Source organism: Micrasema longulum, unplaced genomic scaffold (genome assembly GCF_059751315.1).
Source record: "Micrasema longulum isolate JH-2025_06_02 unplaced genomic scaffold, ASM5975131v1 h1tg000471l, whole genome shotgun sequence".
Taxonomy (NCBI): Eukaryota; Metazoa; Arthropoda; class Insecta; order Trichoptera; family Brachycentridae; genus Micrasema; species Micrasema longulum.
The window spans coordinates 1559-289916 of NW_028277669.1; the positions used below are offsets into that span (position 1 = coordinate 1559).

Genomic DNA, 288358 nt, shown 5'->3' on the forward strand with positions numbered 1-288358 from the left:
AATATAACTCCTGTGAACGTTTCCGCAACTGATTTTTGACATTTTGTTTTCAAGCATTCAGAAATTTTCAGATTATTTCTCAGGTTTCCACTTAAGAAACTGCAGAATTTAGCCATTGTTGGACTGTGAGATTCAGGAGGTTTTTCCGACTCTCGCCTGCAACTTGCATATCATGCATTATCCTGCACTTTTACTTGACGTGTTTGTATAAGATTGTTAATGGTAAATTGGAAAGTTAAAGCTGTTTGAGTAATATAAAAATTAGTCTTCCTAATGGAACCCAAAAACACTACGTAGATTCGTTTAAGAATAATGTGTCCTAGTAGAGCTCCACTTTATGTCTACCTAGCTAGGTAGAAGTAAAATGGATTGTCTCATTCGCCCAATCAATATTGAATCAACTGCTCCACATGTGTATAGCTTATGTTATGTTTTTGTTCTTTCATTGTGTGTTTTGTAATATAAATAATATAGATGTACTGATATGAATTATAAACATAAATACTTAGTGTTTAAAACTGTCTGAACACTTTGTTAATTATCTCTGTTTATAAAGTTAGTCTTCTTTGTTTATTCTCAAATGTAAAAATATTTTTAAAAAGTATATTGTTAAGTGTCCTCGGTACGGGTAACCCCAGTGAGGTAACATGATTTTTATTATTAATAACAGTTTATAATGGAAAAAATATGAATAAATAATAAAAAAGTATTTTTTAAATATATATATGTATATCTAGGTAAGTATATTTCTTGATTATTCCCAATTATTATCAGTTACGCATACCTACTTTTCAAAAGTAATTTGCATCTCATGTTTGTAAATGAACGAAGAGAGAATACAACGCCATAGCGATCTACCTTTGCAAATCGCATTCGTTACCTCTACTTTCGTGCATATTCTCATGCACTCGCCAATTATTCCGGATTATTCACGTCTCTTTTCAAGTATTATTTATTGAATTTAGTCATACCACGTCTTTATCGACCTTTCTCGTTTTTTACACCCATCAACATTTAAGTAGGTACATCGTAAAACTTTTTAGCTGTTGTTTCACTGGCCATTCGTTCCACATGTTCAAACCATCGCCATCGTGGTGTCTTGTTACTTGTTTTGTTCCCTGCTTGAACTCCTTAGAGATCATCCGGTCAAAGGTTTCGCTGGAGACATTTTGGCGCCGATAATCGTTTACTAGATATATCATCGAAACCTAGTACACCAGTCACTGTCAGAAAAAAACCTATTCTGCACGTCGCTATTTACCCTTTACTACCCAGAACAAAGTGTTACGTATCATTTATTTATTATTTCACGTTTTACATAAAACTATTGGCACATTAAATGATTTTTTTAAAACGAATAAAATTAAAAAAAAAAACATTTAAAAAAAACAAATGGTTGCTTACTTCTGCAGGGGTGAAACGAGGAGGGGGAAGGGGGAGTCTGCTACTGCGCCACGCTCCCCTCACTTCTTTCCTGCAGAAATAAGCAACCATTTGTTTTTTTAAATATTTTATTTTGAAAAATTTTCTTGGTTCTAAATATTTTTTTTAATATGCTAATATGTCTTCTTGCCCATACTGATCATTGTGGTTTCGGATGTGACAGGGTTTAAATAACATCCTGTATATATGCATATATATCATGAAAAGGTTTTATAAAGGCTTTATATTCCAGGTTTGAAAAAAATATATAATTAACCTAAGTATCAAATAATATACTTCTATATTTATCGAGTACCTAGAGACATAAAGTGTCATAAATTTTTTTGCTGAAAAAACCGCTCTCATGTAAAGTTGAAGAAAATCACATGTGTCATTGTCGTTGTTCTATGATCACGGCGTTATGTATGTATACCAGTTGCACCACCAGAATTGAGGTATATACTGTCTAATATATCTTATGAGAGTATGTTAATAACGTAACATAGTCTTCCACTCTGCTTTTTCAAATGCAATGGGTTTATTATCTTAAAAATAACACATTTAACTAGGTTTGTAAGACGTAAATTAACACAAAACATGTGTCTCATAAAGGGTTAAAACAATTTTTACTAGTGTGAGGTAGGACCACGTACACTAGTAAAAAAGACTACACAATATTATTTATGTATATATTACTTATGGAATATGGATATCAAATGTCATGCATAGAAAGCCAATAGATGTTATTAGCCTACCTTCGTGTTCTGAATATTAAATGTCCACTAACTTGTAGTACTTTTTATTGATTTATGTCATATATTACTACGTATGTATTTTTGGTAAACATGTCTGATAAAGACGTGTATTCAGAAAAATATTTTATAACACCCTATTACATTACAGTCGTTGGGAAATACGATTTATAAACAAGCCGAGTAAGAAAATAAATTTCAGCAAAAAATTGTTTAATTTTTCTTGAAACCTAAAAAAACCACGTATAGTGATGTTTATATTTGTTTTTATTTATTTTTTCATACAAATACATAATATATAACAAAAAATATATAATGACGTATCCCTAACTCTATGAGGCCCAGAGCCCCGCCCCGTGTTGCGTTGGGATACAACATAATGGAAAGTAAAAGGATGTACATTATTAAATAAAATTAAACAATTATTACAAAAACATATATTTCAATAAACATCTGGACGCAATAACACGCTTTAAACTTCTGTTTTCTCAGGTTTTTTTTACTTCAATTAAAGTCAAATAATAAAATAACTCACAATTATTTTTTTTATATTTCACGGTAGGTAACATGTATTTTAGAGCTCCAGCTTTAATTTCATATCATCATCATACTGGTGGTGTGCCTGATGGTACATAGGGCACTGTATGCCGGGACACTAAATGCTGTGCATATCGATCATCTGTTACATGAAGGTAAGGTGATCACTGATCACCCTTACACTTTAGGTGCACGTGCAGGAACATAAAGTATTGGTTTAGAAATACCCTTTTTTAAACAATATTCGATGTAGATCTTCCCAGGAACCGAACCCGTACGCGCCAACCACTACACCACGAAACGGACTCATCTCCACTCCTTTACCTTATTCAGGATTTTTACCTGTCGAGTCGAAAGTGTTTGTTCAGGATTCTGGGTTTATTTCACTCACATAACGGTTTTCTTAATCTGCCCAGACACGGACGGTTTCATGCACCCACTAGAAATAATTATTGCTGGATAAGAAATATTTGGAGTGGAGACGCATTATAAGAAAATATAAATGTTTAAGCTTAATTTTGACGACAAACGCTATAAAATTAATAAATAAATAAACGCCCTTGAGGTGGATTTTCTCAAAAATGGCGCCATATAAATTATCCGAAATAAATAAATTCTAAAAATTTTTACAAACGTAAGTACACATATTGGAAAAATCTTCAATTTCTTAAAAATACTAAATTATAATTTATTAAGAAAAAACTGAATAAAGTATTTTTTATTATAATTAAATGTAGATCCACCGAGAAATATCAGCAAAATAACTCAGCCTGTAAATAATTATCCTCAAATCTTTCGTACAATTTTCTCTCTTTGTTAAATCAACGACTCGTGGTCTTAGCAATTACGTCATGTAAATAATTATAATTTAATAAAATAAATAAAACAACCTTGTTTTTAACCACTAGTTTAAAAAAAAAAATCCACCTACCGGTTTCAAAGCTAACAAGCTTCTTTGTCAAGGTTTACGTAACTTATGAATAAATTCCTATTTTATTTTTTATCACGTTCACTAAAAAAAATATAAAAAATTAGTGGTTAAAAACAAAGTTGTTTTACTATAGTGAATAACCACAAAGTTAGTGCTTCAAATATAAACTTCAAATTAAAATTTAATTCAGGAACCTGCTATTAAAAACAGTCATATCGGTAAAAGTTGGTTAATGATTATTCGCGACATTCCGATATCTTTCGAAAAAATGTTTGCGCATAGGTATGTGTTATAGGAATTAGCTAAAATTATGATAATCATCGACAAGAACATTGATTTCATAATATTTTCAGTAAGCCAGTTTTAAAACTTTATTGCATTGTCAAGTGTGCTTAATCGTAATCACAAACAAAGCAATGAAAAACAATTTTCAAATATTATATTCCAATAACAGGTTTTATTATTTATGATTTTAAATTCTACTTGAAAAGACAAAATAAAGTAACAATTATTGTAATGGTAAGTACTAAAATACAAAAGTTTGTGATGTTTGAATAATAATAATGTTTTTATTTCAAAAAGAGTTCAAACAAATTGCATTAATATATTTTTAATGAATAAGAATTTTGATAGAAAATTAGACAAAAACTATCGGCGCCTAATGCCGATTAACCATCTCACTGCATTATTTTGTTTACAGATATTCGGAACCATATCAAAATGCTAAATTTAAACAAAAGTGGTTAAATAGTTTTATTTTCCTTTAATTGACAAAATATTTATTGAAATTTATACTAATAAGATTTTAAATTCTGATTTAGAAGTATTTAAATTCGACATAAAACTTTGCCTCGTTCCTTACGAAAAACACAACCAATACCATCAGATTCTAAATATTTTTTCTTTAAATATTGTGAATACCTTTGTTTTGATACACATGGTATTTAATATTATAATATTGTGACGAGGTAAGGGGTTATTCGGAATTGACCTCGTCAAATGAGTTTTTTTGTGTTAGTTCACATCATCAAGGCTGACTAACTTTCCACTTTTCCAAGTACCTCTATACCTATACATTATATCATAAAATGTACATAATATTATAGTTCCGTGCGCTCCTCACTCCACTTCTTTCTGACAGCTACCCCATTGTTATTGTTCGAGTGTAACACAACGGTCGAGTAAAAGGGCTTCGAGTAGAAATCGGCTGCTTTAAATTCGAAAAACTATGCTACATTGTTATTCTAAAAACGGTTCTTTCTAATTGCAAGTGCTTTTAATCCGCCCCCGGTGAAAACGTCAACCCCTGTAACAGTGGACCTTCACTAATGTATAATCCAGTATGATTCCAGTTAGAACAGCGCGTTTCGAGCTATCGCATTGTTATGTTGCGACGAGTCTATTCGGCAATTGGACATAGTGCGATAGAAGATATGTTTAGTAAAAATAATTTAAGTAAAAATACTTCATGTATATCGATAGTTAACAAAATAACGCTTTAACATAAAAGTGACGAGAGTTCAAAAGAATTTAAACCTGTTTTCGGTGGAATTATGGTTTGTGGAATAGAGTCCGATGTTCTGGGATCTGAACCGGAGATTTCTGCACGATTATGTAGTTTCGGCAGATGCTTTCGGAGACAACGGACGACCTCCCTGCGAGATGTGACGTGAATTCCACTCTTCCTCCTCTCCAGCCGCCTTCCGGGCACTTCTCTCGAAAGAAGTACTTCTCCAAAACCCAAAATCGCATCCTGAAAATGCTCGAGACCGAATCAACTCACCACGATAACTTGTCTCCTTTCAACCCTCTGCCAGCGATCGGTCACAAGAATCGCGGGTGGGAAGAACGTCTCTTGCCCGACTTGAAGAAACAGATCAAGAATAGCAAACAAATTCATTTCCAAAACATTGACGATCACTTTGTCGTGAGTGTCAACGACTTCGATGGCAAAATACAAAACGACAGTTTTGTCAGCAAACAACTTTTACGAAGTTCCGAAAAAAAACTAAACGAATTGAAAGTGAGAGCTCATACGAAATTCCCTGATATAAATAACAATTTTAAAGAGGAATCCGTTACGAATGTTTTACAAGATATAAAAAGTAGTAAGTGCAGAGAATTATTACGGTTCCAAGCGACAAGATATCAGGATACAACTAAACTGACAAACTCTACTTTAGGATATAGTGCTTTACAAAAATCTAGTGTGTTGATTAATAATAATGAGCATTCGATATTGAAATCAGTGAGTAATGTGAATAGTGTTTCAAATCACGTGAATTTACTTCGGACTGCCAAGCGTCAGGAAGAGGATTTACTTTCCGAAAAGAAAATGGAATCCGCATTGGATAAAACGTACACAACTCCTTTACTTTGTTCGAATTTGTTTCAAAAGAGAACGAAGCTGTTAGACCGTAGAAAAAGAGAGAGTTTTCCGGGTCTCGATGAAAAGGCGCTCAAAGATCTTCAGGAGCATATGGAACTTAAGTCAAAGGCTAAAAATGAATCGAAAGTGTTGGATTACTCTTCGAGTAGTGATAGTGAGGCGGGAGACAATCTTCCCACTATGAGTCAACTAGTTGGCATTTTCAACAATGTACAAATAACAAAAAAATCTAGAGGAAGGGTTAAAAAGACTAATAATTGGATTTAATGCACGCTATCAGTGTGATGAAAAAATATTTTTCTATTCTTTAAAATTATAAGAAAATTTTATAAATCAATGTCACAAGTGGATAATAAATTTTATTGAAAAACACGAAGTTCTCTTATTCTTAAATTTCGCATTAAATTAAAAATATTATAAGGATTCAAGTTTTATTATGTAAACTGAAAATAATTATTTTCATAATGTTTTGTCTCTGGAATAAACGCCTGGGATTCAGGCAATCATATACCGCCAATGACATGCAATTCACATTATTTTACACCGGATTCCATTATTGATTGAAAAATAAAATAAAACACTATTCACCCACACCCACACGTATGTTTTGAACGTCATAAAACGCAATAATGAAACATTATTATTTAAGATATAATTGCTTGTGGTACGGCCACCACTTTGGTCCATCTTCATCTGTTGCAATAAAGCATATGTATTATGGTTTTCCTTGCTTTGTTCTCTAAGACGTAAAATCTTTTAAGGGCTGTTTCAACTTTGACTTGTAAATAATTAGATCACGAATAAATAAAATAAGGATTATACCAAGTGCAAAATGAATTAGATGAATCGTAAATACGCATGTCGAATATCAGCTGTAGGTTTTTTTTAGCAAATCTCTTAATATAACATTAAAACACAATACATCACGTATAATTCATATTATTTTTATTTATTTATTATTTATTAAAATACACGACACGTAGTGCCTTTTACTTTACAAAAAATATATATTGTGTAGAAATAAACACTTCAATACAATAGATAAAAGAGGGAAAAAAAACACAAAAAGTTTATATGTGCATATTATATCACAATGGTTTTATTCAATGAACACGCTAACATATTGTGTAAAAAAATAAAAAGTCATTACAAGGAATACAAAATAAATAAAACAACATTAAAAGGAATAAAAAAATTTAAAAGTCCGAAAAATGTTTTATATTTTTTAAAATTTATTTTTTATTATTTCTTCTTAAAAAAGGACAGGTAGGTATATCTATTAATCATAATTACATTGAACAAAAAATACAAAATTACAAAACCTAAGTTAAGGAGAAAAAGTCTTTTTTTTTTTAAAGTTAAAAATAAGAATCCTTATTCAAACTATTCATGGTAAATTCAGTTGATATAATATTTGAACTGATTTTTTTTCTGAATTTAAATTTATTAACTTGTATGAAATACAGAATTAAATGCTATTTAGACAAAAAAAAACTGATTTGATTAATAAATAATTGTTTCAAAGATAATATATTACTTTCAAAGCTTTTTGAAAATATAATAAGAACGTATTTATTTTGAAAGTGATTTATTTTATATTATAATACTCTCTAATAGTGGTTTATGGTTTCGAGATGGGGTCGCGGTCTTTAAATCAAAAGTTTGAATTTCGAGCCCCGATCTACCACAACTTGGTTCACATTTTCTGATACGATTTTTTAAAACTGACTTATTTAAAAATGGCTATAAATAAATTATAATTAATTTGTAATGAAAAGAAAAAAATATAACGGTTAAATCTGTATTAGTGACACTAGTATTTTTTGCACAACAACGGGCCAAGAGTCTCAATTACGGTGTGAATACAGACCACCAATGCATTGAAAAAAACATTTGAATTATAATACTGGTTATTTCAATGGAATTGAACCCGGCAGAAACCTTGAGCGCGAGACAAGCGTCTTGCCCATTCCTCTACTGGAACCCCATAATCGTTGTATGTAAAGTGTACATAAAGTATTAAATTTTAAAACCACCGGTATCGGTTTGAGGTGATGGCATTTAGTATTCACGGAATGTCGTGGTATTGATCGATCAGTGTTTATTTTCACGGAATGTTGAATCAGCCCGTTGACCATGAACTGCTCATTACATTACTTTCTTACCACTTTCTCACCCCAACGACCTAGCTTGACCCTCTGTCAATATAACATGAATAAAATAATAGCTGTATCGATTTTATCGGGAAATAGGGGTAGGAGTTATAATGTTTTATCGGCGTGAAACAGTGCTTAAAATAGAGTTTTCATGTCAATGACCATAATAAATTTTGAAGTACGCAATCGGTCCAAACCATTAAATATTGTATTATAAAAAACTTATCTGATTATTCATATAAGAAATCAAACAAAATAAAATAAATATATAAATATTACATCATGCTATTCGTAATTTTATTTGATTTTGTGTAGAGATCTTATTTTATTTGTTTATTTTAGGCAAATCTGCCTTTTACAAAAAATTATAATACTAACATATTTGGCTTAAATTTTTTTTTAAACATAAATTTCCTTATACCCAAGATTTATAAAAAAATAAACCTAAAAATTGTACAAGATTTATATTAAAAAAAATAACCTAAAAATTATACAGCATATTCAGTAGAAAGTTTAAATAATAAAACATTCTACAGTAATACAACAAGAAGATTATAAGTACTGTTTCATACAGCTGGGCAAAGTGAACAAAAAACTGTAAATATTATGAAATGCACGAATAAATAAATATAATTACCATTCACCAAAATGATTTGAAAAAGTTCCAAAGGTTTGTTCCATAGGAACAATACCCTACACTAAATATATCAGATACGTGGGAATAACTATTGCCGAGTTCATGAAGTCTGTTTAATACGGCATTACAAGTATACAGTGTCCGTGAATTGTTGCTACAAAACGGTGGCACCTGTCTAGTCATTCTTCCAGGCACCTTGAAGTTGATGAGAGATAATAGTTCAGGGCAATTCCATATTGAATTTACAATTTTGAATAAATATAAAAGGTCTATAATTTTTCTTCTATCGTTAAGTTTTAACAAATTTAATGTTTTTGGTAAAAAATCGTAATTTAAAAATTCATGACTGATTCTAAGTTTAAAATTTATAAACCGTAAGAATTTTTTTGGGCTCTTTCAAGAGAATTTTGGTGACAGTTGTAGTAAGGAGTCCATATTGCAGAGTTATACTCTAACTGGCTTCTCACTAATGAAGTATACATCAACTTCAAAGTGCCCATGTTTTTGAATTCCTTAGTCACACGTATCATAAAGCCTAACATTTTTAGAGATTTACTAGTAATATTATTTATGTGCCTAATAAAGGATAGTTTTTGATGAAAAACGATACCCAGAAGTTGAGCCTAATTGCATATTACCCATAAAATAATCAAATAAAATTGGGTTTTTTATTCTAAAAAATCTCATTATGTGGCATTTTTTTATATTTAATGGTAGTTTTAACAAACAACAAAGAACATTTTATCTAAATTACGTTGCCGAGTCACACAATCATTTACGGAATTCAGAACTTTAAAAATCTTCATGTCATCGGCAAACAGCAATATTTCCACATCATCAAATACATCCATTATATCATTAACAAAGATGATGAACACTATTGGGCCCAGATGGGAACCCTGAGGAACACCACTAGTAGCACAGAAAAATTGGGATAAAGTGTTACAAATTTTTACCGTTAGTGTTCTATCAGTCAAGTAGCTTTGAAACCATTTAATCATGGGACCACTTATTCCTCGATTTGAAAGTTTGGTGACCAGAATTTTTAAACACACCTTGTCAAAGGCCTTGCTTAGGTCAGTGTAAATAGAATCTACCCGTTTTCTCAATGCAAATGAATTTGCTATGACATTTTCGTATAACATTAAATTAGGTAGTGTAGATCTAGCAGACATGAATCCATGCTGAGAGGTTGTTATAATATGCTTTAAGTTTGTTGATGCAAGTAGTTTAAAACATTTTTTTCGAAGAGTTTAGGGATGGCAGATAATATGCATATTGGACGATAATTTGTCACTCCTATCACCACTCTTAAAAATTGGGGTTAGAAAACTGGATTTCCATGCATTAGGAAATCTGGCTTTATAGCCATAGTTTGCCTCTGGTACAGTTGTATTAGTATCAGGTTTGTATTAGTATCAGAACAAGTATCTCACGTGTGTCTATATACGCTTTTGAGTAAGAAATAAACTAAAACTTCCAATATATTTAAAATTATATTTTGGATCATACTGTACCACATAGACATATCACATTTTGTTCAAACTGAAGTTCTCATTTTACGTAGTAGGATTTTTCTGATTTTTTTTCAAATTATACTAAGCAACAATTAACTAAACTTTATGTTATTGACATGCTACGAGTTATCAATTACAAATCCATGATTCTTTTTGTGTCATTTTGTTATTTCCTCTCAGGAAGAATTAAATGTTTTTCGCGCGAGTCAGCAAAGAATATGCACCTTCAATAATGTTATAGATATGTGTGATTTTAATTTTTAAAAAGTTTAAGTTTTTTAATCTACTTTAAAAATATATATAAAAGTACATTCTTTTTTATATAATTATTTATATTATTTTTTATTTCAGTTTTAAGATATATTTTTATCGTCGATTATTGAAAATGGAACTTTATATTTTTTAATTATCCATTGACATAATTCAAGCATTCATTTTTGGTGTTTGAATAATTAATATTGTGGCTTATTATTCATCTTCAATAGGGAAAGGAAACTAACGAAAACATTTTACCTATAAGAGGGCTGTGTTGTCGAAAGTAAATTATTACCTGTCATTAGCCAATGACAGGTCATAAGCCCTGTAAATGCCTAGACGCCCATATTCCATTCTCAAAAATGTTTTCCCTCTCTGTTGCAACAAATTTAAATATGAACAACTCCCTAGGGGGAAAATCCAGCCAGTCTGCAAGCATTTAGGCATATTCAAAACATTGTAAATTATTCGTATTTATGAAAGCATTTGTATTATTTATTTAATCCATAATAAAAAGACTAAATATTTTGCAAATAGAAAAAAAAACTAAAATAAAAATAAGAAAATCAATTGTTCTAGATAATTCAAATGTCGCGATTTTTTTGTTGATACAAGTTGGTATCAGAGCTGTTATTCCAAAGCTTTTATAGCGCATATTTAAATACAAAATACGCGCTATAAAAGTGTTTTCTACGGCCGCGAGAGCATTCAGAATAGCAGCGCGGGTTTTTGGTGATTTTTTCTGTTAGTACCTATTTCAATTTATGTTGGAGTTTTGTTAGTTTCGTTATATGTTTGTTACTAAAATTATAATTTTATGTTATTCTTGTACATGTCTTTTTGTTGTCTATTGTTTGTGTCTATATTTTTATTCCTTTCTGTTTGTCTTGTTTTTATGTTTATTATAATATTTAAATCCATTTAACTTATTTTTGGTCGATGTTATCATATTTTGGTAGAGGGCCCCAATAAAGTAGAAAAAAAACTCTGACCTGTTTTGAGTTTATTTATGTGTCGCTTGTGGTTTGCATTGGCTTTTATTGTCATTGGTCGCCGCCATCAATTAGTATAATATTATGGTATTTATTTATTTATATTACAATTTACAATCTGTGGTCACCGCGTATTATCTATGGTCGACGCTTACCGTGTTATCTATGGCATAGTTTGCCGGTATTGTTTTGACGTTTCTAGAAGCAACAAAAATCTTCACGTATTTTTCATATAATTATTTAAGTCTTGATTTCATACAAACTCAACTAAAAGTCATAACTAGAAAATAGAGTGAATTCATTAAGCTTTATATATTGTACTTCATGGTAGTCTGACGAATTTAAAATGAGTTTACCGGCCGATTTTGGTCCAGATTCTGGCGGAAGAGTAAAGGTTTGGAAAACATAATTTTCATTTACGTGTTTTGATCAATTTAATCTTCTTAGACATTAAGTAATCAATCTTTTCTCGTTGTGTAAAATTCCATGAACCTAGTAGCCTATAAACCTATATAAATACCCTGTAGACTTCCACATTCCTTCTTTAATTTCCCTGTTAAGATATCTATTTGAATAAAACCCCTCACGGGGTATTTCCAGTATTTGTTGATAAAAATTTAATTAAAAAATATCGTTCTATTTATTGTTTTGGGATTTACTTTGTGGAATTACTTCATCGGCGCAAATACTGTTCGAAGTAGTGTATAAAAAATACTCTATTGTGAAAAAACCGAAAAGAAAATATTTAAAAATCCATTTTTCTTATTAATATGCAAATACCAATGTTTGTTTAGCAAATGTTGTCCAAATTTATTTAATTAATAATGTGCTAACAAAAACAAAAAATGGTATTAATAATTTAAATGTCTGTTCCACCTTTAACAATTTATGCTTTATCATAAGAGACTGCTATAGGCAGCATTTCAAGTTTTCTTGGATGGCATTAATTAGATAAGTGGTAGAAAATTAGACAATCACTTCTTTTTAGACCACTCATACCGCCCTGATCAGATGTGGTAATGATAAAAAGAAGCCAGTATAAGGCAAGGATGCTCTCGATCGCCAGTATTTTTTAATGCATACATTCCGTGTGCGGTTGGCAAACTAAGAGAGCGAATGAGCCCCTGGGAAGGTTTGAAGATGCACGGGCAGACATGATAAGGTTTGTCGACGACGTCGTTTCGATTCTCATCATGACTGTTCTCGATTCAGGGCTGACGATCGTGAAGCCGATAGTGTACGGCAATGTGGCGCGATACTTCGGAAGAAGCCCCAGGAGGACGGCCACACGCACCAATGGACGGTGTACGTGAAGCCCTACAACAACGAGGACATGTCCAACTACACCAAGAAGGTCCACTTCAAGCTCCACGAGAGCTACGCCAACCCGAACAGGATCGTCACCAAACCTCCTTACGAAATCACCGAGACCGGCTGGGGAGAGTTCGAAATAGTTATTAAGATCTACTTTCATGATCCCAATGAGAGACCCGTATGTGTATTTATTTATTTATGCATGGCCGCAAATATTTGTATTTTAACAACAATGTTCAAACATCCAATTTTTTATTACTTAATTTGGAAGTATGCGTACTAATTATGCTATTAAGTCGTTGCTGTCTACAGCTTGCATATTTGAAATCTGTGTCGCTTCACAGACTACGCTTTTATGTCTTTTGTTTATAACTGGGTACCAGAATGATTTTAATCGCATCCTCTTTACATTGTAAGGATTATTGTAAATCTAGATCGCTTCTTTTACCAATCGAGTTTGGTCGTTATTTGGTCTCCCTAAGATTATCGGCTCGTAGGAAAACTAATTATGCATTTAATGATACTTAGAACCACATCTGAAGATACGGCAATTTTTAGATTATTGTTATTTATTTTGTAGTCTATATTCTTCTCTGTATCCTGACGTTGAAGAATACAGTTTTGTATGTAAAATGGACCCAGAACTTCGGACGGATGGCTACTCTCCGGTAAAATTCCTGAAAAAGGAAACCGAGTAGGGTCTGAGTCCGCTTCGTAGTGTAGTGTTTGGCGCATTCGCCTCCCATACTTGATCCACCTTACCTTCATGTAACAGATTATTGAAATACGCTGCATTTGGTTTACCAATGCAGTGCCCTATGCATCACTGGATGCTCAAAGGGAAATGATAAAGATGATGATTTGTTGAGTTACATAGTTTGTGTTACACAGTTTGTAAAGTGGCCACTTACCAGCCAATGACAGATCATAAGCCCTGTAAATGCCTTTACTTCCTTCTCTAAAATGTTCTCCACCCATGTTGTAATGTGTTACGTAGTTTAAATAAGATGCACAGAGTTCCTCGGTTCAATAACCACACATGTTCCAACCGGGATGTGTAGACAATACCACCCATTTCATATACTGATAAGTTAAACATCATAATATGTCAAAAATGCTTTTTTCCGCAGGTCTTGTTCAGGGTTACTAAATTTAAAGATACGACCTTCTTTCTAGACCACTATGTATCACATCCTGAAGCTGTTCCAGTCCCCCGTCGTGGAAGGCAACACTTCGGCTGCCAGCGGAGGAAAGAAGGGTCTGGTTTCTGAGAATTACGAGGAAATAGTGTTCCAGGAGCCATCGCAGCTCATGCAGCACCTCCTCACCAATGTGAAGCCCATCACTCACGGATCCTGGACTCATGACACCGACTGTTAGTTTGTGATTATACTCATTTTTAAAAACTTTTTTACTTGCTCTGCTAGGATTTCTATAGCTAGAAAATACAGTCAATTGTCACAAAAATCAAACCTGAAATTTGAAAATGGTCTGTAAAATATAATATTTGATGGAATTAAATAATGTGAGGGTGCATATTAATTTATGCTATGAATTATTTACTAATTTGTTGTAATTTTTATTTTGTTGTTTCCTCTTATTTTAATTTTTTTTAATAGCATAATTATACATTTTTACAATTTAAAAAAAAATTCACTTGTTATATTTTTACTAAAACTAAAATCCCACCAAGCCACTTTTTGTAGCTTGTTTTATTTATTTGAAAAAAAAACAGACACAACTTATGGGGACCTCTATGGTGTAGTGGTTGAGACGCTTGACTCATGGGAGGTTTCTGGGTTCAATTCTCGGTAAGAACACAATATCTTAAATGTGATTTTTCTCAAGCTTGGGTGTTTTGTGCAGTAATTCTCCACTGTAATGAGGAAGTTTAGCTCTTATTCTAGAAATCGGATATAAAAAATGTATTCTTACATGCGGTAAAAATTAGAGCATTAAATTGTACGGCAAAATTTCTTAAAAATGTATGAAAAAAAAAAAAGATTTTTACAAAAACGAACTACTTTGAACGACATCACTAATTCTTCCGAATCAACCAATGACAAAAGAGTTGTGATAGATTTCCGGTTTACGATAAGTCATCTGACCAATCAGCAAAATTCCCTGAGAAGAAGGGGAAGAGCTTGAGACGTCACATGCGGAGTAATTTCAAAAATATAAAACATTAAAAAATAATAGCGGTGATAATACGATACATAAAAAAAAAAAATGGCTTAGTTTGATCCTCGACTGAACCTCCTCATTGGGGCTGTTCGGTGCATATAAAAAAATATTAAAAAGAAAAAAGACCAAAATTAGTTTTAAACTCATACGCGCCAGAACATGCTCCAATCGTTTTCCCAGGAAGGCTCATCATCATTCCCTTTCCGCACCCAATGGTGCATAGGACACTGCATTGGTACACTGATCACAGCGTATCTTGATCATTTTTGTCACATGGAGGTAAGATGATCAGTCTTACTCTAGTGGGAAGAACACCCTTCTAAAAAAATATTTCATATCAACCATGTCGGGCCAAAAGAGTTCTAGTGCCAACTTTAATGTATGGGAGCAAAGTATGGAATTGGAAAAATAATTATGAAATATGGTTAAATGCTGTCGAGATGCTATCCTTCAGGTGAATGTGTGGTAAAACAATGTATGATAGGTGCACAAACGTGATCCGTGAACTGTGTAAGGCTGAGACACGCATTATCGACAGAATCAAGAAAGGGGTGCTGCATTGGTTTGGACATGTAGAGCAAATGGACAGCGAAAGAACGGCTAAAAGGATCTACGATGCGAATGTTGATGGATTCAGAAAACGAGGAAGACTGAGAAAGACATGGCACGATCAAGTCCATCAAATACTTGAAGATGGACATGTCAAGAGTAGGAATAATAGGCAAGCGTGCATGAGAAGCTGTATAAATGTTGAGAAAGCGAGGTCTGTATTTGCAGACAGAATGATATGGCATTCTATCCTCTCTGCCTACCCTTACGGAGAAACGGCGTGATGGTTTGTTTTTGTTGCCATGTCAGGAATCTCGCATGTTAGGCAAACGCGCTGACCAATACACCACAAGGCTGACGGGAAGGCTACTCCGTTGATTGATATTTAATATTTTTTTTATTAAATTATTATTTTTTTAAATGTGAAGCCAATTTTTTAAAGTCACTTACTAATAGTAAGAAATTCTTATCTTTATCTGCTGTGTATGTGTACTTTTATTTAATTTTGTCTGTTTCAGTTGAAGACAAGAAAGAGAAGACTCTGCTGAAAATAATCAGTGCCAAAAGTAAGGTGCGCGCTGAGATAACGGAACTCAAAGATAAACTAAAACTAGCCAAGGAAACTATTATTACGTTTAAAGAAGAAATATCCAAACAACAATCTAATCAGTTAATCACATTAATAAGATCTGAAAAATAAATACATACTATTATATTGAAATAGTTTTTTTTAAAGATTTTTATAGGAAACGAAACAATGTACAATATTTTGAGTTTGGTCAAATGTTTGTGGACAAAAGACTGGAATTAACCCCTTAGGGCCGGTTGCATCAAAGTTGGTATAAATTTAGTTTAAAGTTGAATATTTAAACTTAGTTAAGGCTCAAAGTCTGGTAACTGAAAAATTCCGTTGCATCAACATTATTTTAGTTAAGTTAAAGTTAAGAATGTTGCCACTGTAAAGGTTCAAGTTACACCCTAAAAATTGTTGGGATTTTTGCGCAAGCACGTACATGTTTATTTACATGTAGCAATACACATGCCCCGCGATGCGTCTTTGGGAACAAACGTTTAAATTTCATTCCAATTTTCAGTGTGTGCGAAAGGGCGAAGCAACACTTCGGAGAAGAAAAGAACAAAAGGGACATCGTCCTTTTTGAACTAGATAAAAAATTAAAAGAGCAAAAGCTAAAACAAAATGAAGAACTTTTTACTCTAGAAGTAGAGCAAAAAAAGGACATTTTTCGGGCAACTATGGCAGCCTTAAATGCCCAGAAAGAGTTAGCTGAGCTCAATCTAGCTCCATTAAAAAATAAATAAACAGCATTTCAATACAGTCATGATTTAGATTTATTTTACACCACGCCGCTGAAGATCAAGTCCTGTGGTTTGAAAAATAATTAACAATTAAAAATTCAAATAATTATTAGTTCTTCACTTTTTTGACATTCGAAATCTTGCGATAAAGTCGGACTCTTCCCACAAAAAATGGTCCGTTCGTGGTTTGACAGGTTTTTTTTTTCGGTTTAGAATATACTCTATGATAAATTCGTCATCGGAAGACGAAAAATCAGATAAAATTGACATTTTGTGCAACTTTTCACAGATCGATCAATAGATTTCAACACTCACGACGCTTTTTTGACAGATGGCAGATCGCATTTAACTTTAAACGGTCCCCTGGCGGCCGGCCGGTCAAATAAAAGTAACTTTTTTGTTCATATTTAGTTAACTTTTTTTGATGCAACGCATTTTGACATAAAAGTAACTTTTATTTGACTTTAGCCCTGACCTTAACTTAACTTTTGTCGATGCAACCGGCCCTAAGGGGGTCATTAAGATTAACAAATTACAACAGGGATGGAGAACATTTTTATCCGTATTCGCTTCTCTAAAATGTTCTACATCCGTGTTGTAATTTATTAATTGAAAACAATTTAAGTTAATTTTTGTCTAAAAATATGAAAATCACATTACATTATACTCACATTATAATGAATTTTTGGTTAAAGTTAAGTAAAGTACATTTTACTCAATTATCATTGCACCCGCACTGCCGAATTAATGGTTCTTATGTCCATAATGAAGGTAGTGTGAAAATAATTCTCATGCGGAGTTTTCATCATGTATATTTTTATAATATATTTACAAAGAATATGAAGCGCTAACCGAAGATCTTGGGAAGAAGTACACGAGATGTCTTTCAAGTGACCAACCATAATGTTGTGTGAGGTGTAGGTATCTGTTGTGTAGTAAACCTTATTTTCAAGTCTTCACGTAACATAGCAATATTCAAAATATAAAAAATGCGTGCCAGCTAGTTATAGCGTTCATGCTTATCAAAATTTTAATAAAAGAAAAACATTTATACAATAATTATCACTTTACAATTTTTATTTAAAGGCTTTCGTAACATGGTCCTTAAAACAAACATTTAGAATGCGTAACATCATTTGATTTCCGATAAATCACAAAACTACGAACATTCGCACTACAGTCTTACGCACTGGAAGAGCACAAGCGCAGTTATTGTTCCGCTTCGTCTCCTGATACGTCGAGCTCCGTGAGCAGCGGGCTCCCGTCTGCTGCGTCTCCCTTACTGAGGCGAGAGCTTCGCCCCGAACCTGAGGCCCCGCTGCGCTGGCTAAATGTTAGTATATTTGGCACAAATCCACTGCCGCAAGGAGTCGTCGGAGCAGATCGCGAGAGCCAACTTTTCCTCGAGAACTGTCGCTTGAATCCTGAGTTCGAGCTTGGAGAAATTTTACCAGGGTGAAAGTTCTTAGGAGTTAAATTTAGCGGCATATACAAACTATTCTTACGACTTTTACTAAAGTAGCTTCTCATTTCCTTTACGTCATTGGCAAAATTGGCTTCTTCGTTAGTCTGGTCAGCGTGGAAAGATTCATCCTCATTATCGTTGGGTAATTGGTGAATCTTGTCCACTAGGTCCTTGAATTCCGAAGTAGGGCTCGTCGCTCTCGGAGGAGAGTCGGGAGTTCCGAGGTTCGCTAAACTGCTGATGTCAGAACCTGTCATGGAACCTCCTACGCTGTACATTCTGTTGATCTCATCTTTCGATACTGAACTGTTGAGGTTTTTGGCAAAATTACTATAATCACTTGAAATGTTTTCATTTGTGGCTCCTCCGACAATGGATTGAGAGAAAAATGAACAGAAATTGTTTTCTTCTAGACTGTGTAGATTAAAAGCGGATGCTTTATCACAGGAGCTCTCTCGAATGTTGTAATTATCTCCCTCATTATAAGCATGGTCTTGTGCGCACGACGTCTGGTAGTCTTCAGATGCGTCATTTCTGATCTTACCCTTTGTACCGTTGGGCTCCTGCCTCGCATCGTAAGCATAAATGGCTGCACTTAATTGTAAGTTTTCATCGTTCGATTCATTCGACCCTTCTGTATAGAATTTATTTATTTGCACCCGAGATGTTCTCGATTCAGGGTACATTTTGTAATTATTTCGCATATAATTTTCGTTGTCATTTGTTCGTACATGTGATGACTCTCCTCCTGATGGATTGACGCGGTCACAGTTTCCCTCATAAACATCTTCGTTCGATTCCACCGAATATCTTTTAGGAGTTTGACTATTAGTGGCATACAATCTATCATTGGGTACGGATATAGAATGAGCCAAGGGTGCTTTCGGCGTTGATTTACTATGAGAAGAATTATGCGCTGACGGAGAGCGGGCGCCACTAGGATAGTGTACGGAGTGAGGTTGCGAGCAAGTGCTGAGGTGGCTGGCAGTAGTTTGGGGGACCTGTTGGCAGCTCACTGAAGAAACTGATCGTAGGAGAGCTTGTCGCTGCGTCGGGGGCCAGTCCACGCTTCCTGCACACGAGTAGGGAGGTGGGATGATTGAATTTGCCTATAAGGAAATAAAAAAATATGTAGAAATAATTGTGTATCGGATCACTTAATTGTTTGTATTCTTTCGTTTATTGATGTGGTTTCAAAATCTGCATTTAAAAAAAATTCATTTCTTTAAGTATGTCTGATAATTTTTAGACATACCTACAAATTTCTCAAATAAATTTTTGTTTTAATTTGACTTGCCTCATTCGCTGTGTTGCATATGAAACTGGAGCTGAGAGAGTCGATAGTACTCGTCGCTGATAGAGAGCCTGAAATTACAAATATAATTCATTCTGATTTAACGAATATGATAGACATTGGATTATTACATAGCATTCGGAAATCTGTTGTATTTCTGTTCATTTTTCCCGTAACTAACTGGGAACCGAGTGTATTCATGATTTCAGTGTTTGAATAGTAGCAAAATAGTTATTGAAAAAAAAATTGGAATCGACCTGCTCACCTGAGTGATATTTAGTTTTATAAGCCGAACCACTCCACTGTGCTTTTTAATTTCGTTTTTCACCGGCTCCATTGTTAAAGAGATTTTACTAGATTGAAATATAAACTTTCGTACAAAAGATGTAATCACATCTGTCGCGCCCGATAAATGAACTGACATTGAGACACAATGTAGAAGGTGAAGTCTGCGGGAACTAATTGGCTTACAACTTATAATATATTGAAGCCGTAAAAGCACACTCGAAATAATGCTAATAAGCTGATAAGTGTTCATTTCAAATGCAATGCTTTCGTCATAGGCATAATTTATTTAAAAAAATATATTTTAAGATTTAAGGCTAAAGCTTTTTAAAACTTTTATTGATTCTGATACATTCATGAGGGAGTTTAAGGAAACTTATTATAAAGTTAAAAGTGAATCTTGTAGAAGAAAAAGCATTACATTCAGTTTTGTTTTTCAGATTTTTTAGAACTGAGATACTTCTAGAAATATCATGTTTTTTTAACCTATAATGTACAGTAAAAATCATTATTTAGTCATTGCTTAAATATTAGTTTGACAAACAAAACATATTGTCATAAAAGAGTAGAAATTGATTAAAAATATATTCCTATAGCTTTCATCTTATTGTCTATGAGAGTTTAATACCCCGAATTTGTCAAAATGTTCATGAAGGTCAAAAAACCTTGCGATTTCGTAAATTAAAAAAAAAATTAAATGCAGTTCATTTTATGTTGTTGGTTTACATTAAAAAATATTTTTTTACTATCGTGTATGTTTATGCAGTTAATTGTGGCAGTTACGTATGGCTTATTCGCTGTATTGCCTTCATACGAATCAAGTACGTCTCATCCGTTGTATGGGATTTAGGGATATACGCAGTATTGCCTTGCTTCTTTAGTAGGGAGGATTCATTCACGGTACTAAATTCAATCAAATGCAAGCAGTCTATTGGTCAATCCCGAAATACAAATATACCAATCACAATGCGACTTGCCTCATTAAATTGAAAATGCCAAAAAAACCTGTCTAATTTTTTTTGGCTCATATGCCCTATTGAACTTACACAGGCGTTATGGTAACAACAATATTTTTAATTTGTCCAAAGTTTTGTAGACAAGGACTCGATTCAACTCCCTGGGGAGCTGTTTTTATTAACATTTTACAACAGAGATGAAGAATATTTAAGAGAAGGTAATATAGAAGTCTAGGCATCTACAGGGCTTATGACCAGTCAATGGCTGGTTTAAGTGGCCACTTTACACACTGTGTAACATTCATCATTCTGCCCATATTTGAACATCTATATTCCTTCAATTCTTTCAACTGTTGATGTTTGTGAAGTTAAAGAGCTGAAACCTTTATTTATGCGGGTGAGATTCATCTAATTGAATTATTTCACCTACATACTAGGCAAAGCCTGAAAATGTTATTTTTTCAATTTCTATACTTCTTCATGGACCAGGTGGATTTATCAACATTATTATGGTAACATTTTACATACTGCAGTATTGAAATAGAATTTCGTCATAACCAATCACAACACGAGGCATTTATATGGTGTTTCCAGCAAACAGTTTTCTACTATTTATTGACAGATTCTAAATATTAAAAAGTACCCAAATTTCGCTGCTCGATTCATACAATTTCCTTTAAATTATACTCTCAAATTTTTAACTGGGATTACATACCGGTTGGTCTGACTATGTAGTTCTTGAAGTATTGTACCATCAGATCTCCGTCTCCTTTATCAGGCCCAAGATATATCACCATCGGATACAAGTCAGGTTTCGATGTAACCTAAAATGATGAGTGACAACACTTTATTTTTCAATGACAGTACATTATATTACATTTAAGAGTTTTTGTCACGCAGACAAAAATTGACAAAAAGGATGATAAACAATGTTTTTAATTCAAATATAAACCCTTTTGTTATTAACCACTTTTATTACTGACCAGTTTCTAATTTTTATTTTGAATTTTAGTAATATTATTCATCCTAATGGGCAGCTCGACTCTAAAATCTAAAATGACTAAAGTCGCCATCATCATCTGCACCATGTGGTGCATAGGGCACTGCATTGGTACACTAAATGCGGCGTATGAGTTAGAGATGTCTTTTCTTTATTTACATTTAAAATTTTTCCTTTCTGCCTCTTTCCTTCCCATTTCCCCTCCTCTCTTCATAGTATAGCTTAGATTTGTAGTCAATTTTAGTTTCTATAAAAAAAAAATGTATATATATATTAATATACTTGGAATATGTCCATGTCTCAAACTGAACAGTTTGGACAGGTAGGAAGAAATTGCCTTAAGGCAATATGCCCGCCCTTATATGTATTTAATAATAATAAATATATTGATCACCTGTTACATGAGTCCAGGAACCTTTAAATACAGCAGTGTTAAACCACCTTTTAAATCAATTTTACATGTCCACCTTCCCAGGAATTGAACCTGGGAGGTCAAGTATGGATGGCGAAAGCCAACCACTACACTATGTTGCCATCGAGTTAAAAATTATTAAACATTAAAAACGCTCGTCCAGGGTTCTATTTCACACAGAATTTATGACGTTAGTGGATGTAGGCGTTTTGTACTTTTTTTACATAGATTTTACGTATTCCATTAAATACATACATTGCAGCCCTTTCGCATAAAGCCAACTACACCATAAAAAAGTAGCAAAAGATTGATTTTGACAGTGAATGATGGTGTTACATTATCAATAATTATACTGGTGATCAAAACATCAACCCCAGATATATCTGCAATTTATTTATTTGGTCTTAAAATAGTACAAACATTATAATATGGGATTGTCCTAACATTAATTTAAATCTAATTATAATTAAACTATATTTAAATCATCAACATTTATAAACTATATATAATAGGTAAATATCACATAGTAAGAATATCGATAAAAACATGTAAAATGGATTCATAAAAATTAGTCGTATTTTCAAAATCAATATGGATTTTGTGGATGAATGTTTTCATACATGATTTTTAAAATAAAATTGTTAAAAATATGTCCTTAAAAAAATGCGACATGTCTGGCCTTTACAATTGTGGCATCAAGATTTGTGATGATGTTCTATTAAAATTGATTTATTATTATTATTCCCTTTCCGCACCTAATGGTGCATAGGGCACGGCATTGGTACATATATCTTAGCACATCTTGATCATTTTTGTTACATAAAGGTAAGATGATCAGTCTTACATTTCAGGTACCAGTCCAGGGACTATAATGAAATATTTTAGTGTGGAAACACCCTTTTTAATAAATATTTCATATAAAATGTCCGGAATTGAACCCGAGACCTCTTGAATGGTAGGCAAAAGTGCTGACTATCACACCACGAGGTTGACAAATTAAAATTTAAACGGTCATAGACAAAGTAAAAAATTTAACCAAATCGTGACGTATTAGGGGCGTGGCTTGCAATGAACAGTTTTTTCGAGAATTCAAAATTATAAATTTAAAAGTATTTTCTTTTCTACAATATTTCATGGCAGTTTTTCATAGACCCTTGATGTTATTTCTAAAAAATTTAAAAAATATATTATTTCCATAGGGAAACTTTCATTTCATCAAAACAAGATGGTAATGACGATTACAAAAAAAAACAACTTATTTGGGAAGAAACACAAGCAGATTTGTTGATCGGAATTCACGCAAAATCCCTTACAACACAATCGCTGAACCACACACCAACCACTAAAGCAGCACATTATCTTATAAAAACAAACTAACCATATTACGAACTGAGGTTATAAGAATAATCATGAAAAAAAAAAAACAAATACACAGGGACAAAGTCGATGTTAAAAGAATCTAAAATTACATTACATTTTACATTTTTTTGCACCACAACAGGCCAGGAGGCCTAATTACAGTGGTGAATTACATCACAGAGCACCCAGGCTTGAGAAAAATAACATTTAATTATTTTTTTTTGTGTTCTCCCCGGGAATCGAACCCGGAACCTTCCATGCGTGAGTCAAGCATCTTGACCACTACACCACGGAGGCTGCCAAACTCAAATGTAAACAAATAATATTTTACAATACAATGATATTTGTTCACAAAATCATTAATTCTAATAAAAACACAAAATTTTGTTTTTTTTCTTATCAAACCCAAACACAATCACAATATTGAAAAAAGGTCAAAATCAGACTACCACTTATAAAAAAGCGAATTGTCACATAACACATTTAACCGGTTGGTTTTCTCCACTGACCAAGACACGCAGTAAAGTCAACAGGCATCTATTTGTTTACCTCGTTGTACGGGGGCGGAGCGGGCTGGACCGCAGCCCTGCAGAGCGAGCCGCAGCGGCTGTACTGGGGGGGGTAGTAACATGAGCCCGCACTGTCGGAGTCGGCCGAGTGCTGCTGGCGCCTGCGGAACCAGCCCCAGTGGGCCAGCTGCTGGCGCAGGCGGCAGCACCACGCCAATGTCAGCACCAACACTGCTAGAGACATCAGCATCCTGGATAGAAGGGGGATGATTTATTACACTTTTATTAGTGGAAAAATTTAAGTTTTATTGTGCATTGTATTTATCTATATTCAGGATACAGTCAGGACAAGAATATAGTTCTGTGTGTGAATCCTGGACGAGTGTTTTAAGATTCAATGGCTGCTCTCAGGTTTGAATTTTGAATAAGGAAATCGGGTGGAGATAGGTCCGCCTCGTTGTTAGTGTTTGCCTACCATTCTTGAAGACTGGGCCGATTTCTGGCAGGATGGACGTGAAAAAATTCTTTTTAATGGTTGTTTAAACTGCAATATCCATCTCCTCCCAAAAACTCTGCGATCTTGAGTATGCCGATGATGCAGTTATGATTGACAATTCAGTCGGGGGCTTCAGGTCACTGTAGATAAGCTAAATTTGTACTCCACACGCATGGGTTATACAAGTATATGTTACAGAAAATGGCAGCTATAAAAAAAGATATGGGAGTGCGGCTAGGAGTAGCAGATGCCACATTCAACAGTATGTAAATGATCTTTTATACACAGTACTATATTCTTCATCCGCTGAACACAGACAAATAGTAAATAAATATCTCAATTTATTGCAACAGAGAGGGAAAAGATTTTTGAGAATGGAACATGGAAGTCTAAGCATTTACAGGGCTTATGACCTGTCATTGGCAGGTTTAAGTGGTCGCTTTACATATTGTGTAACATTCACCATTCTACCTATGTGTTAACATCCACATTTTATCAACTCTATTATCTGTTGACTTTTGTGAAGTAACGCAGTTAGCACATAGTGCAGTAACAAATACTTCACAAAATTCAGATGAAAGAGTTGAGGAAATGTGGATGCTTAAACATGGCAGATTGGTAAATGTTACATAGTGTGTAAAGCATAATTCTTTTTCCCTATCTGTTGCAATAAGTTTAGATCTTTATAACTCCCTAGGGAGTGAAATCCAGCATGTCTACAAACATTTGAACATACTCGAAACATTGTCGAATAAATAAATAACTCACCCCAAATAATACTTCATGGGGGTGCTGAAGTTGAAGTAGTGGATATGGTGGGGCGGAGGGGGGACGACGGGCGGCAGGCAGCAGCCTGCCGGACAGCACTCGTACGGAGTCCCACAGCGCTTCCCTTCGGGGCACTCGCTGCCCCACACCTGCCCACCAAACATACTACATTCTAACTAGTACATCCGCCCTGTATTCTGAAACTTCGCCCGCTCTCTTCCTAGACCAAGAATGACATTGTTCGATGAAGTAATCAGGCCGCCAGCGCAGAAGTGATGCAACCCGCAAACTAGTGGAACTGAGGTAATTACATTCAAAGTTCTGTACCTTAAAGCTGAAAGGCTGCAAGTCATATTTTTTGCAAAATTGAGTTATGAATGTCATTTTGTTCATATATTCAGATTCTATTAATGCTAAAAACATTGGAATCCTCCGGTATACCACTATTGAAATAGCTTGTTCTAAAACACCAGTAGCGCAGTAATAATACTCATTCTTTTAACAAAATTCAACGGTTTGCTGGTACTAAAGCAGTGGATACCGAATAAATTCCACAATTTTTATAACAAACTACCTCTGACGCAGCGAGGGATTTGGCACAAGATTAAGTCTTATTGTCATAATCAACCATACTTAACCATTATGTCATTTCTTTTGCTGTTAATTTCATTATTCGGCGGCCTCCGCGGTGTAGTGGTCAAGACGCTTGACTCACGCACGGAAGGTTCCGGGTTCGATTCCCGGTGAGAACACAAAAATTAAAATGTGATTTTTCTTAAGCCTGGTTGTTCTGTAAAGTCATTCACCACTGTAATTGGGCCTCCTGGCCTGTGTGGTGCAAAAAAAAAGAAAAATAATTTTTCTTTGCTTTTTTCACGTACTGTTTACTTTCAATTACTGTTTTATAGCTATTAAATTATGTCGTTAAATTTGTATTTACCTCTTATTTTCATAAATAATTAATGGCACGTAATTTAATGTTTTTGCTTAGGCAAGAAAGAAAGTTTTGTTAATACATTTTTTTTCATTCAATATTTTACTGACTTTTTATATAAAGTCCGAGGAGGAGTTAGGGCGCGGGCCGGGTGGTCTGAACAAAAAACATTGACGTCCTATAGTTATTTGATAGTCCATATTTTAAATGTTTTTTATTAAATATTCTTATCAAAAGCATATAAATCCAAAAAAACGGCAATAAATTGTGTTTTTACTACGAGAGATATATTTGAAACAGTTTCACAACTTCAAACTGCTCCTCTGAACAATTTACCAAAGGTGACTTCCAGCATTTCAGCTTTAAGGTAGAGAGTTTAGCCATGCGCATAATCCTGTGTACAGACTGGTTATGATTGTTTATGATGTGAGAAGTGCCATTTATTAATGGATGGGAAAAGGTAGGTCCAATCACTTCTTGTTTATGAAACCCACCCTTTCCATCTATTTGTGGGTTGCATCACTTCTGCGCTGGCCACTTTAAATGTAAGCGAAATCTGAGCACCTGATAGCTATGTGTTCTAGCAAATTCATACATTTGAGTTTGGCTCTTATTTCTTATAGATATATATCGCTCCTTAAATTCAAAAGGGCCACAAATCGAAAACCCCGAAATTTCATTTCATTGCAAAAATGAAATTGAAATCAGTCGTATTTTTCTATAAGAAAAAGACTTATAATAAACTTAAATTACCCAAATCCCACACATATAAAAAGAAATAAATAAAATAAATTTCTGTAATTATTTTTTAACTTTTATTAATAAAATCATCCCTTCTTTTTACTGTCCCATAGTGCATTAGGCCCAGTACAGTGGGACAAAAAGAAGGTTTTTTATAAAATCGAAAAAAAGTTACATAAATAGAATTCTGCATCGTAGCAATATTAATGGATTACATATTGCTACTAATGCTTATTATTTAATAATGCTTATTATTAAATTGTATATATTTTATGTATCCTTTTTGAACTTCCAAATAAAATAAAAATAATAAAATATATCATTCCATGTCCGCTCCCTAGTTGGAGCATATGGTGTCCGCAAAAAGCCTCCATATGCATTTCTATCGGCTGCCAGCTCGTGCGCTTCCTCCTTAGTCAGGTTCGCGTCCCGTGGCTCTGACACGAACTGCCGATGAACAGTCAGCAGTAGACGTCCAGGCCGTCGAGAACCATCAGCCTTGTAAAGTAGGCAAGCGTGGTTGAGGCTCTCAGGAGGTATCTGCAGCACATGGCCAAGCCAACCGTATCGCCTCCACTTGATGACAGTTTTCGCTGGAGTTTGTTGCGTCCGTTCTCTTATTACTTCATTCCTTACAAAGTCAAACCAATTATATATCATTCCAAGTCTTCTCCATAACATAAAACTAGTCTGATTTATTTTTTGTTTAAACTTTCCTCTATGCTTAAAAATGTTTTTCTTTTTTGCTTTTTCATATTTGTGTTTTCACATTTCGTTAATATAATTGGTTACTTATGTGTATTTACTTACTTGTTACTATTGTTGTAGTTATCCGCTTTTATCGTTTTTATCCTGTATTTATATATGTATAAATACGTACAAATGTTTTTTTTTTCTTCATATTTATGTTCAATGTATATGTTAAAGGCAATTTATGCCGTTTATGTAAAAATAAATAAATAACATATATTTTTTTAACCGAAAAAAACCCATGCAATAAAGGGTTAAATGCATTCCCTATACCACCTATTGCAAGAATATTCGTAGTACGTAGTAGAAAAAAAAAATGTCGTACCTACCTAGGTACCCAATTAGTTTAATCTTCATGTTTCTAAACACCGATTTTTTAATTTACCGTCAAACATGACAATTTCGCCCAAGCAAGATAATTTTGCCCACTGCCTAAATCCTTAACAAAATCATGTATTAAAGTAAGAAAAATTACATTTGGTAAGTACCTACATTTTGATAGTTCCATGGCAAAACTAAATATTCAATTTACCGCCAGTTTCAGTTGATCACTTGAAATTTGAAGTTAAACTTAAAGGTCTGTTTGTGTAAAGGTAGGTATGCATAAATAGTGTCAAAACTTTCGTTGGTGCGGAGTTTGTGTTGAAACGAAGGCAAGTAAGTTTTATGTATTTCATTGCATAAATAATAACAAAGCCATAGAAAGTATTTCCGTATAGGTACCTATTTTAACAAACACGATAGGTAGATATTTAAATGGGCAAAACTCCCTTTGATTTCTTAGCTGGTGATTTGTCAATTTTGCCCGTGTCTAGGTTTGTCGCTACATACTACTTTGAAAAAACATTATCCGAGACAAAAACCAGATTACAGAAAAATAATACATCAGCCGACCCGAAGAAAATGCAAGTACCTACTGCCTAAACAAAGTAAAAATTATAAAAAACAATGAAGTAAGCGACAAAAACACGATTAAACAAGGTAACCGGATGTTTCGTCCAGAAATCAAACTTTTTGCCTAAGATTTCACAAATAAGATTTTATCTGACAAAATCTGATGGGGGGTTTCAATTCAAATACACGCTGAAAATGACAAGCCAGTTATTCTGTTTATCAAAACTTTTTATATTGGATACCTAACAATCCATCCGATTTTTCTCTGCCATTAGGATCAAAAGATACATTCACCTTACAAAGGATAACATTGAAAAATGTGTCATAGCGACACGGACACAACATACTCTGATGCCTACTCAGTTGATGAATCAACAGATTTCGAGACATTCATCATAAGTCGTCACGACGAATATGAAGACGAAGAAACAGTGTCTGATCCACTAGAAATTAATAACGGTAAAGAGTGCGCTTTCGTTTTAGTAAAGTTTAACGCTGTTGATATGCAAAATGACAAATAATATGTCGGTTAAGTTATCACCGCTTTAACAACGACATTTTTAATATTGTTATGTTATTTATAAGACGCAAACGTAATGATACTTTTGTGTGGCCTCAGTTGGGAATATTGCTGATGTATTTAATTGAAACATAGTGAAATCTTTGCCTGAACCTGTCATCTTGCGTCAAGGTTTTAATAAATTCAATGTTAACCTTAAAAAAGTGCAAGATTTATACCCGTATGCAGAGACAAAACTTAAGGTGAGGAAAGTACATTCTAATTTCAAATGCAGAGAATAACCCGAAGGTGAAGACAATAGAATGTACTTTCATCACCTTAAGGTTTGTCTCTGCATACGGGTATTAGTCATTTTCTGTGAGTAAATTGAAAATGGTTTTACTTAAACCAATTTTTATTTTACCATTTAAAAACAATTTAAACAATTTTTTTAAATGTAAGAAATATCCGACCACATTTAAGAAAGCTTTGATAAATAAAATTGCCAGCTTTTTTGTGAAGAACACTTTTTTGAATTTTAAACGATTTTTTGAGTAAATACTTTTAACAGTCCAAAGAAGAGAATAAAATATAGAAAATATTATGAATTTTGTACATTAAATACAATTTCAAAAGATAGGTAATCTAGCAAATAATTGCACTGCTGTATCAAATTGAAAATAAAGAATTGTTTTTTGTTTTCTACATACACATTTAAAGAAAAATCTTTTTGAAAACTTGCCGTCTTAATTAGGAAAATCGCATCAGAACTTAAATGGTTTGTAAAAAAAATTGCAAACGTGATTTATAATTTATTGGCTTATGCATAGTTAAACATGAACAAACTAAAAGGATTAGAGATTAACTCCTTTGGTTTTGTTTAAAAATCAATTATGTGCCATACACACTAATCCGAACTGTATAGAAAAATTGAGGAAATAGTTGACAATGTTGCCCACCCGTTTTTTGCATTGATTTTATAATGGTGATGCCTCAATGATGCTATTTTTCGAACAGAAACAGCATCTTTCGCTCAGAAAGTAATAATAAACCGTATGATAAGGATGATAAAACCTAAAATAACAGTTAATGACCAAGTGGGCAAAATTGACAACAAGTGTAGATAATTTTGCCCAGTATATTTTGTCTTCGAAAATTGCATAAATAGAAGAAAAGCAAACGTCGTGTACTTGTAAAAATGCTCAAAATAATAAGTATCACTATTCAACAAAATGGATAAGAGTAGTCCAATACAAAAATTCTAAGATAGTTTGGTAAAACTTGGCAAAATTGTCACGTTTGACGGTACTCATTTTATCGACAGTGCTATTTAAGATAAATTTAACTTGATATTGTTGTACTTTATAAACTTTTTATTTACCCATAAACATAACACGAACGATGTAGTCCTAAACCAAAATCGAAATTGGACTAAATATGATATTTTTAAAAAAATGTATTGAATAAAGGGTTGGTCCAATATTGGACCCGGATGCCAATACCGTTAGTTTTTCCAAATACAAATTAATATCCGATCCACGTGGTGCGCACGTGACACACACGTGACAGTTTATTGGTATCATGCGCTTTAAATTAGTAAAAAAAGGTTGTAGAAATCTATATTGTTTAGAGATAATAAATACTTAGGTACACTCTGCCATTTTTTGCATGTTTTTAAATGCAACTTTTTTTTTGTTGAAAACACGCGCTACGAGACGGCCTACATTTTTTTTCCCAATCATACTACAAAATAGTGTTACACTTAGGTATGGCAACTTTATTGCTTTTACTACGTACTATCTGCAATAATTTTAATGTTTTAGGTAAAAGGTACATATTGTACGTATATCTTTCAAACATTATTTATGTTAACTTGAATGTAAATTACTCTAAGGATATAACTAATGCTTCCGTATTATGTATAACTACTTATATTTGTGCTTCATAGGTACATAGAATTGAAAATAACGTTATTTTTCATTAAATAAGTAAGCAATTAAAAAGTATTACGAAATGGAAAAAAATATTTATGAAGAAAAAAACATATCAAAATTTAAAATAATGGTCAAGACATATGTGATAAACAATTTATAAATTAAATATATTTGCAATGTTATTATTGGAACACACATAACAATATGTATGATATGTGTGCCCTACTTTAAGATTTAAATAAAAAAAATAAAAAAATAATAAAAAAAATAGAAAAAAAGAAATTGAATATGATCAAATTGTATGAAATATAGATACGATAAACTCCCCATATTTATATTTAAAAAATAATAACGTGCATAAGAAGATGTATGAATGTAGATGAAGCGAGATCTGTATGCAAAGATAGAGTGATGTGGCGTTCTATCATCTCTGCCTATCCTTACAGGGAAACGACGTGATGACTTGTTGTTGTTTTTGTGTTTTAAATATTTTATATTATCACTTCAAAATCTGCATCCTACCTATAACGTCTAACTCGAAATGTATTATTTATTTATTTACGGACGTACTAAGTCCCTTTAACAATAGAAATTACATTTCTTCAAAATACGAGGTATAAAAAGGTATAAAGGTACAATTAAATATTAATACAACTAAAGAAAATTAAAGCCAGGACAATTTTTTTTTTAAATACTACCTCAAGACAAGATCTGGTCTATCTTAGTTCTTTCTTTTCTTTTTGTTCCGAATTAAATGTCAAGGTCACGTCAAAACCCGGTGGCTAACTAAATTCGCGTTGAGTATGAGTTGAGTGTCATAATTTTAAAAAGCTCATGTCAAAACACGGCTGGCGATCAAAGAATGACTAAATTCGCGTTGGGCATGGGTTGATTGTCTTAATTTTAGAGGGTTTAGGGTAAATGGCGCTCTGAATTTTCTTCAGTAACACGTATTCTCATATTTTCTCCCTGAATTGTGGCACTAGAGTACTGATTTTTTGCATTTTTTTTTTATTTGAGCACGACGAGGACTTTTAGCCAATCACATGAGAAAATAAATAGCTCAAAAAAGTCCTAAATAAATAACGTATGTCCTTATTGACGAAAAAACGTTTGTTCAACCAGCTAATAGCAGGCAAGCTAACGTTCCAGCAGGACAACGTCTGTCGGGTCCACCAGTTTGTTATAAAAGATTAGGTTCTGTATGTTTCAGGCCGCAAATCTCGGAAAGTAATTAATGGATTGACTCGATTTTTTTTACAGAACATTACATTTTATTTGGAAGTTTCAACGCAAACGGAACATTCTATGTGTATTAAATTAACTCATAATTTGTCAAACTGAATGACAACTCTATACCGTGTTTCCATTCTATAAATTTTAGCCAAAGTTACAATTTTCTTTCCTCATATTTTACAGCATAGGCACAATAGCGCAAATAAAGATATTCAATTAAGCAATGTGTTTTCTCACGTGGTAGAGCGGGATTTGAACCTCGAACCTTTGATCCTTGAGTCCATGACATTAGCCACGGGACCACAGTCCGGTTACCATGTCTTATTTGGTTTGTAATTCAATTTCTACTTAATTACAGAAGAAGAAGAAATAACAACTAACTTATTCTACGGACGGTGAATGAATACACAGCATTAATAGATAGAGATAAATGTTTTTATTTTATTAAAGCCATTAAATTAAATCAAATGTTCCGCGCTGATAATGTTCTTTCATGTATTATAATATGATGGTTTTAACAACTATTAAATAAAAAAATAATAGAAATATAGATGTACAAGCATGAACAATGCAACAGCGAATATTGTGTAAAATAATCAGTTAAACCAGCTAATGATAAGTCACAAGCCCTGTCAATGTCAGAACTTCAACATTCTCTTTTCAAAGAGGTTCACTTTTGAAATATCTGTCAAAAATGTATTAGATTTTACCAATTAAGTTTTTTCTTTTAAAACTTGTTTTGCAAATAATAGTGTTCATTTTTTTAAAAATGCGAACGCTGGATACATTTATTCGAGTTTGGGTGTCTCTGACACGTAGGAGTGGGTGGTAGTCTATGGGTGGTGTGAGTTCTGGTAGAGGAGCCTCCCCTCCACCCTACACACACCAACACCCTCGACGATCGATAATCCCTGGCCCGACTGGTGGCTTATTTTTAGAAAAGTAAACATTATAACCGTTTTAAAAACGAATTAACAAATGGACCGATCACAAGATAGCTAAAAATGACGCCTTTCTCATCAAACATAAAAAAGGCCAACTGTTTGTTAAAATTTTCAATTTAAAAATCATTGATAAAACATCACAATGAAATAATGTGACGTTTATTAGATATGATGAATAAATCGTATATTGTTTGCAAAACTAAAGCAAAATATTTATTTCATGCATTGAATACGGGATTTGACAAAGAAATACAAGCATTATTTAATGTCTTACTTGTGTACATTCATTTTCAAATCTATTAAATAAAATATGTAAATTCTTCCGAAAAAATTAAAATTGTAAAATATAAAAGCTAGATTCTAAATTAAGGCAATCTAAATGACATTTCTCACAAAAAATTCGACAGCTCACAGAGAAAATAAAAAATAACTGATATCGTTTTAACAACACGATTTTATTATTCGTAATAATTGACAAATACTCACCTCAATAGGAAATATAGCGTGTATTCCAAACATACAAACTATTGAAAATATTTTCTTCATATTTAACTACAACTAAATAAGAATTATACAACTTTAACATTGTTTCTATTTCTACTGTACAGCGAACGCAGTGTCGTTAGCGCATGCGCGCCACTGTGCGACGCCATTACATTGCATACCCTACGTCCCTACCCATATATTCGAAATATATCGCTGCCTTAAAAAGTAGGCAGGCAGCCAGGCAGGTACTCAAACTTCAATATTTAAAGAGGTAATTAATGAAACTCTAGAAAACCTGCTGTGTCCTTTCTAAGGACTCCAATATAATTTTTAGATAAAATGCATAGTTATTAGAGTAAAGTGACCAAATATGTAATAGAATCCCTAAATGATGCAATTCAAGACCATAATATTTAATCTCATTCACTAACTTAAGTAACGCATTCATATTATTTTGTCATTCCGGCGAACGCTGTTGGAGTGACGAATGATTTTTGTTTTGACAAAGATATTTTTTTTAAGGTGTGCAAAAACTAGATATTTGTCGTTAATTTGCTGTGCCATCATTGATAAATGATTATATATTCAGCAAGCTGTATTTTTGTTTGTCTTTATACTTTCAACACGTGTTTTTGTGCGTTGTTATCTTTTAAATAAGTATATTTTCAGTAAATAACTTTGAACTTATCTGTAATTCCGAATATAGACAGTCACTGGAGGTCTAATTATGTCATATTCCATATTTAGGTTCTAATACTTAGGGATGGAATATTTCTTACTTACGGTCATTTATGTTTTTATACAAAGTAATTATAGTTTATTATATTTTATTTGTAACATAAAAAAAACCGAAAAGATTCAGTGCTAAATAAAGAGAAGAATGTTTAACGGGGGCAGAAAAGCTTATGTATGTGACCCAAACAAACAAACCATTACGCCATTTCTGTAGGGGTAGGCAGAGAGGATAGAACGCCATATCACTCTTTCTTTGCATATATACCTCGCTTCCTCTACATTCATACATCTTCTCATGCACGCACGTCGATTATTCCTACTCATGACATGTCCATCTTCAAGCATTTGATGGACTTGATCGTGCTATGTCTTTCTCGGTCTTCCTCATTTTCTGCATCCATCAACATTCGCATCGTAGATCCTTTTAGCCGTTCTTTCGCTGTCCATTCGCTCTGCATGTTCAAACCAATGCCACACCCCTTTCTTGACCCTGTCTATAATGCATGTTTCAGCCTTACACAGTTGACAGATCTTTTACACATAGTTCACTTTCAATTTATCAACATTCACAAGAAAATCGCCTTTCTAGTATACCTACATCGTAGACTTTTCTTATCAAGAATTGCAGGTCTTCTTTGCTGATATTAATAAGCACAGCATCATCAGCATACAGAAGACAGTTAACAGTTATACCACTAATTTTTCTTCCCATTCTAAATCTTTCAGTTCTTTCATACAGTTATCGATTTTTATGTTGAACAACCATGGTGACATTACACATCCCTGTTTGACTCATTTACGAATGTTAAACCATGATATGAATGATTCATTCACCTTCACACGTGCTGTGCTGTCCTTGTACAGTGATGCGATAGCCCTTGTCACCTGACCTTACCATTCACTCCATACTCCGGTAAAACCTTCTCCAATATCTCTCTGTCAACCCTATCAAATGCCTTTTGCAGATCGAAAAATGCGCAGAAAAGTTTCCGGTGTTTAGCCACATCCTCTTCCATTCATAAATCCACTTTGGATATCCAACACTCTATCTTTAGTCACTTTTCTTACTCTCTCAATCAGTATTCTGCCATATATCTTTCCAACAGCGCTCAAAAGGCTGATAGCTCTATAGTTTCCGCAATCCACCTTAGAGCCTTTTCCCTTGTATAGAGGCATAACAACAGCTCTCCTCCAATCGGTGGGAGTGTATTCCTCCTCCAAACATAGATTAAAAAGCTTATTTGGCCATTCAATAATTATTTCTCCACCCGCCTTTATAAACTCTGTGGCAATGTTATCATATCCATGCAACTTCCCATTCTCCATATACTTAGCAGCATTTTAAATTTCTTCCATGCTTATCTCTTTCGCATAGTAATCTGCATTTATGTTTACTGCCTGTATTTCCTGTGTGCCTTTCGTACACCTCCTTAAAATATTCATTCCATCTCGTTTTAATTCCACTACCATTCGTCACAATTTTCCTTCGTTTCCTATTACTGCTGTCATACATCCGCTATCCTTACTTTTTTGGGAATTTTTAACCGCTTTCCAGAATATTTGGCTAGTGCTTTTGGATTATTATGTAATAAAAATGTTACAAATAACAGTACCTAAACGTACAGTATTATAAAACTAAATTTGTTCAAAATTGGAATATTGGAACAAAACTGCTAAAAAATCGTTATTTTATTGACAGTTATTTTCAAAGTTCGATAATTATTTGTTACAGTTATTCAATTGTAAGAGAGTTTCATAGTTTGGTTTTGTTGCCTGAAATGGCAGCAAGATTATTGGAAATCTGTTTACTTTTATTCCGACGACTTTCAATTACTCATACTAATACAGAAAGTGGACCATCAAATCGTCATCCTTGCTTTACAAATACTCTGGCACCAGCTTCTGCAAAAAAAAAACAAAAAACACCGGTTCGAGCTCCTGCAACTGCACCTACAACGTCTCCTCAGCCTCTAACAATGCGGAAAATTCCTTCGGCCACCTCGAAATCGAGTCCGTCACCTATCCCATTACCAGAACCAATTATAAGAAACCCTACACCTATTCCTACACCGATACAAATACCTTCTCCTATTCCGACCCCGATTCCAACACCTGCTCCTTTACCAGCACCAATTGTAAAGCCCCTTACACCTTTACCATCATTGATAAAAACTCCTTCACCTATTCCTACACCGACAAAATCTTTCACACCTATCCCTACTCCGATAAAATCTCCCACACCTATTCCTACACCCATAAAATCTCCCACTCCTATTCCTACGCCGATAAAATCTCCCACACCTATTCCTACACCCGTAAAATCTCCCACTCCTATTCCTACACCCATAAAATATCCCACTCCTATTCCTACACCGATAAAATCTCCCACACCTATTCCTACACCCGTAAAATCTCCCACTCCTATTCCTACACCGATAAAATCTCCCACACCTATTCCTACACCCATAAAATCTCCCACTCCTATTCCCACGCCGATAAAATCTCCCACACCTGTCCCTACACCGAAAAAATCTCCTACACCTATCCCTTCACCAATTCGAATTCCTTCGATTGTAATTGCTTCACCGGTTGGCTCTCGCCCTCCTGAACCAAAACCAATTAAAAGTCCTCCGTTTCCACCCAACGCGGATGCTATAGTTATTGAGCCACCAGTAACTGTAAAAAGAGTGGAACCGAAGAATAGGGTTGGATGCAGCAAAGTAGCTGATCGCGGTCTTGATAGATGGAAGGAATCTTTTTTTTCTTATAAGATTGGAGAAGATGGTAGGAAGCAGCGTGTAATCAAATTGTTCCACAAATCGGTTAAACCACAAAAGAAGATAAAAATCTCTCAAATAAAGAACCTGAAGAGAAGTTGGAATAGGTAATTTTTAACTGATTATTTCGTCAACTGCATACGTTAATCTTTGTTTTGGAATACATTTTATTATTTTACCTCCTACGAACAGGCGGGTGAAGAATAAGTACAGTTATATGTGTGAAATAAAACTTTCTCTCGGGTAAAAATCTTACATTTAAAAAAAAAAATGTTTATTTAAATAGTATAATTATACATTTTTACAATTTAAAAAAAAAAATCACATGTTTTATTTTTACTAAAACTAAAATCCCACCAAGCCACTTTCTGTAGCTTGTTGATGTAGTTGGTGTGCTTAAAAATGAAACTGGAGTAGAGAAAAGTCCACCTGGTTGAGTAAGTAGGGGCGTATTCTCTAACCATTCTTGAGGTCTCGGGTTCGATTCCTGGTAAGGTCGACATGAAATATCCGTTTGAAAGATGGTTTTGCACTGCAACATTTCATTCTTCGCCTTGCCATGAAACAAAGATGATCTCTTTATGCTGTAATTGGAGTTCCGATGCAGTGCCCAATTCATCAGTGGGTGCAAATAGGGAAGTGAAAAGTAATAATGATTTTATTTATAAATTATTTTGAACCGGGTGTAATTAGTTATTTTAAATTATTATTTGTATCGATTTTCTATTTTCTATTATATATTTTACTGTGTAAACAAAATAGACAACATTTGGCCGACTAGATTACTCCGCATTTTCTCTCATATTAAAGGGTAGTGACATTGAAAAAAGTTTAAGTACCTTAGCAGCATTTTAACAAAGACCCTAGACCCAGATATAAAAATTAAATGCAGAATTGAGGCAGCAAGAGCTGCTTTTAACAAAATGAAATCCCTCTTCTGCGATGATAATCTAAACCTGAATATTATGCAAAGATTGGTAAAGTGTTATGTGTGGTCTATACTGTTGTATGGCTTTGAGACTTGGATTCTGAAGGTGAAAACTATGATCAAGCTGAAGGCTTTTTAAATGTGGTTGCATCGCAGAATGCTTAAGATATCCTGGACAGACCTGATAACGAACTCAAAAGTCTTAAGTCGAAAACCATTCTATGACCATTAGGTATTAAGTTAGCTACAGTTCGCAGTAAAACAATGGGCCGTACTCGGGTCGAGAATCGCCAAATGGATATTAGTTTGCATTGTAATTACTTTTAAATATGTACCTGTGTATTTATCATTGCAGGGTTATTCCAATTTATTTTTCTATAATTCGCCTATATTTATTTTAGAAAACTGAAAATACATATTTGTGTTTATTTTTTTATTTATTTATTCATTTTATTCACAATATACTTATGTTATATTTATTGAGACATAAATCCCAACTCCATTTAACCAAAGTCATGTATTGAGTTTGTTTGTTTGTCCGTCACATCTCCGAAATGATGAGTCGTAGCTGCCTGAAATTTGGACAAGTTATTTTAGATGCAATTTCAAGGTTAACGTTGCTATTTTCGAGTAAAATTTTAATCGACCTCTACTCGATAAAAACTCAAACTTTATATGGATGCCTAGTGCGGCCCTGATATATTGCCCACAATCAACTGTTATTATCAACAGTAAACATACTTCAATTCACAAATTTATCCTCTAAATTGAGAAAAAATAGTATCTGAAGTAAATATGTTGATATAGGGAAAGTTTTTAAGCAATATAATACACGTGTCGGGACAATAAATGCCAAAAATCAATGAAAATCATGGGAAAATATTCGGAATCAATTACCTGTGAAAACTGACTCCTTTAACACCTTTGACGCTCCTACTGCTGCAACCAAACTTACTGTAATTAACCATGGTCGATTTTTATTTATTATAACCTAAATATCCAAGTTATCTCCAAAAAAGTCAAGCATAGCGGCAAAAGCATCCGATAGAACCGTTATGTTTATGTTGTCAAATAAAACAAAATGGCCACCAATTGGTTGCCAACCAACAATCCAACATCGCTTGCGTTATATGAAACATAGTGATAGGGCTTCTCTCTAGGTTACGCATTATTACTCGAAGTTAAAAAAACAGTTTTTTTTTGTGGTGAAGTTTCTAAGAATTTTCCTCGCAATCTTATGTTGCTGAATTTCCGTTATGCTATTAACTAAACTATGTTTTTATTTTATTTTTGTCGACCAGTTAGTAAAAAATCCACGATTCCGTCGCAGTACCGACATTTATTCAGCTAAGTTAATGAAACCCTTATAAATATAGCTATTTTAACTTGGGTATTTTAACTGTCAAGACGATATTATAGACGAGGATATTTCGTAGCTCACGCCATGGCAACTGCGAGAAAATACCGTGGAGCTGTTTGATCTGGACGGAATACACGTTGGTGATAGCGTTGGCTCTCGTGATGATGGCTGCGTCCTTTCTGGTCTGCTTGTTCTGGATTTACTACTTCCGAGGAGGCATCGCTACAAAGGATACTAACGACAAACTGTTTAACATTCATCCTATTGCAATGCTCGGCGGATTTGTGTGTATTGGAGGCATTGGTGAGTTCGTACTCCACTATTTGTATCTGTGTAATGTGGTTATTTGGTTTGCAATTTTTTTACGAAGTAACATTTTTTGGTGCATATAGGTATTTTGCTGCTTGCGTCTTGGTAAATTTATTGCAAATACAGTAGAACTTTGTTTATCCGAACTCCAGTCATCCGAATTGCCAAATACCATGATAGGTATCAGGAATTAAAAAATAAATGAGGTGTTATAATACCAAATAAAAAAGGGTGCTGTTGACCAGCGCGTTTCTTCGTCAAGCATTTAACTTTGCTGGCATATGGCAATATTTTAAATTTTTCTAAAAAAATAATCTCGGACTATTGAGGGTAAAAAATGGAAAACCAGGTGGTATAAATTTGACTACCACCATGCCGGTAAGTGGTAAACAACTCTTTAAATCTGTCAGAGACTAGTGACTTATGATAGCGAAAATGTAATTATATTGTCAATGTGGTAATTAATATATGTATTTATATATATATAAATATAAATATATATATATATATATATATATATATAAATATATAAATATATATATATATAAATATATATATATATATCACGGCTCTAGTATAAAAAAATAGCATAAATATGTGGTACGTCTTTTATGCCACCGTGCTTCAAAGAGTTGAGTGAGTTTTTGGGTGATAACGTCTGGCACTCATTAGTCCGGATAGTTGGAGTTTTACTGTATGTGAATACATCAGTAGTATTGTTGGTTTGACTGATAATATGAATTCTGCATTCCTTGTAAGATGACCCACGTCCATCATTTTATGTCTTTTTTTTAATGCGTCAAAGAACACCCACCAAATTTGGTTAAAAAACGTGTAATTTTATGACTAGGTATGATATTTATTCATCTTCGTATACTGTAAGAGCCAACACTTTGTGCAAACCCAATTGTGTTATTTATAGTAGTATATTATTGTACTATTTTATTTTATAACTAGGTAAGCGCTCGTTCTCGCTCGATTTCACCTGTCAGCAACGTAACCGGTGTGCACAACACAACGTGCACTGTGCGCGTGAGCGCTTTCCCTGTCAACCGCTCCACGAAAAATAACATAACAGCAAAACAAAGAAATATAATATCTTCTTATAATATATTCAGGGTAGAGTAAAAACAGTTTTTACATTAGTAGCGAAGATTGTTTTCGATAAATTAAAAAAAATAATACAACATTTTACTTGGAGGATATAGTAATTCTGCTTAATATGACATACTTCTTTTGAAATGAGAAAAACCGTATTTATGTTAATTATTTTTAGAAAATACAAAATATAGGTAACCCAACCCCCGTTGATCGCGACTCCGGCGAGTGCGGATTCGTTATAACGCGATATTTTTCGCAATGTATTGACGTTGGAAAAGAAACTAAAAATAATTAAAATGATGGAAAATGGTGGGAAAATTGCAGTTGCAGGTGGGGATTTCAAATTGCCCGAGTCTACAGTGCTATCAATTGAAAAAAGCGAGAAGAAATTGTTTTTAAAGCAAGCAATGGTTGGTTTGATCGGTTTAAATAACGATCAAACTTGCATTGCCTTAAAATGATTGGCGAATCGGCTAGAGCAGACATGGAATCAGCTGAAAAATATCCGATAGAGTCCCGTGAAAAATCTCCCGATTTGCTTATCCCGGCCATGTCCAGAACGTATCCCCCGCAATCGACGGGGGTAACCGTAACATGTATAATTTATTTGGTTTTATAAAAAAAAGTTATTTATTTTCAATTTTACTGGAATTACAGTAATTATAGAAAGGAAACAAACATTTTCGATTTTCTTAAGATGACGTATTCCTCTTCTTTGCATAATTCGCAGATGAATACTTTTGTTTTAGATGGTATGTCAGCACACAGTGTGTGGCACCACCTTCCACATAATTGACAAAAAACCCGAGATTATCCTGGTTTTTTATTTGCTGTACAAATCATTGCAATCAATGCATGGTAGATCATCATCTTGGGTTATATCTTCACTGGAAACCTAAGACAAGTCAGAATTTAGCGGATCTTAAAGTTTGACTGAATCTTGAGACGAAGACTTGAATCCCTTAAAATAAATATGTGTTTATGTTTTTCCTTTTTTAAAAAAAAATGTTATTACTATTTTATTTTATTTTTACATCTGAGTATGTTTTTCATTCTTTATTTCCTTTCTCAATTCTTAATTACTCTTACAAGTTTTCTTCATTTTTAATATTATTTCCATTTGTAAATACTCACTACAAACTACAAACCTTAAAATATATTTTTTTTTCACTTAAATTTAAATTTTTAAACAACTTTCATTTATGTTTTCTTTTTCCTTCTCTTTTTTATACTTTCATAATTAACATTAGATTCAATTGCTTTTTAATATGGAAACTTCACTGGTCCATTAGAATTAAGTCCAATTGTGTAAAATATTAAACTTTGTAACTGTACTGTATGTTTCCTGAATAAAAGAAAATAAAAAAAAATAAAAAAAGCTTATCTCAGCTTTGCATTCTGGATATAGTGCTGGTTTTAGTTTTTTTTTTTTAGTAATAATATTACCAAAAAATGAAATAAATCATTTAATTTATATACCTACTGAGTTAATTATCACTAGCTTATTAAAAATAGAATTCACCGAAACATTTATGCACACTCCATGATAAGCACTGTTGATTCTTGGAACTACATATTTATTTGAGTCAAACTCGGATTTTTTGGTGATTGAAAATGCATATTAAAACCACAGCTAATTGCGTTCCTCATTAAGGGTTCTTTTCTTAGAAAACTCAATTATGTTAATAAAATTTGAACATAATAAAATAATGTTTCCTATTTTATTGTCTTGTGCACTGTTAGATATTGCAAATACCATATATATATTTTTTTTTTCCAACAGGTATCTGAAACAATACTTGAAGAAGATGTTGGATATTGTTTGAACGTAAAAAAAAAAGAAGACGACAATACTCATTTTAGTATTAGTGGACGAAGAATAATTGATTTAGGGTTTTTTTTTGAAAAATTACAAGAAATCGCAAAACATGACAATGCTTTACAGTGCTCCATTATAAATTTAAAGTTTAGATCTGAAGTTAGGAAAGGTTTTTATAGCACATTTGTTGTGAAAAGTGAAATGTGCAATAGAATATTTTCGATACATTCAGATCGTAATGAATCAAATAAAATTGACATAAATCACGCGATAGTTTCGGGAATTATGAGCATAGGTAGCGGATTTTCTCATCTAGAGGAATTAACATCGGTGGTAGATATTCCTTGTATGCAAATTTCGGTGTTTTGACTTCAATAAATGTTTTTTTTTTAAAGACATAACAAGTATATTATATTTTACTTTTATTATGTTGTTTGTGAATAAAGTGTAGCTTTAACAAAAAATATGTTAAGTATTAGATAGAATATGTGTGCTTTTATTAATAATTAAATGGTATTTTTTACTTTCTTTTTATCAGCAATAATATATTTGTTAATGTAATTGGATATGTATCTGGATAAATAATAAAATATTTACTGATGATAAAATATTGTTTTCTTTTTTGTATACTTTTTATGCATTAAATCGTATCCACCACATTGATATATTAAGACTAAGGAATAAATAATATTCCAAAAACGATGTAAAAAAAATAGTTTATACGAAAATTAATGATAGGTGAGAACAAATTTATAATCCAAATATAATAAATAAATTGAGCCGTGAGTCCGTACTGTAACATAATACATATTATTTATCTTGCAAAAGTAATTATAGTTTTCAAAAGGAACTATTGGAACTCAAATTCAAATTCATGACCATGCAGGTAAAAAAAATCTCATTTTTGCGGGTACTTAGCGGGCATACTGTATTTAACTTTACCCAAGCTTGACTCACCCGCGCGCACGGACAAATATATTGCTGTCTCTTTTTAAAACTCACTACCGTCTTAAAACGAAAATGAAATTGTGTTTGGCTGGATGAACCGCCTTAAAACTTAATGTTCGTGAACGCTCCTAACATTTTTTTTCTTCTCCTTATATTTTTTCGTATGTCATTTTAGACAGGCGCCGTGGCGCAGTTGGTTAGACGGCCAACTGTGAAACTGGCGTCGCGGGTTCGATTTCCGCCAGTTACAAGAAGAAAAAAAATCCAAGAAATATTTTTTTCTCAATTGCTCTGGGTGTTGTGGTGTGTTTTTCATTACCTCCTTCCATATCCTCTCTATCCCACCTGCTGACAAGTCTCAAAATAGAGGCGTAGCGGATTATTCCTTTGGAATAAAAAGACCATGTCGTTTTATCCAGGAACGTATAGAAACAAAATGTATACGTATTATGTTAATCTAAAAATCTTGACACAATCCTTATTTCTTCACATCGCTGAAAGTATAAGATCTACTCAAGGTAAACATGTAGTAAGACTTAAATAATCATAAACCTGCCATATGATATTAATTCAAAAGTGATAAGGAAAAATGTTTTTTCAGTGCGATTTTGACCCAATCAACCCAACGCATTTGCGCGCACCATCCTCCGTGTATGTTTGTATTATTAGCGATATCTGTTTGCGTTGCTTAAACTATATTTAACGGTTCTTAAGTTAATTTATATTACCGGTATCTCATATTATCAGGTGTGTCATCTAAAGCGAAACTCCCCTACAAGTTTTACTCATATATAGATTGTATCAATTTCTTACAGAAATTTTGACCATTTGTGGATTTCAGAATTTTACAAGTTAGGGTGGCAAAACGTATTTTATTAGGGGAGTAATTTTAACGCCTTCACGGACCGCGACCTTTTAATTATTTCATTTATGCTTATGTAATTCAGTGATTCAGATGGTATATTCATATATCTACTGTTGATGTTACTTTCAAAATATTATTTAGTATTTTTTAAAGTTTTGTAATTTTGAAAATACTCCCCCAGTGACGTCACGTGTTTTACTCGGTGAGTTCTTCTAAATGGCGAGTTCACGGAAACTGGAAATCTATCGCCATAAATCTATCATAAGTTGATTCACAAGAATTAGTGACGTCGTTCAAAGTACAGTAAAACTGCAATTATGTGTATTAATGAGTGCCAGATATTACTGCTTTTGAAATACCTAATACAGCGAATTAGAATCACATTAAAAACTTTAACATGTCTAGCAAAATTAACACTACTCAATTAAAATTTAAAACTAGTTTTTTTATTTCCTGGTGACTGGAGTTCATTTTGAATGCGCTAATTTTTACGGCGTGTAAGTTTTTTTTTTCTTATAAAATTTCCCGTAGTCCCTACTAAACTTGTAGCTTTCTCATGACAAGAGGTAGGCTATAATGTTTGTTTAGCACTTTTCCATCGGGTTGACCGTATTGATGATACGGCGATTAATGTTATTCCAGGTATAATTCAGTTCAGAGTCCTCAGCCCCTGCAGACGCCAGTTCGTGAAGCTCACACACGCGCTGCTCATGGTGCTGATCGTCCCGTGCACCGTGGTGGGCGTCATGGCGGTCAGCGAGTACCACAAACTCAACAAGCCCCCCATTCTCGACTTCTGCACCCTCCACAGCTGGATGGGCGTCCTGGTGCTCGCATTGTTCGCCTTTCAGGTCCTGGCTCATGAATCATTTTAATTACGCAGTAGAAACAATTTGTTTTAGGACATGTATTATTTATTTCATTATCGGTAGTCGGTCAGAGACGAGGTGATCTTTATCAGTGGTTTTTTTATTTGTATTTATTTGTCAATAGACTATTAAACTAACCTAAACAAATATGTACAGGGTGTTCTTTAAACCCTGTCACATCCGAAACCACGATGATCAGTATGAGCAAGAAGACATATTGGCACATTAAAATACATTTTTAGAACGAATAATATTTACGTTTATTTATGAAAACTTAATTGGTCTTTTTATGTTAAAAAATTTTTGTTTTTAATACTGATTTTGTATAACTGTATGTTTTCTAAATAAAATAAAATAAAATAAATAAATATTATATATATGTATATATACGAGGCCACGCCCCCTTGCTTCTCCCCTGCAGAAGTAAGCAACCATTTGTTTTTTTTATTATTTTATTTTTTTTAAATTCTGCGTTCTATTTTTTTTTAAATATGCTAATATGTCTTCTTGCCCATACTGATCATCGTGGTTTCGGATGTGACAGGGTTTAAAGAGCACCTTGTATATCGTATTATCAGCGCTATGATTTTTTAATGTTTTGTATTTCTGAAGTTAATTCTCGTGTGACGTCTCAAGTTCTCTTCCGCTTCTTCTCGGTCAGTTATGCCTAATGTGACCATTTATTTTTGTCCTCGAAACGGGACATCTAACAATTTTTACGTAATAGCACGAGTATTCATAATGTGAACATTTATTTTTGTCCTCAAAACGGTAAACCCAATATTTTTTACGTAATAGTATGTGTATTCAAGAAAATGCGTATTTTTTCATAGTTTTTATTTATTAATAAAAAAAAACAGGAATGTTAACGAAGAAAAGAAAAGAACAGGAATGAATAACATAAATATCAAAAATTTATGTTTTTTTATATTTTTCTGATGAACAAATTTGACTGAGTTTTCTATTAAATAAGAATGAAATTCTTAGCAAGATTTCTTAAGTTTGATTTTAATTAACAACATCGCTTTAAGAACTGCGACGTCCAATTGCGTTTTTTCAGTCGTCCACAACTTGTTCATCTGTGAAAAAACTATTTCTACGGGTGCATTAGTTCCGGGCAGGCATGAAATGTATTCAAGACGAAAGTTTTTATGATTTAAATTGTTGGTGCGAAAGTGTTGGAACAATTCCACCCAACGAATTTCGTTTGAAACGTTCCCAATGTTCCATTTTGTCACTTTTTGCGGTGTAATATAGTCAGTAAAAAGTGAATATTCAGCAAATACTTCTGTCTCTCAATGCCAATTGATAAATCCCCCTTGAAGCAATATATCCATTACACCTTGAACTTCTTCCCACGTAGGTATTCTGTTCAAATCCGCCCATTTCAATAGTCGGCCTCGTGGTGTAATGGTAAGCGCGTTAGCCTGCCATGGAAGAGGTCTCAGGTTCGATTTCCGACATGGTTGATACGAAATATTTATTTAAAGGGGTTTTTTCACACTAGAATATTTCATAGTCCCTGGACTGGTACCTGAAGCGTAAGAGTGATCATCTTACCTTCATGTAACATAAATGATCAAGATACGCTGCGATTGGCATACCAATTCAGTGCCCTATGCACCATTAGGTGCGGAAAGGGAATGATGATGATGATTGAAATATTTATTATTCTTCAAAGAACAAAGTCCACTGCTCCAAATATTCTTTGCTTATTTGATATAATTCAGCAGCTGTAGTTTTTATTTGTTCTTCGTCAACACTTTGAAAAAACAAAGGTTACCGTGTGCTTTCTTTTTGAAAACTCGACATTTCGGCGTCCCGAAGCTGCGCGTGGGGGACAACGGGGATAGGCTACGTAAAAACGGGACGGTCCCGTTCAAAACGGGACGTATGGTCACGTTGATTGGTCCGTTGACGGTAAGTAAGCCGGAAATTTTCCACAGCTCTCTTATCATTGGTTGAGCATATTAATACAAGTGACGTCGTTCAAAGTAGTTCCTTTTTATTAAAATATTTTTCCGTATATTTTCAAGAAACTTTGCCGTATAATTTAATGCTCTAATTTTCACCGCGCGTATAAAAAATATTTTTTGCACCAAATTTCTCGCAGGACTGAAGTTCTTCATTGTATTTGGTTCACATATTTTTACTGTATAATATTTTAATCGGGTTGTGGTCCCGCGGCTAGTGTTGCAGACTCGCGGACCAGAGTTCCGAGGTTCGAACCCCACTATTTGACTCCAATTCTCTAATAGTGAGTTATTTACAACTCGTTGAAAATGGCCCTAAAAACCGAAATGTTTGGGTAAATAATAACGCAAATGTTTCCTTTAAAATATATACATATTAATGTAAAATGTACATAACATACGTCAATTTGTTTATGTACAGATGGCGTTCGGTGTGGTAACCTACCTTATCTTAAACTTGGTGAGTAAATCAGAAGCCACCCAGAGGTTCCGGCTTAGGATGCTGCCCCTTCACGCCGGCACCGGAGTCGGCTTGTACGTGCTGGCGGTGGCCACGTGCGTCACGGGGCTCAGTTCGAGGGCCTTCTCAACTTTCGGGTTCGTCACTCATATCCTGTATTTTGGCCATGCCTCGAGTGTTGATAGTTCACCGACAAACACTGCTTTTTCGATTTTCCCCTATAAAAAATTACCGATTTAGACAACTCGATTTTTCCGTTTAAAAATTGTAATATTTTGATAATACTGTAGCACCGGTCATGCCTTCTTAACGTGTGCGTTCAGTCAATAGATTGGATGGAACCAATGCGCAATGCTTCCACAAATATTTTACTTCTAAACAATTAGTACCAATTATTTTTTTATACAATGAAATCTACTAATCTTTTTATTAACCACAGGAAATATTTTTCAATTAATTTGTCGTTAATCGTAGCGATCTGAGATTGGTTCGATGTTCATTCATTAATAACTTCTAAAAACTTGCGGCAAACCTACACGCAACCTTTGCCTTTTGCTTTTGAAATAAAATTCATCGCGCTCCGTCTAATTTTGGAATAAGGAACTGCTGGTTTCTAGGAGGCGGTTGTTCTGAACCAAATAAGTCCGCGTACGCGCAAATTGATATCTTACAAGTTCCGTGGAAGCAGTTCTAACAAACTAATCCATTTTTATTTTCCATATATTGTGACTTGTGACTGTTTCATAACAAGTTTGGCATTGGAATCGGTTGACGCAATGGTATTTTGAACTATGAAATACAACATTATGCTGACATATGGCACAAAATTACCTTTTAGTTTATTTCAAAGCACTTAACTTAAATTTGTGTGCAAACGTGCAATGGACGGTTTCGTTCAGCTCTTGCGATTCTCAACCCCAGCACCTACGGCCTGTTGTATTGCTGTAATCTGTAGCTACCTTCGTGGTCAACAATCATAGAATGGTTTTCTCCGTATGGGCAAATCTATAAGGTTATTACTCTGAGAATATAGCCCTGTTAATTTCACCTTGTAATCGGGAACCAGATTTGGTATATTACCTACCTAAATACAGGTGGTGACAGAGACTTTCAACTTCCAACAGAAAGTTGACCAAAACTCACGTGAAAACAAATGCCTTTAAATATTTGATCAATGCGAGTTATGCTATTTTCAGATCATACTACGAAATGGGCAGCGACGAGGGGAAGACAGTCAACTTGTTGGGGGTACTGTTGGTGTTGCAGTGCCTTTGCGTGTCGTACCTGGTCGCGCGGCAGAAGTTCCGGGTGTGTCCCAGCAGCGAGGACCGGATCGCGGACCCGGAGGCCGCCAGGAGGGCGATATACCGGGAGCTCAGGAAGAAGGCGGTGGGCAAGGATTGCCCGAGCGGCTTCATCCCCTACTGAAGTATAGAATCCGCCGAGATGCTCTAACTCTTAAAAATGTATACATTCTAAGCTCCAACTCGAAAAACATGCGTGTTATTTTAGTGCCATTTTGCCACAGGATTATCAATAAGAGTAATATTGTGGAATCGAATATAGCCGAAATTTAAAACCTAGCAATTATTATCGAGGAGGGGCTTCGGGCCATTCGACTACCTATTTTATATGTAGGTAATGATAATTAAACAGCAGTCTCGCGGTTCTAGAGACGATCCAATATGCACATATTTTCACGTTTCATACAAATATCTCTTGATGTTCCTTCACGCAGACTCAGAAATAATGAAATTCTGTTCCTCGGTCATCATAAGACTAATTATGGTTTCCATGCGCCTCTACTCAGAATGATTAGATTTGTAATCGAAAATGAAGATATGAATTATTTTGATTGTAAATTGAGTTTTTTTACAAATGGGCTGAAAAAATATTCCCAATAAATTTACTGTATATTTGTAGAATTAACCTGGATTCCATAAAGCATGTCTAATGTATTAACTTGTCTTGTTGTATTGATTCTATTATTTGTTACAGTATTATAATTGTTTTTCGGTATATGATATGTTTAAATTGGACATTGTCCGTAAATTTGTTAAATGAAAGCAGTGACCGACCGATGTTTTGGCCAATAAAACGCCTTTCGGCCGCGGTTGACATAAAATATTTAAATTTAATACCAGTAAACATGCAAATAGGAGCGAATGTTGGCACCCTACCAAAGCTCAGAGCTCGAAACTTCCGAGTTTTGAGAGTAAAGTGTTTAAGGAGAGTAATAAGACATAAGATGGTTCGATTTTACAACTAACATTGAAGTCTGAGAACGGACGCAGCAGCCTCCTATAACGAGCGTCTCGAGGATGCGGCGGTGGACTTGGCTCGGACACGTGCTGCGCATGCCTCAGGAGAAAGACTGTTCTTTAAACCTGCGGGCTCACGCCGTCCTGAAAGGCCGTCGATGACGACCTTTCGACTTTGTTCGGCGGAACTAAAGGGCGCTGGATTGACGTGGGAGGAGGCGAGAGTGCTGGGTGGCTGGCGATAGCCTCTCCCGGAGGCAACCAGTGATGTCCACATCAATACCCTAGTTATATAGGGAAATAACTCAAAATCTAAAATTTGGAGTCAATGATGCTAGATGGTAAAGAAACACCCCCTTTCCATATTTCGATAAGAAAATAAGTTAAATTTTACTAGGGAACATTATCATTAATATAAAAAAGTAATACATAAATTGTAAAATAACAAATAAATAAAATAAATGTAGTGCCGTCTAAAGTAAAGTCTAGTGCCAACTCTAACGTATGAGAGCGGAGTATGGAATTGGAAAAGTAATGACGAAAGTAGGTTAAATGCTGTCGAAATTCGATCCCTCAGGCGAATGTGTGGTAAAACGATGTATGAAACCAACGTCGAGATCCGTGAACTGTGTAAGGCTGAGACTTGCATTATCGACATAATCAAGAAAGGGGTGCTGCGTCGGTTTGGACATGTAGAGCGAATGGACAGCGAAAGAACGGCTAAAAAGATCTACCGAGAAAGACATGGCACAATCAAGTAAATCAAATACTTGGAGATGGACATGTCAAGAGTAGAAATAATCGGCGTGCGCGCATGAGAAGATGTATGAATGTAGAGAAAGCGAGGTCTGTATGCAAAGACAGAGTAATATGGCGTTCTATCCTATCTGCTTCGGTAAGGGGAAACGGCGTGATGGTTTGTTGTTGTAAATAAATGTAGTTTATTCAAAATGAGGTATTTTGAGTTATTTCCTTATAGAACATGCCGACATATCGACATGCTTCATTCAGGAGCGGATGTTCAAAAGAAGAAGAAGAAGAAGAAAAAAAAATACCGATTTTGTTTTTGTTAGTGCGCACACTGATTATTTTCTTTAAAAATTTATATTACGCACTCTTCGCATTCGTAAACAAAGGCCATTAAATATTTGAATGAACTGTAATCTGTTCTTTGTCAGAATTTATTGCACGTTAGAAACATCATTTTAAACAATGTACATATTTAATAAAATTAATGTTTGAAGAACTAACTTTGTGGTTTCCTCAATAGTTGAACTACGTATTTATTTTGTGTCAAATCAATAAATTTAAATGAAATTCGGAACACGACTGTTACTTTGTAATTTTACGCTTTGACAACGGGACGGTTGTGTACTTTACTTAATTAAGTATCCATCAACACCTGTCAGCATATAAATTCTTTTTTATTATTCACATAATAAATACGCAGGCAGTTAAATCAATGAATTTATATTATTACATCTAGTTTTCACAAGTTAAAAAAAGAATTAATCATTACCTGCCCATCATAATATACATCGGTTCTTGATATTTTTTCACATAACGATTATGTATTCAGCATAAATTATTATTGTAATTATCATTTAAAATATTTAAAAACAAAAAAAAAAACAAAATTATTCAAGTAAAAATTTTAAAATGTATTTTCAACGATTTTTATTGCTGTGAAGTGTGAAAATAAAGATTTAAGTAAATATGTGTTCTTAAATTAAATAATTCTATCACTATTGCTTTCTTGTCTTCGTGGGACTGTTACAGTTTAGTGTTCAATGGACCACATCGTGACAGTGAAAGTAAAATCAAATAACGCAATTATTACAACACAAATCTCATCATGCTCGAGTGATATCGGTTACCTACCAACATTATCTAAATTAGTTACTATTCTTATGCAATACTTCTTGTTCGGATATTTAAATAGTTGTGGGATTTTGGTGATTGAGGGTTGGAGCTCCTACCCCAGTTGGAGATGAACAAGAAATGAGGTTGGTATTCAAAGGTGTATTTTATTACATAGCTAATAAATAATGAGTTAAATTATGTCGCGCGAGTGTTGCGACGATGGTGTGATGAAGTGACTGCACCTGGACTACGTGCTGGAACTGAAGATTCGGAGGTACGTTGTTCATATTCGTCGTGATGACTTATGATGGATGTCTCGAAATCTGTTGATTCATTAACTGAGTAGGCATTAGAGTCTGTTGTTTCCGTGTCGCTACGACATTTTTTTCAATGTTCTTCTTTAAAAGATGTAGGTATCTTTTGATCCTGAAAGCAGAGAAAAATCGGATGGATTGTTTTCCAATTGCTGTGTGGTATAAAAAGTTTTGATGAACGGAATAACTGGCTTATCATTTTCAGAGTGTATTTAGATTGAAACCCCCATCAGATTTTTAAATCTTTGGCAAAAATCTGATTTATGGGCCAGTTTGGACAAAACATCCGGTTACCTCGTTTAAAATCATGTTTTTGTCGCTTACTCCATTTTATTATATATTTTCTACTTTGTTTAAGGAGCAGGTACTTGCATTTCCTTCGGGTCGCCTGATGTATTCTTTTTCTGTTGTCTGGTTTTTGTCTTGGATAATGTTTTTTCAAAGTAGTATGTAGCGACAACCCTAGACGTGGGCAAAATTGGCAAAACACTAGCTAAGAAATCTGAGACAATTTTACCCACTTAAATATCTATTGTGTTTGTTCAAATAGATATACAGAAATACTTTCTATAGCGTTGTTATTATTTATGCAATGAAATATATAAAACTTACTTGCCTCGTTTCAACACAAACTCTGCAACAACAAAAGTTTTGAAACTATTTATAGATATACAAAAACAGACCTTCAAGATTAACTTCAAATTTCAAGTGATCAACTGAAACTGGCTGTAAACTGAATATTTCGTTTTGCCATGGAACTATCAAAATATACTTAGGTACCAAATGTAATTCTAATGATACCAGTAACATTTCTTACTTTAATACATGATTTTACTAAGGATTTCGGCAGTAGGCAAAATTTTCATAGCTGGGCAAAATTGTCATGTTTGACGGTACTAAAAATTAATGGAGAATCTGATAGGTAAGAATGTAGATTTTGAATAAAAATATTATTTGATAAACAAGAACGTGGGTTATTCCATCAAGTTCTCATAAATACAAACTCCCCCTTTTCTGCGAATCACATGGCACTGAGTTAAAATACACCACAAATTATTATTTTTATTTATTTGCCTATATCTACTTACCATTAAAACAAAAATATTATCTACTTACTGATCTCACTTTTAATATGTGATAAATAAGTCCGTCAGATGAGAAAAATATATAGTTTTAGGACAAATACATTTGATGTATTAGTAAAATCAAAATAAATTCGTTGTTTATTTTTTTATACTATCACATCATAATTCTAAATAAAAAATAAATAAATTAATTATAAATACCTGTCTATCGTGAATTAGGAGAAATTAGTGAATTGCGAATGAAAGTTATTACAAGTACCAAGTAAAAAAAGTTGCATTTTTTGCCGCGCTTCATTGAAATTGCCACAATATTTTTTCTTGTCTGAACTTTGAAATCAGCGGCGCCAGTACTTACTTACCAACGCGGAAAATGTAATTTTATCGTTCTAGTAAAGCGCAACACTCGACACGTAGTTTGACGTATGGTTCTATTTGACGTATCTCCCAGTTTCGGTTTACATTTTTCTAACCTATATAGCATAATATACTAATAGTCATAATTTTATTTATTAAATACACGAATGGGTTTAAAATGTCGCTGTTAAGTGGGATTAACAGGAATGTCCTTCTTTTAATATTTTTATTCGTCGCCAAAGTCAGCGCTTGGGATAATGACGATTTTGAAATATTTGACGTGGTTGAGGAAGTTGACAAAAATTTCTACGAGCTTTTAGGTGTTTCTCAGGTTATAATACGTTTAATATTTACAGTGCCTTAAAGTATATTGAAGTGAATAGTGTTACTGACTACTTTTTATTTTCAGGATTCGTCTTCGACAGAAGTTCGAATAGCATATCGGGCGCTCACTCTGAAACTTCACCCGGACAAAAATGATGCTCCAGATGCGGATGTTCAATTCAGAAATCTCGTTTCTGTGTACAACATATTAAAAGATCCAGGGAAACGTGAAAAGTATGATTTGTTTATAATTTTTGTCCCGCAGAATCTTTTCTTTTTAAACCTTACATTTTTCAATGTTTAATTCATCAAACTTCATGCGCCAAATCTCGCTCGTGGTTCAATATTTCCTTTATGCCTCTTATCTTTCCTTTATTATTCCAATTTCACAAATCATTTGCACTTCTGCTGGTTCAAAAACCGGTACAGCTGTTAAGTGATTCATCAGTTGATTAATTCTCTTTCTAACTAAATAGGGATAATACCTAAAGAAAAATAATAGTTAATCGTTTAAAAGACGATTTGCCAAATAACAATTTAAATTTAATTTTTTGAGGCACCTGCCTTATAATTTCGTTATGTTTAATTACCTAATTGTTAATATCTTAAGACAATACAAAACAATTTATACAATAATCTCAAAACTTATGTTGAATTTAATTTAAGTTTAAATAAAAAGATAAGACAAAGTAAAAACATTTCCAGAAAAAAATATTGTAACTTTTGACAACCATTTTTTTATTAAAATAAGTATAACTATTTAATTCAATTCAGTATTAGGGTTAAACAACCTGGTTAAAATGAGAAGTTAAATATTAATTCTTTCAACGCTACTTAGCGGTAAAAATAAAAGTGACCGACTGAAACAAGATTTTCATGCAACACCGAAACTAAATTTCGGCCTCTGTTCTAGTTTCTACTGAAACTGAAACTCATTTAAATAAGTTAAAGTCACTATAAATGTTAAATAAAATACTCAATGAAATAAAAGGAATAAATTTAACGTGACAACTAACTGCATTCACCGGCTGAAAGACGAAACAAATTAAAGGTCACAGGTCACGCGGCCGAGTCGCGGGCCATAAATACAGCCTAACGTAATTCGACACATCCAGACCGCAGGTTCCGGCTGAGCTGAAGTTCGAAGGCTAAAGCCAAAACTTATTTTATTGGCCGAAACCCAAACTTCAGTCGGTCACCGATAAAGAATATTTCCATAAAATCTTCATCATAAAATGTACAGATGTTGCCCATGAGGAAATTTGAAATAATATAAAAGCACGCTTGCGTTGACTAAATATAAGTATTACTCCTGAAAGTTGTGGAGATATGGAAATCACAAGCATTAGGCAGAATAGTGAATGTTACACACTGTGTAAACTGATATGCTAATGACATCATAAGACCCGTAAATGTCTATATTTTCACATTCCCCAATAATTCCTTCGTCTCAATTGAGATATCGCTCTCATTTCCTGGACTTTTCTGTTTTTTCACCACGGACAACCTTAGGAGAAAAATAATTAGATAGCGCAAAACTAAACAACTCGGATTATTTCTATATTTTTGTACTTTAAAAATAGCAACAGAGGAAGTTAATTTATAGCTAAAACTGAATTAGTATTGATTTATTTTGTTTTATTTTTTCCTTTTACAGATACAATGAAGTCCTCAAGAATGGGTTACCAAACTGGAGGTCCGCAGCGTATTACTACCGCCACGTGCGCAAGATGGGGCTCGCCGAGATGAGCCTTATTCTATTAGTAATATTGACCATCGGCCAGTATATTGTTGCATGGGCGAGTTACGCAGAGAAGCGCTACATTGCTGTAAGTTAACCGTATTTTATATAATTAATTAGGTTTAAGAACACTATTTATACTATTATTTCAATTTGAAATGCTTTTTTACAAAAATTTATCATTTATTCCATTCATAAAATTTAAAATCGAATGAGGAGGTTCAGTGGTTTTTTTACTAAACAAAATAAAAAATTACATCGTATTTTTATCACTATGATTTTATAAGTTTTGTAATTTTAAAATTACTCCGCCTGTGACATCACGAGTTGTCGTCGGTGAGTTGTGCTGACCCTATTGCTGTCAAAATACACTGAGAAAAATGGTTACCCGGAAACCGGAAATCTATCACAACAGAAAACAACGGTATAATTGATTGGTTATTGTTCTCAAGAACCTGTGATGTTTTGAAGTAGTTCATTTTTATTATTTTTTTTCATTCATTTTCGAGAAACTTCGCCATATTCTATGCGATCAACAATCGGGATTTAAGTGCAAAAATTTGTGTCAAATGGCCTTCAATATTGTTATAGATGACTGGAAAGAGAACATCGATAAAAATAAACATGTAATTCCAGTATTTTTAGATTTTAAAAGAGCGTTTGAAACCATCGACAGAAATAAAATCATTAAAAAAATATATATATTGATATTGAAAATACAGAATTAAAAGGTTTGAAAATTACCTCAGCAATCGTATGCAAATGACTAAAGTAAATAATGAAACGTCGGATCAACAAAAAAAAAATTTGAGAGTTCCACAAGGATCTGTTTTGGGACCACTATTATACATTTTGTTCATCAATGATATGAGTTTGAAATTGTCTGATTGCCAAATTCGACTATTTGCAGATGATACGTTAATTTATGTAACTGATAACGATTATGATTCAGCAATAAGGAAAATATATGCAGAATTAAAAACAGTCTCCAAATGGCTTAAAGCAAATAAGCTAAAACTAAATATAGGAAAAACAAAATGTATGATAATGGGTAAGAAACACTGTTTTAACAGTGATGAATTAGATGGAAAGGTTCTTGAGAATGTTGAAAGTATAAAATATCTAGGAGTTTAGATTGTCTCTAAATTATCTTTTACAGAAAATGCAGATGCATCCGTATAGACGAGTAAGAAAATCGCAAAGAAGGTATCCCTATTAGGAAGGATAAGGAATAAACTAGACCTTAAAATCTTTCTGCTGATATTCAAAAGTATTATCGTTCCCCACATTGATTATTGCTCCAGTATTTTATATTTAAGTAATGAGGGAGATCTAAAGAGACTCCAAATAATACCAAACAAAGCAATGATAATAATATTAAGATGCGGGAGATGCACACAAGTTAAGAAAATGATTTAACTTCTAGATATTATGACAATTGATCAAATAATCAAATTCAACGTTTCTAATGAAATTAACTAAATTATTGTAGGAATGTTTCCGAGATATTTTAGAAACAAACTAAAAAATAATGAGTTCTTTCATAACTATGCAACAAGAGGATCTAAAAATATAAGACCAGAAAATAAATAAAAAGCTACGTTCCAGAACTGCCGCATGTACAAGGAATACAGTTTGTATAGAATAGTTCCTCTAATAGCGATCTTACTAAAAGCAATGTTCCTTTACAGGTGCAAATGATGGGTACAAGACGCAAGAAAGTTCAGAAAAAGGGAAGCACTAAGACAACGGAATACGATGTATCGGAGCTGATGGCGGAGATTCCATCTCCCAGTCTCCGGGACTTACTCCCGTGTCAGATTGTCCGATTGTTGGTCGCAACTGTGATATTTATTCCATTCATCCCTATGAAACTATCCAAGTTCTTCGCAGATAGGAAACAGAGACAGTTAGAAGAAGAACAGAGGTAAATACATGGGAAGAAAGGTGGCATGCCTTTTTATAAAACAACAAGTTGGATTTTTTTCACTTTGTTATTCTTATAATTTCTTCAGTGTTTATTGTATCAAAAAGCAACCCTCTTTAATTCCTAATTTTTATTTTAAAAAATATATTATTTTATATTTAACCCTACAATGCACAATATCTGCTACATACCGATAATCGGTGTACAAAACTGATTTAAAACACGGTTATCGCTCGGCGACTAGTTTATTATATTGTATACATACTAGCCATTATAATTTATTTTTAAAAGTCCCCACCAAGGTAAAATTTTTTGATAAAATTTGAAACAAAAAGTCAGTTGCATGTATTCTGTCAAAAGTGTAATTTATTTGTTTTTTTTTTAAGATTTGAAATTATAATTGTTTCCGCAACTTTCATTATTATATAAAAAGATGTTCGCAACAATAGTTATTTCTAGTTTTTCTTACATTCTTACATTTTTTAACCTTTTAATGCCCGATGTAGCATATTGTCCACATAAACTAAAATATGAACTTAAAACTGAAAAAAAAAAGCTTTTTTTTTCACCATTTTTCCCAGTATTAGCATCAAAAAACTTCCATAAAAATATGTTTTTAGTTAGAATTAGAAAAATTGGGTATTGAGGGGTAAAAGAAATAAAAATATATAATGCAATTTTCTGAACAGGACAACAAAATGTCTCCATTGTTGTGAATATGGAGTGTTGATGTTTTATGTATAGTAGATTAAGTATTTTTTGTCTTTGTTTTCTATCTTTGTTTTTTTTTTTAAAGACGCTAAATATTATTATTGTCTATGAAACTCAACTTCTGTTTATAGCGGAGAGCTGAGTTGTTAAATAAGTCAAGGTCGTACATCTTCTCAAATTTTGAAAAATTACTAATTGCTCTTCCTTATAGAGAATTCTGAGCTGCTCTGGTGTTGCGTTTGTCGTTGCTCAGTAACGTAACATTGACACAATCGATCTGATTAAGAAATAAATTATAAATAAATAATTGATCCGCAATCATGCGCCTTTTGTAAAGGCAAGGTAAGTTTAGAGAACTGAAGCTAGGGAATTTGTATTGCACGTACTTAAGAAATTTATTTTGTACTTTATCTATTAAGTTTATGTAAATATTGTGTTGAGGATTCCAAATGATAAAATATATTACAATATTTAAGCTTGTCGAAATGTCTATAGACATAAGACTGGATTTCACCATCTCGGGAGTCATTAAGATTAACAAATTACAACAGGGATGGAGAATACCTTCAAGAAGGAAATATGAAAGTCTAGGTATTTACAGGGCTTATGACCTGTCACTGGCTGGTTTAAGTGGTCACTTTACACACTGTGTAACATTCACCATTTTGCCTATATTTGAACATACATATTTCTTTAATTCTTCAATCTGTTGAAATTTGTGAAGTAACACAGTTAGTACATAGTGCAGTAACAAATACTTCACAAAATTCAGATGGAAGAGTTGAGGAAATATGGATGTTTAAACATATGTTACAGTGTGTAAAGTGGCCACTTAAACCAGCCAGTGACAGGTCATAAGCCCTGTAGATGCCTAGACTTCTATATTACCTTCTCTAAAATGTTCTCCATCTCTGTTATAATGATCTCACCACAATTATCAAAGATTTAACTCCCTGGCAGGCTCGTGTCTGCTATGTTTACTGAACAGGTATCGCGGGCTAATTACTGCACTAGGTGACTTCAAAATCACCATTTGTAAGTTACGACGTGTCTATTTGTCATATTTTCCACTAATCATGAAAGTAAGTTCTGTTTAATAATCGAGTATTGTTTCGCTACAGAGAGGAAGAGGAGAGACAGCAGCAGCTGCGTGAAGAGGAGGAATACCTGAAGGAGAAGGAGGCTCGGGCCTCGCGGAGGCGGCGAGTGGGCTTCGTTCCTCCCGAGAGGAGCGGTGCGGAGCAGCCTGGCCGTGTGCCGGAGCCTGTGGTGGAACCAGAGACACCGTCGCAGACCAAGGTACTAATATCTTTTTAAACCCCTCATGCACGGGGATTCAATTCCCAATGACATTACTATAACCTTGTGAGTAGTGCAAAAAAACAACTTGGAAAAAGTCTATAATTTTGGATAATTACTTTTCTTCTGAAAATCACAGCAACATGTCGCTCCCCCAAAGTAGACTGTCGTATGTCTAAATTTGGTTGTTTGGAGTTATAAATGCAGTTTAACCACATTTTTTTCTCTTAGGAGAACACTCACGCATCTCTATGATTATTTTTGAGCGAGATATACCACAAACTTCAGTATTTTTTAAAATCAATTGAGTAAAAATCGAGATGTACAATGCAGTAATTATGATGCTCATGTTCTTCTCAAATTTTAAGTCAAATTACCAAAAACCACAAAAAAATACTGGGCATTATAATGTCAATATACAATAAGTTACGAGCATCAATTGATTTTAAAGTTTGTTTTTGCTTTTTAGCAAAATGGCCAGTTTAGACATACCACAGTGCTGGGCGTGCAATAAACATCATTACATACAAACGTACATTAAAATCTCAACACCTTTTCAATTCAACAGTGTTTTATTTATTTGTTTAAGTATTAAGATATTATACATGTTGTAGCATTTTTAAACTTTATCTACACCTAACAATGCACGGAGAATGCATTTGTACAACAAATAGAGTGTATCTCGATTATTTGTTATGTGAATCAAGCGTTAGATTAAAGACTATGATATTGAAGCAAAAAACTCCCTACTCTTATCGACACATTTGGATTTTTTAAATTCATTAGTTTATTACGGTTATTTACAATAAATACCTACATGACTCTTTTCATATTCATGTCCTTAATCAAATCCGAATCCAAACCTACATTTCAATACTAAATGCCGATTGTAACCATCTGTTTGCGGCATCAGGTTCCTGCGGTTGCCGGGGGCCTGTGGACGGATGACGATCTGTCGGAGCTGGTGCGGCTGGTGAAGAAGTTCCCCGGGGGCAGCGCGGGGCGCTGGGAGAGGATTGCGGAGGCCATGGGGCGCAACGTGCCCGAGGTCACGCACATGGCCGCTAAGCTCAAGGACAACTGCTACCGCCTGCCTGGGCAGGAACCCACTGAGGGGGACATCCCCGGCCTTCAGGTCACCAAGAAGGTACATTTGGTTTACATTTAAGCCTTTCAGATACTGTTGGTGTATTTCTTGCGGCATGTATCATTATCGGCAAGAAGTGCAAACAGCACATCATCGGCAACAAGGTGCAAGCTGGTAATCAAAATTGACAAAATTGATTTTATTGATTGGTTCAAATGCTTATTTTGTTAATGACCATAAATTTATTACCGCTCTACCCAATGAATACTTTAAGCTACTAACCTTTTTGATAATATATAACTCACATACTCTGTGAGCACCGCGTAGTAGTGCTGTCACATATGTGTGCACCGCGGTAAATAGTTATATGTACAGCAAAAAATCCATCATTAAAAGATACGTTGTTTCCTGAACAATATTAAAAAACAGACGTGTATTAGTGGCGCAGCGACGACATGTTGTAACAACTATCAATACTATCAGTACATTTGTGCACAGGTGCATTTGTGTTTATTTATTCCTGAGAAATTATCCAGTTCAGCTTTTGTGTATATTTTTAGTAAAATAAATTTCAATTGTTTAAAGTGACTACATCATACAATTTTTATGAAATATCAACATAAGTATAATAAGGCTCAATCGTTTATTTCTGATTAGGTGAAGACGAAAGGCGGAAGAGTTACATCTGCCACGGAGGTGGTGTGGGCGCAGAACCAACAGAAAGCTCTGGAGAACGCCCTGGCCAAGTACCCCAGGGGAGGAGCCTCGGATCGCTGGGAGAAGATCGCCAAATGTGTGCCTGATAAGACTAAGGTACTTTCTATTTCGGCTATCGTAATTTTCTAATTCAATATGAAACCTAACTGCCGTTAAATATTACATTATTACTATTACGCATGTTATAGTCTATTTATGTCGAAAAATGCATCTCTCATCCAAAATATGGGACAGTATTAATTGAAATTAAATCAGTAAAATATTTAAAATTTATTCTTGAAATCTTAAGATAAGTAAATAATTCAACTTTTTGATTAAATGAAATTCTGTAAAGAAACGAGTCATTGAATTCTAAGAACGGTTTTCCAACAAGAATTGTTCAATAAATTTAGTCTTAAAGAGGACCTTGACAAATAATTTCCTCTCTATAATTTACAGGAAGAGTGTATGCTTCGGTACAAATATTTAGTTGAGCTGGTGAAAAAGCAGAAATCTGAAGACTCTCTGGAAAACGAAGATATGGAATCCTTCGAACCGCAAATTTCTTCGAGTGCAGAGCGGCCGACGGAAGCGAACAATGAAGAGTCATCGTAATATTTCATATTTTTGTACAGACGTGCCGGTCGTAAACTCAACATATACATATTATTCACTAAAAATGTCTACTTTAAACTAAGCGGTATCTTTGGATGATTCACAATAAATTACCAAATTATTTAGTTATATTACTTTCACAATGCGAAATTCTGATAATCCAAAAATGTTATTATTTCAAGTTCACTTTAAAGATGCCAGCATTTTTTCAGGAACTAATCCAGTTATTCGCTAACAGATTTGAATGCGCATTTTGTAAACTGATTTACATAATTTATATTGTGACGTGACAACAACAGTATTAATTTATTATCTTAAAAAAACTACCGACTTTACCGGATGCTTCGTCGTAAACTTGTCACAACAATTAGATACATAATGAAAAATGGGATGGAATGTTCGAATCATATTTTCAAAAATTCATGTCGGTTTTGTGATATTGGATATTTTTAATGGCCATTACTTAGAAAAATAATTTGTTTTTGATTTTAAAAACACATTCCTCTTTCTTTATAAATATATTATATTGGGAATACAGGTAAACGTCGTTTTGCGCCGGTTCGATTTATGCCGATTTACAATTACGCTGGTTGGTGCCGGCGTGGGATTGCCCGGTTCAGCCGACACCAGACGATAGTAAGCGCCGCGATTTCAATAGCAGACACACTTTTACACGTTGTTTTATTCTGTTACCGTGTACACGAGCAGCCTATTGTGTGTGTGAAATTGTTTCCGAGTTAGTTTTCGTTTTGTTTTTAAGAAAAATAAAAAGGTATATTTATATTTTTTATTTTATTATTATTAAAATTAAAATAATATTCAAATATTTGTAGTTTATGCAAGTTTATGCATTCTGCAAGAAAGGAACAACAATCAAAGCAAATGAAATTGGATGCTTTTTTCAAAAAAGTGTGAGAATTTAATTTAGTACCGACGAACTGGTGAGTTAGTATTTATTATTAAAAAATCATTATATCAAGATATTATTTTTTATTTTGTAAACTGTATTTATTAAATACATTTATAATTTATTTTGAATATATATAGGATATGTATTAAATAAACATGTTGGATGGTTCTTAAAATTTTGACACGGAACCTAACCTTTTATCTTTCATTATATTTGTGTTCAATTTACGCCGGTGTCTCTCGGAACAGAAACGACGTTTACCTGTACTTTGGAATTTTTGTTCCTGTAAATGTGCTAGTGTCATTTATCACAAGTATATCATTTTTATTTCTCTGGAGTTTCCTTTTTAAAACTTTGTACAAATATATAAAAACACACATTTTTTTCCGCTCGGAATTTAACATCTGTCACAAAAATTACTCAGTACAATGTCAACAAAAACTGTGCATTTTTATCTAGTTTTATGAACTTACACACTGACTACATATTAAATTGTAAATAGGAAAGAAATAATGTCACAGACACAGTTTTATTAATTACAACAGTATTTAAAATTTAAACTGACGCTTGTGAATAATTTATAAATTATTCAATAAAGTTTAAATGTTACAATCAAAAATGGCATTTTTAAATGGAGCAGACAAATGTTTTTGGTGGGGAAAATGCCAATATGCCAATTTAAAACAATCAGATCTACTTATTATTATATTTATATTTTGTATATAAAAATGTTCAATAAAGCTATATTTATGCAGTATTTTTTAATTTTGAAAGCTTTATTTATGCAGTAGGTAAAATTGGGGATAAAATTCAATAAACATACATATATCCAACCTAAAAATACATGTGTATATAATTTATTTATTAACTCATCGAAAATTTCACACATGCAATAAGAAAAGAATTATCATTTATATCTTTATATTTGTTAACAACAAAATTAATTATCATCACAGTTCAAATATCATGTAAATGTGTTGATAACATAAATAAAATGTAGTAATTTTAGGTTGGAGTTACTTAGAGACTGTCTGATTTGATTAATTACTAAAGAAAGATATGACAATTGTCTCAGCCACCAATACGCATACCTACATTGGTAAGCTTTTTGTAACAACTTTCAGACATCATTTTATTATGTTCATGGTAACTGTCGGTGGTTGGGACCAGGTCCCGTATATTTTTGCCCATTTTCTGTGCTTGTTTTCCAATGTATATTTATCTAAGATATATATGAAAATGAAGTGTTTTTGTAAATAATATATTACAATATTTAATAATAAATGTATGCGGAATCAGAGCTGATAATTTTCTCAAAGCAGGGTTAGTGTTGTTATTAACATATTTTTTATTTAATTTTGGTTGTTGATTTATTACGTTGATCAAAAAATAAACCTTTCAACTTTTTAAAGACTTTTATTTATTTTTGTAAAAATAAATATTTTTTTATTGAATAACTAGTTATTTATGTAAAATATTTTGTATCGATAAACACTCATAATTCAACATTTTCCTAGCCACATATAAATGTTAAAAATCAAAAAACTTTTGCGACTAAATAATAAATTATGAACATACTTTTTACACTCTTTTTTTGACAAGTTCTGCAGTGGATAAAAACATAATTGATGTTCAGAACGGAATGGCCAAATTACTTATATCTAGTTGCCATTATTTTCTGTAGTTTTGTAGAACGGAATGAAAGAATATCAAAAGATTTCTGAATGACAAAATAATTGTTACGACCTGTAAATATTATTTAGTATCTAAAATAATTCCACTTCATCAAGTTCCGTTTCCCGGTCGGATGCGAAGGACGGTCGCCCACTCTTGACTCCGACGGTCTTGCGTCCCGTCTTAGTGCTCTTGGCCTTAGTCTCCCCCACGCAGGCGAGACACTCGCAGGCCGACGGGACGGCCACCTGCTTCTTGAACACAAAGCCATCCTCGCAGGTCATCTCCATAATGAGGCCGTCGTACTTGGCAGCCTGACAGCACTTGCAATCTGTATCGTGAGATGCACTTTCTGGAAATTTAATCATCATATTAGCTCTAAATTTGTTGCAACAGAGAGGGAAAACATTTTTGAGAAGGGAATATGGAAGTCTAGACATTTACAGTGCTCATGACCTGTCATTGGCTGGTTTAAGTTTAAATGGCCACTCTAGACCACACTGTGTAGGCAACATTCACCATTCTGCCTATGTTTAAACATCCACATTTCCTCAACTTCGATCTGTTGACTTTATTATTTTATTCATATTCATAATTTACCGTCGTTGTATACAGTTCCCGAATTACACGCTCCTTTGCATTCCTTGAATCCCATCAGAGGTTTGGAGTTGGTGCACATTCCATGAGGGTGCTTGACTTGGTGCACCATTCCCACTGTGTCCTTAGGTGCCATGCTCTCCGGTAAGCAAGATTCTTTAAAGTAATACGAATTTTAATTAATTCCCAATACACAATTTTAAGGTAAAATGCTCATTTTTCTATAGGAAAGATTTCCATAGATATGGCAAAAAGAGTAGAAAAACATTCATGATTTTTATCTTTTCTCGCCCTCAAATTACTGACCCGCTTTAAAACACGAAATACTTATATTCTCGAGAATATTTGAATGATTCATTTTAAGGAACATGCAAAAATAAAATCATATGTACTCACTCTGAGGTAGCGAGGTAATATTGCAATGCTGGCAGCATCCCTTGACGTAGACATTTCGGGGGTTACATGCGGAGACATCGGGACAAGACTCCTGCTGAGAGGAGACCACTAGTTGGTCCCCTTGCTGGTCGCAGCTAAACTGTGTGCAGTTGTCCTTAGTTGACCAAACTTCACCTGTAAATAGCACAGCAACATATATTATATATGTGCATTCTATCTTAATAAAATCTACATGTTATCTGCGTGAGAATATTAATAATTTGATAGTAAAAATACTACATTTCAAATAAACATAAAGGCTTATTTTAGAGTGATATTGTTTTTATTGCAGTAAAAAGCAACAAGAAATAATGATAGGATTAAATTACTGATTTATTAATAATATTTGTGCTCAATATAAGGAAGTAGATCAGTTGATTTTGGACGAAAAATAATTTATTATGTAAATAAAATATAAATAATACATTTAGTCCTATGGGTGTAAATATACGTAATGTATATATTTAAATAGAGAAAAAATATAATTATCATTATCTATATCTATTTTGGATCAAGCATCTAGTAAGTACCGGGTTTGTACAAGATGTCTCCCACGAGGCAGGCGGCTTGCTCGCAGCGGCCGCAGCACGTGTGGGGCTCCGAGGGGGCCCGGTACTCCCAGCCGGCGGCGCATGAGGTCTGGCAAGTCTCGGTACTCTCGCTGCGGATCAATTCCCCGCTCTGGTCCCGAGTACAAGTCACGTTCTTACAGGGGTCGCCGTCACCAGCTGGCCACGATGATCCCTCCTACAGAACGGTATTATTTTGAAGATATTCACGGTGATATAGTGTTTATAGTGAAGTTGGTTGATTTGTTATTACAATCTATTACTAGATATGTAAAAATTTTGTTATTATTTCTAATCATATGTATATAGTATTTAGTTTTGGTTGTTGAGGATTGGAGCTCCTACCCCAGTTAGAGATTGACAAAGAAGACACGAGGTTGCTGTTGAATGCGTATTTATTACGTGGCGTATTCCCCTATCCTTATTAGATACAGCACTTGGTAGAGTAGCGTAAGCGTAGCGGCGATGATGGGTTGAAGAGACCGCACTTGAACTACATGCTGGAACTGAGTGACTTTGTCGAGCTGGTCTGCACTGAACTGACTGAACTTGTTGGGCTGACTGACTTTGACTGCGTTCTGTGGTCTCTATATAGGCGATGTTCCTTTGTAGTTCATTTCTTCATGGTAGGGACGATGTGAATGTACTGCAAAACGATGCTCCCAATTTCATGTGCAATATTGTTAGATTTGCTGTATTGGATTCTATAGAAAATGATGACATTGCTTTCTTCGGTCATCGCACTATTTCAGGTGAAACGTTTTAGCATGTATGTGTCATCGATTATGGACTATGAACCCATATATATATATGAAAAAGTGTTATATTTTTTCAATTTTTTATTAGTTATTTGGTAATTATTTTTATCTGTTATGCATTTTGTTTCCATTTTATATTATTTCTTTATGCTAAATAAAGGTTTAATAATAAAAATAAAACAATAATTAAAAATGAACCCGTAAGTTTTGGAACTAAATCCAATATCATTATTGCAAGTCTCTCTGTGTGCATTACGAGAGTAATTCGTCATTATAATTTACTTCAGTAGTACTCCAATTTACGGAATGTGAAATATTACAGTGAAAAATTACATAATAAATAAATATTTAATGTCTACCTCGCTGGGAATCGAATATGGGATCTCAGGAATGGTAGGCAAATGCACTGCAGTCTACACCATAAAGATCCTCACTCGATTTCCTTTATCAGGATTTTTACTGAGTGAAAAAAATATTTGCCTGTTTATATTGCTCTTCGCTCCACCCAAACATGGAAACCAAGCACGCATACAGAAATACATTTTGTTTACAAATTACCTGATAAACTTCTCCGTCCACTTTGCAAGCGACGGAAACAATCTTCTTGCAACATTTTCCATCTACAGGAATCTGCTTCACCACAAACTCTTCGTCCATCAGTTTAGGTACGGTAGGGCAGGACACGCTCACGGCTTGTACTTGAAGCTAAGGTTAAAACACAAAAGGATCTAATTAATTTTGAGCGAGAGAAATCTATTTTTCTTTTCTTTTAGATGACAAGTGCATGTATGTCTCTTGCACTAGTCATCGTTCTCATATCTGCACCTAATGATGTATAATATATACACGTGGTTCAGGGCCAGCCACGAAACTTCAGAGGAACATTCCTCATGGTAAACTTTTAAAAAAACTTTTCTTTTGTGATTTTTTTTTTATAATTTGAAAATGGAGTAAATCTTTAATTTCTTAGACTAGCATCCCTTCCACAAACCCCTACCTCTTCCCTACATAAAAAATGAGGTAAAAAACGTATTTGACCAACGAAGCGATACGCACCGGACCAGTGGCAGATTTGCAGTCTCGGCCGCCCTAGGCCATGTAGTACCAGCCACCCCTAGAGTGTAGTGGTTCTGAGGTTTTTCCGACCGTTCTTTTGCTGCATCTCTTCACCTGTATTAGTCTAACCAGGAAGTAGCTTATGCTTCCGATTGCGTCGAAAATCTCTTTCATATTCCTGTGCATAGGACAGTTTTTTTGGCTTTATTTTCGAAACCATCGAAATTATCTCGTGTTTCGCCAATAAAATGTATTAGTACATCATACAGTTCTATGACAATGGTAATGTCGATTTCCACACTCTTAAGTTTTTTACTTGTCAAGTTGATGCGATTCAGTAAAAATCCCCAAAAAATAGTCATGAAAGCCGTTTCAAGACGTTCCAGTTTCAAACGAATACCTCTCGCTTCGCATATCACGGTTCTCTTCTGTTGTGTGTCATTTTCGATGGAGACTAACGCTCCATGGATTTCATTCCACGATTCGCGTAAACTTTTGCATGCATCTGCACGAGCTCGCTAACGAGTCGTTTATAGACTTTTGACGGTAAAATGGGCTTGAAGGAGTTCCAAACGCTGAATTGACGCTGCAAAAAAATGTAGAACTCTTTCGTATATGTAAAACGCCTTCCCCGGTACGCCCGTATTTTATTATTATTATTTTTTTTTTGCCACGTCACATATAAGAGAAGCGGCTGGGTAGCGGGAGGTAGGATGCTAGTTTGAGAAATTAAGAATTCACTCCATTTTAGTTTATAAAAATAAAAAAATTAAGTTTTTTGAAAAAATCTATTAGGATTTTTTTATGTTCGCCATGAGGAATGTTCTTCTGAAGTTTCGCGGTCTGGCCCTGAAACACTGTGTATATAGTTTATTTGTTTTATTCACTTTGATCAATATTACGCTGTTCAGGGTCTATTAAATATTACGATGTACCAACATCTTAACATAAATAGTTTATGTGAAGTGCAATAGACAATAGATCATGAAGTGGAAAAAAAAAGTGAAATATAAACGACCACATACAGACATAAAAGTTATTATGCCAGAGAGAGATGTTGCATTGAAAACAAACAAAGCCAGCTCGATCAAATTATGAAAAACGAAAACCCATTTTGTTATTTATTAATTACAGTTTCCTACCGTTCCTGTTTTGTTAAGACAGAAGAAGTTAGTGCAATGATCCGCAGAAGTCCATTCTTCTCCAATCTTCTTCTCTACTCCGGCCACGACACACGCCACTGGAACACATTCTCCGCAGCAAACTTTGTCTGGAGATATGGATGGTTTATATTTAGATCCCTTTAAACCGAAAAACATTTCTGGGATTAATTTCACAGACTTAATAACAAATATATTAAAAATGGAGATTTTACTTGTTTAAAGTGCTTAATATTAATGCTAACAGTTATCGAGGTAGCTGGTTACCTTTTTCTACTCAGTGCTAGGTTTATTATTTTACTGCGTTGGTACACCAACAGCAGGGTACCTGGATCAACATTTGAAGGTAAGATGATCATTACATTTCTGGTGCAAGTCCAGGGACTACGAAATATTTTAGTGTAAAAACGCTTTATCAAATCAATATTTTATGCCGGGAATTGAACCCGAGACCATGGCAAACAAATGCGCTAACCATTTGACCACGAGGCGACAGTTAGTTAAGTGCTAGGTTAGGTTAGGTTAAAAACTGTGGACAGAAAATTGAACAAAACTGCTCGGTGGGATAAATTACATAAAGGATTAACCATAAGAGTACTTTGTGTTTTAACACTACTACAGTGATCCAAAGTGCTGTGTTACTTTTTGATTTTTATTGCAATCTTGTTTATTACTTTCTCTTTAAAAAAAAAAAAAAACAACAGTATGTACATGTTTTTATGTTCAAGGTATTTTACTTTTGATAAATGATAAAATTCTAAATTTAAAAGGTAATTCGACTTACAATTTTGCAGTTTTTCTCACATTGCTTGATAGTTTTCTGCTTTTCTAAAGAGCCATCTTCTTTAGAAGCGCACTTAAAGGACTCGCAAGGGTTTGTAGGGGATACCCACACCTCTCCAACCTGCGTCAAACGGTCTACATATTAGAATATTATATCGCTACATCTGTTCTAATTACTATGTAGTAATAAAAAGAAAAAGAAAAATTATATGTACTTAAAACTCTGTGACCTAGAGCATGCCGATGATACGGTTATAATTGACGATTCAGTCGGGGTTCTTCAGGTCACTGTTGATAGGCTAAATAGGTACTCGGCATGCATGGGTTTAAAAATCAATATTGCAAAAACTCATGTACTGTGTAACACTTTGTTCTTGATGCTCGAAATCCCCTGACTCAGTCAAACCAAATCATTGAAAGGGTCGAGAGTATCAAATACCTGGGAGTATACGCTACGGAAAATGGCAGCTTTGGAGAAGCAGGCACCACATTCGACAGTAGAAGCCTAACAATGAAAACTAAATGCCCCATATATCGCCTGCATAACACCTATTCTCCTCTACGGATGCGAATCGTGGCACCTCATTAGGGCCCAAAACAGAAAAATACTGAGTTTTAAAAATCTGTGTCTCGGAAGAATCTCAAGTATGCGGTGGTTGTCATTTGTAAAGAATTAAGTAATAAGATAACGGAGGCAGCAAATTCTGGTGACAACTGTCATCGAGCGGAGGCGATACGGTTGGCTGGGCCATATACTGCGGATACCTCCTGAGAGCCTTAACCACGCTTGCCCACTTTACAAGGCATCAGGTTCTCGACTTCCTGGACCTTCACTGCTGACTGTTCATCGACAGTTTATGTCAGAACTTTGGGACGAGAACCTGACTTGGGAGGACGCGCAGGAGCTTGCAGCCGATAGAGATAAGACACCATATGCTCCAACTAGGGAGCAGACATGGAATTATGATGATTTAAATATGGTTTTATTTACCCTTCTTACCGACGTTTCTTTCGACAGGCTGATGTTGTTTAATTTTGAATTCTTTTTAAATGAAAGAAAATGTGATTGGAAAAGTTTTAATACATTATACAAACAAACCTTGTATGTCTTTCCGTCCACTTTGCAAGCCATAGGCTTGACTTTCTTGCAGCAGGAACCTTCCACAGGAGTCTCCTGCAGTTGGAAGTCATCTCGCATACTCTGACTTACAGTGGGACAGGAAACTGCCGCAGATTGTACTTGGAGCTATAAGCAACAAAATGTCTTAACATTAAGAAATGTTAAAGATAACATTTAGGGTAACTTTAAAATCGTCTTACGCGTGGAGAATAATTTTAAGGTCAACCTAATTATGGTAACGCGTTTATGGTCGGATCTCAGCCCCGTCACTTACTGAAAAGGGACGGGAATGTACACGTTTGTAAATGAATACGAGCATATTATTTTTCTTCTACCTTGTGAGCACGTGTCTTGTGCCAACTGAATCTATCACGATAGAGAAATAGTTGATGATGAAAGGGAAATGGAAGAAAAGAAATGGGAATATATTGCGAAACTTGCAAATGCAGGATTGTTATGAAAAATATTTTGAATAAGAAATCTTCACGTTCTATTCCTTACTTACTAATTTCAACACAAGAAAATATAATTGGGTCTCACTCACTCACTGTCTTGGACAAACGAAGGCAATGCTTTAATAAAAATGTAAAACTGTCACAATTATTAGGATCCAAAGGATCACCATTCTAATCATAAAATTACAGTTAAAATTTGGAAAACTGAGAACTCACGACACCATTTCTGTTAAGGCACAAATATTTTGTGCAGAAGTCTTTTGAGGTCCATTCCTCTCCAATTTTTCTCTCCACATCGGCCACCACACACGCCACGGGAACACACTCTCCACAGCAAATGTCCGCTTTCGTTGATGGACTGTATTTCCACCCCTATACAAAATAAAATATATAATCAAAATAAATAATTTTTTTAAATGATTATCCACAGGCATAATGTTTGTCGATATTAATAGTCACCTGCTTGCACATCTTTTCGCATTGCTTTATCGATAGTTGTTTCTCTAATGCGCCACCTTCTTTAGAAATGCAGGAGTATGAGACACAAGGATCTGAATCCGATTTCCACTTGTCTCCAATCTAAAAAGACAAAAATGGAAATGTTAACATCGTATTAACAATGTTTAATAATATATTCAATCATCGTCGACACCAACTCACCTTATAAACTTTTCCATCAACTTTACAAGCGATTGGTTTAACTACTTTGCAACATTTTCCTTGGACAGGAGTCTCCTCCAATTCAAATTCTTCTTTTATGTTTTGACTAATGGGTGGACAAGATACTTTCATGGACTGTACTTGGAGCTAAAAAGGAAGCATAAATCACAAATAAAATAACATATTTTACATAACATAAAAACGTCCTCCACAAGTAAAAAAAAAGTTAAAATTATTACAAGAAAACAAAAAAAGAGGCAATTCAACAAAATTAGTTTTACGGCTGTCATTTTAGTGAGTTATTTTTCGCAATCTATCAATACATCTGTGGTTTGAATCTAGAAGGGCCAATGTTGGATTTCATATTTTCTTGCCTCCATTTGATAGAACGTCGATGTCATTTGAAAAACATGTATATATAATTGTTTTATGCAAACATACAAGAGTTGTAATGTTTTTTTTTATTAATATTTGTTATCAACAAATAACGTCACAAAATGGCTAAATAATTATTCAATTTACGACATCGGCCCTTATAGATCCAAGCCACAGAAATGTTCCTAAATTCGGTTGCCATACAAAGACAACAACTGCTTTTTGTCTACCTTTGAATACAAGTATTTAAAAGAACATTAGCTTAAAATGCCTTAATAATTATTTACAAATTAGATTACCGTTCCATTTTTATTGAGGCAAACAAAATCGGTGCAGAAGTCTTTGGAGGTCCATTTCTCCCCGATCTTATATTCCAATCCATTCACCACACACGAATGAGGAACACATTCTCCACAGCAAATCTTATCTGGATTGGGAGAAGGAGTATACTTCCAACCCTGAAATGAGAAATCATTCAATAATCGAAGAATTAAATTACACAATTAATCTATCGATAATGTGCAATTTCACGTAAAGAACAGGGTGCATATTTACCTGCTTACAATTTTTGTCACACTGTTTGACAATAGTTTTCTTTTCCAGAGTACCATCCTCCTTTGAGGAACACCTGTAAACCTCACAAGGGTTTGTTTCCGATTTCCATTCCTCTTTCTCCTAAAATAGGATGGAACATTAAAATATTACATAGTATTCGCAGCAAAAGATGCATAGGAATTCAGAAAATATAATAGTTTATTTATTTATTTATTTATTAACGGACATAGTCCGCTATGCTAAATATACTCATGCAAACACGTGTAGTTCGAATAAGCACGGTCTAAATCGGAGGCTTGAAAATATACCGAGCGGATAAAGATTTCTTTATCTCATGCAGAAATTGGATTTCTTTTTTTTTTAGTATACTCGTAGTAATTGACAAAGAAACATAAAGAGTAGGTTATAACAAAAGGCAAAATTATCTTCAGTAGACAGTGACATATAATAAATAGACATTCTAACTCTCCTTACTCTAACGGGATCTGATATTTAGAAAATATTGCTTTCTTTTTATTATCATTTTTTTTTTTGATCCAAAATTAATACAGGAGTCCACTTCACTAGGGAAACATGCTCCAAGGAGAACTGTACAGTTCTCAACATTTAATTTACATTCTTATTTATGTTTAAAGCACATTGTGGTAAAACATTTTAACTAATGTTAGTAAATATTAGTAACCAAAGATAAAAGTGAGGTATTTGACAACTCTTAAACTAATTTTAGTGCATTTTCGGACATGGACCACCATTTTGCATCAATTTGCATCCGCTTTAACTCTGCATGTGATTATATATTTTTTCATAAATACTATGCATACTACGGTGATGGTAAAGGTATGGTATATTTTAGTATTTGCATGTCGGCGTAGTGAGTGTCCTGACGAAGAGACAGGTACGTCTCGAAACAGGTAGACATAAATAAAAAGTCGGTTAGTGGTTGCATACTAATATTTACTAACATTAGTCAACTTACATGAATTTAAAAAAAAATTATTTCTTCTATGCTAATTTGCTTTAGACAGATATTGATTTCTCTTATGAAATATTTTTTGTCATAATAATTTTGTCATCTGTTAACTTAATTATGTGGGGATTCGGGCAGAGAAATATTCTTTTCAACTTTGACCAAATATTGACAATGATATTATTTCTTGCCCTAGTTATTGCCATAAACAATTTGAAATAAAGAGAAGCGTGAGGAAGAGACGAATGCACATATGTATTTCTATGTAACTCGTTAATAAAACACTGGCCTTCAGTGTGAATTGAAATACAGTAAAACTCCAAATATCCTGATTGACGAGCTCCAGATTTTACTGCTCTTGAAATAATACAGCGAATTGGAATCACATTAAAAACTTACTTAAACGTGTCCAGCAAAGTTAGTTACATTGGGCAATTCAGAAGACTGGAGTTCGGATAAACGGAATTGTACTGTAGTTGAAAATGTACATTAAAACTGAAATATTGAAAAAATTGCTGTTTTTCAGTTACATGAAAAAAGGCAATAATAACTCTTGAATTGAAATGCCATCGACTTTGTGCTTGCAACGTGTCTATTTAATTACATGTCACTGTTGCTAGAGGGCATTTTGGTGTTTAGTTATTCTTGCGCTGTGTACCTATACATTTTTAGAACCTAATTCCAATATTTTTTTGAAGGAAAAACCTTACCTTATACACCTTGCCTTTGTATTTACAGGCCGAGAATTTGGGCTTGGGGCAGCACGTGAAAGGGATCCCCACAGACTCCATAAGGAAGTCTTCAGACTCCTGAATAGGAGGACATTGTGTTACGGAGCAAACGGCTCGGAGAATGGCGGCTGTTTTAGTCGCTTCAGATCCGCCAACTTTTTTACATACACAGGATCTACAGGGGCCATCTTGCCATGTGGAACCCATCTAAAAGACAGTTAATGAGTAAAAAATATATCGAGTTTTTGCGCAAATATTTAACAAAACCAATGATTTAGAAATCAAATTCATTAGACACCTAAAAAATCTGATGAAACCCGAATAAAAAATTCAATAATGCAATTTAAGACACATATAGTAAAACCTGTTAATTATGTTTTTTAAGGGACCGACCAAAAAAAATGTAAATGTATTATTGTTTTTTATTAAAAAAATTATGCAGCAATGTTTAAACCATTTTTTTATTGCAACTTTTTGAATATTATATGCATAAATAATAAATGTTCGTAAAACACAATAAACTGTTTGCAAAATTACCATTAAAAAAACACGAAAATGGCGGTGATAATTTTGATTATCGATTTAACTTACAAACAAGTTGGTATTATGACAGAGATTAATTTCAGACAGTTTTCAGTGGGGATAAATTTTTGTTCCGAACAACAAGTTGGTATAATGATTAGAGACTAACTTCAGACTCTTGAGTTGTCAAAGTCAAAAACACGAAAATGGCGGCAATGAATGTTCGCAAAACACATAAAATTACAATTTTTTTATAAAAAAGTTGGTATGATAGAAACTAACTTCAGACTCTCGAGCTGTCAGTTTTCAATGTGGATTGCAAATTTCTCCGAATTGCGGAAAAAAATAAAACTGGGTTTTTATTGTACTAAAAAATTCAAAATTCAATGGGACTAAAAAAATAAACGTAGGTAAATTGAGGAAACGCAAATTTCGGGGTTTACTGTATTTGGGTTTTTGCAGTTTTTTCACAGTTCTATTATATTTAATGGAGAAAGAAAGTACAGTTCATAGAATCATAAATGTCCAGAAACCGCGTACGCGCATCTCACTGAAGCCGATTAAACTACTCACAAATGAGTAGTTCAGTCGACTTCATAACTGCCGATTAAAATTCAATTAAATACTGCTGGGATTAAAAAGGAATACGGTAGGATCACATTTCATGTGTAAGAAACTAATTCACAAATAATATTATTTAAGAATGCTATTATTTTACCATCTGACAGATTGTTAAATAAAATTTAGTAGACATTTTGTTAGTATTGCCAGGGTAGTCGAATTTTTTGCCTGGTTTTCTGTTAATAAGCCTTAGTATAATATTAAACGGTATTAATTTACTTAATTACAAAATGATTATTTAATGTTTTTTTTTACATTTCCTTAGTAAAAGTACCTGTTTTTTATTATGGTCCAGTCAGTGAAATATTTTTTGTGGTAAAATATAACATAACGTAACACAAAACTATTTTATATTTGTGTATATTGTTCACGGTCTGGCAACATTACGCGCCCACTTCACGCATGCGCGCAGGAGGGATGTCGGGTATAGGGGGGACTTTTGGACACAGTAGAATGTATACAAACTTAGTTCTATGCGCCTTCTGGTATATTATAATTTTATGGGACAGTTCTTATTAAGTGACAATAATTACAAATAGGAAAAAAATTGACTTTATATTATCATCATTATTTTCTTATCCACACCTAATTCAAATTAGAATTAATTTATTTCATTTATACAAACCGGGAGAACCCCTAAGCAATGGTTTGACATTATTGAGGTATAATACTCTCCAATAGCAAGAGTATTTGCCTCTTAAAAATAGTTTCACTGATGTGAAAGATATCAATCTCCAAAGTGATAATGTTCAGCTGCCTGACTGCTCTTCCAATCCAATCGGCACAACCAGAGGCAGGTTGGTTCTGGAAGCCGGGAGGTAAAACAGTCTGTGCTGACGCTGTCGAAGATAACCATCAGAAAGATAAAAATTGATACCCTTTTAAATGGCTGAGTTCTCGATAAAACCTCTCATCAGTCTGAAAAAATAGGTCAGTGTGAACTCATCCCTTCTAAGTTGCAAACTGTCAGTCGCCAGCATGGCCAAGAGGAATGCAAAAGGATAAAGCCACGGATAACTACCATAACTACTTTATATAAAAGCTTTGTTACTATACGCACGTAAACATTATTCTCTACCTTCCATCACAAATACAAGAGTTACTAGATACTCCACCCTGATGCTGCAAACAAATAATACAACCTTCGGTCAAAGACGATTGGCCTACTACTCGGTTAAAATGTACAATCTACTTCCATTATCCATGAGGACAATTAATAAGTTCTCACAATATAAAATTGCTATTAAGAAATGGATAGTGGAAGTGGGTTGCACACGGATCGATGAGTGGATCAAGCCAAATAGGTAAAATGTGTGTACTGTTTATGAAATTAGTTCTATTGGTCTATATAAATTGGTTATGTTTTTTATGATTGTTTTAGTTTTTTATTGATTATTATGCTAATGATAATTAGGTTAATTTGATGAATTACGTTTTTTTTATTGTTATTATTATGTTAACTTTGTTAAATAGCTAATAGTAGGCATGTTTCACATTTTGTAAAATGTTTCCCTCGGCACGGGACACCCCAGTGAGGGAACATTATTCTGTATAAAAAAAGAATACAAACAATGTAAAAGTATAAATAAATAAATACTCTCTCATGTAGAGATACCTCAGAATTTTTTTCTGAACCCTCTCTAACATGAGGAAATATCTCGCCTCGGGCGGACTCCATATCACCGAGGCACTCATAAGCCTGGTCAAAGCCAACAAGTTGTACGGGATTCCGAGTGTAGTTCGGAGAATAAAACCCAGCATCTCCAGTGCAAGGTAACGTGTTCTCTCACTGCAAGCATGAAAAGTCAATCCGCTTTCGTAATGGCTAATGGTGCATAGGGCACTACATTGGTCGAGCAGTTGCAGAGTATCTCGATCGTTTTATTATGTTGTATAAAATAATAAATGTCAACGTACTGCTTTAGGGATGGTCTCCACTTGTGAGGGCAGTTTTTTGGTTTCTCCACCCAGGGGAGAAGCTTCGTACTCCATGTCATACAGGCACTTATCTCTCGGTGGCTCTGTGATGAAAAAAATTAAACTGATCATGATCATTCACATACCACAGATGGAAATATAATACATATGTGTAAAGGGGTCAGCATGAGTGTGGCAAATGTGTCCGGTAGTGTGCGAGCGCACGTTTATTCAGTTCGAAACCTCGCTTCTACATAGACAGATTGTACAAGTGCCATTATAAATTCATACAATGGTTCACATTCAGTCTTGGGGCACGTCCAACCGGTGTTGATATCTGCCTAAATCGTACATACATGTATAATATGTAGTTCAAACTCAAATTACAGTAAAACATCCGATTTACCACAGGTATAGGTTGGGCAGCAGTCCTTCTCCTTGTGATTGGGTCGAGGCTTGTGGTGCGCAGGGCATTTGGGGGGCTCGGGGCACCGGTCAGGCTTGCACACCAGCCGGGCCTGCGGGCAGCAGCCTGAGGAGTCCACTACGCGCTCCATCCCCGGTTCCAGCGCTTCCACATCATTGCCTGGCTCCACAGATTCACACTCATCTACTGGCTTGCATTCTGTGCGGGTAAAAGTACAATACAGAAAAAAATATTTACGAAAACTATCTCGGAGAATATTCTACGGATGATGATAAAATAATAAGTGACTTACGACAAACAAAAGTAGGACAACGCGTGGCTACAGTCTCCAGTTTTAAGATTTGTCCAAATCCACATTCTATCTTAATGGGCTCATCACAATGTGGCATATCTGTTGGCTCAGGAACTAAAAAAAAATTTTAATCAGTTTAACATTTTTTAACACGCGACCGCCGAACGAGTAAAAACAGATCTGGCAATCGATTTCTTACCAAAAGATCCAAAATAATTGATCAAATGATGCAAATGCTCCCTGAAAAAATAATTAGACTTAAAAATTAGTGTGTTCCTTATTTCTCCGGGAAATCAATACCTTCCCTTTGTAGAAGTTTTGACTCTATTCTTTCAAAGAATCTCCCAACCGAAAACATAAAAAATCTTCTCTTGTATGGGGAAATATTCTCGGGATTCGCCCACAGTTAACAATCAATAATTTAATAAAATTGTTAGTTCTCAATGGTCCAACCCTCTTAAAAATTTTACTGACGGGTCCAAAAACCCTGAATCTGACTTCAGTTCCTGTTCTATAGTTATCCCCCAAATTGGCCATTCACATACATTCCTACTTCCCCTCAGTATTTACGGCGGAATGTTATGCTATAAATGAAGCTCTTAAGTTATGTAAAAATCTGACTCCCTTGTCTCCATTCGTTTGATCGCTGGAAACCCGACCAGATCCCCTGACAACCAAATTACATGCTCTATCAAAGAAGACCTGCTCGATCTCATGAATGGCGGAAGGGAGGTAATGATTGCCTGGGTTCCGTCACACCGTGGAATCTCTGATGAAGTTGCAAAGAGGGTCTTGCTCAATGGAAGTCCCCCCTTGAATTTCAACATGCAAAATTGCGATCAAATCAGTCAGATTAAAAAAGACAGTTTTGTTGGTTAAAAAAGGGAATTCGATATAAAAATATACAAAATTTCCTCCGACCCTCTCCCTGGTATCATGCCTACAAATTGTATAAAAGAATAGTCTCCAATATTGTTAGACCGGGGATTGGCTACTGTATTGTGAATAAAAATTTGTTAAAAATCAAGATTGTGGACATTCCTCGGTGTGAGTGCGGGCTTGACGAAGAATGCACTCACACCGAGAATGCGTTGTTTAGATGTCCCATTCGGGATGCATGTAATGGGAAACATTAATATAAATATATGTATTAAATTTATATAAAAATTGTATTTAGTAGGAATATTGTATCTGAATAAACTAAAAATAAACATCCTTTCTACACTAATCTAAATCTTCCCCTTCCTTTAATTTCATCTCATGTCTTGTCAGTCTTATCCCCAGAAGTAGTTTTGAACTTGCCCAAATTTATTATTTTAAAGGATATACATTTTTAAACTGAAATATATTTGCATTTGTTTTATTTTTAAAAAATGTTTAAAGCACATTTTAATATGGAACAAATCATACTTTTAGGATGGGTTGCTTTAACCAATTAAAAAATTAAAGTGTATTCAATATTATTTGAAATATCTCTCACCGCATATAAATTCAGGGCAGCACTGTCCGGCGGGCTTGGCGATCTGCTGCGTCTTGAGTCCGGGGGGGCACACGGAGGCCTGCGCGCAGGAGCTGGTAACGCACGTCACGCCGCCCTTGCCGCCCCTGGCGCCCTTCTTGCTGCACGAGCACGAGGTGCACTCGTCCACCTGCCACGTGTCGCCCGCGTAGTGCCCGGCCGAGTCGCAGGGGAAGCACTCGCCGTGTGGGATACAGGTGCCATTCAAGATTACCTGCAGCCGAGAGGAAGAATGAATGTTGCGATGTTAGAGAAGCTATTTCGTCAGCAGACTTGGGAATACGTACTGCAAATTTATGTCACGCAGTATTTATGGTATTGTTTCCAATGTTGACAACCTTCTATATTAGGGACATCCCTGATAATAATGTGTAATACCTAACTACAAGAAATTATTTATCACAGCGGGAAAGGTAGTTCTACCCGCGCGCCTGACGGGTGCTTGTCAGCAGGAAGGATAGAAATAACAAATTTCATCAGGGTATTTTATCTCAATGCTACAAATTACACACACACACACTTATAAAAAGTAAGATAAGTTGTTGTTACTCTTGCCCAACTCTTATGAGAAACATGAACACCTGGTGCGTTAGATGATTTGTTTAGTCGATGAGTTGATAAATTATAGCCGTCTTCTTTTCATACATTTTTATTATATGATTGGTGCCATTCCACTGGCTACATTTTCTGATTGTATTTTTATATGCACTGTTGTTTGTTTGTCGTTCTGCAAATGCGAATATAGACAAATACCTATATATTTTTATGACATGTTATGAATATATTTGACTTCTACTCGTATCTCTTATTCAAATATCATAAGCTAGTGTAATATGGATAATATAGAAATCTCCATTGATCGAGTTACTGCGTTCAATGGAGAATTCTAAGCGTGTCAAGTATAATTAAAATCGGTTTTGTAAGATTTAGAAACGGTTTTGAATAGTTTATTTTGGCATCAATAACTCATTTTCCATTTTTGGTGGAGATTTCTAAGTTTGTTCCTAATACTATATAGTGAATTTCATAAAAGTAATAATTATTTGCTGATTTTCGCCCACTGCGTTAACCTGTTACATTTTAGCGAAGCCCGCATATAGTGTGTAAAGGATTAGACAAAATATCACAGTAAACATACAAAAATTTTCAACATAACTTTTTATGAAAACTTTGAACCCGACGATTGGTCCCATGGGATTTTCAGCATACACCATTTACTGGTTTCACCCTAGGGGTAAGCAGAGATGATAAAATGACACTTTAATCTATCTTTGTATACGGACTTCGCTTCCTCTATGTTTAGGCATCTTCTCGTGCAACGTGAACGGCTAATTTTGCCTCCTGCAACAAATATTTATTTGCCTAGGTCGATTGTACCCCGGAATGTATATTTATGGAAAAAACTCTTAGCCATAGTGAAATTACCTTTCCTTCGGGACAGAAACAACCTTCAGTGCGGGGAAGAGTGCACAGGGAAGGTTTAGCAATATATTTCTCATAGTTGTCGCAAGTTATTTGACATCCCATCCCGCATGCTTTGTAGCTCAGGCCATTTTCACTGTACAAATAAAGAAAGCAGCAGTCAATATTTTCATGTCAAAGTCAAAATCACAAATCAACACACATTACGAGATATTGAGTGTAAAGTTTTAAATTGTTAGTATACATTTCTTAAAATAGTACTTAATAATAATCCTAATACAGTTAAATATCTGGGCCTGATTACAATGGGAAGTTAACATTTATCTTCAATTTTATCTACGAAGTAAAATTAAGTTTTCTGTATGGAAAGCAGAATATGCATACATTTTTTCCTTTTAAACTTGTTTAATTATAGGTTACCGATGAAGATACTTTAAATGTTCATGTAAATATACTAATTTTCACAAAAAAATACTGATTTTTCTTTATAGACAGTCGAAGATAACTCTGTAAACGTCCCATTGTGATCGGGGCCCTGGTCTTATAAGACAACGACAAGGAAGCCAAACCGAACCAAAATTTTATTTAAAATGTTTATGTAGTTCAAAATTTGAATACTGACACCTAAGTTTAGTAGTCATCATTTACAAATTTCGTAGTTCGCTTATCATAAATCACCATTTAAAATATTTTACTAGATATTGTTATAATCCCACCATGCAAAAATGGGTACCAACGAGAAAAGGTTTTTTTTTGATTTTTTCATTTGTTAATAGACTATTTATTAAAATAAGTTTAAAAAATAATTTTGAATTTTTATATATCATATTATCAGCGCAATGATTTTTTAAAGTTTTGTATTTCTGAAATAACTCCTTGTGTGAAGTCAAAGGTTTTCTTCCACTTTTTTTCTGTCAGTTCTGCCGATTGATCCGTTTACGGTAAGCAAACCGGATGTCTTCCACAGCTCTTTTACAAAGTAGTTCATTTTTATGAAATATTTTTTTTGTACTTTTTTTAAAAACTTTGCTTAGCAATTTAATGCTCTAATTTTTGTCAAGAATTTTTTTTGTATCCAATTTCCTGTACGGCTGAAGTTCCTTATTTAACCTACTCTGCGCAAAAAAGGTGTAAATAAATAAACTAAGCGATATTAAGAGAATGTACGGCGACAGAGCATTTTGATGAAAAGGTATTTGAAGATAGTTTTTCTGTCCCTCTCTCGCAGACGGTCTTGTATTATTCATTTCCGCACCCAAAAATGAATCAATTTTCGATGATATTTTTAGGTTCTGTTTTGCACGAACCATTTGTATGGGCAGAAGTCCCTCCTCCTCCAGTCCAGACAGATGCCGGCGCGCTCACACTGGCGGGCGTACGCCTCCAGGCTGACACACAGCCCTAGTTGCTTGTGGGTGGAGCACAGGTCCTGTTGGCACGAGGACAGGAAGGGCGTGGGGTCCACTACAGGATGGCACTATAAAGTTAACAGCTTTCTATAATACATTGCGTAATAAAATGTATTGATGTTGTTAAAAAAAATTATTAGATTTCCACCATTTTTAAATCAAATATTTCACATTTATCCTGCCGGGAATCGAACCCAGAATCTGAAATATGGTAGACAGATGTGCCAACCATTACGCTATGAGGTAAATTTATCCCCACATAATTTCCTTATCTAGGAATTTTACCTGAGAGTATCCATCCAGTCAAAAGAACTCATCTAAGATTCTATTTTTTTAAACGTAAATTCTCAATAAGATTCTGCGGAAGTACAGATAATTGACAGCATACAGATAGCGCGATGAGGATGTTTGGTGATTTTTTTATTTGTCAATAAATAGTCTATCAAACTAACCAAAAAATTTGCTACGAATTTTTAAAGTTTTGTATTTTTTTAATTACTCGGTGCGTGGCGTCACTAGTTCCTTTCGATGGGTTATCCTGATTAATGAGTTGGCTTCCCGGAAACCGGAAATCTATCACAGCACTCTTTTATTTTTTTTACAGAAGAACTTGTGACGTCATTTAAAGTAGTTCATTTTTAACAAATTACAACAGGGATGGAGAACATCTTAGAGAAAGGAATATGGAAGTCTAGGCATTTATAAGGCTTATGACCTGAATTAATCCATATTCTGCTTGAACAGACTTCCATATTTGTTTCTCTGTTGTAATTTGTTAATCTTAATGACTTCCTAAGGGATAATTCAGTTTTTTGTCTACAAACATTTTGGCAAACTTAAAATATTGTAGTTTATTTTTATAAATATAATTTTTGTATGTTTTAGAGAAACTTCCCCGGACAATTAAATGATCTAATCGTTAACACGTGTCGGAAAACATTTTTTATATTCAATTTCCCGAAGCACTAAACTTTCTTATTTATGTAAAAAAAAATAGCTACAAAATTGAAATATTTAGGCAAAAAAAACAAGAAAGCAAATATTATTATAGAAAAAGACTAAGTTGCAAAATTACAAATGGAAAATTGTATTTGTCCAAATGATTCATTGTTCGTTACAAACACAAAAAAATATTACAAAAGTAACTTTGATTTGGTTCATTGCTGCTATCCCTCATGCTTGTGTAGTGGGAAAACGTACTTTAAAATGTAATTGGTGCATTATTTACTTTTCCAAACTTAAAGTCATCCATCAGTTTGAAGCAGGGATCCTGATCAGGGGGCAGGGGCCAGCACTCGTCCTTGGGCTTCTCCACGCAGTTGTTTTCCTGGATGTCCAGCTCCAGGAGGTCCTCGGAAGGGGCCCTCCAGCCAAGCCCGAACTTGCGCACCGCCTCGGTAGAGTCGCCGGCGTCGTTGTCGGGGTCCCCGTCACAGTCCCCGCACAATCCTTCCATCTTTTTACCGTATAATGTGGATGGCACTTTGATGTTGAAGGCCATGTTGTGGAATATAGACGATACCTGACCATAAAATCGTACATATTTATTTAGGCAGACATTTTTTAAAAGTTAAACTACAACTTTTCGATGGTGTAGAGCACAGAACGCCATGTGCATCTGTATTGGAGTTCAATGTTTGTTTTGCATTTTTATTGTGTTGTTATTGAACCAAAGTTATTTCACATTCTTCTGTATAAAAGAAAGGAACGGTAAGTCATAGCAACATGAAACTTAGATAAAATATTTACTATTCTATACTATAATGTTTACTAAACTTCATAGTCCTAACGCTTCTTTATACCTCCATGAAAAATTTCAACGCTTATCAGTTCATGGTTTACCCCTTCCTTCTAATTCTCAAAGCACCCTCTTAATACCAATCCGCAATTCCCCTTTCTTCTCTGACTCATATAGTGTCCATGCAGCTCGACTGTGGAATCATCTCCCATCCACCATCAAACATGTTACTACAGTATACACCTTCCCCATAGTAGTTGCACAAAAATATAAAATCAACTTGCTGACAGGACACATGCTACGAATAAACTATGACAGTACGGGTACCTTCCAAAACTGGTAGACATTGAAAAGTCAATAAGCGGCCATATACTAATATTTATTAAAATGGTTGACTACAAAGTTTATGCTTTAAATATTAATAATATAGTAAATTTATTTTTCTTACTACTAAATAATGTAAGTTTTATATCTCCTAGTAATTTTGACATAACTTTTAGTGAAGTAAAAACAAAATTAAATAAACAATCATACCTCTAATTGAATTGAAGGAATCAATAGAGTTACATCATTTCCAGATATTTCTTGAAGATGGAGCCATTTATTGATGACTGGGTAGTGAAGCACTTTCATTCCATCAACAGTTGTCACAAGCTTTAACAAATGATAAATGAAATAACAACACATTCGTTTTACGATCTATTGAAAAAACTGTAAAATTGCTTGGCTTACCTCATCATCAATTTTTTGTATGTGCAAAGTGTGATTTTCATATATAATATGTAGCGCCACGGTACAGATGGCGTCTGGGTTGTTTGGGCACTCGCCATTGGTGACAAATACTTGAAAAGCGTGTTTTCCAGAAGCAGATTTGTCTCTTGATGCAATATAGGTACAGTTGCCATTGAAAGTGAAGTTTCGTCTATCGTACGTAACAAACTGAGGCTTACCAAATCCATCGCAAACGCCTAAAAAATTAACAGTAACGATTAAAGTACAAATCTCATCTTATTTGTTTATGTTTAATGTTGTGAACGGGTCTTACAATCTCGGCATTCTGTTGGAGGGATGCAGTTTTCTCCCTTTCGCACGAGTCCTTCGGGGCAGAAGCATCCGGAGAAACAGACTCCCGGCGTAGTGGGACATGGGTCTTCTTCTTGCAGGGAGCTGCAGGATAATTCACAACGTCGTCGGAAGCAATCGTAATGGACAAGCGGAGCAGAGCAAGTTGCAGCTGGTGAAAACAAACAAAAATACTCCGTAGAGATTTATTATTGAAGATTAAAGTTAAATTATGAGGCTCTGGTACTGCAAGGATCCGCAAAAATGGGGACTGCTGAACGCGACTGTTATTTCGGGAGCTAAGCAATCAAGGCAGAAGCAGGAAAGAGGACGACAGCCTATTTCACTGCCTTGTATAGCTTCTGTAGGTAGTTTAACATATAAACCAAAATATGCATCTAATGCATTGGAATCTACCCACAGAGGAACACCAAATCTAATCAGATTTTTTTTAAAGTTTTGTAAATTGATTTAATAAATCAGGTAGAATATTGGGCAAAAAAAAGAATGATCGCTAACTTCAACGAATGCTCTTAAGTTATTATAAATATGTCTATTGTTTTACATGCAGGTAATACAATGCGGATTTCATGGACAGCCAGATGTACAAACATATCTGTACTTCAGGAACTAGACATAAAAGAAAGACTAACATCCATTTGCGAGAAAACAATCCTGCAGTTCTTTGGACATATTTCCAGAGGGAACTCTGATAGTTTGGAGAAAACTATCCTTCTGGGAAGTGTCAAAGGGACAAGGGCGCGTAGACGTCAACCGACAAGATGAAGCGGCTTCGTCGCTGAATTACTAGAACTACTAGAAATGCCTACAGAGCAGCACAAGACCGTTCCAGATTAAGTAAGTCTGTCCACAGACGAGCCATGCCTGAAGTCAGGCGCGATCACTTTCAAGAGAGAATACAAATTAAATTAATTCTAAGGTAGAATCCGTCCAGCCCCAAATTGGTGGATAGTAAGTTTTGGTTTAAAAATTTCATAAGCAGAGAAGTAACATCAGTGCCCTCACTTATTCTTAAACTAGGTTGACTCAGTTAAGTCGGTGAGAATATTATTATTAGAAGGGCAAGATAGTGTACATTTAAAGACAATCATATTTCATCCAAGGGTTAGTTCGGTAGTATTGAAGACATTAATCAAACTTACGGCAGCCGATTTCAGTCCTCCATCCCTGTATATTAACAGTCTGGTCAGCTGCTTGGCAGCTTGTGACAAAAGTCTGCAGGGCCTCGCATAAGCATCCCTTACTCTTACTATTAGTGGGAAGAAGTGAGCCTTTAGCGGATCCTGTTCCTTTTGTGTTTGTTCCAGCATTTTGCATACACTCACACACCGCTTCCAGACAGCGCGATCGACTCTTATCGAGGTTCAAAGATGATGAACAATCTGAGAACATTTTGGAGCTGAAAAATAATGTTTTTATTTATGACAAGGTATTAATCATATTCAGGTTTACTAGCGAAAGGTCTTGGTGGATGTCCATTGTAATTTTCCTGGTTTTATTATACAATCTAGTAATAGTAAATAGGGTAAAGAAGGTAACTTGTATGGTTGTTAGTGTAAAGTTTTTTTTTTTTTTGATTGCTTACATCTATGGAAAAGCTATGTTACTATGGATCAGGGACACAATATTATTATGTAGTCAGTAAAAGGTAAAATGAAAGAAAATAACATCTTATTTTTTTATCACATTGGTTTTGTCTTATCTTGGAATGATTTTGTTTATTAGAAGTAAACAAATTCACTTGTTTTTATTTAACTCAACAAGCATTTGAAATTGGACATGGGTTTAAGAATTGAATATAAATGGGCGCCATTCACTTATGTATTTAACTATACATACTTACTCAGCGGTATATAAGGTGGGTGTATTGCCACATTGCAGAAAAAAAACACTGATCAGGTACAATATAAGTTTAATACTTCTGAGAGGGTGGGAGAAGTTGAAAGATAACCTACTTCTCGTTAGCTATGGCCAGCAATAGTATGATCCATCTGGTGTGATAGCATAGAATTCTATGCTTGAGAGGGCGAGGGCACTTCAAAGGCCCACCATGGGATTTGCTGTCAAATAGTTAATTCATCATTGTGAGCTCGAGAGACCACTACTGTGAACAGGCAGGCTCCACGAGACAGGGGGTTTTAGGGTGTCCCAGATCGTATTCACTGATGTGTGGTCAGGTGGCATTTATAAGAACTGGTTGATTGGTGGAGAATGTTGTTAAAGATGGCGTCATTTATTACGTAGGAAAATTACATCCATATAGTTTAATGCGAGTATGCTGAATATTTTGATGTGATGAAGGTAAAATAAATTTTCAGAAACATCTTACTAACCTTATGACTTTGCACATTTCCCAAGCTTCATTCTGCAAGTTGATTGGACAAGCTCGAGCTTCACACACCTCCGGGCTGTCTTTGTGTGCCCAACTGTCACCAAACTCTTCTGTAGAACGCGCAGGAGTACCGTCCGGCTTCCTTCGGTCGTCGGTCGGTTCGGCATTAAAGAAACCACATAATCCATCTACCCTCCCATACAATTTACCCGCTACCTGTGAGAAAAGGAAACAATTGTTAAAAAACAGTATTCATTAGTCAATTAAAATTACATGACCTTAACATAATTCCCAGGATGATCATCATGAAATATTTATGCATTTTACTTTGAAATACGTTATAGTTTCTGGACAGGCACCTGAAGCGCAAGATTCATCTTTTGACTGGTCGATAAATTTTAGCAATGCCATTGGGATTATGTTCAAATTACACAAATTGATATTTAAAATATCTTACCCCCACGCGTATATTCTTTTTGTTGTCATATGTCACCCAGAAGCCATATTTTGAGGAAATATAGAAAAGAGTATCTCCGAGTCGTGAGATGGCAAAGGTCTGTGTTTGGAAGCCAATCTTTCTGGTTTGGTCGACTGTATAATGGTAGCCATTGTACTCCACAGTGAGGTCTGGACGGAAGCGAACTTGGTCCTGCCCTTGTGATATCAACAGCTCGTTGACGCAAATGTCCTTAGTGCAATTTTTTTGAACTGAAAAAAGAATAATTTTTGTGATGTGAGGTAGATGGAATTCGTAAATGTCGTCACATTCAGCTTTGATGATATACTGTTAACTGCTCGAGGTGCATAGGCCACTGCATTAGTAAACCACATGTGGCGTATCACAATCATGTGTTATATGAAGGTAAGGTGATCGAGCTTAGGCCTCAGTCCAGGGACAGACCTTACCAGGGATCAAACCCGGGATCTAAAGCATGGTAAGTGAACGTTTAATAAAAAAATTATGGCAATTTAAAGGTTTTCATTTGATACTGTCTAGTAAAAGATAAAAAAGATCTTTACGAGTGACATCCCAAGTGTTCAAATCCGCATCTCTGGCGAGGATATGGTTACAGATGTCATACTGGAACTCTGTTCCGTCAAACGTGTTGAATATGCGGCAAGTCACATTGCATACTGCGTCACGGCGGGCGGGTGGCATACACGAGTATCTGGAAATAAACCATATCTATATTACATCGTCTGGGATGTTCATCATTGGGGCAACAAACAATAGGTACTTCTCACTTGAGCTGGGTTCAGACGAGGACAATACAATAAACAAGAAAATATTGTTCTGTCCCAGCTCCGTAAACAACTTCAAGAACGCAGGACAGGACAATGGGACAATACAACATTAGTTTACAAGCCGAATCTGCCATACGTTGGTTGAACAATGCTGGATATTTTGAATTTTTAAAACTGTACAGTGCTCCTTAGAACAGGTTTCACAAGTGAGGAGGACTCTTAAATTAATGTTGGATTTTTTTTTTCATATGGTTTATTAATAAAAAAATAATGTTTACAAGCACGTATATGCTTTCATATAATGAATTTTATAAATTGGAATAAACTTTTTATAAAAATGCAAAAGTGTTTACCTCGATAATAGAGAAAAAAAGAAAAAAAAATGAGTTTGATTTCAAAGCAGTATAATTATATATATGGCGATAATATGTCTCTACTCACTTGGGGCAGTCATACTCATCTACTTCCTCATTATCCATTGAGATGACGTATTCCGGGGGGCAACGTGGGGCGGGGCAGGGAGGCAGGGTGGGCTTGGCCCCCGGCTTGGAGAAGAGCGGCGGAGGAGGGCGAGCGGAAAGGCAGCGCCACTCTACGCACTCCTTAGTTGTAGGGGGCTCAGCATTCACGGGCTTGGCCAGAGTCTGACGCTGGAGGGTCATCTTGACAGGTCGGAACCCGGTCTTAGTGCCTAAATATATGCAAAATCACATTAAAACTATCGTCATCTGCAGCGAAGATTAAGACAGAGAAAACTACATGATGGTTGGATATTTTTTCGTGGTGGTTCGAGATATGAGCCTTGTGGCATACTAAAAAAAATATTATACACACCTCCTTTAGTTCCTCCCGAAGAGCCTCCATTAGTACCACCCTTAAAGTATTTTAGGTACCCTTTCCGGGCGGATTTGGTGGGCTGCGCAAATAGAGAGTCTGACGTCACCTGACCCTCATTTGCCAATTCCAAGTTCTTATATGAGGGTTTCTTCTCAACAACTTTATAGCCTTTGGGGCAGCTAGGTACAGGACAGCTAGCCTCTGTTACTGAAAATAAGATAAATTTATGAAGAAATTAGGTAGATGGAATTTTTGTTTTCCAGTTAATTGTAAAATATGTAATTCATTTTAAGGGAGATTTTTTATCAATACTATAAAAAAAGGAAGGATACAGAAATAGGTGTGATTCAATCTGAGTTAATCAAGTACTTATTTTTGTAGAGAATATCAAATAATGTTTCAATCTCGTGGCAAGGATTATTTAAACTCACCGGGTCCGTATACAAGGGGATGATGGACAGATTTCTAGTTGAGAATTTAATGGCAGAACAAGCCAGTGTGTGAGAACGCGGAGAGGACCAATTAAAAAAGAAACAAGCTTAAATAAACGGGAGACATCAATTTTGATGTAAGATATAGAGTTCTGAATGTTTAAAGAATGGCACGCTACCAGGTAAGTTTATCTTGTAATTATCTGTGTTTTTATGTCGACAAATCTCCTTTTCTTTACCTATAATTTTAATTTATGTATTAAGAGATTTCATTTGAGATGGCTAAGTGATATCGATAATTTGACCATTTTGATGGTTCGAACTTCGGACATCTGATCCGTGAGTCCGCAACGCTTGCCACGGGACCACACCCGAGTCATCGAATATAAATATATATTTTTTATTTATTTATTTATTTGACACTTTATATACATATACAATATATATACATATAAGGGCGGGCATATTGCCATAAGGCAATTTCTTCCCACCTACCCAAACCGTTTGAGAAAATTATAAATACAAGAACATATTGAATCTTACATTTTTATACAAAAATTAAAAGCAAAGATTAACAAAAATAAATATATCTAAAAAAAAATTAACACCAAACTATGAAGAGAGGAGAGGGGATGGGAAGGAAAGAAGAAGGATAAAAGAACAATTTAAATATTTAGATAGTGACATTTCAATCTTGACTTGACTTAAATGAAAATAAAGAAAGGGCGTCTCTAACATTAGTGGGTAGATTATAGACGAGCGAGTACTACTGTGAAAGAGGAGGCAAGAAACTTAGAGCGATGACAGGGTATTAAAAGGGTTCTCTCGTTACTAGAACGAAGAGATAGTCCGTGTTGTGAAAGAGGTTGGATGAGCTCTCTCAGATAAACAGGCGAAGTGGGATTATTTAAAATGTTTAAAGAAGTGATAGAATATGAATGTTTCTTCTATGCCTGATACTGAGCCAGTGCAGTTGCGTGCGATACTCGGTTATGTGGTCAAATTTGCGAAGATTAAAGATATAACGAATACAAATATTCTGCAATCGTTCTAACTTATCAAGCAATTCAGAGTTAGCATCTGGATAATATACATCTGCATAGTCAAGGAGTCCAAGAAGTAAGCTCCGGACTAATGTTTGCTTAACGTTAATTGGTAAGAAATTCTATAATCTTTTAAGTGAGTGCAAACCGCTATAAAGTTTACGACTAACTTCGTTAACCTGATCGTGACACCCTAAATGCTTATGAATGATAATAAGTTTTTGACTGAAGTCAGGAATGGAATTTCTGTACCATCTATTTTGAAAAGAGGAAGTGTGGGAAAATTCACTTTTGAATACATTTGTTTACTACCAACAAGTACAATTTGGGTTTTTGTTGGATTTATGAGAAGTCCATGTTTTTTTGTCCATGAAGAGATATGCTCGAGTGCAAGTGACATTACTCTATGTGTTTCAACAATGTCGACAGGTTCTAAATGAATATACAATTGCAAATCATCGGCATATAAATGGTACGAGCAGGGGAGGTTTTTTGTTATTGGATTGATAAAAATGGAAAATAAAAGTGGAGAAAGCACCCCCCCTTGTGGCACACCGGCGGTAAGATCAATCCAATCTGAAAAGACATCTGCCATTTTAACGTATTGACGACGTCCACGTAAATACGTTGAAAACCAATTTATCGCGGATGAAGATAGATTTAAGGACTTAAGTCTAGCGAGAAGCAGGTCAAAATCAACAGAGTTAAAAGCACTTCTAAAATCAAGTAGGACCAAAAGCGTTAGACGTTTATCATTCATTGCTTGTCTCATATTGTCAGTCATTTTAACTAAGATGGTAGTAGTGCTGTGTCCAGCTTGAAAACCAGATTGCAGAGGATCAAGTTGATTATGGAGTGTCAGATAACAGTTAATTTGTTTGTAAGCTATTCGTTCAATAACTTTGGAAAAGATAGGCAAAATGGAGATGGGTATGCCAAGAGACATTGCCACCGAGATAGACAGACAGGCTACCTCTGCGGAACAATGATTTGCTCGACGTGAAAAATTTTCTGTCGAAAGTGGTGGCAGAAAAAAATATTTTTATTATTTAGTTCGTCCTTGAACAATTCTAATGCATTTTGGTATAAAATTAATAATATTTTTCGTGAATTAGCTCGTAGCAGACGCCGTCGTGTATTCATTTTCTGTGATTTATGTGTAAACTGCGGCCGAATTTTCGTAACATCCCAGCGTTCTGTCCCACGCGGTCGAGACTAATCATGGAGGTGGGACAAGACAATATTGTCATATCTATTGTATTGTCCACACGTAAATGGCATTTTAAACTTAAGAGCATGAAAAGCACATTTAATGCTGTTAGTTTTTAACTATCCCTCTAATTATTTGACATAAACTTAACAATCAAATAACAACTTGAATAAATTGAATTGTCAGAGTGTGGCTGAATTAGTAAGACTAGTGTTAAAGATGTAAGAAATTAGCTCTCTACTTAGCTCTGCATTACATGTCATAATATCATATAAATATGTAATTAAAATTGCTTTAAGTTTAGAGTTTAGTTTGACTTGGAAATTTTGCAGAATGAGAGTATTTGATATTGTCAAGAGAATACACAGAGTGTATACACATTATAACAATGTGTAATAATCTAACCTTCAGCAACAGCGGTAGTCGTCGGTAGCGGTGTGGTAGTACAACCCACTTCGTCATCAGGGCAGTCCTGGACTCCGTTACACCAAGACTCTTCAGGAATACAAATTTCACTGGTTGGGCAGGCTATCTTACCAGTGGGACAGGGGACACAACCACACTGGCATTTCTTGCTTAAAGATCTAACCAAACCCTAAAATCAAGTAAAAATAGTTGATTAGATATTGATGAATCTATAGAAATCTATTACCAGTGAAAGTATTAATTTGTTTTTCTTACATGACTGCATTTAGGGCACGGTTTTTTTTCGCATGAAGGAATACCACGGAGTGTACATGTGCATGTTTCACATTTTTCTGTCATATATGTAGCTCCCACAGCATACCTAGAAAAGACATGTAAAAATTCTGAAATTCGGTTGAGACGAAATTGCCGTTTTTTGTTTTTTTAATATCGTGATTAACAGGGGGATATCAAAATAGAGGGTGCGAAGGTAGACCTGGCTTGGACACGACTTGCGGATGCCTCGCGAGAACCTTAACCCAAGTTGCCTCTTCTTCACATCTGCGAGCTCCCGCCGTCCTGTAAAACCGTCGATGTCATCACCTTCCTTTCAGAACAAATCCCTCATAAGACAATACTTAATCCAATGCACTCATTATTTAACTTGTATTCAGAGATGGGAGAGAAATCCTATTTTAAAACGTTATAATATTTATAAAATAATGGTTTATTTACGGTATGTGTCCAACTATGCAGGGGCAGCGAACTTGCGGCACGCATTGCTGGCCATCGTATAGGAGCATACCGTCGCAGTCACAGCCGTCCACGGGTAACTCCACTCCAGGACATGCGCTACACCCGGACTCCCCTACCTCCACTTCAGGACCGATAGTGAAGGTCGGAATTTCTTCCAGTTCCACTAGAAAGTTATAAATACCAATTAACTTAAATATGTAATCAACAATATTTTAAGTATGTCCAAATGTTGAATTTAACCCTCTAGGACAGTAATGGGTAATCGTTTTAGCTTGGCATGTCAAACCGATGTAAAAACCTGATTCGATTCGGGTGCTGTGTCAGATCTAGGAATTAGGAATGTTAATCATTTTTGCAGCGCAAATAAATATAAGTGAAAGAAGAAAACCAATGGCTCATTCTTGGGCGAAAATCATCCGTAAACGATACGTTTTACCCAAAATGTCTTGGCGTGTCACCTAAAATGTGTTACAGAGGAAATAAACTAGTCTTTACAAACAGTTTTGACAGAAGGCGGGTGCTTCCATTGAAACTCATTTAGATTTTTTGATGAACAAATCCTATAATAATAAATTAATCGATAAACATAGATAAAATTTAATTTATTGGTATACTTATTTGATAAATTATATTTTATACTTTATCCAGACTTCTCTCTTTGCAATGGCGATACCCTTGTAGACTGACCGACCCATGCAGAGAGCAGATAGAACTCCCTATATAAAATCATCTCGCAACCACAACCTGTAAGCCCTCATACGGTTACCTATTACGTATGTTAAGTCATTTCTTTTCATACATTCTTTCCTCTATAGCAAATTGTAGGGTTCTGTTCAAGAATTGATATTTTTTACTACAGACTGTTTGAAGTAAAATAAACATTATCATGACTACCAGCGAAATTTAGAATCGAAACCAAAATGCTTACTTGTGTCATGAAATCGTGTACTAACCTTTCGGATAAACATTGTAAAAAAGATTGTGTAACTTTTCATAGGTAAATATTTGTACCTGAGCAATTAACGAATCTTAAAACAATTCATATTCAAATATAATTTATATTTTTGTAAACGCCAAACTATGCCTAGCAGCAAAATTACGAAGCTCTTCTATAGGAATACTTTTTAAAATAGAATAAACGTGAGTTGTTATTTTTGCATTCCCTTAAAATAAATAAATGGAATTTAAGGAAAGAACCTGATTGGGATCCACCAAAATTGAATGTTGATTGTTAACATTAAAATACAACTTTTTTTATGTACCAAAAATGAGTGTCCTCCAATTTTTGGAAGCATATGGATGATAGTTGAATGTAGCCTTGGTATATAAATAAACATTATAAACAATCATACTAACTATGGGTACGTTTTCATGTCAGTACTTTTTTAAGTATTTTACTCTACAGGTCTATTTTCATTTTACAGAAACAAACAGTCGACAATGATATAATAACATAAAAAAGATACGGTTTAAAGACAGACCAGCGAATTTTCTAAATAAAAATCATACATATTAAATTGTGGTACGACGAAAGGGTGTGTATTTGTATGAAAGTAAGTGTAAAGGTGTGTCTGTGTGTATTTGTGTGGGAATAAGCGTTCAGGTGTATGTAAGCGTGAGCATAATTAAATAGCAAATGGGAGCGTATCGCAGCCAGAAAGAATGAGTCTTAATTTATTTTCATAGCATTTCATTTCATATCATTCATATATCAATAGATGAAAAAAAAAGCATTATAGTTTGAGCAAGAACGACAGAGGAAAGAGTGTTGTGCATAGTTAGTGCTACAGACTGGCAGATGTAATAAATACTTATTTCTTGTCACGCGACATCGGACATTAAGATTAATTTTGGGGAGTAGGTTAAAAGAGTCAACTTTATCATTTAGTAATTTATATAAATAGCTTAATTCAGATAAAGGGCGTCTATTTCAAGGTATTTAAAAATTTTTCGTTGAATCTTGTAAATCCTTTCTATGTTTGTTATGTATTGTGGGCTCCGCACAGCATATGCAAACTCCAAGTTACTGCGTACAAAAGTGTTGTATGAAGTTTTCAATGTATTTGGTTTTTAAAGGGTTTGGAAATTCTCAAAATGAAGCCCAGCATTTAGTAAGCTTTTTCAACAATAGAGTTTATGTGAGACCCAAACAGCAATCTACTATCGAGAATAACTCCCGAGTCTCTAATCTCGCTGCACCGCGATATGGAATAATCTTTGATCGTATAATTGCGCAGAGTAAAATTTTTACTTTTAGTAAATGTCATTGAATAACATTTTGAGGAATTAATGTACAATTGATTTTTATTACAGTAATCACTTAGACGATCAAGATCTTCTTGGAGATGTATTACATTTCAACGAAAGTAATGATATGATGTGGATAAAGTTGAGAAGGCATGACGGGTATTTTTATATCCTGAATAAATATTTGAAAAAACGTTTTATTTGTTTGAATTTTTACCAAAACTGATAAGGTCTCTGGAAATAGCCAGTTTCTTGAAAAATATTTTGTTTATCTGCATTGCTAATAGTGCATTTTGGCAAAAATTAAATATATCAACATGTTCTGCTAATTCAAATCTATATAAACTCAATTTTCCATATCTCGGAATTAGTCAACTTTGGAAAGGAGCTCTACAATTGCAAATTGGTGTGAGCGGCTAGTGCCCAGCTGAACCAATGTTCTGAATATATATTTCACCAAAATCAACCAGTGTCGGCAAGGCAGTTAGTTCACTTACATGTTGTGTATGGTTCGTGGCAACCCTGCGGCTCGATTCTCATGTTGATACTTTCGTGCCATTTGGCTGGGATTATCTTCAAGTGTCGAGCGTGTACGGGAACAAGGAAAGAGTTTGTGATGGGAGTTTTGCTGTCGTAGTTGGCGGGGAACACCTTGATCTCCTTGTCTTCGTTCACTAGAGGACTCCAGTTGGTTCTATCTGCAGAATACTTGATGTTGTAGGCTGACACCCACCCATCCGGACCACCTTTGCTAATAACACCGGTTATGTTCTGGGGAGAGCCCAAATCCAACTGAAACAAAGGTAACAGATGTTATGTAATCAAAATTATTAAAATAATACTCGAATGTTTAATGACAAATCTTTTAAACTAAGTCCGAAGAAAGTGCTACCTGAATCCATTCGTGCGGTGAGTTAGTAAGTGGCTGCCAGGCATGTGCTTGTTCTAAGGGAAGATTGCTCGTCGGTTTGTCACTCTTACTGGAGCTGACTACAACAGTCTTCACTGGAAGGGCTATTAACTTCTGGGGAACTTTGCAAACTGGTCCTTTTCCATGCTGGAAGCAATTGTAAAGACATTTTAAATACGGATAATAAAACGATAACTTACAAAAGAAAATTCTACAGAAACAAAATGATAGAAACAAATAATTTTATTAAATTTATTCATTAATTGAGCCCATTGAAGATAAGTGAACAAACTGATGTGTTAAAGGTGAAGTAAACTCATTGCTTATATTACATTTCTGTAATCAGTATAAACCTTTTATCCTGGTTCATTATGTGCAAAACACACATGTTAATCAAAAATATCAAAACAATTTAGTAAAAAAAAGTTGGAAAAAAGCTCACAGAATTAAAAGTTCGACCATTTTGTCAGTTGCTTCACTTCATCTGTACTATTAGTTACCAAGAGAGCAAAAAAGTTAGAAGAACGTTAAGATCCAAACGGAATAATACTCTTTTTGATTTCTCATTCATAAACTTACTTTGATGGTAGTAGCAGGTAAAGTGGTCTTCTTAACAGCAGCAGGAGTAGTCACCGTGGTGCTGGACACGGGGCTGCAGCCGATCAACTCCATCCTGATAGCCACCGTATCGTGCCAGGTCTTGGGAATCACTCTGACATATATCGCTTCAAACGGAATGTCAAACATCTGCTTCATTGGGGTTGAATTATCAGTCGGCCCTCTGAAAACCTGTCGCCAAACAATTTAATTATGAATCCACTGGACCGCAAGAAGGACAAATATTTCCATCTTAAAAGAGCTAAACGTAGATGACAGACTATCCTCCATCTGTTTAAAGTGTATCCTCCAGTATTTCGGACATGTCGTCGAGGGAGAGGCTGAAGGCAGAAAAAGTAGAAGAATATCCCTCACTAGGTGGACTGGCCAAATCAAGGATCAACAGGCTCATCTGTGGATGTAGAGATGCGGATGGCAGTGTTGGGAGAGGTGGAGAACAACAACAATCCATAGCGTGTTGAAGACAAAGAGAAAGGATGGTCATGGCCCTCAGCAGTGAGGAGAATGACGCAAATAATTAATGTAGATTCACATACAACTTGTGGCGATCTTATGATGTCTGTTCTAGAAGATACGATGGCTTGAATGAGCTACTATTCAAATTGCAAGTCAACAGATGCACAAGTTATTTTTATATGAATACATTAAAATAATTATATGGGTTTGATATTTTATGTATGCAAACACATGCATTGAAGCATTTATTTCCAAATGTTACTGGTTTTATTGGTGGAGTAGATAAAATTAAAACAAAAACAAAAAATGCGCAAGAATATATCAATGTGCTTACCTGTTTTTTACCACTGAGGTTGTTGACACTCGAGAAATGGTGTCCATCATCGCTGTACAAAACTTCGTAGCTAGTTACATACTGGTCAAACAGTGTACTTCCTTGCAAGACTATACCGTACACGGGCTCTTTGCCGTTAAGTTTAACTTGAATATACTCGTGAGGAGTAGATTGCTTGGGAGTCCAACTGCCTCCTAACAAAGACATACAAGACAAAAAATGCTTAGCTATCTGAACATTTTTATATTTCTACTATGGACAATAAATTAGGATTTTTAACCAGTATGTTATCAGGAGATGGAAAGATAATGTTAGAAAAATTATTGAAAACAGTCTTAAAAAGTTATCAGGAAAATGCCCTCGACAGAAGTTTGATTATCGATACTATTTTTAAAGAGTGCTAATTAAAATTAAAATTACCTGATTCTTCAGTGACTTTTCCATTGAGTTGGGAATTTTTAGGTTCAAATGCCGGTCCCAGGACACTGCTGGCTGAGAACGCTTCATCAGGGAGGGGAGCATCGCCCCACATGATATCCGTAAAGCTATAAAATTCAAACAACATAATGTTATCATCAAAGACCCGAGGTTAGTGCAATTAGAGTCCTGACGAAGAGACGGGTACGTCTCGAAGCTACCCTCTCGAAGGTAGACATAGAAAAGTCAGTAAGTGGTAATGTACAAATATTTACAACATTTATTGAAATGATTGACCACAAAATTAATACTTTAAATAGCACACTATGATTTTAGTTAGAAGTACATTAAAAGCACTCTCTCAATATACTCGAAAACAGTTTTAAAGATTGAGGGTCTTCCTATCGGTTTTCCTCATACTTGGAACATTAGATGGATAAAAAAGGTCCATTGAAAACATATATATGGTGAGTGTAATCTATTTATAACCATGATTAAATCAATTTAAAAATAATTAAAAAATGTCAGTATGTGGAGCTAATAATATCAAGTGCCTTGTGTGGTCAGTTCTTTTATTTGGTTTGCAAATATGGAACATTAAAAGTGATCACCATAAAGTGGTTAAAAGCATTCTATTCTTCAATGCTTCGCATATCATGGACCAAAATGGTGACAAACTAAGAAGTCTTACAAAGAGCCAATACCGATAGAGAACTCTTGTTGAATGTAAAGATTTGTAAAATCTCATATCTGGGGCATCTACTTCGCGGATGCAACTTGCATCCTTCTCCAAACGATCCTAACAGGCAAAATAGATAATCACCAAGGGAAACACCCAAGTTGCGCAATATAAGAGATTGGACGGGAATAATATGTGTAGAAGAACTGCCCAAGGCAGGGAAACAATAGCGCTCATTATACCTACAGATAAATCCGCAGGAAACATGATGCGCCAATCAGATCTGCGCGTAGAACTGTATGTGTAAAACAAGGCGACGCACTGCAGCCTGCAGTCCAGAACTGTACAAAAAACTTTTGAAACTTACAAAAGACCATGCGTCATCCCAAACTGGAGGCAAATCTCTCAAAATTCCTTACTCTTTCACACACAGTTCAATGCGAGCTACAGTTTGGAACATGCAACTAACGGTGGTGCCTTTTTTCGTATAGTTTCATTTATTATTTTATTTTTGTTTGACTGCAGTCCGACATGCCAATCCGGTGCCCGGTTATGCCAGCAGTTTGTAATGCCGTTCCAGATGTGAGGTTAGACCCTTACACAGTAAGCTATGGAGCTAAACTGAGCTTTTTTGCATAATTACCCATCAGGACTACACTCTGGAGGAGGAGACAGTGTAGTGGGCCGCAAGATGGCGGTGACGCCGAAAGAGAATCCCTCCTCTTCCTCGACCCCCTCTTGATCCTCAGCAGACTGGGATGTTTCGGTCGGTCGCTCCTGAATTTTCTCAGACATGACAACATCTGCGTGCTTCCTGGGTATGGGAGTTGTTTTCTTCTTGCAGTGAGACTCGTCGCAAACATACTCATTGTTCAAGCATTGGCAAACTTTACATGGGCCCTGGTGGATCACTTCTCCAGGCTGAGGAAGACACGTAACATCATTAGAATGTTTATCTTATTGAGAAGAACAATCTTTATTTATGTATTTTGATAAAGAAATCCTCCTATCTATTTAATTACTGATTTCTCGTATTTTTATTTATTAACAGCTGTAGCCAATTTGTACAAATCGATTAACATAGTTAAAAAATAATAAAACATAAGATGAGTATTACGTTTATAAATTTTACACATATGTTATGATATAAACATAGGCACATCATGTATGTTGTATGTTAGTATAAATAAATAGAATTTTACATATTTATAAACAGATTGAATTTTTGGTTCCTTGGTTATTGTTGTAATGTCAGTAGTACCTATTTCCTATGTACAACTGAATGAGTATTTTGATGTAAGTATGATTGTTTGTGAATAATGTTTCAGGGGTCTCAAAATAAGGGTGTACATATAAAACAAGGTATGATGAATTAGCCATAAATTGATATGATCTGCAAATTCATTTCTGAGGTTTTGCATTTGATGCATAGAAGTATTGATGAATCCAGACACTGTCCGGCTTTTATTACAATAAAATAGTTAGTTTCTCTGAGCATAGAGATTTATCATTTGCAACAACAAGTGACAGTCTGAAATTGATCAGATCACTTTTCTCCTTTCAACTGCGGATAATTCTAAGAACTAGTTCACTTATGAATTGCGGTAGTTTCCTTACCTTGACGGGTTTACCTTCTTCCGAAACACACGTGCAATCAGCAAGAGAAACACAGGTCTTGGAATCCCTCCAAAAATATCCTTTCCCGCACGGAGTGAACGCTGTACTTTCTTCTACACAGCCGGCGATGCATTTCTAAGAAAGTTGATAAAATACGTAAATATGAAGATTACAGAAAATTTTGGAATTTCCACGAAGTGTCATTTGAATAAACACATTTTCGCTTTTAGTTTTGTTCGAAGTTTCAATGTTCATTTCAGTAGTCATATTCAAATTTAAGTATTATAGATTACTAAAATAGAGTTTGAAGATCAGGCAACATGGGTTCAGAAAAAAATAACTTTATTTACTTATTTGTTCTCAGATGTAAATCTACACATTAACTTGAATTTACTTACTTGTATAACAATAATATTAATTAATAATTAAACTAAATACAAAGTTTCGAGTATGTCTGAATGTTTGTAGACAAACTGGATTTCCTCCCTGGCGTTGCCTAGTAGGTGAATTGGTTCAGCCAGATAAATCTCACCCGCATGATAAAGTTTAAATATTAATGAACTTATTAAGGCTTTTTAGATTGTGTTCCATAAAATAATAGTAAAATATAGTAGTATTGAAAAAAAAAACAAAATAATAGTATCATTGAAATCAATAGAAAAAGAATATACCTATATATAAATACATAATTGAAATGATAATTGAGATATGGTTTCTAGAAACTCATTTTTTACTGTAGTAAGAAATAGGAGTAATAAATAATATGCCAAATAAGAGTGAGTACTGAAATAAGTAATACAAAAATACATAAAAATATGTATAATATTTTGAGTTTGTCCAAATTTTTGTAGACAAGAACTGGATTCAACTCCCTGGGGAGCTGTTTATATTAACATATGATGAAGAACATTTAAGAGAAGGTAATATAGAAGCCTAGGCATCTACAGGGCAGGTTTCAGCTCTTTAACTTCACAAACATCAACAGATGAAAGAATTGAAGGAATATAGATGTTCAAATATGGGCAGAATGGTTAATGTTACACAGTTCGTAAAGTGGCCACTTAAACCAGCCATTGACAGGTCATAAGCCCTGTAGATGCCTAGACTTCTATATTACCTTCTCTTAAATGTTCTTCATCTCTGTTGTAATATGTTAATATAAACAGCTCCCCAGGGAGTCGAATCCAGTCCTTGTCTACAAAAGTTTGGACAAACTCAAAATATTGTTTACAATAAATGTTACAAACACCAAATACACAAAAAAAAACACACAGGGATGGTGTATAATATTCATAATTCTGCTTATTTTTAAACATCCATATTTCTTTAATTCTTCAAATTATTGTTTTTTTTTAGTTGAGCTAAAACCTTTATAGTGTTAATCTTAATAAGTCCATAGGAGGTCGAATTCAGTCTTTGTCCATAAAAATTCGGACAGACTCAAAATATTATTGACTAATATAAGATAAAAATTAAATATTTAGGTGTAATGTTGGATTTAAAACTTACATTTAACCAAAACGCTAAGATGGTAATAAATAAGATTGCAAAAAAAATATCAATTTTGGGAAGGATCAGAAAATTTATTGATAAGAACTCCTGCAAAACTATTTACAAAGCAATTATTGAACCACACGTTAACTACTGTAGTAGCATTTTATTTTTATCAAACAAAGAAAACATAGATAAACTAACTGTATTACAAAATAAAGCCTTTAGAATCATTTAGAAAAAAAACAGATATACGAGGGTAAAGTCGATGGTAAATGAAATGAAATTATTAACATATAAACAAAGAATATTTTACAATACAATGATATTTGTTCATAAAATTATAAACTCTAATAAAAAAACAGAATTTTGGAAAAAAATTTATCGGAACCAGCATGAACACGATCACAATACTAGAGAAAAGAACAAAATTAGACTTCCATTTAGGAAAAAGGCAAAGTCACAAAATTCCATTTTATTTAAAGCAATTAAAAAGTATTACGAAATGAAAAAAAATATTTATGAAGAAAAAAACATATCAAAATTTAAAATAATGGTCAAGACATATGTGATAAACAATTTTTAAATTAAATATATTTGCAATGTTATTATTAGAACACACATAACAATATGTGTGATATGTGTGCCCTACTTTAAGATTTAAATAAAAAAAAAATATTTAAAAAAATAAGGTGTCTTGATATATGTTTCTTTCTCACCTGACCACCGGAGCATTTCCCCTGAGACTTGAGATAGTGATCGTAGTAGAGACAGACCTTCAGGCAGTTGACCGCGCAGTCGGACCGCACCTTCCCTGCGCCGCACGGGTTTACTGTGCCTTCTGAAATATTCAATATTGAGCATCAAGAAGAGATCGTGAATCAAGTGCGTCAATATGTAAATAGGGGCTATTTCTAATAAATTAAATTCAACAAGGAAACACTCTTGGGAGAGTGATGGCGAAGACAGACCTAGAGATGGATATTAGGCTTTCTGCTAACTCAAATATTTATTTATTTTATTTATTCATATTTTACTCTTACAAACTATAAACAATAATAAAAATAATGTGACCTCACTGGGGTTACCCGTGCCGAGGACACTTAACAATATACTTTTTTGAAATGTTTTTACATTTGAGAATAAACAAAGAAGATTTACTTAATAAACAGAGATAATTAACATAATATTTAGACTGTTTTAAAAACTCGGTATATATGTACATCTTTATTATTTATTTAACAAAACTCATTATAAAAATAACAAAAACCCAATTGGAGCAGTTGATTCAATATTGTTTGGTTTATTTATATTTGTTAATTTTATTTAAATGCATATATTATTAATATTTACATATGTGTCTTTTATATTGGTATTTTTTATAAGTTTATTTATAAACAAAAAACTTTATATTCTTATTTTTTTATTTGATTGTGACTATTATTACTATAATTATTGATTTACATTTAAAAAAACTTATTATTACTACCAGACTTTATAATTATTTTAGTAAAATTCTATTCGATTGTATAAATTGCATCTATTTTAAATGAAATTTCATTAAAATGAATCTTATATAAATTCTAGTAAACTGCTTTAATAACATAAAATGAAAACAAAATTTTGGTCTAAACAAAATTTTTGATTTTTCTTTTGTGACTATTGGTGTTCACATATAATTGGTGAAAGATGTTTAGTGTTATTATTTTTTATTTTATAAATTGTATTTATATTGTGATATCTTTTACTATTTGTGAACTGAAAATAAATAAATAAATCAACAATGCGTGTATCATTGAAAAGGTTGAGTTACGCTTAGCTATTGAAGTTCGCCCGTGTTAAAAGAGAATGTCCCTTACCGACTTTCTCCAAAAATGAAATGGTTTCTCCCACAGTAGGATGAACTGATTCAGTTGGAGATATTGTATCTGTTGAAAAAAAATACCAATTAAATTCCTACATTATTTTTGTTAAAAAATTGAGATTGTAAAATTGGAGAAGCTGGTGTTTTTATGGCTTTCCATAGACAATAACACTTTAAAAACAGCAATGAGGAAGGTCAGCAGTATTTTTTATTTTTATTAATAGACTATTAAATAAAGTTCGAGATTAGCAATTAGCAAAAATTGACAAATCTGCTTTCCTTCCATACTTTTACTTATATTTGCTTTTTATATATCTTGACATTTTTATGTTTTTTTCATTATATATTTTTGTATTATTTAATTTGATACTCAATCTTATTTGAAATATTATTTATTACTCCTATTTCTTACTACAGTGTAGAGTGAGTTTCTAGAAACCATATCTCAATTATCATTTCAATTATGTATTTATATATATATTCTTTTTCTATTGATTTCAATGATTTATTATATTGTTTTTTTTCAATACTTCTATATTTTACTATTATACTTTTATTTTGTTGATTTCAATGATATCGTTATTTTGTAAATTTGATTATGTATGAATCTAAATTTATAATTTACATTTTATATTTTAATGTCTCACTACAATGCACAGAGCAAAGCTGTCAACCAATAAAGACACCATTTAATTTTTCAAAAATATTTGTCTTCGGTTCGAATTTCTTACTTAAATGTGTGACTAGCAAAACTTACTCACACTATGACAATTTTGACGTCATTGAGTAATAATTATACTAACAGTGCAAGCTCTCGGAAACATCGGTTCAGTTGGCCTCATGTTTACGTATGTGTCATCTCGCGTATTCGAAATTAAGCCTTAGGTAGTAGAAGTAAAGATGTATTTAGCTCGTTTCAAAAACTGTAATTATTTTTTTCGTGTTATTTTATCCTATGCTCTATATTTTCAAGCAAAACTCGACCATGGCGTTAATAAAAATAATTATGTTTTTACTTGCGGCACTTAGCACGTTTTTACAAAACGACGAGTGATGTTGATCTTTAAGTATACTATGCGTAAATGTTAAGTAGGTACCTACAGTAAATAACACAGTACGAACCATGTTTGTAGGCATTTTTATATTGGTTGCTAGTTTTTTATGTTTATATTTATTTAACTTTTTGTATATAATGTTATTTGTACATTGGCGGGCTTATTGCCAAATGGCAACTTCTTCCAACCAACCAATAAAATAATAGTTTTATTTTTGTGTTGATATAATGCGAATTAAAATACATATTAGGTACTGGTGAATAGCAATGATTTCTTAGTGAGGCTCAGCCTCACTTGCTTCATAGGCTCCTTCGCCCCTGGCTACAATGTCTGATTATCTTTTTAAGATTGCATTCTTTGGAATTTTATTATTTATTACTTACACCTTTTTTTCTGAATTGTTATTATATTGCATCACATGTCATTATATTTGAATCTGATGTATTTTACTATATATTTTTTATTGTTAATTATTATGGCTTGACACGGGCACAGCCTAAAAATATAATAATAAGTTCACTTATATTTAAACAAGTGTAATTTTGAATAAATAAATATATTAAAAAAATTATCAGCGCTATGTTTTTTAAAGTTTTGTATTTCTAAAATTGATCCGCATGTGACGTTGTTTGATTTATTCAAACAAAGGTACCTTAATAGAGTAGGAGATGTTTTAGAGAAAGGGAAATTTAGAAGCCTGTCATACTAGTGGGTTACCTCAGTTTATGAATCAGAACTTGACATCTCAGCTTAATTCAGATTTCAATAGAAAAATACATAATGCTTCTAAATACGAGTTACCTCCACACTCCGGTTTGACAACGATAACAGCGGACGGCCAATCGCACGTCATGCTGATAGGATGGTACAGCATATGGGGACCGCACGTCTTCTCCACAAGGTCTGGGTGTTCGGGGGGACCCATGGCGGGGGCGCACTGCAGGAACAGGGCGCAGTCCCTCGGGTGCTCCTGATTGGGGCGGCTCTCGTCACACACCAGGTGCGATAATATTTCAGGATGAGTTTTCTTGGGGGTTGTCCATGATTCGTATACGGCCGCAGTTGACGTCTCAATATCTTTTTCTGGCATGGACATAAAGACAAAAAATAACTCACAATTTATTACCTTTTCTGTGCCGCTAGGTATTGCTATGGCTGTTCTTAGCAGGGCGCGAAATTTTAGGCAATTTTTAGAAACTCTCATTTGAACCGCTGTTTTGTCGATAATTTTAATAATTCCTTGTGTCCTAGTATTTCATCAAGCTTCTAACTGATGTCTCTGAGAGTACAAAATCTAAAATTTTTCGGAACACTCAACCTCAACACGTAAAGCGCGTACAAAGGCACGCGTCTTTACATGCTATTTTCGTATGGCCGGCCCTCCGAGCACAGAAACAGAGAGTGCGTATCTTAATGATAATAATTCTAAATCACAACTTGATTTATATTTTCAATTATAAATTGGTTAACTATACACAAATTTGCAAATATCACAAGATCCTTTAACAGCTCCAAATAAATAAAAAATAAGTGTGATATTAGAATTATTTTCAGTTGAGATGATGGCTTTTTGCAGACTTCAATCTCCAAGTAAATGTTTATTCTACCACGCCTTTTTAATTACGGTTAGATACATTTAATTTAGCACTATGCATCAATACCTACAAGTCCATTAGTTGATAATACATTTAAAAAATTCAAGGAAGTTAAATTTAGAGAGTGCCTTGGAAAACTAGACATACGGATGTTTCAATCCTAGAAAAGATCTAATCAAAAGGCCAGACTCTCCACTGCCAGTTTAAATTGCATTCTCCAGTTTAGTTTCAAACGCCAATTCAGAGAGGCTTGCGGTAATTAGAGGCAGAGAGAAAAAAAGTGTGAGAAAGAACATCAACATGCTGGACTGATCGGCTCAGGTCTGTGACAGGCTTTTCAGTGACCACAGCCATCCGCCCAGAGTCAAGGTATAGTGGGAGGATAGCTGTCAAGAGTAAGAGCTGTCAACTCTCAGTGATGTGGACATTGAAACAGAAAAAAACGAAGGGTCTTCGATGTTAATACTAAATAAGCATGTAGGAAATTACTACAGACACAGAGAATGGATGCAATTGTAGTCAGTAAATGAACTTGAAACACAAAAGAAACGATGGATACAAAGATGCTACCGGCCTCGACCGGGTCATTCGCAAACTACAAGCCTCAAGTGAGGGAACGATAGAAGAATAAATGAAAGGACCAACGAAACAAGTATTCAATGCGAAGGTACTCACCACACTTGCACATGACCCTGATCTGGAAGTCGGGACAGGGCTGAGAGGAGGGTTGGCGGCAGCGCAACCCTTTCTCCAGGCTACACTCCGCATCCATGCCCGTCTCCTTAGCTGACTGGTGCCCATCCACCGTGCGGCACTCGATGTCCGCCATCATCTCAGGAGGACACACTCCACCGGATAAATTAATCTGTAAGCCGGAAATAAACTGTCAATGGAACTACATGTAGGTAGCAAATGCTCCAATAGCTTCATATGCAAGTTGGGTGCAGATAAAGGCGAGAAAAGGGAAAATCTATATTTATATTTCTACATACCACAGGCTCAATTAACAAACAGTCTATCAGTATTTAATTTATTGATGTCACCTTTGTAAACATTCAAAACACTAATTTGTTTTTTTTTTTAGCAAAAGAAACATTTCGGTATGATTTACCCTAATATTTCAATTTTGGTGGCCGTTTTCAACGAGTTGTAAATATGGGGGTCAAAGTCCAGTGATCAATGTCACAAACACGCACCAAATAATTTATCTGAGATATAGAGCAACGACCCAAAAAGCAACTCAGCATTTTCTATTGAATACAATACATTGTTTTCTGCAAGATCAACAATACTGCACATAAAACATTAACTCAATAACGAAATCAGATGAAATATTCCAGAGCAATGTACTGGAGTACATTATCTCCATTCCCGCCATGGAGACATGAAGAACAAAGGAACTCGGCTTTTAAGAGAGACCACAGGGCTCGGTAATGCCAGTCAGCTTAACCCAGTCATGCAGCAGCTCAAGTCAGTCAGTTCCAGCATGTAGCTTATGTGCAATCACTTCAACTCGTTATCACTGTTACTCTTGCGCTCCATAACATAGTGCTGTATATTATTCGCCATGTAATAAATATGCCCAATATATTATATATATAACTATAACCCAACCTCGTTTCTTCTGTCCATTTCCAACTGGTGTAGGAGCTCCAACCTCAACAACAACCAAAATCTTACATAAATAATGCACTATTAGAAAATGGGAATCAAGTTGCGGTAGAGCTGGGTGCGAACCTCGGACCTTTGACCCGTGAGTCTACAACAATAGCCACGAGATTATGGGATCATAACCCAACTTCTATTGTACGTAAAACACTACATTTGTGAAAACCTTTAACAAAGATAACTTACCATTTGCAGTAATGTTGGTATCTCTTCAACTTCCACAGAGTAAGGTTTGCTGGACTTGGTTGTTTTAAGGTTCTTGGAGTCCTTGGTGTGCTGAGGGACGGAGTTGCTGATCCACTCGGTCCACCCACTGACACACTTTACCTTCTGCTCCATCAGGTGAGGACTTCCAGCAGGGGTGGAACTAGTAGGCTGAACAGAGAGAGAGATGGATACTAAAGATTAAAATGTTTATTATAAAAGGTAGTTTCATTCGATATTCTATGTCAGTAGCGTAAACAGAGTACTTTCCGAAAATATGTTTTTCCAACCTCAAAAACAATTTAACAGTAAAATTAGTAGAAGAAGCTATTTTTTTATAATTGACATATTAATGGAACTAGGTATAAAATATAACCAATATACAAAATTGTTTCACGAACCGGTAATGTGGAGCATGGCTGTCCTTTACAGATCTTATTCCCTCGAGAACAGTGGCATGAGTGACATTCATCCTGCTCTATGAGCTCTCCCTCTAGAATTACTTTACCATCGGGAAGAGTGAGACAGAGTGGCTTGCAAGTAGAGCGTGGAACACAATCTTCAGCACTGCTATTGCTTCGAATTTGACCCTTAGGACATGGTTTTTTCTTAGACTCACAACCTGAGTAAGAAAAACAATAAGATACCATAAAGTTAAAATTGTAAGTTGGTAAGTAACAAAACAAACTATGCATGGGTACTGGCAATACCAAGTTCCAGGTCCTCCAACATACCAAATTAACACGTCACCAGCTGCTACAAAACGTCAATCAAATTTAGGCTTTCTGTGATCAGCGCTGGTACTAGACGTGTAATGTAATGTAATTATCGACACTTATCACAAAACGTAAATTCAACTCATTTATTGCCACGGATAAATTCAATCAGTATTATCTAGATTTCTCATATTAATATTCGAACATCTGTTATAGTTGATTTAGTTATAAAATTGGTAATAAAACTCCATGTAATATGTAAGTGAATCTTTCATTTTAATACACACAACCTGTACAACAAAACTTCTTCTCAAAATTTTAATATAATCATATTATTTATGTTTAAAAGCATTAACTTTGTGGCCAAACATTTTGACCAATGTTAGTAAATAACCAAAGATAAAAGTGATATATTTGACAACTCGGGGGTGTACCGACTACAATGCAGCACATGTTCATCAAGGTATATTGGGAGAGTGTCTAGTAGATTTAATATTCACATTAAAGAACACATGAAATGTTAAAATGATAATAATTATTCAGAGTTTGCCAATCATCTCGTAAATTCAAACCACGATTTTAATCATTTCCCAAACACCCATTCTCAACATACCACTAAATTATTGACCTCATTTTTAGTGCAAGTTCGGACATGGTGGTGATTCCATCCTCCTATAACTCTGCATGTAATTTAGGGGGAAGTGGTTATGCAGGGTGTTCTTTAAACCCTGTCACATCCGAAACCACGATGATCAGTATGAGCAAGAAGACATATTGGCACATTAAAATAATTTTTTAGATGGAATATTTTTTTTTTAAATAAAATATTTAAATAAACAAATGGTTGCTAATTCTGCAGGGGAGAAACGAGGAGGGGGAGGAGGGAGTCTAACACACTGTTAACCGCGCGGCCGCGCCCCCCTCGCTTCCTTCCTGCAGAAGTAAGCAACCATTTGTTCTTTTAAATATTTTATTTTTACAAATTTTCTTCGTTCTAAATATTTTTAAAATGCAAATATGTCTTCTTGCCCATACTGATCATCGTGGTTTCGGATGTGACAGGGTTTAAAGAACACCCTGTATACTCGTATTTACTAATATTAGGTAATCTTCAGATGAAAATAGTTCACTACACAAGTTTTAAACACCAAAAGAAGATGCTCAAAATTAATTTCGATCTACAATTTTTGGATCAATTTGATTAAAAATGGGTTGAACTAGACATTTGAATACTTGGCTACTTGCTTTAGATTTTACTGATCAGTTTTGCAAATAAAACATCAGACAAAACATATTCCTTAGGTAATGGTTTGTATATTTTAAAACAAAACAATAATTTTACCTTCCACGCAGGTATCTTGAGGACACATTTCGGTAATTTGCGAATAGAACAATGTATTGTCACAATTCTCTACGGGACAGGCGGATATACACGGGCTATAGTTGGTACATGTCTCGTCACACTGCATAGCTGGAAAAATACGATTTAAGCATTTGTAAGTACATAAAAATGGAATGGAAGAATTACTAGACAGGTGCCACCGTTTTGTAGTCACAATTACGGACAGTGTAAACTTGTAATGCCGTATTGAACAGACTCCACGGACTCGGCAATAGTTATTCCCACGTATTGGCTATATTTAATGTAGGGTATTGTTTCTATAGAATAAACCTTTTGAACAATCTCAAAGATGGTAAATGGTAATTAAACCTTCAGTATAATTGAGGTCATTAGAAGCAAAGATAGCAAACTTACGTTTTGGTGTTTTCGAGAAAAATAATGAAAACTGCTACACTAATGCCAAAGAGAGTCTTCATGTTAGAAATGTTATTTTCACTGAACTTAAACTTTAAGATACTAATAAATTAGCTTTAATAGAAACATGAATTCAAAAAACTTTCTTAATATTTGTATGGCACGGCCATTTTGAAAATTTAAATCTCAAGCCTGTCATTGGTCGAATACAATGTCTGATGGATATTGCTATGCTTCCAAGCACTATTTTCAAACCTTCAGAAGTATGATTTTAAACTACATTTCCAACTCAACTCATAATTCTTATAAAAATAAAGTTGATAAACTACAGAATGACATCATAACAAAAAAAAATAAAAAAAATTCTTTGCTTCCAATCCCTTTAATTATTATATGAAACAGTAACTTTATCATTTTCTTGTTATATTAATCCTTCAAAATATTTTCTTATTTGATTTAATTTTTACATTTATTTTTAAATTGTTTTAAACTTCTACTGAATGTGTTATATAATTTTTAAGGTACATGTTTTTGAAAAATTCTATACAGATCTACTTTTATACATCTAGTAAATGTTATCACTGTAACACTCCAAAAAAAGAGACTAACTCTTGTGCTTGGATAGTGACTTACACTATTGTAGTTGTTTATTTATAAGAGTTTTTATAATTTTGAATATATAAGTACATGAGAAAAAACAAATAAAAACACAGAATATATAAAGAAAAAAAACACAAAATAATAATACATTCATACTAATTAACATTTAATGCAGTTTTTACATGTGTTCAAAAAACTTCTATTGATTTACTTTAAATTTATTTATTGATATATTATTTTTAATTGTTTTTAGTTCACTGGGGAGATTATTATATTTTTTTACGCCTTTGAAGACAAAGCTATTTTGACCATGACTTGTGTGGAATTTAGGAATTTTAATATTATTTTGGTATCTGAGTGACTTATTCATCTCAAATTCTAATTTATAAGTTTAATTTTTGTTTCTAAATCTTGGATAAAATGAAATAAAATTTAACCAAATATGTTTATATTATAAGATTTGTAAAAGGCAATTTTACCATATATGTTAAAAAAAAAAAAAAATAACTTTTGGCATTTTGCTGACTAACGGAAATAAAATGATATCACAAAAAATTGGACTAATTTTATAAATTCTTTTATCAGTTTTAAGTATTATTTAACAAAGTTTTATGTAACACTTGTCTCATCATTATTTCCCTATTCTTTGATTAGAAAATCTCTTACGACAAAGTTCTTGAGTTCTCCATTTGATTGGCACTCCTCTCGAGGCACATTCGTGTGCGTAAGCCGCCAGCGCGGTGCACAGGCACTCGCAGTCCCCGCCGAGCCCGCACGCGCACGTGTCGCGCTCGCAGCGCCGCACGTACTCGCCGGGCGGCACTTCCGAGTGGCAGGCCATGAAGGGCCCCCGCTTCAGGGCCCCGCAGCGCCGCACGGCCCAGGACTGCCGCTCGGGATGCAGCGCACACGTATCCTGCGAATACATATACTCGCATACTAATATCAATCATTGCAAAACCCAACCTATCTGCGAGTGTCATATTTCCATGACACTAAAAATTTTTCATTACCAGGAAGCATCGGGCATACAAAATTTTAGATCTTTCGGCAATCGCAATATGTTCAAAACATGAATTATCACATAGTTTTTTCCATCAAGTCTCTTTGTTATAAATTGTAACAATTATTTTACTCAACAAATTACAACAGGGATGGAGAATACCTTAAATAAGGGAATATGGAAGTCTAGGCATTTACAGGGCTTATGACCTGTCATTGGCTGGTTTAAGTGGCCACTCTTGTTGATCTTAATGACTCCTGAGGGGGTGAAATCCAGTCTTTTGTCTACAAACATTTGGACAAACTCAAATATTGTTATTGTTTTACTGTTTTTGTTTAAACAATGTTGATATTTATTTTTATTTGTGTCTTTATATTTCTTTTGTAAATATTTTCTGAATCTTTTCCTTTATCTTCATTTGTCACGTTTTCTTTTCAAAAGTCTGTTTCATAAAAGTGGGAAAGAAAAGGTATTGTCTACACCAGAAAAATTATTTCGAAAACATTGTGCTGATACTTGCGAGCGTATCGTTGGGTATCTGGCACAAATAGGTAACTGCAAGTTTTAGAAATATGAGATGTTTTTTTATAAATGGAATCAAATAATTTTTGTTTAAAGAGTAAATGGAAATATTTCATATTTTGTAAATACAATAAATAACATTTTATAATATTCAAATTGCTGTTTTATTTGTAGAAAGTAATTAGACAAGTTTTAATTTGTAGTAAGTAGTAAGACAGGGTGATGCAATATCACAAAACTTTTTAGATTAGCCTTAGATGAAATTTTGAAGATGCTAAATAGGAATAATAAAGGCATAAAAATAGATGATAAGTCTTTATATCACCTTTGTTTTACAGACGATAAATTAATAATAAGTGAAGAGGTAAATGAACTGGAAACTATGGTAAAATAATTATTTGAAGCATCTAGAAAGATCGGTCGAAGATAGACAAAGACCAAGATTTTGAGTCAACAACAACAATATAATTATGTACTGGAAATAAAACTATTGGTGCTGTCGACGAGTAGATTTACCTTGGGCACAAAATCATATTGGGAAAACTAAATCAAACTGCGGAACTGCCTAGACGAATCGAGTTAAATTAGGCTGCTTGTTAAATAATAAATATATTATTAGCATAATTATAGCAAAAAAAATCCCATGCTTACCTGAAGTTCAGAGGAAGGTGGACACAGAGGTTGAAGTTTCCAGGAATCGCCGAATAGCCGAGTCGATGTTTCGCTCACTCCTCCCGATGGAGTTTGGAAATCGTCCTCTTCATTATCATCGTAGTTTCCACACAACCCTTTTAACTAATAAAAAAAGTTAGTAAAAATTGCGATATTTAAAAAGACAGAGTTAAGAACTAAGAATTTTATTAATCCAACCCTATATACATGATATGCCAAAGTACTGTTAGAAACATATCTGAATATACAACATTAACATAAATACAATTTTGAACAAACCTAACCTAAAAATATTATTAAAATATAAAGCATTAATTTTGTAGTCAAATATTTTACTAAATGTTATTAAATATTCATATATAACCACTTACCGACATTTCAATGTTCTACCGGTTTCGAGATATACCTGTCTCTTCGTCAGGACACCAATTAAAACAACATGCAAAACCCACTACACACCTTCAGTTAATGTGATACAACAGTTTTGTTGTACTATAAAGTGTAATTTTTAAAAGTATTTTTTGTTAACAAACTAAAATTGGTGAATAAATTACAATTAAGAAGGAATATGTTTTGTGTAAACTTACTCGTCCTTTCCACTTTGGATCAGCCTTAACATACACCCTGGTTCCGCGGTCCCATTGCACCACTACTCCCAAGGAGGGGACTTCGGCATACACAAATAGGCCGGCATATCGAATATTTATTCTGTTAAATTAAGACAAAATCTTCAGTATTATTATATACATCAAGGATTTTACTCTACAATTAATTAGATTATTTTGTTTGTATCAGGTAGGGAAATATCACGTTTTTTTTCAACATTTTTATTTACATTTACTCATAAAGCCAGATGGTTAAAAAAACGTAAGAGGCGGGTGGGATAAAATAGACCCAGTTTAAAAAGTCGCTTTTTGAGCCTGTTCTGTGATTTTTTTTATTTAAAAAAATACTGAAATGTACATTAAGGCATTGAGATGACACACATAGGTTTTTTTGTGAGATGTCTCACGTTTTTCTTAATTATAATTAAAAATATCGAAGCGACTCAAATAACCTACAAGTACGTGCTACGCACAGAGTTATGCCTGTTGGACTACCGAGTACTGTTTCACTGCATCCCCGCCCCGCTCCACCCCGCTTGTTGGACAGTAGGTATCACGTTATCGCTTTTCATATGCTATATTAGCATAGTGACATAAACAAAAGTTATATATAAAAATATTTCTCCACAATATGTATATTGATTTTGAAAATACGAGGTACAAACCTTTTCAAGTCTTTAGTATCTGGAAGAGCTTTGTCCTTGGTAAATGTGATAGTTTCTATTTTTGGGGCCGTTCCTACTTTGAGTGTTATGGCTTTGGAACAAGTCACTCCGGATGTACCGCAGACCTCATTCTAGGAAAGAGTTCAAAACAAACATATATATACTTACTCAGACATAATAGAACATTTTCACAAATTGGGAATAACATTAAAAATATATTAAATACTAGCTTTTACCCGTTTATCAATAATATTTTTTTCCGATGTGTAGCATTGTTATTCTGTTCACAAATCCAAAAATCCAATACCTACCAACCAAACTAACCATAGATAAAGTAAGTCAACGAGGAAGTTAAGTGTTTTTTTAATTTTTTGTTTGTCAATAGACTTTTGAACTACGCAAAAAAAATATTTTTTATTTTTACATTTCGTATTATTATAAGTTTTGTATTTTTGAAATAACACCGCGTGTGACGTCAGAGGTTCTTCCGATTGGTTCGTTTACGGTAAGCCAACCGGATATCCTTCACAGCTCTCATATCATTGGTTGGTTCATATGAACCAGTGACGTCGTTCCAAGTAGTGCATTTTTATCACCATATTTTTTGTACATTTTAAAGAAACTTTACAGTACCATTTCCCGTAGGGCTGAAGTTCCTCATAGAAATTTAAAGAATTGTTTCTTTTTGACATCCTACCTTTTTTTTTTAATAAAGCAACCCATCCTTATAGCCTACTCATTTTCAAATAATGTTGCTCATTGTAACCATATTTAGTTATTTTTTAAGTGTACTTTTTTTAATTTTTGGGATGAACAGTAGGTAGCCTATTTTACTTCCCATTGCTCCGGCTATCCCTGTGCTAAAAATCAAGTCCATGTAGCTCCATTGAGACGTGAAGAACACACAAACAAATATACAGACTATCATCGCATTTATAATATTAGTACCTATATATACAGATTTAGAGTGGATTTTTAAGATTCTAATGATTTATTTATTTAAAAAAACGCTTAGAGGGCTCTTACAATATATAGTTAAAAGAATATATAAAATATTGTAGAAAATAACAAAAATAAACTCACAACTTACTTCACGTGTAATTCATTATAAAAAAAAGGAAATAAAGTGAAGCTAAATGGAGAAACACATTAAATAGGGGAGAATTGGGGGGATGGCCATTCGATGGATAGGATAGCTAGTTTGATAGCAGCAGGCGTGGTGTGGAGCAAGTCCAACAGCTCAGCATAATTATTAGCTGTTCTGTGGATGCTCACTAGGGGAGGGGAGAATGGTGGGTGAAGTTTGTCCTGTTGTACTCACACTGGAACATGTGTCGGATTCTGGTGGTCCTCGTGGGTACACAGTTTATGAGGGACAGGAATTTTGGGCAATCTATTATGGTGCATATCATTTTGTGCATTAGAGTGAGGTCAGCAATTCTCATTCTGCTGGATAGCAATGGTAACCTCAACTCAGACATTAAAGTTTGGTAGCAAATTTCATTTATAGGTTTACCCTTTTTGAACTGTATGTGGCGTAAAAACTTCCGCTGAACTCTTTCCAAGTTAAAAGAGTTGCAGTTGTACAAAGGCCTTTAGACTGACGACGCATATTCCAGTTGTGATCGAACCAGAGCACAATACAGAGATTTTATAGATGCTACTAAAATTTGTTGTTTTCCGGGTAATGAATCCCAGCATCTGCATAGCAATTGTCATTCTATTGTGCATAAAGGTAAGCTCTTCATCAAAGTTACTCCGAGATCTCTGATTTGTGAGACAGTAGTTATTCAAGTGTCGTTAATTGAGTATGATGTTGGAATGTGGTTTCGGGAACGACAAAAAGACATATGAAAACATTTGTTTGCATTTAAGACAAATGGTTGGATTCGCACCACTTAAGAAGGAAATCGATGTTCGAAGTGTGAGTTAACTATCAATGCATAAAAAACAAGTTTTCATTAATCATTTTAGGGTTTAAAAATGATCACATGTAAAACGGCTGGCAATTGGCATCACATCACAAAACGTCATATGTCATGCCCACAGAGCGTGCTTCTAACAAACATTGCGTACAAGTGAGGATGTTATGTGCAAACCTGGCAAAATCCATCTTTCTTTATTTTGAGCAAATCATAAAAAACTAATACGATAAAACTTAAACCTTTTTTTTATAAACAGCTAATATTTTATATCTAACTAGTGATGAAATAATCACAGTTATGTCCAGAAACAACAGTAAAATAATTATTTTAATTTTGAATATTATCAACTTTGCAATTCTAAGTAGAGTAATACCATCACCGTTGTGATTTTATGCTAATTAAAAAAATTATAAAAAATCAAAATTCCGAATTGAAATTTAATGACATACCTAATAAAATAAAGTGTAAACACACCTGTATTTCAACCCCGAAACTTTGTCCGGGCATATCGAATCCTCCTTTGGTCAGCAAGTAGGTACACACTCCCTGGAAGTCGTATGTGCGACCGTCGAACGTGCGGAAATGTGAGTCTCCCCAAGTGCTACACACCCCGGCACAGGGGCGCTTCTCACAGGACCACTTGCCACCCGTACATTTACTGAAAACATTGCGTTTCAATTTAATATGCTCTTATGTCAGCAGCCTTGCATGTCGTGAACAAGGCTATGGTACTCCGGAAGAATCGCAATTTATACTCCTAGAAATGGGAAAATTGATCACTGATCACCAAAGTCCAAGAACTAATCTACATTAATAACTATGAGAAAAGTTGCACGGGTGTTCATTCAAAATTACATGAATTTTAAGATTTTTTTACTCTCGTATCTGCCGAAATTTAAAAGCGGGGAGTTTATTTTTTAATTACTGGAACTCTTAAGTACGTCCCTATTTTTTTTGTATACGTCGGTAATCAGCATTACACAGAAAAGCTCGTTTTTAATTTGACAGCTGTTTTGGAGTGAATTCCTATATCCTGTATCGAGGCTTTACTGACAGAATGTATTAACCCATTAAAACGAGTTCCGAGATAATCGCATTTAAAGGTTTTTTTATTCTTTCAACGCATTCTTCCTTCCACAATTTTCTTTTATTGAAATTTTTTTAAATCATTGACTTAATGCATTCTGTCAGTACAGCCTTGATATAAATGATATGTAAACCAAGTTTTAAACATTTTTCAGTAAAATTAAATTAATTTGATTGAACAAACATATATTGTAAGATTGTGAACAGTTTGAGACCCATTGTTTATATAAAAATAACGTCAAATAATTTCTTAAGCATAAAAGAAAGAAAATAATTCGTTTAGTAGACACAGAATAAAAAACATTTAAAATTAATTAAGGTCAGAAACAGTTAATGATATTCCATATTTACTGCATTCTACTTTAAGATTATGACGTTACAAGTTGAAAAGCAGGCATTAAAATAACAGATGTTCAACACTCTGGAGATGCATGGACAAAAGTCATCATCCCTTATTTTAAACCCATGAAGTAACTTCTCATAGCTGCGTGGCCGGTGAAGATTTGGAAAATCTCAAAGGCAGTTTGGTGATGATGGCGTAAGTAAGCAGCATCTGCCGGCGTTGGTAAAAACATTTTGGTAAACTACTGGGGTAATGTTAAAATAAGAAAACTTATAATATAAGAAATCAAACACTGATTTGAGTCTACTGAACACTTACAAATTTGACTTATTTTACAAATATAAAAACGAAAATTTCGTGGACGGTTGTTTCGCCTTGTTAGGGCATTTTCAAATGAATGTGAAGATTAGATGGATTCACATTCGTTTGAAAATGCCCTAACAAAGCGAAACAATTGTCACGAAATTTTTGTTTTTTTATTTGTGAAAATAAAATAGAGTGTTCAGTAGACTCAAATCAGTGTTTGATTTATTATATTATAAGTTTAAATATGGAGTTCTACAAAATAAACACCAAATCAATCAATACATTAAAATAAGAACAATAAATCTAGTTATTCTACAATATAACAAGGATCGAATAAACTAGACAATAAACATCCTTTTTTAAATTTATTTTAAGAGTGAACTTATGTAACAGCTTATGTGCCATTCTAAATAAAATACAGTAAAGAAATATATAAACGGATTTTATAAACCTTAACTTTAGACCCAACTATAGCATTGTAGCCTTATATCTCACATCAATACAAAGCAGAAATTAATAAATCAATCAATTTCCTATCTACATCCAGTGGTGAATAAGGCAGTACATCAGTACACCGACCGCACTGTTTTAATGATAATTAATAATACATAATATAAGGGACTTTAAGCATCAAACGGGAATCGAGCACGGGACCTTAAAGACCAGGAAGAGAATACTGGGTGTGTAAAATGCCTTACCACGTATTACAGTCTTCCTGCATGGTCTCTCCGTCAGAGTAACTGCGCCCACCGTGGTGACACGGGCAGTCCTCGGCCTTGATGCAGTGGTGGGCAAAAGTGTCCAACACGTAGCCCTTCTTGCACTGACAACCCGGGTGGCATTCTGCATTACTGCTGCTCATAACCGCTTGATGCATGTTCTACGCGGCCAGCAAAATTATTATTAACATCTAGCAGAGCTTAAACACATAAATAATTCATCTTCTAATAAACCATTACAACTTTGCACAAACATGGCAAGAATATTGGGTTGCCTCCTCCCGAGCCAAGGGTAAACATCTTTTCCAACTTAAACAGAATGTTTGAGATAACCCTGAGAGTTGATTGATATGCTCAATCTCTGACCTGCTTTGAGTTGAGCAGTCAAGATGGTGTGTATGCATTATGTAGCGAAAATTTGAAATCTGCAACGGTTTAATTACCGTAAAATAGGAGACCACTGCAAAATGCCGTTCAGTGCTAAAATGAATGCACTAGAGTAATGTTGTGTTTTTAAATTTAAAAGGGTTGTCTCCTACTTAAATCCACCAATAGTTGAAGGACACCTTGGGGGATTATGCAGTGTAATAAGACATAGTGAAAAGGTGGTGTCAAGAATTCAAGTGTGGCAGTACTTTGTGTGAAGATGAACGTGGAGGGTGGCCTCCTGTAACTGCTGAAATTAACAAAAACGTCCAAAAATTTAAGGAAAAGTGAGAAGTGAGAAAGATTGAAAAAGAAGTGAGCATGTTGTATCAGATAACCCTAAAAATATGTAATAATGGAAATTTTGGAGATAATAAAAATTCGGCAAGGTGGGTTCCTTGAATGTTAACGTCCATACAAAAGAGAGTTTCTCTGGACATTTGCGGGAAGCTTCTTGCAATCTACCAACAAAATTAACAGGACTTTCTCGATCTGTGGACAAAACATGGATGCTGCTGGGTGTTTGCTCGATGACTACATCTCAAAGAGAGCCACCACAGGTCAGGGATGGAACATATCAATCAGCCATTGCTGCCAGCTGCCATATCAACTAGAAACAAGTCACTCAATTCTTATAAAACACACATGAAGGGTCATAGTCCATTGATCAATGACACACACGCGTGCAATGATTTCACCTGAAATAACGACCGATGAAGTGAGTCATCATTTTAGATTGAATACAATACAACATATTCTGCAAGACTAACAGCATTGTACATAAAACGTCAGTCTACATAAGAGCAAAGCCCTTCAGTACATTAACTTTGTTCCTACCTTGCAGACTAGAAGAACAAAGGAATGCGGCCTATAAAGAGACCACAGGGTGTGGTAACATCAGTCAGTCCAACCAAGTCAGCTCTACGCAGTCACTCAGTTTTAGAATGTAGCCTAAGTGAAATCAGTTGAACTCATCATCGCCATTACTCTTGTGTTCCGTAAAAGTTCCGTATATTCATTAGCCGTGTAATAAATAAACCATTAAACCCCAAACCTCATATCTTCTGTCAATCCTCAACTGGGGTAGGAGCTCCAACTCTCAAAAACAGAAAAATCCTACACACGCATCAACTACAAAAACGAGTGGCATGGTAAATGACAAATTCAGACTAGAGATAGTTGAGCAAATGACTATCATCAGACAGGGAAAGTGCATGTCTGGCGACCTTGAATGGAGTGAGCAAGCCGGGTGGCAAACGATCAAAAGACTTCAGGTCCAACATAAAGAGCAATGTGAATGAGCGACAAAAGAGGGACCTGCACCCATTACTGGAATGAAGATGGTTGATGGCAAAAGCTACAAACCTTGCATGTCACTGGTTCTGCCGGCTCGCAGGTTGTAAACTCTTCATTCTTCGCAGCGCTACATTTGTCCTTAATATCGGCGGCTCTGGGGTATGACATTATTTCTTCCGGAGTAGCCGCACGGCAATCCCACTTTGCTCCATTACAGACACTGCAAGGTGCAATAATTGTAACAATCAGATATCTACTACAGCCAACCATTGAAAGTATACATATTGTATTATATAAGTGATGATATTTTAAAAAAAACATGAATATATTAGCATAGAATAAAAAAATATAATTAGTAAAGCCTTTCTGGTTTCAATTTAGAGCTGTTAGATGGAGACTAAACTAACTAGAAGGCACTAGATATTAATGTTAAAACGTTGTATAGATTCCCTGATAATAAATATGTACATGTGTATGTGCAATAAATTACCAAAGTTCTTGTTGCCTTTTCCCTGGCCGCACTTCCCGGTACTGCGGGGGGAACTCCAGCCCGGCGTGGAAGCACGGGCACGAGGCCTGCGGGACGCACTCCCCCGTCGTGTCCAGCGCCTCTCCCGGGGGACAGTTGCAGCCCTCCACGCAGCGCGGCCGGCAGTGCGCCTCCTCGCTTGCGTCCATCGCGTCCAGCCACGCGTCCGACAGGTCGTGGCAGCTGCGCTGGCACGAGTCCCCGCACACCTGGTATGTCTGGCCGCCCGGGCAGTGGACCTCTGCAGACAGGTGGCATATTAATTTTGAGTATGTACAAACCTTCTTTATGTAAATACACTGGACCATTTTACACCGTTCAAAAAGATACAAAGCAAGTGTACTTAGATTAAACTCGTTTTTGAAATCTGTAAGTTCAGTCACATCACTAATATTTCTAGAATTAAACTGACTACCTTTTGATTCAAACTCTGTGGCTTAAGCATAAGTCACAGCACAACTCTGTTTTAGAATATCTAAGCATTCCAGATTGACTGGCTGACGTCTAAGTAAATCTCTTAGATTTTCATGGCCATTCAGATGCGCAATGAGTTTTTCTGGGTTATTATGTCACGTGTCGTTCGCACTCTTTTCTGATGTTTCAGATCGTATTACAGCATCCATCATCAGGGTTGATGTTATTTGTGAACTTAGAATTTGTACCGTGTCACAGTCATAGATATATCGTCGATGATACTGCAATAGATACTGATAAAAAAGCTGTTTTTTATGTATTTTGCTCACTTAGAAACATCCTGAACATTAGCGCTCTCAGAACTGTGTATTTCGCTCTTTTCTGGTCAGTAAGAAGGTTGCACGGCGTCGATCATGAACCCCCTAATAAACGTACAAAAATTGATTCTTAGATTGATGCTTCAATGTCCCCCAACTTTTTCATCTGAGACAATGTTTCAATTTATGAAGGTACTGGACATTAGACTATTTTTAAAAAAAGAGTCAATGACACATTTCTGGTCATACGGTTACAAGAGGAGATCTCAGCAGAATGCCCGGACGAGGTTTTCCCGTAATTTGAATCATTTAATACCAAAAACACATATGACTTTCAAGAGTGTTTAATGTCCTGGATGAACATAATAAGTTCTCCAAAACGAAATCCATTTTCAGGAGAAGTGCGCAAGTTTGGATTTCGTCTAAGGGAAGAGACCATCGCAGGAGATTGCTGCGAGACATTGCAGACCGCGTGGAACATTCAACTCGAACCAAAAGGATGACTTCCTGACTCCCGAGGGAGACGTCGAGCAGGCCGTGATGCCTGTCGCCAACAAGTGGAAAACTGGGGAGCAGTGCCGAGACCTGGCGGACAAGGGGGATGCGCACCCTTGCGACGTCAACGTCCAGAATAAGGCCATAGCTGAGAAGTTGTGCGAGAAACTAAAGAGCCGCAGGTTTGCTGGTAAAATAACATGAATTCATGAATTGGATTTTTTTGGTATACTACGAGTATTAGGCGTGTTGTCCAGATTTTTATTAAAATTCATGTTTATAGAGATGAAGAGTAATAAAAGTTGATTAGAGGCGATGGGATAGAATAAAATTATCCTTGTACCCAGAAATAAAAAAAATGCATAAAGGCATAAACTGTGAAATAAAGATCCGAATGTTGGAATAGTGTTATTGCCAACGGCTCTTTAACATAGGAATGTTGCACATGCCAGAGAATGGTAAGTGGAAAAATTCCATGCCAACATATTGGGCTTATATCCACAGTCCAATGTGTGTAGTTGAGACCTTGGCCGATAAATGGTGCCGAATTTCCGGTAAAGTCAAATACATCGGGCATCAAAAAACCATATGCAAGTTTTGTTACTCTGCTCATAACATCGTATTGCGCAATTTGTTTGTTTTTTTATCTGCTACAAGATTTCCGAAGTATCATTATGATCATCCCTTCTTTAAGGAGTTCAAGACCAAAAACAAGTCTATCTTTGGAAATTTCACCATGGAATTACTCCACAAAAAAAAGAAAACTCGTTGACTGTCTTACGCTTAGATCAGCTACATCTACGGCGATAGGAAAAATCATTATATTATAAATAGGTAACTAACCACATTCCTTGACATTTAGTCTCCACTGCACCTGCACTCCTTGGCGGGCGCACTCTGTGGCGTAGGCCCCGATCATGGGGCACAGGCAGCGCGCCGTGGAGCCCTCACACGCGCACATATCGTACATGCAGTCCTCGTAGAACGGTGTCACATCCACGCTCCAGTGGCAATCTGTAATTCATAAAAGAGGTTAGCAACAAAAACAAAAAGGATTCATGCAAAAGCTAACAAAAATATGCGTATTCAATTGAATACATAAATACCAGATACAATATCTACTTTAAAAAATTACATCTGGCATCTTTCTCTTCATCTAGATCTGTTGATCTGTTGAACTGTTCTGACAGAGAGCTGCTACTCTTGGGATGTTGAGATCCAAATGACCCTCCATCTTTTAGACAGTCTTCAAGGAAGACTATGACCTGGTGGAATTTCATTGTTGCCATGTAAGGGATTCTGGAGTTGTCCATTCTGTTAACATGATTTCTTCAGAATCTTCTTATTATAAAATAAACATATCAAAACAAGGTGCGTAAAATTTTCACAGGCATGTTAACACTATAAAGGATATGTGTGTAGATTTTCACGGTCACTGTCATCAATATGTATCTTTTTTGGGTGATCCCGTGTAAGGTGGATCTGTTCCAACGTTTCGGCTACCATTGCATTTGACAACATTTGGGTCTATGGGAAAATAAAGGAACATTTATTAAACTCGAAAGACAAGAACCCCTTGAAAACTGAAGCAGTTTATAAAATGAGCTGCTGAAGATGTGATAAAATGCACATTGGACAAGCAGGGTACAGCAAAGAAAAGAATTCAAAAACATAAACGAGCGTGAAAAATCAGCAATAGCGGAATACTTTATAGACACGGGACATCTTTTTGACTTTGAACCAAGGATTTTGCATAAACCTAGAAATAACAGTGCACACTAAATATAAAGGCAATTGAAATACACAAACACCCAAATGACGTGAACATTGGTTCCCGGCACTACACGCTACAAAAAAGACACAGAATGTGCCTACTGCCAACTGACACACGGTACAAATTACTAGTACATAAACACATATTTTTCTACAAAACACACAGTTTACACAGTGGTAGCCGAAAGGTCAGAATGAATCCAACTTCTATCAAAATCCAAAATACATATTGACTATAAAGAATGTTTTTTGGGTAAACCCATAGAAAATTAACTTGTTCTAATCTTAGAGCTCAAATACATGGACTATGAATTGACCTTCGTTACAGGGACCATGAAGTAAATTAGTTTAAAAAACTTAAAACATAGCATTCTCATACCCGTATGCAAAGACAAAACTTAAGGTGAGGAAAGTACATTCGAATCTCATATGCAGAGAATAACCCGAAGGTCAAGACAATAGAGTGTATTTACCTCACCTTGAGGTTTGTCTCTGCATACGGGTATCAGTGAAGTGAAATTAATGCAAAAAAAAGTTGTTTTTAATATTTTTCTGGGTTTTTAGTCTTTTCTTTTAGTGTCATTGCATTCATTACTGACATTTCGTATTGCATACCAGAAAAATTAGCCAATAAATGAATTCGTGCTATTTTACCAGCAAACAGGTGGCTCTTGAGTTTCTCGCACAGCTTCTCAGCTGTGGCCTTGTTCTGGACGTTGACGTCGCAAGGGTGCGCATCCTCCTTGTCCGCCAGGTCTCGGCACTGCTCCCCAGTTTTCCACTTGTTGGCGAAGGGTATCACGGCCTGCTCGACGTCTCCCTCGGGAGTCAGGAAGTCGTCCTTTTGGTTCGAGTTGAATGTTCCACACAGACCCTGAGGAAACAATCCATCTCCTTGAAGCGAGCCGGTAGATAAAAGACATTACGTAAAAAAATAATTTAAAGAGTTCATATTAACATATTACAATAGAGATGAAGAACATTTAGGAGAAGGTTATATAGAAGTCTAGGCATCTACAGGGCTTATGACCATTTAATGGCTGGTTTAAGTGGCCACTTTACACTCTGTGTAACATTCACCATTCTGCCCATATTTGAACATCTACATTCATTCAATTATTTCATCTGTTGATGTTTGTGAAGTTAAAGAGCTGAAACATTTATTTATGCAAGTGAGATTCATCTAATTGAATTATTTCACCTACATACTAGGCAACATACTAGGCAACGCATACTAGGCAACGCCTGAAAATGTTATTTTTTCAATTTCTATACTTCTTCATGGACCAGGTGGATTTATTAGCAATATTTTGTCGATAAATCCACGGTGGTGATGCATAGGGCACTGCATTGGTACACCAACCGTGGCGTATCTTGATCAATTTTGATACATAAGATAATCAGTCTTACGCCTCAGGTGCCAGTCCAAGAACTATGAAATATTCGAGAGTAAAAACACCATTTTAAACAAATATTTTATGCCAACCATATCGGGAATCAAACCCGAGAGCTCTTGCATGGTAAGCAAACGCATTGACCACTACACCACGAGGCCGACAATTTACTACTTACAAGTGACTTTTAACTTATTCAAATAAAGTTCGGTTTCGGCCGAAACTAGAACAGAAGTTGAAATTCAGTTTCGGCTGAAAACCTTGTTTCGGTCAGTCAATAGACAAATATTGTTTTTTAAATTTTATTTTGAACAGAAAACATAAATGAAATTAATAACACTCGTATTTTATCGGTCGATTGGGTAATAAGTAGCAATAAGTTCGCCAATGTACAATATATAGGTAAAATAAGACTGACTCACTCACCAACTGATAATTTGAATAAGGAATTAGTCGCCTACCTTAGTTTTCCCTTTGAACGAAGCCGGCGCATCAATGTGGGCCCGAGTCATACCATCCCACCAAACCTCGATGCCGTTTGGTAATTCAACTAGAATAGTAACAACCATTATGTGAAATACCATCACGTCGAGATCTGTACATTGTGCAAGGCCGAGATGGCGATGTAATTTCAAAGTTTTGGTGGAGATTTTAAAAATCAAACAACTTTAAAAAATCATAGCGATTATAAAAGGACTCATAATGCTATTTTTTTGGCTTAGTTTAATAGTGCATTGACAAATAAAAAAAATCACTGGACTTCCTCATTCCGTTCTTTTATTTTTCATTACCTCCTTTTTTTGTTTGCAATAATTACTTAATGTAATTTAATTTTTTATATGATTACTATATTATTAGGTCTAAAATATGGACGTTCATTGAACATGTAAAGTTGTGTACATAATTCAGCTATTTCTATTTTAATGGTAAACATTTATTTATTAATTATTTAAATCAGGATACAGTTAAACTCCAATAATCTGAATCAATTGGGACCGGACCCCATTTAGATAATCAAAAATTTAGGTAATTTGATTTGTTCCAAAAAAAGGGTCTGTTTTAAGTAATTACTGTATGTATGGTGAAATTGAAAATGAATTATTGAAAATGAAAAATGAGCTTTTAATAAATAATTCAGTTAAGCAAAGTTACAAGTGCTGTATATTAGTACAGTATTTTTTTATTTATTTTACAGAAACACACGGTTAACAATGATTAAATGACATAATAAAAATAAGGTTTAAAGACAGACCAGCCAAGTTATAATTATAGTAATTATGGTACAACAAAACGGTATGTTTGTGTGTATTTGTATGTGAGTAAGTGTAGAGGTGTGTACAGTATGTACGTACCGTACTGTACATGAAAGTCGTTGCTCGCCGAACATCCCGGTCAAAGTAAGCTGTTTGACTGTCATTGTCGGTTTTCGGGCAGCCAAGTCTTTATTTTGTGAATCACAGTACGTTTCTGTATTAATTATTTATTCTGAAAGTGACTCGGATAATCGGAAATTCGGATAGCCGGAGTTTAACTGTATTAAGTAATCAAAAAATGTTACAAATAATAAATATTTTACAAACCTAAAAGGAAAAGAGAAGACACGACTCGTATTTTCATCCCGCTGACTTTTGCGGGAAGTTTGGTGACATCTTTTCCGTTGACCACAACAGCGCGACCTTGCTTCAGTTGCAGCGTGCACTCTCCGTACTTGATGACCACTGCCTTCGTGCAAGACGGCAAGTCGTAGACGTTGTCATCGCTGGCAAGATTCATAGCCTGAAGGAAGTAATGCCAAAATTTAGTTTAAAAAAAGGTTCATGTAAGGACGACTAAACTTTGATATCATTCCTCGCTTTTACATATTTACTATCGTGTTTTTAGTAAAAAAAACACATTGTTGAAAAATTCTGCATTTAAGGTACATAGTTAAAACTATAAAATGTATTTTGCTTATTATGATTTTAAAGCTTTCTCGTACTCTACACCGTAGTTTAATTAATTTAATAATCAATAAAATACAGGTAAATACATTAGCCTTCTTCTGATTTACCTGTAAGACAATGAAGGAAAACGGTGTTAGTTTAAGAATAAGCTCTGTAGCAACATTTCAAAATCATTTTAGCTACATTAATTCTGACACTTTATATGGAGCAAAACTTTTTTAAATATGTAGGACATACCTTACTCTATCATCTGATCTACTATCGTCTTAAGTACGATGCTGAAACTGAATCATGAATTTCCTATACGTAGACAACAACAAAATTAAAATATCCAAAATACTGCATACCTAGTGCAAATATCAAATTGCTGACAAAAGGGGAAATAGAAGGTGACTCCAATTCCCCACTCAGAAATAGAAATAATAGTAAAAATACTTATTATAAAAGCAGTGACACCTTTATCACAAAAGTTCACAGTCAATTCAATTTAGTTCTAGCTATCACTCTTGGGCTCTATAACCAATCCTGTATTCAACATGTATTGAACACACATTGAAGCATAACGTAATTTCTTCTGTAATCTCCAACTAGTGCAGGAGCACCAAACACAACCTAGCAAAATTCTACAAATTAAAGAATTATTTCAAGTTGATGTCGAAGTGGAAATGATATTTTTTTATTAATAAAATCAAATATGCTATGAATTTAGAACTCTTACTTCCGAAATGGCCCCAGAGCAAGCGACATTTTCCCCCTCGATACTGAAGTCATCTCCCTTGAGCAGGTAGTAAGAGCACTGGCCCATGAAATTGAACCGGCGCCCATCGAAGGTCTGGTAATGCGGATCTCCCACAGCGGAGCAGCGAGCCCCGCAAGACACCTGCGTACACAGCCACTCTCCATTCTGGCAGGTACTGAGGAACACAACAAATTTACATTCTAACTTCAGAGATAACATTCATTTTTTAAATCTACCTTACACAGATGAACAACAGAAGGCAAGGCAAGAAAATAATTTTAATTTGAATGGTCAAATGCATTCTAATACCCGGATGCAGAGACAAACCTTAAGGTGAGGAAAGTACATTCTATTGTTTTCACCTTCGGGTTATTCTCCGCATTTGAGATTAGAATGTACTTTCCTCACCTTAAGTTTTGTCCCTGCACACGGGTATAATTCACATATCAACATTAATTCAATAGTGCACTTACATGTTAAACTTTTTCTATGCTTTTTTAAAAGTTGTAACTGACCATAGTCACATGCATCCGGCTATATCACCTATCATGGCAGATAAAACAGCATATCATCGGTGATTGTTCCGGACGCGCCGAAGATGATTTGAAGCCGTTATTATTGTTATTATTGGCTATACTTCATAATAACTATGACGATACTCTCCAATTCCACGTTTCTATTCCTTAACCAACAATTTACTTGTGAAATAGACTATTTTAATACAACAATCAATGGTATTAGCAGCAAACTTATAAATCTCCATTGAAGGCGTTACTGAGATATTTGCGAAAAACTTTGAAAAAAGAATTGCGAGATTTCTAATTATGCTTCACTAACTCAATGGAGAACGCTAAGTTTGGGGTGTCAAGTAGTATGATCGAAATCTGGTTTTGCAAGATTTTGAGACGGTTTTGAATTACACAATTATTTGGATAGGTGGGTTTATATGTATACTTTAATTTGGCATCAATAACTAATTTTCCGTTTTTGGTGGAGATTTCTGCTTCCCGAAGCAGAGTACAAAGCTCGGGCAAAAAGTACCTGGTCAGCACTATGCGAAAGTACTCGCAAAGTTTTGCTTTTGACCTAATAAAGCTAAGCCGAAATCAAGTGAGGGTTATCACAAGAGCCCGCCCAGGGCACTGCAGATTGAACAAACACCTTCCTCGAATGAACCTTTCCCAAACTTCAAGATGTAGGTTTTGCAGCGCAGATGAGGAATTACCCATACACATTCTATGTGAATGTAATGCTTTGCATTATAAAAGGAGATGCTGAAGATGTCAAAGAGCTCACCCCCTACCTAATAGCCCGATACTTTACGGTAAACTCTCGCCTACCACACAGAAGCCAGGCTCTTTGTAGACCTGGGCTTAGAGGGCGGGAACTATTCACGGGGACACGTCACAATAGATCTTCACAGGTCGCAGTGTCAAGAGCTTGCATGGCACTGACCCCTACCACTAAGAATAAGAATAAAAATAGCAATAATTAAAAACTAACGGCTCTTAGTTCCTATAACGAATGTATTACAGTAAAACATCTTCGTAAAAAAAAACAGGTTCCGCGTTATTTCAGTATCACTAACGATATGCTGTTTCTGTTGGGGACAAAATTATCAGTGACAAATAATAGACCCCAAAAAAATATAAATCAATCGTCTAATATTCTTATCTGCATTATGTACGCAACCCTCAATCACGGAATGTCTTTCTTCTTGCATAGCAAAAATGTAAAATTACCAAGTATTGCAGTCTTTGGGTACACTGGTCCCGGGAGGGAACTGCTTCCCGCGCAGCCTGCAGGGGCACTGGTCCTTGGTGACGCAGCGCCCGGCGTGCAGCAGCGTACCCGCGGGGCAGAAGCAGCCCTCGGTGCAGGAGCCGGGGGCGGGCGGGGCGGAGTCCCCGTCGGGGCTGCCGCAGCTCAGCTGCACGGGGGGCCCGCACCACTGGTACACGCGGCCGCCGGTACAGTTCATCACTAGAGGTACACAATATGTATGTTGCAGTTTATTTATTATATTTCAAGTCTTGAAATAGTGTACACATACATATACACTAGAAACTCTCTTTAGATGGGGGATATGCTCCACACAATACCGCGTAGAAAAAAAAACCCATAAAAAGTTAACAGTGCTGGATACGTTTCCTTGTATTGGGTGTTAACATAAGACGTGTCTGTTTTTTTTCCAAGTTTAAAAATGAGCACCAGAAGTAAAACAAAATGGTAAAGCTTGTGCGTCATTCGAAAGAAAATTTTCTGATGTAAAAGATATTGTGCTTGCTTCTGCGTTACATTTTATTTGATTGTAAAATGGAATATCAAGTAGACGACGGTGAGCATTTTCAATACATCCTTCTGTTTGTGTTCACCGAGGAAATAAAGTTGCCCACGATATACTCATAGATATCAGTGGCGAACGGTTATTTTATTTACAGGTAAGCTATAGAAAAATATCATTTATTTGTACCTACATAGTAGGAACATAATATTATGTAAGTGATAAATACTATAAATTGCTATTTTTTCTGTGGTTCTGTGTGATACAACAACTCTCATCCATGAAATCAACTTAAATGACGGAACTTCGTGATATATTATAGTGGCTATATTATCTATTAATTTAACACAACTTTAAAAGACTTTATAAAAAATAGCACAATTCAGTTGGTAAAAGGTATTCTCATTACGATTGAAATGTCAACTGGCCGATTTGTTCTAGAAATGATTAAAGCCAAAAACGTCCGCATCGAGAGCCACATGTGTTGCGGGTCATATGTCAAAAGTATCATCTCAAAGAAAAACAGTCTTTACGAAATAATGTTTGAAACACTGTTTTCCAAATCGAGAATCTTTAAAGAATTTGTGTAATCTACATGTTTACTCTAAGAGAAAAATCCCGCCGCTGGGTTTAACATGTTCAAAATATGGGTTTGAAGGGGTTTTCCGGATCAGGATTCTCCTACTATTTTGATAAGTGTCTGTTTCATGAATTTTTTAAAATAATTTGTACGTCTTGACTTTTAGTTTTTAATGTATGTTATTTTAAATAAATGAATTGAATGAAGAAGAATACATTATTGACTAATTTATGATATTTATTTGTTATGTCCTCTTGATCTCTTAATTTGAAAAAAAGTGGACTTAACTAATGTTAACACCAACAAATTAGTCAATAATGTATACTTATACTTAAAGAGTTGAAGCAATATAGATGTGGCCACTTAAACCAGCCAATGGCAGGTCATAAGCACTGTAAATACCTAGACATCCATATTCCCCTTCTCAGAAATGTTTTCCCTTTCCGTTACAACAAATTTAAATAAAATTTATATTTTTTCTCTCGGTTGAAAATGTAACAAGCATTAAACTAGCCAAATAACAATATTTGAAATAAATACTATTTAATGTGCGTAACTTACTGCATGTATCCACATCTCTCCATTTAGCGAGTGACTTGATTCCTTGTGCGGAACACTGTCCCGCGTACACCGCTAAACTGTCGCATCCACACTCTTCACGAGCTGAAAACAAAAATCCATTTTTAAAGAAAGAATTGTATAATGCAATAGACCTTCGGGACTCACCCAGAAATCAATGCCCACTGTCATCTGAGCTACTATTGTCTTAAGGATAGTGCAGAAGGTGAATCAAACATTTGCTGTATCTAAACAATAAATATTCAAAACATCAAAATTGCTGACAAGCACAGATATCAAATTGCTGACAGTCAGTGATATATAAAATTCCCCACCAGGAAATAAAGAGACAGAGACAGAGCACCCTTAGTTACTCAGTTAACCCTTTGTTTCGTGAACATAGATTTGGTTTTTGAACTTTTTCTTTAAGATTTATAACTTAAAAACAATTACATATTTTTCTTGGTTTTTTTTTAAACTCTTTTTTAAAAAAAAAATAAAGTGGTACAAATTTGTACAGTAAGGGAATTTTTCTATTACTATATATTTACTCAAATAAATTAAAACCCGTATTATAATCAAACCACAAAAATATTTGAAAATTAAGAACATACTTGCTATCATAATTATTTTACAATTAGGGTTTGTAAAGGAGTAGTAATTTTATATAACCAAACGGGTGACAGCTCTATACAAAACTGATCTCCGGGAGTATATTTTGGAACTTCAAAAAATCAGTATAGAACAAGCTATGGCCTTAATTCTCCAATGAATGATACTGTCTTTGTCGTATTGTCAACTCAAGACAAGATCTGGACTTTATTGGTTTAAGTTTACAACGATTTAAACGAGCACTAAATAAATGGACCAAATCTTGTCTTGATGTCCCTTATGTTTGTCAATGCTTTTCTTCTTCTTTTTTAATGTTTTAAACTGTATTTCTATCATTATTCCCTTTCGGCACCTAATGGTGCATAGGGCACTGCATTGGTACACCAATAGCAGCGTACCTTAATCATTTCTTTTGTTACATGAAGGTAAGATGATCAGTCTTACGCTTCGGGTACCAGTCCAGGGACTATGAAATATTATATTATGAAAACACCCTTTTCAATAAATATTTCATATCAACCATGTCGGGAATCAAACCCGAGACCTCTAGCATGGTAGGCTAACACGCTGACCATTACACCACGAGGCTGATGAATTGTATAAAGGGACAATATCCGTAAATATATAAATAAATTAAATGGCCAAAATTACTAAAAAATGAGCAAATATGTACTGACAGTTATTAGTTACATCAAATGCATTCTCGTATAAGAGATATTATTAGTTATTTTACACCTGGAAAAATTTATACCGTTGGGTTAATCAGTCAGTAACTCTCGCGCTCAATTACTAGATAATTTAACATGTAATAAATACACATCAATGCATAACGTCATCACCTCCAACTGGGTAGGAGCTCTCATGCATCAACCAGCATAGACCAAAAAAATTAGATTGATAGAGCGTTATACATACATTGATGAGGAGGACAACCACAGTAATCCCACTTGCAAGATTCAAGCAGGAGGGAAATGTCCATTAGCTGAAACAAGAAAAAATTCTAATAATTATGTGTCCAACAACAAAAGTTTACCAAAATGGCGCCAAGTGTTTATGTTGACCGTAATAATAATAGATTGAAATATTTCGTACTTTGCTGCAGGCAGAGAAGCGAGCTTTAGATACAAGATTGGTACAGAATGTTTCAGCCTCGGTTGCTAACTTGTTAGGCTTGAGAGTGCAAGCGTGCTGCTCTGATGGTGTGTCTTCGCACAATTCATCTAAAAACACAGATAGACATTAGTACTGTAGGAGGATATACATTTTGTAATTGCTTCAAAAATATGACGGAAAATTGCAACAATGTTTAATGACTGCGAGAGTTGTATTAATATATGGTAAAATATATTGAATTAAATGCTTTTTTATAAGACCACCTGAGTTTATTTTGAACCACTAATTGTTTCGCAAAGCACAGATCATTCCATCTACAGGTGTTATTATAAACTAAACATAAATATACGGAAATGAAAAATCTAGGTACTGACAGAGGTGAGAGAAGCTAATGAAGGAGGATTTGTAGAACGGAATATTGTGAGTAATGGTGAGGGATTTTATAATAATTACTACCTAGAGACAAGATCTGGTCTATCTTAATGGTTATTTAAATCTAGAAAGACTTACACCAAAAAAGTCCAGATCTCGTTTAATCACATTGTTACTCCGCATACTTAATTCCGATTCAATAAATAAAAGTATTCTGACAAGTTACCATCGAAACAAGAATTTTAAATGTCTGTAATATGAACGCAACGTTTTCAACAAATGTAAAGAAAATCAACCTCCGATTTTTTTGTACTTCCAACTGTCCGCCAGAGTCACAATAGTTTTGGGAACTGTGCCATCTTTGGTAACCACATCATTGTCTGGATTCCCATCCACTTTTCCACACAGCCCTTCAGTTCTCCCCCATAAAGATTCTGTCACATCTACTTGTACTAGTTGCTAAAAACACAAAAAAAAAACATTTTCATAATTATTAGATAAAGTATCAAAAACATTTTGATACACCAATTGAAACTGTCAAAACACCATTGGTGGGAAAATTTCTTGCTTATATACATGATGACTGACTTAAACATGGGTAATGAATTGAGGTTTCATAGCTTGAAATAACAGCCAGCTTATGTTTACCTTAGTGTCCCATTTGATGGTTGCACCGAGTGTTTCTAGAACAACCTGTACCAGGTGTCCGGCCATCTGCACGCGGATCCCCGGCAGCTGGGCCGGTATGGGGAGGAGACGCTTGCTGCTCTTGAATATCACACCTCCATCTTCTGAACAGAAAATTGTCACACAAATCATTTAGACCTCGCGAAAATATGTTTTGAAATAAGAGCTTTGGCGGGGAAAGCATCGTCTTACATGATAATCGCGAGATATAAGTGGATTATGAATTCTTAAGAATTTGCGACAGTAACAATCGTCATTTATGCATCCGCACAGCCGAATTTTTAACCAAATTTAAAAACAGCTTGGTATTTCTTAAGAATAAATTATAATCACGATAAGTTAATGTACCTTTAATCTGGGGAAAGTTTGCAAGAGATAGGATGGTGTATATATATTTGTGAATGTGGATAAATGAAAAAGTAATATGTAGGAATTAATAATTTTAGCAGGTTCAGACTCTTACCATTTGCTTCCAGTGAGTATTCCTTGTCCTGAAGGAATATATACACACGTCTGCGATCGTTTGCATTCTGCACGGCCACATTAAAGGTGCTATCCTGACTATCTCGTACCAAAATGTGGCGACATGGCGAGTCAAAACTATGAGAAAGCAAACAATAAGGAAACAGTGAGAGAAACATTACCTAATATAGAATCATATTGATCAGTGCACATAGTAACCTGTAAACTTTGCCATCAAATGTCTTGAAGTGAGCACCGCCCCATGTAAAACAAGTCCCTGGCTTGGGAATTATAGGTTCCACGGTGACATAGCTCATCCCACGCCCATAGTTTGTCGATCCCATCGTATGGGGAATGCTTTCATTCTAAAATAAAGGTCACAATTTGAATAGGAATAATATGGGAGAAAAAAAAAAGGTTGATTTGTGTTTAAATCCATCAATGTACAATATTTTGATGACTATATTAAAAGTTATTGTAATGTGTACAGACCGAATATCCAAATGAACCAAATGCACCGTATGTTCCACCAGTTTTAGAATGGTGCCAATCACCATACTTAGATTTGTCGCCGTAGTTGTCATGAGTTCTGCTGTGGTTTTTGGATTTGTAGAATGCTTGAGATGATCCACCCATTATTACAACTTGTTGGTTTCCTGCAAAAGTTATTTTTGATGAAATGCATACTATTTAATTTGGTCAAAAGTTTTCTTATGTAATTTTAAAGGTGCTGTTATTTTCGTAAAGCTTGGTCCGTTGCATTATGTCAACATTCACATATGTTTATAACTCGTGAACCAATAGTGGAGAGTAAGATTAAGTAAATACTTTATAAAATGTGCCAAATTTTAAACAGTTCCTTTATCTTTTTCATACATTTTACAGAAGTTTCAAGGTAAAGATTTAAGTAAAAGTGAGTTTGGAATTTTCTATTCTTCTCCTGCTTCTTTCCCACAAACGCTCCTAAATGGAGCATGTAGACATCACTAGACGCCTCCAGGAGACCCTATCGCCAGCCAGCACTCTCGCCTCCTCCCACATCAATCCTGCGTCCCTCAGTTATGTGAACTCTTAAGTATTGAAATCTGTCAATTTTCTTGATCCTAGCCCATTACTATAGAGAGGCTAATCCTTGCCAGAATTTGTTGCACATAATCTGAGCCTTTTTGGTATTAATATTAAGACCTAGACAAGCAGAGTTTTCCTGCAGTTTGTCAACAATTTTCTGAAGATCACCAACAGACTTTTCAAGAAGAACCGCATTGTCTGCGTACTCCTTTGTACTTTGTATTACAACGAACTTTTTATTACTTACCATAAACACATTGAGGTATTGGCTGAGGAAGAAATATCCCAGTGGAGTATAAGCACGTATAGGCCGGGACAGGTGTGGAGTCAAAACGTATGCCGGTCGGGCAGGACAGGCTGCACGAAAGAGATTCCCGCTCTCCTGAGCAATTGTAGCCACCATTAAAGCCAAGCTTTGAGGCGGCACAAGCATCAGAAGCTGTCAAATTAAAATTAACCATTGCTATTTTAAACAAGGCCGATGCTGTGGGTATGTAGAGATGCCATGGAACTATTAGTAAAAAACATTATCACATCCAATTGCGCTGGTCAAAGCCAGGAATGTGATTAAATAGCAATTAACCTTAACCCTTTAGGTGCCACAAGCAAGATATATCACACATGGTTCAGTGTAACATAAACATTCGCATGTAAATGTCTATAATATATTATACCACCAATCTGTCAAAAATGAATAGAAAGACCCTTCCACTTTTGATTCCGCATGATACCCTCTTACAAAACTCATCTTTATTGACGATTTTTTTTTATCAAATACATCCTAAAATCTGTTAACTTTGGTCTGACATTTAAACAGTTTAAGAGGACCTCCGTAATAGGGAAAATATATGTCAAAAAAATCAACTCTTATGTCACCACTTGATTCAGGCAGAGGAAAACTTGTCAAATTCCACTGCCTAAACACTAGGTTCGAAGATCGTGCTTTTGCTGTTGCCGGCCCCTCTGCCTGGAATCGATTGGCTTCACGTTTACAAATCATCGGCAGTCATTTCAGATCTCACCTTAAAATCCCATTTCTTTGGTTTATCATTTTAAAATCAGAAAGTTTAAGATGTAGTGTTAGCTTAGTTAGAATGTAAGTTTCTAAAGCGCCTTTGAGGTGATTTTTCACAAAACTGGTGCTATATAAATCAGCCAAATATTATTATTATTATACAGTGGAACCTCGATATAATGAATCTGGAGGGGTTTTGAAAAAAATCAGTATATCGAGTGATGTTTTATATTGAAGTTCATTGTATTGAGGCTTGGATGGCTAAAAACCCGTTGTGTTGAGGTTCACTCTCTTATTTGTTGACCTCTATAATATGACGAATTCTATGGAATCCTTATAGTTAAAAAAAATTACATTCAATCACAGTAGTAAACAAAACTTATTGTGATAGGTCACAACAATATGTACAATGCACCTGACTAAACATGACTGAAAAGGAACGAGAGGAGGGTTTGCAAAGAGCTCACAAAGATTCATGTCAAGACACATTAAATCATTCATAATACCATTCTTTCGATAGAAGTTTGTTTACGTGCTTTATTCGTTATGTAGAGGTTTATTTTTCATTGAATGCAATGGCTAGTTCAAGAAGATTTCAAAACATTTTTTACGTCAAATTCATTATATTGAAGTTTGTTACATCGGGGTTCCACTGTACTTCATTTATGGTTCAAAACAACGATGAAACTCACAATACTGGCACTGAGGTCCCCTGAACTCCTGTGGACATTGACAGACATTGAGTGCTAAGCAGTTTCCTCCATTTACACACGGAGGTTGGCATATTGGTTGGCAGTTTGGTATGATGAGCATATCTGCTCTTGTTGGAATCCAATTTCCTTCCTTGCATATCAAGTTGGTTATGGCGGATCCGTCTGGAAACTGGTGACCTTTGGCACATGAAATTGTGCAAGACCTAAAATAAAATAAAATAATAATATTCGATTTACATTTAAATTATTATTTTTATGTTTCATTCTGTAATGATTTCAACAAATTACTATTAGGTTGGCCGGAAAGTAATTTCAGTTTTCAGGCATAATTTTTTTAATTACTTCCATCAGTTTCATGATTTTTTACTTTTGACATTTGATTGATATCAAAGGTTACTTTAAACGAAAGTTGGGTGTGATTTTATTATATTTTTGGAATATTATACACTGAGGTATAGTTAAATAGAGATGATGTTTATGGAATTGATTGCATAATAGAGGGCGCGTGTCAAATTTGATTTAAAAAATCCATTCTGGAGATTTTTCACTCAAAGATGACCGACTGGTCGACCTACTGAAGTTGATCTAAAACTATTCGATAGATTTCAGAGAGGTGAAATGTATCACATACAACAATTGAAAATCACTTTGAATGTCTTAGACAAGAAGCTCCATATTTGGGTTCCACAATGACAATGCCAGCCCTCAGTTGGTAACACTTAGGAAATTATTTGAAATCGGTTGGTTGGTGATGTCGCATCCCCCATACAGCCCCGACCTAGCGCCACCTGATTACCATTTATTTTGAAGTTTGCAAAACTCTTTGAATGGTAAAACTTTTACAAATGATGATGATCTGAAATCGCACTTAATTATTTTTTTCGCTGAAAAGAATCAGAATTTCTATGAGTGCGGAATTATGAAGTTGCAAGAAAGATAGCCTTCGAATGAATTTATTATTTGTACAAAAAAAAATACATATTTCACACTACAAAACCAAAATTCTCACTTACCCAACTGTATATTATATGAGAATGGTGCATATTTATTCCTTTTCCTATAAAGTCATTAAATTCTAAGGGTCGATTTCTCAAGTTAAAATTAAATTTGTGCTCTTTTGACTCACATAATTTTCTATAACACGAAGCTCTGTCTAAGACATTTAAAAAAACAAACTTAAACATTTCTTATAAAAGATATTAATCAATTTTACATCTACTTAGAAAAGAGTGTGTTTATCTTAAACCTTCCACTGTACAAAAGTAGTTTTTCTTAGCCTCTACAAAAATATATTTTCATTTATTTAAATGACGGAAAGATTTGACTATCAATTTTCAAGTTGGTTGCGTCACATTTACTTTATGCATTGTGTATTGCACATTTACCAGGTTGAGGCGTAAAATTTATTGCTACCTACTGAGCCCTAGTGTCAATGTTGCGATTACGCTACTGTGGGTACAATCTTTTTCTCTCCGGCCCAATAACAACTGAACTACCATCAAATGTGCATGTGATTTTGGTATTCTCAGCGCGATCGCTAACAAGTTATTTTAGCTATCAAAAAGTCATTCCAATCCACTGTGACGTGTTATAGCATGAATCCGACAAGTGCCGATCTGACCACGGAACATCTGATAGAGCCTGCCGCGAGAGAGAAGTTCGAACATTAAGGTTGGAAAAATCTCGTTACAAGGTAGGTAATTGCATTCATTTGTACTGAGGTTCAGTGGAAAAGTAAATAAAGATAACGCAATCGCAACGACAAAATCCGCAAACCAGGAAAACCTGCAAAACTCGAGAGTGTATCTGCTATTGGGCGACTGGGGCGATCACAAGTTTTTAAATCAAACATGGTGAACTTACGTGGAAGTGCAAGACCTTCTGCTATTTTTCGGTAATGGCGGATAATTCAGACAAGGTTTCTTCTCAAACTGGCACTGTGGACCACTAAAGTTGTCTGCACAATTACACTGTCCGGGGGCGACACAGATACCATTGTTCTGACAAGGGGGCATACAGACGGCTGCAAATACATTAATTTATTGAGCGTATAAAAATATTAGAGGCTTAATAGTGCAAGGGAAGGGTTTACGTGGCCACTTTACATACTGTGTGACATTCACCATTCTGCCAAGGTTTTAACATCTACATTTCCTCAACTCTTCCATATGTTGATTTAAACCAGCCAGGGACAGGTAATAAGTCCTGTAAACGCCTAGACTTCCATAATCCCTACTTAAATTTAATCTTGGTGAACTCTCTAGGGAGTGAAATTCAGACTTGTCTATATACAATACTTGATATGTTTTTGTTATTTGAAGACTTTTAGACATATGTGTATTTTTTTATTTATTTAAAAAAAAAAATAATACGGTATTTTTTGCTCCACAATAGGCCAGAGAAAAGGCTTGAGAAAAATAACATTAAATTAGTTTATTCTCACCGGTAATCAAACCCGGAACCTACTGTGCGTGAGTCAAGTGTCATCATATTTTAAACATAAAATGCTAAAGGTGGTTTATAAGACTTCACATAATTTATTTATTTTCTCCCCAATTCATCACATTGTTACTTGGTAAATATTATGATACGTGAGTATAGTATTATTACAAAATTAAGCAAAAATTAAAGTTAAGGCGTATCAATTACATATTTTTTTTAAAGGTAATACATACGTGAACAACTTGGTATAGACGGCCAGTCCTGGACAGTCCATTTCCCATTGATGCAGTTGAGGACATGACTATCTTTCCCATCCTCAAACTGGTAATCTGGCACGCAAGTTATTCGACACCCGCTGAACATGGAACACTTCATCATGGTGTTCATCGGAGTCTCGGGGCGAGAGGAGCATCCTGTAGTTGTAAGTTTATGTATGAAAAATTCAATACTATTAGGGCTTTTATTATATTAAGTGTTAACATAATTTGCACCAAAAGAAAGAAAATTTTCTGCTCTGCATATTATTTTATTTGATTACAAGCCTTCAAAATGAAATATATAAATATGAACACGAACAGAAAGAGGTGTCGGAAATACTAAATTTCGCTGACTTGACATTCCATTTTGAAGGCTTGTAATCAAATGAAATAAAACATGCGACATAAAAACAAACTTTATTTTATTTTATATACTTTGGACACCTGTAGGTACATTACCTATCCTATCAGGTATTATGGTTATCTGGAAAAATCGAAATTTATACTCTTAGAAATGGGAAATTGATCACTTAGTTAGATACTTTAATACGTCCAATCACCATTCTTGCAAAGTCCAAGAACAATGGTGCATGATAACTTATATTGAATATCTGTTAGGGATATTCCAACTCATCAGCATTCTGCTTCAAAACTATGTCGTTGCAAGCTGAAAAAGGGACATTGAAATAACAGATGTTTGACGCTCTGTGAGGAGATATTATTGCATGGACAAAAGTCATCATTCCAAATTTTCAAAGAAAGACAATCTGAGATCTTTTTCCTGGTAGTTTTTTAAATAACATTTCATTCCACCATTTAAGAGCTTCACATATTGAGAGTAGTTCACCTTAAAAAACTGAGTAGATGTTATCTAGTTAAAAAGTTCTGTTAATTTTATCCATATTTTTTACAGCAGTTTTAGAAATACCTCAACATGAAAACGGGTTAAAAAATAGGTCACAAAGCCCACAGCTTCTTTATCAAATTCTAACGAGTAATTAGTATTTATTTATCTCGTTTCCGGTAGTATTCGGAAGCTGCGTAATTAAATTATTCAATAATTAGCAAGAAACTCTCACCCAACGTTACAAGGGAAACTGATAACAGATAACGTGTTCGGTGCAAGAAAAATATTATCAAATTGCACATTACTTGGAAACGCCAATTATGACATCCTGTTTGTAATTGATTACACAACCTGATTACCTTAGAAAAATTTGCTGCACCGAGTTATAATATTTCCAAGGTGTTGTAGTAATATTGTTTTAAATACAAATGTACCTATATTCAATATATTTATATTTTTAAGAGTAAAACACATTACATACTAAGGAGAAAATATAAAAGATGATACAAGAAAAGAAAGGAAGATCACAGCAAGAAGATTGACGGTGAGAAGTTAAAGTAGAGGACGGGAAAAGGGATTTTTACAAAAGAATCGACCAATAATATACACAATATAAACGCTTAATTAACATAAACAACTCATTTTAAAATATGTCCAAAAAAAATTGTTTAAAGTCATAAAATTTCGTGTTGAAAAAATATCTAAATGGAAACAGAATTTCACACACATTTTTTAAAGCATTTTTAATTTTTCATTAAGATCACATCATTTTGTTTCAACAAAATATACTCAAATATTATTTCAAAATAAAATTATGCATTTTTCCTTTTTGTTTATCAATAAAAAAATGTGCAAAAAATTTATCCGTCATCAAAAGGTACATTTTTAAGTTGTCTCCTTAAAAAAAAGTTGCTACTTAACCATGTGCTGCATGTAAAGTATATGTTTGTGTATGTGCGTTCAAATGTGTGTGCGTGGATGACTCGGGGTGTGCATTCGGTATTTTGATTGATTACCAATGATAACCTCCATGAAAAACGCAAATGTTAACAATTATTCTTTTCTCACTTGAGTTTCTTATTTATTTATTTTTTTGTCACATTTAGTGTTTAAATCTTTTGCATAATTTATGAAAACTTAATTGGTCTTAATATGTTAGAAAATCATTGTTTTTAATACTTTTTATGTATGACTTGTTTATGTTTTCTGAATAAAATAAAATACAAAATTAAAAAATTAAAAAAACCCTTATCTTGGCAGAATAAAAAATTCTTTTTTTACACATTTGATTATTGAAAAGGCTTCAGAATCCCAAACAAAAATATATTATTTATTTTCATCAAAGTTTATTATGAATTGTGATAATGCTGTTAAGAATGATAAATATGGTAAACCAGTTTTAAGTGAATGCTGTCTTCCTCATGTTTTAGATCATGAGAAGAAAAAAATATATGCGTATTTTATAGTAAACATTGCCAAGAAAGGGTTGACAGATATTACCAGCACAAAGACGGTGTGATAAACTTTTTCTCTTTTCCGTCTTTTCCTTATTATTCAAGAATAATTGTTATTTTAACACCTCCAGTCTCTCTTGTAAAAAGATATTTAGTTTTTCTGTCTCTGTTATTACACAGAAAACACCAGTAGTAACAAATAAGGCGGCCTCCGTGGTATAGTGGTCAAGACGCTTGACTCACGCACGGAAGGTTCCGGGTTCGATTCCCAGTGAGAACACAAAAATTAAAATGTGATTTTTCTCAAGCCTGGTTGTTCTGTAATGTAATGTTTCACCACTGTAATTGGGCCTCCTGGCCTGTTGCGGTGCCAAAAAAAATTTAATGAAATAAAACACTTGGATACCGAGGATTTAATGTGTGGAAAAATTTTTAAATTAAAGCAAACGCTTTTTAAAGTATTTTTTATTTACTATATTATTAATAAATATTTTTTTATTAAATTAATTTAAGAGTACTCCTTACTAGGGAAACCTGTTCTATGGAGAACTGTATAGTGCTCAAAGTTTTATTTATATATTTCAAATGTCATTCAAAGATTTTTTTAATTTCTTCTATCCTAATTATCTTCAGCTTACAGGCATATTTTTATTTATTTATTGTTAATAGAGAAACCAGTTAAGGTTTATACAGTAAAAAATCATTGTATAAATTTTCAAGAAGGTTTCGAAATGTCTCTAACTTGAGTCTTGAATCTATACACAAGTGAAATGTCTCCTTCAAATCTTGTACCATTTTCTGACCCATGTAGCATGAGCTTAATGCTGTAATGTCATTAAAAAGGGCTCTTGTTCAATGTTCATAAGACAATCCTAGACTTGATGTAAATAAGAAATATACAAATGACAAAATAATGAAGTTACCTCCTTTATATGTTCCCATGTTGGCTGATGATTCATGACTGGAGAAAACATCCTCTCTGCTACCGTAGGATGGCCTAAAGAATAAATTATAATATACAAAAAAATATGAGACAATATATTTACAAAGCTCTGTTATTTCTGACATTGTAGAAACTGGCCCTAAAATTGAAATATTTCGGTAAATTATAAGGGAAATATATCTGCCATAAAAAAATCGTGAGACAGGTAACCTACATTACGTATTTAAAGTGTATTACCATAATACATATTATCAAAAAATACTCTTCTTTACTATTGATTCAGTGAAGTAGCCAAAAAAAAGTTGATGGCTGCCATCTTTCAAAGGGGACAGGCCCAGAGATTTTAGAAAATTTACTATCTTTATTAGATAAATCATTGAATAAGTATTTCAAATTATAATAAAACTTAGGCAGGGACCAGCTTGATTATTAAATTCATATTTTTTGGTAACTTTTCTTTATCTATTTTTTTCAAAAACTTAAAAAATTCTTGGCAGATCATGTTATGATAATTATTTTTTACAATTAACTCTGACTTCACCATGCCCACTTAGAAGTAGTTTCGCTCATTTGTCCATTAATTCCCCACTAAGGACAAAACACATTTTTTAAAAGCTTTACTAATGGGGATTGAAAAATAAATTTCCAATCATTTAAGGCCGCTCTCTGAAATTTATGACTTTCAATAACTGAATCCATAGTAAATTTACCCGAAATGTCGAAAAATCAGAATGTTGGAATTGAGGAAATATTTGCTTCAATTTATTAGACTCATAAAGTCAATCGTCATCTAAATTTTTTGAACCAAGGGATTCTGCGGCTCCTTCAGCCCCATAGTATTTTATTGGATTTTTCAAACCAAATTTCAATAATATTTTAATTCAGAGTTCTCAAAATCATAATATTGACGCCATGACAGTTCGAATCCGAAAACTACACCGAAAAGTCAGTTTGCCAATACGAAATATGAAGGCAAATTAAGAGAGCAAATTAGGTAAACCAAGTGGTGTGTCCAGTGGATGGATCTCGCTCTTATCACCCTGTCCGGCCCGGGTATACGATGCTATCCCGTAGCCCCAATATGCAACATTAAAACCCGTAGACCCCGGGTCGAACGCGGAATGGTGGCAACCCTATGAGGGAATCTAAAAAACTTAATTTAAATAACAAAGGCATTTATTTAAGGGGGTTTTGCACTCTAACCGACTGTACACGAGTTGTGATACGAGTACATTACTTGTTTCCATATTGTTTAAAAACCAGTTAAAAAATTATGCAGTAGGTACTTACAATTTAAATGTCTTCACGCCAAAAGTCTTTTGGTTTCCAAATTTAATAGGAAATTCGCCAGATTTAAATATATCTGGAAGATGGTGCGGGACACCTACATCCGACAATCTAAACGACCAAACATTACATAATATAGGACAGGTTACGAAATGTTACAAACAACTTGCACTAAATTGTTACAGACAAGTTCCTTTCACAGTGTATACACACACTATTTAGGCCTTTGAAAATTTATTTTTGATCATAATATTTATCTTCTCAGCTTCTATGTCCAATATTAAAAAAAATATATTTGCAATTTTAGATGTTTTAATTATATTTACTAAACGGGTTAAAGTTAATATATAAAATAGCTGATTTTAAATAATTCATTGTTACGCAATGAAATTTTATTTTGTTTAATATTAAAAATACTAAGTTAAATACAGGAGTGAGACGTTTGCTCAAATTATGGTTATTAGAAAAAAGTTTTTTTGTATTAGTGATAGTTTTTAATTTTTCATAATGTAATATGTAATGTTTTTCGAGTAAAATTATTGTTAATGTAGGTTAAGTGTAAATAATCGATGTAATTTATAAGAACCTGCTGACGAGTTGTATGTATGCAACTCAGCAGGACTTTAATTTAAGACTATTTTGTAAATCATTTTGAAAAATATTTTTTTTTTTTATTTTTAAAAAGTTAAATTTATGTGGTTTACATATTAAGGAATCGCCTGTTATTTTATTACTATGAATTTATACGAGTTCCAATAGTTGAGGAATCAAACAATAATATTTCCAGACCGTTATTAACTTATGAAATAAAAAAAACTTACTCCACTGGATCACCCTGACCACTGCTATGTTTTTTAATACCGAAATTCAACCCGAATCCGAGATCAGATTTCACAAACCAAAAATTGTTCAAAATCACAAGACACAGTACAAAATTATCCTTGAACATTTTCACAAGAACTATGCCAACAATCTCAGAGAAGAATTGCCATTATGAACGAGACAATCTCGCGAGTGCTGCAAGAGGAACAATGAGAGGATAAACATAGCCATTTCCTTAAATGAGATTTGTCCCAGCAATTTTTTTGCGCACTATATCTAGACAGGATGACTGTATGTTACGTTAGAATAAAAACTGAGGATTAAAATTTAGATTAATTGACCCTTTCGGTGCCTATTAAAACCGTTAAGAGGATATGCGGTAACAGAAAAACTTGATGAATAGGTATTAAAAAATGACAAAATCAAAGTTTTGTTGCCTAGTTTTCAGCACCACAAAACTGAACCGATTTTTTTTTATCAGTATCAAAATGAAATTTTCTGCGTCGGTGCATTTTCCGTTTTTCATAATTATTTATCATTTTTGTGTACCGTATGTCTGAAGACGGCGGATAAAACTGGGCGCTTTTGTGGGATTTTGGACTGTCCTAGCTCCCATACAAAAACGCAAAACAACAGACACGCCAATGGTAAATATCTTCTTCTTCGCAGTCTCGATCTTGGGGATTGGTTTGCAGCAAAGTCCTGCATCTCGCCCTCCACTGCGCTCTATTCTCTGCAGCCCTCTTCAGCTCAACATATGAGGCGCACTTTAAGTCCTCGCACTGTTCTAAATACTCCCATCAGGGGCGCCCTCTGTGATTTGTCCCCTCAGCCTTATTATGTCATGCAGGAGACTCTCATGGCGTATAGTGTGGCCGATCCATCGGGCTCGCCTCTCTGAGATAATTTTGATTAGGTGCCTCCTTTCTTCGATTCTATTGAGAACCTCCTCATTAGTGATGTGGTCAATATCTATAGTGTAAAAAAATCACTGCACTAGTGCCATAATCCAGGGAGAAAATATGAGAATATGAAGAGAAGTCAGACCGCGTTTCTTCTTAATAAACTGTATTTGTGAGAAGTAATTTTTAAATACCATGGCTTCACAGACAGTAGCAGTAATGGTTCTCATATAATTGAGCAATAATTGCCAGTTATCTCAAAAGAAGTGAGATAGCTGGCAATCATACATTCAATATACTTATTTACATTTTTAACCTTATTATTTGTATTACCTATTGTTAATTGCTAGAATAAAGCTGTATTCTATTAAAATAAACGCTGATTTTGTCAGCACTGACATTGAAATTGGAAGCTGAACACTAAAATAAGGGAGAACGATGACAGAAGAATTTCAAATATGGTGCTGGAGTAGAATGTTGAAATTTTATTGATAAACCTAACTTTAGCTTAGTGAAACTTAGTGAGTTAACCAAACCTAACCTAACCTTACCTTAATGAAACTGATAAGAAGGCCAGAAGATCCGATTTTTAAAATGGTTACGGGTTTGCAGAAAGAGCTTTCACTATAAATTAACTAACCTAACCCAGATACATCTCTAAAAATGCTAATTAAAAAAAATGTAGAGATATAAACAGCAGAGAGTACAGGTAACAATAATCTTGATAGAAATTCATTGCTATTGGGAAAGAGAAAATCTAGACATTTGCAGGGCTTATGTCTTGTTGGCTGGTTTAAGTGATCACTTTCATCACTTTACAAACTGTAAGATTCGTTTTGACTATAAATATACAACTTTTGAAAATTGTGGTGATATGGAAATCACAAGCATTGGGTAGAATGGTTAATGTTACACAGTGTGTAAAGCGATCATTAAACCAGTCAATGACAAGTCATGCCCTGTAAGTGCCTTTACATTCCTCAATAATTCCTTCACCTCAGTTGAGAGACATCTCAAAGTTATTTCTATCGTCTCTCTACTATTGGACTAGAAAGGTTTGTACATACTCAAAATATTAAAATCACAGGTAAAAGTCAGATATTAATTCATGTTATGAAGAGAAATTGGAGTTTATAAGTTGTAACAGCGAATTTGATTGTTATATTTTATATACATATTAAATAAAATAATCGCTTAGTGAATACCATATTGGTGTTCGTCATAATATGTAGGAGCACAAAGATTTATTTCATTCACAGTGGAATCTATTAGGTGTCAACATAAGTTGTGTCTGTTTTTTGCCAAATTAAAAAATGAACACCAAAAGTTTTAAAAAACGGTAAAAGTTTACGTCATTCGAAAGAAATTTTCTGCTCTATATATAAATGGAATGTCAAGTAAACAAAAGTGAGCATTTTCGACACCTCTTTCTGTTCGCATTCCATTGAAGGAATAAAGCTGCCAAAACTGCTCGCGATATTTGCGCAGTGCAAGGTGAAGGTAAGGTAAGGTGAATTATTATACTATTTTTTGTATAATAACGAAGGAGAATACATTATTGACTAATTCTTTTTGGTTATGTCCTCTTCATTTGAAAAAAAATGGACTAAACTTATATTGACAAGTAATATGCATATAATTTCTAACAAATTATTTTCAATAAGTCAAAATTTTAAATATGTAAATAAGGGTTAGATACCGTGTAATGCAAAAGGAAACTTATCAATGAAGCCAAGGGTGTAGGTACAAGGGTTGCCACTTAAGTTTTGAGATATGGCAAAACCAGTGTGAATATGTCAAACCTGGCATTGTCATCTTTAATGGTAAACATACTCGGAACGTTTTGTCATACGAGTGATATTTGTGTTGTTTACAGATACTTGAAAAATTATTTTTTTTCAAAAAATGTTACGTTACATGACAAATTTCGTGAAGGTCGTCCAAAATCGGCTGTAGTGCCAGAAAAATCGACGCTTTGCGTGAACTGATATTGCAAGATCGTCATGTAACATACTGTGAGATTGAGGTGAGCTTGGGCATTAGCTCCACTCGCATACATTCAATATTGCATTAACATTTGGTCATCAAAAAGATTTGTTCGCGTTGGATACCGCATAATTTGACAATCGTTAAAATAAAGGCTCGTGTCGATTGGTGCAAACAAATGTTTAAAAAAACAATTGCGGTGTTTCAAAACACGTCTATAAGATTGTGACATGCGACGAATCATGGATCTATGCATATGAACCCGAAACTAAACAGCAATCGACTGTATGGGTCTAAGTTATTCGCGCACGGAGCACTTCGAAGCAAATGGTCACCTGTTTTTTCGGAATAACTGGACATGTCGCCACCGTTCCATTAGAGCAACGAAGAACGGTCAATTCTGAATGGTACACCACCATTTATTTAGAAAAATAAGGGAATCCAATTGCAGAAGACGAATCATTCTCCACGACAATGCAAGCTGTCACACACCAGCTCAAACGGGTGAATTTTTGAGCATTCAAAACATCGAATTGATGGGTCATCCGCCGTACAGTGATGATTTGGCACCCAACGATTTGTTCTTATTCCCGCAATCAAAAATAAATTGCGAGGTCAACGTTTTTCAATGCCTGAAGAAGCGGTTGATATGTTCAAAAAGTGCTTAGAAAATTGGTTCAAACGCATGCTTAAGTGTATTGATCTTCAAGGGGAATATTTTGAAAAACAAAGAAGCCATTTTCGATTGTAAATATTTGCTTTTACTTGTCTATCTCAAAACTTAAGTAGCAACCCTCGTATTAAATGGAGTATGCATTTTTATCTTACATGTCCGTGACCCATTTGTTGCATCAAACAGGAGATAAATCTATATGTAAATAGACCTAACACAGTCGGACATTACTTGATAAACCATTGTTATGCAAGTATTTTTAAACTGTTATAATTACGACAATACTAACTTTTATAGGAGTATTTTTACGGAAGAGTTCCTGGATACATACTTTGAACCTATAAAAAAATATTATAGAAATAAAAAAGAGCTGACTTTAGTTCACAGATTTGAAATAGCAGTGAGGGGTTTCATTGCTTTTGCGACATCTTCAAGTAACGGCGACAGCTGATCGTTATTGTTTTAAAGTATATTGTTAAGTGTCCTCGGCACGAGAAACCCCAGTGAGGTCACATTATTTTTATTATTAATTATAGTTTGTAGGCGAAAAATATTAATAAATAAAATCATAAAATTTTTATCATTCAATTTTGATTGCTGACACAGAAGAGTAATTTTCAAGCCATTTTGTTGCGTTATAATAAACTGTTTGACATATTTGATAACGAACAATAATAAACATTTCTAAATATGTATGTGTGTTTAAAATAATATAATATGTGTTTTTTAATTGGCATCGACCCTCTACAAAATGTCGGTAAGAGAAGCATTAAATCCGACATTGGCCGTTATAGATCCAAGCCACAGAATAATGTATTTGTTTAGATCGGTTTTACTGGATCAATTCATCTTCGGGACAAAAAAAAATACCGGAATTTTTGAAAATTGAGTAATTGGCTTAAATACAGAAACAATGTGTCAAAATTTAAAGTGAATATAAAAGGTAATAAAAAAGTGGTGCTTATACAATATATTCAAATTATTTTGTAAAAACTAATTGTGAAAATCCACATGTCTTTAATTTCACCAAATTCTCTATTCTCATACGTTGTTCTACCTTTTTCTAAATCAGATTAATCTACACTGCATATTTTTATTTATTGTAAGTTCGGAAATCGCTCTATAGTTTTAAAAGTTCGATTATACCGTTTTCTGGAGAATTAAAATGGTTAATCTTCGATAAATTGATTGAATAAAACATGAGTAAATTTACCACTAGACAAGATTCAAAATACATTGTTCTTTTACTACTAATAGATATAATTTATTCTATAGATATTACATTCTGTAACATAATCATAAAAACATTTAAAGGTAAAATTGGAATCTACTTATTAGGATAAAAAATAAGTAAAGTTTCATGTAAAAGTATTTGTAAAAATCATTTTTTTTATTATCACATTAATTATAAAAATATGAACAATTCAATCCAAATACTTAATAAAACAGGCAGTTTATCACAATTAGAAACCATACAATGTAGGTTCAACTATAATACATATTTAAGAACAACGGAATATATATAATATATTTATAATAATTAAGGATGGTCTGTATAATGTTGAGATCATCTTAAGAATGTTTCATTATAAGATTCTGGATATATTAGGTGCTTACTTATGAAATTGAAAAGCTGAACATGGCTAGCTTTCATTTGCGTGGGAATTACAAATTCAAATATTTTTATACCTAAACAACGTACCCCGTGGATGAAGACCAGAGACTAAAGTTGAAAATGAGGATCCCAAAGCGATAATAGAAGCGGACCCATCTTGAACTACGACTGAGCTAGTTGCAGCATTCGATGTAAGTGATAAAACAATATCATTAATATAAATTTGATTTAAATTATTTATTGACAATTCTTGATGGAATTCCATTGAAATGATGTAATAACTTGTATGGAAATATAAGTTATTACATTTATATAAAGTAAAGAAGCTTAAGAGATGGGTACCCTATGAGATGAATTAACACCAGCGGCAAGCTTGCGTTTATTTTGTAGTGAAAGTCCTGATAAAGAGATGGTATGTCTCAAAACCGGTAGACATCAAAAAGTTGGTAGGTGGTAATATATTTATATTTACAAACATCGGTTAAAATGGTTGACCGCAAAGTTAACACTTCAATTACAAAGAAACATTCTTTATATTTTCCTTTTTTAAAACCCAAAAAGGATTTATGATGCGAATGTTGATGGATGCAGAAAACGAGGAAGACCAAGAAAAACCAAGTCCAACAAATACTTAAAGATGGACATGTGAAAAGTCAGAATAATTGCATGCGTGCATGAGAAGATGTATGAATGTAGAGGAAGTGAGATCGGTATGCAAAGACAGAGTGATATGGCGTTCATTCCTCTCTGCCTACCCTTACGGAAAAACGGCTTGATGGTTTGTTTGAAAACTCGGTGATTTATTAAAAAAACACATCATGGACTCAAGAAAAATAGTCAATTATAACATAATATTATCTACTTTTGTCCTTGACAACTAGACCACTGGGAAACACTAGTAGTTATATTTTATTTGTACTACAAAATTGGTTTTTTAGTAGATAATACATTCCTAGAACACAAAGACTATAGATAATGCTTGTAACTATGATAAATGTGTAAAAACACATGTTAGATAAAAGTTATTCTCTTCAAATTAAACACAATAATAAATCTAAATTTATTGCAATAGAGAGGGAAAAGATGTTTTAAGAGAATATGGAAGTCTAGGCATTTACAGGGCTTATGACCTGTCGTTGGCTGGTTTAAGAGGTCACTTGACACACTCTGTAACATTCACCATTCTGCCCATGTTTAAACATCCACGTTCCTCAACTCTTCCATTTGTCAACTTTTGTGGAGTAAAAGAGCTGAAACCCTTATCATGCGGGTGAGATTCATCCGGCTGAACCAATTCACCTACTAGGCAACGCCTGAAAACTAACTGCAATAATTTATGTTATTTTGATAAAGTGCGGAACAACATGCTTCAAAAATACACTAATAAAAGTATTTGAAAATCTAAAATGCGGGACCACTGACAAACTTATAGAAAAACATACAAATTAATTTTATAAAATAAATGCACAAAAAAGCCGGCAATACACCCTTTTAAAATAAACGTATTACTTGCATTGATTTTAATGAAATGTTTTCGTATTATCGCATAAAAAAAACATTATTTCTATACAACAGATACTACATTAATTATAATAAGAAGATATTATATTAAAATAACTATAAATGGACATCCGCCTCGTCGTCTAGTGGTCAGTGCATTTGCCTACCATACAAGAGGTCTCGGATTCGATTCCCGACAAGGTTAAAATAAAATATTTATTTAAAAAGGTGTTTTTACATTGGAATATTTCATGGTCCCTGGAATGGCACCTGAAGAATAAGACTGATCATCTTACCCTTATGTAACAAACAATGATTAAGATACAGTCCCCTATGATGATATTAATAAATAGACAAAGCTAAGCCAATTTAAAAAAATATATATTTATCGTAATATCAGCGCTATGATTTTTTAAAGTTCTATATTTCTGAAATAACTCCGCGTGTGATGTCAGAGGTTTTTATCTGACAGTTCTTTCGACTGGTTCGTTTACGGCGACCAAACCGGATATCATTCAAAGCTCTCATATCATTGGATGGTTTATATGAACCAGTGACGTCATTCAAAGTAGTGCGTTTTTATTAAAATATTTTTTATTATTTTTTTCATACATTTTCAAGAAATTTTGTAGTACAATTTAATGCTCTAATTTTTATAGGGCGCAAGAAATCATTTTTTGTATACAATTTCCCATAGGGCTGAAGTTCCTCATTGTAATAAACAGTAAATCGATAAAAATATACAAGTTTTTTTTCATTTTTCATATTATCAGTCCACCACATACCTTATTTTATAATACCCATTTTATAATAATATTTACATGATAAACTAATTTTCACTGTACACACATTTTTTTCAGTCAAAACATCTAATTTAAACGACTTGACCCTTGTAAGGAAGATTGCTAAGAGGCTACTTAATTTTAGACTCTTAGAATACATAACAAAATGATACATTATGAATTTAAATATACATAATTTCAGAGGGAAATCAATAACAAAATGGATCTTATAAAAAAACTTCTCAAATTCAACATTTATAGTATTATTTACTATACATCTTCTAAATATTTGAATGTATTAACATTTTGTTTTTAAAAATGTACAAAACAAATCAAATATAGGTGTACCTATACTTAAAGCACACTTAAAAATAAACCTATAATTTCACAGATTGACTCTTGGACATAATATAGGGGAATATCACATACTTAGAATACCAATAAAAATATTTGAAAAGAAGAAAAATTAATTATGTTTTCGAAATATTGTGGAGAAATGATGCATTAGATGCGTATTTTGAGTAAATGAAACTGCTTATAGAGACTAATTTAATTAAGGAAAACAAGTATTATTCCGCTCTTTTGCTCGTCTAACTCAAGAACAATACATGTTTTTAGTAGTACAAGCCATCTTGATTTTTACTTCCCCCAAACGAAGATCTAAATATAAAGAAGCTACATTTTAAAATAAATTAACAGTTCACAGCAATAACCCCTAAAATTAAATTCCCTAACAAGAACCTTGATATCAGAACAACTGTATAAAGTACCTTTAAAATCGAATACTAATATTTTAATACTGCATATTATAATACTTATGTATCTACAATAATTACATTTATAAAACACGTTCAATGTTTCAGATGACTTTTTTAGGAAGTGATTGCAGTAAATATTTTGATTAAAATGGGTGTAAAATAATTACAATAGCAAAACTATTATTTTGAACTGATGGTAGATTGGCTATAGACAGAATCTAATTAAAAAAATTATACCATTCCTCAACGACTGGCAATAAACTATATTAATATTTATTTGTAGAGATATATTTTTAAAGGGAAAAATTGCTAGTCTTTTAGATTACTGTATAGTACAGCGTATACAACCTCATATATTCTCTTAAAAAGTAAAATAACTAATTGAGTTTTTTTTACTCGTCTATAAAAATAATAATAAATTATTTTAAGTACATAAACTATATTATTTGCTTAATTAGGAGTGTAACACATTTTTGGACGGATATAAGTAGTGGTTTGTATTAACTGCCCATAAAATTCTAATTTTATCAAACAAAAGTAAAAATTCTCTTTTAAAAACATTTCATTAAAAAAATCAGCATAAGAGATTGCTTTGTAATTCCTCATAATTTACTCACTTTTTTTTTGTATTCACAGTTGGATTTGTATTCACAGATTTTAAACAGTAAAAGAGTAAAGCAAATGGTCATAAACACAATTAAAAAATGTTTTTCATAATTGCTTCAGGCAGTTATAATTTATTTCTACCCAATAAATGTTATTTGAGGCTTCAATAAATTATATACATAGAAGCATATTTCACTATCACTTGTAAATAAAGTATTTATTATTGATGTTGACCCAAATTACCAATCAAATTTTTTAGTTTGAAATTATTAAAAGTTTTAAATGGACTCCATTACTGAAACATTTCATTTTTCTGCTTGCAAAACCAGCCTGCCGACGGGAATGCCAGCAGAAAGAGCAATGTCTTTACTCAATCGTATCTCTTCCGATATCAACATCTATCATACTACTGAAAGAAAGTTCAGAGGATAGCTTCCTTTCACTCTAAATAATGTGTTTTTTTTTCTACTATATTTCACATTCAAATTGCATTGTTATATTTTCTCATATTATGTATGCCTTGAAATATGTATTTTGTAATGAACATGACTAAATCAAAATAAAATAAATTAAAATTTAAAAAAAATTTAAAGCTTAAACAAATATGTATCGTGTTTTGTGCGGTGATGTTTTGAACTATCATCGCATATTGTGCAAAGCTCGTTTGGCTGAGTAATTAGACAACATGTCCTCTAGAACTTCGGGCATGTTGGTCGGGTTGAACATTTTATTGGGTCCTCCGACAGACAGGCGCTGCCCAGCCCTCGCCTCCCTCTCGGCCGAGATGCCGGGGATGGCGGTGACGTTCCCGAACTTGATGTACCAGCCGCGCTCATACTGCGCGTCTGAGGAGTTGAGGGCCAGCCCCTCCTCGCGCAGGAAATCTTGCCATACCTGGAGGTCGGGAACTGAAGTCGGAGCGGGACGGTTTCCGCGAATTCCTTCCACAAATATTCCCACTTTGTAGATCATGGTGTGGTAGGTGTACAATTCTGTCGAACTGAGGACCTATATAAAATAACAAAAAATAATAATTTTTCATCATTTTCATTACCTCAGTTGTATGCTTAAATAATTATAGTTTTGAGGTATTTTTAACTGGCTTTATATAAATGTGTATTTAGAAAAATTGTGTGACTTGAAAATTTTATTTATTTATTGAAGTACCTACTTGCATAACAATATGTTTACATTGGAAAGGTAAAAGTTCCTAAGCGAAAAGTTTTTTTTTTAATTAATAAAAATTCCCATGTTTTCAATTTCTATTTCAATTATGTATGAATCACGCCAAAATAATAGGTATATGTAAGATTTTTTTATTAATTGAAAAAAAAAAATTAATGAAGAAATTCAGTGGTTTTTTAAATATTATTATTTGTTAATAGACTATAAAACTAAGCCAAAAATTTTTTTTTACAATTTTTATATATCGTATTATCAGCACTAAGATTTTTTTAAGTTTGGTATTTCTGAAATAACTCCGCGTGAGACGTCAGAGGTTCTCTTTCGCTTATTCTCGATCAGTTCTGCCCATTGGCCCATTCACGGCAAGCAAACCGGAAATCTTTCATAACTCTCTCATGATTGGTTGGTTCATACGATGCAGTGACGTCGTTCAAAGTAGTTAGTTTTTATCGAAATGTTGTTTTTGTACATTTTCAGGAAACTTTGCCGTACAATTTAACGCTCCAATTTTTACAGCGCGCAGGAAAACATTTTTTGTATCCAATTTACCGTAGGGCTGAAGTTTCTAATTGGTTCTTTTGTAAAGTTGGCTACATGTCGCTTCGGAACTTTGGCCTTTTCACTGTTGATTTCAAATTTATTTTTTTTAAACTGCATACCTGACTTAAAAGTAATAAAACAAGCCAAAAATATTAGTAAGCTGCCACAGAACACTCTGGTAAGGTTAATATGAAACATTAATACACATTTAGACAACTATTGTATAGTTAGACCAGTTTTAAAAATTACAAAAAACTCCTTATGCAGTTTTTTTTGTTGTTTTTTTAAATGGCTAATTTTTACTAATTTACTAGACTAGTGATTTTTCAAAAAGTTTGGATTTTTTTTTTCATATTATTTTAATTCAAATGTTGGTTAATAATTGACTTCATGATTTTGGATTTATAAATACACTAAAAGCATTCCCTCCATACCTGAATATGTTTTTTTTTTTAAAAATATATATTTTAATCTAAATTTTATTTTATTTACTTTTTTATATCTTATATATATTTTTTTTTTTCATCATTGTTTTAAATTTTTTAAGTTGTTCATAAATGTTTTTAGTGTTTTATTTTTGTTATTTCTTTATTACAATGTAGTACTATAATTTATTTTTTATGTTAAATTATTCTTAATTTTACTTTGTTATATTTATATTTAGAGCATAAGATTGTCTCACTTTAATTGTTATCTTTTATTTGTCATCTTGGATATTTTATGTTTCTTTATTACTTTTTTGTAGGTTTTTTGAAAACAATATTTTGAGTTTGTCCAAATTTTTGTAGACAAGGACTGGATTCAACTCCCTGGGGAGCTGTTTATATTAACATATTACAACAGAGATGAAGAACATTTAAGAAAAGGTAATATAGAAGTCTAGGCATCTACAGGGCATATGACCTGTCAATGGCTGGTTTAAGTGGCCACTTTACACACTGTGTAACATTCACCATTCTGCCCATATTTGAACATCTACATTCCTTCAATTCTTTCATCTGTTGACGTTCGTGAAGTTAAAGAGCTGAAACCTTTATTTATGCGTGTGAGATTCATCTAATTGAATTATTTCACCTACATACTAGGCAACGCCAGATTTTTTATTTTTTTTTCAATTTCTATACTTCTTCATGGACCAGGTGGATTTATCAACAATATTTTGAGTTTGTCCAAATTTTTGTAGATAAGTTTTGTGTTCGCAGCTCCCCAGGCAGTTGAATCCAGTCCTTGTCTAAGTTAGCTCTTTAACTTCACAAACATCAACAGATGAAAGAATTGAAGGAATATAGATGTTCAAATATAGGCAGAATGGTGAATGTTACACAGTGTGTAAAGTGGCCACATAAACCAGCCATTGACAGGTCATAAGCCCTGTAGATGCCTAGACTTCTATATTACCTTTTCTTAAATGTTCTTCATCTCTGTTGTAATATGTTAACAATATTTTACTTTAACTAATTTGTTTAGTTTTAATTATTCAGTTGAATTATATAGTTTTATTTCATATTATATATTACATAATGAATCGTTCACTGCTGTGATTATTTCTATAAAACTTTTTATTGTAAAAGGTAAAAATAAATAATAATGTAGTATAGTGTAGGTATATATATATATATATATTAGAAATGTAGCTTTAGAACAGGTATTTTTGTATCTAGTGAAGCTGCTAGGATTATTTTCTTGCGATTAAATTCAATGTCACATACTTATTTTGTTTTATTTTTGCATGTATTTACTTTATTTTTTGACAATAAATGCCATATTTCGGCACTGAACCACCAAAGACCAAGACAGGGTCATCTTATCGGTTTAACTCGTACCTATGACATTTTTTCAAAATCAAGTTACTTTAAAACAAATTATTATAATAAACTGTGATTGCTAGGTACTGTCATTTTTCTTTATGGCCATATTGGAATTACACAAACAGTAGCAAAAACTGTGTTAATTTACTTGTATAATCCTGTTACAAACATCCATTTCAACTGGGGTATTTTATATGAATTTAACATCATCAATTAGTCATTATCTCCAGAAAATACAGTCTAAGCTAAACTAAACTAATTTAATATACTTAATCAATATGTAATATGGAAGAATGTGAAACTTACAGGAAATGTAATAATCCTCGAGCCACAACACTTGACGGGATAAAGCGCTCGAGTATTGTAAATGGTGAACTGCTGAGTGGAACCAGGAAACATCATCTTGTCCAGATCATATCCTATGAAGGTGGACAATCCAAACTCATCCCTCGTGTCAACAGGGTGTATGTTCATACTTCGTAAATGTTTACCTGTCGACAATCAGTGCATAAAGTGATTCATTCTCGAGCCAGTGCAGAGTGTTTTGGTAATTTCATACATGAAGGCGAGATCGGCCTTTCGCTTCCGGTGCCCGTCCAAGGACAGTAGAATATTTTATCTATTTGACTTGTTGTACATAATATAACTAAACATCGGTGGGAGTATTGTCAAATCGCAATTTCTTCCAACCATCCGATAAAATAAATAAAATAATAAGTATTATATATATAATTTGAGTTAAAGGAATTCTAAAAATATTTTTTTTTTAAATAAGGATATACAAAAATAGAAATAACAGTATGAATCTGTATTTAAATTACCTTAAATCAATGCTAGTACTGAATGGGAAAAGGGAATAAAGAGGAAAGCAGGATAGATTAAGGAAGAAAAAATAAATATATAAAAGAAGACACCAACAAAAGTTGGTTGTTGCTGTTGCTTGCTATAATCAAATAAATAATTATAAAACAGCCCATTCAAATATTTAATACACTTTGCTTATGTGTGCATCACAAAATTTTCAAATAAAATATTTGCGTACCTACTAACAAACTAAATTTGTATGTTTACTTGGTTCACCAACAGGCACTAACTAACACATTAACATGGGGTTATTAGGCATTCTAATGCACTGTGTGTGTTATAAAAAAATGTTTTTTTAAACCTTGACAAAAGGACAGTTGTCTTCTGAAACCTTTTGGCATATTAAATTTATATTAGTGTTTTTACATTAACTAAATACGTAGTAATGATGGAAAATCACAAAATTAGAGCTTCAAATATTATTATTATTATTTATTTATTGAAAAAAATTCTTGACTAAATAAGTATAAAATTACAATGGTTTGTACATACATTATGAATAATAAAGTGAAAACTCGTGTTTAGAGAGGGAGTTCATTTTACATTTATTTTTATATATACAGATCCCTCTCAAACCTGGCTAACACGATCGTGCGGGTCGACAAAAAAAATAAAATCTCAAAAACGCTTTAAAATTTTCACCATGTGCCTGCAGATTTTCTTCGTGCGGGTCCACAGCAATACTCTACGGGCATTAGATTCAAAAGTATATCGCCAAGGGCGTCTGTGTCAGCTGTCAAAATGTCACGCCGCGTTGGAGGTCGAACTCTGTCGCGTAAATATTATATTAAAAATATAAAGATTCATTATTTAAGTAATGTGTGATGTAATTAATGCAGTTTACATATTTATTTATTTTTATTTCACATAAAACATTATTTTTTTATTTTCTATATGAACACCTCACTGGGCATAAGCCGTGTCGAGGCATTAATTAACATTATTTTTATATTATGTTCTAGCACATAATAGATAACACTGTATTGATATAAACATAAAACATAAATAGCAGACATGCAACAATAATTCCGAGTTCAAATAGACTTCTATTTTTATATGCATTTAAATGGTTAATTAGTTTTTTTTTAAAAGTATTTGTACGGGCTGGGACGTACCTCTGACATTACAATTTTTATAGAGTAATGACATATTTTGATGCTTTCTACGTGAATTTGTAGTTATTTTTATGTATTACGTATATTAATGATTTAATGCTTTACATAAATTTATGTATTAACTCTTCATAATAATAATTATTATTTTCATTAGATGCTGCCAATGAAGTAGCACCAGATGAGGAAGGATTAGATGATTTTGTTCTAAATGCGATTGAATATGGGAACATTTCAGAGATGAACTGTTCAAGTGAAGAAAATGAGGACAATGACCTTGTGGAAAATACCCTTTACTTATAAGCAGATAGGACGAAATAGTAAAATAGGTGTCCCGTTTTTGATAGTTATTTCAAAACTTTTCCTCTCCTGAAAAGATTAACTACTATTGGCATCCACGGAACTGGCACAATCATGGTGAACCGCCCAAGAGGTATTAAACTAAAAGCGGACAAGCTTATGCTTATGCGACAGGGAGATTTCCAGCAACTTGTTTGTGACGATATTGTTTGCGTCAAATGGCGAGACACGAAATCCGTTGTGATGACCTCGAACTCTACTGGAGATGAATCTGTTTCAACAATCAGGCTGCTCTAAAAGCACTGAACTCTGTCGGGATTAATTCTAAATTAACTTTGGAATGCTTACGGGGGCTTAATTGTGTCGGTGAGTGTAACAGTGTGACATTAATTTGGGTACCTGGACACTCAAACATCGACGATAACGAGGCAGCTGATGAAATGGCAAGGCTGGGAGCTGAGACAGCCCCAATAGGCCCTGAGCCCTACTTTGGGTTGCCCAAATATGCTCCTCGTAACGAGCTTAGGTCATGGGCCAGGAAGCAGAGCGTTATGCTCTGGCAAAAAGTACCTGGTCAGTTCTCTCAGTAATGTTTAACTATCATAAAAAAGACAAAATTTCTTAGCAAAATTCAAATTTCATTTTCAGGTCTGATAGGGATATATGAGTATGTATGAATAATGATTTAAAGCCGCAGTTGTATTGCGTCTGTGTAAAATTAAATTATTTGGAAATTTAGTTTCGAGAATTTTGTAAATTCGTAATTGAATCAAGATTGTTTCTACCTAAATACAGGTCCTCTTGTTTCCAATATTTCCCTCCGGACATGCACGCCACGGTGTCAGGGAACATGTTGCGGAGGCGCAGCATGGCCCCCGCGCTCAGTGCGAACCCCGCCACAGCCATGTTGTAATCCACGCCCCAAAAGCTGATGGGGTGCCCGAGGTAGTGGCCGGCCTCCGCATCGAGAGCCGCCACCGCACGCCGCAAGTTTTCAGGAATCACGAACATGTCGTCCTTCACAAACATCGCCCACTTCATCGCGGAATACTCCCCCACTATCCTATTTATCACATCACACAGCAGGTGAAACGAAGATGTTGTATTGGACTTCCCTGTCGGAACAGTCTGTTTGCTACTGTTGGGATTTCTGCTGTAAAATATCACTTCGTTGCACGATTTCGACCACGTCTCGTTGATGGCGAGGGCGTTTTTCGGATTCGAAGTATACACGACGCAAATTATCGGAACCGTTCGAAATAACCACTCAGATTCCAACTCCCCGCCGATGTCCGAGTATCGGAGTTCATCGTTGTTTAATTTTATTTTTTGGTAACCCATCTCCGTGAACCAGGAGTCGTAACTTTTAAGATGCGTCTCGTTTTCTCTGTAACGATCTACATAACATTTTTCAGAAAGTTTATTCTTGTACGTGGGAGGTGCGCGTCTACTATGTAATATAAAAAATAAGCCAATGCCTATACAAAATCCGATGAAAAATGTGCGAATTATATAAAATTCAGGAGCCATCACGATATTTATTACTAATATACTATAAAGAAATATCAATGTAACGTAAACTCATAGTTCTTTAAGTTGGAAGTAAACGAACTTGAAAATCACACTATTATTAGTAAAACTTAAATGAACAACGTTTAAAAAACCATTATTTTTATTATTTTCTGTCATCTGTCAAAAACTTTTTACTCTTCCACAGAAAAAGAAGATTAGAGTATGAGAGAAGGCCAGAGAAGGCAGAAAAAAACGAATAACTAGTACTTACTTAAAAATTAGAATTGTACATACAAAACAAGTAATTCATTTTGAAAACAGGTAAATTTTACTTTATTGCATCAAATGAATTGTCATGGTGTCAAGACGTGAAACTAACTGTTTTACTATCGACTGTTATAAAGTTTTGAAGACAACGAAAAATATTGTTCAGATGTCATAAAAATAAAAAAAAACAAATCCACCGCGGTTTTCAGATGCGAGAAAAGTCACAGGAAACTCGAAAACGACAATAATTTTCACTTTCTTTCCATTCTCGTCCCTGTGCTTTTTATGGGGTCTTCCAGTTGGAGTTGCAGTTTGAACTTGGATCAAAAATGAAACTTTCTAAAGAAAGATGCGAGTTTTATCATTTTCCTGTTTTTCTAGTAAAGAACTTAAATAATATTTAATACTTCGTTTTCAATAGTTTTTAAGGTGTCAATAATTTTAACTTTCAGATACCAATCTAAGGAGGTCGACTAGAAATTGCAAAGTAAAACAGAATTCAGAATTTGTGAAGTGCTATGAATTAACTAAGGTTAAAAAGCCGTCGAGAAAGAATCCCAATAATGGGAATTCTGAAAACACCCAAGACGTATGTTTTATTGTTAATTTTTCTCAATTAAAATTTGTAATCAACAATATTGTGAGTACCTGTGTCCAAAAATCTTTCTAGATAAGTACCTACCTAAATTCCTATGGGATTTAACCGCTCATGGAGTTTGGATTTAGATTTATAATAATGTGTTACATAGGTATACTTAATTTAAGCTAATTATGTTATGTTATGATCACTGGGATACCAGAAACAAAACCATTTAGAAAAAAGGAGACAAATATAGTCAAAGTGCAAATTCTAAAACAATTCAAAAGAGAAGGTGGCAAAACTTTTATCTCAAACATATTTTTAGGTCAATAGCATAAAGGACGACCTTTTTAAATGGCAAAAACTAATGCTGAAGCATATTTCTGGGAAGAAGTTAATTGGTTGTAAAACAGCCGGACAAATTTTACAAAAACTTACTAGAATTAAGAAATTATGTGAGGCTGATAAAAATTTCCTTCAGGTAATTATTTTTATATTGTGCAAAGGCTTATGTTATATATATAGTTTATTGTTTTCTTGTTATTATTTATTTCATTAATTATGTAACATTTTTTCAAACAGAATTTTTCTAATTGATTATCTTTCCTCCGTGCACCCATTTGATGGCAAAATGGTGTATCTATAGATGCATCGTTTTGCATTAATACGGCTCAAAATATTGTACTCGCTAAGGTCTATCATAATACGGTATTTAAAATTATTTTTATAAGGCTTCCTAGTTAGCAACTCTGTGTAACCGTAGAAAACTTCTGTTTTAAATTATATAAAACATTTGAATGGCGATTATCTCAGTTCGAGCCTTTTTGAGATGTGTCGTTTTGCCATCAGAAGGGTGCATGAGACCTCTGTTATGTGTTTAGTTCGAACATTTACAACCCACAAACTTAAATTCAAATTATAACAATCAATTATAATTTGTATTGCATATAAATAAATTATTATAGTTATAACCTCAGAGTAATAATGCGTCAAGCTATGACGCATTATTACTCTGAGGTTATAACCCTATAACATTTGCGAATTGCAAATGATAATATTATGTTAGTTCAATGAAGCATTATTGACAAAATCAGACCCGTCTCATTGTATGTATAATTTTATTAAAAATATGTCACTTAAGACAAACTTGGGTAGTAAGGAAAGATAAATACAGTTGTCCGAGTTTAACTTTTCCCTTACTGTCCTAAAAACATCCGCGCGTTACGGTGCTGTGTAGTCACTACATGCAAAAAATGATAGATTTTAAATCGTACAAGTGTAATATTCATCGACATATGGTTCAATTATTTATAGTTGAAGTCAAAAGTGATGATATTTTTGATCTAATGGCTAAAAACATGAAAAAAAAACTTTAATTCATACTCTCAGTGCGTGCAAAAGAACCGTCCCCAACGAAAGCCGGGAAGCTACTAATGCAGCTAATGCTAACGGGCGTCTGGGAGAAGTACAAAAAACTTTGCTGTTTGCGCGTTTGAAGCATAAAAATTGTCTCTCTCACTCCCAAATATACCCGTATTTTCGAGAGTGAGACGTAAAGAGTGTGCGAGACAATTATATATTAGGATTACTCTTTTACTACGAACGCAACATGCGACATATTGGTAAACTTTCAATTGTATTAGTGATATCTCCGATTTTTGTTAAACACTTTTTATGTTCCCAATAAACATTAGTTATTTAATGAAAAAAAAAATACCGGTACATAAATGTATTAACATATTACAACAGAGATGAAGAACATTTAAGAGAAGGTAATATAGAAGTCTAGGCATCTACAGGGCTTATGACCTGTCAATGGCTGGTTTAAGTGGCCACTTTACACACTGTGTAACATTCACCATTCTGCCTATATTTGAACATCTATATTCCTTCAATTCTTTCATTAAACATCAAAATAAATGTATAACGAAGCAATCCCGAAAATCTCAACCCATAATTTATTATATTTATTGAGATACAAAAGTTGTGATATGCAATGTGTACTAGCTACACATCACCGGGAAGGGAGAGTTAAACTGTATACAGATCAGAAATTAGGTTTTACTCAGAAAATACTGTGTTCTGTAATACACAAATTGCTCCAATCTTTTATGCAAATGCTAATTTTAGAAAACTAATGAATTTTATTTAAAAAACCAGAACGTCAGATATACTAAAAATCTACCATATCTACTAAAAATTAATTATTTATTTTAAATAGTAATGACATATAATTTTGTTTAAATAAAAGCTCTAAATTTTTGTATTTTTTCAGCCTAGCATTATTATATTTTACATTGATTTGCATGGACAAATTGTTTCACTCAACAGGTGTTTCACATTACGAGTAACATTCTGAAACAAATAGATTCTGTTTAGTTTTCTGACCCATATAATGATTTCAACAAATCTTTTTTACTAACCAGAAATAATGAGCCTTTTAGACAAAAAAATGATGCTGAAGTGTATTTAAAAGTTATTAAAGCCTATTTCCTATTTGTAAGATTTTCCCTTTATCTGCACATTGTAAATACTTCTAATATATTTTTCTTTACGCTTTGTATTTTTTCACAGGTGTGGGAAAAGCTAAAATGTCAGCTTAGTTTCATAGTCAGCGAAGAAAATTCAGAAAATTGCTCCACGCTCATTGAGGAATATGCAGAGAGTAATGGAGAAGCATCACAGAATACAGAATCACAAAGCATAATTACAGAAAAGACGCCTGGAAAGTGTAACACCTACTCTAAAGACGGGATATGGTTGAAGTTCCGAGACTTGACCCTGGTAAATATAAATAATGACAAAATGGAAACTGATGTGAAAAAAAAGTCTCAAACAGCAACCACTGTTGGAATAGTAGACGAAGTAATTGAATCAGAAACTGAATACGATTATGATATGCATAGTCAAGAACACTGCAAAGACAATTATGTTTTACCACAAGAATTGACTATTGATCTCCAGTCCAATAACATGTCGCAATCATTTCCACTCTGTGATCGGGATGATCTAATTCAACAAAATATAATGCAGGGATCCACAGATTCCATAATCAATGAATCAGTTAATTTAATGGATACTTCCACTTTGCAACAATCAAATTATGACACTCAGTACTTCCTTCAGTCACAGACTGAAAACGATTATAATATTCCTATTATACTAGAACAAACTAATATTTCTCCTTTCAAAACATCAAATGAGATACAAGAACATCAGTTTTCAGAATTCCCAGACATAATATTTGATTCTCAAAATACTGCTTCTCTGAAAAAATTTATTGTTCCCAGAAAAAAAGTTAAAACTACCAAAATTCGAAATACTATTTTGACTCCAAGTGCTAGCTCAATGACTGGGGAGGGTTTGATATGCCACCAACCGAATTTACTTCATAAAACAAGAAATATTACTCCTTGTCCCTCAATTTGCGCACCAAATAAGAAAAATATCAATGTAGCAATCCATTCATCAACTACAAAAAATAGTAATGTGGCAATCCATACACCAAATATAAAAACCAGTAATGTGGCAATCCATACACCAAATGCAAAAAACAGTAATGTGGCAATCCATACACCAAATACAAAAAACAGTAATGTGGCAATCCATACACCAAATACAAGAAACAGTAATGTGATAATCCATACACCAAATATAAAAAACAGTAATGTGACAATCCATACACCAAATACGAAAAACCGAAATGTGGCAATCCATACACCAAATGCAAAAAACAGTAATGTGGCAATCCATACACCAAATACAAAAAACACTAATGCGGCAATCCATACACCAAATACAAGAAACAGTACAATCCATTCACCAAATATAAAAAACAGTAATTTAGCAATCCATACACAAAATACAAAAAACAGTAATGTAGTAATCCATACACCAAATACGAAAAACAGCATTAATGTAATTCACACATCAACTACAAACAGTAGAATAGCGATTCATACATTAAATAAAATGAACAATGGTACTAAAAATCTCAAATCAAATAGTAAAACATCTTATGAAGAAACAGTTGATAAGCCTAAGGATTGCTGCCAAAAAAAGATTGAGAGAGAAATTAATCAAAATACGAGCATAGATACTGATAATAAAATTAAGCTCGCAACCACTTCCAAACCTTCAACACTACCAGGTTCTTTGCAAAATATTACAAACATTTCTTCCCAAGTTCTCTTTCCTTCTCCAACTTGGAATGATCAGTGGATAAAAAAATTACAATATGTCCGTAAAAGAGATCCTAAAGAATTCACAGCCGTATTCTCCCTCCCAAATACACTGGAAGAATGGAAGAAAGAATTTGATACTTGGTGACTACAATATGCAGTCTGTCAGAAAAAGAGTAGAAAACAGTACCTAAACATCATAATTGCAACAGATTTTATGCTGGCAATACCAAATTATAAGAGCCTTGTTTTGTGATTGGTTGGGGGACAAGGTCACGACATTCCATGTCAGTATTATTGTTTTTAAAGTGTTATCATAAGTAATAAAAAAGATGACCACCCACCTAAAACTCTTTTTTGGCCGACATATAGGAGTGATTCCGAGAAAAGTAATACAAAAGTATATAAAGATTGATATCAAAATAAAAATGAAATAAAACAAAAATGTAATGTTTAATTTATATTGTAATATTGACTAGAATACATATAAGTAAAATTCCTAGAATACATATAAGTAAAATTCATAATATAAACAAGTTCATTCATACTATCTTTATTTGAATAACACCAATATGTTATTGATAACCCTATAAATCCAAGAATTAATAGTATAAACACAGACATTAATTATAATAGCTTGGAGTCAACGCTTAAATCACAAATCTGAAAAATAACATTATCAGTGTATTTAAAAAAAAAAATTCACATGCACATGGGTATTCGTTTTTTACAAGTAAAAACGGTGTTAAGGAATTGATTCAGAAAAATTATTTTATGTAAATAAATAAAAGTTCATAAGGTTGTTTCACATTGCAATATTTTACTGACAGGTGATAAGCGGCATTGAAAGCAGTAAATGTAAATTATAAATAACGCAAATCTTAAAAAAAAAATTAAAGATATTTATTAACCGTTCAATAAAGATTAAAAGTTTTAGTTTTTGCAATGTGAAGATCTGAAGAGGCAGAAGACCTCGAAATTGGATCCAGGTGGTGGGGGCTTTCAATGCGATATTTCACTGTCCTTGGACTGGCACCTTGAAGCATAAGACGAATCACCTTGCCTTTCTTATTTATTTATTAACGGACATTGTCCATGTATACAATTTATAAGGTTTAAATATTACAATAAAAGAATAGTTTAAAACATTTTTTAAAAAAGAAAGAAGCATTGACAAACATAAGGGACATCGAGACAAGATCTGGACTATTTATTTAGTGCTCGTTTAAATCGTTGTAAACTTAAACCAAAAAAGTCCAGATCTTGTCTTTCTGCAATTGATGGTTTAAATAGGCTACATTTACGTTATCAATGGACTGCCCTATGCATCATCAGGTCCGGATAAGGGCTATTGGTATGTAATAAATGCACAATTTCAAATGTTTTGGTAGTGCTAAAAACTACCTAACATTTATGGTATGTATGCAAATCTCAAAACTGTTTGAAATGCAGATTCGTGACTTTGGCATAGGGCCTATGATACATTATGCTTGTAAGATAACAGTAATACCAATAATGATTATTTCATAGAATTAATACATACATATATTATGATTACTTAGCAATGACATATTGGAAGTTAGTAGAGTATAAGAATTTAAAAAAATAACTTTGGTAAAATACAATACATTAGCTATTCAGACTTCATTTTTCTGTATTCCTAATTAGGAATTTGCGTAATATTCATGTGGGAAACAAAGCCATTTTAATAAAACTCTAGTTTCATGAAAGTGATTAAAAAAATATACAAATGATTTTTAAATGGGAAGTTGTTACAAATATATTATGTATTATGTTGCAGAAGAAATTTAAATTTAATGATGATGGACGCTGTAACGCTATCCGAAACGTCAGTAGAGAGTACGAACGACACACGGCATAATAACCCAGAAAAACTTATTGTGCATCTTAACGGCCGTGAAAATCTAAGAAGTTTAATCATAGTTTTTGCTTCTGAAGTGTAATTTTGGTATGTAATAAATGTTGTCAGTCTCGTGGTGTAATGATCAGTGCGTTTCCCTACCATGCAAGGGGTCCCGAGTTCGATTCCCGACATAGAAATATTTATTTAAAACGGTGTTTTTACACAAGAATATTTCATAGTCCCTGGACTGGCATCTGTAGCCTAAGACTGATCATCTTACTTTCATGTAACAAAAATGGTCAAGATACTATATCTTCCGCTTCTTTTCGGTCAGTTCTGCCGATTGGTCCGTTGACGGTAAGTAAACCGGTAATCTTTCACAACTCTCTTATTGGTTGATTCCTATGACTAGTGACGTAGTTCATTTTTATTAAAATATTTTTTTCATACGTTTTCAGGAAGGTTTGCTTGTAATTTTTACTGCACGTAAGAGAACATTTTTTGTATGCAATTTTCCGTAGGGCTGAAGTTCCTCATTGGTGAAACAATGCAGTGCCCTGTGCACCAGTAGATGCGGAAAGGTAGTAATGATGATGATAATGATAAATTATTGATATATTATGCTGCTAATTGGTGTAGGTAACCGTGCAGTGCCCTATGCCCATAAGAGAAGACATTACAAATAATAGAGCTTCAACATGTTTTAGTTTAGTGCGTAATACAAACATAGATATAGATATGTATATTCTGAGAACAAAATTAACATTATCACATTGCCTTTGTCTGCAAGTCGATGCTTGATAATTCATCGATTCATTCAAGAAGTAACATTTTTCTATCAGAGTAGAACTTTGACAATTCAATTTATTATCCAAGAAACCTCAATTTCATCTCCAAATAATAAAAATCATACTTCCGATTCTAACCACAGGTCAAAATATAAAAAATCAAAGGAGATTTAAGAATTTGACACATTGTGAGTTCAGAATAAACAAACCATTCTATACAGTAAATAATGTAATATAATGTACATTTTGCAACATTTTAGTGTGGTAAAAATACATTTGGATAAAAAGAATGACAATTTATTTAGCGACAGCACAGTATTCTTAAATCTTAATTTTCCAACTTATATTTACCAATACATATCACATTAAAATATCAAATTTTTAAGCACACAACACCCATTTTTTAGTTCATAGAATTAGTGCACAGATTAGGAATAATAGTAGCTAGGAAAATTAGCAGTAATATTTTTATTAAAATAAAGTTATGACATTATCCATTATCTCACACATTCATAGACCTGACAAATTTTACATAAAGACATTAAAATTCCATATACTCACTCCTAGCACCATTCATACCCCCCTAATCTTAAAATAGGTATTTCATTATAGTTAGTAATTTGAATTGTTATCGCATACTTTTCACTGATCTCAATTAAAATATCAATATGAATTAGATTTTTTACATTAGAATAAAAGTTTACAATCAAGATTAACATGCACCAATTCAATGTTCCCTGCACTGTTTCAAACTATCAAGCACAAGACTAGATTTAATTCCAAGCTGTGCAAAAATATTTTTCTAAATACATTATTAAAAATGTAATGGGCATCTGAAGTATGAGACTCATACTGTCTAATATAGTTTAATATAAAGTATATAATTGAATAAAAATAAGAATGTCAAATGTGAATTGGTGTGATCAACTTTCCCGCTTGTAAATATCTCCTCGGAGCTAAGGACCTCAACTATAAATGAGGAAACTATTTGCAATCCGTCTTTCTTTATTTTGAACAATCACAAAAAACTGATACAACAATAGCTTTACTTTTTAAAAATATTAACCAGTTAATACTTTGTAAGTAACTAGTGATAATTATGTCAAGAAACAATAGTGAAACAATTAATTTAATTTTGGAGATTGTCAACTTTGCAATACTCAAGTAGAGGTTGCCATATTTGCAACAAACCCAATAATTTAAAAGTTGGATTTTCACAAATAAAGCGGTATTTTGAAATGACAATGTTATAATTACTGTAAACTGAATAAGTTTCAATTGTTATTATGAAGAGGCTAAGCGACTTCAGCCCTATCGTTAAACATTCATTCAACGAATGGCCTAACAATTCAGTTAAATGCCAGCATTTAATGAACAGCCAGGCTGCTCAGACGAGCGGATGATTTGGCGGCGACATATATAAACTTATAATACAGTGGATTTCCCTTTTACACGCTTTAAAAAATAACATATTTAATGTTTTTTTTTTACAATAATTTAACAATGCATAACCGCAACACTATGTTTTCATTTTTGGACTATCCTACACCCTTTGCATGTGCTTTCTACTCAGCAGAAGTAGAGGTATTGAAAACTTTTATCGATAGCAACACTGTTTCTGTGTTAGTCCAGGAACTGTTACATTCTCCTTGTATAAAGCAGGGAAAATTGAAATATTACATATTTTAAAAATAGTACGATTATTTATAACTTGCTGTCATTTACTGTGTCCAAAGGTAATGCCTTATTTTATTTTATTTGTTTTTAAATTGATTAATAGACTTTATTTCAACATAAGCTCGTTGTTTTTTTTTTTGTTGGAAAAAAAATCGTAATATTATGATATCACTCGAAGCATGTTAGAGCAAAATTGGATATGAAAACTCTTATTGATAAATTTATTACTAGTATACAATACAGGCATTTAAAAAATTGAAGGTGATTTTAAAAATGTACTTTTAAGACTATAAAGGTAAACATCCCAATGAATATTTTTGTTTGGATAAGTTTGTAAATTTTTTAAAAGTGGTCTAATAGTGCCAGTAGTAGGCCATAATATTATGATTAAATGGTCCGTCCCAAACACAACTCACTACATGCAGGTTATAAAAAATCATAAATATTTGGAAAAAATGTTATTCTCATTACATGCCATAATATTTTTCCAATTTATATTTTATTGCCAAAACATTTCTGCAAGTAGTACTGGTTGAACCTGGGGATGGAGAGCACTCACCGAAAGTACTAGGCTTGGAGAGCGAGAATTAAATTACGGAGACCCGTCACAAAATATTTACACAGGAGCTAATTCAGCACTGACAGGAAAAAATAGTGTTTCTAGTAAAAATATTGACTTAATTTAACTTTCAATACTGTTTTTTTTATAAAACAGAGAGTTTTTGATTGGGACTGACAATATAATATAATGGTAATCTTAAAAAGTAATTAATACGCTACGATAGGTAATATTTTTTTATTATTAAATTACCTAAAAAATTCTTGCCATACCTACTAATAAAAAAACGTTTAATAAACTGTGTAGATAATAAATTAACATTAAAAATCTAAAATTGAACACCAAACATAACAAGAGAAGCGCACACAGCTCTTATTAATGGAATGATAACATAGTGATAATGTTAATAATGTGATGATCCGACATTTAAAAATACTTAGAAACTAAATTTCCCTCGGACTTTGAAAAAGCCCAAAGAATTCTTGTTGTGTAGAAGAGAAGTGAGCCCTACATAGTTAGGGAGGATAATGGGAGAGTGGTGTATTTTGCAAGCAGTTTCCCGCCCTTCATTCGCCGCTTCTACTGCCGCAACCAGCTTCTCCGCAAAATACTCAAAATCATACAGGTTTTTTGCGTCTCCATCGGGGGTATCTAGAATAATAATATTATTAAGTAAAAAGATAATGATTTCCTCAGTAGCTCACAGTTTTTTACCTAAAATTATCGAACCGATAGCAAAAAGAAACAAAAAATGATATCACCTTTATGGAAAAAAATGCAGAGAATACGTATTGGAAAAATATAAGTTAGTTTAATCTGAAAACATATAATTTTTATATTACTTAAAACACAATAAAGAGATATCAATTGTCGGCCTCATCATGTAGCGGTCAGCGCGTACATGAAATATTTATTAAATTTACTAGGTGCGGAAAGGGAATAATGATGATATAAATACAAGTTTTTTTTTCCACAAATAATAGTAGATTCAATAATATCTGAGTGAAATTCATATTGAAAAGATCAGTTAAGGCTTCCTGTGTGGTAGTATTGGTTGAAATTTATTATTTTTGTTCAAATCTGTTACAGTAATTTTAGAGTTTTATTTTAACATAATATACAATAACTAGATGTAATAAATTGTTTAAATATTACAACTAAATTGAAAAAACTGAAACAATGTTATGGTTTAAATATTTACTACTAAAAAAAATCACAATGTAAGTATCGACCTTCTAGATTTTGTTTTATTACAGTATTATTATAATAATTTAATGTAATTGGTTCAGATGATATGCAAGTAACTGGCACAAAAAATGACTCGCAAGTAAAAGTGCTTTCTCGCAAGTAAAATATGAACATATAAATAAATACCTTTATGCCAAAACAATGGATGCGAAGTAAATGTATTCAGGGGAATATCTTTATCAAAAGGGTTCCATTTCTTCAAAAATGATAATGGCTGTCCACGGTTCCACATGGCCCTCACTCCTCTCATATTTCTGTTACTGAAAAACAATCAAGGCTATTATTAAAATTATATTTTATGAATAAGTAGAGTAAATAAGTTTTAATTTGAGGTTATGCCATTGTTTGAGCTGCTTTTAAGTGAGTTGAGTTAAGTTAAAAATGGAGGTCGGATGTTAAGTTAAAAACATATGATTGGGGACTACACAGATATTAAATAAACACTTTAATTTTAGCTATTTTTTAAGTTCAAGCTTAAGATTTACTACGGTAGCTTAGTGGCATTACAAAACTATAAGATATCTGTTTATATGTTCCCAATAATTATACTAGAGCGAGATCTCATGCACTGTTTTACGCACCCAAAAGCCGAACGAATGCAAGTCAGAATTCACTCATTAAAAGGGCAATTCACTTGGTGAATACGGCTTCTAAGGATAATATGGATCTATTTTTCTGTACATATTGGCAGTCCAGCAGCTATCTGCTTTCTATTCATTAACTTCTACCATATATTTACAGTCTGCATTTCGTGATGGGTTGAACAACCAGTAAAGTAATGCAGATTACATTTGTCAAATAGATAAAGGGAAATTCACATTCTAGTAAACTAGTAAATGAAATACATAAACATTAACATGCACTTACAAAACATTTATTTATTACAACTATTTATAAAAATACACAACTATGTTAATATAAACACAATTTAATACTTTTTAACTAAACCCCCCATAATAGTTCAAAACAACTACATATAAAAAATTCTAAATACCTCCAACTGATTTGAGTCAATTTCAGGGCTGTTGCCAGACTTTGTAATCAGGGCAAGCTCAAAAAATGTCAAGGCAGGCTGAATTTTTCTACATTTTACGCACAAATACGTATGTAAAGGAAAATATCATTATAATCATCTGTCCGCACCTAATGTTGCATAGGGTCTATAGGGCGCTGCATACGCTTCAGGTGTCAGTCCAGGAACATGAAATATTGCAGTGAAGAGCCATGTTTTTAGTCAATATTTCAATGCTGTTTCCGGAGATCAATATGAAGCATTAGCTGGTAGGTATTCAGAGTATTCCGCGAGTTTGATGTATTTTTAAGCAATTTATATTTTAAAAACTGGCAAATAAACCAATTTCATGATGTTCCACGATACATACCGCGAAATGCTAGTTAAAGCTAGCCAAAGATTGATTAAATTATTCAACTGACTTTAAATAATATCTATAAAGCTTAAGAATTCAAACAGTGAATTCAGTCAATTATTTTTATCTCTAAAATCAGAATAAATGTTAATAGTAATAACATTTGGCAAGAATATTTTGCTAAGGAGCAAGTTCTGGTTAGTGGCTAGGGCAAGTACAAAATCTTACAGTGGTCAATTTGCTAAAGATGCTGATTATTATATACCTAACATCAATTTTAATAAGCAATAAAACACTTATAAGGAGATATAATAGATTTCCATACACATTTTTTATTATTCTGGAAAAGTTTAACCTAAAATCTACCATCCCGGGAATGAAAAAATTACAAAATATAAACAAAAAAATGCACTACACCAAATGGAGATTAAAAGCAGACAAAGCACAGGATAACTTTTTTACTAGCATGGATTTTTACCACTATTTGAAAAATAAATAAATGTTTTGTTATGAAAATGCTACAAAGCCAGTGATAATACCAAAACAGATTTTTCAGGCGAGATTCATTCGTGGTTGTAGGTGCTAAACATTAAAACTAGATTCTGCACGCAAGTGATATTATTTATTATAGGCACTAAAGATAATAAAGGTTCCTGCATGTGGGCAAAATTATTGGTTGTACCAAAGACAATATGAAAACGGATTTCTGCATGCTGGTGACATTAGCGGTTGTACCAAAGATAATATCAAAATGGGGTTTTGCGTGGAGATGAGATTGTTTGTATTAAATATATCACAAACATAAGTTTGTGCAAGCAGCTGGCATTAGTTTGAATATAATATAATAATGGGTTTCTACAAGCGGGTAACATTAGTGCTTGTGCCAATATTATTACTAAATTATGTTTCCGGATGCAGGTAACATTAGTAATTGTACCTAGATTCAAAGTTTTTCAGGTCAATGGGTCCAAACTTCTTATTGGATTCAGATTGCTTTCTATAGTCAGAGGCAGGAGCAGTGGATGAAGTGAAGCGATCCAAAATACAATCACGTACCACAGAAGACACCCCGTTGGCCAAGCCGTTCACTCGACTAATGGCAAACAATAAAGAAAACTGCAGCTAACATTTATTATGAACATATTGAGTTCGCAATAAAAGCGATGAAGTGATGATTACAAAGAATATATCTGAAACTCGGTAAAATTTTACAAACAATTAAAAATATTATTTTTAACACTGTTACTCAACTTCTAAAATAAATTTGGGTTTGAGTAAATTACCGAGCAGTTTCGGGACTATCCACCCCAATCCACCCCTATCTTCAAGGCTTATCCACCCATATTATTCTACATTTTCACAAAAAAAGTATTATTTAAAAAGCATGTAACATATTAAAATATCTTTTATTTGGTGAAAGCAAACTGAAAGGAAGTTAATCCGGCATTTTAAAGACCTTAGCTATCATTAAAGTAATTCATTTTATTGTCTATGATTTATTACAAACTGTATTCAGAAAGCTTTGACATTTTCTAAAATCAGATCTTATGAATATTTTACAAACAACGTATTTTTGTCACAAATTAAATGATATATTTTGACATGACAACTGATAATATTTTATTCGACTCAGTACATATTCCCCTAAAATAAATGGTACTTGCCATTAAGTAACAATTTTATACATAAAATATATCTATCGATTGATTCACGAAATACTAAGTTTTCTTATTTTATTTTTAGTTACAATATAAATATTTTTTGATTTTAATACTATTTTTTATATTGACCAGTGACCAGCTTTCCTTGTAAGCAGGACCACAAGCCAAGAAAAGCTAAAAACACACATTAATTTATGAAATAATTTAAATGCAATTCTACCAAGAAATTTCATTTGTTATCAATTATTCAGGGGTTATCCCCTGAATCTATTAAATATTGTTATTCAAAACCAAGTCTGAAAAGTTAAAGATTCAAACTACACATAATAAACATAACAGGGACAAATAGTAAAAATAAATTTTCAATTTATTAATATTAGTTAAATTAGTAAAATGGAAGCCAAGATCTGAAAATGAATCAAATTAAAAATAAACTTACGGCACGAGAGATGCTGGTGGATAAATTAAATCTCCAATTGCGATGGTGTCGAGATCATTGAGATAGACTTTACGAAATTCCAGTTGACGTAGAGCAATAAAGTCATATTTGACTGAGATCAACGCCCGGTCCGTTAAAGTTACCAAGCGTTCTTTCTCATTATCCCAAATACTTATTCTAAAGAAAACAAATAAAATATATAAGCACTGTTATCACAAGAGAAACACAATGATAAGCCAGATATAATTTTTTTTGCACTACGACAGGCCATTAAAAGGATGAATTACAAAACAGATATAATTTTTATTGCTTACAAATTTTTTGTACATGCATCATTAATAATAATGATTCCACCTCTTTAATAGAGTGAAAACTCGTGTTTAGACAGGAAGTTCGTTTTACATTCATTTTTATTTTTGTGTATTATATTTTATTAACATTTCATTTTTACTATCTAAAACAGACTCCTTTAAGAGATTGAAATGTTTTAATATTTTCTATTGATATTAAGATTTCTGGAAGATTATTAAAGTTTTTTTTTCCCAACATGAGTAATGATTAAAAGCTGTAGATTCATCCCTTTTAACGGTGCACGTAATTGATATATTTTTTGGTAAATACTATGCATACTACGGTGACGGTAAAGGTGTACATGTATATTAGTATTTGCACGTTGGTGTAGTGAGTGACGAAGATACGGGTACGTCTCGAAACCGGTAGACATAAAAAGTCAATAAGTGGTTAAATACTAATATTTACTATAGTAGGGCCAATTTTAGGGACATTTGTCGGTTTTAGCTTCATAGTGAGGTAACCTGCTTAAAAACATTGATTCAAGTAAATTAATCGATTCGGACTTCAAAAATAATATATGTGAACTGAATTTAGTTGCTATGAAAAAGTACTGATAGGTACTGTAATTTTATTTTAAAAATCATAAGTTGAATCCTTGTCCCATTATTATTTTCTATCGTAAATTTAAGGAACAAAATAAGATGAGTACATAATTTAACAAAACTATCAACATTCGATTTTTCTGGGTAACATCCCTAGTGTTTAAAAAGAAAAAGGGTTCACTGAAGCAACATTGTAACGACGTTTAGAACAGAAAAAGTTTATTATGTTTAGAATGGTTTATTAGTGAAAGTAAATCATAAAATTACCTTCTTTTGTCATTATTACAATAAATATGTAATCGTAATTGAAAAAAGTTAAGCAATTGTGCAGTTCTAAATTCGAAAAATAAATAATATTTTATTACCGCCCTTACAAGGTTATGTTGTTGAATTTTGATGAAGTGTCAAATGTGACCTATTAAATTGGCCCTACTATAACATTGATTAAAATGTTTGACCACAAACTTAATGCTTCGAACAAAAATAATATCTTTTGAATTAGTTTGTCTTAAACTGTTTACAGCATTTCAAATTCTTCATCTCTTTTTTTAATAGTTACAAAATAGTGTGGCATTTTCTAATGAATGACTAAATATATTATTATAAATATATATAGAGAGATGTATAGAAGATATCCCGATAGAGATTAATATAATTGTGATTATGCAAAATCAATAAGAAAACATGTGTTCAATCTTTTTACAAGAAATAACCCACTGAGCTTCTATTGAATAGAGGCTTGTCAGCAGGTGGCAAAGAGGTGATATGTAAGGAAGTTATGTAAAATACACCACCACACCTAGACCAATCAAAAAAAATATCTTTCTTGGATTTTATTCTTACAACTGGCAGGAATAAAACCCGATTTCACAGTAACTATCGTATCAACTGTGCCACGGTGCCTGTCTAGACCTTTACAAGGTTAAAGCCTTTTAAATGGTTTATATGATCATGTTACACAGAGTACAATATCTACCATTGTGTCTATATTTATTTTATGATATATAAAATATATATATTTTTATAACAGAAAGAAACATACATAGAAAATTGATTGCATATACAGTACATTCTTAGTAATCAGCCCACCCTTAAAATCAGATAAATGTTTAATTAGTGAAAACGCATGATTGTAGTATTTACATACAAAATATTGTAAAATTTTAAACAGATATAGACTAAAAATAGTTTTTATTGTGAGGATTTGACTGTATAAGTTAATATCTAAATGTTATTAAATATTTGTATATAACCACATACCAACTTTTCTATGTCTACCGGTTTCGAGACGTACCCGTCTCTTCGTCAGGACACCAATTAAACCAACATGCAAAACCTCCTATACATCTTCACCATAATTGCTCAAAAATATAAAACCAACACGACATGCATTTCAATAACTTGATTAGGACAGACATGCACTGATTAAATTATGAAAATATTCTATTTTGTTTGAGAAATAGTTGAAAAAAGGTAGAGGGGATGGGGGGGGGTGAGCTTAATAGGTTTAAGGTGACCGTTACAGTGGCACATCGTATCATCATCGGTGAAGGTGTATAGTAGGTTTTGCATGTTGGTTTAATAGGTGTCCTGACAAAAGACAGGTACGTCTCGAAACTGGAAGACATAGAAAAGTCGGTAAGTGGTTATATACAAATATTTGATAACATTTAGTAAAATGTTTGACCACAAAGTTAATGCTTTAAATATTAATAGTGACTATTATTGTGTTTATCCTCAGAATTTAAGTCTATTGGTATATTTATTAACTCTTCTTCAGTAAGGAGTGGCGCATATTCATCTGAACTTTCTGTTATCCATTCTTCTGAACTTTAGGATCTAAAGGAATCAAGTCGAGTCTATAGGCACATGGCGGACTACAGAATTGGACATAGGAATTCCGGCGAATTATAGAGCCTGATTTGGTGCTTTCAACTAAGAAAAATAACGGAGAATTATATTCGTCTAAAATATAGACAGTAATCTAAATTTAAAGGATTACTGAGAGAGTACTGTATCTCCACATGAATATCCCTATTTCTCAAATTTTCATACGCATTAATTGGCGTGGAAACGTTCATGCATAAGTTTATAAAAATATGTATGCAATCATGGTCCATCACAATAGATCTTCACAGGTCACAGTGACATCGGGAGCTTGCATAGCACTGACCCCCACCACTAAGAATAATGATGATGAGTATGAGATGATGGTAACAACACAGTACTCACTCCGTTAAGAGCCAAGAGCCGATAACTTGACCATCCTGGTTGGGGAATATGAGGGTGGAGTTGCACTCGTCTATTGCGGACTGCACAAGACCGTTTCTATAGGAAAAGTAATCCTTGGCATTTTCGAAAGCAAAGGGCACATGATAAATTGGTAGAATATGTTTCTTTGCAGATTCATTTTCTCCTAAAACAGAAATGGTTATTTATTTACTTATTTTATTAATTTCAATACGTATGAAGTGTTATATTTTTAGCATTTTAAAATGTTTGTGGACAAAAATGAATACCGGATTGAACCCTTTAAGAGGTCTGACAAGATTGGACATTGCAACAGAACAACATGGAAGTCTAGTGTATTAACATGCCTTTCTGTTTTTGGCTGGTTTAATGAATCACTTTGCCTACTATGTGACATTCACCGTTCTGCTTATGTTTGAACACCTATATTTCTTAGATTCTCCCATCCGTACATTGAACATAATTAATAATAATAATAAATTTCGTCAATTTTCTTTAGCGCCGTTTTCGTGAGTAATCACTTCAAGGGCGCTGTACATTATACTTAAATAAAAAAAATAAGGTCTATCTACAGGCTAACTCTTAATTACTATTTACTAACAGACAAATATTACAAATCATGTAATACACATAATATGGTACTTCTAACAATTACATCTAAAATGGAGCATTATTATCGGTGATACTGCAAATATTAATAGGCTGGCAATTATAGCTAATGAATTCGGGAATATTGTTAATATATTTAACATGAGTGATTCACAAATCAAAAAATATCTAGAATCTCACTTTTTACTTGAAATTTACATTCATTATACTTAGAACATTTCAGTTTGTAAGTGAAAATTCTTGATGGAAGTTCATTGTAATTTATTATATAAATAAAACATTATATTTAGTTTTCTCTTCATATACAAGTGTATTTTGTATCAAATCTTTATTTTTGTTTTCCATTTTAATTTTGTTCTCCAATTGTATTTGGTTTAGTAGGCCTCGTGGTGTAATGGTCAGCGCGTTTGATTACCAATCAAGAGGTCTCAGGTTCGATTCCCGACGTGGTTGTTATGAAATATTTATTTAAAAGGGTATTTCCACACCAGAATATTTCATAGTCCCTGGACCTGAAGCATAAGACTGATCATCTAATCTTCATGAAACAAAAATTGATCAAGATACGCTGCGATTGGTGTACCAATGAAAGGGAATGATGATGATGATGATTTGGTTTACATAATGTATAATTTTTAATGTAATTTATTTTACTTTACTTTTATCATCATGTGTGTGTACAATAAAAGGCGATAAGCCATATAAATCACCTTGCTTTCATAATAATTCAAGTTGCAGAACAATAGGGAAATACCACTTTTTTTTTCACATTTTTAAAGTAATAAAGGTCTATGAAATACTGTCCAGTAAAAAAAAATATTTTTGATAATTATTAGTACCATAAAAAGTACTTCAAAATTTGTAATTTTGAATTCCTGCAAAAACGGTCATTCTATTGGCCACACCCCTAATACGTCACGATTCATGTTTATATGTAAAGATAATTTATATAGCGCCATTTTTGTGAAAATCACCTCAAGGGCGCTGTACAATAAATAAATATCCCAGCACATCTTTATTTTATTTTGTATAACTTTTTGTACATGATGTTATTTGTACATTGGCGGGCTTATTGCCAACTCTAACTTAAACTCTACCCCAACTTAGTCCAGTGTCATGATTACAGTGGGAGTTAACTTCAACCATCTATGAACTAAAATTGTAAATTTGGATCAAGTATTTTCATTGGTACCCGTAAAAAGAAGTTCGGTGATTAAAAAAAAAAAAAAATTATCAATAGCATTGACATATTTCACAAAATTAAGTGCAGTCAGCGATCTACGGAAAGACAAATGTATTTATTTATTTAACTTTTTGTACATAATGTTATTGGTACATTGGCGGGTTTATTGCCAAATGGCAATTTCTTCCAACCAACCAAAAAAATAGCAGTTTTATTTTTATAATTCAAGTTACAAAACATATTCAATAGAAAATAAAGATTAAAAAGCTAAAGATATATAAAAATAGAAATCAACGAATTTGTTTATAAATTACCTTAAATCGAAACTATTACTCAATGGGAAAAAGGAAAAAAGAGGATTTATTTTATTTGACAATGAAGTTAAGAGTTTCAGTGATATTTTAAAAAATGAAACGAAAAACAAATTATAAAAATAGAAGTTAGATTATAACAAGTCTTGCAGCTACTGAGCACATGGACGGTTGGAATTCTACATCTCATTTATTTGTATCCATGTTTATTTGTTCCTGCCATTGAAATTTGTGTGGAACAATTTCATGAATCTCGACGTCACAACAACCAAGGCCAAACACGTCGCGTTTTTCTACTAACATACTTTTATTGAATTTACTTTTTACGTTTATGTATGAAAACATTTCTCTACAATATCCATATTGATTTTGAAATTACAATTAATTATTCTAATTCCATTTCATATATTTTTATTGGTAATCGTAGTATGTGATATTTGCCTATTATAACTTCAAATCTTTAATAAATACAAAGAAAGCACCATTTGAACTTTCGCTAAATTACACTTTTGACAGAACATATGCAACTGTTACGATTTTTTTAAATGCACTTTGATATAATGGAAGATTTTATCTGGAGCCCTTTCACATAAAGCCAACTACACCAAAAAAAAAGTAGCAGATTCAATGAAGGTGTTATTTTATCAACAGTCGAAATGGTGTTCAAAACATTCATCATCATCATTTGGCACTGCATTGGTACACCAATCGCAACGTATTTTGATATTTTTTGTTACATGAAGGTAAGATGATCAGTCTTACGCTTCAGGTACCAGTCCAGGGACTATGAAATATTTTGGGGTGAAAACACCCTTTTAAATAAATATTTAATGACAACCATGTCGGGAATCGAACCCGAGATTTCTTGCATGGCAAGCTAACGCGCTGACCATTACACCACGAGGCTGAAAATATATCAATCAGTAGAGAGAGTTTCAAAACTCTTTCTTATAAGCCCCCTTAGTTTGACCCTATACAATAAAACAATACCCTTGGCTCTACCCGACCGAGTTTCTTCAGGGTATGCTCGACTACAACAGTTTAGAGACTAGAAGGAATGTGTATTTGACTACACATTTTTATTGATTGTAATTTTTTTTTATCGGTTGCATGGTAGGCAAACGCGCTGACCACTATACCGCGAGGCTGAAGAAACGTTAAACACAGATATCTCAGCTTTTTGTTTTTGTCACATACACCTTCATCCACTCCTGTCTTCAATTACAATGGCTAGTATGTATACATTATAATACACTAATCAGCGAGTGACCAAAATGTTTGTAATCACTTTTTTGTTCAGAGTAGTATGTAGTAAATCGTCTACATTGGGCAATGTAGGGTTAAGATATTTTTTGTAATCTGTTGCATTTGACAAGAGCGACTAAGTAAAGACATAAATGTGTAGGATAAATCTTTAAAATGCACACACGTCTCATAATATCTTATATTCTGAGGGAACTTCTGTCTACATATTTTACCTACCGTCGGACGGCGAAGCCGACGCCGCTGCGGCTAAACTCGATGACCCAACTGCGTCATTGCTCCCCGATGGTTGTCCGTCCACTGAAGGAACTAGAGTAGCCGGAGTGGAGGCCCCCGTAACGTACATTTGCCCTCGAGCTGGAGTCGTAGAGCTGTCGTTAAGTTGTAATGTGCCGCCGCGGAATTCTTCAATATTCTCATCGTCGATAAAATGACTCATCGTACAAAAAGGCTAGCACAACCAACAAGACGAAACACTTGTGTTTTAGATACTGTATCTATTTTAAATACGTCGAATCTGGAATATTTCACGATAGTAATAACTTGACAGCAAAAAAAGGCCAACAAAGATTGTCAATTGTTAAATTTTGTGACAAGCGACAAGTGACAGTGACAATAAAATATTGCCATTTTGACATTTATATTTTATATTTATGTCCATAAACTATATAAAATAAATAATATCATAAACTATATTAGGCACCCACATTTTTTTTTACCTACGTACGCTAAGCAGGAAATAAAAATATAGCGATTTGAGTTTCATTTGTGCTCTTCGAAAAACAATATCACACCCCATTTATTTTTTTACCTCTTCCCTCTTCACCCCTCCAATGCTAGTGTCAACTTTTCTCTTTTATGAATAATTATACTTATTACTTTTATGCAGATTATAAGTACATCGTACTACATAAGTTATGTAGTACCTATTCATTGTACAAATGAATAGATAGATACAGTGAATAAGTATTCGTACAAAAAAAACACATGATTTTGTTATTTTATTTTTCAAAAACAAATGATAAACATTCACCCCGAATTTAGTTTGTGTACGTCTATGATTTTTTCCATTTTCTCGTTTCTTTTGGTTCGTCTATACCATATTTAGTCTGCGATCTATGCTTTTTGGACAGCTGTCAAATGGAAATTGCGAGGAGATGGATTAGTTGAATGTTTTTCGTACTGTCGTATCTATTTTCAAATCCAAAAAAACAATATGTTTATTGTTTCTAATGCTATTTTGTGATTGGGATATAAGTTTCGTTTTAAAAAGTTTATAATCATTCCCATAATGCAAAATATCTAAATGTTAGGCTCGTGTCAATAGTCATAATAAATATACAGTTGTTGTTGACATTTTATAGAAAGAACACACACCCAAGTTACCCTACGCTAGAATGTTCGGAAAACACATGACGGAGAAAGATAGTTTTCTCGAGCGCACCAAAGCTGCTCGAGAAGAACGCGCTATGGAAAAGACGAGAGAATTAAAGGCGACGAAAATACAAGCCGTCGTGAGGGGATGGCTGTGTAGGGTTCGATTTAATCGGACCATCCAGTACGTATTTTTAAATCTAATATTTAGAAATCATTCCAATCAACCAAATCAAAATATCAAATTTTTATTTATTTATTTGTTATAGTTTTTACATGTAATTTCACAGTGGTTTAATACAAATAATAAATGGTTATATCTTGTTTTATATTTATTAAAGTAGTCACTTAAAAATAAACAGTATTCATGTGCATGTTATTGAAATGTGAAGCTCCAATTTGATTAATATAGTCTTGTAAACAATGCACCCAAATTGGTTTTATTATTAAAGTAATCGGTTTGTATTTTGTTTTCTTTAGTGAGGAGTTTGACAAAATGTTTCCATCGACTCTGGACGATGATGAAAATTGTCCTGATTTGCTAACTAACTTGATCCCCGCCTTGGACGTATACCGGACGGCCCGCAGACTGTTCTCGGTGTACAAGTTTGAACGGGACAAACAGCGCATTGAGAGGTTGTGTCGTTATATTCTGGCCAGTCTTCACTCGGATTCTGTCAAACTTTCCTATGTCGGGGTGTTTTTGGTGAAGGAACACAGGTATTGAAGCTGTTATAAACTCGATACGGTTTAAAATTGCACGCTTAAAAAGCATAAAATGTTCCAAATTAAAAAAATATTTAGCCTGCTTGCATTGGGTTTTTTTTTGAGAATAAAAGTAATGATATTTTTTTACTTTTACAATTTCATAAAAAGTATATCATAAGAAACATAAGATGATGGAATATATTTTTTTAAAATGTTAATTGAATGGTGATGTTGAATGAAAAATAATGATTTCCTAAAATCTGTTTATTTAGTTGATAGTAAACTTGACAAGGAATCTGTCAACCCGATTAAATTTATTTTATAATTTTTCTTGAGATAGTTGCGACAAATAAATACACAAGCAATTCAGACACACTCATAATACAAAAGTAAGTTCATAGGAATCGAAGGAAGGATTTTTTCTATTCATTTTATTCTGAATCATGTATATACTTACACATATTTATATTAATGTTTCTCATTAAGTAAAAGATAAAACAATCCTTGTGTACACACAGTGATGCCTCCTTACAACAATACGTTTTCTCTGTTTTATAAGTAAATATTTTAAATATATATTACAAGAAAATATATGGTGTTGTCAGAAAATAGTGCCACATAAAACTACTTTGGCTCATTTGAAATGTAATGGATTTTTATAGTATTGCCTGGATTTCCCATATAAAAGAGTTACTCTACAAATGCTGTCAGTACTTGGACGTGTTGAAACCGGAGTCTCCAACAGACATGCAAATTATCCTGCTCCACCTGCACACTCTAGTGGCCTTTACGGCCACCAACACTTGGGCAATCACTAAATTAAAACACTTAGAGAAACTGCGGATCGGAATGACTCAACTGTGTGCCAATATTATGGGGGCACTTTTCCACCGGGGGTATTACCTGATACTCAAGGTGAGAAACATTTTAACAGACAATTTATTATCATGTACCTATGTATTTTTTATTAATACTGTTTAAATAGCCAATCGTGGTTTTGTTATCAGGTGTACAACTTTGCCGCGCTTGGGGTTACTGTAATGGAACCATTTTACGTCTCCAGTCACAATGCGATGCAGAAATCCCTTCCGTCTTTGCCTTTCAAGCAACTTTTCACAAGCAAACAAACGCCGTTCAATATCTCTCGGTTTCAACGCATACGGCACTTAATTTCCTTGTTTGAATAATTCCCATGGTTTTGAGGCGTTTTGAAATTGCTTGTTGAGTCACTTCCAACAATCGTGCCAATTCTTCTCGGCTTTGACACGAATCAAGTAATGCCCCCAATTCCGCATCTTTGAAAATCTTTTCTCTTCCACTGCTGTTGTGGTCTTCAACGTGAAAATAACTATTCTTGAAGCGTTGAAATCACCCACAGTATTTGAGAGAATTCGATGAGCCTCAGCCCCAGATTTCTTCGTATTGAAGCAGAAAATTAAAATCGAAAAAGATTATGTTGGCAGATGCCCAAGTTAATTGCGTGACATGCATGATCTATTTATTTCGGCCACTACTCACCACTAAAGCCATCTACAGGAAAACGGCGGAAGCGAAGTTGTACACCTAATACTAGAAATCAAACCCGGAACCCTCATACAAGTCAGTGTCTTAACCAACAAAAAGATGTTGAATATTTTTGGTTTTTACTTCATTATTATATAAAGCTTGTATTTTAAATAACAGTTTTATTTTGCAACTATTACTTGTTAGACTTAGAAATAATAAAAAACATTGTTTCAGTCGCTGCTCGTGCGCGGTTTGTGTCGAGAGAAAGTAGCTCTAAAGAACATTTCTGTGACAGCCATTATAACTCTATCCATGAGGCCGCTGATCTCTTCGCAGTTTTCTGAAAAACTTTTCACTATGTACATCATTCAAATCCTCTCCGTTCCTGGACTCGTCCATCACATGGAGGTTTTGGCACCCGAGGTAAACATGTATTCTGTATTTTCACAAAAATAATTCTAGGTAGCACTGACTGACTTTTGAAAACATGTATCCATGAAAAAATATTTTTAAATGGTATTTTAACGTTAACTCATAAAGGAAAAAGGTAAAAATTAATCAATATTTTTTTTTACTTGTTTTCAATTCTCAAACCACCTTCATGGTGTAAGAATTTACGTTATTTTTCAGTCTGAAACTATATTTCATTTTATGCTTTGATAGTCTTGTTCTGAAAACTGTCCGCATAATAAATTTATTGTATTCATTTTACACAAAATGTAGATAAATTAAAATTTATTTCAACAGAGAGGGAAAACACTTTTGAGAAGGGAATATGCATTTACAGGGTTTATGACCTGTCATTGGCTGGTTTAAGTGGCCATTTTACACACATAATATTTACCATTCTGCCTAATATAATTTATGTATGTGGAAAATAAAAAGAAGCAGAAATGTTTGTTTACAAAAACATGCGAATATAACTGTTAAATATTCTATAATGTAATAGTGACCGACCGAAACAAGATTTTCAGTCAAAAATGAATTTCGGCTTCTGTTCTAGTTTTGGCCAAAATCGAAACCAAAACTTATTTCAATAGGTTAAAAGTCACTTCAAAACGCCCAAGAATGTTAAACCGTACGAGTTCATTAAAGTAAATGTTAAATAAAATGCACAATGAAATAAATTTAATGTGTAAATTTGTTTATTGTTAGAACTTTCAGTTCGTTGTTATTTTATACATATAACTTATATGTAACAGTTCTTCAATGTACGCAATAGGAACTTTAACTTACTAACTATAAAGGAATTACAAAAATACAAATATGAAAGGTCACGCGGCCGAGTCACAAACCATAAGATGCAACCGAGTACAGCTGAACGTATTCCGACACTTCCCAACCACAGGTTTCTGCTGAGCCAAAGTTTCGGCCAATTTTCGGCCGAAACTGAAGCCACAGTTGAAACTAGTTTTACTGGCCAAAACTTCGGTCGGTCAGTAATGTAATTTATTTATTTAAAAAGGGGTAAAAAAATAAGTAATAATAATTTATTTTGAATTATGAAATAGGGCACAGATAAACATATTTTACTGCTAGGTAGTTTTGAGAGAAATATACCTCCCATCGTTTGAACTTGAAAGTAATTTTCACAAAGTGAAGTCAAAATATAAAAAAAGAATTGTTCTTTTTAGTATTTTGACATGTATCTCAATCTAACAATCTGCTCGTTTACATTTCTGTTTTTTTTCACCTGGTTTTTAGTGTCTGGCCGTGTATAAATCCCACTCAATGTTCGATAAGAGCATAGAGTTCCTGAGCACCGACCAAAACCTTCGCATCGTGCTCAATACTTTGGAGGGGAATCTCGCACTCTGCCTCTTAGCAAATCTGGTTCACCTCGCCAGTATGGATGAAAGGACCTCTTGTGATATTTATTTTCCTTCCTTTGTGGTAACTACAATATTTATTTTTGTAATATGTTATTAAAAAAAATGTATTTCTTACAGTGTCCCTTACTAAAATACTTATTTATATTTTAAAAAAAAAAATTATATGTTAAATTATTAGCGCTATGTTTTTTTAAAGTTTTATAATTTTGAAATTACTCCACAAGCGACATCACAAGTTCTCTTCGGTGAATTCTACTGATTGGCGAATTGGCTTCCCGTAAAATAGAAATCTATCACAACACTATAATTGGTTGATTCGGAAGAATTTGTGACATCGTTCAAAGTAGTTCGTTTTTATTAAAATCATTTTTATAATTTTTTTCATACATTTTCAAGAAACTTCGTCAAACAATTTAATTCTCAAATTTTTACCACACGTAAGAAATCATTTTTTATATCTAATTTCCCGTAGCACTGAACTTCTTCATTGCAAAAATTAGTTCTGGCATCTAAAATTGACTAGTTTTTTTTTAAGTATCCCTGCATCAACACAATATTCACTGGAAATCTAATAAATTGTTATAATAATTGTATGCACACTTGATTTTTTGTAATATTAATTATCATTGTTTGAATTTATTTTCTGCAGAAGACCTTTCATTCCTTTTGATCCTCCACTTTTTAATAACCTGCTTTTATTATTACTGTCGGGGTTCTGATTTTGCTACGTGACTACTAGTTTGGGTTTTATGTCTAAAAATGTGTATAAAAAACTATTGATCAGTAAAAGTAATGGCATTCTCATTAAACTCTACCCCAACTTAGTCCAGTGTCATGATTACAGTGGGAGTTACCTTCAGCCATCTTTAAACTTAAATTGTAAATTTGGATCAAGTATTTTCATTGGTACCCGTAATGAAGAAGTTCGGTGATTAAAAAAAAAAAAAATATTGATTAATAGCATTGACATATTTCACAAAACTAAGTGCAGTCAGCGATCTACGGAAAGACAAATGTATTTATTTATTTAACTTTTTGTATATAATGTTATTTGTACATTGGCGGGCTTATTGCCAAATGGCAATTTCTTCCAACCAACCAATAAAATAAAAGTTTTATTTTTATAATTCAAGTTACAGAACATATTCAATAGAAAAAAAAAAAAAGATTCAAAAGTGAAAAATATATAAAAATAGAAATAAACGTATTTGTTTTTAAATTACCTTAAATCAAAACTATTACTCAATGGGAAAAAGGAAAAAAGCGGAAAGAGGAAAAAGGAAAGGAGGAGAGATTAAGGAAGAGAAAGGAGATGTTTCTTCAGACGTGATTTAAACAGAGATAATGTAATAACATCTTTGATGGTGGATGGCAGATGATTCCACAGTCAAGCCGCATAGACACTATATGAGTTAGAGAAGAAAGAGGAATTGTGGATGGGTATTAAGAGAGTGCCTCGAGAATTAGAACAAAGAGGTAAACCATGAACCGATAAGCGTTGAAATTTTTCACGCAGGTATATAGGAGCGTTAGGACTATAAAGTACATTGAACAGAAGTGTATGGCGTATATCTAAGAGACCGAATAAGGAATGAGGAGATATGACGCAGTATAAAGGTGACCAATATCACAGAAAGTGTGGAAAGACAAAAATGGCAGTGGGCGGGTCATGTGGCGAGACAAGAAGTTGATAGGTGGACCTCCAGAATACTCAATTGGAGACCCTAAGAAAATTAAAGGAAAGAAAGAAGACCACAGAGGAGATGGACTGATGACATCATTGAACTCTTGGGACATGGATGGAAACAAAGTGCCCAGGACAGAAAAACATGAAAAAATTTGGAAGAAGCCTATATCCAGCAGTGGAGAGAAATGTACTGGTAAAAAAAAGAAGAATATTAAATTCTCCTTTATAATATTAAAGATAACTCTGTTAACTTTCGATTGTAATACTCTTAGGACCGGGGGAAATGAAGGTGTAACTTATGTACATCTAATGCCTAGCATCCCTAAAGACCACGATGCTCGGTATTAGGTAAGAAGATGAGTAATGTAATGTTTCTGTCCAAGGTGGTGGTGACTCGCTTCCTGGAGTGGTGCCAGCAGCTCGTGGTGGGCAAGCAGAGCCAGCTAAGCAGCTGGCACCCGGTGCTGGGCTGGGTGTCGGGGGCGGCGGCGGGCGCGGGAGGCGCGGGGCGCGCGAGGGCGCAGCTGGCGCGCCTGTGGGGCGGCCCGCTGCTGCGCCGCCTGCTGAGCGCCCCCCTGCGCGCCCTCCTGGACCAGGCGCCCCCTCCCTCGCCTCCGCAGCCTAACGCCAGCTCCAGCACGGCGCTCAACTTTGTCAGGCGGGCTATCGAGGCTAGAACAAATAGGTAAAAATACTGTGTATATTAAGTAGGTACCCAATAATATCGCCTAAAAATGTATGCTACAAAAAAGACAATAGATTTCCTTTTTATGGATTTTGTCCTGAGAACAGTCATTGAGTCATAAACACTCGTCCAGAATTCTGGTTCTATTTCACACACAGAACTGTATTCTTCATGCGCCTGGACATATAGTCCAAGACAATGAAAATTCTTTCAACAATGCTTTATTAAAATAATTTATCATGCTTCCAAAACACACCTCCACAATTACTCATACAAATACAGACAAACACACCCTTTTACATATACATATATTAAAATATTACAACAGAGATGAACTTCTATATTACCTTCTCTAAAATGTTCTTCATCTCTGTTGTAATATGTTAATATAAACAACTCCCTGGGGAGTTGAATCCAGTCCTTGTCTACAAAAATTTGGTCAAACTCAAAATATTGTTGATATACATATATGTGTATATATATATATATATACAGTAAAAAATGATTAAATTACATATTAAATTATGGTACATTTTTTAATATGTATGATTTTTATTTAGAAACATTGCTGGTCTGTTTTTAAACCATATATTTATTATGTAATTTAATCATTTTTTACTGTATGTTTCTGTAAAATAAATAGATAAATATAAATAAAACTGCATTGATTGCTTATAATGCCCAGTACCTGCATCTGAAATTGAAGCTTAAAACCTGCTCTGGATGTATTTAGAATGGGTTTTGTAACTCTGCAACTCAATTAAACTTTTAAGATGGTCAACAGTAAAAAAAAATACAAATATTTAATGGGTTTTATTGCTATTTATCTAGATATTTATATTTTATTTGTACTATTATTTATGTGTTTCATATACATCCAACACTTTATCTATTGAGAATAATGTTTTTATTTTTTCAGAGCAAATTCTTGGAAGAACTATAGAAAGTTAGGCTCACCAGAGTGCACAAATATAGCTTTAATATGCTCCATGTACCAAACAGCTTTATGCACTATGTCACAACTGAAACTTGACATCGTAACAGGTAACTTTTTGTTTACACAGGGCCTTACTTATAAACCCGGTATAAAGTTACGCCTAGGCATAGTGGTAAAATCAGGATGGGGATGCCATCCGTATTTTCCACTTTGCCTAGGTGTTACTTTATACCAGGTTTACAAGTAATGCCCACTATGTATTTTAATGTTCTTTCAATGAGGAAGTTTGGTGATTTTTTTAAATTTGTTGATAGACTATTAAACTTTAAATTTTAATTAATATGTATCGTATTATCAGCGCTACGATTTTTTAAAGTTTTGTATTTCTGAAATTACTCCGCGTGTGGCGTCTTAAGTTCTCTTCCACTTCTTCTCAGTCAGTTCTGCCGATTGTTCTGTTGAATTACCGTGAACCGTAAATCTTTCACAACTCTCTTATTATTGGTTGATTATGATGACGGGTGCCGTGGCGCAGTTGGTTAGACGGCTAACTGTGATTCTGGCGTCACGGGGTCGATTCCCACCAGTTGTAATAAAAAAAATCAAGAATGATTTTTTCCTCACTTGGTCTGGGTGTTGTGGTGTATTTTTCATAACCTCCTTCCATATCCCCTCTTTCCCACCTGCTAACATGCCTCTAAATAGAGGCTTAGCGGGTTAATCCTTTAATATTGATTTGTATTGATATAAACTAGTGACGTTCAAAGTAGTTAGTTTTTATTAAAATATTTTTTTCGTAAAGTTCTAATTTTTCCGCACGTAATAAAACATTTTTTGTATGCAATATCCTATAGGGCTGAAGTTCCTCAAACCATCATATAACTACGATTTTAATCACAAGGTCTTTTGGATTATTGACTTATACACATGTATGATACTTTTTTTAGGCTTATGCAATCAGGATATGATTCTGTATTATTTATGGAACTTCATCTGCTCCCTCGGTTCTAACTGTGGATTGAAATCCTTTATGGATCTGCTAGCTATCAACACTAAAACTACAGCTCCTGAATTCCAAATTCTAATCCTGTTTGCCGACTGTATGACACATTATGTCACGTAAGTTAAACAATTGAGAAAGAGAAAACTTTTAAAAAAAAATTACATAATAGATTGACATATTTTTTGTTTCTCTTTTAGAATATTGGACGATATGGAGATGTATGAACAGCAGTCGCCTTTCAAATTGACCGACTTTGTTTGCATGTCAAATTTTCTCAACTTATTTCTATACAAAGGAGTTTTAGCAAACCTTTTTGGTAAGTTATATTATCATTAACCTCTTAGAGAGTGAGTTTCTCAGAAAAAAAACTAGTTACTGGAGTGTTCAAAATTAATAAAATCTACATTTATCTTTGATGTATTTACACCAAACTTTACTTACTTAATATATAAATTATTTGGGACTTACGCGGTATGGCCATACTCGCTTAGAGGTTAGTAATATTTTTGATGCATATCGATCTGTAACATATTATGTATTGCGACAATTTTGCTGGTTTGTAAACGAGAGGCCACTCTCCCAGGCAGGGTCAAAGAGCAAAGCCGGAAGGTAGGGGCACAACTGCCGATCACAAGTCACCCTCAATAACCCTGAAAGGGACTTTTCACCCGGTCCAAGTGGTATAGAAAAGGGAAGACGATCAGCGGGCAGAGCGGAGGCGAAGACCGGAGAACAGAAAACACACAGGTTGGAGAGACGGAAATAAAACGCGATGTTTACTTGTCAGAGACCAGAGCTCAACTGATTTATTGCACACAAAATCACAGGTTATAAAAGGCCGTGCGCCGGGTTTAGGCGATACGCTCCGTAACGCCGCGCCGAGTGAATAGGCGGGGAACGGCTTATACTACCCTTACCGCTCCCGATTCCGTATCGGCCACGGAGCTCGTAAATAGCGGCGCTCATCGCCTGGACGGGCCATTTCACCTATGACCGCAGTGCACGCAACACATTCACAGTACAATAAACATTTTAATACATGATTTTACCAATATTATAACATTTTCATATTGTTTTCATTAAAACTTATTTAGTGAAATTCTTTTTTCGTAATATAAACAAAATGAATGTATGCATTATTTATCATTTGTCAGAGTGAAAAACATTCTAACTGTTGTGTAGATTTGATTATTCACTCTTTTAACTTTTCTATGGCTGGCTGCTTTCTGCATTACTACGTTCAATTAAGAGTTACATATTAAGTTTTTTATGATCACACATGTGTTTTATGATAGTTGATTATTTATTTTAGAAACAAAAAGTGTGTCGGGCAGTGGACTATTTGGTTCTTTACACGGACTGTTGCAAGTGTTGTACAGGAGAGATTGTCGTCGCTCTTACACTCCTCCTGGCCACTGGTTGGCGAAAGATCTTCGAGTGGGGCCCTTCATGGCAGATCTGGACAAAGGGAAGAAAGCCCCTCAGGTATTTTGCGTTTAACTTATAGAAATAATTAAGCTAATATGTATTTATTCAATGTCACTTGATTAACCTATTTGAATCGAATACAGTTGATGTTACAGTTCATGAAATCGAGTGGAGATAAGTCTGCATCATAGTGAAGTGTTTGGCGCATTCGCCTACCATGCTTGAGGTCCCGGGTTCGATTCTTGGGAGGGTCAACATAATTTTTTTATTAAAAAGGTGGTTCTATTCTGCAATATTTCCTGTTCCTGGACTGGCACTCGGGCTGGTATTTTTAACACTCGCAGGGGTAGAGAATGTGTTGCTAGCACGAAATTTACGTGCTAATCACGTGCAACAACGCTATCTCTATCACTGCGAGAGCTTTAAGAATCGCACTGCTGAAGTGTTAAATTTTTATGAATGACTTTTTAGATGGCGATTATTATTCGTAGTGATTCCTCGAAAAATGCTTACTTGGGACATTGCTTTCTTCTACTTCTTTTCAACATCACTAGTTGCCTCCAGGAGACCCTATCGCCAGCCAGCACTCTCGCCTCCTCCCACGTCAATCCAGCGCCCCTTAGTTCCGTCGAATAATGTCAAAAGATCGTCGACGGCCTTCCCGGACGGCGTGAACCTGCAGGATTAAAGAAAAGGCAACATGGGTTTAGGTTCTCCTGAGGCATGTGCAGCACGTGTCCAAGCCAGGTCCACCGCCGCATCCTCAAGACACTCGTTTAAGGAGGCCGCTGCGTCCGTTCTTTCATCCCACCTTTATTTTTATGCTCGAGAAATAAGTTAATCAATTAGTTTTGTTGTTTAACAATAAGAATTTCCCCTATGGAATGAATTGTTTTTTTGGGATAAAAAGTAACCTGTATTGATTGCCGGTCTAACTATTGCTATGCGAAAAATACGACCCGACGATCCGTTATTCTATGGTGATGAGCACCGTTATTCTGTTTTAATATGAATTAATTTTATACTAAGAATTAATTACTCCATTAGGATTTCTTCTGAGAAAGTGAGTCGGGATAAATCACGCCGTTGAGCTGGGATAGAAGGACAAACACTAATAATATAAGTATGGATTGTAGCTCCTGATGATGAAGATGCCGCACATAATCCCGCACACGGAGCGCGTGCAGTTGTTCCGGCGCAGCGTGGGCAACGAGAAGGCCGTGCTGGGACTCACGGAGCAGGCGTGCGCCGGCATGCGGCCGACGCTCATCGCCGTGCACCGGCGCCGCGTGCTGGAGGACGGCTACCGCCAGCTGGCCGCACTGCCGCCGCACGCGCTCAAGGGCGTCATCCGCGTGCGCTTCGTCAACGAGCAGGGCTTGGACGAGGCTGGCATCGATCAGGATGGAGTGTTCAAAGGTAACCGTGGCAGTTTATATTTATATTAAATATATCTAACGTAAATGTATCCATAAATCTACACAATATACAAATTACTTGTCCTTATCCCTATTTTACTAAAAGCATTTTGCCCGAAAAGTGAAGACGGTTTCTGCTTCTCTGAGACTTTCTGGCAACTTATAAAACATTTTAAACCTTTATAGTAATTATAGTAAAGGTTTAAAAATCAAGTGAAACCCACAGGCAGAATGGTGAATGGTGAGTCTTAAGTGATCACTCAACACAGCCGATGACAGATCAAAAGCACTGTAAATGCGTAGACTTCCATATTCCAACACCTTTTTTGAAAAAAAATATTACAAAATAAAACATCAAACCATCACGCCGTTTCTTTTTTAAGGGTGGGCAGAGAGGATAGAACACCACATCACTCTTTCTGTGCATACATATTTCGCTTCCTCTACATTCATACATCTTCTCATGCACGCGCGCCGATTATTCCGACTTTTAACATGTCCATCTTCAAGTACTTGTTGGTTTTGGTCATGGCATGTCTCTCTCGGTCTTCCTCTATTTCTGTATCCATCAACTTTGCATCGTAAATATTTTTAGCTGTTCTTTCGCTCTACACGTCCAAACCAACGCAGAGCTCCTTTCTTGATTTTGTCGATAATGCTTATCTCAGCCTTGCATAATGTACGGATCTCAACATTTGTGCATCTATCTTATATTACAATTTGTGTATTTCTTACTGGAGATACCTTACAGTAGCTATATGATATTCAAAACACTTATCTGAAGATGAATTTAAGACTGTTAAATAATGACAATTTGTAGAAATAGTTTACCACTAATTAATTGTAATTGAAATGGTGTTCCATTAGAATTCCTGGAAGAGACCATCAAACTGGTATTCGACCCGACACTGGACCTGTTCAGAGCAACTTCCGAGTCTCGCCTTTACCCTTCTCCTACGGCGGCCCTTCATGACTCTCACCTCCAGTTGTTTGAGTTCGTGGGACGGATGCTTGGAAAAGCTGTTTACGAGGTAATATTTATATACATGAAAAACTTATTGTACTCTTTGCTCGGATTTATAACATTTAATTAAATTTTCTTGTTCTCTAGTCTTGTCGGTTTTTTAACTTACTAACCTTTTAAATGCCGTCAGGTACTACGGCAGTATTCAGTACACGGCAAAATTTTAGAAAAGATAAAATGTGAAATAATTATTTTAAAAACATTAATGTTGAACAAGAATCATAAAAACTTAACAAATAAATAAACGATGTGTCATTTATGACGCCATTACAACAGAAAAACGCATTTAAAATTTTCACAAAATGTCAGTGTTGTCACTTTCCATATTATCACAGAAAATATACTGACTGAACTACATTTAAAAACAAGTGTTTTTTAACTTAACAAAAATAAAATCAGTATAATCAATAGTTTTATGCCGTTGTGGTAAGCCTCGAAATAAGAGGAAAAATCATTTTTTAAAACTGAAAAAAATGTGAACACATCGTTTTTATATTATTTAGGTCCCGATAATAAAAATCTTTAAAAGAAATTAACGCAGTCTCGCACAATTCACTATAAAATCGAGATAAATGTACTTTTAAATTGGGAAATAATATAAAATACAGACCCGCAAGTATAAGTTGGCCGATCGGAGGGCAATGAAGTATATTTTAGGGTTACCAGACTAAAATGTTTCCAGATATCGTATGGAATTTCAGAAATTAAAAGAAATATGCATACACATATGCATAATACATATTGGATGAAAGACGTATCTTATGGAAATTCTATAGGGATATCTTAAAATGCCTTCAGCTAAGAGAATACATCTCCAGAAAATAACTAAAGCTTTTTGTTTCTTTAAATATAATATAATATAATTTTATTATTAATATACATAAAATACAGGATGGAGTAAAAAATTAAATTAATAAAGAATAAGAATTCCTGAAATCAAAGGCATGGTAAATATTAAGGAAAAACATTTTAGTGACACTTCCGGTAGTTTCACTCAAACAACGATCGTGGCAGTTGAATGGTTAACCGAACATGCATCAGTCACTTTTCTGGAAAGACTATTCCATTGCTCCAGAAGTCAATTCGTCGGGAAGTTCTCTCTGAGGCTGCATGTTCTCTATAGTAATCCTGAACTTTAATCGGAAATTTGTAGATGTTTTGACTATATTCAATTATATAATGATCTTTCCAGGGGATAGTAGTGGATGTGCCATTTGCATCCTTTTTCCTCAGTCAGGTACTCGGCCAGACCCAACAGGCTCTGTACAGTTGGATTGATGAACTGCCTTCTCTGGACAAGGAACTGTATCGTAGTCTCACATACATCAAGCATCACCAGGTTTGTACGCAGTAGACTTTTGATAATAACTTTTAACCGATATGGGAATGAGGGGGTGTCGAATTACTGAAAAGTGTCAGAATATCAATAGTAAATTTGATGAACTTTACTGTGAAGTGGTTTAGAATACTGCAGTAGGTATCCAAAACAATTAACTGTAATTGTAACTAATGAATTAAAGAAGTTTAATTTATGAATGTACCTTATTTACAAAACCTTTTTTAAAAAATTTGTTCTTTAAGTAACATACAGTCATTTAACAAAAAAATAATGGGCGCATATTAAAAATAAATTAATTACAATCAAATTAAGAATTCAATTTTTAAAAATACAGTAAAACGCCCTTTTTACGTTTTTCAAGGGAGCAAGAAAAAAAAATATAAAACTGAGGAAAACGTGAGGAAGTGAAAAATGTACGGAAAAAAAAGGAATGACACAAAAATAAAATTGATTTGCTACACTACAGTGTACATATACTTCCAAAAAATTTGTAAAAACGGTGATAAGTGGAAATTGACAATATTTTTTTTTACCTATTTTCAATGATTTCATTAGAAATATTTTTGTATTTTTTCAAACAATATGCATGTTAATATTATTTTATATGTAAATAAAAAAAAACGAAAATAGAATTTTGAATTTGCATAAAATAGTTGAGAAATTTTATGTATACGGATTACTTTTTTTTTCTATGGCATCACTAAAAACAACTGTCATTTGGATCGCGGCTTTTTAAACCATTTTTTTTATAACTTTAAATATTTCTATTGTTATGTTTTAAACATCGCAATTTAATCTTATTAAAACTTTATTGTTTCTAAACGTTTTTCAACTGTGTATCATGATTTGTACAAGTCAATATGACGTTTTTGTTCAAATGAAAACTAAAACTAACCCTAAAGGAAGACACTTAAACAAAAAGGTCAATTACACTGCACCTGCTTTGAATTTAGGTTAAGACAATGGGCGCGCGGGCCGCGGCATCATAATTTTGGCTTTTTTGACACATCAAATGAATTCCGAAAATTTTAAGCGTAAAACCAGGGTTACAAAAAATGGAAAAATCGTTAATTGTATGAAGAAAAATGGGTCCTGAACATTTCGGTGTACAAAGCGGGAAAACGTAAAATCAAGTAACGTAAAAACGAGGTTTTACTGTAGTCATATTTTTTATTATTTTTTATATATATTATTATATTCGTACAAATACATGTATATTACTAAAAAATAATAACGCATCCCTAACTCTATGAGCCCTGTATTGAGTTGGGATACAACATAATGGAAAGTGGAAGCATGCACATTATTGAACAATAGATAGCAAACATTAAAAATTATTATGTGAGCAAATATTTCAATTAAAATCTGGACAACACGCTTAATACGAGGGTTGCTAATTAAGTTTTGAGATAGATAGGTATAAACAAATATTTATAATCGAAAATGACTTTATTGTTTTTCAAAATTTTCTCCTTGAAGATCAATACACTTTTGCATGCATTTGCACCAATTATTCATAGCACTTTTTCCAGTCCGATTGAGGTACTTCCAAAACATGTGATAAAAACGTTGACCTCGTAATTTACTTTTGATATGCGGAAAAAATAAAAAATCATTGGGTGTCAAATCATGACTGATCGGATAACCCATTAACTCGATGTTTTGAATGTTCAAAAATTCACTTATTTGAGCTGACGTGTAACAGCTTGCATTGTCGTAATGGAGATTGATTCGTCTTCTGCAATTGGTTTCCCTTATTTTTCACTTCTGGCAAGCAAATGGTGGTGTACCATTCAGAATTGACCGTTCTACGTTGCTCTAATGGAACAGTGGCGACAGAAAAAACAGGCGACCATTTACTTCGAAGTGCTTCGTGCGCGAACAATTTTTGTTGGATTTAGCTCGTCTTGAAAGACTCGTACAGTCGATTGTTGTTTAGTTTTGGGTTCATATGCATAGATCCATGATTTTGCCTGTCATGATCTTATAGGCGTCTTTTGAAGCACCGCGATTGAATTTGTGTAACATTTGTTTGCACCAATCGACATGAGCCTTTTTTTAAAGCGATTTTCAAACTATGCGGTATCCAAGGCGAACAAATCTTTTTTAAGACCAAATGTTCATGCAATATTGAATGTATGCAAGTGGAACTAATGCCCAAGCAATCAGTCAAGCCTCAATCTCCAGGTGTGTCTTATGACGATCTTGCAATATTAGTTCACGCAAAGCATCGATTTTTTCTGGCATAACAGCCGATTTTGGACGACCTTCACGAAATTCATCCTGTAACGAAGTGCGACCACGATTGAATTCAGGAAACCAGCAAAACACGGTGGCTCGAGATGGTGCTTCATCACTAAAAGTTGCAGCGAGTTGATCGGCATACTGTTGTTGGTTTGATCCACAAAACTCGTACACCTCTCCTGAAAATGGCTTTCATTTAGAAATTGAAAGAGAGGTACTTAATATAACTGTTTTATTACACATGCATGCGTACTTTATGTAATTTTATGTTTGTTGTAATTTTCTAGGGCACCAATAATTTTAAGCAGAAATGAGGATGAACAATTTATAAATAAGTACTCAAATTTCAGGGAGACATTTCCACATTGGAGTTGACATTCTCAGTTGATGAAGACCGACTCGGAGATATAGTGACTCATGAACTGATTCCTGGCGGTAGAGCTATTCCTTTAACTAATGAAAATAAGTAAGTATATCACATATGTTATAATTGTGAAATGTTTTTAAGCCAGCTATAAAATAAGTATTTTTGTAATGGTCCTTAAAACATGTCAGTTGGAAAATGCATATTGAATTGTTCATATTTCAGGTCTGCATTGATTTTCCATAGGTATAAGGCTGAAAACGATCAAGGTATGCTACGATTGGTGTACCAATGCATTGCCCTATGCACCATTAGGTGCAGAAAGGGGAATTATGATGACTTCCTTTTAGGCGTAAATCACCGTGTTTAAAAATGGGGAAAAAGTTGTGGTAGATTCGGGTTCGATGCTCGGACCTCCGGAGTCCGTAACACTACCAGGGTAGCGTAATCCATCTCTAAATGTATAAAATAAATCTAAATTCTTTTCTAAAGTACATTCACGGGGACTGGACCGCTGAATACCCACGAACCACGAGCCTGCTGCATGATATCACGCAAATTCTTCTCATATATAACACCGAATATGCTACTAAAAATATACAAAACATATATCAGACCTACTCTCGAATACGGGTTTCAGATATAGAATCCCTATTTTGTTAAGGATATCAACTTGTTGGAAAGAGTCCAATGACGAGCTAAAAAGTTGTCACCGACCCTAAAACGGCTTCCATATGTGGAGAGACTGGAAACTCTCGGTCTCACAACGCTGCAGGAACAGCGAGAAAAGGATAATCTGATAGAGACGTACAAGATACTCAACAGTCACGATAACTGCCCAAATTGAAATCCTATGTTGAAACTGAAACAAGATGCTCGTCTTCGAGGCCAGTCTCAGGCTGGAGAAAACGAGATTCAATGTAAATCCACAGAAGCGTTTCCTGAGCAATAGGGTTGTTGATGGTTGGAATAAACTGCCACAAGAGCTGATCTCAATGTGTAGTCTCAATGGGTTCAAAAATGGACGAGATTTGTTTTCGGAAAAGTTAAAATGCGCCAGCAACTAACTTTCGTTTAAATAGATTTAAGCATATCAGCTTTAAGCTGCTCGCTTAAAATTAATTATAATAATAAATGACCCATTTCATACCATGGCAAAAATCCACACAGATAAAATAACACAGTGGATTGATATTTATTGTGTTATAATTGATTTTAAATTTTTTTTTTTTTATTTAACCCTTTATCCACGTTCAAAGTTGACTTATTTTAGTTATTAGTGTAAACACTTATTTTGTTCTAAATTTATTGCAACAGATGGGGTAAACCCTTTCGAGACGGGAATATGAAAGTCTAGGACATAATCGAAATATTGTTGATTAAACTAAAATAAAAAGTATACAAATTGGAAAATTGTTTTCAGGCGTTGCCTAGTGGGTGAATTGGTTCAGCCGGATGAATCTCACCCACATGATAAAGGTTTCAGCTCTTTTGCTTCTCAAAAGTCGACAGATGGAAGAGTTTAGGAAATGTGGATGTTTGAACATAGGCAGAATGGTGAATGTTACACAATGTGTAAAGTGGCCACTCAAACCATCCAATAACAGGTTGTCAGCCCTTAGACTTCCATATTCCCTTCTCAAAAGAGTTTTACCTCTCTGTTGCAATAAATTTAGATCTAAATAACTGCCTAGGGAGGAAATCCAGCCTTTCTACAAACATTTGGACATGCTCAAAACATTTTTGACGTATTTTGTTAATGACCATGAATTAATTACCGCTATACCTGATGAATTCTTAAGCTATGAATCTTTTTTGTGTGCTGTGTAGTGCTATAATAGGCACTCTCAGACTAATGTGAGCACAGCGGTGAATGATTTAATGCCTGGCAAACACAATAACCAGTACATCATGAGCCTGACTACTCTGATCGATTTCCTTGCGCAGGATTTTTGCCTAAGAGTAACCGTGGATTACATTTTCAATAAATACAAAATAGTATAATAAATGTCAATCTACCCTAATTTGTGTAAAGGGCCATTCTCTGTCGGATAACACGCGACTAGTTTGTGTATTAACTTAAATAATACCTATATATATTTTGCTTTGAAATTTCAGAATAAACTACATCCACCTGATGGCTCACTTCCGTATGCACACGCAGATCAAGGAGCAGACACAGGCCTTCATCAAGGGCTTCCGCTCCATCATCAACCCCGAGTGGCTGTCCTTGTTCTCCACTCCCGAGGTGCAGCGCCTCATCAGCGGAGACACGGCTCCCCTCGACCTGCGCGACCTGAGGCGACACACGCAGTACTACGGCGGCTTCCACGACTCGCACCGCGTGGTCGCCTGGCTGTGGGACGTGCTGCACAAAGACTTCAGCGAGGAAGAGAGGGCCATGTTCCTCAAGGTATTTATTGGGTGTTAACATAAGCGGTGTCTGAATTTTCCCAAATGAAGAAGACAAAAAAAATTGCAAATTAATTCATGAAACTACTTTGAACTATGTCACAAGTTCATTTGGATAAAACAATGATAGAGTGTTGTGATAGATTTACTGTTTCCAGGAAGCCAACTCAACAATCATAGCTAGAGTGGTGAATGTTGCACAGGGTGTAAAGTTATCACTTGTCAGCCAATGCCAGGTCTGAGCCCTGTGAACCCCTAGACGTATCTATTTTTTTCTCAAATATATTTATTAATTTGAATTCAAATCAAATTTTCAATTTGAATGATAGTCAGTTTGGTGCTAATTTCAATGTACTTCTACCATGAAATTTCACAAACTAATTGAGTGTTATTATTACTAACAGTTTGTGACGTCATGCTCCAAACCACCGCTGCTTGGTTTTGCTCACTTGGAACCGCCATTTTCCATTCGCTGTGTTGAAGTTGGAGATGATGAAGACACCGGAGACACTATAGGTAATGTATTGCTCATTTAAGTTTTATAGTATAATGTGTATTGGGAGTTTGAATTTATGTAGGATTTAGGTTGTTGTTGGGGATTGGAGCTCCTACCCCAGTTGGAGATTAACAGAAGACACGAGGTTGCTGTTTAATGCGTATTTATTATATGGCGAATAAATAATTAATTATGTTTCGCAAGTATTATGGCCATGAGGAGTTGAACTGGCTGCACTTGAACTACATGCTGGAACCGAGTGACTGCGTTGAGCTGATTTGCTGGGCTGACTGTTCAGGTTGTGGTCTATTTTTCTCTTCTCTCTTTGTCTCTTTTTCTCTTCTCTCTCTGTCTCTTTTCCTTTGTTTTTCATGTCTCCATGGCGTGAATGCACTGCAGGACGCACTTACCTAGACTGATATGTTATGTACAATACTGTTAGTCTCGCAGAATATAAAGTATTTATTTAATAAACGCTCAGTGGACTCTTACAGTATACAGTACATAAAGTATTATAGAAAATAACGTTAAATAAAATCATAACTGTGACACTAAATATGTTATTAATTCTAAAAAAAAAAAAAGGAAATAAAGTGAAGATGAATAGGAACCAAAAACATATTAAAAAGAAGAAAATTGAGGGGGTGGCCATTCGATGGATAGGATAGCTGATTTCATTGCACCAGGAGTGGTGTGGAGCAAGTCCAACAGCTCAGCATAGTTATTAGCAGTTCTGCAAATGCGTGCCATGGGATAATGGTGTGTGAAGTTTGTCCTCAATATAAAATGATGACTTGCTTCATCGAATTGGTCTTTATTTCAGGTGAAATTATTGCACATGTGTGTGTGTCATCGATCAATAAACTGTTAACCCCACACGTATACAATCAAATAAATAGTTATTATACAGTAAATTATAAAACTTATATATTTTTTAATTGAGTTGGTGAAAAATTATTTGTAGGTAGCGTCATTCGTGGATTTTTTACAATAAGAAAAAAGGATCCTCTGAATCGACTTCCGACATCTTCTACCTGCTTTAACCTCTTGAAACTTCCCAATTACCAGAAGAGGAGCACCCTACGGGACAAGTTACGGTACGCTGTGAATAGCAATACTGGCTTCGAATTATCTTAGTTCCTATTTCCTATCTTCATTCTTACTACCTCGTATTGAAGGTATAGCTTTGAAAACCTTTGTAACTCTTCAGATCAAATATCTTCTAATAATCTTTCTGATTCTCAGTAAATTATTGTTTTCCTTTATTAGAATCCAACCTGCACTGAAAATTTACTTGTAATTATCATGTATTAAAAGAATCTGTAGGAATTTAAATATGTATAGAATTGTACTTATTGTACTTCATTTGACTTAGTGTTAGAGTAATCCCAGTAAAGTGACCTTTATAATGTGTATAATATGTATTTATTATCTACCCAACGACTTCAGATTCAATAGTTTAAGGCGTCTCGTAAAAATATACAAAATATGGCAATTCTCGATCTTATGATTTTGATTTTTTTATATTAAATTTGTGCTGGTCACATCATTATTAATACACTGTTCATTTCTTTGGAGAAATGAATCTTTAAAGTTTATTTAAAATGTTATTTTTATCTATAAAGATTATTTGTTTATATGTAAAGATCAATCTACCATAACTGCTTAATAGCTTTGAAATTATGATGCGTATCTTGGATGGCTTTATCTAGAATTATTATTTATTTTTAATGATTTTGCAATAGACCTTACTTAAATGATATTCAATATCCTCCTATTTGTATTTATATTTATATTTTTTGTTGTGTTAAAAATGTGATACATCATTTTTCATATTTGGTTTGCAAATTACTACTTCAAAAGCTTTAAATATAATGTGTAAGATGGTAATAGAAAAGCATGGTAATATTACAAACCGAGTTGAAGATCAACAAAAAAGCCTTCTCCGGAAAGTAATTTATGCATGTTAGGTTGAGTTCAAAAATCGAGTGGATGTGTACGTGTATTGTTTTTTCTGTTTTCATATTTAATATATTTCAACCACAGTGCATTATATGTACACGTATCTGGTGTAATAAAAAATAAAACTAACCTGAAAAACGTATCGAGTATTTGGGACAAAAATTTAGTGATTTTGAGATTTCATTAACAACAAAATTGACCTAATATCTATGTACATATACATTTAAGAGTGAAGAAGTTCAGTTCTTTAGAAAATTGGATGTAAACAATATTTTCTTGTACGCAGTAAAATGATAGATTAAATAATTGTACTGGGAAGTTTCTCAAACATGTATGAAAAAAATATTTAAAATGATTTTAATAAAAACAACCCGGATCTAAATTTGTTACAACAGAGAGGGAAAACATTTTTGAGAAGGGAATATTATACTCAAAACATTGTTGATTAAAAAACAATCTACTTTGAACTACATCACAAGTTCTTTAGAATTAACCGATAAATAGCATTGTTACATGTTGTGATAGATTTCCGTTCCCCGGTATCCATTTTTTTCAACGTTTAGTGTATTTTTACGCTTCGGGGTTCTACCTTTTAACACGGCGCTTACACGGGGAAGTAATTTCAAAATTATTAACCTTTGAAAAATCTTAGCAATGATAATATACAAATTTTTGGTTTAGTTTAATAGCCTAGTAATTAATAAAAATATGTTTGAAAAACACTCAACTTCCTCACCGTGAATGCTTGAATTCCAAAAATTAAGTACATGTAAAACTTTAAAGAAAGCAATAAATTTGGTCTAATCTGAAGTGTTATTTTTTTAAAAGTATGTAATATTTACAAACATGTTAGTTTAGATAGAATGGGTGTAAAAAATGAAACAGTTTTATTAAAACAGATATTCTTCCAAAGCAGTTGAAACATTTTCACACAAAAATTAAACTGCTTTGTTAACTGTTTCTAAAAAAAAACAGTTTAAATTATTAGTACTCAGATTCACATATCCTGACTAGTTTTGTTACGTGTAACAGTAATTTATTTTTTTAAAACTGTTTTAGTAGTTGATTTTACAAGATTGTTTTGCAATGCCGCTCTTAACTGTTATTTAAAAATCGTTTCACAGAACAATTTAATTTAATAACCGAAACACCCATCTCTAGTTTAGATACTTAAAGTTTTTCGGTTAACCGAGAGATTTGATTTTAATGGTGTTAATGTAGAAAAATTATTTTGTAAATTATTTTTACAACTCAAATTACTTATTTCAACGGCTCCTACGTAAACTATAGAATATGCATTTTGCAGGGTCTATCGTATTTCAATAGACACATGTTTGGCAATTTTACAGTATCTGATAGCATCTTTAAAAAAATATCAAGCTTTGTTTTTGCTCTCCCTTAAACCACGCAAAATGCATATTCGACAGTGTAAGGGTGTGTTCAGAAAATAACAGGAATTTTTAAATTTCGCGGGTTTAGAGAGTCGAATTTTTTAAAAATTATGTTCGTATATATGCCCCTGAAGTATGCTAAAATTTTCAGCTGTATTCATTGTTTACTTTGTGGCAGCCGCTAAGTTTAGACGTGTTGTTATAAGCTCGGCGGTTTTTGTTAGTTCAAAAAAATGGATCATAGAATTTGTATCAAATTATGTATAAAAAATGAAATAAAGTGTATGAAATGTTTACAAAGGCCTATGGTGAGTCTGCTATGAGTAAAACAAGAGTTTACGAGTGGTACAAGCGTTTCCAAGATGGCCGTGAAGACGTTGAAGGTGACAAATGGCCCTGACGCCCCAGCACACTAACAACCGATGAAAACTCACTGTGATTTTAATGGCATATTGCATCATGAATTCTTGCCACGAGGTCAAACGATCAATAAGGAGTACTATCTACAAGTTCAACGCCATTTGCGTGAAGTAATCTGAAAAAAACACCCGGATTAGTGATAAAACAATTCATGGATTTTGCACCACGATAATGCACCTGCTCACACTTCATTGCTAGTTTGTGAATTTTTGGTCAAAAACAATTTTGTAACATGCTCCAACCTCCATATTTGCCAGACATGGCTCCGTGTGACTTTTTCCTATTTCCAAAAATAAAGAGAATCTTAAAGGGCCGTCGTTTCACAAGCATAGATAACATTAAAAGCGCATCGCTGAAAGGGCTACATGCTATCCCAAAGATCGAGTTTAAGAAGTGTTTCGAGGATTGGAAGGAGCGCTGGCACAAGTGCATATTATCTAATGGGGACTATTTTGAAGGCGATAACATTAATGTAGACGAATAAATAGTTTTTTTTTTCAAAAAACTAAAATTCTCGTTATTTTCTGAACACACCTCCTACGTGGTGATCGTTGATTTTTTTCAGTATTCAAATGTAGGGATAAATTAAGAATAGATCTTAGATTGCTGCCAGTAACTTTTAACTTTAAATGATAAGCATGAGAGCACCTTAAATAAATTGTAGAAACTATTGATAACCTGTTAGCGGGTCCTAAGCAATTTGTCAGGATTTATTTTGAACATTGTCATTTGATATACTGTATACAAAATAATTGACAAATTTTAATGTAGTATTCAACCAATAAACATTACCTAATCATATAATATATATGTAATTGTAACGCAACAAATATTTAAGACTGATAAAATGTCTTTAAACAGATCTAATAGAACTCTCAATATGCTTCTGTGTATTTTTTTATATAAAAATAAAGAGCTTGGAAATAAATATTTCTGTACATAATATTTGCATAAGAATTTGTATTTTGTAATAAAAATAATAACAATAAAATATAATTAATCTTACTTTACGTACACGTAAGCGGTTAGAAGTAGCTGTTTTTTTTTTGTTTCAAAGATTTTTTTGCCATAGTTCGTTACCCCTCTTTCAATCAATCAATAAATATAATTGATTAATGTAGATATGTATATAAATGTCTCAATATTTATTATGTGTTGATGTTTTGTTAATAGAGTTTTGATTTAATAGATATTTATAGAATATTTTATGTTTCGTGTAATATTTTAGTACTTCATAGCTTAAAACCAAAGCATAATGCCGGAAGGCTACTATTTTCTTTGGCATGTATATTTGGCAATATAGTTCATATACATACTTTAATTTGAACATTATTGTTTCAATCAATTAATTACATATGGAAATAACTGTGATAAAATAAAATGTTTATTTAAACTGTGATGTTCGTTTTATTTCATTAATAATATTAACTCATGTCTTGGGTCGCCAGATGGTATCCTAAAGGACGACATGTCCTCTTTTTCTACCTCATCCTCCTCCCTTTTGTATGGCGTCTGTTTGCTTATTTTATAAGGCTCGTAAATAAATTATACTTTCCCCCCTGTGTCTTACGAAATTTCTTTTCAAAATCTATGGATTTTTTCTTCTATGGTCAAGTGAACTTTTTTGATTGGTGAGTTAATTTGTAAATTGTAATGACAGGATATTGTATTTAAAATATGTTTTTTATTTTAAATATTTCTTTTATACATTTCACAAATAATTATCTAACTTATTTTAGAGAAGTTTTACATATCTTCCTTGCGCCTTGAAAATCAGTTGTGTTTTTCAAAAAAACGCTCAGAAAGAACAAAAATCTGTAAAATATACTGTAAAAAAAAAAAATTCAAATAAATTTTTCCTGTGAGGAATCAGACTCGGGACCTCGAGCATGGTATGTGAACACGCTGAATACTACACAAACTGAATTACGAGTACACTATGAGGAGGACTTATATTACTATATCCACCTATATGTACATTTCCAGTATTGTTACCTAAGAGTCAGAGTAGTCATCAAGTCGATAATACTTGTCCAAGATTCTGATTCTTTTCACACAGAATTGTTTTCTTCATCTGCCCAAACCCGGAAAAAAATATTTTTCACAAGGCTACAAAATGTAAATAAACGATCGACAATGGTTTACATCATCAATTTAGAATCATGTTTTTTATTAAGTTTATATACGGAAAGATATTGTATTATAATAATACTTGGATGAAATGCACTAATTAATGCCTATTTACATTTTGAAATACTAAACAATACTAAAACAGTTTTAGCTAGGTATGTTCTTGACGCCAGATTTTGAAATTCGTTTCTATGACAACGATTTATATTTGTTCAGAAATGTACCACCAGCAGCGCTGCAGTATTCACCGCTTAATGTCATTCGCCATGTTCGATAAAAGGAGCATGCGCCGATACAGTATACTTTGAAAATCCAGAAGAGAGAAAATAATTATTGTAAAAAACTAAATTTAAGTAAAAAAATAATCGGCCTCGTAGCGTAATGGTCAGCGCGTTTGCTTGCCATGTAAAAGGTCTTGGGATTGATTCCCAACATAGCTGACATGAAATTTTTATTTAAAACACCGTGTTAACATCAGAATATTTCATAATCCCTTGACTGGTACCTGAAGCGTAAGACTGATCACCTTACCTTTATGTAACAAAGATGATCAAGATGCGCTGCGATCGGTGTACCCATACAGTGCCCTATGCACCATTAGGTGTGTGGAAAGGGAATGATGATGATATCATATATAAAATAGAACATTGAAATATATGAATTAACATTGAAGCTTATGCATGAAATGGAAACTTAACAAGTAGAGTTTGTTTAAATAACTGATTTTACTAAAAAAATCGGCGAATCAATAGTAAAAATAAAATGTTGGTCAGTTGAGCAAGTAAATCTTTTGACGTAAGTATTCGTAACGAATATTATTATGTAAGTAGAAGCAGAATATTCGTAATGAATATTACATTGTAAGTAGAAGTATAATATTTTATCATCTAACAGTAAAAATAAATCGCGTTCGTTCATGATATAAAAAAAATCCAGTTCAGTTGGGCGGGTAATGTTTGTAATTATGTGATTGTTGTAAATACCACCTTAAAACAAAAATCAATGCAGAAAATTTAAACTAACCCACCAAATTACACAACTAATCATTATTATTTTGAATAAAAAGATACACATATATCAAGTTCACGATTAATCAATTACAAATACGAACATCACTACAAGTATAAAAAATACGTTTTAATACCGTGACATTTGGTAATAAATAATAATTCTACAAAACACGTGGAGTTTTTTTTTACAAAAAAAAACTCTTCCCGAGGAGATCAGACTTGACAGAATATTTTTTTTGGACAACATCAAAAAAATACGCAAAAAAGTTGAATATAAAAAGATAACAAAATTTTTTTAACACAAAATTAAAAAAATAAACACAATTATTTAAAAAATATATATATTTGTTGAATGTTTAAAAGATAAAAATATGCAATCGGCGCAGAGTAGTAAAACGAAGGCCACGCCAGGGTGAGCAGCTGTCGGGTTGGTGGCCGCCATTGTTCCGAGCACCCCCTCCACTCCTCAGTACCGCAAGAGCCGCTCATCGTGTCGGGTGTGTGTCGCTGGGTCCGTTTCCATACGCCTTTGTCCTGAAAACCGCGTCCACCGAGCGAGAATGATCAGTTGACGCCTTTCCACCGCCACTTTCACGGACAGCGATATCTCGAGTTCGTCCGCTGCCTGACCGAGAGAGGCACCGGCCGCAGACGTCAGCGCGATAAGGTTCGAGCCGAAACTGCCGACGATGACAAAAGATCTCGAGTGCCCTAAGTTTGGTGCGAAACAGCGCGCGATGTTTTTATAATTTTGAAGCATTTCTGTTTTCGTTGTGTCGGTACTCGATACCCGGCTGCAGAAGCGAGCAGCGGGCAGTGTGTGTGTTGTGCGCGCGTCCCGCGGGGGGCTGTCCACTCGCCGCTGCCATGAGGCGCTGGGGGCGCTAGGCGCATGGCGAGTGTCGGAGGGGCGGCGCGCCAGCCGCGAGGGGCCATGCCCGCGCCGGGGGCCATCCTGGCGGCGGCGGCGCCCTACTACCAGCCCCCGCATCACCCGCAGCCGGACGTGCAGCCGGATCGGCCCATCGGCTATGGAGCCTTCGGAGTAGTGTGGTGAGTACTCCCATCGTATATTTCCGTTTCCTCGAGCCTCGTTGCTCCCGCTACCACCGCTCGCCGCCGTAATCAGACATCAGCTTTGTTATTCAAATGTCAGGTAATTAGATAACTGTATTTTTGTATTTAACATCTGTACGGCCATCGCGTAAGTTAGTGTTTTATGCATTACGTACTAGATTACTTACGAGCTACAAACAATATTATTTTGTATGAGAATATTCCTGACCCCCGATCACAATGCGAAGTTAATACAGTTATGTCCAATTTTTGTACGAAAATGTGTATATTTAAATGAAATTTTAAGTATCTTCGTTTATACTACATCTATGTCGAAAGGAAAAGTTATTATACCTCTACGCAAACAGCGCACTAAATTCGGCGAACGTGCATTTGCGGTCGCAGGCCCTACGGCATGGAATGCTCTCCCAGCAGAAATCCGAAACTGTGAGAGTGAAGTGATATTTCGGAAGAAACTTAAAACCCACTTGTTCTCTAAATCATTTGAATAAATTCTTAGCATGTGGTGGAAAAGTAATATGAAAAAGTACATTATTTTTCTTAAATTAAAAAGTTAAAATTAAATTTATATCTTTATAAAATCACTTTGTAAAGCGCCCTTGAGGTATTATATTACGAAAATGGCGCTATATAAGTTATCCATAATTATTATACAGAAAATTCAATTTGATTTTGTTGACAACTAAAGATAACTTAGTTACCTTCCCATTGTGATACGGGCTCTGGGCCCCGATTACAATGGGAATTAACATTTATCGTCTATTTTATCTACTAAGTCAAATTAAGTTTTCTGTGTGAAAAGCGGAATAGGTATTTATTTTTTTATTTTAATTTATTTTATTTGGGAAACCAACAGTTCTACATACATATTTATTGTAAACAAACATACAGTGTATAAACTCAGAACTAATAACAGATTTCCATAAAGTATACAAAGTTAGTAAAGAAAATATATTACATTTGAAATAAATACATATAGTATGCATACATTTTTTCCTTCTAAACATGCTCAATTATAGGTTACCGATGAAGATACTTTAAATGTTCATGCAAATATGTATGTACAGAAATATCGATTTTTCTCCATAGACAGTCGAAAATAACTGTTAATTTCCCACTGTAATCGGAGCCCCGGAGGCCGCGAATACAATGGGAAGTTATCAGTTATCTTTAGTTGTCTATGAAGGCAAATTTTCTGTACAAAAATGTGTATATTCGTATGATTTTCTATTTAAAACATGTTTGAAAACGGGTTATCGTCGAAGTACTTAATTACGAATTACTTCCCATTGTAATCGGAGCTCTGGGCCCGTATTACAATGGGAAGTTAACTGTTATCTTAAATTTTATCCATAAAGTAAAATTAAGTTTTCTGTATGCAAAATATATGATACATACATTTTTTTTCAAAACATGTTCAATTACATGTAACCGACGAAGATACTTAATTTTTTTATACTAACATTAAAAAATGTTATCTTCAAAAGATTTTTTTTTAATTCCTACTCTAATCGGGCCCCTGGGGGCAACGAGGAAAGTCCAGTGGTTTTTAAAAAAAAGTTTGATTATAGACTAAGTCAAAAAAAAATTATCAGCGCTACGATTTTTTTAAAGTTTTGTATTTCTGAAATAACTCCGCGTGTGACTTCGGAGGTTCTTTTCCGGTTATTCTCGATCAGTTCTTCCCATTGGTCCATCCACGGCAAGCAAACCGGAAGTCTTTCATAACTCGCATATCATAGGTTAATTCATATGAACCAGTTACGTTATTCAAAGTAGTTCGTTTTTATTAAAATGTTTTTTATTATTTTTTTCGTACATTTTCAGGAAACTTTGCGGTACAATTTAATGCTCCAATTTTTACCGCAGGCAAAAAAAACATTTATTGTATCCAATTTCCCGTAGGGCTGAAGTTCCTCATAACAAACGCTCTCTTCATTGATACATATTGAGAATGTTATAAAATAAAATCCATATTTGTGTACAAAAATGTGTATATTTGTACTAAAATTTAAAGTTTCTTCGTCGGTAACCTGTAATTGAACATGTTTAGAAAAAAAATGCGTACACATTCTATTTTTCATACAGAAAACTTAATTTTACTTTATAGTTAAAATTCAAGATCCCCCTCAACTTCCCATTGTAATACGGGGCCTGGTGACTTTAATGATGTTCTGTTATATTGATCTGTCTTTAAATTTACTAAATCAAAGTCCTCCACCAGTAAGTGCCAGCCTTCGTGCTTGTATGTTGTATTTGCGATGACCTCCACGTATCTATGTTGTGTTTTTGAGAGAGGTATATTTCAGTACGAATATAAACATGGGTTTACTTTTTTATTTACTTTTTTGTTTGTCAAATTATTTTTTTACTTTTAAACAATTTTTTTTAGGTATTTTTATTTTTTATTTATTTTTCAAAATGATTTACAAAATAGTCTTAAATTAAAATCCTGCTGAGTTGCATACATACAACTCGTCAGCAGATTCTTATAAATTGCATCGATTATTCACACTTAACCTACATTAACAATAATTTAACTTGAAAAACATTACATTTAACAGTCGCTGAAATTCCACTTGTCGATGCGCTTTGTAGCTGCGAGACTTTTTGTGATGTTAGCTATCATATTATATAAATCATATTATGTAAATCATATTATGTAAATGTTATCAAATATCTAAATTTAGTTAATGTGGTCTAGAATTTCAACCGTCCATGCGCTCAGTAGCTGCAAGACTTGTAATTTAACTTCTATTTTTATAAATCTGTTTTTTATTTCGTTTTTTTAAATATCACTTGAACTCTAAACTTCATTGTCAAATAAAATAAAAAAATGTAAATAGGGGCTGGATTTCTTACTGTCCATGCGCTCTGTTGCTGCAAGACGTGCTGTAATCTAGCTCCCATATATCATAATTATAACAAAACATTTCTCTTATCAATTTTTTTTATCAGTATATATTTATACGTATATTTATATTAGTTACCTAAGTAGTAGTTTTAAATAATAAAACATGTAATTTAAAAAAGAAAAATCTTCATTTAGTGTTGTTCAAAATTGTTTTAATTTTTTTATTAATATGTGTTGCTTACTTTTTTTCCTCTTTCTTTTTACAGGCTCAAAATATTTCTATGACCAAATATTTAATTTTTCAAGTATTTTTATAAATAGTAATATAATTTTTAAACTGTGTATCTTTTTTTTAAACTCTTTAATTTGTAAATAACTGTTTAGTAATAATTTGTTTTAAATACTATATTTTTACTTATTCCACTTACATGTATGTATTTTATTATATGCAACTTATTTTATTATAGGCACTAAGTGCCCCTTTATTTTAATAAAATAAAATAATTGTTATATATCATAATTGGAGACGAGGAACTAGAATCCCAACCGTCCATGCGCTCTGTAGCTGCAAGACGTGCTTTGATATTTATTTATTGTACAGCGCCCTTGAAGTGATTTTTACGAAAATGGCGCTGTATAAATTATCCAAACATATATTTATATATATGTATGTATATATAACTTGTCTTAGCCCGATGTTATCATGTTTTGGTAAAAGGCCCGAATGAAGGGAAAATAATTAAATATTTGATCATTATTATTTTCACATTGGAACAAACTTGAAGTTAATCCACCCGAAGTATTAGCCATATTATATATATATATATACAACCGCAGGTATACATTTATATGCATGTGTGTGTGTCGGTCTACCTTCTTGGGCTAATCCCATTCTATTCGCAATAGAACAAGGTTCGGCTCCAAACTCGGAATTTGGAGCATTCGATCCACTTCCCGGGCCCGGGTATACCTGGCCGAGGGCGTACGGTATGAGGTGCGGGGCGCGGGCACCGGACACCCCCACCAACCGCCGCGCCCCGCGACCTTCCGGGAATCAATGGAAATAATATTTAATTTTTACCTACCTTTTCATAACTCCAAAACTGTTCAATGCATTTCATAAGAACAAGATGATAGAGATTCATTATTTGAATTTATTTCGATTTAAATTTTTATTTAAAGAGCTGAAACCTTTATTTTAACTTTAACTTCACAAACATCAACAGATGAAAGAATTTAAGGAATATAGATGTTCAAATATAGGCAGAATGGTGAATGTTACACAGTGTGTAAAGAGGCCACTTAAACCAGCCATTGACAGGTCATAAGCCCTGTAGATGCCTAGACTTCTATATTACCTTCTCTTAAATTTTCTTCATCTCTGCTGTTATATGTTAATATAAACAGCTCCCCGGGGAGTTGAATCCAGTCCTTGTCTACAAAAATTTGGACAAACTCAAAATATTGTTGATGTTATTTATTACTCCTATGTCTTACTTTAGTATGAAGTGAGTTTCTAGAAACCACATCTTAATTATATTATCATTTAAATAATGTTTTTAAATATGTATTCTTTTTCTATCGATTTCACTGATACTATTATTTTGTTGTTTTTTTTCAATACTATATTTTACTATTTTTAGTCGATTTTAATGATACTACTATTTTGTATATTTGATCATGCATGAATCTAAATTCGCATAATCTATATCTGATTATCTTTCGGAATTATTATTACTATATCTTAATAATAATTATTTATTACTTATACCTTGTTTTTCTGGTTTATTATTATATTGCATCACATGTCATTATAGTTTAATCTAATTAATTTTACTATTTATTTTTTATTGTTAATTATTATGGCTTGACACGGGCACAGCCTAAAACGCCTTAATAAGTTAATTGATATTTAAACGAGTGTTATTCTAAATGAATGAATTTGAATCTAAAAAATAGAATACATAATATAACGGTTAGTCGATATGTCGCCATTACCCCGATCAAAATAAATCCTTTTATAGTATAAACCACGTCCAGATTCGTCTGGTTCTGAGAATTCCAAATGATTTATTGTCATTTTAAGCCTGACGAATATAGTCAAACTTCATAATTGAATCGGTCATTAAGCAGGTCATAAGCCCTGTAAATGCCAAAACTTCCATATTCCTTCTTAAAAATGTAAGATTATTACAGTTCAGGCTTCATGCTTTATAGGCAACCTCCATTTTGTGACTTCACAGGATCTGGTCCCCTGTCACTTGCCACCCGCGTGTTCTCGTTACCTGTACACCGCACACGCTGGCGGTGTTAAATCGCCCGTCACGATTCCCCCCAATTAGCAGGACTATGCGCGCGTAGCACATCACAAGACAGGATAATAACTACTTTTACCTATATTGGGCCGGGGATAATCATCTGACTAAATACAGCGGGGGATATTCCGCGTGGAACTTGCGAACTTTTGCACTCGTGACATCATAATTCTTAGAGTAAAGGCTACCATGTGAACTGAATCTGTTTTAGGTAAATGAATACATACATCGGTTGTCCGTGTCTGTGTTGTTCTTGTCCCATAGAAGGGAAGTGGTAAATTGCAGACCTAAATAGTAGAGAACCGCGCGCTGACCATTCTCTGGGACCCGCTTCGTCTGCTCCGAGGTCTTAGAGGTTGTTAGGACGATCAGGGTCTTCGCACAGGATTGTTCCTACTGTTGTTATTAGCACAATTAGGGTTTTTGCGAGGGATCGGTGTTATGACGAGAGACAATTTCGCCTGTAGTTCAATCACAAATAACTATCGACGTGCTAATAAGCGACGTGATAACAATTTCTCACCATGGGTGTTTATCGTATTCGCCATCACAATGGAACATCCATGAACACCTAATATTAAATTTCAAAATATTTACGTTTCGCGACGTATAACCCTGCTGCGCAATCACATATTTTAATTTCAAAAGCATTCGCCATAGTAATTGTAATTTAATTTTCTCTTTTTTGTTTTAGATACTCCTTCCTGTTTTGCAAATGCAATATATCGTATTATTTTTTATAGTAAACGCCGGTTTTTCGCCCGTGAAATGTATTTATTTACGAGGAAAATGAAAAACAAACCGACACGAGCGTTGACTTAGAGATTACACACGCGTTGACTTATGACTGCGATAACTTAAGCATGTACAATACAAAATGTACAGAAGAGAATTAATAGGCTTGATTCATGCTCTTCATTCATAATTCGTTCAATCATTAAATCAAATGCAATTTTCCACTCTCACTTTCCTTCAATCATCCTTTACCACTCCTTATCAATTTCCTTCTTTTCCTTTCCACTATCTCATTGTTTTGTTCATATTTATCTTATTTTAATATATAGTATATTTATTATTTATATAGTTTAAACTTCAAGCCGTCGTCGCTTTATTACAGTATTATTTAGTGAATACACATAATTGGATGGCAGGCCCTACTATGTATACATTTTATACAGTTTTAAAAAAAAAATTCATTTAACCTGTACATCTGTTTGTACTCGAAATAAATAAAATAAAATGTTCATTATTGTTCATTGTTATCGCATAAATGCTTAGCATGTTTTTAAACACGTCGATAGTTATTTGTGATTGAGCTTCTGAGATCGACAGGGATCATGTTAGGATCTGTTTTAGGATTTTGTTAGTGAAGCTTAAACTTAGAGGACGCAAGATCACGCAAAGACAGAGTGATATGGCGTTCTATCCTCTCTGCCTACTCTCACGACAATAATATTTTAGGCATTTTAAAAATATGATTCATGTGGAAAGCATTTTCACTTTGTGGTCGACAATTTCATTATCTATAGGTTAAATATTTCACGGTCTATTAGCTTCGGAGACTGTCTGCCCTTAATATTTCAGTCAAACTACTACTTTATACTCCAATCCACTTGACTTTATACCATCGGCAATTCATGTTGGCCTTTGCGATGCATTTTCCCGCTACCGATTGTCCTCGCGAGTAATTTTCCTCGCTCAGTTTTCCGCGAATCTATCAATAGCCGTAGCCGTAGCTGTAGTTATATTGTTTTTTCTACGCAGAAGGTAACATTTTACATTAAAAAATCTTTTCTTCATTTACGTATTGTGGCTGAAATGCTCGACACTTTTGAACGAAAACTACTCAGAAGAATCTGCGGACCGGTGAAAGAGAATAATGAGTGGCGCATTCGGTATAACGAAGAACTGTACAATATATACCAGGCCCCGAGCATCTCCGCACGTATGACGTTGCTTAGATTAAGATAGGCCGGACATGTACAGCGAATGCCTGACTCGCGTGTCCCTAAAAGATTAATGAGCGGGCACCCGGGAGGAAAGAGATCAGTGGGAAGACCCGGGATGAGATGGAAGGATGAAGTGAGAAAGGATGCAGCGCAGTTTCTCCAGGTGGCAAATTGGAAGACGGCGACTGAGGACAGACAGAGCTGGAGGCGAAAGTTGCAGGAGGCCAAAGCTCGATATGGGCTGTAGCGCCATCGGAGAGAGAAAATAATATACCGTATTTTTCGCACCACGAGACGCACGTTTTCACTCTGAAAATTCAACCGAAAATTGGGTCTTATGGTCCGATGCGTCTTATCGTCCGCAAAATACGGTACCTACTTGATATAAATATTTTTGATGTTTAGAGTATCAATACTGATCGAGTCATTGACTGCGAGTCTGTTTTTGACATGTGGTTTAATGACCAATAATACTGCATCAGAAATACGTCAATGTTTTGTTGACTTATTGCATTTTGCCCGCGAATGTTTCTACCGCATAAAATGACGCGGGTAGCAGTAGCAGCTGATGTCTGCGCGTGTGTGCTGTTCCGTCTGGGTGCATGCGTGTGTGTGTGTGCGTGCTGTGTACTGTGAACATTACATACACATAGTTAGTATATACACCAGCTGCAAGTGATGGAACAATGCGCCGCCACTACTATACATTATACCCACACATACATGGTGCAGACAGGAGAGAAGGGGAACAGCTGATCGTCGCTGCCCCCTCCGTCCGCCTCCCCCTCCCACCCGGGCGCGGTAATAGGTAATAATAATACGTCACAGACATGGCGATCAGAGTCAGAGCAGACGACAACGACACGTAACCGATTACATTATCTCATCTGACAGTTAAACATTTTTATTTTTGCACACTGTTGCGAAATACCTACCTAAATTACTATCTTTACACACTTTAATTATTTTATAACACTGAAGTGGGCAACGTGTAGGTGCCGAAACTAGTCGGTTGCGTCAATAAAAAGTGGTTCTTAAAACAAAGTTATTTTATTTATATCTCAAAAATATAACATGATCCACAAAGTTAGCGTTACAAATAGCCAAAATATATCTCTACGCTCTTCGCGAAATTGGTCGAAGTTAGCAGAGTACGTGAGTGTAGTTCAGTAGTAGTGTACTTCTTACTTTGACGAGGGACTTCGACCCAGAGTGTAAATGTGGTTTTGGAACTTAGAGTATACAGGGTGTTCTTTAAACCCTGTCACATCCGAAAGCACGATGATCAGTATGACCAAGAAGACATATTGGCACATTGAAATAATTTTTTAGAACATATAAAATATTTCAAAAAACAAATGGTTGCTTACTTCTGCAAGGGCGAAGCGAGGAGAGGGGAGGGGGAAGTATGATACACTGTCGACCATTTCTCAAAAATAATTACTAATAAATAAACTAAATAGTCACCTATTTCAAAAATAATTATTTTAAGGTAGTACATAACTTCTAACTAAGTAAAATTATTTAATCGAGAAATGTTTGCCTCTGATTATAATATTAATTTGCCAGAATTGAAAAGTAATTTATGTTATTCCCTCTATTTCCAGGAAAATAATAAAATATCAATAATGTTTTGAGTTAGTCCAAATTTTTGTAGACAAGGACTGGAATTAACTCCCTGGGGAGCTGTTAATATTAACCTATTACAACATACATGAAGAACATTTTAGAGAAGGTAATATAGAAGTCTAGGCATCTACAGGACTTAGATGAAAGAATTGAAGGAATATAGATGTTCAAATATGGGCAGAATGGTAAATAAGGTGTGTTAAGTGGCCACTTAAAATAAGATAAAAATGTGTAGAAGAACCTCTGACGTCACACGTGGAGTTATTTCAAAAATACAAAACTTTCAAAAATCATAGCGCTGATAATACGATACATTAAATAAAATAAAAATTGCCTTAGTTTGATAGTCTGCTTAGAACTTCCTCATTCTCTGCGTGGAACATTGCCTGCTAGTGACTTTTACTTCTCGTATTCAAAAGCTGAGTATGATCTAAATTTTTTTAATGTTTTAAATTAATCCACTTAAGGAAAATTAACCTGATGTTTTTTTTAATTTTTATATAGGAGTTGTTTTATTATTTACCTTGCTTATAATATACAAGGTTTATATTTCAAAAGTGGATTTTTCTGCAATTAAATATCTTTAAATTTATCTAAACTGTTGGGATCAGGAGGGATATACCGATGTGGGCCAATCAGGAACTTCTCAGCATTTGCTCATGTGGAGAGGGAACGACTTAAAACTCTTCAGGAGAAGCCGGCCTGTTGGCAGTTGTCAACCTAATGTTTGAAGTTTCCAAAAGTTGTTACAAAAAAAAATTATTAGTTTTATAGCCATATTACCTTCTTTTTTCTTCGACAGAAAACGTAGGTACTCAGTTTTCAGAAGTCGTATGTTTCGAAGGACAGGTTTTTGCGTTTGTCACGCGTTTTGTTCTCGTGTGTCCTGTACTTGCGGGCAGATTTTATTTTATGTTATATTTCTGCTCTCAGGTACAAAGACCCAATGTGACGAGGCTATTTGTCAGTTTTTTTTATTACTCTATTTGAGTGAACTTTGTGGCCATCGCGTCGTATATATTACCGTTTTTTTAAACACAAAAATGCAGTATTTAATATAAAATCAATTTGATATGTATCAAATTAATTTACTTATTCACTATTTTGTAGATCTCTATATTGTAATTAAATATTAAAATCAAACACTAATTTAAGGCTACTTAACATTGTTTTTTTTCAACAAATTACAACAGGGATTAAGAACATTTTAGAGAAGGGTATATGGAAGTCTAGGCATTTACAGGGCTTACAACCTGTCATTGGCCGGTTCAAGTGGCCACTTTACACGCTGTTACATTCACCATTTTGCCTATTTTTGGACATTCGTATTTCTTCAATTCTTCCATCTGTTGATTTTAGTGAAGTTAAGAACCCAGTCTCCGAGCGGGCTGGGTGTGAAATATAGTTCCTCTCTGCAACTTTAGTTTAAAATACACAAATATGTGTTAAATTGTTATAAACATTGAGTTAAGTCGCTAAGGTGTGAACATGCTATAAACAAAGAGTGAGATAATTAATTTAAAGCATTGTTTTATAAACGTTATTATATTCAATTAATTATATACAAATTTTTGCGTATGCATTTAATCTGTCTCAGCTGGTGAAAGCATGAACTTGTCGTTCATGTCCGAATTTTTTGTTTAAAAATAAAATAGACGATTATATCAAATGTATTTTATTATATAAATAAAAGACGAGTGATACTTTAATCCACAAATTTGGAATATCTAGTGACCGGTTTCATCGCTTTCGCGACATCTTCCGTTTCCATCTTCCAAACCGGTCACTGGATATTCCAAACTTGTGGATTAAAGTATCACTCGTCTTTTATTTATATAATAAATTACAACGAACCTCCATCAAGAATTTTCACTTACAAACTTAAATGTTTTTTTTTTATATCAAATGAATTGTTATACTTATTGTTCATATTCTTCCATCACCCGTTGATGAGAAGAGTACTATATTTTGTAAGGGGCGGGGCGCGGCTTTATAATTATCGTTTTATAATATCAAGTCCGAATTTATTTTGCTTTCTGTAATAGTCCTTTACAGGTTGGAGATGCGTTATAACAGTGGTCTGTACTGCGGCGGTGCACACTGCACACCTGCTCCCGGTTCTCCGCCCTTCACACAATACGCTTTATCCACGCACCCTTCAGGTCCTACCTGTTTGTATATTGCAGTAAGCGGATTCAGGTATGGCCCCTTGTCCCGAGGCCTAAGACGTAGCACTGCAGACAAGTCTTGTCGTCTCGTGCTATTGAATGCGATGTCTCTGGCAGCTAGAGGCCCAATCTGAATCTCGCGTACTGTAAGAAATAATAAGCTGTCCGGGGAATGTTATACTAAGGAACATTCAATATGAAGTTGCGAGGATTATCCTCCTATTGTTAAAAATTCTTTTTATTTTATCTCCGGGTAAACGGGCGCTTTCTTTACTGTCAGAATAGTATGAAGAGTGTTTACAGGAAACCTACACAACGACAATTTTAAAGATTACTGAAAATACTGTTATTCTTTATTTTTCTCTTCTGCACTCTGCACGTTTTAATATTTTTAAACAACTTCTTTTTTACTTTAAGAACGTTATTATTTTTGAAGATGTTTTATAAATTAACTTTTATTTTATTTTTTTATACTGGCTTCCCATATGTTCTTTTTGAATTCCTTAAAATACGTATGTATTATATAAATATTTCCCTTTTTAAAAAAGGTTTTATTTTGAACAGTGGTAATATTTTACGGCTAGATGCCCTTGTATGCTAAAAGGGCAGGCATCTAGCCACTTCGTCTAGCCGCTCGTTTTCAAAACTGACAGCTATTTCGGAATTCAATTCGACGTCAGAATTGACTTATTTCTCTCATATATTTTTAATTGTTTTTTAAGAAAAAAAGTGCCAACCTAAGAACGGTTAAAATTTTGAACAAATCGTAATTAAAGTAAAAATTGACGTACGCTTCCCTTGTTTCATATCAATGTACCTACCCAAAACTTGAAGGTAGGGGACGGTAGTGTATCTTCGTAACCGCTTTAACCGAGAGAATTTATCTCCAACTTTACCGTTAAGGTGAAATTATGACGTCTTTTTCTTCCCATCATAATCGAGGCCCTGGTATTCAAACGTAATTACTTTATTTTGCCTCGAGAAAAACTCAGTAAATTTCGTTGTCTAGCCAAGTAATTTGTCTTGGCACACCCTTAATTCTTATCGCTACTGCTCCTCAGTCACCAGACGGGTATAACATATTAAAATGTTTATTAGTCGATCGGCACTAACTTTTTATTAAGATTTATTAAATTACTGTCTAAATTTATGACACGAACACCGGAATATATCGCTCTCATTTCACGCTATATTGGTTTTGACGCCACATCACAGTTTTAATTAATTACTAGTTGTCGCGGTCAGGCAGCCAACAGACTTCCAAAGTCTATCAATCTTGGTGTAAAATTATTTGTGCCTGTGGTTGGTTCTAATCCCTTTTGAGAGTCGATAACATCTTTGTAATCAAAATATGCACGAAACAAACGTGCCATTTTGTTGCTTGTTTCGAAATTTCCTTACGCTGATACCCGTCTTTATGCAAATTAGTAACTAAAAGTAGGAACTTACGATGATTCTTGCAAAAAATAATTACGCCCTTTTTTAGCGATTTATTAATTGATTAATAAGTTCTTCGCTGCTGTCTGATGGCAAAACGATGCATCTATAGTTGCATCGTTTTGCCGATATACGGCTCAAAATATTCTACTCTATGAGATCTGTCATATAGTAATTAAGATTATTATTTTTATAATTCAATTGGCAACTTGGTGTAACTACGGAAAATTCCGATTTAATTGCCATAAAACATTTTAAAAGCGATTATCTCAGTTCGACCTTTTTTGAAATGCATAGTTTTGCCATAAGACAGGAGTTTGTTAGTATATTATACTATTTTGAAAGTAAAGCTACTTATGCAAATACCTGAAAGACATCAAAAAGTTATTTTTTTCAAATACCGAGTAAGATTGATCACCGTGAGCTTAGATCACTATGATCTAAAAACAAATTAGATAAACTGTAGTGTCCGACGATTGGGAAGTTTAGTGTTTTTTAAATATATTTTTATTTGTTAATAAGACTATCAAACTAAGCCAAGCATTGTTTTAATATATTGTATTATCATCGCTTTGATTTTAAAAAGTTTTGTAATTTTTAAATTATATCGCCCGTGACGTCACTGGTTGAAGTGGTGAGTTTTCCTGATATTTTAAAAGAGAACCCCGTACCCTTCAAAACACGCCAAACATTGCTACTTGGAAATCGGAAATCTATCTCAACACATAATTGATTGGCTATTCTAAACACGTGTTAACCTAAAACTGTGACGTTTCAAAGTCATCATCATAATTATTCCATGTCCGCTCCCTATTTGGAGCATATGGTATCCACAAAGAGCCTCTATGCATCTCAGTTGGCTGCCAACTCCTTTGCGTCCTCCCAAGTCAGGTTCTCGTCCCGAAGTTCTGACATAAACTGCCGGCGAACTGTCAGCAGTGGACGTCCAAATTGTTTCTTTTTGACGTCTTTACCTTACCGCCTACTCATTATCAAATGTTGTACATAATACGCAAGGCGAAAAATAAGCAACTCCCAAAATAAAAAAACTCATTATCTTATAAAAATAATGTTGCTGATTGCTTAAAAAAAATATGTATATTTTACTGCCCGACTCCGGCCGTACCTATGCAAAAAAAATATGTCAATCGATCGCTCCGCCGAGACGTGAAGGAAGCGCAAACAAACACACTTTCGCATTTATAATTATTTTTTTTATTTAACAAATTTACGGACAATGTCCAATTTAAACAAATTATAGAACGAAAAACAATAATAATACAGTAACAAATAATAGAAGGAATACAACAAAGAAAAACGAAGACACGTATATTAGGCAGGCATTATGGAATACAGTTCTACAAATATAGAGTCAATTTATTGGGAATATTTTTTCAGTTTATTTGTAAAAAAAATCTATTCACATTAAAATAATTAAGATCTTGATTTTCATTTACAAATCTAATCATTCTGGGTAGAGGCGCATGGAAACCATAATTAGTCTTATGATGAGCGAGGAACAGAATTTCATTATTTCTGAGTCTACGTGAAGGGACATCAAGAGATTTTTGTATTAAAATTATTGTTATTAAAATCTGATTAATTAATTACGTGTATTTTCTTTGTTTTCAGGTAAGCGCCGTTACAGTTCTTCATTTGTTTCACCTTTTTATTGCGTAAGTTCCGAAAATTATACATAATATTGTTATTATTAAGATAGATATTTATTAGTTAAGTGCGAGTAGGAACGCATATTGAGACAGGGTCAGAGTGAAATATATCGCTGTCTCTGTACTGGCTCCTGAAGCGTAAGACTGATTACCTTTCCTTCGTGTTACAGGCGATCGAAACACGCTGCATTTTTTTTTATAAATAAATGTATGTCTATTGAATTCACAAGAAAAATAAATGAAATCGTTTTCAATTATTTAATCGACAACACAATTTTAATGAACGTCGAGACAGTTCGAGATCTTGGGATACTTTATGATAACAAACTTAAATTCAACCATCACACTGACCACATTTCAAAGAAAGCGTCCAAAATCTGTAGATTTTTTTTGCGAATATCTAAGCCATTCAAAAGCCCGAAAATTGCAATTACATTGTATAAATAATTTGTTCGTAGTTTTCTTGAATTTCATTCTATAATATGCTCTCCTAATTATAATATTCATATAACGCGGATTGAATCAGTGCAACGTAAATTTTTAAAATATTTCATATTTAGAATCGGATCTAAAACTTTCATAATCAACTATTATGATCGTCTAGAGTACTTTCATATCTTTAGTTTAGAATTCAGAAAGATTTTGGCTGGTTTGATATTCTTGCACAAATTAATATCTAACTGTATAGATGCCTATGATATCCTTGCTCAGATAAACCTTAATGTACCTCGCCGTAACTTGCGTACCAATCCTGTCTTAGCTGTGGGAAATTATAAAACTAACATCAGATTATTTTCCCCTCTGCCAAGGATCCGCAGAACAGTGAACGAAATCTCACTAAATGGTAATGTCGATGTTTTTAAATGTTCTTAAATGCCTGCCTACAGCAAGGGCAGGCATTTAAGAAGCAAGCGGTGTTGTCTTCTGACCCGCGATGTCACACTTGCCATTTCCGCCTAGATTATGCTATATACATACCTTTTGTTAATTATACACTTTGTTAATTTAAGTAGATTTTAGGAATGTTTAAATTAAGCATTACTCATTAACGCCAACCTATATGGGCTTACTTAAGCCTGTTGGTTAGCTTAAAAAAAAAAAAACTTAAGGTGCCTAAATAATAATATATTTTCTGAATTCGCAAACCATCTGATAGAAGATAATCATAATTTTAATAAAGACACTGGATTAAAAATACTCCATGTTGAAAATAAAATATTAAAATTAGACGAACATGAAATTTTAGAAATTAAAAACTGATTTACAATTAGAAAAAATAATGAATATTCAAATAAATAATATTTCTTTTAGTCCACTCCTGTCTATTTTCGAAAATATGCATCTCAAATTAGGGAAAAAAAGACTTCATTTATTAGCTCCACGTGTAGTATTTAGTAAACACAGAAAAAATAAAATAGGAAATAATTCATTTGTTACGTAAACCTTGACGAAGAAGCTAGTTTGCTTCGAAACCGGTCGGTGGAAAAAAATAGTGGTTAAAAACAAAGTTGTTTTATTAATTAAACCAATTATTTTTTTCCGTGACGCAAAGTAACTATTTGAACCTTAAAATAATTTTTGTATTAGAAAATATCTTATTCTAGCCCAAATAAAGATAAATTCCGTTCCGATTTTCTTCTTCCTTCGTCACGTTCGAAACACCCTGGTGACGTCAGCGAACCACGTGACCCCAGCTCGTGCATAACGAAGGAATGTACAATATATTAACAAGACGAACTACCTACTCTACAACAATATCATTAAGTGTTATGTATTCGCCGGTCCAGCTTGAGCTCCTATGCCTTCTCTCGAATCGTTGCGTTACGTAAATTCCTGTTTATCCGATCCCACCTCTTATTTGGACGACAAATGTGTATTCAACCGATGTATTGTAAATTGCAAATACGTCTTAGACGTGTTTGACGACACTATTAGCATTTAAATTAATGAAATTCCCTATAAATAAAACTAAATTCAAAATGTGGTAAAGCCCCCGAGTTACTAGAGAAGCCCTCTCTTTGCTCTATTGCATAGAACAAAAGCTATCCAAATTTTTGGTTTGGTTTTTAGTCAACAAAAGTGTAACGCAATTCTCGACCTGAGTACTACAGCTCGTTGTATTGCTGTAAACTGTAGCTAACTTTGTGGTTGATAATCATAGAATATTAACCCTCCCTAATGGAATGGTGTGTAGCTAGTACACATTGCGTCTAATAACTATAATTTCTTCATAAATATAATAAATATTGGGTTTTGATTTTCAGTATTCCTCCATTACTCATTTACGTATCGACTGAAATATTTTGTTATGAAATAACAAGTACTTATAAGGCACAAAAAAAGCATTTTATCGGAAATCGGGGATAAATTACAAATATCGTCAAAAGTATACTCACAGTATACCGATAACACTTGGCGTTACACGTCCACTACATGTCCAGTATTAGCTACTTAGTAGCTCTAGGGAAGTTGGCGCGGGCGCGCGTTTCGCCCAAGTCGTTAGCGATACCCAATAGTTTTTTCATGTTTTCAGCAGTTAAATTTGAAATATTATCATCTTTGAATTAATGCCATTCCCTATACATATTCCATTTTTCCCTTTTTAAATATCTTTTTTTTTAAAATGTGTAGTGACTACACAGCACCGTAACGCGCGGGTGTTTTTAGGACAGTACGGGAAAGGTTTAAGTGACGTATTATTACTCGAAAGGGAAAATTATGTAAAATAGACGCTCACCTTTAAAGATCCGTGAATATTATATAAGGACTATAGGCAAAATCAAGAATGTAGTCCTTGTTTTAAAAACAGAAAATGTCTACTTTTAATGAATTAATAAAGATTTAAAGGTATGTGTACGATTTTCTTTCATTTTAGGATGCAATAACTTCAGTTAATCCGCTGTAATAAATTTAAACACTCGGGTCTTGAGTTTTTATGTATTGTGCGTTTTACTCGTAAATTTAACAGGGTACTCGTTTCTTTTAAAAAAACTCTTATTCTATTATTTAATCAATTCTGTCAGTTACACAATGCTACTAAACAGGCTTGTTAAATTACTCCCGAGACAGATGTTACATCTAGTCTTGTCTTCTGAGCACAATCCTTCAAACTAAGTAAATTCTTACACACGTTTACTCATTATAATGGAAGCATAAAAAGATATATTTTTTCCTACAAAAAAATTGCCATAAAAGCTCAAATCGTTTTTTATCCTTTAGAAATAGTCCATGTCCATATTATAGCTCTCTGATATTTTTTTTCTAAATTATTTGATTTGTTTTTAAGTTGTACAGCAACTTACTAGAATTATAATATTTCTTATTTCATTCATTTGTTATCATTAAATGTCCCCGGCTACCGCACCCGTCACACGTCGAGCTCTCTATTTCATGTGCCAGCAGTTCGTACGAACTATGCCCAGAACTCTCCACTTATACGTTTTGTTAGTGAATATAATTTGAACTTTCCCCTTATTGATCCATTTGATTGTAAAAAATAACATTTAAAATGCGCGTCTTAAAACATACTTTTTTGTCTTATACTTAGTTTCAATAATAAAGTCTTATTTTATCTTATCTTATTTTATTTTATTATATTTTATCTCTAATTCTTAATATTTTTAATATATTTGTATTTTCGACACTTAACACTTGTGCAATATTTACACACATGTCCACTCTCATTCCAATAAAACACCCACTCACCCACCCTCTCACTCACTTACACTCACACAAACACACTAGTATGTATTGTACATGTATTTAATGTATTTCTGTGGATATCTGTCATTGGTTTTATTCTCTGTATATTTTATTTGTTGTATTTTTGTTACATATATTACTGTTGATATCCCCAATAAATAAAAAAAAAAGGAAGTTCAGTGATTTTTTTTAATTTGTCAATAGACTATTAAACTTAGCCAAAATATTTTTTTTTTAATTTGTACATATCGTATTACAAGCGCTTTGATTTTTTAAAGGTTTGTATTTCTGAGATAACTCCGCGTGACTGTCAGTTCTGCCGATCGGATTGGCCCGTTTACTGTAAGCAAACCGAATATCTTAAACAGCTCTCTTATCACTGTTGATTCATATGAACCAGTGACGTCGTTCAAAGTAGTTCGTTTTTATTAAAATATTTTTTTCGTATATTTTCAAGAAACTTTGCCGTACAATTGAATGCCCTAACTTTTCACCGCGCCCAAGAAAAAAAATTTGTATCCCATTTCCAGTAGGGCTGAAGTTCGTCATTTGTACTAAATCGATAATCCTATTAGGTAATACAGTGAGGTCACATTATTTTTTATTATTATTTATTGGTTACAATGTGAAAATAATGAATAAAAAATAAATCTACGATTAAATTTCCCAATCTTAGTGTTTATTACGTAACTATTCAATAGAAACTAGAATAAATCTATTTACGCAAACTTGCATTCTGACAATTAAATGTTATGAAAACATAATACTGAAATAAATAATTATTCATGTTCCTTGAGGTTAATTGATCAAAACTATATTGACAATGTTTTGAGTATGTCCAAATGTTTGCAGACTGGCTGGATTTCCTCCCTACGGAGTCATTCAGATCTAAATTTGTTGCGACAGAGAGGGAAAACATTTTTGAGAGGGGAATATGGAAGTCAAGCCATTTACAAAGCTTATTACCTGTCGTTGGCTGGTTTGAGAGTTTAGGAAATGTGGATGTTTAAACATTGGCAGAATGGTGAATGTTACACTGTGTAAAGTGGCGACGTAAACCAGCCAACGGAAAGTCATAATCCATATAAATGCCTAGACTTCCATGTTCCTTCTCAAAAATGTTTTTCCCTCTGTCGCAACAAATTTAAAACCATGTTACATGTCAATTACATGTCAGTCAACAATTTAAAATTAAAAAAAAAATACAAAAATAATATATATAATAATTGAAAAAATACTTCTTTAGTTTATATGTCGGCCTCGTGGTGTAATGGTCAGCGCGTTTGCCTACCATGCAAGAGGTCTCGGGTTCGATTCCCGACACGGTTGATATGAAACATTGATTTAAAGGGGTGTTTTCACACTGGAATATTTCATAGTCCCTGGACTTGGCAGTCTTGGCACCCGAAGCGTGAGACTGATCTATTTACTTTCATGTACAAAAATAGTCAAGATACGCTGCGATTGGTGCACTTATGCAGTGCCCTATGCACCATACGGTGCGGAAAGGGAATGATGATAATGTTGCTTTGTTAAAAAAAAAGAATTTACAGAAATGTACGTACAGTCTACAGTATTTATGTATGCACACAATGAGGAAGTTCAGTGGTTTTTTTCAATTTGTTTATTTGTCAATAGACTGTTAAACTAAGTCAAACAATTTTTATTTAAATTTTTACATATCGTATTATCGGCGCTACGATTTTTTAAAGTTTTGTATTTCTGAAATAACTCCGCGTGTGACGTCAGAGGTTCATTTCCGCTTATTCTCATTCAGTTCTTCCTATTGGTCCAGAAGCGACAAGCAGACCGGAAATCTTCCATAGCTCTCAGATCATAGGTTGATTCACATGAACCAGTGATGTCATTTAAAGTAGTGCGTTTTTATCAAAATATTTTTTATTATGTTTTCTGTACATTTTCAAGAAACTTTGCCGTACAATTTAATGCTCTAATTTTTACCCCGCGTAAGAAAACATTTTTTGTATCCAATTTCCCGTAGGGCTGAAGTTCCTCATTATTTTTGTTGAATTATTCTTATACCCGTATGCAGAGACAAAACTTAAGGTGAGGAAAGTACATTCTAATTTCAAATGCAGAGAATAACCCGAAGGTGAAGACAGTAGAATGTACTTTCCTCACCTTAAGGTTTGTCTCCGCATACGGGTATTGACTCGGTACATTGCGGACAAATTCCGAGATGCGACATTATCTTACGGTTTGTTTCCTTTAATTTATAAATATTTTTTTCCTATTCCATTATAATATTTTGGCACGAAACTACATTTGCACGACCACTCATTCAATATTTTATTTGAATTAACCTTCGGTCGTACCTTCTCGGTCGTGCCGGGCATCGAACGCCAGGACAACTGGAAGACTATCTATAAATACCACCGAGGTGTTTGATGCACTTAAAAATGACCTAGGAATCTTCCTTTGTCTGGGATTTATTGACGTTACGAACACATTATTATTATTATGGATAACTTCAAGGGCGCTTTACAAAGTGATTATATAAAGATATAAATTTAATTTTAGCTTTTTTAAAAGATTTTTAAATTACCCTAAGATTTTTCTAGTTTTGTGGGTGTTTTCTGCAAATTGAGAAATGCCGTTTTTGTGATCGACACCTTTTTCCGGAGCTGATTTAATGCAGTTTTTTTTATATGAAAGGGGTCTGGCTGTTTTTAGCAGAACATAAAATCGACCTTACTGCACCCGATAACTTTTCTCATTTTTCCGAAATTGTGGACTGCCTGCTTTCTGCATAACTACGTTCAATTTAACTTTTTAATTTAAGAAAACTAATGTACTCTGGCACCACATGCTAAGAATTTATTCAAATGATTTTGAGAACAAGTGGGTTTTAAGTTTCTTCCGAAACATCGCGCGTTCGCCGAATTTAGTGCGCTGCTTGCGTAGAGGTATAATAACTTTTCCTTTCGACGTAGATGTAGCTGATCTAAGCCTAAGACGTCTGTCAGCTTGTTCATCTGAAATGCAGAGTTCCCTTAGATATTCTGGAACTGAGTTGTGCAGTGACTTATACTTAAACCAACAGAGTTTGTATTCCAACCTCTGCGGAAAACGTAGCCAGTGTAATTCCCGAATCTCTATCTATATTATTTTAATCCAAAGTCGATTATGCTTTTATGAATTTTCAATAAATACAGGAACGTAAGAAACATAACATAATATTACCACCGTAAGAATAGAAACGGGCCGGTATGGTTAATTTCAATAATTTAGGTTCCTTAAACGCAGTTACATTTTTTCCTCCCCTATAAGGTTATTGGGTCAATAAATCTTTGATGGACGGACACAGAGTATAACTTCAAAAGTGCGACTTTTCGAAAGAGCAAAAAAACGTTATTATGAACCCAATTATATAACTACAGAACTCATATTGCGCAAAACGGGTTATCATTTACAGAAAATTTCATTTGTGTAACAACATTCTAGTTATTTGTACAAATAACAGAAATATTCCAGATATACTGCTTGAACCATTCAAGATGGGACAGAAATGAATCTACTTATTTTTCTAGAACTAACTAATACTATTTGTACTACTCAATGAATGATAGAAATGAGTCTAGTTATATTACTGAGACCATCTTGTACTTTTTGTGCACCTGAAAATATGACACAAATGCGCAAACTTATTTTATTAAAACCAATGTTTAATGATGTAATAACTTATATTTACATATAAGTTATTAATTTAAAAAATACTTGGTACACTCCCACTTTTTTTTTTGACCAATTAAAACATAATTTTGACAAATCAAAAAACATTAAAATTTTACATGTAGGACATAAAGGTCAAAAGTTAGATAGATTGGAAATTTTAGAAATAAATAGGATAAAAAATAATAGCGATAGAATTCAAAAACTCACCCTTATTAGCCCCCCTATTTGAACCCTGTATATTGTAAAAAAAATAATATACTTTTCAAATAATAGAATATTCTCTTAAAGAACACCGCCAACACATGTTTCAATAATTTGTCTTACTCTGTTCCATTGAAATATTGCGTATTGTATCTTTTTCAACTTATTTTTAAATGTACCTACACTTAAGATAATATTTAGTTTTACATAAATTATCCTTACACTGTATAATATTCACCAGTCTGAAGATGCCTATTAGAGGGTATTACCAAGTATTTTTTAAATTAATAACTTATATGTAAATATAAGTTATTACATCATTACAATGGAATTCCACCAAGAATTGTCAATAAATAATTTAAATGAAACAATGTTTGATAAGCGAAAAGTTGTTTATTTATGTTTTGAGTAGTCATAAAAGTGTACTGTTAATAACGTTGATGTAGGCATATACAAGGAACATTTTCGTGTATAAATCACAAAATGAACATATATACTGTTATGCTCTTATGTCCGCCCATCAAAGAAATATGCTTAAATAAAAACATACTGCAATCGTGCCATCTGGAATTTTAGGTATGTATGAGCCGGAAAAGTGATTGAGTGCATTATAAAAAAGCTCTAACCGTTTTGCTCGCTAGATTAATCAATTTTCACTGATTTTATCAATATCGACTTTACATAATAATTATTATTGTAGATACCCAAATGTTGAAATGAGTTCGGAACCAAGTTAGTATTGTGGTTTTTGTATATATTTATTTATAGTCGCACACTTCGCGGGAGGTCTGAGAATCCATTACCCACTCTGTTTTAGTTTAGTTGAACTAATCCGTATTTTACAGAATGATGTCGACGGTGGAAAGAAAAAGTTCCTAAGCGACATGTAGCCAACTTCACAGAAGAGCTAAAATCAAAGTTTTTATTTAAAAAAAAATTTAGTTAATAAAAAGTCGCAATTTTTATTTAAATTATGTAGGAACCACGCCTACAAAAGGTTTATACATATGAGATTTTTTTATTTTATTTAACTTTTTGCACATAATTTTAATTGTACATTGGCGGGCTTATCGCCCAAATGTCAATTTCTTCCAACTTACCAATTAAATAAAAGTTTTATTTTTATAATTCAAGTTAAAACATATTCGATAGAAAATAAAGGTAAAAAAAATGCTAAAGATATATAAAAATAAATGTATTTGTATATAAATAACCTTAAATCAATACATTACTCAATGGGAAAAAGAAAAAAAGAGGAGAGAGGAAAGAAGGAGAGATTAAGGAAGAAAAAGGAGATGTTTCTTCAGACGTGATTTAACAGAGAAACTGTAGTAACATCTTTGATGGTGGATGGGAGATGATTCCACAGTCGAGCGGCATGGACACTATATGAGTTAGAGAAGTGCCTCGAGAATTAGAACGAAGAGGTAAACCATGAACTGATAAGCGTTGACATTTTTCACGCAGGTATACAGGAGCGTTAGGACTATGAAATACATCGAACAGAAGTGAGAGAAAGTGATAGTCTCTCCGCTGTCTAATTTTGAGCCATTTCAGCTGCCTACGACAATAAAAAATGTGGTAATATTTTCTATGTCTTGCAGCTACAGAGCGCATGGACGGTTGGGATTCTAGGATAAAATACATATGGTAGGTACTATACTCCCAAGAGTTATTAAAAAAAAACTCATTTGGGACCGTACATAAAAAGAAATCATTTTTGTGACTATACATAATATCACACATAGTTAAGAAAACATAATATGAGAAACATAAAACATAGTATTTTACACCATCTATATAAATTACATTAATAACAATCACTATCAAAAAGATTTAAGTAATATTTTTTTATTACGACACTTGGATTCGTTATTCGACTTTTCGTGTTTTGGCTCGGGCAGTTTATTAAATTCGGAATGGCCAATATTTTCCAGAGGCCTTTTGCCGAACTTCGTAGAGCGACACTTGGATACATGAAGATTCCCCGAGTTACGTGTATTGTAGTTGCGAATATAATCAATTTGTTCTTCTTATCATTAACTTTTTCCTTTCCACATTCGATGTGCTTACTAGTTCGAACTGCTGAATATTTATTGTGAAAAAATTAACATTTTTATGTTGGAGAGCAGAGATTTATTTAACTTTAACGGAACAAAAGTTCTACCCGATTTGTTTCGTTCTGTGGTTATTGAAACCCTCAGAGTAATAATTCGCTCCGCTTAAAGAGAAGCCCTTTAGCTTTATTGCATAGAACAAAAGCGTTCCTAATTTTTGCTTCGGTGTTTAGTTCAACAAAGTGTAACGGACGGTTTCGGTTTGGGCTTGCAATTCTCGACCCGAGTACCTACGGCCCGTTGTATCGCTGTAAACTTGGACGATTTTGTGCGTATGGGGCAGAGGCGTATTATTACTCCAAGTTGAAACCAGTTATCGGATATTCGGCATTTCTAAAAAAAACCGTTAATAAAACAGAAAATACAATCACAAAAGTAATAGTGCATTGAGTGAGGCCCCTCTCAGTGTCGGGTCGTGCCTAGCGCGACTCCCCCTATAAATATACGGAAAACGGAGCAACGTGCCTAGGGGTGCAACAATCGTCTACCAAAATGTTGAGACGTCGATTAAAAAATAATCGATGTGTCTTATACGTTCTTAATATTTCAGTTGATGTTTTTTTTTATTTGTTGCTATATTTGAAAATGTCTTCTTATCGTTTACCCGTAGAGTAGTAACCTAATAGAGTCGCCCGTACGGAGAAAAACAATTTTATGATCATTGTCCACGAAGTTAGCTACAGATTACAGCAACGATTACGCCAAATTGACTGCCCATACCTGCTCTTCTCGATTCATTTCAATATCCCATCTAGGCGGACAAGACACACAAAACTACATTTTACCGGAATGATATTTGGATGCAAGTATCAAAAATATCTACAAATATCATCAATATTACTCTATATCCTTGATTGAATGAACATCGATTTATAAAACAAACAAGCATGGTACTTGACCAATTTACTACCATACTCTATTTTTTATAAATTTATTGATATTGTTTTAACTTTGCTGGAATTCCTCTCATCCATGCGCTTTGTAGCTGCACGATGATTGGTTATCTAGCTTTAATATATCAACTTTAAAATACCTTAATTTTGTAAACGGGGTCTAGAATTCCAATCGTCTATGCGCTTAGTAGCAGCAAGGCGTGTTGTAATCTTACTCCTTTTTACTATTCATATTATTATTATTTTGTAATACACTAAATTTATTTGTCAATTTTTAAAATGTGTAAATGGGGGCTAAATTTCTAACTGTCTATGCGCTCTGTAGCTGCAAGACGTCCTGTAATCTAGCTCCTATCCATCATAATTTTGGATTGATCTTAATTGAAAACGAGGAACTAGAATCCCAACCGTCCATGCGCTCTGTAGCTGCAAGACGTATTGGGATATTTATTTATTGTACAGCGCCCTTGAGGTGATTTTCACAAAAATGGCGCTATATAAATTATCCAACCATGTATGTTGTTTCGATGCTTTGAAAATATCGATGTACCGTGAATATTCACCCCTAGTTGTGTAGGGTCTCAGCTCACCCCTACCTCGGGGCGGATCGGGCCCCGGCCCCGGCCCCGGTCCCGGAGACCGGTGAGTAGTGAGCAGTGAGAGCAGGGCGAGTGTCGGAGGGTTCGCGTCCCCCTCCTGCACTTGCATCCAGTCTGCTCTTTACAAATGCATTCGGTCCAAAATCAATCTTCTCCCCGGACTCAACTGGATAGAGCGCAAGTGGGATCTTTTATTCCCCTATAAATTTTGGGTTTGATTTTTTTTACGAACAACACTTTTCAGTCATTGTTTTTTTTTTTATTTTACATTAATGAAATATGTAAATATCTTTGTTGTTTCCTTTATTCCATTAAAATGCGTTATGTGAATAAGGTTTTTAATTCTATATTATATTTTTCAAATGATGCTCCCTGTAGGTAGGCAATTGTTATTATCTATTCATCCTGACTTAACGGATAGCACATAAGACTTCAGTCCCAGGAGTTTAGATTAAGTTTAGTGTTGGGACTTTTTGTAGCATGTAGCAGTCTGTTTTCGGCGAGCCTACCATTATTACTCTTTACTATTGTATTTTTATGAATTATATGCCTATAGTCACTATTAGTGTGCCGATCTTTATATGTTATCTTCTCATTTTTTTTAAATTTCTCAAACAGATTTTAAATTATAGTTCATTCGGGGAGTTGTCCTTCTAATACAAGACGACTTCTCACAGGAATATATTATTTATCATTATTCTCCTAACAGCAAAAAATAAATTGTGAGGCTCGAAGGGGTGAAATTTCACAGCGCCCGAGATTCTAATTAATCAACTGAGGCCCGAAGGATCGAATTTTTTAGCATGTTACAGTCGCTTGTTGCCTGCTAGTTGTTTTATAGTTCTCACAAAACTAACGTGCCTTGAAGCTTTTCTGTGCGTTTGGAGGTCATGTTTCCTTTTTCGGTAAACATTAGGTCTAATAAAAATACGAAGCACGTTATTAAATGCATATTACAGTCAGTAAGTTGCTAAATACTTGTTAATTTATATTCGAGTAGGTACACAATATTCTTCTTTGTCTTCTCGTAGAACTAACTATCTGTTTTTCTCAGCTCCGCTGATGATGCCCAACTATCCTTCCACCGCTTAGGGGGTCTTTCAGGGTCCCGATTACAATGCGATGTTAACAAAGTTATCTTCGACTGTCTATAAAGAAAAACCGATATTTGCGTACGAAAATGAGTATATTTGCATGAACATTCAAAGTATCTTCGTCGGTAATCTATAATTGAACGTGTTTAGAAGAAAAAAATGTATGCATATTCTGCTTTTCATACAGAAAACGTAATTTTAATTTGTAGATAAAATTGAGTATAAATGATAACTTCCCCTAGCTCAGGTGGGCCGTCCGAAAGGCAACTTGGCTGCTGTGGACACCAGCCAATCGCTGCTCATTCTGTTTATGCGGTATCTTCTGCGGGATCTGCTCCAGTGTGCTATATCTTCAATTTCTCACTTTTCCCGCATAAAATCATTTCTAACGTGGTCGCGCAGTGTTTCCGGTAATCGATCCGAGGACCCTTATCTCTTCCTCATCCTTAGGAGGTTCTTTCTTCTAGTGGTGTCCGCTCGTGTTTCTTCAGCATATTGTCAAGATAGGTCAAGTGGTCAAAACTTTGCTGTAAATTGGCATGTTTTATTTTTAGAATGGTTTTACGATTTCACGGGAGACTTTACCTTTTTACATCATATTCAAATAATTGTGCATCTTGAAATATTCACTAACTCATTGAAATCAGTTATTTTTGTCTAATTTCGGTTCGGATAGCTGATTTCTTTTTGGAAAAAAGTATTCTCGTGAAACGAATCAATTTTTGACCATCAAAACGGTATAACAAATGGAAGTAATTTTATTTTATCTACAGCGGTAATTAAATTCGTTTTCTTTTTTACGATTAAGAGACAGCGAAACTAATTTCGATATGATTCAGTTGTGATGCAATTTATGAATATTTAATATTTTGATAAGATCTTAGAAGCAGTGTTGATTGTGCCCATTAAAAAATACACTTGTACCTGCAGTTGGCAAGGCTCGGTTTATCAAAACAAAAAGATTATGTAAAAATATTACTAAGTCATATTTTTATTTCTTTTTTCATAAGTGACTTATTCGGGATTTAAATAATTTCTTCTTAAAGGCTAAAACGCCACTTAATTACATCATTAATAAAAAAAAATCCATCTACATCGTTGATAATTACCGGTACAGTTATGGAACAATAAATGTGTTCGTGGACACTGCCTAAAAAATTTAGTCTATATCATGTTACTAGTAGTACCCTCAAATGTGTCTTTATTTTACCTGTATAAAACATTTTCAATTAAAAATAAGTGTGTTTTCATGAAACTGCGATATAGATTTTTTTTCAACATTTTCTTAATAAAAACATCGCCAAAAGACAAAAAAAACTTGTGAAAAATGACATTTCTGTCAACACATCAACGGTCTTCGTGGTCTAGTGGTTAAGACGCTTGAATCTCGCACGGAAGATTCCGGGTTCGATTTCCGGTGAGAACACAAAAAATTAGATTTTTCTCAAGCACGGGCGTTCTGTGCTCGCCACTTTAATTGGACCTCCCGGTCCGTTGTGGTGCTAAATATTTTTTTTTCAATTCAGGAATAAAAAAAATCATTACAGGATTAAGTTTATGGTCCTCATCTGAAGATTCCTAAGGTGACATCCATTATTAAGGAAAGGCTCAGATGAGTAAATCTTTGCCGTAAATATGATTGAAAATTGACTATAAAGTTAATTATGTTATAGCTTAATTTTAAGATGTATTTTTGTAATTAAAATTCTATGTAAATATATTTATGGAAAAAAATAATCCTCACGCATTTTTTTGAAATATATGACTTGTTAAGTAATGTTACGTGAATTACTTTTGTTTTATTTTTTTTCGTTATTTTTCTGCATAGATAGCGAAATTTGTTTATCGTTATTGAAATAAACATGAATCCTTTTAAGTTTCTGTAATTTTTATTTTTTCTTACGTATTTAATTAGAACAGAGTTTTAGCTTTATAGAACTTTATGCTAAAACATTTGTTTATCTTAATTGAGTTATTGTTTTATAGAAAATGTTTCGTTAATCGATGTTCAATGCACAGTGATATACATAACAAATATAAAAAATACAATACATAGATAAAACAAATAAAAAAGACTCTGTTTTGAAGTTAAATGTAATGTTATTTACCATGGATATACCTATGAATTAAATTAATTTATTCAAAATGAAACACTTTGTAACTTTTTATACATAAGAGTTTAATATATTATAACACAACTAGATAAAACTACTACACCTGATGATGGGTAATTCAGAATGCCTGAAACTAGTTGAGTTATAATATATTAAACTCTTATGTGGCAAAATTTACAAGTGTTTCATTTTAAATAAATTCAAAATATTTTTCCACAAAGTAAATGTAAATATTTTTTTTTTATTTCCGTTGTAATATTGCTGACTTTAATCAAATTTTAATTATTTGTTTCGTTTGTCAAAGATGCTTCGTGTATATTGTAACTCAGTTACATTCAAATAAAATTCAACGGAGCAAGGTCCTATAACCTACAATGTATATTTACTAATTAAAAATGATTGGTAATCTATATTATAATTACGAAATATGTCAGAATAAACAACATGCTCGTTTAACATCAATGTAAATAATAGTAATTTATTAAATATCTTTGATGCGTTAGTATAATAATATTGAATATGTATGAGTGTTATTTCGAAGCCTTCTAGATTATTAAATGCAACGTGGTTTCCCGTTTCTCGAGAAGGTGTGGTTCGCCCGAGGCAAACCCCCATCTCGTGCGGCTTAACCTTAAATAATCACACGTTTCGTGATTCAAACTATTTCAAATAAATTAAATTCAACACTGATTTTATATTTTTATTTACCAGCCATTTTAATAACCAACGTGTTATATTGAAACTGCATAGCTTAAAACGGGGTATGTACCCTTGTTAGCTGGGCAAAGTTTACATGATGAAATGTATAAATAAAATAAATTATTAGTTTTACTGCAATGTAACATGTCCGACGCGTTTGAAACATTAGTAGAGTTCCATATGTGATTCTTAGATATCAAATAGAAATTTAATGCAAATCGTTCGTGGCAAACACGAATGCCATGACTTTCTCGTGTCATCGGGAAAACACGGTAATGGTCTTCGGTTCACGGTCGGTCGCTGTCATCCAATTTAATTATTTATTATTATTATGGATAACTTATATATCGCCATTTTCGTAATAAAACACCTCAAGGGCGCTTTACAAAGTGATTTTTTTTTTTTTTTTTTATTGAAATAAACGGCACTTAGTGCCTTTTACATATTAGTTACAAATACAATTAAATATACATACATGTAAACATAAGTAATACAGAGCATATAAAACAATATTATTAATTAAGAAAGTCTAAGAAATATAAACTATTTAAAAGAAAAAAATATTACCAGTTATAGAATTATCGATGAAAAAAAGATAATTTGGTATTAGAAATACTTTGAACCAGTTAAAAAAAAAAACTGAGAAAACAATTTAGAATAACATTTTTAAAAAAAATATGTACATGTAATATTATTTTAAACTAATATTTAGGTAAATAGTATATGTTTATGTGTAAAAATATATAATGATGTTAAAAAATGATAAAGATAAATATTTTTTACTTATAAATTAATTCAAGAAAAGAAACGAAAAAAGAAAAAAAAACACTAAAAAAGAAGTTTAAAACAAATTTTTAACAATAGTAACAAATAGTTACCTAGAACTATTACCAATTAAATAAAGAAGAAGAGCCGTTCTATATGTACTAAATTTCATGTGAAATGAGTCACCAACGTCCTGGTACTTATTGCCTCGAGAGTGAAGTCTATTGATGACTGCATTTTTACCATATGATGTCGAAGTATTGTTGCCACAGTATTGGTAGGTTTGCCGAGTTGTCCTTTTCGGTACATTAAAATTAATTAGTATATAAAGATATAAATATAAATTTTTAATTTAAGAAAAATAATGTGCTCTGTCACCACATGCTAAGAATTTATTCAAATGATTTAGAGAACATGTGGGTTTTAAGTTTCTTCCGAAACATCACTTCACTCTCACAGTTTCGGACCTCTGCTGGGAGAGCATTCCATGCCGTAGGGCCTGCGACCGCAAATGCGCGTTCGCCGAATTTAGTGCGCTGCTTGCGTAGAGGTATAATAACTTTTCCTTTCGACGTAGATGTAGCTGATCTAAGCATAAGACGTCTGTCAGCTAGTTCACCTGGAATGCAGAGTTCCCTTAGATATTCTGGAGCAGAGCTGTGCAGTGACTTATACATAGGCCAACAGAGTTAGTATTCCACCCTCTGTGGAAAACGTAGCCAGTTTAATTCCCGAAGTAGTGGAGTGATATGGCTGAACTAAGAGATTCCAAAAATAAGTCTCGCTGCGGCATTTAATACAGATTGTAGGCGAGTCATTTTTTGCACACTACAATCAAATCAAACTAAAGTAAAAAAAACTTTAGAAAGTTTTGCATATATATAATTTACAAAAATGCTCAAAAACCTTTTCCATTTTTCAAAATTATTTATCATATTCGTATACCATACTTCCGAAGACGAAGATTGGGCGCTGTTTTGGGGTTTTGGATGGTCCTAACTCCCATAAACTATTGATAAAAATAAATAAAAAAACAGTTGAAACACGCCAATGATAAATATCTATAGTGTGTGAAGAAATCATTGCTCGAGTGCCATAACCCGGGGAGAAAATACGGGACTGCGTTTGTATGAAAAAAAGTAAGACCGTGTTTTTTATTAAGACGCGAACAATCTTGATTCGAAACTCATTTTTATTAGGAGATTTATTATTGCATGTCTGCTTAGACCCACAGTATCAAATGTGACTAAACGTGTCGGATTTATTGATTGACCGTCGGCAAATTAAATTATCGGTGATGTTTGCACATTTTTTAGCGCTAATTATTCCGACTGGTGGCGGTGGCCGCTTTCATTGTTTGCACTTTCAAATGAGTAATAATTAACGGAAAGAGGTCACACGGTTTCGGAGGCACATACTGAAACTTAGAAAAGTACCTAAATACATTATGAATATTGAATACGGTGCGATCGATAATAGATCGCGGGGACGCATTGTGTTTTTCTTTAATATTTTTGTTCTGGATAACATTTCTTTTTATTTTATTTTTTAAATATATATTTGGACCCCTGTATTTAGTAGCTTTACGTGTCATGTACAAGGCTAAGGTACTCGGAAAAAAATCGTTATTTTGGAAATGGGATGTTCGATCACTGATTTTGGTTTATTACCTTTATGAGTCCAATCACCATTGTTGCAAAGTTCAAGAACAATGGCGCGTGATAACTACTTTTAACTACAGTGTGGATATCTGTTAAGGATATTCCATCTTTCCTGCATTCTGCTTCAAGATTATGGCGTTGTAAACTGAAAAATGGGCACTGAAATAACAAATGTTCGATACTCTGTGAAGAAATATCATCGCATGGACAATAGTCATCATTACTTAATTTAAACCTATATAGATAACTTCTCATAGCTCCGTGTCCGGTAAAAATTTGGGTCGTTTCGAAAGTACTTCGGTGATGATGACGGAAGTTTGCAGCATCAGCCAGCGTTGGGAAAAACATTTTAGTGATTTTACCTGTATAAGAAGTGCGGTACTGATCCTCCCAACGCTGCTGCGTGTTTTGTTTTATACAGCGTTTAGCAAAGCCAAGGGGAAATTCTGAGAAGAAAGGTGCCGTTCTTTTACAAGTTGCGGCTCTTGCTCGTTCATCCGCTCTCTCATTTTCTACGATACCAGCATGTCCTCTTATCCAGCATATTTGAATGATCATCCCTGGATAACATTTATAGCGCCATTTTTGTGAAAATCACCTCAAGGGCGCTGTACAATAAACATCCCAACACGGCTTACAGCTACAGTGAACACGGACGGAATTTTTAATTAACGTAGTTGGACAAACATAATTTAATATAATATTCCTAAGGAGTTTTTGGAAAAACTCATTTAGGGACAAGCATACAACAATGCTTATCGAAATTATTACAAGTAACATGGGATGAATTGACCTTTATCATAAATATACTAATTTATTATTTGAATTATTTTATTTATTATTTAATTTTCTATACACTAATGTGTACATTTGTTTGAAAGTCGGGAACCTGTAACTTGATACACGTTTCAAAAAATATTTTTAATGAGTCTAATTTTTCATACAGAAAATGTAATTTTACTTAAGCAATTTATTGAAGATAACTTTGATTACTTCTCATTGCAATACGGGCCCTGGGCCCCGAATACAATGGGAAGTTAACCGATTTGTCTTCGACTGTCTATAAAGAAAAACCGATATTTGTGTACAAAAATGAGTATATTTGCATGAACATTTAAAGTATCGTTGTCGGTAACCTATAATTGAACATGTTCAGTGGCGCTACAGCCCGTCGTGGGCCCTAGCCTCCTCCAGAATCTGTCTCCATTCCTCCTTGCATCCTGCGGCTCTTCTCCAGTTCGTCAGGCCAATAGCTCTGATGTCACTTTCCGCACTATCCAGTATCCAGCGATCTTAATTTTGGTGTCAGCCTCTGCTTCATCAGCCTTCCGGAGTGGTATATATTTTTTTTTTAGTACGATGATCATTGATTCTTCCTTCCCATCCCCTTTCCTCACTTCATAGTATAGTGTTATTTATTGGTGTATTTTTATTTTCTTAATCTTTGTTTTAAATTTTTGTAAAAAATTGTAAGAATCAATATGTCCACGTACTTGTAATTTTCTCAAACTGAACGGTTTTGGTAGGTAGGAAGAAATTGCCTTAAGGCAATATGCCCGCCCTTATATGTATGTAAACTGTATATGTATAAAAAGTGTTAAATAAGTAAATAAATGTTGGTTTTGCCATCAAAGTGCCTCTAATTCGTGATTAAACCGTCTCCTCCACACTTTTTTTTTATTGAAAGCACCAAATATCTTCCCTGATAGTTTTCATATCTTTTGGTCATCAAAACCCAGTTGAACCAAAAACCAAACCAAACCAAACCAAAAATTTGGAACACTACTGTTCTTGTAAAATGGAGTGAAAGGGTGTCTCTATAAGCGGGAGTGAATTATTTCTTTGAGGGTACGTCGTCGAGTTTACACAACCGTTCTATGATTTGACATCTCGCCACTCGCTACTATTACGTCACGTAGAGTAAGCGCCCGCTTTCTCGAGTCCGTGAGCACACAGTCGCTATTTGGTATGCCATTTACATTGTATCGATTGTACACACAAGTGTCGATGGAATATCTTGTCGATTCTTGGTCTATTTTCGCTATAACTAATCGGAGCACGCAGTACACGTGCTTCGCTCATTGCACCGTGTTCTGTTTGTACAGAGAACTATAATACTCTATCGATAGATAACTAGCGGTTGCTGGTTTAACCTTTTGGAGGATGGTACGACTGATCACACAATTCAGACACAGTTGGATAAACAAAATTTAAGATAATTTTTCATCAGGTTGGACAATATTACGATAGAAAAAATAAACTTACTGCAGCCAACTCCCACCGTTCCGATTCCACGGTACAAACAAAACTAGCTTAAAATCGTTCTCACAAAACGAGACAAGAAAAAACGAGATATTTTACGAAAGTTTTTTTTTTCGATGGTTCACCTTTTTTCGTAAACTAAAAACGTGATTTTTTTGTAGGTCAGTCACTGAGTAAGCTTAAATTTTTACCTCAATGCTCGCGTGGTCAAAGAAATGTACGATTTTTTATTGTTTCGGGTTTTTTAAATTTATTTTAAATAAAAAGATACTTATCATAAAATATGTTTTTATTTTAAGGTATAAAACATAACATACAGTTTTAAGAAGAAAAATTAAACATAACCTCAAATTCTAGCTAACATGGTTAAAAAAAAAACAATATTTTCGATTTCTAAAAGACCAAAATAAAACTTGGAAATAATATTTTTTATAAAATTGAGTTCGTTTGCCTGACAATTCGAACATAGAGCTATTTCTCACATGTTTTACGCATTTTTTTTGTAGATCAATGAAATGTTTTGTAAGTTCCTCGCCATTTGGTTTACCCAAAATAAAAATTAAGATAAAATCAAACAAAAACTATCTAAGATACCGTATTATTCAATATTTAATTGTAAAAAAAACAACAACATACCGAATGAAAAAATCAATCATTCATTCTAAACAAAAATATTACTTCAATGCTCGCGTGTACTAATGGTAGTCCATATGATTTGACCAACACCAAATTTAATATTCGTGTGCTCACACTCAGCGTTTGCGTGGCACTGATTTTTAAGGTACATTTGTCCTTGAAGAATACACGGACGCTTAACTCCCAAATGTCTACAGGTAAAAAAATATCGACGAAAGTGTCACCCAGGATTACTATAGTTGACCACGCGAGTACACGCGTTTTATAAAACATTAAAATTAAAAGTTTCATGAAAATAATTTGCAAGCACCATGTATCCCTGTCAGGGCTGAAATAGTGGCAAAGTTTAACTTTATTTTTTATTCAAAAAATATTCTCTTTGACGATAGTAAATATGTCCACCGGAAACGGCGTGATAGTTTGTTGTTTTTGTGTTTAGAATTTAGATTAATACTTTGAATACAATAATGTCATTTAGAATGCCTTTCAACAATAAATACTTGCGTGGTTTTCTATTTTTGCTTTATTATTATTTTACTCGAGCCTCTTCATTTCAACTTTAAAAATAATAAAGGCAATACAAACCAACTTGATTTCATATAGCTTATTTTGAAATATTTTATACGCTTCAATTAAAAATGAACATTGCAACAACATTAAGAGATACCTAGCTCACAATGGGCGACCAACTTTGTTCAAATGTGACAAGGAAAAGGGGACATGTCATTCGTATTGGTTAAAAATGCAGAATTCCAAAAGATATAAATGGCATTAGGTAGAACAAATATTTTAAATATTTATTGCATAAAAACATTTTGTTTATAAATCTTCGCTGATCTGGCAAAAAATCCTGAATAACAAATCTACTCTTCAGACATTTTTTTTATTAGACTGAGGCTGGATCAGTTCGGCCCTGTTCGAATAATGCTACACATATTTTCTCTTAGCTCTTCCTGGAGCATGGTGGCTGCCGGTTGCTAGCAGACTTCACCCTTAACTTGTAAATCAACATTTAAGAAGATTTTTCTGTTATGCTATTATATAGCTCGTGATATAGGGATGATTGCGAACGATAAGACGCATCTAACCATAAGACGCACGCCAATTTTCGGTTGAATTTTCTGAATAAAAAGTTTCATGCTATGATGTGATTTATTTAATACATGCACTTTTTTTAAAATACGAATTAGCGTTAGTATCGAAAAGCCTCGAAACGTTTCGAAATTTCGAGACTCGATCTCAGAGTCTCGTCTTAGTGCCGAGACTGGAAGCCCCAAGTGGCACGACACACGTGTAATGGACCTAAGGGTTACACCGCCCGAAGTAAATTCCACTGATTTCTATCCAATGTCGGTTGGCATATAAAATTCGCATCCAATTGACGCCTGACAGCTGACCGAGAACATTTATCAGCGTACTCACGTCGGCGATATTCTCGCTCGGCTGCTGTTATTAGCGTCAACCGTGAACTCTGATCCCATCCATGTATGTTGGTAAATTGTTCATAATTATCGTTGTAAGATTTCCATCCTCGAGGCATCGTCCTATTTTGTACAGATTTTATCTAAGCGGGTACCCGCTCTTCCCCCGCCCTGCCTACCCACGGTTCGGCCGTAATTTAGGACCCTCGGGTTCCCGTACGTCGCCGTCAGTGGCTCGGGGCTCAGGGCTCAGGTAAAGAATACCGAACGACCTTTTCTGCCAGATCGGCTGCGATCCACATACAACTCACGACTTCACAAAGTATAATTGGCGTTTGGCTTTTTTGTCTACTAAAATAAAATGGATGTCTTTAAATACCCGAAATCATGATTCTTTTTATTAATAATTTTCGGTAACATTTCAAGTAAAATAATTCCAGCATATTTTTACAATACGCAATATCATCGGGCCAATGCCAGAGACGCAAATTTGCATTTCGACCAGTTTTGAGTTATTAGAGTTATAGAGGTATAGAGGTACCGCAAAAGTTAGTTTTAAACAGAGTACACATCTAAAGGAACTATGAATTCCAGATGAACTAGCCAACAGACGTCTTACGCTTGTATAGCTACATCTTTGGCCATAAACAAGTCATTTTACTTGTACGCAACCAGCGCACTGAATTCGGTGAACGCGCATTTGCGGTCGCGAGCCCTATGGCATGGCATGCTCTCCCAGCAGAAGTGCGAAACTGAGAGTGAATTGATGTTTCGGAAAAAAACTTAAAACCCACCTGTTCCTCAAATATTTGAATAAATCCGTAGCATGTGATGACAAATTCATTGTTTTATTTTACGTCTTGCAAACCTAATAAAGTATGTTATTTTTTAAGATAATGCATCTATTGCAAGCTGAGTGGAAGACTGATCTATCAGTGTACGTTATTACGATACTCTTGTGACATAAGACTTATTGATAATCCGAAATATTAAAGAGTAAATACCTTAATTTTGATAGTATTTGTATGTACCGCTTTGCTCTAGGTGTCCTATTAAGGGGTTAATTTTCAATCAAATTAAAATCATTGTTAATATAATCTCTTTGTAAAGCGCTCTTGAGGTATTACCAAATATAATACTAAATATAATAATAATGGCCGTGTATAAGTTAACCATAATAATAATTATTACACGAAAAAAACAGCGCATTTAATAAGATTATAATATGGTATATTTAAGCGTATTGTGAATTTGGTTTAGCAATTAAATTTAGATATGTTTTAGTACAATAATCCAAGCATATACTCTCAATTAAAAATTAAAATGAAATAATCCTAAAATTGTGTTTTTGATCTGACGTTATATGCTCGAATCAAGTTTGTTCACACAGGGGCGTGTGGTGAGGTTTTCGATTAGAGAAGCAGTCACCTGGTACAAGGTACATAAGTAAAATATGCGCCTACTACTAATTCAGTATTTCGAATTAAGTGCTTTGAAATAAACTGAAAAGCTATATTTTTCCATAATTTCAGCGTAAAAGAGTCATTTCTTAGTTTTATATTATAATACTGTCGTGTTAACCGATTTAAGCGCTAATTTCGTTATAAAACTGTCACAATATACAAACAATAATATGGATTGATTCGTTAGAATTGCTTCCACAGAGCTATTAAAGATCTCAATTTGCGGATGAGCAAACTTGATAAATTAGTACTGGGATACCGCCTTATAGAAACCTACAGACTTACGCTGTTCCTTATTTCAGAATTAGTCGGAACGTAGGGAATTTTACTTCAGTCCGCGCATAACTGCGCTGGCGAAAGGTTGTGCGTGGGCTTGTCGCATTTTTTTAGAAGTTCTTAAAAAATGAACGTCGAACTCATTCCAGATCGCTACGATGAATAACAAACTAATTAAAAAATATTAGTTGTAGTTACTGAAAAGATTTGTAATCTTATAGCTGATTTTATTGCATAAAAAAAACTTTGTTACTGATTGTTTAGAAGTCAAGTTTTTAGGGAAGCTTTGGTTCCTTCCAATCTATGGACGGAGATCGCGTATCTTACATATAGATACGTAACTAGGTAAATGACGGATGAACTTCTTGTACTTTATATTCTTAGGGGAGAAATAGGGAGGAAATGTAATAATTATATAAACATTTGACGTTTAGTTCGATAAGAATCAACACGCGTCGGCCAAGGAAGTTCGTGGAATTGTTAGTTATCCTAGAATACCCAGACACAATACTCGAAAGGACACAATGGACGCTTGTTACCTGTACCAGTTACGGAGTATGCGATAGAAACTTGTAACTGGTAGAATAACCTCAGAGAATAACTAATTCACCAGTCATATTGAAGCGGAGCGGGTGGCAGCAGAATGCTCAAATATTCCTGTCTCTATAATCATTTTAATGAAAATGCTCCCCTTTTGATTTGTATCTATTAATTTCCTTTGTTATGCTTTGTTTATTTTATTTGGAAATTTTACAGAAAAATGTGATGTTTTTTAAGAAATATATATTAAAAGTAAATATTTAGTAAATATTACTTATGGGAAATTAAAGACAAAAAAGGATTTAACGGGGGAAAAAATCTCCTTCGTGTCATCGTATGTAGTAACCTACGAAAACAAATGCATTGCAATTTATTTATTGAAATCTTTAAGTACAAAGAATAAGTGCTGAATTAAAAGATGTATGCTTTAGCGGTCTTATTGCTATATCTTCCAGCCAACCAAGAAAACAGGCTGGTCAAAGAAGAGTTGGGCAAAATTTTTTAATAAAAAATCAAAATATATATTAAAAGATGTATCTTTTAATTAAATAATAAAATAAAAAAATAAAAAATCTTAACAAAAAAGAAAAACACAAAAAAAAAACCACGATCTAAAAGCCAGATTTTCAGCATACGTCTTTCTCTTGAGCCTGATAAGTGTTTTTGATTTTTTATATTTAATGGGAGCATATACATTTTTGGTATATTGTACTCAAGTGTTCTTTTCCCGTAATTATTATTGAATTTAGGGAGAGCTAGTCCATCTACACTAGTGAACCGACTATTATATACATGCTCCATTCAGCGAAATTGGCGAATTATTGATAAATAAGTCTTGATGTTTGTATTGGAACAAAATATTTTATTCTAAACATGCTTCCTCTAACTGTCCTTAATCTTTTACATATTTAGTAATATGTTTATCCCATTTAAAAAAAATCAATAGTAATGCCTAAATACTCGTACGCATATTCATTAACTACACCAATTTTTTCACAGTCGCATAATATAACAATACCATTATGAAGACGGTTAAAACTATGAGATTTTTTTACATACAGTACGGTTACATAGTTAAGGTCTAGGTTATCAATTAACTATTTTTTTAAGTACAAAAAAAGAGAAGGAAAAAAAACATAAATGGGAGTAGTTTAAAAATTAAAATCAAAATTAAAAAGTTATTTAAAAGTTTGTACATAGTTAGTATTTACAAATGGAAATAATATAAAAAAATGAAGAATTTTTTTTTGTAAAAGTAACTAAAAGGTAAGAATTAAAATAAAGAATGAAAAACATGCTCAGATGCAAAAAAAAAACATTTTCAAAAACGAAAAACATATATATACATACATATTTTAAGGGATTCAAAGAAACGATGAGAAGAATCTTTAAATGAAATATATGACAATACATTTAAGTCAATTTAAAAAACATCTTTAAAAATAATGACACATTATAGTAAGAGCAGCAATATATTGATTTTATATACATATACAATATAAGTAATTAAAAGTAGTTTAAAAGTATAAAAATATGTCAATACAGCAGAGAAAAAAGAAAGAAAGAATAACAGGTATAGCAAGTAATCTTTAAAATTTGAAAAAGCAATATAACAAGAAGATTTTAAACCAAAGGTTTAAATAAAATTTCATTATAGCGATATTAGCAGTAAGAGAAATTTGGGAATCCGCAACGCATAATTTTAGTCTTTTTCGCATTTATTATAAGACCCATATCAAGCGACCATTTAAGCAAGGAATTATAGTCTTCTTGTAATTGATAAACGATATTATCCATGATACGCAATCTGTTTTGCGATTCACGTCGGTAAGACTAGCTATAACATTAAAAATGCACAACTTTCTTTCTAGTTATTTTTAAGTACATAGACATTTAATATCAAAATGCGCACCTACTTAAACTCGGTCAAGGTTACATATTATATCTGAGGCAAGATATTATAATAAACGACTTATAGGGAGTTGTTACTTTGTTAGTAGTTATTAGAATACCATACTATAATATGCAGTTACCGGTGTGTTTACGAAATCAGTTCACACAAGGTTTATTACTTATCACATAGTGATGATATCGTCATTTATAATCATACAGCTGTCATTTTTAACTGCTCAAAAGCTGTAAACTTGACAGCTTTTAGATTCATAAAAATGTAGGTTTTTTTTTTATTTTATCAAATCAATATATTTTATATTACTATTTTTAATGGCCAGTTCGCCTCTTAGTTTAGTGGTCAGTGCTTTTGCCAGCCACGAAAAGTGGCCTCGGGTTCGATTCCCGACATGATTGACACGAAATGTTTATTTTAAAAGGTTTTTTTTACAGTGGAATATTTGGTCCCTGGACACTGGCACCGGAAGCGTAAAACTGATCGTCTTACCTAAATGTAACAAGAATGATCAAGAAACGCTGCGGTTGGTGTACCAGTTCAGTGCCATATGCACTAACGAGTGCGGAAGGGAACGATGACGGGGATTTTAAATTTCCAATATCATTAACCGAGAACTTAAATTTAACACACAATGTAACAAGATCAAAACAAGAGAGTGGCTTCTCGATCAAAAGTTTATATTTGAATTGTTATTAAACTAGCTTATGTGTACATGTTTTTATTTTTATATATACATATTTTCTTTCCTGTATTTAAAAAAAAACAGTTTATTTTTATCTATATAATTGATCTTTCCGGCTGCTAATTATATATGTAAATTCAGAGTTTTATAAATTAAAGTAATATTATATAATTGTATTAATATAAATCTCCACCAACAAACCAAAGTAACTGGCTTGGTGGGATTTTAGTAACTTGTAAAAATAATAAACATTAAATTTGAAAAAAAAAGCGTGTGTTGCCAGGAAGATTAATCGAGGTGACACTTCTGTTATTATCTGACGTCAAACGGTTTTTGATTTTCCTAGAAAAAATATTAACATTAATGTGCATATCCGCGCTTAAAAGTTATTTTAAAAAACTACTTTTGTAGTTGTGTTTTTATTTTATGAATAAACGTCTTTTTTGTAAAAATAACTTCGGCGTCATACACAAATATCTATCTACCTGTGTGTGTGTGTAAACACGGATCGTAAATATACAGTACAGGCTCTTCACCTGTTCAAAGGTTCTCGAATGTCACTCGACGGCGGTGACCGGCCGCGGTCCTGTGAAGCGACTGGCCGCCTAGGCGGAGGCCCGCGCGCACTGCACAGGCGGGACTGAAATATATTACCGTCATAAATGGGTCCATTCTATTCAATTGTAGCGCCATCGCCATCGCCACTTCAAAGGGAAAGAAACATATTCAATTCTTAATTATTAGAATCGTCGGATTTGTGTTTCATAAATCATATGGTTCGCTTTGTGCGCATGCGTGTGTCGGAGGGCCGGTCATTAGGAACACGGGCCGGTCCCGACCGGATTAATAAAAATGCCGGCACGACCGCGACCGTTCCTTCCATCCGGCCCCGAGCGTCCGAGCGCTGAATGTTGAACGCTGTACGCTGTGCGTTCCGCCGACACCATTGCGCGTTGGTACTACCGATTTACCGAACAAACCGCATCTTCCTCGCCTAGCTAAAGAACCCGTTCGCTCCGAACCCTCCGTCATTCCATTCGAGAGTTGATACGATACCTGAAAACTTATTAATACTTTTATTTTAGCAGTTAACATTCTGTTTGGTGCAATTAATCAAAACCGAGTTATTTCTCGTGTTATCCCGTCTATTTGGTAGACTTACCACGCATCGTATTTTAGCAAATTTCTCTGGTTTTATTTTATTTATTTTGGTTCACAAACAATAAACAATACACATGACATTAATATAATAATCACAAATTGTTATTTTAGATATTGTTCATTTTTTATTTTATTTATTTCGAATACAAACAGATGTACAGGTTAAATGAATATTTAAAAAATATATATATAAAATGTATACATAGTAGGGCCTGCCATCCAATTATATGTATTCACTAAATAATACTGTAATAAAGCGACGACGGCTTGAAGTTTAAACTATATAAATAATAAATATACTATATATTAAAATAAGATAAATATGGACAAAACAAGGAGATAGTGGAAAGGAAAAGAAGGAAATTGATAAGGAGTGGTAAAGGATGATTGAAGGAAAGTGAGAGTGGAAAATTGCATTTGATTTAATGATTAAACGAATTATGAATGAAGAGCATGAATCAAGCCTTTTAATTCTCTTCTGTACATATTGTATGGAGTGTTAAATATATCAAGACTATTGAATTTTTTGTTAAATGTTTCACATATACGAGGGATTGTAGAATGTTTCCGATGATTAGTTTTAAATTTACGAATATAGAAAATATCAGAGAGTCTAGTTGGCATGGAGGGGACACGGTAAGCAAGTAGATTAATGAATTCATTAATTATATATGAATACAGCATGCACAAATAAAGAAAAAAAAAGTTTATAACAGATATTTTTTTTAATTGGCTAGCTTAATTGAAATCTATTGGGTTATAAAAGTTATTACAATAAATTATTGATTGATTGATTTGGTGTTTATTTTGTAGAACTCCATATTTAAACTTATATTTTTTTACTTAATTAACTTGAATTATATAACTATATAAGTACATTCAATCCATCTAATCTTCACATTCGTTTGAAAATGCCCTACCAAGGCGAAACAATTGTCACGAAATTTTTGTTTTTATATTTGTAAAAATAAACCACGTGTTCAGTAGTAGTTTACAATAAATTATTAATAACAGGTTATTACAGTTTATTTTACCCAACTAACATAGGTGACTATTTGATTTTATAAATTGCGTTACAGTTTTTCTATAATTATTAAATGTATCGTTAAAGATATCAATATCAGAATTACTTTCTACATTATTATACGTATACATACGTGATAATGCATTTAAGTGCGCCATATTATTATTGAAGGTTGGAAGAAAAAATGTTGTGTACGATCTCAATAGCCGACTGTGGATATTCAGGGGTACATTCTCTAAACAAAATGTAGAATCAACATTAATATGAATTATTTTATAAAGATATATCTAGTATAAAATCTGTCTCCTAAATTCCAATTTATCTAGACCAAAATGTTCTAGGCGCTGATCATAAGACTGAAGGAGGGCTCTGCCCAGGTTGCATTTAAGTGTTAGGTAGGATACGAAGAATTTTTTTTTGCAAAGATTCATTTAAATTAATGTAACAATATTTGAGTTGGTCCAAATGTTCGTAGACAAACGACTGGATTTCACCCCCTCGGGAGTCATTAAGATTAACAAATTACAACAGGGATGGAGAACACCTTAGATAAGGGAATATGGAAGTCTAGGCATTTACAGGGCTTATGACCTGTCATTGGCTGGTTTAAGTGGCCACTTTACACACTGTGTAACATTCACCATTTAGCCTGTGTTTGAACATCCAAATTTCTTGAATTCTTCCATTTGTTGATTTTGTCTACGAACATTTGGACAAACTCAAATATTGTAATGAAACCAACTGGTCCAAGAAGAAGTTTAAAAATTGAAAAATTGTTTTCAGGCGTTGCCTAGTATGTGAAATAATTCAATCAGATGAATCTCTTCACAACAATAAAGGTTTCAGCTCTTTAACTTCACTACGCAACAATATAGAAATATAAATGCAAATACAGAAGTCACTGTGTATTAAGAAATTTCATCATCATTATTCCGTTGTCGCAGCTAATGGTGCATAGGGCACTGCATTGGTGCACCAATCTCAGCGTATCTTGTTAAATTTTGTTACGTGAAGGTAAGATGATCAGACTTACGCTTCAGGTACCAGTCCACGAACTATGAAAACATACTAGTGTGAAAACACCCTTTTAAATAAATATTTCATATCAACCATGTCGGCAATCGAACCCGAGTCCTCTTGCATGGTAGGCAAACGCGCTTACCATTACACCACGAGACCGACGAAATTTATAATATAATGATATTTTATTATTTATGTTCAAAGCAATAATTTTGTAGTCAAACATTTGAATTAATGTTAGTAAATATTTGTACTTAACCATTTACCGTTTTTTTATGTCCACCGGTTTCTAGACGTGCCCGTCTCTTCGTCAGGACACTTACTACACCAACATGCAAATACTCGGGTACTTCTCGAAACCGGTAGATATAAAAAGTCGTTAAAAGTGGTTAATACAAATGTCTACTAACATTAATAATATTTTTTAAAACATGTAAATTATAAAATAATATTAAAAATATGTTCATATTTTTTAATAAAAAATACGTTTATCAGTAAAATGGAAAAAAAATGTGAATTTAAAATTTGAAGATAAATAAAATATTGATGAAAAAAATATACATAGTCAATTCAGATAAATTGTGAAAATAATCTTATTTTGATATTAAATAGACGCATACTTGAAAAATCCAAATTATTACAGTGCTCATTTCCCCTGATTTATTCATTATCCATTTTTTTAAATATTTTTTTTCTGGGGAGAATACATAAATAGAAAATATAAAAGGAAAAATAATGAAACCCACTTAACCGCGAAACCGGCTTGTCAGCAGGCTTCTTCATAATTGAAAATGATTTATCGATATAACCATGATGAAACTAGCGCACTATTATAGTAATCGCACGCTTTTTCTTACGCTTTAGTAGCCAGTCTATTGTAACGTAAGAAATGTTGAAATTTAAACTATATTTTTTCAATGAAAGTTTACGCTGGCCTATTAATTATATCGTTTCACTGAATCTTGGTTGCTGATCACCGAACCACGTGGCAAACTAATCGAAAAAGCGTGAAAACTTACGCAATTTTCCTTTAGTGGAGAAACAGAATTTGTGATTACAGTTTCTAAATTACCTTTTTTTAAATCGATAAAACAGTCTTCTATTGATTATAATAATACGTATATAGTTTTATTCCACGTTTATTTTATTTTTTTATCAGTGACCGGGTTTCGTCGTGACAAACATCGTCAGACTGGTGGAAGACTAAACAATGTTATATACAAGTGCAAGCAGGGGTTGTAAATGGTGATTTTATATAATTATAGGAATAAAAAAGTTTAAATTAAAATAATTTAAGTGTAAATAAAAATGGATGTAAAATAAATCATTTACACCAATAAACTATATACATACTTTATATAAATCATCATCATTACCTTTCCGCACCTAATGGTGCATAGGGCACTGCATTGGTGCACCTATTGCAGGGTATCTTGATCATTTTTGTTACATGAAGGCAAGATGATCAGTCTTACGCTTCAGGTATCGGTCCAGGGACTATGAAATATTCAAGTGTAAAAACAACCTTTTAAATAAATATTTCATATCAACCATATCGGGAATCGAACCCGAGAACCCTTGCATGGTAGGCAAACGCGCTGACCATTACACCACGAGGCCGACACATAAACTAAAGAAGTATTTTTTCAATTATTATATATAGTATTTATTAATTAACTATATACGTATTTTATTATTATAATTAAAATGCATTTCCACCAAGAAATGTCGGCAGAAAAACTGAAACCATCTTCTATTCTTTTTTATTTAGCTTTGTTCGGCTCGTGGTCTAGTGATTAGTGCAATTGCTTATCGTGTACGACGCATCTTAGCTTCGATTCTCAAACTCGGTTGACATGAAATAACTAACTAACTAACCGTCACGCCATTTCCCCGGAGGGGTAGGCAGAGAGGATAGAACGCCACACCACTCTGTCCTGGCACACTTCCTTTGCTTCCTTCACATTCATACATCTTCTCATGCACGCACGTCGATTATTCCGACTTTTCACATGACCACTTTCAAGAATTTGTTGTACTTGGTCATGCCATGTCTTTCTCGGCCTTCCTCGACTTCTACAACCAGACACATTCGCATCATAAATCTTTTTAGCCGTTCTTTCATCATTCATTCGCTCCACATGACCGAACCATCGCTAAAGACCTTTCTTAATTTTGTCGATAATGCTTAACTCAGCCTTGCATTCTGCTCTAATTTCGACATTAGGGCACCTATCATACATTGTTTTTCCGCACATTCGCCCGAGGGATCGCATTTCAACAGCATTCAGTCTACTTTCGTCCCTTTTTTTCCAACTCCATGCTTCGCTTCCATACATTAGGGTTGGTACCAGAACTCCATTATGAACTGCTAATTTAGCTTCTTGCGATAGACACTTATTTGCTACGACAGACTTTGACATGAAATATTGATTTTAAAACAGCTGTTTTTTTGCATCGGGTGTCCCGCGGGCCTGCACTTGACGCAAAAGAACTTATTATCTGCCTTTAGTAACGAATAAATCATGGAGACACTCGGCTATGAGGAAATTAGGAGGACGATTTAGCTTCACAAATCGCCACGTGTATTTCGATTACTATTGTGTAGGATTGCTAAGGTCGTCGCGCGGTGGACGAGAGATACCGGCTATCGTCCTTGTAAATAGGTGTAGACTGTAGGTACATCTAAAGATTTCTTGTTTCTCGTAACTTGTGTCTTGTCCCTTTTGAAATAACTTGTTTAATTGAATCGACTGTAAATGACTTCGCTGTAATTCATCTGTGGACATTTTTACGAGAGACGCAAGATTCACTTCAGCGCTCCGCCTATCGTATATGACGATCAAAAGCTTCCCAAGGAGGCAATGAAAAAACTGCGTGGCTTGGAATTTACAAATAAAACTATATATAAATATATAGTTTTTTATTTATAATTATTTTTATTTTTGTGCCGAAACATGCCAAGAGGCTCAATAACACCACAGAACATCCAGGCTCGAGAAAAATCACATTATTTTTTTGTGTTCTCACCGGGAATCGAACCCGGAACCTTTCGTGCAAGAGTCGAGCGTCTTAACCACTGCTCCACGCAGGCTGCCGGTTATAAATTACAATTAACTTCCGTCGAAACTTCAGTGACTTTTTTTAATGTTTCATGTGACTTGGATTAGTTTAAATATGCAATGATAGATGCTGCTGACATTTGATGTGACATGTGATGAATATTAACTTCTAGTTATAAACTTTGAAAAAATATCATTTTTCCTATTTTCTGCATGGAAAGTTTGTCTTGATAGCTACCCATAAATTCATCATCATCAAGTAGAGGCGAGGGTATTATGACTTAACAAATTTTCTATGGGAGAGGGGTGTAGCGCATCAATCAACCCGACTACATCAAATAACTCAATTACTACCAATTCCGCATTTTTATCGTAAAAAGTCCAATTGGATTTAAATTATGTGTCGATTTGCATTCTGAAAATGGATTCTTCTGCTATTTCTAATTTATTTTTTTACATCAGAACACAATAAAGTATTTTATTGTATAAATAAAAGACTAGTGATATTTTAATTCACAAATTTGGAACATCCATTGACCGGTTTCATCGTTTTCGGGACATCTTCGAGACTGGTATCTTTATTAAGGAGTTTAATGTATTTATACAAAACAGAGGTAAGGATAGATCATTCAAAATTATATGAAAGTATAAAGTTTAAATTTTATGAAAGTAAATTAAATAAAGTTATTTTTATCTTAAGGATTATTATCAAAAAAAATTTGGGTTGAATAATGAGTTGATATAAAGTATTTATAAGTAAATTAATATTTTTATTAGGCTTTCAGGAAATACGAGTATTTTTTGAAGGACATTAAGTGCAAAATGTGTCTAAAAACCCTATGGACGAAATAAATAAATAAAATTTTATAATTTTTTATTTGAAGCACTAATTTTGTGGTTATTTACTATGATAAAATAAATGTAAAACAAATTTGTTTTTAACCACTTGTTTTTTTTTCTACCGACCGGTTTCAAAGCTGCGTCTAGTTTTATATATCGTATCCATCTCACTTTGCACTTTCCGTCATTAAAATAACATGACAAAAAGACTTGACTTATTAGCTCCATATGTATCGATGTAATATTTAGTAATCACTGTAAAAATAAAATGGGATTGAATTTATTAGTTAAGTTTACCTTGATAAAGAAGCTTGCGTAGTTTTGAAACCGGTCGGTAGAAAAAAAAAAAAAGAGGTTAAAAACAAAGTTGTTTTATATTTATTTTAAATGGTTATATGATAATTGAGTGAAAGCGTTTTGTAGCACGTTGCGCCTGTTAGATTGTGATGTATTTAAAAAATACAATTATCATAGTTTTTGTATGTATAAAAAAAATGTACACGAAAATACTGTTTTTGAGATACTCATTACAGGGCCCAACTCAATACGAGTATTTACCATTTCCTATACTGCAGGACCCACAGTGTTCCACATTTCACAGTAGTGAGGCTATGGAAAGGCCAGAGTCCGACTGAAATAACGGAATTTTCCACATTCCCCTCGTGCTGATAGTCCACAAGTTCCACATTTGGAATTCTTACCCCACTGGAGATTTTTCTTCATTACGTTGAGACAGTAGGTAGTGGGTACACATTACCCACTATTCAATCCTTCGTATTATATAATATTGTGTTGTGTAGTGACTTGAGTACATATCGTACTCCATTGAAACAGTGTGGTAATTTTTATTTTGCAAACTGACAAATTAACTCATTGTACGTCTCGTAATTTATGACGGTCGCCGGAGCGCAGCTGGTTAGACGGCCAGCCCGGATTCAGCCGGATGAATCTCATCCACGTGATAAAGGTTTCAGCTCTTTTACTTCACAAAAGTCAACAGATGGAAGAGTCGAGGAAATGTGGATGTTTTAACGCAGGCAGAATGGTGAATGTTACGCGGTGTGTTAAGTGGCCATTTAAACCAGCCAGTGACAGGTCATAAGCCCTGTAAATTGAATATTTACAAAAAGGTTTCGAAAGTAGGTTTAAATTATTATTATATATATTTTTTTATAATTAATATTCTTTCTTACCCAGCTCTTTCCTGTACACTTTTAAATATAATTACAAGTTTTAAATCATTTACTTTTTTATACTCACGCACCCACACACGCACCCTCTCCCTCATTCATTCACACACGCACATGCACACACTCCCTCATTCATTCGCACATACTCACATTCACATACATGAATACAAACGTCACACACATACAATTACGTAAACTCTTTTCTTATATATTATGTATTATTAGACTTACAGTAATTTTTTTTAATTGGCTGTAGTATTGTTAATATATTTCTACTTTTTTTTATTTAATAGCTATAAAAATCCCAAATCAAATAAATGCCTAGACTTCCATATTCCCTTCTCGAAAATGTTTTCCCTCTCTGCTGTAACAAATTTTAATTGTCACATGTCGCTTAGTAAGTTTACCTTTCCAGCGTCGACATACGTATGCACTCGTACACACGCTACTCACTTATTGGGTACTCATACCATATCTAAAAATATAAATTTCGTTTCGTTCCGAGAACGATAAGCGTGTGTAAAATATTACCTATGTCCGGGTAAGTTTTCATTGAAATAAGAAGCAAGAGGGATGCTCGAGCTCGAGTAAACCTTCCGAGAACGGAATGGATTTGTGGAGGGTGAGACTGTCGAGCGTCCGGGGTGAAGGAGAGTGGGGGTGCCACCCCCTCTCCAGCCTCGCGCGGTCGCGTGCCGCGCTATGTGAATACTCGAATTCAACACTCCGAGAACAAAGAATAATAATTATATTAATTCTTCTTAATATTTTCATCTTTTAACATTTCCCACTAGGCAGGTGTCTAAGTAAACGATATTTTGAGTTATTCCAAGTTAAGATAATCAAGCGACAATATATTATTGAAATAAACGGCACTTAGTGCCTTTTACATATTAGTTACAAATAAAATTAAATATACATACATGTAAGCATAATTATAAGTAATACAGAGCATTTAATAAAACAATATTAATAATTAACAAATTAAGAAAGTCTAAAAAAGATAAACCATATGTATATAACAAAAAATTATTACCAATTTTAGAATTATCGATAAAAAATGTATTATTATTTATAATTTATACACAATATTTTGAGTTTGTGAAAATTTTTGTATACACGGACTGGATTCAACTCCCTTCCCGATTCAAGTCCTGTAGATGCCTAGACTTCTATATTACCTTCTCTTGAATGTTCTTCATCTCTGTTGTAAAATGTTAATATAATTTATACAGTTTATATTTATTTATAATGTATTATTGTCGTACGATATATGTTTATTCATCATCATAATTATTCCCTTTCCGCTCCTAACGGTGCATAGGCTACTGCATTTGTACACCAATCGCAGCGTATTTTGATCATTTTTGTGACAGGAAGGTAAGACTAGTGTAAAAACACATTTTCAAGTAAATATTTCATGTCAACCATGCCGGGAATCGAACCCGAGACCTCTTGCATGGTAGGCAAACGCACTGCCCTTTAAAACCGCGAGGCCGACGTATGTTTATTCAACCAAATTAATTTAATTTTACTGAAATATGTTTCAAACTTTTTTTACATATCATTTATAAGGACGACAGGAATTCGCTCCAATGCGGATGAACCAGCCAGAAGCCAGCTGTCAAATGTTGAAAGCGAACTTTTCTGTGAAATGCTGATAACCGACGTATACGAAAAAAAATACAGACGAACTTAAGGGTTCCAGTGATAAGAAAAAAACTCGCCGCTTTTGAATTTCGATAGTTAGGTAATTAACACCCGGGAAGAAAGGGTTAAAAAATTAAGTTAAATGCTATGTTGAAAACACATGACACGTGTAAAAAAAACATGTATGGTATTTTTCATTTCTTGATAAAAAAATGTCCTTTTTTCATATATGCGTTAGTTTCATATAAAATCAAGCCTATTTTGTGACGTTGTACTTTGTTTCATTCACAAAGAGAAAATAAATCATGCAGACGTCCTTGGGGTCCAAATTGTAACCACCCTCTGCCCTGCCCCCCCACAATAGCCAACCCCGTTCGACGCGAAGTTTAACCGCTGACTGGCGATAAACTCTTACGATTTCCATCGCATGAATCAGTCAGCTTAAGCTTACCTAGACGTAGACAATCGAACAATTCGTGCGGAGGTTGGATTTTCTATCTACAATCAGCTCAGAACTTTCCTCGCGTTTTCTGATATATTTTTTCAATAAAAAATACGTTACATTGAAATACGTATTTTCATAACAATGAATGGGTTTTTCGAGACTTTCTCTGAGAATCTAAAGGCATTGTTTTACTACAGTTTATCAGTTTTTAATCAAACTGCGAATCGTGTATCGGATATTTTCTGCCCTATTTCGATTAAATATTTTAGAAATTCCTTAGTATGATTACGTGGCTTCAAACTCTATAAAAAGGATGAAAAAGAACCCTTAAATTTACCAGTAAATTGTAGTTTTCGTAAAAAAATATATAAATGTCAATTTGTGTACTTTTATGATTATTTTTTGTTTGTCTTCTTCCTGGCACTGTCCCAACTCGATTCCTAGGTAGGCTGCTGGAGTCAGCTCTTCTTGTTCTCAGGCTGTATATTATTCTGTTCTGGGTGTCGTTTTCATCTTGACCGCTTCTCTGCAGGATTTTGGAGCATCGAGTTATCCGGGAGTTTTTTCCTCTAGCGGTCCAGGAAGATCTACATATTTTGCCTTATTTACCGTATAGCCTGATGGTCTTCGTCTTATGTGCCCGCACCATCTCTGCTGTCTCTCTACGATTATCGATTGGATCTTTTCGCTACTATCCGTGGCCCTGTTATAGGTCCCGTCGGATATACAGATCTGGTGGCTTCCAAAAATAATTTCAACGTTTTTTGTAATCATTTCGGCGAATTGACCATTTCTAATCAATTTAATCCCAGTTTGAAGAATTCGTTTCCCTCTTTACTCGATACAATGAAGTGCATTTTATGTACTTCTGGATTACCTTCTTTCAGCACAAATATGCTAAGGATACCAGATTACATAGAGCTTCTTCGAGCAGCTTTTCTCGTTGGGCAATGAGCAGTTTTTCTCGTTGGGCAACAAGCAGTTTTTCTGTGTATGTGGGCACCATCAAGGAGACTTATGTCCTCAGGTGCGGTGTGCGGCATGTGGTGGCTCTCATAAAATTTTTATAAACCACCTTTTTTTATTATTTTTTTGAATTTGAAAATGTATTTATTAATCCTAACGGACATTCATTTTACAGAAATAATATATAAGTTTACATTCATGCTGACTGTTGACAATAATATTTTTTACGCCTTTTGAAAAGTTTGTCTGAGTCTTTTTTTATTGCGTAATTTCAGTCCTCAGTTCAATTAGTCTCGACTGTCCTTGTCTCGTTTTAGAAGGTAGTATTTGATATTTTTCTGATATTCTCGTATTGTGTCCATGTTGTTTATTTTCTGATATACGTCTACCGGTTTATGGTTACTATCTCATCGTCCGGACTTTTGCTAGCTCAGGATTACCCTATCTTCTTTCTCTATGATTCATTTTATCTTCGTTCTCTTTCTTTAATTTTTTTTTTCTTTCAGTATTTTAAAATTTGTAAATATGTATTTTGATAACTAGTATTTCGGCCGATATCATTATATTTATTCTGTATCTACTATATTAGTTTTATATCACCCGCCGATGGGAGGAGTGCTCTCCCTCCCGAAACTGTATTGTAAAATCATAAAATTGTGTAACACTAATAAAAAAAATTAATTCTTAATAATTGTGTCATATTATGTTTAAATTCCAAAACATGACGGTATTTCGAGTATTACAAATAAAATGGTAGGGTGGAAAATTACGTAATTCTCTATTTATGTTTGTAAAAATAAATAGTTTACAAATACGAGAGCATGATGGCATTTTGGTGGTTTCAGTACACAAAATAAAAATCACGTTCTTCAACACAATATTACGGCTTGGTCGAGTAAAACCGCGGAAAAAAAATTCTGCCCTATGTCGACCTTGCGTTCTACTAATGTTACCTTGGTGTCAACCAGCTAACTACGTTACCTGTGCCGACCCACACTACTTGCTAGTTGATAACATTATATTCATTTATGGTTCCATGAACCTTTTACATACTTGCAATAAAACCAATGAAAAGAAAACAACAAAAAATAGCATAATATTACAAGGGAAAAAAATATCATGATAAGGTATACAATAGTAAACAGTTTTAAAAAAAAAAAGTTACATTTGTAACAAATATAAATATTTACCTATGTAAAAAGAAAGTAAATTAAAGAAAACAGCAGTTTTTTTTTTTTTAAAGAGGAAGAGAACAAAGATAAAAAGTGCTTTAGAAGGAAAGTCAAAAAGTTTACATCATGGTTTATATGAATCAACAATATTTTGAGTTTGTCCAAATTTTTCTAGACAAGGACTGGATTCAACTCCCTGGGGAGCTGTTTATATTAACATATTACAACAGAGATGAAGAACATTCAAGAGATTCAAAGCCCTGTAGATGCCTATACTTCTATATTACCTTCTCTTAAATGTTCTTTATCTCTGTTGTAATATGTTAATATAAACAGCTCCCCGGGGAGTTGAATCCAGTCCTTGTCTACAAAAATTTGGACAAACTCAAAATATTGTTGATAAATTACCTGGTCCATGAAGAAGTATAGAAATTGAAAAAATAATATTTTCAGGCGTTGCCTAGTATGTAGGTGAAATAATTCAATTAGATGAATCTCACCCGCATAAATAAAGGTTTCAGCTCTTTAACTTCACAAACATCAACAGGTGAAAGAATTGACGGAATATCGATGTTCAAATATAGGCAGAATCGTGAATGTTACACAGTGTCTAAAGTGGCCACTTAAACCAGCCATTGACAGGTCATAAGCCCTGTAGATGCCTATACTTCTATATTACCTTCTCTTAAATGTTCTTCATCTCTGTTAGTTTATATAAATATTAATACTAAACAATAATAATTGGATTGGCATGGTTTAGCTCAAAGTTTTTGGTCTTTCGTTTTTTTGAATATATTGTATACTATTATTGTTTTGCCCTTGCTTGTCTTTGCTAAATAGTTTTATGTTCTTTTTGTTCAGTTTCTTGCATTTATGTTTCTTCATGTAACTGTTGTTTTAAAGGCTTAGGCCGTATGTATATAATAAATAAATAAATAAATTAATTAAAATAATATTTAAAAACACAAGAGTAAAGAGTTAAAACAAAAGTAGAAAACTAATCACTCTTTCAATTTTCAATTATTAATTCTTTTAAAAAACACAGGACTTGATCACCGGCGGCGTGAAATAAAATAAATCTTAATCATCGCTGTATTGATTTGCAAGTCGCTGCATGCGATGCGAATAATTGGTGAATTCAATGAATAATTAGTACCACGATGATGACTGTAAAACAAAAAAAATAGTCGTAAAAATGTCGACGATGCTTCGTCTTCCTCGTTTGTTATTTTCGACGTTCTACTTGTGCGTAGGTACGCGGTGTTCACCTACCGATATAAGCACCTGCTAAGTTTTCTCTCCTTGCGTTTAGTTTCCCTTTCGTAATCGAAGGCCCCGACAAATCCTTGCTTTTAGTTTTCCGGCATAAGTTTTTTTAGTATAGACGTGGCTGTACAATACTCTACGTACTTAATACTATAATAACCATTGTCAAGAAATGGACATCTTCAGTAGTATATATGTTAAACTACTGGGTGTTCATTTGGGATCAGATCTTTCTCTTTATTCTCAGGTCAATAAAACGGTAAGTGCTGGTTTCTTCCATCTCCGGCAGATCAAATCCGTGCTTAGAAATATTCCTATAGACGCAACTAAAGCTCTTGTAAATGCCTATATCGTTTCGCGTCTAGATTACTGTAATGAAATATACGCAAATCTCACAAAATATCAAACGAATAAACTTCAATCTGTTTTCAATGCTGCAGCGAGGCTTATTACGGGAGTAAAAATATATTCTCACAACATCTTCGAGATTCGCACTGGTTAAAAAGCCCAGAGAGAATAAAATACGAGTTTTGCTGGACAGTATTCGAATACCTTCATGAAATGGCTGCAAAATACCTATCGGACCTTTGTATTAGGGAAAATACGTGTCAAAGAAAATCTACTCTTAAATCAGCATTTGGTTCAGGAAGAGGAAAACTTGTCAAAATCCGGCGCTCCCCAAATATTAGATTTGGAGATCGTACTTTTGCCGTTGCCGGCCCCTCTACCTGGAACCAATTGCCTTCAAACTTACGAATCATCGACAGTCCCAGTCAGTTTAGATCCCAACTAAAATCCCACTTCTTTAGACTATCATACCATCAATTCAGAAAATATAATATGTCACTTTAGTTTAGTTAGAATGTAAGTTTAGGTATACAATTGTAAAGCGCCCTTTGAGGTGATTTTTCACACAAATGGCGCTATATAAATCAGCCAAATATTATTATTATTAATAATAGTAGTAGCATGCGTGCATATAAGAGATTTATACATTTCATTAAAAATAAATCTACACTTTTATTCTTAGCTCATACTTGTAGGTACTTAACTAATTTTTAATTAAACTTAATCGGTCTATTTATTTTCAATATGCCCTTATTCTTTTTTTGTTAAACGACTGTAAGTTATCTAAAGAACAAATTTATATAAAAAAAAGTTCCTTCATACGTGTTCAAATAACACCAAATTGAATGACCCACTAAAATTGGGTATATGTGGATTTAAGTTGAGTTTTTTTCGATACACTTTCGTAACTAATCCGAGTTATATTGAGAATAATGAGAGCAACCGAAGAGTATCGTGGTGTTGGGCGGACCGCGGATCAAATGGGGTCAGATTGGCGATCATCCTCAAGATTCGGTAACATGCTCTTGTCGGTGATGATGGACCAATGCGTTTTTATATAGCGCAGTTTATTTTTACATTTTCGTAAGAAAAAAAAAATCCTACGTGCCTGTTTAAGTAAACTCGCTCCATATTTGGATTGCAATAATTGTATTTTTAATAAATAGCAGTTCAATTCCCTTCTCCTTCTCCTCATACTTATCCTTGTTTCCGCTTTATATATTTTGGTGTTTCGTTCTATTTTTTATACAGCTTAAAATGTTATTTCGTTGCTTTGTTGATTACTTCAATTTATACTTTTTATACCATAACAATTACATTTTTGTACTATATATTCTATTGATATTATTATTTTGTATACAGGTTTATGTTTGTTATTTCATAGGTCACAATAGATCTTTTTAGGTCGCAGTGACGTCAGGAGTTTCCATAGCACTGACCCGCACCACTAAGAATTTTTTATTGTTTAAGATGTAATTATTATTAACGTATTAAATGTTGTTTCTTGTTTTAATTTTAAATTGTTTTTTTTTTTTAATTATGTTCTATCATATGTAATTATTAATTATTTTAATTTACTTTATATATTGTTGTTAATTATTATGGCTTAGCACGGGCACAGCCTGAAAAGCCATAATATGTCTACATATGTCTACAAATGAAGAAATACATGTAATTTTAAGGTATCATCAGATATTCCATACATGGACAATGTCCGTTAATAAATAAATAAATAAATGTTCTAGTCACAAATATTCGAGTCAGATTGAGGCAATACGAATTGTATCGCCTTAAGTGGATATAAATCAAGGTATAATTCTCTCCGGAGTATCTATCTAAAAACGATGCATTCCAAGCGAATACCCTGAAAAGCGTCTCACGCTTCAAACAATTACTAGATACTATAGATACATGTACGGGTCAGTCATCTTTTTAGCTCATTCCCGACGCGCAAAACTAGTACGGAAAGTATTTCTAACCAGTATTAGCACTTCGAAACGGCGAGAGTGAAATTATAACAACTATCAGGGCCCCGATTACAATGGGAAGTTAACATTTATCTTGAATTTTATCTACAAAGTAGAATTAAGTTTTCTGCGTGAAAAGCAGAATATGCATACATTTTTTACTTCTAGATATGTTCAGTTGTAGGTTACAGACGAAGGTACTTTAAATGTTCATGCAAATATACTCATTTTCGTACACAAATGTCGGTTTTTCTTTATATACAGTAGAATATAACTATGTTAACTTTCCAATATAATCCGGGCCCTGGCCTCTATTCCGATAATAATGAGGTTTATTTTAATTGAGATATATGAGTTGGTGTAATATTTTTACGTGTGTGTTTCTATAAAAAAAATTGACGTTAATTTTTAGAGCGAGTTTACTAAGAAATTCAGGAACTTTGGTGAACGCTACTTTAAAAGTTCACGAATGTACGAGTAATATAAAATTGCTATTAAGAAATGGATAGTGGAGGTGGGTTGCGCACGGATCGATGAGTGGACCAAGCCAAATAGGTAAAATGTGTGTACTGTTTATGAAATTGGTTCTATTGGTCCATATAAATTGGTCATGTTTTTTATAATTATTTTAGTTTTTTATTGTTTATTATGTTAATGATAATAAGGTTAATTGGATTAATTACCTTTTTTTATTGTTATTATTATGTTAACTTTGTTAAATAGCTAATCTTAGGCATGTTTCACATTTTGTAAAATGTTTCCCTCGGCACGGGACACCCCAGTGAGGGAACATTATTCTGTATAAAAAAAATAATACAAACAATGTAAAAGTATAAATAAATGAGACAATTATTGACAGTCCATCAGTACAATGTCGGATGTAGCGGTACTCAGTACGCACTGCCTCCGATTTTAGTTTCGGCCATAAATAATTAGCGATTAAAATTATTCAGCGTTACTATCTGCTTCGCTATCTCCTCGTTCACACCGAGCTACACCGCGGCCGCTACCATCCGCGGGGGCATGACGGTACCTTGAGCATGTTGTGATTACCGATACAAGATACAAACTGCCCGTTTGTTTACGACAAGTGCGATGTTAAAAACTTGCAATAATATATCCCCTTTCTCGTAAGGGTGTTACGGCCCACAGTCACATCTTAAAATTAAGCACAATAATATGTTATAATACCCGTTACAGTTCCTAAGTAGAGCGACACGTGTCTATTGCAGTGTGCAGTGTGTAGTGTGCCGCGCACCGGTTGCAGGTAAGAGTTACGCTATTTCGGTTAATACCAAACTCGGTTGGTTTCGTCACAGAGACGTTTCACCGCCAGTTTCCACTTTTCTTGTTAGGCACAGACACAGTAACCTAGTCACTAGATTAACTAGACCTAATTTCTGTTCTATGTAGGTTAAATTTAACGCCCCTAATATATTTTTTAGATCACAAATAAGTTTTGATATTTTTTTTGTTCATTCAGAAAAACAACAGCAATACAAAAAAATATACACAACATTATAAAAAATAAAAAAAAATAAAGCGAAATCATTTTTCCACATAAATACAATTATAAAAATCCAGTTCAGTTAGATATTAATTCATAGAAGTGTTTTATTATTATTGTGTTTTTTTTTAAAATTATTTTTATTGTTAACGTTTTAAAATCATTCTTATGTTATTGAAATTCCACTTTTCAATGCGTTTTGAAGCCGCAATACTTTTTGTGGTGTTAGCTATCATATTATATTTATCATATTTTATAAATGTTATCAACTATCAAATATCGAAATTTAGTAAATGGGGTCTAGAATATCAACCGTCCATGCGCTCAGTAGCTGCAAGACTTGTTCTTATCTTCTATTAATCTAAATTTTCTTTTTAAAATATCACTTAAACATTCATATCATCGGTTGGTTCATATGAACCAGTGATGTCGTTCAAAGTAGTGCGTTTTTATTAAAAGATGAAGATAATATAAATATTGAGAGAAGCAGATATTTCATTAACTTTATTTTGATGTACATATTTTTCATTTCTCATCTTTTACATTTGTAATATTTAACATAATTGAAATTATTGTATTAAGTGTAAACATTTTTTTTCGTGGGCGCATGAGTGTCCTACGCTAATATATGTACAAAGAAATTGTCAATATTTGTGTACACACCATTTGTTTACCCAATAAAATAATTAAGGCGCAGTTGGTAAGACAACTAACTGTGAAACTAACGTCGCGGGTTCGATTCCCGCCAGTTGCAAGAAGAAAATCCTAGAAAGATTTTTTATCAATTAGTCTGGGTGTTGTGGTACATTTTTTCATATCTTCTTTCCATATACTATTTCCCACCTGCTTAAAAGCCTCTAAAGAACAGGCTTAGCGGGTTATTCCTTAAAAAAATACATTAAAAGAATTTTTTCGTATATGTTCAAGAAACTTTGCTGTACAATTTAATGCTTTAATTTTTACCGCGCGGAAGAAAACAATTTTTGTATCCAATTTTCCGTATGGCTGAAGTTCCTCATTTAAACTAAGTGCTGTGAAGTTTCAATCGTCCTTTTATTAATCAAACGCTTTCTATTGTCTTCTGCAATTAATATTAAAATTTATAGTTTAATCACTGAACGTGAACCTTTGACGCCTTAATCATTTCAGTGCATTATCTTGTATATTAATTATACGTCCTCACTGTCGATCCCTATTTTGCTATGCATTTCACCACTTTACACTCTACGCATGTGCCTCGTTCCCGTATCATTAGCGCGGGCTGGGAAATGGTATATTATGGGAGGAGGGAAGAAGGAAGAAGGCTGGTTCTGGTCTGTCGTAATAACACTAACCGTAGCTAATAATGCGGGCGCCGCTAATCAACCAAATCATCAATACTAAATATTACTTTGTATGATGTATATACCTACACAGGTTTTAAGATTAACTGTCACAATATATAATTAGTTAATTTATTCGACTTCTGTACGGCACATAATAAATTAATTTAAATAAGTGTTTACAGAGAACAGTATTTTGTAGCTTTGTTTGGTGTATTGAATACTTCGAGTCCTTCTTGCCACAAGGCCGAGATTGATATTATTGATTTATTTATGCTTCATTAAGTTAGTTTGTAATGTAAATTATTATGAAAATAAAAATAAGCACTCCTCCCATCGACGGGTGATATAAAACTTGATATAGTTTTATATCACCCGTCGACGGGAGGAGTGCTCTCCCGAAACTATAGTTGTGTTCTTGTAAAAGTATAAAATTATGTAACACTGATAACAAAGTTTTATTTTCATAATAATTTATAACGAAGTGTTACGAAGTGAATGCCGATTCAATTAAAAATATTAGTTTGTAAAAAAATATTTAAAAAATTAAATTATACCACATTTTATATAAAAATATATAAATGTGTTTTATTATTTTATCTCTTCAGATAACTCATTTTACAGTTTTAAATTCTTGTACAACTCGTTTTGAGACTCCGTTTTTCTGGTTATTATTATGCTTTTCTTTTTTTATCTCCGGTTTCGTATGTATGGCACTGTTGGTTGGCACCCTTAATTTATTTATAAATGAAAATGGCTATGTAATTTTTTAAATATCGCTTTTCTGTGAGAAATCCAGTTTTTTTACGCATTATTTCTACATTTGACTTGCATATTGGTTTGAGTACCATCCTCATTGCTTTACTCTGTTGAATTAGAATATTTTTTTATTTATTTCATCTTTCTGCGAGTGTTGGGATTATTTTTTGCTATCACTCACGTGAATCTCGCGTATCGGGTGAGTCTGCTCCGGTAGAGAGATAGCGGCCGAGAGTCGAGGGCCCCGCGGTCCGCGCAGGTGCGGGCGGCGGCAGTTGGGCGGCAGGTGCGCCCCCGCGACAGGTGGCGGCGGCGGTGGACCGAGCATGCTGTACCCACCTCGGCATCTCGCGATTTATCATTATCTCGGTCCCGCTCCACCAGACGGGTCGCATCCAGTGCCGAGATTTGGAACATTCCCCATTACTGTCTGCTCGACGCGAGCGTTTTATTGCTATCGTATCGATAAATAACCCTTGCGGTTTTTCTCGTAAATTTTGCCCGATGGCATGGCCCCGTTTGTATTTGGTATTCTCAGACAGACAGTTCAGTTCCTTGGCTTTACGTATACTTCGATAAGTAAATAATTAAATACTAACCAACAGTTTGCGGTGAATTCTCAGATATTGATGTAAAAAAATGTTTATCCTCAAATCTTCCCTGTGGTCAAACTTAATGAAATAAACAAATGCATTTGCCTCACAATTTTATATAAATTCTGCGGTGTCACGGAAAAGGGACATCAGTCTTTTTTATAAGTTCATAAGTAAGTTTTTTTTTTGCCATTTTTAGTTTTTACTACCGTTTGAAACTCCATTGAAAGACGCGAGGAAAATGAACACAAGTTAATGTATTTATCAACAGTTCATTCGGTCGCAGTCTCCGGTAAGTTTTTGTAAAATTCGCGGCAATCTGAGGTGGCGTGAGAACGCGGATCAACTAAAGATAATGTTAATGCCCCTTTATTATACGGGGGGTACTATTTGCAAACCCGGCAAAATCCATCTTTGTTTATTTTTAGCAAATCACATAAAAACTGATACAATGGTAATTTCAAATTTTCTTTTGTATTTCAAATTCAGATATTTTATTATAACCAGTCAATATTTTATTTGCACTAGTGATGAAATAATCATGATTATGTCAAGAAATAATAGTAAAATAATTCATTCAATTTTGGAGTTTGTCAACTTTGCAATACTCGAGTTTGCCACAAACCCAATAATTTGAAAGTTAGATTCTCACAAATGAAAACGTTCTTTGAATTGACAGTGTTATAATTAATGCAAAAAATTGTATTCGACGATTTAAATGAGATTTACAATTTTTTGTCAATAATCAGAGATTGCGAAATCGATTTTGAAACTTAATTGCTATTTAGTAGGATATATAAGCTAATCAGGATTTACAAGATAGTGAAATACGTTCGGTAAGCTAAATTTTGCACTACAAATATTATGGTATATTATCTTTCTCTGTAGAGTTAGAGCGTACGAATTACTCCGGCTCGGTGTTTTATAATCAGCGTACTCGGGACCGTTCGTTCATTCAGAAATAATTAACATTTAGCGGTAGATTTGTGGCGCGTTGATGGCGCATAGCAATTAACATAAACAAAATCATTTGAATAATAATTTTAAATTCAATAAATTTGAAGCGTATTTCGTGATTCTTCGTGGAGGATACATACACAAGTTTAACTCGAGGTCGCCAAATTAATGTTTGGTACAATAATGCGCTTGTAGCTTTAAATTTCATTTCACATCCCTGGAACTTACTCACGTAGGTAGACAAAATACCCGTTGTTAATTAAATTAAATTAAAATGTGATTTTTCTCAAGCCTGGTTGTTCTGTAATGTAATTCACCACTGTAATTGGGCTTCCTGGCCTGTTGTGGTGCAAAAAAAATGAAAAGTAATATACAATATAAAATATAAATATATAATTCAACTAAATAATTAAAACTAAACAAATTAGTGATCGGTTTTTTTGAAAACTGCAAAAAAGTAAAAAAGAAACATACAAATATAAGATAACAAATAAAAGATAACACATTGAAGTGAGAAAACCTTATGTTCTAAATATAAATATAGCAAATTAAAATTGAGAATAATTTAACATAAACAGAATGTGACTAGTATTTAGCTAGGTTATAATGAAAAAGAAAAATAATGCTACAATAATATTATACATATATTTTTTAAAACGTGAAATATGATAATAAAATTTATAACTAACGCACGAAACCGAAGAGAATAAATTGTTTTCAAAATAAGCTTTTGACTTTGCAACTGTCCTCCGGCAGTGGTTTACTATTCGAGGCAATATTGTTTTGCATAGGTACCTAGATAAATGAATCGTTATTTGAATTTATATCGTGCATCGTAATTTTGTCAATTTTGTTTTTTTAAATTTAAAACCTTTTTTTTTTTTTTTATTAAATTGAAAACATATTATACATAATTATATACAATATTCCCAAGGAGTTTTTTTTTTTAAAAACTCATTTAGGGACATACAGATAACAAATTTATTTAAAGACGTTTTTATATTTTAAACTATAATATTATTTACAAAAGCAGAAAAATTAAAATTATGATATACTGCAAATTAAAAAGGGTATGAAAAATACTTGAAAATAAACAGAATACTAAGCATGGAAATAAATTCAAAATGATGTTTACATTATGCAATCTGGGAAAGAAAATTTAAAAAGTATAAAAATCACATGTATGTATATATACATACTGAACTAGTACAAAATAAAATCTTTTTTTTTTTAATTAACAAAATATGCGCACACCCAATACAGGTTATTTTTTTTTATCAAAAACGTATTGAAATTATGTACCTATACAAGCTAAAAAAAGTTTAAAAAAACACAAATAACATTTAAATAGTATAAAAAATTACATATACAAGCAAAAACGGTAAAATATTAAAAGATATATGTTCAAGATGCGCATTCTCTGGATAAACTAACATTATTTATTCAAAGTACTTCTGGAAAAAATAATTCTTCAATTCGCACGTCCTGTTTCTATATTTTGAAATTGGTACTTTAAATTTTTGTGGCAATTCATTAAATTCCTTGAAACGTATGTATTGTAAAGATCTAGTACCAAACTTCGTAGACTTCACAGATCCAAGTCTGTCCAAGAAGGCTTCACACGGTGCACGAATGTGGGCTGATGGTATTTTGTCCCATTCTCAGCGAAAAGTAATCTTTAGCGTCGGCTGTCATTTTTTTTAGCTGACACTTTGACCTCTAGAATGAACCAAATGGAAAAGTCCATTGGGTTTAAGTCCGGGGAATACGGAGGCCACTGTTGTGACGAAATGAAGCTGGGAACATCTTCTTGTAAAAAACGTTGGGTTTCACGGGCTTTATGGACTATGTGCAGCATTTCGGATGGTACGACGGCTATGGTGCAGCGAATGTTGGTTTCGAGCTCACCAAGAGTCCTGGGTTTGTCGGTGTAAACTTGTGATTTAACCTGACCCCACAGAAAAAAGTCGTGTGGATGACTTACCATCGTGCAGAGTAAATTCAGTCTCCAACTTTTGATTTATGCGACGAATAGCGAGCTCGGAAGGAGCAGAATGACGATCATATTTTGTACGAAATGCTCTTTGAGTGGCAACAAATCTTCTCGTATTTTGATAGAATATTTGGACAATTTCCAAACACTGAGGCAACGTGAAACGATGAAATAGCGAACCTTACTGATGACAACTGACAACAGTTGTCAAATTTTGAAATTTAAATATGGCCGCCATGAGCTATAAAAATCCTCTCGCCCCTACTGGTAAATCCTGTACAAGTAAACATACTGAAAAAGGAAAATGAGTGAAGATAAGTCAGCCTTGTAATATCGCGGTTGGCGCTTTCTCCTATCATGCTTCAGGTCCCGGGCTCGGTTCCCGGGTGAACTAAACTGCAATATTTCATTTTCGACGATAGTGACATTTAATGTACACACAAGTAGCAGAAAGCCGCTATGCGATGGCATTACGTTTCTGCATGTAGGTACGAGTATGCAGAATAACCACTTGTATGTAACACGATCGCGCCGGTCGCTTGTCGGCTCCAGTGCGTGTCGTGCGTGTCGTGCGTGTCGTGCAGGGCTGGGGACCGGGGACCGGAGACAACAGACAACATAATGCGGCGGGGTGTAGCGGTTAGCAGGACGGCTGAAGGCTGCACGAACGCTCTCGCGGGAGAATGAAAGACCCTGTACTTGTAAATAAGCGCAGTGTTTGCGAATTTTATTGTTTCATTCCAAAAAATATAAATATGGATAATAAAACATGTTACACACTAAAGAAGATTTTAATTCAAAATTTTTTTTTTTTTTTAATATTGTCCTTACAAGAAAATAAAAGAAGAGCACAGCGAGAGGGTTGAGGATGAGGAAGTAAAGTGGAGAAGAGGAAGAGGGATTTTTACAATGTACGAAATTCACTCATGATCGGCGTTGCCAACTTCCATCAATCTAAAATCGCTAGATTCAGAAAAATAAATCGGTATATTCGTTATCAGCTTGCAAAAATTACCGCAATACTCTAAAAACTGCTTTTTTACGAAACAGTTTCGCTATTGTTCGAAAAAAATTTTAATCGGTAAAAATACCATCGAATTCGCTAGATTGCTCCCAAAATCGGTAGAGTTGGCAATGCCGCCCATGATAAATATAAGCATATTAAAAAGTACGCAAATCAATTATACACTGATAAACATTTCATTTTAAAGTGTTTCAAAAAGTTTTTTTAATGTCTTAAAATTTAGTATTAAAATTATCTAAATGGAAACAGATTAAGTTGATACGGTAAAATGGTATGCATTGATAAAAATAATAATTTAAAAAACAAAGTGTTAGAATATACCGAATGAGGAATTTCAGCCCTACGGGAAATTGGATACAAAAATTGTTTACTTACGCGCGGTAAAAAATTGAGCGTTAGATTATACGGCAAAGTTTCTTAAAAATGCACGTAAAACTATTTCAATAAAAACGAACTATGTACTTTGAACGAAGTCACTAGTTCATGTGAATCAACTAATGATAAGAGAGTTCTAGAAGATTTCCGGTTTACTTATCGTCAACGGACCAATCGGCAAAACTGACCGAGAAGAAGCGCACGAACTTGAGACGTCACACGCGGAGTAATTTCTGAAATACAAAACTTTAAAAAATCATAGCATTGATACGACACAAAAAAAATAATATTTTTTTAAACTTCCTCATTTTCTCAAACACTTAACGTCTTCTCTTGTCTTCTCACAAAAAACTAAATAACCATAATTATATTCTGATTTGAATGATGTGTAGTCAGCCGTTGTCTTAAGTAATGGTAATAGTCATCATCCTCAGGTGGTACTAATGCATTATGTGAACATAAATATGTAGTCACCAAAGGCGCAATGTTACGCACTAACGCTTCCCCGGGAAGTACGAAGAAAGAATGTCAGGCAAAATGATCTTCCGTCGGTAAATTAAAACGCAGCTCGAATCGTACATCGATAGTTGATACCGATGCTCCCGTTTTAATAATTTCTGTATGCCGCCTTCCTACTTGATACGCACTTTCAACCGCTAGATTAATTAATATTCGTGTGTTACTCTTGTTTCGTGTAATATGTACACATTGTACACACACGTACGCGGTTAAATTGGAATAAAAACCCTGCCTTTCGCGCCAGCTACTAAAGGTTTTCAGGTCTTCTAAGGGCAGTGACCTCACTAGCAGCTGCGGGGACACAGGCACAGGGTCGACCTACCCCGTAACCCATACTGTATTCTGTACCGTACCTACTACCCCGTGCTGATAGCACTACCTAGGGCCAGATGTTTGATCATCGGATTACTGGAAAATCATCGTCCTACACGACCAACCGAACATAGAGGAAACATCGCTGTACCATTGTCTTTATGGGCTGCTTTTTCAGCATGAATGCATCTTCTTTGACATGCTTACTTTCAAGTAATGTTTGATGTACTTGATAATTCCATCTACTCTGGCTTTGATATGAATATTTTTTCTACGTTTTCGGAGCATCGTAGCAAGTAGCGACCGACGCGCTGATAAATATTTTTTGCAGAAATTTGAGATGCTCTAAGGGAAAAAGTGTAAATGTGACATTGAATTATATTTCTTTTTCTGTTTTTGTATTTATTTACTATACGGCACAAGTCAAGTGATGTTTACAATATAAATTATAACAATATTGTTATAACTCAATACAAAAATAAATATAAAAACATAGATGTATACATACATTTATGTCAGCATACAAAAGATGATGAAAATTCAGTATATTATGTACATAAAATAAGTTAACAGTAGTTCGTTATTGACTGATGCTGATAAAATTATCGAAATATATATATGAGCGCATACACGAGTATCCTACTTCTATTGTACACCTACTATTAACCATTAGTACTGATCAAACAACCTACCCTCATGGCCATAAATGAACGCGAATTAATAAATCATTTAACAGAAATACACATCGAAAAGAATATTTTTATGGCAGGCATGAATGAGTTTAATGTTTAAAAATATTTTTTATATAAACTAGTACAAAAAAACACTATTCTGTGACGTATTTCCTCTTTATAAGAATATTGTCAAGCAATATTTATATTCTTATCTCATTTATTTGGGTTTTTCAGTATATTTTATTATCTAGGTTTTATATATTTCAATTATATAAAGCTTCCTTATTGCCTATACGTTATGAAATTATTCTTAAATTCTAACCCACAATATACCAATTCGGTTCTTTTTTCACGCAATTTAACCTAGTAACAACGGAATTCCACCAAGAACTGTCAGTAAATAATTTAAATCGAATTATTATTCATATAATAATTTATTCGGTTTCTTAAAAAAAAAAATTTTGGTTGCGATTTTAACATTTTCTCTTATCTAATCGATTCACACGTTCTGTAACATACGAGTGTTTCCTTCTTAGTATGTTGGTATTGGTAAAAAATTAACGAAATTGGTTTCGCAAAAACAACCTACTGTATGTTATATGAAGGTAAGATAATCAGTCATACCCTTCGGGTGCCAGTCCAAGGACTATGAAATATTCTATGTCGATAATCGAACGTCTGTAATACAAAACATTATAAATTATCAATAAATTTATTTGAAAAAAAAAACTAATTTTACAGTCGCGAAGATTTGTACGATGTATGTGAAATTGCCCTTCATCTCAGTTGGCATAAAATCCGTCGAAGCGATCTATCTATTTATCGAGATTTCGTCGTTGAGTAAATAAATTATTTGACTTGTTTGTGTTTGTAAAAATCACGTCCGTTTTGAATTTGTGTGGTTAATACGTACACTTAGAAATAATTTAAACTAGATTACAATTTTAGGAAGTGGTTATTTAGTATAAGTGCAATGAAGAGAAGAGATTTGGAATAACGTTTTATTTATGCAACATTGAATTTTAGGATAGGTAAGTATTTGCATGCTGAATAATTTTTTTTTCTAATATATTTCTTTTTCCAAAATGACATTACAAATGCAACAAAAAATTTAAGTCTTTAAATTGGGATAACATATCAGACCAGGGCTGGTATTCTGAACGGAATTTCGCGCGAATAGATCGCTCTATTAGCGTGTATTTAGTTAAAAATGCGTTTTCTACGCGTGCTTTTGCGTTCAGAATACCACCCCAGCGGTGTTATTCTGAACCGATTTCGCGGCCGTAAAAAAACACTTTTATCTCGCGTATTCTATATGAACCCTTAAGCAATGGTTCGATACTATTAAGGTATAATAACTCTCCAATAGCAAGAGTATTTAGCTCTTAAACGTAGTTTCACCGATGTGAAAGATGTCTATCTCAAAACTGATAATGTTCAGCTGCCCGACTGCTCTTCCAACCGGCATAACCAGAGGCGGGCCGGTTGGTTCTGGAAGCCGCGAGGTAAAACAGTCTGCTTACGTTGTCGGAGATGTATAGATAATATGATTTAATATAAGATCTAAGTATATAGAAAATATTAATAATGTTTCTAATAAAAATATGTCAATCGAAGCTAAACTGGCAGTGCACAACGGAGTTTTAGTCCCAACACTTATGTATGGAAGTGAAACATGGAACTGGCAGAGGAAGGATGAAAGCCGAGTGAACGATGAAAGCCGAGTGAACGCGGTTGAAATGCGATCTCTTAGACGAATGTGTGGGAAATCAATGTATGACAGGGTTACGAATGATGAAATCAGGCGAGAGTGTAAATCTGAGACAAGTATAATTGATAAGATTAAGAAAGGGTCTCTGAGATGGTTTGGTCACGTAGAACGAATGGACGACGAGAGAATGGTAAAACAAGTATATATGGCAAAAATGAACGGCAACGTTAGACGAGGACGACCAAGGAAGACGTGGCATGATCAGATAAACCAAAATCTTAAGTCTGGTCATGTCAAAAGCAGACAGAACCGAAGGGCATGTATGACAAGATGTATGAATGTGGAAGAGGCTAGGAGTGTATGCCAGGATAGACGTGTGTGGCGGTCCATTCTCTCTGCCTACCCCTACGGGGAAATGGCGTGATGGTAGTAGTAGTAGTAGTTAATAATGTACCAAATTATTTAGTTAATTCGTGATACCATTTTTAAAATCCCAATTCATTATACCCTAAAATATTACCTATAATAAAAGGTATAATGTTTGGTATTAGTTTTATGTTATTTATATTACAAGTGTCTAAAATTTGTTTTTATGTGCCAACATTTATTTCCTTTAAAAAATAATATATCCTAGACAAATTGTGTTCTAGAAATTCCATATTGTAAATCAAGACGGTTAAATGCATACAAGGATAATGGAGATTAATTATTTGTTTTTTAATTTTTATTTATTATTTATTATAATTTATTTTTTGCATTTACAATAGGTATACATTAGTTACAAATATACAAAAAAACTACTACATTTACACAAAAAAAAAATCCCACAAAGGCATGGCCTGTGTGTGGATAAGCATTTTATTTTTTATTGAAATAAAGGCTACTGGAAGAATGCAATAGATGTGATATTACAACACAATTTTTTGTCACTTAAAATGAGAAAATTATAGTAAAAGTATATTCTATTCATTAAAAAAAGAATGTATTTAAATCCGTTTTTTATCCATAATTTCAACAAAAATTTTAATCGAAATATAATATAATTCGTTTTGATTAAAAACATAGCTGCTTGGTTTAATAACAATACATGTGCCAGCCAGGATTTGTGGACGGTACCACCTGTTTCATGTACCAATAAGTAAAACATCGTATGTTAAAAATGTTTTTTTCGTAGGACTTTTTCAATGTACAATACAAAATTTAAAAATAAAGATTACACAAACATCACTCTGTCAGATTTAAAATTTACACTAAAAATGTATTATGTAACTTAGTAGACATTATAATAATAAATATGTACATCTCCCCTCCCCTCCTTATCCTCTCTTCAAGCATTTTTGTCCTTATCCCGCCCAATTTACAGTAACTTAATGTTCTTAAAATAAATATTTAAAAAATCCTTGATTATTGATTACATGAAAATAACATTTTTATATGTATAAATTGTATGTATTTATTTGATATGTAATATTTTCTTTACTAACTTTGTATACTATGTGGAAATCTGTTATTAGTTCTGAGTTTATACACTATATTTGTTTATCAACAATATTTTGAGTTTGTCCAAATTTTTGTAGACAAGGACTGGATTCAACTCCCCGGTGAGCTGTTTATATTAACATATTATAACAGAGATGAAGAACAATTAAGAGAAGGTAATATAGAAGTCTAGGCATCTACAGGGCTTATGATCTGTCATTGGCTGGTTTAAGTGGCCACTTTACACACTGTGTAACATTCACCATTCTGCCCATATTTGAACATCTATATTCCTTCAATTCTTTCATCTGTTGATGTTTGTGAAATATGGGCAGAATGGTTAATGTTACACAGTGTGTAAAGTGGCCACTTAAACGAGCCAATGACAGGTCATAAGTCCTGTAAATGCCTAGACTTCCAAATTTCTTCTCGAAAACTTTTTCCCTCTCTGTTGAAATAAATCTAAATATGAACAACTCCCTAGGGAGGAAATCCAGCCAGTCTGCAAGCATTTGGACATAATCAAACATTGTTAAACATTTATGTTCTAATAGGAGCACTTTAATTTTTAAAATATCTATCGTAGTCTTTTATTGGCCTTTAATTTTTTTTTTTAAATGTATGCCCACACAGACAAAAAATACTAGCTAGTCTATAAACTAATATTATCATTAAGTAAGCATATACAATTATATGTCTATAAGTAAGAAATTTCTCGTGTTTATCAAACCAGTTTATCATGCTGCGATATTTTAACTATCACTGTTCCGTGACAAATTATGCTTAGCACAATAACTCTCAAATATTATGTTTTATATTTTCGGCGCGTCATTAATTTTAACCTTGTTTCTATTTTAGTTAGGTACGTTAATTTCTTACTAGAAATTCATTTAACGCCATTAGCAAGCCCCACGCCCAAAGCTAATAAGAGTCAACGAGGTTGAAATACACGACGCTTGTTAGATAACACTAACAGTTACCCACATCAAAGTAGGTATAAAAAATAAATAATTTATTTAGTAGGCACAATATACCTAAATGATAAATTTGAAAGTCGTGTTACAAAATTATATAATAGGCAAATTTGTTTAAAAATCTAGAGCTTTCTTATCAATTTGTCAACATATTACTCAATTGAAAATAACAAATAATATAACTCAATTCCCATTTGCTTCGAGCGAAGATAAGTCCGCCTCGTTGTGTAGTGGTTGACGCGTTCGCCTAACATTCTCGAGGTCTGGGGTTCGAGTTCTGGCGGGTGGACGTGAAATGTTGATTTTAAAGATTGTTCAAGCTGTAATATTTCATCGTTCCTGTGCCTCGATTATGAACGCTATCTTCATCTGTATATGTCGAGACGGTATACTTAACTTCTGTACTATCTGTATCCCATCATAATCGAGGCCCTGGACTGGCACTGGACACGTTAGACTGATCACCTTACCCTATGTAACAGATGGTCGAAATTAGAAGCGTTTGGTTTACAAATGCAGTGCCCTATGCGCCACTGTGTACGAAAAGGTGGGTGACGATGATTCCCGTTTCTAATTATGTGTTATTTACAACTCGTTGAAATTCGCCCTCCCAAAATTGAAATATTTGTGTAAATCATTAGAAAGCAAATATTCATTTAAAAAACAATTAAAGCAATATCGTTTTTATAATATTCAATGACATTTAAGCAATGTCCCCGCCGCGACTATGTGATATAACCTCATTAGTATGTAAGCAGGTATTTACAAATGTTTTTTCGCCCAGTCAATCTATAAATTTATTTATTTATTTATTAACGGACATTGTCCATGTATACAATTTATAAGGTTTAAATATTACAGTAAAAGAATAGTTTAAAACATAAAAAAAAAGAAAGAAGCATTGACAAACATAAGGGACATCGAGACAAGATCTGGACTATTTATTAAGTGCTCGTTTAAATCGTTGTAAACTTAAACCAACAAAGTCCAGATCTTGTCTTGAGTTAACAATACGACAAAGACGGGTCATTGGAGTCAAATTCAACATAGGTTGCTCTGTCCTCGGAAAATCTGAACAGAATATTTCTCTAAAGTTTTCTATCGCGGGTCGCGGGTCGCGGGTAATGCCTTTTAACTAAAGTCGTGTGTAAGTAACCAAAGGGGAATTATAACATTCTACGAATACCGATAAAAACACGTGCAATGAATTTAGACAAATTAATTGTATTTTTAAAATCAATATGGATATTGTGGAGAAATGTTTACACGAATTTTCAAATAAAATTGTCTTTCCATAAACGCGACATGTTTGGCCTTGATGAGTGTGATGCCAAGATTCGTGACTATGGTCTATTTACATTTAAATGGTCACAAATTTCAAAATTTAACCGAATCGTGACGTTTTGAAGGTCTGGCCAATGCAATGGACCGTTTTCGCGGGCATTTAAAAATATTTTTTATGCTACTAATAAATACAAAAAAAAATAATTTCTCGACAGTGTGTCATAGGCCCTCATTAAATTTAAAATTGTGAAAAGGGTGATGTTTGCGTGGTCTTAACTCAACATTATGTTTTGTAATGATGGTTGTCTACGTAGATATTTCTTGTTGTAATTTTTGTGATGGCCAGCGAGGTTCGCCTTTGTGTCGTTCGTTTATCGACACGAACTAAGGGGCCGCCGACGCAAGGTATTTTATGTTCTTACACAGTCCCACCTCCCGCCTTATATATATACATTATAAAACCGACGTGCGTCCAGCTGTAAGTATTTCTCTGAACTGACAAATTAATTAATACACCATTAGAATCAGAGATAGGCGACTCTAGCGTTTCTAAATATTCCTAAAGTTTAATTGAATTAGTGAACATTTAATTGCTTTGATGTGGTTTTAATGAATTTAAAGTACATACTTAATTTAAAATAAAAAAATAAAAACAACTTTGTGTTTATCCACTTATTATTATTTATTAATTTAGTTAATTATACCTTGATAAAGAAGCTTGCATAGCTTTAAAACCGGTCGGTGTGTTTAAAAACAAAGTTGTTTTTCCACTATGTTTGAGTATGTCCAAATACTTGCAGACTGGCTGTATTTTCTCCTTAGGGAAGTTGTTCATATTTAAATTTGTTGCAACAGAAAGGAAAAACATTTTTGAGAGTAGGTGATTTGGTTTAGCCGGATGAATCTCACCCAAATAATAAAGGTTTCAGCTCCTTTACTTTACAAATGTCAAATGTGGATGTTTAAACTTGGGCAGAATGGTGAATGTTACCCAGTGTGTAAAGTGGCGACTTAAACCAGCCAACGACAGGTCGTAAGCCCTGTAAATGCCTAGACTTCCATATTCCCATCTCGAAAATGTTGTCCCTTTCTTTTGTAACAAATTTAAAGTTGATTTTATTTATTTTATTATAATGAATAACCACGAAGTTAGTGCTTTGAATATAAAATTGATGCTACCAAATTATTATTTATTTGAATGTTTTTTTTTTACTTAAATGTGACAGGCGCACGGAGCATGTCAGAAAAGACGTTTTCACTTGTTTTTACGGAAGTTCCTGCAATTATTTTACATGCTATTTAAAAAATTTCAACTAAAGATTTCAATCATTAACTATCCGTATAAAATAAACAGTTTAATCGTCATTAATATTGCTTCTGTGAAAATGATGCGAAGTGTTCTTTCTAATATCTGACCCTCGGTGATATTCCTATCCCATACAAACCCCAACGCAAAGCATTAGTTTTTACGCTAACTAATGCTGAATTTCGCGATAAGCCAACGAATAAACGGAGGTTAGTTTACTAGCTTAAGATTACCTTTCTTTTGCTGCTCGCTCAAATAATAGTTTCTCTATCGTTACGCATTATGAGGACAAAAGAGATTTTCTGTATAAAATTGTAATTTCCTAATTCTACCGCTAGGCGGTGGAATCTCTATCTGTTTTTCATTATAATTTGTAGGTAGGTAGTAGTGGTGGACAATAAACACATTTCCTTATTATGTACATTAAAAACTAATAACAAATAGGTGTTTATAATATTTATATCTAGTTTTGAGTTAGACAATGATGTCATTAAATACCTATTTATACATTTTACAGTTCTTATTTTTGCCTTGAATGTTACAAAACGCCTAGAACGAAATTGTATCCATTTTTTTGTGGACGTCTTTAATCATTTATGTAAATCCGTAGTATGTGATGACAAAATATATAATTTTTATTTAATGTTTAACTTTAATTTCAAATCAAATCAAATTAAATATCGCAAAGAACGTTCAGTGGTTTTTAAAATATTTTTTATTTGATAATAGACTATCAAACTCAGCAAATTTTTATTTTATTTTTATGTATCGTATCTCTATGAGTTTTTAAAGTTTCGTAATATTTTTATTACTACGCGCGTGACGTCACTACTTCTCGTCGATGAGTTGTTCTGATTAGTAGGTAGGCTTCCCGGAAACCGGAAATCTATCATAACACTGTCTTTGGTTGATTTAGAAGAACTTGTGACGTCAATAAAAGTAGTTCATTTCTATTTTAAAAAAATAATTTATTTCGTATATTTTAGAAAAACTTCGCCGTACAATTGAATGGTCTAATTTTTACCGCTAAGAATTAGAATTTTTTTAATATCTAATTTCCCGTAGCTTTGAACTTCCTCATTACAAAAATGTCTTATCCGTAATAATAATTATGGCCTTTAGATTAGATCGTCATTTTCGTAATATATACCTCAAGGGCGCTTTACGTAAGTGATTACAGAAGTACAAACAAACCATTACGCCGTTTCCCCGTAAGGGTAGGCAGAGAGGATAGAACGCCACAACACTCTATCTTTGCATACAGATCTCGCTTCCTCTACATTCATACATCTTCTCATGCACGCGCGCCGATTATTCCGACTTTTGACATGTCCATCTTTAAGTATTTGTTGGATTTGGTCATGCCATGTCTTTCTCGGTCTTCCTCTATTTCTGCATCCATCAACATTCGCATTTTAAATATTCTTAGCCGTTCTCTCGCTGTCCATTCGTTCTACATGTCCAAACCAGCGCAGAGCTCCTTTCTTGATTTTGTCGATAATGCTTGTCTCAGCCTTACATAATGTACGGATCTCAACATTTGTGCATCTATCGTACATAGTTTTACCACACATTCATATTTAATCTAAAAATTGCAAAGCCTTATAATTCAAATGTAGGCATACCCCTTATTTATTATTTATTTATTTTGCATCTTGATTACTAGCTTAAACCGATGGGTTTACACAATGGACGCTAGTTGAAAGAAA

General features: G+C 33.9%; 9 protein-coding genes and 1 long non-coding RNA gene across 14 annotated transcripts; 6 read left to right on the forward strand and 4 right to left on the reverse strand.

The window, feature by feature from the left end:
- Nucleotides 1–12781: 12781 nt before the first annotated feature.
- LOC148281302 (YEATS domain-containing protein 4-like) lies at nt 12782–16348 on the forward strand. The gene is given in 4 exon segments (XM_088226902.1): nt 12782–12851; nt 12854–13080; nt 14079–14277; nt 16154–16348. Coding segments are annotated over 4 exon segments (678 nt in total). The 3' UTR covers nt 16336–16348.
- A 1603-nt stretch (nt 16349–17951) lies between these two features.
- Nucleotides 17952–34087, reverse strand: LOC148281303 (uncharacterized). 2 transcript variants are annotated; one of them, XM_088226903.1, is made up of 6 exons: nt 33915–34087; nt 25497–25645; nt 24273–24483; nt 21668–21776; nt 19715–19782; nt 17952–19526 (listed from the first exon to the last, which is right to left on the reverse strand). In XM_088226903.1, exons 1-6 carry the CDS (start codon nt 33972–33974, stop codon nt 18162–18164), a joined length of 1962 nt encoding a protein of 653 aa, XP_088083029.1. In that variant the 5' UTR covers nt 33975–34087; the 3' UTR covers nt 17952–18161. The 2 variants fall into 2 exon arrangements, with proteins under 2 accessions (XP_088083029.1, XP_088083030.1); XM_088226904.1 differs by having other exon boundaries at nt 25497–25661.
- LOC148281304 (transmembrane ascorbate-dependent reductase CYB561-like) lies at nt 28507–50183 on the forward strand. Of its 2 annotated transcripts, none has more exons than XM_088226906.1 (5): nt 28507–28578; nt 39791–40017; nt 45399–45607; nt 48020–48195; nt 49255–50183. In XM_088226906.1, exons 2-5 carry the CDS (start codon nt 39876–39878, stop codon nt 49484–49486), a joined length of 759 nt encoding a protein of 252 aa, XP_088083032.1. In that variant the 5' UTR covers nt 28507–28578; nt 39791–39875; the 3' UTR covers nt 49487–50183. The 2 variants fall into 2 exon arrangements, with proteins under 2 accessions (XP_088083032.1, XP_088083031.1); XM_088226905.1 differs by lacking the exon at nt 28507–28578 and adding an exon at nt 36354–37533.
- A 3798-nt stretch (nt 50184–53981) lies between these two features.
- On the forward strand, nt 53982–63106 carry LOC148281305 (dnaJ homolog subfamily C member 1). The gene is made up of 8 exons (XM_088226909.1): nt 53982–54266; nt 54345–54493; nt 55917–56088; nt 57692–57927; nt 59760–59937; nt 60851–61084; nt 61682–61837; nt 62180–63106. Exons 1-8 carry the CDS (start codon nt 54114–54116, stop codon nt 62333–62335), a joined length of 1434 nt encoding a protein of 477 aa, XP_088083035.1. The 5' UTR covers nt 53982–54113; the 3' UTR covers nt 62336–63106.
- Nucleotides 63107–64834: 1728 nt separating this feature from the next.
- LOC148281306 (hemocytin-like) lies at nt 64835–147448 on the reverse strand. Its single transcript, XM_088226908.1, has 76 exons — nt 147264–147448; nt 146446–146553; nt 145136–145209; nt 141888–142067; nt 141076–141235; nt 139192–139415; nt 137732–137923; nt 136909–137072; nt 136636–136781; nt 136418–136554; nt 135916–136058; nt 135564–135726; nt 134875–135002; nt 134698–134764; nt 133174–133275; nt 131491–131731; nt 129728–129923; nt 128647–128842; nt 127528–127616; nt 126327–126546; nt 124743–124913; nt 122635–122914; nt 122214–122364; nt 120402–120583; nt 118443–118626; nt 116044–116174; nt 115361–115481; nt 114753–114896; nt 113243–113492; nt 111563–111691; nt 109906–110126; nt 109487–109675; nt 108308–108497; nt 106839–107120; nt 104978–105046; nt 103838–103959; nt 101628–101762; nt 100654–100931; nt 99335–99459; nt 98915–99108; nt 98086–98295; nt 97489–97653; nt 97094–97388; nt 94329–94512; nt 93870–93975; nt 93594–93783; nt 90502–90711; nt 90109–90358; nt 89443–89591; nt 88880–89130; nt 88424–88638; nt 87233–87489; nt 86053–86241; nt 85740–85975; nt 85542–85661; nt 84498–84791; nt 83168–83337; nt 81864–81996; nt 80400–80652; nt 78920–79033; nt 78607–78825; nt 78201–78304; nt 75120–75347; nt 73443–73562; nt 73187–73345; nt 72513–72659; nt 72312–72431; nt 72069–72224; nt 71377–71523; nt 70279–70398; nt 69477–69635; nt 67837–67983; nt 66482–66698; nt 65913–66086; nt 65520–65672; nt 64835–65271 (listed from the first exon to the last, which is right to left on the reverse strand). The coding sequence occupies exons 1-76, from the start codon at nt 147389–147391 to the stop codon at nt 65012–65014; spliced, it is 13227 nt and encodes a 4408-aa protein (XP_088083034.1). The 5' UTR covers nt 147392–147448; the 3' UTR covers nt 64835–65011.
- An 8502-nt stretch (nt 147449–155950) lies between these two features.
- Nucleotides 155951–163608, reverse strand: LOC148281307 (glycoprotein-N-acetylgalactosamine 3-beta-galactosyltransferase 1-like). The gene is made up of 3 exons (XM_088226910.1): nt 162681–163608; nt 159926–160110; nt 155951–157094 (listed from the first exon to the last, which is right to left on the reverse strand). Exons 1-3 carry the CDS (start codon nt 163423–163425, stop codon nt 156726–156728), a joined length of 1299 nt encoding a protein of 432 aa, XP_088083036.1. The 5' UTR covers nt 163426–163608; the 3' UTR covers nt 155951–156725.
- LOC148281308 (uncharacterized) lies at nt 161239–168880 on the forward strand. Of its 2 annotated transcripts, XR_015822389.1 has the most exons (5): nt 161239–161258; nt 163613–163728; nt 164127–164263; nt 164580–164735; nt 166829–168880. It is a non-coding gene; the product is annotated as an uncharacterized LOC148281308 (long non-coding RNA). The 2 variants fall into 2 exon arrangements; XR_015822388.1 differs by lacking the exons at nt 161239–161258; nt 163613–163728; nt 164127–164263 and having other exon boundaries at nt 164445–164735.
- Nucleotides 168881–173078: 4198 nt separating this feature from the next.
- On the reverse strand, nt 173079–185218 carry LOC148281309 (tumor protein p63-regulated gene 1-like protein). Of its 2 annotated transcripts, XM_088226911.1 has the most exons (6): nt 184770–185218; nt 181167–181350; nt 178039–178215; nt 176876–177031; nt 174698–174831; nt 173079–173974 (listed from the first exon to the last, which is right to left on the reverse strand). In XM_088226911.1, the coding sequence occupies exons 1-6, from the start codon at nt 184987–184989 to the stop codon at nt 173760–173762; spliced, it is 1086 nt and encodes a 361-aa protein (XP_088083037.1). In that variant the 5' UTR covers nt 184990–185218; the 3' UTR covers nt 173079–173759. The 2 variants fall into 2 exon arrangements, with proteins under 2 accessions (XP_088083037.1, XP_088083038.1); XM_088226912.1 differs by lacking the exon at nt 176876–177031.
- A 469-nt stretch (nt 185219–185687) lies between these two features.
- On the forward strand, nt 185688–210174 carry LOC148281310 (ubiquitin-protein ligase E3B). The gene is made up of 17 exons (XM_088226913.1): nt 185688–186108; nt 186405–186644; nt 187295–187547; nt 188373–188561; nt 189843–190031; nt 192041–192342; nt 193262–193386; nt 194227–194398; nt 194480–194598; nt 195595–195767; nt 196847–197129; nt 197996–198159; nt 199345–199491; nt 202086–202201; nt 204218–204512; nt 204916–205027; nt 205972–210174. The coding sequence occupies exons 1-17, from the start codon at nt 185948–185950 to the stop codon at nt 206142–206144; spliced, it is 3213 nt and encodes a 1070-aa protein (XP_088083039.1). The 5' UTR covers nt 185688–185947; the 3' UTR covers nt 206145–210174.
- Nucleotides 210175–212330: 2156 nt separating this feature from the next.
- On the forward strand, nt 212331–228434 carry LOC148281311 (serine/threonine kinase NLK-like). Its single transcript, XM_088226901.1, has 2 exons — nt 212331–212973; nt 226982–228434. The coding sequence occupies exons 1-2, from the start codon at nt 212813–212815 to the stop codon at nt 226983–226985; spliced, it is 165 nt and encodes a 54-aa protein (XP_088083027.1). The 5' UTR covers nt 212331–212812; the 3' UTR covers nt 226986–228434.
- The last annotated feature ends 59924 nt before the right edge of the window (nt 228435–288358 follow it).

Excerpts from the sequence above, each read along its gene's own strand:
- LOC148281303 (XM_088226903.1), bottom strand. The coding sequence starts at position 33,974 with ATGAAGAAAATATTTTCAATAGTTTGTATGTTTGGAATACACGCTATA. Across the intron at positions 24,484-25,496 it reads CCCATGAAGTATTATTTGGG|GATGCTGATGTCTCTAGCAG; the intron begins GTGAGTTATTTA and ends CCTTCTATCCAG. Across the intron at positions 19,527-19,714 it reads TATGCAACACAGCGAATGAG|GCAAATTCAATCATCCCACC; the intron begins GCAAGTCAAATT and ends ATTTCCTTATAG.
- LOC148281304 (XM_088226905.1), top strand. The coding sequence starts at position 36,428 with ATGGCAGCAAGATTATTGGAAATCTGTTTACTTTTATTCCGACGACTT. Across the intron at positions 45,608-48,019 it reads TCGCATTGTTCGCCTTTCAG|ATGGCGTTCGGTGTGGTAAC; the intron begins GTCCTGGCTCAT and ends GTTTATGTACAG. Across the intron at positions 48,196-49,254 it reads AGGGCCTTCTCAACTTTCGG|ATCATACTACGAAATGGGCA; the intron begins GTTCGTCACTCA and ends TGCTATTTTCAG.
- LOC148281305 (XM_088226909.1), top strand. The coding sequence starts at position 54,114 with ATGTCGCTGTTAAGTGGGATTAACAGGAATGTCCTTCTTTTAATATTT. Across the intron at positions 54,494-55,916 it reads GATCCAGGGAAACGTGAAAA|ATACAATGAAGTCCTCAAGA; the intron begins GTATGATTTGTT and ends TTCCTTTTACAG. Across the intron at positions 59,938-60,850 it reads AGACACCGTCGCAGACCAAG|GTTCCTGCGGTTGCCGGGGG; the intron begins GTACTAATATCT and ends TTGCGGCATCAG.
- LOC148281306 (XM_088226908.1), bottom strand. The coding sequence starts at position 147,391 with ATGTTCAAGGATAATTTTGTACTGTGTCTTGTGATTTTGAACAATTTT. Across the intron at positions 114,897-115,360 it reads ATCCAAAGTGGAAAGGACGA|TTAAAAGGGTTGTGTGGAAA; the intron begins GTAAGTTTACAC and ends TTTTTTTATTAG. Across the intron at positions 89,131-89,442 it reads GAACACTTGGGATGTCACTC|TTCAAAAAAATTGCACTAAG; the intron begins GTAAAGATCTTT and ends TTCTTTTTTCAG.
- LOC148281307 (XM_088226910.1), bottom strand. The coding sequence starts at position 163,425 with ATGGCTCCTGAATTTTATATAATTCGCACATTTTTCATCGGATTTTGT. Across the intron at positions 160,111-162,680 it reads ACAAGAGGACCTGTATTTAG|GTAAACATTTACGAAGTATG; the intron begins GTAGAAACAATC and ends GATTGTCGACAG. Across the intron at positions 157,095-159,925 it reads CGAGGATTATTACATTTCCT|GTCCTCAGTTCGACAGAATT; the intron begins GTAAGTTTCACA and ends TATTTTATATAG.
- LOC148281309 (XM_088226911.1), bottom strand. The coding sequence starts at position 184,989 with ATGAGTCATTTTATCGACGATGAGAATATTGAAGAATTCCGCGGCGGC. Across the intron at positions 181,351-184,769 it reads GTCGGCTTCGCCGTCCGACG|GAGAAAATGAATCTGCAAAG; the intron begins GTAGGTAAAATA and ends TTTCTGTTTTAG. Across the intron at positions 173,975-174,697 it reads TCCATTGTTTTGGCATAAAG|ATACCCCCGATGGAGACGCA; the intron begins GTATTTATTTAT and ends TTATTATTCTAG.
- LOC148281310 (XM_088226913.1), top strand. The coding sequence starts at position 185,948 with ATGTTCGGAAAACACATGACGGAGAAAGATAGTTTTCTCGAGCGCACC. Across the intron at positions 186,645-187,294 it reads TTTTTGGTGAAGGAACACAG|TATTGCCTGGATTTCCCATA; the intron begins GTATTGAAGCTG and ends GGATTTTTATAG. Across the intron at positions 194,399-194,479 it reads TGTATGACACATTATGTCAC|AATATTGGACGATATGGAGA; the intron begins GTAAGTTAAACA and ends TTTCTCTTTTAG.
- LOC148281311 (XM_088226901.1), top strand. The coding sequence starts at position 212,813 with ATGGCGAGTGTCGGAGGGGCGGCGCGCCAGCCGCGAGGGGCCATGCCC.